Below are 288,358 nucleotides of genomic sequence, written 5' to 3' on the forward strand. Positions count from 1 at the left end.
TCCAAATGTGATTCAGAAGGAAGTTTCTTTTTCTGCAAAAACATATTCATATCACACATATAATTTGAAACGAAAAAATTGAGTTAACGTATTCATCGAGCAGAATACATATGAACAGGAATAAATAATCGGACAATCCCATTATTAATATTCCTATCAGCCGAGTAATCAAATCTAATACTACTCGCATGCGCGCTATCTCGAGAATCGAGCATGCATGTTGTGCTGTTGTAAAGATAAAAGTTATGATATTAGACTAGAAATTCATTACGTAAAATTTTTCAGGAAGAAATTTGCGCGTGAAATCACAGCGAGAGAGAGAGAGAGAGAGAGAGAGAGAGAGAGAGAGAGAGAGCCGAAGAAAGTTTTTAGCGGCGATGCCTTAATAACATATTCTTCGAGCGCATTATCGTTCGCGATCCGTGGCGCACGAATATAATATAATATACAAAATGAATTTGAGTGAAAAAAGATGTTATTAGGTACTTCGATATACAATGCAAATTGATGTAGTACTTCACGCTCTTTGAATAAGGCCCAGGGCTACTATGTAGCCGTACGGGGTATCGATGACTTCTATCATCGCGTTGCCCGGTCACGTAAAGAAATCCGCTATCGGCGGTGCTGTTACGCAAAGCCGATTTTCTGTACGAATTTCTAAGTGACTTTAGGAAGAATACGAAATCTCGTAATTTAGGTGTTGGTGGCGTACGCTCTCACTTGCGATTCGAACAATGTTCAGCGCGAGTGAATCATATTTGTTACGTGTGAAAGTGACATCAATAAAAAAGTTTGGAAAATGATTTTAGATTGAAAAGAAGTCTTACGTCTAAGCACTACATTAGTTGCTTTGTGGTATGCATTTTTAAAATACTTTGGTAAGCACAACAAAAAGTTTTCCATATCTGTAATGCATCACACAGTATTTTCTCATACCCTATGTAAATTTTTCAAATTGCTCAGGGCAACAGCACAAAACGGAAAGTCCTGTGTATCGCATTAGATTGGTATACGCTGAGCAAATCCGTGGAAATTTCGCTCGGCATGACTCTGCACATATTGTTATCAAAATAATAGCTCTCACGCCAAGGATCTTTAATAAACGCAGACTTTGCTTCTGACTCGCTGTCTCTAAAAAGCTATAATTACAAATTAACCCTTATCCAAACGAACGATCTGCTCGCGCAATTCTCGCTCGCGAATTTCAATCTGACAAAATACGTGCAGCGTTCTGCAGACAAGGATCCGACCTTCGAAGGTCTTGCCCTCACACATGAAACTCGATAATTGCCTCGATTATCCGGCCACTTAAGTTTATTAAAATCCCGTGTAAAAAAACGTCCGACAAAAAACAAATAAAACCCAAATAGACGACAATATCTGCTCTCTCCATCAGTGTGTGGCGCAAAAAAAAGAAGGCGTAATCAATTACGCCCAGCTCTCGTCGTACGTAGATGTATACCCTTCAAAAAGAGCTGGCCGCCTTTATAAGCTTACATTATGGTCTCGCGGGCAAGCCGAAAACATTCCAAAACACAAAAGGCCTCCGGCCCCGGCAACAATGGGCGCCGCCGGAGTTCCGTTTACTTAATCCTAATTTTCGGCTCACGAGTCGCTGTTGTAACCGCGTCTCTCGTGACGTCAGGCACGCGCGGAAACGAAAAGCCCGCTGCAGGGTCGCCCCATAAGATACGGAGACACATACACACACACACACCGGTTACACTACACACCATCGGAGCAATAGAATATGTCCGGCATTATGCACCGCCGCATAGCGGCGATATAATTCTAATCCGTGACGACGCCGGTCGAGACCCCTCGAGCGACGCGGAAGTGAAGGTGAACGATTTTTTTCCGTGGACGCGAGATGAAAAGCGCGAGTGTACGCGTTTATGTATGGATGAATCACGCGTGTTTTTGCAGAACATGGCTAAAAGTCCGAAAGCCGGGGCGTATTGTGAAGGCGAGCGCTTTTGTGTGTTATATGCGGACAGAGGAGAGCGTCGATCTTATGGTGCGAGACGCAGTGGCATACAGGCCTCGGGAAGAACAAGAACGCGAAATGTTGTATTCGAAATGAGAAAGGTGTTCATTTCTTAATATGTATTTCGCCTCTTTTTGTTTTGGAATCGCTCGCGCGCTTACTCTTACTCTCTGTTGTGTTTATATTATAATGGAGACAATATAAAGCGCTTGTTTAACTGCACGAGATTTTTTCCGGTTGTTTCATTAAGATTGCACTCCGGGCAAAGAGACCGTTGCGTCAAGCTTTTTATTCTCACTCGTAAATTGAATTAAATTTATAGCAAGGCCTCTGCAGCTTTTTATCTCGAATGGCTAATTTATTTTGAGTTTTAGAAAGGCAAATATGCACAATGCCGTTTTGCTACCTTTTTCTGGATTGAAATATAGGATTACTCTTTCTTGGGTGAAGTCTTTCTTATTTTGTCGAGTTTGAACTTCGCAATACCATAACACGAAATGGTGAAATAAAAAATCTCCTAATAAGAAAGCGCGTATCGTCGAGTAAAAATACGATATATCCAAAAACTCTACCGGACCAGCCAGTAAATCCACCCACACTGTCGGTACATTTTGGTCCAGCCCACAGGAAATACGGTAACCGGAGTAATGGCCTTCGCGGAAGGCATTGAATTGCACTTGTGTACAAGCACACCTACACGTCAAGCAGCCGCGGCAGCTGCACTCGCGCGCCACCGCTGCTGCACTTTCTTCACCTTCACGGCAGTTAAATCATCGTATAACTGAATCATCGTTATCGGCCGAGTATAGCGAACGAAACCGAGAGCACGCTCTCGGGTTCTCCATCTTTATACACTGCACCGGGGTATATAGGAACTTTCGCCGCTCTCAAACTCGATCCGTTTACGGACGCGGAGCTGACTGCATGCAGCCGCCGCCAAGAGCGACGTGAAGCCGATTTTCTAACCGTTATTATATGTAGGTACGAGCGAGAGCAGCAGTCGGGATATTATGAATTATAAAACACTTTATCTGCGGCTTTTTGACACCTCTTTCACGCTGGATGGGGATAAAATGTAAATTTGCGCGCTTCTATTGGGTGCATCGAACTCGTAACTGCGTCGTATACTCATGCTTGCGCTTCGCAGAGGAGAGTCTGCGAGACTGATTTATCTTCGCGTGGCTGTGGTGTAAACGTTGGGTTTGTTATTTACAAGGGTTAAACTTGGCGCTGCGGTGTTTTGGAACAGAGGATTTTAGAGGGATCGATTTGGTATACTAAGAACGGACTTTTTTAGAGAACTAAATTTTTTCAAGTGTACTTGTGTATTAGGTAGAGACTTAATGATAATCCATTCCGCAATGAATAAAGAAAATCGAGTTAGAAATCGAGTAGCTATATGCTTATATTTATAGCCAACACTAAAGTTTTTGAACATTTATCATTGCATGTTTTTAGCATTTCTTCAGTGTTGCGAAAATATACTGTTTAGTCTACGGTAAATACATAACCATTTAACAACCGCAAAATAAGTAAAGCATTATATGCACATCGTTTATTTTGAATTATTTACTCTGAATTATTTACTCTAGTCGTTATTTTCAATCGACTCATTCTGCATTCGGCTATGATCGCAAGGGAATCTGCTTTTACATAAAATTACTACATTACTTCAAGTATCATATGATGTTATGGGCTAATAATATCTTCCATTTAGGTTTTATAAATGATAAATTATGTATATTTATCGAACCTGATACGTCGGTCTGGACATAACCCGCATACTACATTAGATCGCATTAACTAAACAAGGTCGTAAGAATAAACTTTCGTTGCATAAGCTAACAATAACAGTATCTGCTTTATGAAACAGCTAGTCCACCGGTCGATACAAGCAATAAGTAGATTTTAGTTGTTCATTAATAATGCAATTCTTAAAAATGTTGTTGCCCCAACTATCAATCGACATGTTATTCGAAGTGATTTAAAATCCTAGTAAAAAGAGGTACAATAAGCATATGCTATATTTTACTCATGAATACCACCTGTATCAAGTAAACAAACCCGCATCTATCACAGCTAATGCATATTCAAAAGCGACTTTCCTCACAAGCGAAGAAACAACCATCGCTCGCGACTCTTCTCGAGGAAACAGACGCGAGACAGCGCACGCGACTCGTCTTTTTTTCCTAATAGCTTAATTACGCCGGCGCTCGTTTGTCTTTCTCGTGTCCGACCAAACCTGTCCCGTTACTAAACGCACCGCAGCATCATCACGTGGTGCCTATACGTATACACACATCCATTCATCCTCTGCGTGTATAATACTTGCGGTTCTCCATTGATGACTGCGACGTTTAGACGAGAGGAGTGTGTGAGAGAGAGAGAGAGAGAGAGAGAGAGGGAGAGAGAGAGAGAGAGAGAGAGAGAGAGAGAGAGAGGACGACTCACGGGGCACATCCAACAGCTGACGACTGGAATCGTAATTATCGTTATTATTATCGGATCGCTCGCGTCGCTGGATGATACGTGATTTTCGATTTTCCACGCTATGCACGGCGATGACGTTCGGAGTTTAGAGACGCGAGATCGATTTCACGCGCGACATTCAATTTGTAAGTTTTTCAATGAAGGCGAAAGTCCTGCACGGTGTATAGGCCGCGCGTTGCTGATGGAATGTTTGTAATATGTGAGCCGCTTGGAAGCTTTTTGTGCGGATGGAAAAGTCTGATTATTTCTTGACAGGAGGTTTTATCGCGAGGTTATTAATGATTCGTGGTGATTTTTTTTTCTTCTGGAGTATTTAGGTTTTCACTAAATTAAATCGTATAGGTGATGAATTTTAGGTTCGAGAACGAAAGGTACGAGAATTATTGATGATTTAATTTGATAATATTGATTAGCATTGATTATTAGTGAAATTATCAAAGCGCTGGAACTTAATACGGCTCTCTAGTCTGTAGCTTGCGAAGATAGGTGGCGCATAGGCACTTTCTACTTTCCTCATCGCTATTGGCAACACCAGCGCATATATAGCGGTATGTTATCTATGCCAAAACTGTCTTTTGTACACTGAAAAAATGACCCTCTTACAACAAAAGGAATCCTTTTGTCTCAAGAGTAATTTCATCTCAATTTTGATACCTAGAGGATGTCTTTTAGCGACGAAAGGATTATACTTTGCGTACAAATATTAATTGCGACAAGAGGAAATAATTTTGTCGTAATGAGGTTTTACATTTTGCCTTGAGAGAAAATCATTTTCAATCAAGACATTTAGTAAAAGGATTTATGAAATAACAGTACGAGAATATTGTTGAAATGAATCAGCGTTATTGTTCTCTAATAAAAAATAATATTACATTTGTAAAGTTTTAGGAACAGAAAATAAGAAACTGCTTAGGTGTAGCACATATGTATGATTGGCCATCTTTGGAAGGCACAAGTTTATGCATTGGTTTATGGGGAAATCTACAGAAAATATGCAGTTAGAGTGCTCGAAAATCCGAAAAAAAAAATTCGATGCTACATCGCCGCTACCACACTATTCTTATCCTTTGAGGTCTATAGAACACTGAAAAGACGATGATCCTGCGATATCGACCTCAGCACAATGATTTCTGGGCGATTTAAATTTTTTTTCGTGAAATTTTCGTCGTAAAAATTCATGAAAAGTAGCCATTGTTCAACGGCATGTACTCAAGCTCTGGGGGTGCAAACAGTAAATGCGTATTTATAGGATCAAAGTATGAGATAAAATCTTCAATTTTAGCCCTGGTGAGTTAAAAATCAACAAATAAAATGTTAATCTAATTTGGTAAAATCAAAGTACAAGAAAGGAGCTTCAATTTAAGCCCCGGATGGGTGACGACAACCGCCCGAGTAAAAAGTTATTAGGATTTTAAAATAAAAAAATTACCTTGTGTTTTTTATGAAAAATTTCGATTTTTCGCTATTTTCAGACCAAGACAACTTTGAATGTAAGCAACTATTTTTAACTCACCAGGGCTAAAATTGAAGATTTTATCTCATACTTTGATCCTATAAATACGCATTTACTGTTTGCACCCCCAGAGCTTGAGTACATGCCGTTGAACAATGGCTACTTTTCATGAATTTTTACGACGAAAATTTCACGAAAAAAAATGTAAATCGCCCAGAAATCATTGTGCCGAGGTCGATATCGCAGGATCATCGCCTTTTCAGTGTTCTATAGACCTCAAAGGATAAGAAAAGTGTGGTAGCGGCGATGTAGCATCGAATTTTTTTTTTTCGGATTTTCGAGCACTCTAACTGCATATTTTCTGTAGATTTCCCCTTATATCTAAGCAGCTCAGTGCTCTTTTTTAGTGACCAACAGTTTAACTGATCTATACTGTAGCTGTGCAAATGAGCGTTAAAGCCTAAGCAAGTCCACAGTTTACGAATTACATAAGTTGTGCTTGTATTCGTTAGTAAAATGTGGAAAATTTGCATAACTATAGATAAATCTTCCATAAATTTACCATTTTGCTACTTACAACGATAAGCCAATGAAAATAAAAGCCAACGTTAAATTTACACAGTCGGAGCACACAAGACGTCTGAGGTCCGAAACTTCTACCGACGAGCCGATTCCATCAGCGGCTCCGAGCGGTTCGTTCGTCCAAACAGTGGTGCTCGCGCTGCTCTAGAAAACCCGCAAGAGTAGAAGGTTAGAAACACCGCGTTAGAAACACTCCGCGCGATATATCGGGAGTCACTCGACGCTGTCTGGTGCTTTTTCATTGTGCCGGGCACGACGTACCTTTTCCGCGGAGTTGTATATGCACGTATATAGTATATACGTGCTTTCTCGCTCGAAACTCCTGCCGACGAACCGATTCTACCAGCGGCTCCGAGCGGTTCATTCTGCGAAAAATTATTTTTTTTGGATGCAAAATGAAAGTCATTTTGCTACCAAATTTTATTACTTACAGGATTATCCTTATGTCTCCAGAAGGTTCATTTTCTCAGTGTAGAGGCTCCACACTTGGTCTAAGTGTTACACCCTTAATACACAATATACTTTTATGTTCTGCTATAATATAATCATACAATCATTCATTTTCGCTTTATGATTCACATTGAATCAAAAACAGCATACATCGAGAGTGATTGACTACCAATGAAAGTTTCAATTCTACGACTCACTGCATCCAGCAACAAAAAAAAAAAAAGAGTGGCCTCCACGCTCCGATATCCCGAACTCTGCTCTTTCACACGAAGCATTTAATCTAATAACTTTTCCCATCTACCTGACTAATTCAAGACATACCGAATCAATTATCGAATCGTAAAGCGCGCCTTTTTTAAATCGTCATCCGATCGCTCTTTTATTGCGTCATAACACATGCTACTGAAGCGTTATAGCTTCTAGTAGCGCACGCACGCAATAGCACAGGTAAATCGCTAATTAGCATCGTAGTCCGATCATTCCAATATCGAAAATACGGATCATCGGTCAATCCTCATTATACATATATACTATAGATCGCATACGGATCGGGAATGTACATATGCGTGTACGCAAGTACGCCTGCGATTCTTCTCACGGCCTCCTGCGTAGTTCACGTTGGCCAATTGCGCATCCGCCTGTGCTTCGCCTATCACTCGTTTCGTCTACATGCAGCTTCTGTGTATGCGTAACTATTAGAAATTTCGGCGGCTGAAATATTATGTATTAGCGAGAGCTTTGATTTGCAAATGCGCTCGCGATTTGTCTCCGATGCGTGTGTGAAACGTTTTCCATATGTAACGCGTGTGAGCTGTGGGAATTCGCATTTAAAGGGGTCTTGGTTAATTACTTAAATGAGAAAGTTGAAAAATGCCGTTTTGGCTCACGAATTCACACGGTAAATATTCTTGTTTACTATTGTGTCTGACCAGTTTCGGTCATTTTTTCTACTTTAATTCGCGCGAAGTGAACTCGCTTTCTTATACACGAATTGAATAATTAGCCAATTTGTTGCTTGTAGAAGCCGACCGATTTTTTGCTCAATTGAATCCGTGAACTTAATAATATGAGAACCAGTTTCAGTGGTTACGCGAGCTGACATAAATAATCAATGAAAACAATCTTCGGATCGTGACAATAATTATTATTTTACATAATTACGATTTCTCTGCAATCATTTCACAATCTCATTCGTTCATCTTAAAAAAGCATTTCGTGAGATTAAAAAGAAAAATAACAACTCCATCGTTTTTTTAAATATCTCCAACGCTGCAACCGATATAAATCATCGATCGCGCGCGCATTCAATTTGAAGGATTCCTGTACACTCATTGTTATTCCAGGGGGCTATTTCTTCAAAATAAAAATCATTCGTCATACTCGTTAATTCTGCACGTCTCACCGTCCATTTAGAAAGCCCGAGCCAATATAAAGGCAATCGCCAAAAATTTCACAAAATCCCATTTTCAACGACGTAAAAAACGTGCTCTATAATCAAGCCTCTCTCGGTGCATCCGCATTGACCAACCATCAAAACTATAACCCGTTACAGTCGTCGTGTGCCCACGTCAAAAAGCCACTCCATTGCCCAACGCGGACAATTCCATGCGTCGTCCTAGAATATCCTTTCCTTCGCGTACACGACAACAACGACGACGCACAGGGAGACAGTCGCTCAGCCTTTTCGCGCTCGTTTGGCAATGCCAGCGTCGATGGGATTTGGCAATGGCCGTGCTAATATCGAGAGCGCTCGCGCGGCGAACGTGGTGTACGCCTCCGTCCTTTTTCCTGTGGCGCGCCGCGCTCTCTTTTACTTTTACTCGGGGGGAAATCGACGGTGGCAGTGGTGGTTCTCCGATGCGAGTATGAAGTGGAAAGAGATAGAGGGGGGGATAGAGACCGGGAAACCCGAAATTACCGGCAGGGATCGTTGAACGTGAAATTAGAGGCTCGAACGTGTGTTGATTACGTCTCTGCTGTGTGCGGAGGCTTTACGCGATCCAGGATGCCCTGATGGCGAGTTTCGAATCGTTGGAATTCGGTTGGGTTGTGGAGATAGCATCTGAGGGCGATACGATTTCCTCTATTGATCTGACCTCACCTCATAGGTTTCGGAAGAATAAATTCTGCTCGAACATTATATCGAAGGATCTCGATCGTACGCGATTAGGAGCCCGCGTATAATTTTATTATGCGATGGACTGCTTTTACTTTCCGCAAGAGGGAATTGTTAGAATTGGCGAATTTTTTCCAAATTACACAAACTTCACAATGATAAAGTAACTGTTATCTTCGATAATTCGTCTGGCGTGTATAGAAAGTTTCGTACCTGCAAAGATACACACACACGTGTTAAACATAGCCGAGCAAACGTATACGCGTATTAACGTCTGACGTCTGAAAAAAGTACGTTTCCTGGTACTTTCCGCTCTTGCGCACATTTATTCCATTATGCGCAAACGACGCGTTATTATTTCTTTGCGCATTGTAAATTTTCACCAAAGCCTATACCAACCGGAAGATTTATCGACGTTCATTGACGTTCCCTTGCATCTCACGTGAGTTTCGCTTTAAATCTTCCTTCGATAATTGTTTGGAAGAGTCGCAATATTGTCGCGCGTTTATGGCCGGAAGTTTGTGAATTAGTGGCCTCGAAACCGGCGCATTGCCTTGAGAATGGCGAATGATGTCATACGTGCATATTAAATTAAATGTGCCCACAAGAGAAAACTAGAAATATTGTTTCACTTTCACTTGTGTGCCTTTTCAAAATGTATGCGTATTGAAACTGCTCGCATTCGAGACTCTTATATCCTCTTTTTTTATAATTATTCTGTTTTTATAGTCCGTTATAGGTACTATGAAATACCAAACAAAGTTTGCATCGATAGTATACGAGACCCATACCGATGCAATAATACAACTTTGACAGAACGCCGACGTGCATTAGTCTCTAAGAACCGGTTGAGTAAAAAAAAAGATCGTTACACAATCGGCCATCATATTACACATCACAACAATGACATTAGAAATCACCCCGACAATGCTTCACGACAAGCTCTGGTCCCCTCAGCCTCCGTCGGCTGCATAAAAATTCCATATAAAATATCGTCCGCGCGCATAAGCCCGCGCTGACAAGATAATTCAATACCGCGCAAGCCTCCTCTAGCCTCTACGACCTACGCTACGGTTACAAACGACCTTGGACAAAAGTCCCTACTCATGTGTTACCACTTCTCGCTCGACAATACACGTATACAACACAGCGAGGAGTTGGCTCCGAAAGCCGACAAAGAAAGCAAAGAAAAGCCCCCAGCGCGCAGGAATGTGGAACACTCTCGATCGTCGTCCGAGTAAAAGTGTCAAGTTCTCCGCACTACCAACCTACGCCCGGTTCGAAGCAAGAAAATTCGGCGCAGCCCGTAACAGCCGCCGCCAGGTATATGGGTATACATACTGCCTACCGGAGCGCGCAATGCCAGAGAGAGAAAGACGTGTATAATATACAGAGTGAGCAGAGAGCGAGCGGAGAGCGCGCGCGAGAAGGAAAAGAAAGCCCCCACTATTGGCAAAAGCGTGTCGTATAGGTTATAAAGGACCGTGGCGGCTTCTATCCGGCTGCACTCGCTCGGTGAAACTCACGGAGGATCGTTCCTCAACGTCACTTGCACTACACACACACGTATACATTTCGTACGTTGTACGACCAAGTCTGTCTCTGCCCCACCGCTGTGTGTTTCGCGTTTCGTCGAGCAGAGATCGGTGCAACAAGAAAGTTCTTCGAGATTCACAGAGAGCTGAGAAGACCTTTTGTTTTATTTCGCCGGTTGTTCGAAGAGAGACGGAGAGAAGAGCCAGTGCGCCGTTGCCGCTGACACACACTCACCACCGCCATGAGGATTATTCTGCTGGTACGTGCTTTTAAACTTCTCACGATTTGTATGCCCTGTATGTATGGTATTACGTAGGGAGAGAGAGAGAGAGAGAGATTCACGAAGCATCGACGGGCACGGAGAGGATCGCTTTTCGAGGATTATTATCATTATATTATGTACTCGCTGCAGCTCTGATGTGTATCGAGAGAGGATCGATTATCATCGTTTGAATTTTCGAATGTACGGTGTGCGTTATTTTAAAAAAGAAAAATTGCAGCAAATTAGCACATCCACTACCATTTGTCAGACTCAGCGCATAACTCAGCTGGATCTTGGTGTTCGCGAATTTTAATTGGCTTCCGAGTTTCTCGGATGATCATCCTTCGACATAGAAGAGCCATTAGTCTGCCGGCGCATGCACGCATAGCAGCGCATATAATCCAACTCGGGACAAAAAGCCCGATTATGTGTATAAACGTGCGCGCGAGCGCGCTCATCTTACTCGATCTCCTACTTTCACGCGAATTCTTAAGTCTTTTTATAATCGAGAGTTCGCTTCGCGTTTCGTGTGTGTGTGTGTTCTCGTCCTTTTTTCTCTCCCTTATATACACCGTCTATCTCGTCCTTTTTTTCGATATGCACGCTTTGCGTCGTCGTACGTTTACGTGCGCTTCTTACGCAAACTATGGCTTTTGCGAAATTTTGTAAGGGGAGGGAGAGAGAAGCGATTTTTTTGCACTGCTCCTTCATAATTGCCGCGCTTTTAAGTGTTTAAACGAGCTCGCGCTCTCTCGCGTGACTCTTCGGTTTTCCTTGACGACGGACGGCTGCATCGCGATCTTTCTCGATTGTGTGCGTATACTTTATAATATTGCGATTAATTCCGCAATACGAAAGTAGTACATTTTTCCGTTTTTGAAGAAATGAAAAATGTGTCCTGCATACTCGAATTGCTTTCCTCAAACGCCAGACAGCGCGCTTTCGTTTATAATTGCTTTTTTATTTAAAATCTACATTAGCGTGTGTGTATAATGCAACTCAAAACCACCGAGCGCACTTACACTCATAGACATCCAAGTAAATGATACGCTTAGATCTTTCAAAAACAACGAAAGTCTATTAACGATCTTCGCTCACCTTCTCCGCGAAGCGCCTCATTCTCTCTCTCCTAATGGGTGAACGTGTATGTGTTGCTCTATACGTGCGCCGAGAAATTAGCATGAGAGAGAGGATGAGCCTGGCAATGATCCATTAAGCCGCTCGTCATTCGTGAAAAGCGAGGCCGCATAGAAATTCATCCTAATAGAGAAGACCGCATTTTCTCGAAAAGTGGACGCGGACCGCTTGCACACGAGCTTCTCGAGTGTGTGTTATATGACGGATCGCAGGAAAAATCAGCGAGTGTTTTCACGTACGCGTATACATTGCACCGAGTATAGTGGCGATTCGTGTCAAACCAGAACGTGCGACATCCGGACGGGTATTTTCGATTCCGCGCGCATCCGATTTGTCAACGTCCACTTTCATTGATCGGCGTTTGTAAGCGTCGCGCCGTGTGTTTTCTGCGACTTTGACATCGTTCTCGAATAAGCGATGCGACTAATGTGGGAAGATTAATCGAATGATCGAGGATTCAGTACGCGAATACATCTACTCTTACTTTCACGCAAAGGAAATTCAATATATTGAACAATGGTAATCCGCTCGGACACTATTATCATCATGCTATACGACTCCGAGTCTTAATCTACTTGCAAATGACACAGAGTAAACGTCGCATTGTGCACTGCTGCTAATCAAAAACTCGATCGTTGTCAATACCATAAATCCCGAGGAATTTGAATGCCTCGTCGTCCGAATACTCACGGCTGTTACTACTGACACTGCACATGTGATAACTTGCTCAACCGCTGCACGGCAATGATTTACTATCCGAAAACCAGTTTTCTTTTTATCCTCGCAAACTCCACCTCGCAGCCCCTGCAATAACCTCGTAATTAAACTCGCATTCATTGAATACCTCCCCGGTGTAATAACTCTGATAACAAAAGCTCGAAAATCAAAAATCTCGCTTCGCACGCGCGTTCACAAACGAAAATTAAGCCTAATAATAGCAGCGCCGGCGAAGCGACACTTTCTCAGGGATTGACGCTCTCGGCACGTCGGCGTACATCCTAATTACCCATTCTTCGCATGATTATCGCGAGCTTATATAATCGATCGAGCGCAAAGGGGGCGAGATGATTGCTCACTCGATTCATTCTTCTCCTTGCGGCGCGTCGTTGCACTCGGTGTGCAGTGGAGAAAAAATTTCACGTCTATCTCTCTGTTTCTCCCTGGGTTTCGCGTAATTTTCTCATATAGCCTTTCGCGCTCCGGATGTCTTGCAGCGCGTGTACCCACACGCGGGGCCGCCCGTCGCCGTGTACACACGGCTTTCGTAAGAAACTAGTCTTCTTCTTGGCTTCCCTTCCGAAACGCATGTTTCGTCACGAGAGAGAGAGAGAGAGAGAGAGAGAGAGAGAGAGAGAGAGAGAGAGAGAGAGAGAGAGAGAGAGAGAGAGAGAGAGAGAGCTACTCGCGATGTTATTATTCTGTGCTGCGCGTGTTATAAGATGACAGAACTGGGCCCGGAGAGTACGGCCCGTTGTATATAAAAGGCAGGATCGACGACGCGGCTTTTATCTATGGTCTATTGTTGACTTCCTGATCAATGACTTCGTTGTTTCAGCTGTATTTAAGATTTTCCGTTTTTTTGCTCTGGCTTGACGGCTATGCCCGTTCTTGCGTGTGACTGAAATTTATGATAAATTCATCCCGTTGAATAATTCAGGATGATCCGATATCATATACCTGCGCTGAGAAAAGGGCGTGTATTCAGGCTTTGATTTAGCATATTAGAATCGTTAGCTGTGGCAGCTACCTGTGTTAGTCAGGATAGCACTTAACTAATTAGTGTGTGCTTTTACTCAATTAAGCTGTATCTCTTCCTCTTTAGGCAGATAGATTCTACTTCGAGATGACAAATGTTACACTCTTTACATAATATACGACGATTCGAACGTTCATTTTTGAATATTTTTTGAGTATTTCACAACAATTATGTGCGGAGCATAAACTTGAAAATACCGACCCACCTCTTTCACACGGAAGCAGAAGCTTTTACGTTCAGTTGCCGAAGATCAATTATCCGGAAAGATATATGTTTGTCAATATTAAAACTGGTTTCCACGGCCGATACCGCTCTCTACAGTCAAAACAGATCCCTGTGTACTTTATCCCGAATGTAAAAAAATCCATAACAGTAAATTTCACAACTGGCCCGTGTAATAAAGAACTTGAACCCGCGCGCCCATAAACGGATTGCACCTGCCTTACGAAAAAAAGAGGTATTCAAAAATGAAAGCATGAGATAACAACTCCGTAAACACAATAATACACTTTCATTCTTCATCGTCATAGCAGCAAAGCCGACACGTTAGTATAATAAACCAGATCATTCACAACCGCCAAAAGCGGCTATCCCATTGTCGTCGTATCGCATCGCTCACAAAAAACCGAGAATAATAAAGACGAATTTCTTCGCCTCGCGTGAAAAGTCGCCACAACCAAAAGTGCTGCTCACATTTCTCCTCTTCGCACGAGCGAACGACATAAGCAAGTACGCGACCGGTTGAGAATCGTTGCGTAATCCGCGTCGTTCCTGTCCCACTTTTTAATCCAGAATTTTCTCTCTCTCCGCCGTCTTACTCTTTCGGGTTCACGTTCGCGTCGATGATGATGAAAACCGAACCGAAGTGTATTATTGAAAAGCTCGCGCCTATACAGCAATGATTCATTAATTATTTATTCGGCGTGCGCGTAGAAAGCGCCGCGGAGTTATGACGATGGGCGAGTATTTGTATGTAGGGAGAGAAATTAATTCGCGGAGTTAATTGCAAAACGTATAATGTACTCGCGTATATGGACGCGGGAGGAATTTTTCGCTCGAGAGGAAGTGCACGCGCCGCAAGCGCGGCTTCCCTATTAAGTGGAAGATTTGCGCTTCCGATTAGCGCCGAGGAAGTTGCCGCGCGTTTACTCGGAGTGTACACACACACACGCGGTGTATTTCAATTTTATAACGGATCGAGTCGTGGATCGATTTTTTTCCGGCTTCTCTTGAGAGAGCGAAGTACTTACGCGGAGCGGAAAGGAAAAACTTTTAACGGCGATGTGTGAAAGGCGCAGTTGCGGAAATGGTGGTTGAAAAATTCAAATTTCTGGTGCAAAATATACAGTCGTCGCTATAGTGCGCTTCGATTGACATTGAAAAGGGAAAGTGCGAAACTAGAAAATAAAACTGGTGCACGTGAATGCGATGCCTGCCGCGTTGAATAACCGATATAATTAGTTGAAACGTGCGATCGTTCGTAAAAATAAATTCAAATTACGAGTGTCAGAAGTATAAACGAATCTGCAATTCAAGTTAAACCGTCGGAAATTACACCAAAACGCAAATTGCCGGCTTCCTATTCTATTAAACGTACGAGCGTCTCTCGATCCCGCACGAAATTAAGAGTCAAAAAAGTTCTAAACGCAGTTCGGCAAATTATGATCGGTCGTGTCATTTGCCGTGTTGCGTAACCTAATCACATGGAACTCGCATCAGCTCTCCTTCTGTATCTCTCGGCGATTATTCAAATAAATCGAGAAGAAAAAAAATTGTATGCGAAAACAAGACTGTAATAAGTATTCAGACCATAGAGCGCAGCGTGTGAACAGCCGCTCTCAGCTCCGAGAGCAATGCGCTGTACATACTTTCAATGTTCGTCATTGAAGTGCAAACGTCTATTGCATTACGCGCTCACCGAGCGCGGTACCGCTTTATATAATTGACATCCACAATAGATGTTGCCCGCATCGTTCGGTTGATCTGTATTATTATACGCGCTCGATCTGTAATCAGCATTAGTTATGCCAGAATACACTTGCACGAGAGTGACACTCGAGCGTTTATACGAATGTTTCACGGAATTCCTCCGACAAAATCCTAGATACATCTGTCTAGCGGCTACTGCTCGATGTGCATGATCGCATAACCGGCGCGTATTAAAATCCATGTAAAGTTATCTAATTTTAGAAAGTCGCTAATCGCGACACTTCATCTGATATTCGACGGGATCCTCGAGTTATGGGTGCGTATATCGAGCGGCTTCCACCGAATCAAAAATATCTCGAGCATCGACTCTACATAGCATAACTCTCGCTTTCTATCTTTATATATATTTATACACAGCGACGAGAAAAGTCCAGTCCGGAATCCCAGGAATCCCGCGCGCAATCTCCGGCAGATCGATATGGATCTAAATTAGGCCCATATTTTCATTCTCGAAAGACTGAACAGCGCAGCTTTACGGTTTCACCGGGATCCGCATTATATATATACCCTTTTAATCGATCGATCGGCGAGCGATGTTAAACGGGAGCTCGGTGACGGCCGCCACGCCGTACCTCGTTGCGTTCACTGTCGCTTTCTTTCGCCACGGCTGCCTATTCAGGAAAGCGTCACGATGATTAATGCGATTCAATGCGCCGTAGCCGACACGAAAAAGTCGATCTTTGTATCGCCGATCTCGGTGATCGACCAATTTTAGCGATTTTTTCGCTGCTATATGGGTGAACGTCGCTTTATTTATGGACGTTTAAAAGTATAGTAAGTCAACGTACTATGAGAAATTTGATGTGCGTGAAGCGTTGCACTGTGGAAAAAATCTACTCATGGGATATAATTGTCGTTAACGGCATTAGCCAGTGATTATTAAGCGGTAAGAACATTTTTCACGTCGGCTGCTTCGTATGATCGTTTCACTTTTTAATTAATTAAACCGAGTCTGTGAATCAAAGATCGTCAGCCGTGCGTTCTTAATTAAGCAATGAAAGTTAATTGAATCATGCCCACGTGGGTTGAGATTTCCCGCCTATCCGATACGATTCAAGCATAACAACAGTAGAATAGGTTGCAGTTGTAGTATATGAGCAGTCCGTCTGTATTTCCACCGACTTCACGCTCCGAAGCTCTCCGCAGCTGATTTCACCTCTTCCGACTAATCAAAACAATCTCTCCTTAAAATACCTCGAATCACTACATCCCAAACACGAGCCTATGAAAACCGAAAAGCCCATCATCATCATCGTGTATACCCGGTAACTCCGAAAACACAACTTCATCCCGTTCGCAAACTCGACTCGAGGCGTCCGAAGTATACACAGCGCAGCGATGGAAAGCAAGTCGTTTCTCTCTGCCTCATCCGCGAATTGCGAAAGCGAGGCTAATACACATAATAGAGGTGAGAGACCGTGTTCACAGTGGCTTACAACTGCAGAAGCACTTTCTTTCCACTTCACGGAGAGCGAACCTAGCGTTGTCGCGCCGAATGTCACGACCGATGCTCATCCTCCTCTCGTAAAGACACTGCACTGCGCGGCGGGCTTAATCGACGTGGAAAATTGATGCGCGAGTGAGTGTATACGTTATATATATATATATATATATATATATATATATAGAGAGAGAGAGAAGCTGCAGAGCGAATATAACGTCGGTACGATGTTATACACGTTTTAATTGGTCATATAGGATGGGACTGCTGTGTTATGGGTTCAGCTCGGGCTCTCGTTAATGAGATGTTGCCGGGGCTTTTTTAGCTACGGGGAATCTCTGTACTATATTAGACGTTCTGCACGGGTTATACCGCTGATGATTTTGTTCCTTCTGCAGCAGCAGTCGACGATGGCTTGCTCTCGTCGCTGCTGTACAATGAATTGTAATTATTGGTTCGGGAGGTATATCGTTTATCTTATTTCATAATATAAACATTGCGCAACGGTACGAGCGAGAAAACGCGCAGAGGATGAGTTGATTTGCTCTCCATGTGTTGTGTACCGGTGGGCAAAACGATCGTTTTGTTGCTGCGGTTTTGCGTGTAGCTCGGTTTTCGCGTTGCGTAAGACAAAACTACGTTATAGTCTGTAATGCGGCCGTAATATGGAGCTAATTAATTGAACGCGGGAAGTCGTTAAATTAGAATACAAAAGAGCTGACTTTTACGAATTTCGACAGTACCAAGTCTCTCTCGAAAATTTCAATTAACTCTTGTGCAAGTTTTTTTAATTGAGGAAGTGCAGGAAGCTAAATTGGCTTTATTTGTGATCTCAGAAAAATTAAAAGCAAAACCTGTGAATAATTCCAATCCCAGCCTGCCCACATCGTCATATACAATGACACCGGCGGATAAATTTATTGCAAACCGATAGCTCTCGCGCGCGGTGTTTACTTTTAATTCTATTCAATTCACAATAGAATTAAATTCGCGGGAATGTATCAGTTCCCACTCCGCAATCGTCATATCGATCCCAGCACTTCATCACCCGGATGAGAGGAGAAAAAATATCGGTTAAAAGCTATACGGTCTAAATTATAAAATCCACCTCCGCGTTTTCGTAACAGACACGCCGTCAGGAGTACCCGCGAAATGGCTTAATATTGACACATTTCATAAGACCGATCTCCAACGCGAGTGAAATTCCGAGTCGATGATTCATGGACGAATCAACGGCCTCTGGATGCTTAATAAGCTATACTCCGCACGGCGGCATATCTAATCGACTATTAAAATGACTTTTTTGTCGGCAAACTCGACAGACCATTGTGTCCAGGTTTCGGGTTTAATTGGTTCTAATCTGAACGATGTGATCAGGAGTATAGGCAACGTGTACGCACGCGACTGTATACAAAATGTATTATCTTTTTAAAAAGAGCGAATACCCGCGCGGTGTCGCAAGTCACGAAATAGGTACACATGTGAATAGAAGTACGGCCGCGCGTACACGTAGAATTTCATGGTGAGTTACAGGAATTACACGCTAAATCGAGCGCGTAAAAATAGCCGCTTTCTCAGACGACTTTTATATGCTCCGTCGAAGCAACGTTTTTAAGTATACACTGCGCGCTTTGTTGAATTAAAAATCGAGCGCGCGTAGAAAACTGTATTATACAAAAGTAGAGCGTCGTTGGGGTATTCGCAGAGTTATACAACCAATCCGGATCGATATACACAAACATATGAGCGCATAGCACTCGCGGCAGTCCCGATCCATTTAGAAGCGAAATCGAGATACAAACAAATCTCATGATACCTGTCAAAGCCGCATAATAATTTCGAAACGGAATTACACACATTTCAACGGGAGATCCAATCGACCTCACTCTCTCGCGTAATCTTGTCGAATCATCGGTGTCTCCGCATGTAGGTGATGTCATAGCTATTTCACTTGCGTGTACGTACACAATTAAAAGCTAAATCAGGGCCCGTCGTGTCTTAGCATCGGTCTCGTCGATGTCCAATCCCCGATAAAACGAGATGACCAGGGCGACTGAGGAGGAGGAAAACGGGGCGCGAGCTATTGCGTTCAAGGACGCGGAACACAATGCCGTAATATCGCGTCCGGCAAAAAGGCCCAGGGGCTAGTTCGCGCGCGCAAGCGCAAGAGAGAGAGAGAGTAATACGCCCGGAGAGCGCGGGCGTGGAGCTGTGTACGGCGAGGCGGCCGTTCACCGAGCCTGAGATTGGTTCGCCTAGATGGCTGCTTAGAGAGTTAATGGGCCGTGGAGTTGGTTGCCACCGCCGCGAGAATGTGAATTCGCTTTGAGGGGGTGTGGAGGACTTTGATTTTTTCGCTTCGGCCGTGTGGTTTCGTTGTGTCATATAGTGTAGGACGTGTGTGTGCGGTTGCGTGTGTATTATGATCGAGAAGTATAGCTACGAATTTCTTTGAGTTGAAACAAATAACATTTTTGCGATGATGCACGCAGTTCACTGTCGCCGTGTCGTTCGCGTTACGATGAGTCTCCGAAAGAAATGGGTTCGGCATCTCGGCTTTTACGACTCCTCGAGCATCGAGCGTATATACTTATACTTTCTTCCAGTGAAACTGGGCTAGTCTAGTCCCGAACGCGGAAATGGCTGGGGGAATTGTGTTATGAATCGTTATGGGCGTTCTCTCTTTGTGGTTTTGCTTTTCGCCGGCTCTATGAGATAATTTTAACGAGCAATAATTGAGTACCCCCCCCCCCTAAAGAATTCGTCATACTTACTTCGAGTTTTACCGATGGCTTTGGAGAGGGAGAGGGAAAAAATTATTTCTCCGTTCGAACATTCGTTTAATGTCGTAATACCGGTGTTTAGTGGGAAAACACATTTCGCTGTATCGGCTTTGGAATTCCATAATTCAGCTGGCCGTTCTATTTATGAGCGTAATGAAGTGTCTGGTAGATTTGGAATTTTTGGAACTGTTGGATTTTTCTTGCGATGCTGTAATCCACACCCGCGATATAACAATGGCATATTTTCCAACTATTGCGAGTCAAATGAACGATCTGCGTTGTTATACCGAACGTAATCGAATCGTATACTCTCGATACATTCGAGCGTAATAATTATCGATCCTAACGGCAAAAATGTCAACGATGATCACAATCGCAATCAACGTAGTCCAATAGAATCCGAAGCATATTATAATACAACGTAATAATAACCCAATTACGATTTTTCACTAGACTAGATCGTACAATATCATATACCCATGGAATAAAAGCCTCTTACATTCAAATACATACACACATCTCCGCGCAATAGATTTCTCCGTAGAATATACGGCGATCATGCGCAGGCATTACAAAATATTCGTCATTAAATCGCGGCATGTCCCGCTTGCGCTACACTTTCGTCCCGCGAAAAAATCATCTATCAGTGTACCTCATACACACATCTACGTTGGTCTTTCTCTCACGCTTTATATACACACACAAGTACCGCAATCGAATTAATATTTATCGGCTCGATCGCATTCCACTCCACCCGCAGATATCTCTTACATAAACGCGCTGTATAGCATACACAACGGACTGTTCTCTCAAAAAATCACTCCTCAACCCCTTTTCATCCTCCATAGACTCGCGTATAATGTCTCTCCCGTATACAATATCCACAAATGCCGCCCCTATTTAACGCCCAGATTACATTACGCTCTAGGAAATCGGCGCGCTCGTCATACACACGCACACAGCGACTCTCGCTTTTATTGCACTAATATACGGCGTCGCTTGCTCGCGTGCATTTTTCCCAGTCTCCGTTCTACGCATTGAGAATGAACGCATGCATTGCACGTGTGTCTGTGCGCGAGTGTTTATATGGCTAATACACTGTAGTCCTCGCGTGCGCGAGTGAGCGCGGAGCGGTGAGTTGCCTCGTGGGTGTTTATAGTGTCGTGTGCCGTGGGAACCGGCGAACTATCTCATTGAACGCCGAACCTTCCTATGTACCTATATACAGCTAGATATATAGACTATATAAAGCCAAGCGCGCGCGGTGTGTCTGCGTGCGTCTGTTGGGTATACAAAGGCAGCCAAAAGTTTTGCATAACCAACTGCGGGAGGAGGTATGCCGTGCGGAGAGGAAATAATTTGCTGTTTTATATATGGGATACCGATCGGGTGATAATATTCAAAAGCGTTGCGGGGAACGTTCGTAATGCTGTCTTCTTTTTTTTTATACGATGATGGAATGCAGCTTTTTCGTTTCGCTCTCGGGGTTGTTGCAATTATACGGGTGAATACGTAGGGGAGATAAAAATCCTTTCATTGTTCGCACGAATAGCATCGCATCAAATTTAATAAAACCACTTCGAAGCTAACTTTTGTTCACATCTGTATAAGCGCACACATTCCTCGAAGCACATTGATCAAGCCCGCGCTCTCGTATACACTTAAGCCAACGTGTAAATGCGCATTGCGCTCGCCTCTCCCTATGCACACACACAAGTTACAACATTTGCTCCGCCGCTGGCATACGTGTACATACAACGTGTGTCGCTCGTCCTTTGGAAGGAAGAGGTGTGTCGTTTATCCACGCGTGTACAGCTCCTCTCGATAACGACGCAGAGACAATGATATTCTCCGAAGCGCGTAACACTATTCCGGGTAATTGCAACCGTGTCGATGCGAGATCTCCTCGCTAATTGAACGACCTGCTGCGATGTGCACTCCGTGGGTTTCCTTTTCTAGCCTTTCCCATATCACCTTCGGCTTCGTCAGTCGAGCGATTTTTTTCGCCAATTTTTCTTTCTCAGGTTGTTAAACTTTACGAGCGTCGTCCTGCGGAGGCAATAAATTTTCGAGTGTGATGTATGTATGTGTGTTTAATTGAATTTTCACTTGATTGCCTGGATGCGGCGATTTTTCCGCGCTAATTCAATTAGCGCTCACCGATTCGTTGTTTGTCGAGAGGATTCGTGTAATTGTTTGGATTTACGAGGTTTGTAATTTTATACTTTCTGTCGACGTATAATATCGATTTATAAAAACGACAGCCGTCTGACCCAGTCCAACTTTTGTCTACTCTATAGGTTCGTACGACCCAACCGAAACCCAGCCCACTCTCGCCGTAAAAGTTAATACTCTCCTCGGTTCCGCGACAAAAAACGCCCAAATGCACAGACACAAAGCAATAAGAATTAAAATTCTCCGAGTTAGCCGCGACCGCCTAAATCCACGATTTCCAAACTCCAGTGCGCCCACCCTCGGCGTCGCGCGGTGTTCGTAGAAATAATGCATCCATTATTTGCGAAACTGCATATTTCACCGAGCTCTCTCGCGCGCGCGCAATTATCCAAGATCGTTCTTCAAAAAAGAGCTGCATTCCCTTCTGGTGCAAATTGGCTGCGCGCGCTGTATGCAGCCGCTATAAGCATTGCTTTTTAATTGTCCGACACATCGATTGCGCCATCAGCGCACGCTCGCGCATTGCTCCCAAAAAAGGTGCAAAAATTAAGCCGCTCTGCACATAACGAGCTTTCCAGGAAACCGACCCGTTTAAACCGTCGAATGTTCCCTCGCGCGCGCTCACGCGAAGGCAATATAATCGAAATACCTGCCGTCTGCTGTACTTGGCGTTCGTCTAAACTATTCTCTCTTTGGATATATATGTACGTCGAGGAACAATGGGCGCATACACGAGAAAATTGCCATTCGGCGCAAGGGCAGGTGTCCCGCCGAACTGTGCAGCCGCATACCGCTCGGTTTCTTGAACTCCTAACGCGCCTGCGATGTCGACGTACGTCTTTGACTCACTCACTCTCTATCGAGCTCTCTCGTTATACACTTATTCGCGTATGCTTATGTACACGCGAGCTCGTCTTATTCGGGCCTAATTAGGCGCCGCGTTAGAATTCCTCGCGGCTCGTGTGTAGGTACACCTTTCGCGTCGCGCAGCTTTTCGTAATTCGCGCGCCAAGTGTGTGCGTGTGTCTATTTTTCCTGTTTGTATGTAGAAGGTGCAGAGCGTGAAATTTCCGCGCAATGAGATACGGAGGTGTCTTTTTTTCTTCCGCGTTCTCGCTGACTTTTTCTGGTGCTAATATACGCGTATGTTTGAATTCGATGCTAATGCGGGAGTTTAAGTGGTCTTTTATTGGTGTAAACAATTTTATGGAATCTCGAGGGGTATACATGTGTGTGGCGGTTGTGTGCAGATTTTTTCTGTCGAGTATCAAAATTGCACAAGCTCGTGAGTCACGCCTATTATTTCTCATATAAGATGCAAAATAATGTTTATCATTCTATACGCAACATCCGGCGGTACTGTAGATAGCTGACGTCGTATGCATTGTGTGCTCATTTTTTGACCACCTGAATAAGTCGATAACTGTAGATTACACGCTCTTTTATCTTACCTATTTTTAACGCGACGATCCGATGCATACCCCGCGCTTTTCCCATTCGCGAATCAAGTCAACGACATGCCAAGAGGTTGCCGTCTCAGTAAGTAATCGTCCTGGGAAATCGTATTATGAGCGCGTCGAAAGATCGACGACTTTCTCGCTTCGCACGTATGGGCGTGCAACCTCACGAAATTTCTCACTCCTGCTGAGGTTTCTTCTTCTCCTACTCCTCTGCTTCTGGAGCACATAGCGTTGAAAGCGAGATCGCGCGCACAATGAGTGAAATGGCCTTATATTCTGTGCGCCGATGCGTCTCTCACGTTCTTTGTTATGTTGTTCAGGAAGAAGATCACTGTTCCTTTGTCCGCTGTCGCGCGGGAGATGCAAGCTTTTTACTCTTTTTTTGTCGTTTACGACACGGACGACGAGTTCTTTTCGCGAGGATTTATGGATGCTGTTTACGAGCGTCATCCGTTTGTTGGTTTATTCGGGATGAATCACTCGTATACGGTTGCATACACGTGTGGCTTCATGATGGGAACGAGTGTGTTGGGAACGTCGAGAAAAAAGTAAAAGTACGCACGGTAACGTTATTAAATTGAATTTCCGGCTTGGCAAAAAACAAGGACATTTAACTCTTTAAATTATACGCATGTATTCGCTCGTTTAGCTATATACGGTGGGCTCGTGCGTAGGAGAGAGATAGTGAACTTGGTTACACCACTTTACATATAAAACATTTACGGTCCGGCTATATAATCGCAATCCCGATAAAAACAACAGTTTTCCACGCTGAAGAAATGTATGTTTAATGGAAAGTAGATGTTGTATGACTAAAGCGATTGTCTGTATATACACTGTGCTGCAGCTGCGTTGAACTGCGGAAAAAGCCACTTATGTCCCATATTTGCTTCCGTTCTCTCTCCCTATGCGCAATCTTATCCGAACGCGCGTTCTTCTCTCTCTTCCCCTTTTTTTACCGATCGTAGGCGCAATTATACACGCGCTCGACAATGCGTCGCCGCGACGTTTTTGCTCATGAATACATAGCGTCGAACTTTCGTCACCATATACCCGTCGAAAGGGGAAAAGAAAAGCGAGAGACACAGGAGCTTTTGTGCGACGCATACGCTTGTGTTCTCCGGTAGTCACCTTTCAACGCGCCTGAGTTTTCAATTTGCAATGTAAAAACGCTATTCTCTCGTTGCGCTTCATCTCTTTCTCCTTTTCTCTTCTCTCTCACTCTATAGAGGGAGTTACTTCATTCTTCGTCGCGTGGTGTCTTTGTGTACTGAATTTTCAGCTGATTATGTGCTTAGACAACGAGTTTAAACGCGCTTGTTATACAGCAGAGTCTCGTTGTCAAAGCGAGGCGTGAAGGAACATTTTTTAAAAGCACACCTCGATAATGATATACTACCCGGCGAGTAACTAGCTTCGCGAGCTTTACAAATTGCGCGGAAAATTAAATGGATTTTAACGCGTGTGTATACATATAGAAATTGCTTAAAATATATTATCCTGAAAACGGTGCGTTTGTTGGAAATTATTATCACTCTCTCGTATGTTCCCAAGTATAAAAGCAGACATAACGACTCTTGCCGATTTCTCAGAAGTTTCTAGCACATAACATTCAAATGAGTGGATATTTATAAACTAATGCCTGTATCAGATCTCACGTGCTAATACATATAAATGCATCCCAACACACTTCGCTTCGCAATTAACGATCGGCGCGAGCTGCAACCTTGCCATCATTTATACACGCATCTGTAAACATTTCCCCGCGAGTTTTCCCACGATTAATTATACAAACTCGCCTCCTATCTTCAGAAGCAAGCCCGCGAATATAGACCACTATTGCAAAAAAATCTATACATATAACGCCAACCGTTCGCATAAATCCAGCTTAAAGAAAATATCTCTATTCGCAATTTCACCTCTCGAGCGCTGGTTAAAATTAAAGCCGCTTCCAATATCCCCGCAGCGTTTCTTCCGCTCAATCATCCCGTGCACAACAGTCCCCTCGACCATCTCGAAGCGGAAAAATCTTTCTCGGACAACGACTTCGCTCACATCGCTGCAGTTACTTTCATTACTCAATCTCATTACCGATCGGGCGCGTCGTCATCGTCGCATACTCGCTTGAGCCGCGTATAAATAAAGTCATCGAAGAAATCGAAAGGCGCGCGCTTTCCCTCGTCGATATCCACGTCGGAGCCACGTGCGCAGCTGCCAGAAGGAGAGCAGAGAGTGTATGGTATGGAAGAAAAAATAGCTCGCAATTTCCATTCGCGCGCGCGCGCAACTACTTCCGCGCGCGCGGCGTAATTTAAACTCTCCGTGGCGGCGGCGCTTGCGCGGCTTATAATCCTTGATTTCACGAAGGTCATTACTCTCCGTCGGCAAGGTTGCGCGCATAAGAAGAAAACGGGCGCGCCGCCAACGGAATCACGCGCTCTTCGTGGTAATGGCAGCGCGCGCGCGAATATTAAATCGTCCGTACGTGTGTACGCGCGTTTCTCCTCTGATGCAGTAGTAGTGTGTGTGAGAGAATTAGTGCCAATTGACCGCGAAAAACGAAGGAGGTTGATTTTTTGTTTTTGGTGCGAATGTTGCCGAGAGGGAGAGTGTGTGGGTGGGTGGTGTAGGTTGTTGGTTTGGTGTCGAATGGTTTCACTTTCGATTTCTTGATGCGCTTTATTTGTAGTATAGCACGGAAGAGGAATAAATTTGAATCGTTGAGTAAGGTGACAGTAGGTGTAACGGTTTATACTTGGATTAGAAATAAGTTGAATAAACTTAGCGGTTCTTCGGAATGATTTCCTCGATGAAAGTGCGAATTTTTGAACCATCAGTTTCTCCAAGTGTATAGTCTGACTTGGCCCGACCGTTATCTACTAAATAACAGTAATTATCCTTATTTTCATCCACAGCAAAAATTGCACTGAATGTGAAGGGCGGCTTTGTTACATAAAATCCATATTCAAACTTTTTCTCCAATCTAAATTGAAATATTGCTGGCCACCAGACCACATACCCATAAGTGAAGGGCAGTGCAACCGGTAACTTTATTTACTAAATAAAGTCGGCAGACTTTTAAATTCCGTTAATCGCGTTCGAACGTTGCGCACTCGAAACTGACCCACATGCGCTGAACTGCACCAAGTTCGATGCACTCCGTTTGGTGTGGTCCAATCAAGTTCTTGGTTTGTTTTTCCGCTCGCGAGATCGAAGAGAGTTAAAACGAGTCAGTGGCTGGAATAATTTTCGAAGGGATAATGGTGCGACGTAGAATCACGAGAACGGAAGGAATAACCGCTGCAAACGAGATCGTTTCTTTCTCATTTTAGGAAGACCTTTACGTAAGACGAATTTCGAAAAAAAAAATGACAGGGAGTTTTTCGAATGACAGATGATAAGGAGGCTTTCACCCGTTGTTTTATTTTTTCTTCTGGCGTTTGAAATCGCTAAATCATTGTATAAGAGCAAGGTTTACATCAATTTATATATTTCCATATAGAAATCACTTATAATATATCTCCAGATACGAGTCGGTAGCCATATAGAAAACGAACGCGAGATAAAAATGATTTGCCTATAATCAAGCGTGTATTAAAGCAGTCGGCGAAGCGTCATTTTTATATCTAAAATAGCGGTATAAAATAAACGATACAACAACGCACACACGTGAGCCGAATAAATTGTAATCCGTTAATCAACGCGGCACAAAAAGCCATTCCCCTAAAATTCTCAGAGCATATAATGGCCTGCGCTAGCACGCGGGCATAATCTAGCATCGGATTTCTATTTAATCAAACAAAAGAAATCATAAGCAAAAATCTCCCCGTTCATTACGGTCCCGATCAAAGCCGCCGGACGAAAGTCCTGGAAAAGCCGCGGCATATAAGAGCTATACCAATTAATTCGCTGCTCTCTCATAATATACAACAAAGTCTCTATACTTTTCACGGCGACTGTGTATGCACACAGTGTTTGGTCGGTAGCTCCTTAAACTCGCTCTGCAGCGGCTGCAGAGACTCTGTCGTTCTCTTTCACTGGCGCTCGCTCTCGAATTTCACATGTGCACTCGTTATGTGTGTACAGTTCTCGGCACAAGGCAACGGCCGTTATATAGAAGTCGACGAGGCGTGGTGTGTATTATACAGTCGTATGTGCCATAGATCCCTTGCGGCTCGCGCCTCTCACTGCAGCAGCAGCAGGCTGCATGTTATACTACCGATCAAAAGTATTTTGGAATCGATGGATTTCAAATCGGATCGGCCTTCTCCCATAACTTAAACTTTACGGCTTTAAATAATAAAATTTATAACGCGTAACCAGAACATGCAATACAGATCATCGTAGATCCTCCAAAGAGGCGCAAAACGTCCAATCCATCGAAACACATTTACCGATTATCGCACAACTGGGCCAGCGCTCCTTCGAGCCTTCGTTGCACACAAACCCACATATAGCGCGCGCGACTGCCTTGAGCGTCACGATTTTCCGAGCCGTAAAGTTATTAGCCCGTGTGTGTGTATAAGCGCAGCCGCGAGAACTGACGGAGAATGAAAAATCGGTTGGGTTTCCGCGAGCGCGGGCGCGGGAGTATATATATATATAGTATATGGTAGCGCGCAATCGCGCGAAAATCTCGCGGCGATATTTCGCATCGATACGGCAAAAGGCGACGCCGACCCTGGCCACCTTATTCCGAGGGCGATATATTTCATTTCTTTTGTACTTATACTGCAGGCACGATTGCGTCGCAGACTATGTCAATGCGAGATAGAGATTTACTTTTTTTGCTTAGGCCTGTGATGAATGCGCTGCTGGTTTCTCACAGACACTTTGATGAGTTATTCGGAGTGTTACGATACACGTGTCATAAAGGTAAATTCAACGCGTGATCGACATCAAGATAATATTCGGAAAATCTGCTGGAGGAATGCCATAAACGCATGGAAATCATAATTCCGCGGATGCCGACGTTCAAATGGAAATTCGCGGATACTGTCGAAATTGAAATTTGAAATGCTCCTGCGCACTCGCATGATTATAGCTTCAAAGCTGCGCGCGCGGGATAAACCGATTTCATCAAAGAACTTTCACGAAATACAAAACATATAAAGGCCTTTCGACGCTCGTAACGCACAAACAAACGAGTTGTGAGATTCGTTTTACTTCGATTATCGCGCGTAGTTTTAGAGAAAATTATACGATTTAGCGAGCATTATTTGAAAGCACCTCGAATATGGGCATATAACTCGGTAGTTACATTTCCATTGACCGTATACATGTATGCATATTATATGCTCTTGCGAAATAACGCTAGAACGCGATGCGAATTATCGCTATATCTTACGACTAATATACACGAGGTGAGAAAAATTGCGAGAAAATTACGGCGATGAAAAAAAAAATCAAGTCCATTATTATCGAAAGTTGCGTTCTTGTATCGGGGTAAACGAATCGAAAGCAATATTTTCCGCTAATTGATATCCATTCATAGCGTTATAATAGAATAAAAATCGTAATTCTAACGAGCCGCCTGCTGCAGCGCGTTCAGCTCGTAGACACGTGTGTATAGCGACAAAGGAAAACGGCTACATGGTGTATAGAGTTTCCGAGCTCTTGAACAAATCCGCGCGTGTAAGCTACACCGACGGTAATAAGAAGTGACAAGATTTAGTAAGCCGAATTTCATTTTCTCACAGGTCTTGTGTTTGATACTAGCGTAAATTCGTTCGCGGATTATTATAACCGCGATGTTTACACTCGCCGCGAAACGATTCCTCCGTTAATTTATATATCGAGAGCATAAAGCGGGCATTAAACAAAACGCCCGCGAAATTGGCAACGTTAATTAAAAATAACGAGCCGTATAACATCGGGCTAAACGCCGGGTGAAATAACGGGGTAATTGGCCTAATTAAATTAACGAGCCAAGAATACCAAAGAGAATTACGCAGGGAGATCGGTATAACACCGATGCTCCCCTCGCGCGGCAGCATCTTCCGTCCCGATACCCATCGTCGATCCTTCTACTCGGCTTTTCTTCGCAGGCCTCAAAACCGCATCGTGGTATCATCCTCACCGCAAGAAAGTAAAAGTCCTGTGAAAAGTGACAGTGGACTGCGCTCATATAACGGTACGATTTCCAGCGCTCGACGCTACACTGACCGACAGCGCGTTCGCTGCAAAGTGTATATCTATATACACACCACGTCGAGAGAGTCGCTTTTATATATCTATATACACGTATATAATCCACGCCGAGAGCGAGAGAGCCGGCGGCGGCACGGAGCTGCAGATTTTTCAAGCGCGACGGTTCAAGGAGACCGAGGCGAACGCGGGCCCGAGTTACGACGCTCTGAATCTAAATCTCACGGTAGGCCGACTCGCTCGACTACGTACTGTATATACACATACACGTGCACACACAAGAGTCTGCAGGATTCGGGTCAGCGGTTGCGCAAGTATCGCAGCCTCCCTGATCGCGCGCAGGGCGTTCCCACCGTCCATTTTACCGGAAGTCCTGATCGATGCAGGAGACGCACTGGTCGTCTTTGCGAAATTCTGAGAGAGTGTGCGACCGAAAAAATCGGTTGTGTGATCGTGATTGACGCCGATAATTGGCTGTGTGTACGGGCACAGTGAGAGAGCTGCCGATACTCTCATCTCTCGTGGGAGCAGCCGATTTTTCGATCGGTTCGCCTTTGTGACGCGAGAGTGCAGAGCGCGTGTGCGTCTTTGCCGCGCACGGCTTTCTGATAGTCATGGTTTTGTTAGCTCGAAGTATGTGATATTCGCTTGTTCGTTCCTTGGCTTTATCTCTCGTTCTTTCTCTCTCGGGAGGCCTCTGATTAATGTGATTTATATTGAGAATTGGGATAGGTGCGCGCGTGTGTCTCGCGGTTGCAAAATTCGCTGCGCGCGAAATCGTTCTCACATTGATAGCGGCATTGTTGAGGGTGTAGTATTTTTCTGTGATAAATTGATCCCCAGGGAGAAGGAGAGAGAGAGAGAGAGAGAGAGAGAGAGAGAGAGAGAGAGAGAGAGAGAGAGAGAGAAAGGTTGTACTCCAGAAAATGCAATTATCAGCACTGCTTTCTCCGAGCTCATTAATTATAATGCGCAGCCTTGAAGAATCTTTTTTCGGCGGAGAGTCATTACTGCTCGGTGTGCAGCGGCGGTCTGGCACACGTAATCCGCATACACACTTGGCTTTCGCATCAATCTCATTATTGCACCACGCTGCATCTTAATAATCCCGAGTGTTTTACAGGTGCATGTCTCTGTAACATTCCGCTGCATATCATTATATACACAGGGAGAAAAGAATAACTATGTGATATGGACTGATTATTCCTCCTGTAAACAAAAATAAAATCCGCATGCTCATCTAGAGTTATTAGCAACGGAAATTTCAAGATCGCCCATTAGATAGAAAGCTATCATTTCCTCAACTCACCTACTGTACATTTCGGTTCAACCGAAAATCGCTCGCTCTCCTTGTAACGCCACGCAACTCTCACATCTCGCGCGCACACACACAGTCTCGTGCACTTCAATTATACAAAATCGTTCCCAATTTCCAAAAAACTTTCGAAACTCGATTATACCAAGCCCGTGCTTCGCGCACCACCCATCATTACAATCCCCGACAGCAGCGCAAGAAACTAATCGATCTCCCCGTACGAAACAACAGTCACGGTACATTTACAGCCGACCTTCCTATTTCCTGAAATACGAAACCCAATCGCGAATGTCACGAGTCCAAGCATTACATCAGCCATCGATAGGATCGTTCGCGAATTCGATTCGATTAGCCAAGGTTGCAGCTGCAGCAGCAGCCGGAGCTTCCGATTTACGTGGGTGCGGTCGCAGACGAGAAATGAAACGTGAGAGCGCGAGCGCATTATGCAGCTAGCCGCGGGTTCAGCGATCCGAGAAACCTACTCTCACTCTCTCGCGAGCGTGAAAAGTCGAGCGACTTAGGACTGGAATGAGAGCTGCGAGGATTTGCTGCAGGGGCGTTATCGATGGGCTTCGAAGCGGAAATTTCTGTCGAGTGACTGCTTTGTTTCGTGTCAAGTTCGATTGATTTCGCACTCACTGGCCGCGCATTTGGTTAATATGGACGCGAAGTTTCAATGGTTTATTGTTCACGGGGTTGGATATTTCTGAGACAGTCGTTGGGGAGATAATGGCTGGACACTCGATGTGGTTGCAGAGGATAAAAAGAGGCTGGCTGCGAAGGTTGCTTGCTTTATTAACTGTAGATGTTATTTTTTGCGCTTGTCGGACGAATCCGTGTATAAATCACTGGTTTGACGATTTAATTGGTTTATCCGACGATCACTTTATCAGCCGAGAAAAGTGGTTTCCACGTCGAGAGAGTCGCAGGCGTAGTAATATCCAATAAGGAGATGATGAACGATCTACAAATATGAACATAGTCGATTTCTCTAAGTTTCTGCTCAAACAGAAAGCGAAATTGCCCGAAGAAAGTTTTCAATTAATGACGCGATACGCAGGCAGAAGTATCCCTGCGCCAACATTATACCCCTGGCGATTTCGCTTATCAAGCGACTAATAATTCTATTCTTGTTTTCATCATATAAAACACTCATTATCCTCAAAACTATCGAAATTACTTTCCGGTAAAAAAAAGCGAACGACAGCTCGGGTGATGGACAGCCTTACACTTCAAAGCGGCGTAATTTTTACCCGATCGCACACGAGTCGCGGCGTTTCTAGCATCTCGTATTACCCGCTCGACAGCCGGCTCGTTTGTCCCGACAACGTGCTCCCAGAGCAGAGACGTGTCGCGAGTGCGTAATGCTCCCGCCCTTTTCATCGGATCGCGACTGAGGTGACTGCGAAAGCGGCGGCGGTTCGCTCAAGAGTTTGTCGCGATGACGAGGGATGAATAGAGAGCCGGACTTTTATGGCCGTTGGGCAACGCACGCCGTTGACTACCGCGATTTTAGCCGTTAATTACGCGCCACCATTAATCTCTTGCAAAAATTAACGTCGAGAGAGAACGCTTTTCTGATCGCCGCTAACCGTATTTCGTGTATGTGTGCATGGTAATGATGCATTGTTGCAGTGGGCCTAATTGTGCCAGAGCCGCGCGCGGAAAGTCCGCCGGCCAACAATGAAATTTTCGCTCTAACAAGGCACTGGACACACTCGCGAGTTGTTTACTGCCCGCGCGGGCTCGAGGGTGATTACCGTTAGCTTTTTTTTGTGTAAATCGAGCGTCGTTAACTCGCGGTAATGATTATAATCATCGCTTAAGTACACGAGTAATGATCATTGCCGAATGCCGGGAGGTGTGTTGTGTTACCTTGCCTCGAACTTATCATAATCAATAGGGCAGAATACTGATGAACCTTTCGTTTTCCAGCTGGTCCCAGCATGTCTGCTGGTCCTCGCGCAGGCGAGACGAGTCCAGCTGCGGGCCCGACCTCAGGAGCCCCAGATCTACTACGAGGAGGATGAGGAGGCCCAACCAGCCGAGGTCGACGACTATGCATCGCAGATAGCCTACCAGCCGCGCACGAGGGCGCTCCCGTCGCCCCGCTCTAAGGACAACCTCTCCGGGTCTAAGGTACCTCCGGTCCAGACGATCCGAAACTACAACAAGGTCAACGACGACGGCTCCTTCACCTTTGGATACGAGGCCGCCGATGGCTCGTTCAAGGAAGAGACCCGTGGTACCGACTGCGTCGTCCGTGGCAAGTACGGCTACGTCGACCCCGACGGTAACAAGCGTGAGTTCACCTACGTCTCAGGCAACCCCTGCGACCCGAACGCACCCAAGGACGACGATGACGACGACCTCGCGAAGAGCAAGCAGGAGCCCGACGATGTGAGCGGTCCAGCCAACTACCCGTCCGTGAAGCCCGTACCCAGACCTGTGAGACCGAACTACCCCACGACGACTCCCAGGGCGCCAACCACCATCTTCCAGACCGAGTACCAGCTCGACGACGACGCCAGCCAGGAGCTCGAAGAGGAGGCCAAACCCCAGCAGCTACGGCCCAGCGCCTTCCGTAGACCCCAGTACGTCCAGGTCGCGGCCGAACCCTCGTCCCCTCTGTACCAACCCGCACCCACAACCAGCCCCAGCCAGTACCGCCTAGCCTCTACCGCGTCTGCACCTCGCTACCACTCGGCAACGACTCCCGCGCCTGTGCGACAGTCCAGCTTCTACTACCAGCCCGTGGAGAGCAGCACCCGCGCCGCGGTGACCGCCGCCCGAGCGAGACCCCAGTCCGTGGCCATCACCCCCCGACCCCACGTGGCCCAGGTGGCCGCGCAGTACGTATCACCCAGCAGCACCGAGAGGCCCGGAGTCGTGTTCGCGCCCCGCACCATCACCCCTGTTCACTCCAGCACCACGGCCACACCGCCCAGCCAGCACCTTGACTTCGCCGCGGAGCTCGAGCGCTACGTCAACTCGGTTGGCAGCTCGACGCCCCGACCCCAGGTAGTTCAGTCGCCCAAGTACGTGAAGGCCGCGGCCTCCCCGGCCCCAGCCCAAGCCCGCCCCGATCCCATCTACCAGTCCGAGCTGGTTTACGATCCCGCGACCGGTCAGTACAACACTCAGCTCTATCAGACTCTGCCGCAAACGCTCGGCGATTTCAGCCTCAGTCACAAGCTCCAACCGTTCATAGCCTCGCAGCAGCAGCAGCTGGTGGGCCTGCAGCAGAGCCCGATCTACCGGCAGGCGGCCTCGGTGCCCCAGCCGGCCCAGCAGCCCTCCCGCCAGCAGCTCCCACAGGCCCAGGAAGCCATCTACAGGAAGCAGCAGCAGCAGCTGCTCCAGCAGTCGCAGCAGCTCTACGCGCAGCAGCAGCGCAGGCAGCAACAGCCTTCCGGAGGCCACCCCCAGCAGCAGCAACAGCAGCAACAGCAGCCACCCCAGAGGCTCCATCTGCTGCAGGACCCCCACCACCGGGAGGGCCAGAACTTCTACTACATCTCGTCGGCTCGGGAGCCCCAGCAGGCTGGACCCATCTCCCTTGGACAGATCGACCAGTTCCTGCGCGGTGGCCACAACAACTTCTGAGGATAAGCTGATGAGCTAGCAACTGCTTCTCTCGCTACTGCGTTTGAGGTGTTATATCGAGTCACTCCATCCGAAGCCAATTCAAACCCCGTCCTTCCCCCCACGCTATTATTTTGCAACCGCTCGCTCGCCCCTTACTCATCCCCGTGTGACCAACTAGAATCCTCTGACCCACGCAAGCGTGTCTCTGTTCTCTCTCCTGCCCTCTGCTGGGCTACTTTCGCATTTCTTCCCCCGCTGCTGCTGCCGCTGCTTTGCTAAGCTACTGCTGCTGCTGTAGAAGAGATAAATGGACGGCGATGTATTTATAGGCCTATTACTGCATAGAGGCTGATAGATGAATGGTTAATCGATGACTGCGCGAGCTTTCATAACGAAGATAATGATATCACATTGTTGATGGCAGAATCGAGGTTGAAACGAAAAACTACGTTGACGATTCGTTGACCCACATGATTTATTGCGAACCTTCGCTCTCGCATTCATCCGTCAGCATTGTGTACTATTCATTTTATCTAAGATTGGAAAATCCCGTCCGTGATAGAAAATACCGTAGAGCCCTTTGCGAGACCGGCAGCGTCTGCGGCTTTGCTCTACACGCGTCGACCGTCAGCCTTGGCTCGTAGTCATCTAGAGTGAAAAGCAAAACAAACGCTGGGAAAGGAAAAGTGCACGCTCGCGAGTTGAATTCTAATGCGCGCGCAATGAAAATTCTCGATCACAGATCGGACTTTCGATCGCGATTGTGTGTCCGGCGCGAAAAGTGAAATCGTCGCGAGAAGAGAAACGCACGTGGGAGGGCCGAGATACGTCAAAATTGAGACTAGCTGTACAAGTAGTGCTTGCTTTGCTTATACGCTTGTTCTTTTTTTTGTTGCATTTAAGTTAACGACGCTAAAATATTTAGAGCGATCGCGGTTTTATACTGTTGCCACATCAAAAAATTGCTGAAAATTGCAGGTGCCTCGGGAATTTTTGTTAAATTTTCGGTAAATAAAGACAAGTACACACAGCCGACGCGATAATAATAGCCGGCACTTTGCAGATTTCACAGAGCTCGACTCGCTTAGAAAAAAAACTCAACACCGAGCTAAAAATTCCTCTCTCGGAATTCGAACGCTTTCATAAAACACCCGAGTTAAAAGCATCGCGAAACATCAAACGGACATTGCCGATCGATCGATCGATCGATCTTTCGCCCTTTCTCTCATAGTCGATCGCTCGCTCGGTATACATATCTTTTCTTCCTCGAAAGCCAGGTTTGGTCGTGCGCGAGTGCGCGGGTGAAAGCCCCCCTCTGACGCAATGCTCTCGCACTGCACGCATGTACGGGAGCACACGCGAGAGATCAATTACCATGACGATATTCCCGCCGATCGAGTTCGATCTCCGCGGGACCGTTACTTCATCATATAAGACCGTTTTTGTCCGCGTCCACGGCTAATTCGCGGAATTTTCGCGGTGTTGCGCAAATCCCTAGCGATTTTCGATCGAACAACGGAACCGCGTGACCGCGGGGAAAGCTGCTGGTTATTGTAATTCTAATGGAGATCGTTAGGTGAGGGGAATTCGTTTGATCGAAGTAAACATTGACGTTGATCGCGAGCAAAAAGGAAATTCTACCGAGCGACTTTTCAAAACCGAGACCAAAAGGACAGGACTATAGGAGAAAAAAAAATCATCGTCCGCGCGCGCTACTTTAGAAAGTCCGCGTTCGAGTTACCGGAAAACTATGCGCGAGTGAAATCTCACGTTGGCTCTTGTTTCACCGAAAAAAGAGGAAACCGAGTGCAGAGGAACCGAAGAAATCAGGCCTCTACTTACACGCATCTCTCCGCCGAGATAACCATCGATTTCGCGTATCTGTGCAAAGGTCAGTCGTGCTCCAGAAAAGTTGAGGGAATCCCTCCGCTTCACTCTTCTCTCTCTCTCTCTCTCTCTCTCTCTCTCTCTCTCTCTCTCACTCTTACTCTCGCGCATATCCACTGTGCGGGAATCGACCATAGCAGAGAGATCCGATCGCGGCGCTCTTACACGTCTATACAGTTACGCAAGCGGTCGCTCGAGCGCGCACTCATGCAGGCCAAAATGATTTTACACGGAGCTCACGTGTGTATGTGCGTGTGTGTGTACCTCTGGGCTGTGCTCGAGAGCGAGTCTGCGCCGTCGGTTTATCTGTATCTACGTTATACGCTCGCGAGGGAGAGAGATTTAATACTTTTGCAGCGGTCGATATAATTTTATTCGCGGTTATATAAACAAACGTGTATACGGTGGGGAAGAATTATTTGTACTGTTAGCCGCGCGGTTAAAAGAGAACAATTGCCCGGCTTGCGTATGGAAAAAGAGGAGAAATGCGGAGGAACTTTCGTTTTTGATCGGACGCAAAAATCTTCATGTATTTGGGTACGTACGTGTTCGTGGCGAAATTTACGAGTAGCGACTGATGGAAAAATTAGAATGTATAGCTATATACACAAACCGGTTGCAGAATATACATTGGATTCTTTATTTCTTCATTTTCCGATATCGTTCAGAGATCGAGCGCGCTCGAAAATTTCGTCACCCGCACTATGCAGTCGTATGTGTATCGATCTCAAAAATCGAAAAGTACCTCTTGCTCCATCCAAAACGACACGTCCCATTCTTCCCTCGGAAAAATCACACGATCAACGTGTCAAAAGTCAGAGCAGCGCGGCTATTTCGCAAACGGGAACATTTGCATGGGACTTTCAAAATTATCATACACTTCTCCGCGCTTCCGATCGTCCTACAACAGCGGCAGCACAATACGCGCCGTTCACCGTGTAACGCGTCCTGTTCGAGCGAGAGTTTTGCGGTCGCGCGCGTGCACTTTACTTTCATTGGCGCGTATATTATGCCGAGCGAAACGCTGTACGTATGGCATTCTACTTGTGCGTTCGCGTGAGCGAAGCGAGTTTCGCTTTCCGCGTGTGCGAGGCGCAAAGCCGCAGAGCCCCGGGATTTTCTTTCCAGAAGGAGGAAGAGAAAAAATTGATAGAGTGGAGATTATTCGGAGGAAATCGCGGTGACGATGGATCAGCCGTTGATTGACTGCTGGATTTTGTATGTGCTTTCTTTAAATTGTTCGAGAAATATTCGAATTTATAAATAGCGAAGCGTAAAGTTGAAGAATCCTCGTCAGCGCGAATTTCGACGATTTTTGGTGAGAAATGTACTTTTTCCCCCAAGACGAATGTATAAGCGCGACGTTGCCACAAGGCGCGTCGACGTGATTCCCTCTTTATCATAATTGTATACTTTATTTATACACGCGTACATTACTTTTATGTAAATCGTACTGGCGATTTCATCCGAGATCGGACTTGCTTCATGGCTGTATATTCGTTTCTATTTTAATACCAATTTTTATGGTCTGACGAAATTATATCAAAATTACGAGTTTTAATGTTTTATATAGTACGTAGTTGGTGTGAGATTTCATCGGGAATCGCCGGTACGCATAAGTCAATGCCTTGTATTGCGACACTGATGGATCAAATATGATGATGATTTTTTTTTTGTAAGAGCGTACATACAGAGGATGGAATAATTAAGTTTTATTTTTATATTATATTTTTTGCCCGTCAAGTGCTCGACATCCATCGAACGCCACGTCGTATGCACCGCATACGGCTGTAATCGACTTTGGGCGGTCCATTCTGTACATACAAATATATCTTATTATTATTATTATTACTATACGAAATATGGCCTAAGTTTAAAATTGTACTTTTAACTAGCGAGAAAGAGAGATAATTTTTTGAAATTATATCGAGATTACCAACCATCACTCTTCATCACACACACACACACACTCAATTATAACTATGATTAATTATTATTATGGATAATCGAGATTACTTCGTTATAGTTATTATTTTTATACTGTTTGGAAGTTTACGATCGTGAAATAAAAAAAAATGAGAAATAATGAAACACGTTACGACGAGAGAGTCATGATCGATGCCTTTATTACACCTCTCATCCATCCGAAATATACTTTGGGATCCACACTGTGTAGTATGCGCGACAACTTTACGACTTCGACTCTCGCGGGTAATTTCTCAACAGACGGCGCGCTCGTAAAATCGCGACGAGCCGCCTCGGGTCCCCATCAGTGGCCGGAATGCAAAGTAAGTATACATGGATTGGCCTATACTGCGATGTCAGCCAAGCTTGTTCCGCGGACGCGATTGACGAAATATTCCGTTATGACGCTGGAGAAGCCATTGTTTTTTCGAGAGCCTGTGGGACTGCGGGGCTTTCTTTATTACTTCAATTATTGTTGCGGCCGAGGATTTCCAACTCGGTTGACGGCGAAAAGTTACGTGCGCAGACGATAGGCTTGGGAATCGTCCGATGATGTATTCTAAACACGATGCACGCATCCGATCTCTGAAATAAGATTTAGGTGGATCGTTTCAAAATTATTAGCATGACGCTCGTTGTGCTCGACGTTTCTCAATGTTTACGAAAAGCTTTGAACGGAGAGTATATACGTAAATTATACAGAAAATGTGCTATGGATAAGAATATTTCAAATGGACTGTTACGAGGTGTATTGGATATTTTCGCAATGCGGTTGACTTATTTTCATCCTTATGGAATAACGACCGCTAAGGTCGTCTCAGATGTAGACATGCGCGAATTTCGTACACCCTGAACGATCGTAAATAATACCGCACTGAAAAGCAACCGCGAAAATTAAATCCGAACGTTCCAAAACAATTTCGTAATCCAGCCTCAAAACTCGCCCGCGAACGTATCAGCGCGCTAAACCTTAATTAATTATTAAAAAAAAAGACTGATGCTCGTAAAGTGTTTGCTTCCAATAAAAGCTACACCCGTAACGAAAGGCTCCGCACGCCGATTTACGTCTAGTTCATCTCTCGGCCGTAATCGTCACGCTGGAAATCAACGATACCGAGAACACTTCGGGGTAATTTCTTATTAAGTAATTAACGAGTGGCATTTCGTAATCCCGGTATACATACACATACACACACTGCCATTAGCGCGTCAGTCCTAGGAAACAATGAATTCCGCCCGGCTCTGCTTTAATGTATAACATTAAAACGTATATATCTCTCAGCTCCGCCTTTGGAAACTTCTGGTCTTTCTCCACTTGACTCTCGCTCTCTTTTTGCGTGCACGCACGTTCGCGATAAATAAAAGCTCGTTTGCCGATGTATATACCCACTGAGCTACTGCTCGGGCGACCTGACGATGCATGCACTTATACGGAAGTAACTTCCTCGCAAGGAATATTCAACGGTATTATATAGGTAGAGAGAAGAACACACATAGGATTACAGGGGAGTAATGAGCGGGTTTGTTACGCGGGTTGTTGTGTGTGCCGTTCTTACGTGAAAAATTACCCGCGGGAGCCGCGCACGCGAGTGTAGAGCGCAGGCACTAATTCTATTAAGGAAAACTAGTTTTTAAATATTCCGTGTGCGGTGTTCTATAGGCGGCAGTGCTCGACGATTTTCTAAACCTGTATAGGCGTTTCGATCTCGCCGGCATAATACGTGACATAAGGATTTTGCAATGTTGTGTGTAGCTTTTCGAGGTGGAACTGGGTGTTTATAAGGAGAGAGCGTGTGTTTTAGCTGTGACGAAATTTAATGATAAGGAGCGACGGGAGTAATGCTCTGATTCGCTTGTGTCACGTGTCATTTAGTCGAATGATTATTAGCCCGGTTAAACATGTACTCGAAGAAAAGATTTTCGAATCAGAATTTTAATCGAATCGGAAAACTAAATTTCGTTTCGATTTTTGTGCACGTGTAGATCGCGACATATCAAAACAATGCAGTTTTTGATTGGCCTCGCCGCTTAAAACCTTCCAAGTCTCTGGCGAGCAAAATAGGTGGCGCACACGCATTATTCTATTTCCCTCAACACTGTCTACAAGCCCAGTGATATATACAGCGGACTGTCACCTATGCCAAAACTGCTCTTCGTTGAGTCTGCTTAGAACGATTTTGCTGTAACTGCCTGTACTTCCCAGCGAATTTTTGTTTACAGTTAACAAGAACGTTGCAAACTAATTATAATCATGAATTGCAAATCTCAGAGCTCACGCGCAAAAGAACAAGCTCTCATTAAAAACTTTGGATAAATCTACATAAGTTCAGGCGCTTGTGCTCGCGCCGCGAACAAAGGTATAAGTGCGAAAACTCATTCTTTTTCGCGCGCGATTAATTTATGTTGCAGTTAAGATCAACGCAAACAAAAGCTAACAAAGAGCATACACACACATACATCAGTGGCACACACGATTCATTGTAATAATTTTTCCATGTCAAAGAATCGATTAAGATTTTTCGAATCTCCCGCTCGACCATACGGCTTCATCCCGCAGTTAGCGAAACCCTTTCTTTTTCCAATTACGGGCAACACGCGCTGTGCGAAGAATAAAAGTGAAAAGAAATAAAAGCGCAGGTCAAGCATACTTAATTTTTTCTCCCGATCCTGCGGTTATTCGATGTTAATGACATTTGACTTAGCCTTATTCTCATATGTACAGCTGTGTACAATGTACATGCAGAGCAATTCACGCTGCATCGATACTATTATACATAGGTGGCTTGTTTTTGATAGAGACAGGGTTTATTGTTCGCCGCTCGATAAAGACAACAAAGAATTTCGCGAAACCGTTGACGCGCGAAGTGTACGCATTGTTATCGCGCGTCACATCGATTTTCGAAGCGTGATAATTTCCATCAAGCGGCCGTTATGTGCCGGAAGTTTGTGATAACGTGGGAGTACCAAAGATCATCGAATCAATGATAGTAAATGAAAGCGAAAAAATGCAAAGAGCGCGTGTAGCTCTATATAAATATATCTCGCTCTCCATTGTGATTTCTTTTCTTCGCCACGTGTAATTACGGGCTAATTTAACATACGCGATTTTTTCCGGCTTGTTTACGAAACTACTTTAAACGGTTTAATTTATCCGGAGTGATTATTACATTATATGAAGTTAATTTATCAAATAATTATATCGAGTGCATTAAAAACTGTATAAAAGTACAAAAATCTTTGAAGAAACGTTAAATTGAAATCTACGCTGTTAACGTGATATTTCAGAAAGAGTTTTACTCGCTGAATATTAGCTCATATTTATGTCTGCGATGATAAATAAATTTCAATTTTTGAAAATTATCCAGTATTTGCACAAAGTAAATGCATTATGCGTTCTAACGCATAACATAACGACGCTTACGAAATAAGCGGGACATTTTAGAATCACGATCACATCATTATTTAATTTTATTATAACAATCGCATCCTCTAGTGCATTTTATAATGATCGTCTTTCAACAGAGCCTGAAAACGCAGTGTTGGTGTCGTGCAAAAATGTGGACCAATTTCGTTACGAGAGAGAAAACGCATAACACGTCAAACGTGACACGTTCCCGACGTTTTCAACCATGTGAGACGCACAATGTAATCGTACACCTCGGCAAAACAAGTGAGAAAGTCTTAATTAACGGGATTCAAACCGTCGCTTCATTGACTTCTGGCAGAATTCTTGCATTAATTTGCGATGATCAACGCGTCCTGCCATTCAATTTTAAAAGAATTTCACTTGACAGTTGTGAATCAGTTTAATTATGGATTGAAGAAACCCCACATTTTCAGCTAATTAAATTATAGCGATTCTATCTTCAGTTCAAACACAAATCCCCTCGTCAATTCGTCGCCGCGCTATTATGCGCTCGATGCGCACCGCTGATTTATAAAGTCAATATTGGCTGGTGAAGGTGTCGCTTAACCTTGACCCGCGCGCTCGCCGTTAGATAAAGGTCATTATGTACCGTATAGTCAGCAGTTTTGCGGTCGTTGTCTCGTCGCCGCTGCTGCTGCTGTATGTCGCGCGTCATCTCTCCTTAAGAGTCTATAAACTGCGTGTGCCCTGCTGAGAGATCATCGCCTCGCCGCGCGGCGAAAGCCGCTTACTTTCTCGGCTGTGTTTTTTCCACTCCTTTCCTTTTACCTGCAGCTCGGCCAGGTAGTCACTTTGTAAAACGATCGTAATTTATGCCCGTAATCCCGCATTCATTATCCAACGCGCTCACATGTGCTCCGGCTATGCGCATTGAAGCTCACTGCCGCTGGAATAAATAATATGATATGTACTTATGCTTTTGCGCGTGCAACAAAGCGCGATTCGTGATATATCGGTCGAGCGAGCGAGTTTCGCCGAATCTGTCATTCTGGTTTTTCTTCTTTCTTCTTTCGCGTCGGTGGGACTTCGTGTACGCATACGTACGAAAACTCGTTTCGATACAAATTACTCAATGTTTTGCAAGAGTTTGCATCGCAGGCTTTTTTTACTTCGCCGGGCAGTAAAATGTTGGTTCGCGCGAAATCGACTGGCAAATATGTTTTCGCGAATTAATAGCTCGTATTTAGCTTTGCTTGTGCGCTCACCGCGCCGGCTTGCGGACTTAAGTTATTTGAAATATTCAATGAATGTGCACTCGTTCTACTCAAAATTTATGCACCTGGCGAAATAGCTGCTTTCGTTTGGATTTTTTTACTTTCCTTTTGATATAACTCACCAATATTGATCTGTTGTTTACTCTATTAGAAAAATAAACTGAGCATACCGGTTCATTTGGAATTATGTGAAAAGGATTTAATGAACGTTTATGTTTTGAAACTGCGAATTTTTAGAACAAAGCATACATTTTTATTGTTTAGTTTTAACGTTAGTTTAATTATTACCGCACTTGCAATGTCTCGTAAGTGTCTGAGTTATGCTACAAAAAAGTGTCCCATTAACCATTGTAATAGTGCGTTGAGAAACGATGACAATGACATTCTTATAAAAGCAATTAGCATATTTATTGAATTATTAACTTTATGGATTTGCGATAATGGTGATGTTAAATGAAACAATTATCTTATAATATAAACACATATAACATACTTCATTAATGGATTAATGAGTAATATTAAGCAGAGTTAATGATTTTTTGAATTTGGATTTTATGGATTTTATTTTACTTCCACCCGCGAGTTCGATGTGTCATTAAATCATTAACTTTTCAATCATGCGCCATTAAAAATTGCTCGTATACTTTCACATTTTTCTCATTTTAAAGTAGAATCGCTTCCTGTTAAATATAACAGTTATTAATATTGGATAATTTTTCAGCATTATAATAAATGTATTTATCTTTTTTGTGAATTGATGTGTAAAAAGTCTATAGTTATGTACAATACCTGATATGGTATGTCACGGACAAGATAATCATAGGTTGGTTGTGTAATAAATAATTTTAAACTTCTTCCTTGTATCGAGTATACAGTAGAATTTGCCCGAAGTTATGGTTTTAATACTTTTTGATAAATTTTTAAAGTATATATTTGAAAAAATTTTAAATATTAATTATGATACGAATTTAAAAAAACATAACAATCGTAGAAACAAAAGATGATGAATCTTATCAAGACATTGACGATGGTAAAGTATTATAAGATTTATGATACAGAGAATCGTCAACGAATTAACGTATCGTAAAACATTTATAGGTGAAAGGCGCGGTCATTACTAAATGGTGTCGTATAGGTGTGCAAGATTTCTCACTTATAGAATGCTACTTAACGCAGGAAAAGTCGATTTTACAGCTGCTCATCAAGTTGCTTGTGACAAAATAACATCGCTTATAGTGACACACATATAATTAAAATTGTCATGTTCTAAAAATAGTACAAAGCTTCCATACTTTCATACGGTATTTTATATCATACTTTATGGAAAAAAAATATGTTAGTGTATTTAAACATTGCTAATATTGTTATAACGACATTTACATGCAGCATAATAATTTTTGGTTTTTCTGCAGATATGAAAAAAACGAGGTGTTTGCAACCAACGCCTGTCAGGCACAACCCACCATACACTTCCGTACATGTGGTTGCATCGAATGCAGGGGAACTCTTGATTCACAGTTTCACTTACGTTTGTACATTCACATTATCAATTGTTGCGAAGGATCTGGTGCTTTATCGTCGAGAGGGGTAGAAGATTAAGAGTCTGATTGAGATAAAAGTGTACAGATTATTATGAAAATTGTAGTATTCTTGATACAGTTTATATTTATTTAATTGTTATTAATTGCTAATTTAAGATTAATAAAAAATATTTTTATACATTAGGAAAATTACAATAGGATCAGAATTCATTTGTGCTGGTACTAAGCAGTTGCAACATGAGTGGTCCAAGAAGTAGGCCCAACAAGGCAATTTGCAATCGAAGACAAAAGAAACAAAGATTCGTCGACTTTTCTAATCGTGTCTACAAAATTAATATTAACGTCAACCTGTAATACTACTTGCCATTTAATGTGATTATTGGAAAAGTACGGTGCAACTAAATCAAAATACATCTCAAATTAATATACATCACTTGGTTTTTAGTTTATTTTTCATGTCATACGTTTAATGCACGTCATTGAAATATAATGACAAATAAACTGTAATTTTAAAGCCTAGTATAAATCGTACATTTTGATTAAAAAATAATTCAACAAAATTGTAATTCTTACACTAGAAGATATGTAAAGTCGCATACATACCTTAGCTTGTATAATTAAACACACGACTGAGAAAGTAGTAAACGACGTCATTGTCACATAACCATGATTCGATGAAAAAAAGTGAAACGAAAGTGTTTATAAAGCATTTAAATTTCTTCAGCAACAATACAAACTTAATTGTAGCGCTAATGAAAAAAGTGTCTCATGGCTGGTCATAAATCAGAAGTGCCTCGTGCTACTGCTGTTGCTCTACATTATTCTCGTGAGAGTTGACATAACAACGACCAAATCATCGCATTCGTCGACGTTGTCAAAAGCCAGTGTATAACGTCGTGCTGTATTGTCATAGCCAGTCGCTGCTGTGGAAGCAGCGTACGAGCTTTTGTAAGAAAACGGCGGCGCGTGTGGTAGAGATTTCATGCGATCGTAAACGTCAGCGCCAGGGGAAGTTGGCAAGAATGATGGCTTTTGCATTTTCTTTTGAATATTGCGACTACTTTAAAATTGTGATTGTTTGCGAGACGAAACGACGTTCCAACGAGGGACGCTCTTAAATCTTCTACGCGCTATATACGAGCGCAAATTTATTTGCAATTTCATGAGATTCTTGGCGGTTGAAAACTGAGATGTTAACTTTTCACTGGAACGTCAAATGGGGTAATGTGGACTAAATCCTTCTGGTTTGGATGGTCCAATGTTCAGTTTGTATTTATAGGTATGGATACACTTTCGAAATTTTAAGAACAATATTATTTTGATTTCATAGTTTTACGTTTATCATTTATTACTCTTCGTAATAAAAATATATTGAAATACATTTATAATTAAACCATTTGAATTGAACCTAGATTGATAATTTTTAAACAATTTCTTTTTTTGCGTAACCTGTATACGTTAATAAAATCTAGTTTCTCAAAATAAAATTTTATGTAGTGACAGCACTGCGCAGTTTTTGTTTAATTCGGCGATGTCGCAAGACTTGCAGGTATGAATATGTACCCTTCTTTCGTCGGATGCAACGCTTTTTGTAAGCCTCGAGTGCCGAAAGAGGAAGACAATCGGTTAGTTCCCATGCGAAGAATGTTGGTCATTTCGTGGGTAATGAAGGAGGCGTGCCAGTAGCGCATATCTCCGAATGTTCGCGCAGAAATGCGTGCTTCGCGCCCCAATTTACAGCTCCGCGTTATATTATACATTTAATTCGAGTTAATGAGCGAAGCAGCGTTTGTGTGAATTGGGTAATGAAGCAATCAATTTCTGGAACAATCATTTCCATCGAATATCGCTACACCTACTACGACGAGTATGTCCTCATTTTTGCGCGTTACTTTAGGTCTAAAAGAAAATTCACTAAATATTCATACATAATCAACAACAGCACAGTGAAATGACTTTCTATGCCATAGCCAAAAAGGTTTCGTAAAAAAAGTATGAGTCGATCATATTTGGTTAAATAGTGCATAAACCATTCGATCTTACCAACGTCCAGAACAACCCTTACCGAACCCTACACTTTAACGCTTCACACTTCTGCAGATCCGAGTTCGACTCATCCAATTCACATTGTCTTCTCGGAACACTTGTTGCTCTTCGAAGCCCTAATTACACGCCCGCAATAGCGATCGGTCGCCCAGAACGAAAGAAAAAGCGAGACACAGAAGAAACAGAGTCTAAAATCGTAGCTTTCATCTTCAATGGCGGAGCGCTTGGTATTTCACAACTGCCACTTCTTCCTCATACGCGAGCCCGCATGCTATCCATATAGTATAAGCCCACGTCTAGGAAGTTCCAATCTAGTACGGTACACAATATTCCCGAAGTGTGTGAAACCGTTAAGCGTTCGCGATAAGCCATCTTAATCGTTCGATGCATATTAATAGGGAGTAGCGCGCGAACGAGCTCGCTGGGTGGGGTGTGCATTCACGTCAGACAGCTATCCGAGCGGAATCAAAGCCGCTGCGGCGCGCGCGTATAGCTCGCCGACGAGAGATGCGAAATATCCCCGTAGGAAATTGCGTGATGTAATAATTGTCCTGTGGGAGTGACTCTCGAGATTCGATGTGCGCGCGAGCGAGCGGCCCCACAATGGCCCGGCTGTTGCCGCCACAGTATGGGAAAGAGCTGACTATTGTTACACATTTTACAGTCTACTACTACTGTTCTTAAAGAGACCCCGTCAACTCCCACGTGGCTTTCACTTGTCCCCGCGAATCTCCGCGACGCGTCTCTACAGCGGCACCTTTCCGCGCCTCCTCTTTCTGTGCGTCTGTGTCTGTCCACTTATTTTAGTGAATTTTGCGCTCGTCTCTCTCCTCCTTCTCCCTTGTCGTAGAGCCTCTTACTTCCTCTCAGTGTATGCATAGCTCTCCCTGTGCGTGTGGACTACCCGTTTGGATGAGACACGCTTCTCTTATCTTTTCTTTGCGAGCAGAAAAAGAAACGCATTGCTAAATGTATTTTTTCTGCGGCTATGAGACTCACAGCGCGCGCGCAAGTTGGGTATCATCGCGGGTCGAGCACACGCGCGTCGCTACTTTACTCTTTCAAACTCGCTTTCGGTTGCATTTGAAAAGGTTTTGATTCCCAGTCCCGCCGAGACGTGGAACGAAAAAATGGATTGTTTGCTAATCGCGTTTGTTTGTTTGTTTAGAGGAGAGAATGAAGAGAAATTGGGTTTGCGAAATATTTTATCTTCCTATATTTGAATTTCGCGTATAATCAAGCTTTGAGTTATGCAAACGGATTGCCGCGATGACTCGATGATTTAATTTTACAATTGAAATTCGATGATGATACGTTTTACTTGGATTAACGGGTCCTTATTAGAAAAGGAGATGTCTATATGACCATTCCGTAATATAACATTAATACATTTTTAAATTAATTAAAAGATGATTATAAACAATTACTATAATGTTCTAATAGCAAGCAATAAATAGACGTATCGATGTAATCCAAATAAAAATGTCTTAAAACATCTCCCTATCATCAAAGCTGTGAGAAGGACTAATATGAATTTCAGCTGGATCATCATGATTCTACTTTTTATATAGCATTCCTTTACATATTCTAAGGAGTTTACTTATTACGTCAAATCAATAGCCATACATTTTTATGAAACGATAAATTGTTTTTTCAATGATCGATTCCCCATTAAAATAAAACGTATCGTTCAAATAATATATTTCCGATAAAATCAATACGCATTACTTTTATTTTTTTTTTAAATATGATTAGTTTTAAAGTCGCTAACATCTCTAAAAGTACCGTTTCTTCAAAATATTTGTTAATAAAATATCACCGAAATCTAACGCATCATGCATGACCCAGATGTTAAATCCTAACGGTGTCAGTGAAACGGAAATGATATTTCCGAAAATTTAAAACCTATTAGTTACATAAGTCTTTCGTCAAATCCAAAATCCCCGGTACGACTTTCCCATAGAGTCGTGCGCCAGAGATTCTCACGTCGCACGGTGGGGCGGGATGTTTTCGGGGGTCGTCAAGGTTGAACGCATCGAGAAGGAACGAGTGGCACAGTCGCGAGAACAGGCTCGCGAAGTAGGAGGCGTGGAAGGGTGGTGGCGGCGGCGACTAAGTATTGTGTCACTCTATATATAACGCCGCGCAGTACCCCGCTCACATCATTGTCAACATTCACCGCATCCGCGGTACCATGGTTTCCAGTCCCAAGGTACAACTATACTTCTACCGCCTCGCTCACTTGCCAGTGGCCGCCTTACTTTTCTTCTCTCAGTGATTCAGTGTTGTTCCTTGCGTCGCTCGTGCCTGTGCAGGCGTGTTACGGCTTTACGAGCGAATGAGTAGTTTGTTCGCGATATAGTTGAACAGTGATTTTGAATTATATTACGGTCGATCGTTCGTATTTCTTTTATTTTAAACTTTGATTTAGAAGCAACAGTGTTGCAGTTGAAAATTTTACTAGAGATCCGTTCAGTGAATTGTACTTATATACATGTGACATGTTGAAAATGAATAAGGTTTTATTTAATAATTTTGCATGTTTACTAGTATTACACGCTTTTCGAAAAGCATTTTCAACCATTCCTTTTATTTTATTTTCAAATTAAATCACTTTTTCTGATAATCCGTATGATCCATTGAGTTTTTAATCAATGATAATTTTTGAGTAGCTATTTCTTATTCTATATTGTTATTTACCGAACGTGTGTAAAAGTTGAATAATTTTTAAGATGACGCCATGGCTGATGGCATTTTTTTGCCTGGCAACGGCCGGGTGTTCAAACGTGACCGATCAGCAAACTTCCGAGACTCAACATGATCATCAGGTTGCTATCCTGAAACAAATTCGCAAGGTTAATGATGACGGTTCTTATACCTACGGGTACGAAGCCGGAGATGGATCCTTTAAAGTAAGTTTAAGTATTTTTAGAAGAATGCATGCCCACATCAAACAATAGTTTCGACAGAAAAATAGAGTCACTTCGAATCGCATTGTACAACCACTTAAAACGATTATTTTTTCTATTTTGAAGTTGACTGTTTTTTAATATCAATTAATTAATTTTTTTAAAGCTAGTATCAGTAAATTTGTATTGAATGCAAATTAGTTCTAAACTATAAGCACCAAATTATTAGACGTACTTGCACTGAATGTCTAGTAGCTTTTTTAACTATGATAAACACATGCCAAAATCGAAAAAACGTTTGCTAGGTCGAAAGCCGCGATGTATTAGGCAACATCAAGGGTACATTCGGTTTCGTCGACGCGAATGGCGAAATAAAGAGGGTCTCCTATTCCTCCTCCAATGGAACGGGCTTTAAATCAACCACCGTCTCGCCATTGCAGGAACAGATATCAGTAGTCCAGAGCATTCCTCGCAACAATCGCACTATAACCACCACCAAGAAATCGCCGAGCATCGTCTACTCCACCTCAACGGAATTGGCTACGAAGTCTTCTGTAGTCCAATCGATTCCAAGAACACGCAAAACCACAACCGCCCCAACAACATCGACCACGACTGCGACATCTACAGAGGGACCCACAAGATCTAGTTTTGTCCGGCCCAAGGGAAGACATCGCTTCGTTATAAACGGTCAGCAACGTCCGATTGTACTCGAGGAAGAAGAAATCGTAGATGAAGATTCTCAAATCACTAGACCTAGTTCCAGTGATAAATCCTCGTCACTTAGAAGAGTAATTTTCACGAAGCGACCTGTCGATCACAATTTGCGACCAATTACTGAAGAATTTGAAGACAAGGAGGAAGAAGTGAAGATCACTACTGGTAACGCTCTGAGGCGGCAGCTGCAGGAGGAGACAACCAAAGCATCGACACCAGTTGTTGAACATGAAGACGATCACGCTGACGTTTATGGAGGCGCTTTATCCACATCACGTCCATTATTCACTACTAGTAGTCCAACGAGATCAGCTCAAAGGGCAGCTAGCCTTAGACACGAACGACAAAAACATATTTACGTAAATCAGGATAACGGACCAGCTAAATTCGAGCAGACACCTCGAACATACGAACAACATGAAACGAAGAATCATGTTCAAGAAGATCGTAACACAGCCCAGCAGGTTTTCATTCGCACCACCACACGAGCCCCAGGAGATCCTCGGGAATACGTTCGTCAAAATGGGGAGCCCGTCTACGTTCGCCAGCAACCTGACGCCTATCTGAGGGATCTTCCACCTGGTGGTATCCTTGTTCCAGCCGGTGAAAATACTTTGGAAGCAGATCAACGCTATCGCCAAATTCCTCTTAATAGGCTGCTACTGTCTAGACCGGAATTCAGTAGATTGCTTCAAACTCCTCAACAACCGTTGTATACAGGTACAGGTACAACTGATGCTAATATTCACTATCTAACAGATTCACCACCAGCGGCCCAAGATCAAGAAGAGGCAGCACCTCGAGTACCAGTAAATCCAGCCTATTTGGCTCGTCAAAGAGCTGCCTATCAGCGTCAGTTGGCTTATTCAGAAGGATTATCAGATCCCCGAAGACTACTTCTGCGACCTGCACCTGTACCCCAACCATTACCACAAGATGAGCGAGAATACCAGAACATAGCTCCAGAATATCCTTACAGAATGGGTCAATATGCCCTGCCACCGGAGCCTCCAAATCCTATTGCACCACCTCTCAGTCGTCGTGATTTTCAATTACTGTTGAGACGTCTTCTTGTCAGTCAATATGGAGCTCAGGCCCTCAGCTACCCAAAGACTTACCTCGAGGATGCTCTATATGATCAGCAGCCTTATCCATCCTACCAGCCAGCTTACCAAGCTGCACCCATCCCAAGGGGTGAGGTTCCTTACGCTCCTGAACCTGTCGCCCCAGTACCACCACCACCACCGTCACCTCAAGCAACATACCCAGAAAGGGTACCTCTAAGAAGAGCACCGATGTACACGCGAGCCATAAACCCTCTGTACCAGCAAAATCAGTACGAGGAATATCCAGAGTCACCTAGATACCCGAAACGTGTCTACAGGCAAAAGTTCTACACTCAAGAGGCACCCGATGAAGGCGAAGAGATCCTACCACCTCAGATCCGAGAAGCTCTTTTACTGAGGATGTTACAGTTGGCTATCAATGCCGAAAGGCCGGTGGCGATGCCAAACACGCTGATAATGACAACTACAGCACCACCGGTCAACAGATATCGAAAGTCTGGACCTGTAAGAAGCGTACAGATCCTCGGGGAGGACGTCGAGGACGAGAAGGAGATAAGAAAAAAGATGTAGGTCACCTAATCGCGGATGAAGATTTTGTGGTAACATCAAGTGCTCGAGAATATGATTGAATACTTATTTTATTATTATTTATTATTAAGTTTTGTCAAAGTATTATTTTTGTAAATCAAATTTTATTTCTTCAGCAGAGGATCGTCGTGCTTTTTAAGAGTTTGCGTTTTACAAGACTTTAATTTTTAATTAGTACCTATATTCAAATTTGTTTTGATACTTTTCAAAAAGCCGATGATCAATTATTACTATTATTATCATCATATTTTTATACTGTACGTACGAAGTTTATAACATTGCATTACTTGTTTTCACGTCTCATGTACTACACCGTATAATTAAAAAATCAAGCATACGCATGTCCCTAGTAATGTAATGAAATCAAAGGATACGTTCTTTTATAAGCTTATATCTTAAGATCGGAAAACATCGTTGTAAATACGAGAGAATTATGTAAACTACAGTGTAATATAGATTTATACGGACGTGCGAGTTTTGCACCCCCCTTCCATCTTTATACCCGACATCGACAAAATAAAGAGCGAGATAAATGGATAAGACACAGTGTGAGAATTCATTTCGTAAGCCTGAAAAAGCCGACATACAGGGGAAACATAATAACGTGCTGCCGCCGACGCTGCTCTCTCGCTCTGTCTATGTGTTGGTAATAATTAGCATCGCCGCGAGTTGCAACACATAGGCTCGAGCCCCTGCTGCTATACTCCAGGGCGGAGCTCCATGGGATTTTACACGCGCAGTTTTCCACGCATTGAAATCTCTTTCTGCGGGTATGCGCGTTTTTTTCGCGAGGCAACTTGGCGAAGCCTCGCGCGCGGGATGGCTCATTTTGCGAAAGTACTGTACTTATACTTATGCACCGCGGAACGAGCACCTCTCGCGGGATAAGGAGGCGTCTGTGTCTGCGGGCCGCGTGTCACTACTGGGAGAGTCGAACAAAGAAAAGTGGAAGTATACGAGGGCTTCTCGTTTCGCGAACGTTTTTTGTCGAGAGCGCATCGGCGAGATTTCTGAACGTCGATTACGCTTACCGAGAAGAGCGATTGGGCTCGTTTGCTTATACGGAATTGGCGGAGTTTTTCCTCTTTACTTTTCTTGTGTACTAGAGAAGTTCCATGAAATTTAATATTTTTAGTTTCATTTTTCAATCATTATGCGACAAAAGAAAGATAAAAAAATACTTAAAAATACAGGAAACAGAGTACACATTTGGACGTAACATTCATTCGTGAGCGAAAATAATTTGCATTTCGCTCAAACTATGGACTAACGTTATACGTTATCATTATCTTAGCTGGAGACAGTGATCTACTTGACGTTCGCTTTTACTCGAGGACAAGACAGTATTTTTGCTTGTTTGAAATTTAGTATAAGGGAATTTGTATAGAATGGGATAGATTTTTTTCTTTCGGTGTACCTCTAATTGGGTAAATGATGTGCACTTTTGCATAGCTGAAAAGGCCTCTCTTTGTTCCGAAGACAAAAGCTTGTCATTCACAGTCGCACAATAAATTTGCAAATGCAAGGCAAAATGAGAACCTTCTAAATAAGATAGATGCGTTTGAAAAATAACTTTCAAAAACTGCCTTTTTCTATAGTCGTGAACAGAGGATTTCACTAAGATTGTCTTTATGATACAAAATTGGAATGTTTTTAATTAATGCTTCCTTTACGTTTCCAGTTACGTTATTATAAATTTAAATTGTATAATTCATTTAATCAGATGTTCTTACGTCTTTAATTGTATATAATATCCCAACTACTGAGAATTTCTGCATTACGCGCTTAAGCTTCTCGCGAGATGTAAAAACAATAAATCTTGTGCATAGTGATGTGTCAAACGAATTTGCATTTTCTCACATAATAATAAAACTATACTTTACGTCTGAAGGGTTATTTATAACTTTTGCTGATTTATCACTCAACAAACAATAAACTTCTACCGTGTGGAAAAGTGTATTCAATGAAAGGAGGAAATAACATAATAATTCGTAACAAGTTAGACGCGAACGTAAGCAACAATTCAAAATATATTTTCAATATTGGCAAATTAAGATCTACAAGTAATATTAATAATGATTATTATGATAATACTAGAGTATCATAACGTTCATACATTATGATATTTGATAATTATTATAGAAATTTCAAGTATTCGAAGTATTTACATATTCCGATATTATAATATCGGATCTATCATCCTATAATTATTAATGTATAAATAGTTTTTACAAATTCGTTTACATAACTAATTCTCGGCTTTTGTTTCTAAATATTATCAATACTCAAATGATAGAGCTGTTCTTTCGCTATAAGCTATTCAATTATACTAAAAAATTTCACCATCGAGACTTACTATAAAAAATATATGAATGTGAATAACCAATGTCAATATATGGATTTAAAAAATCTCTAAGTTACATAATAGAAACAGATCAGATTCTCGAAAACAACTTAATTACAAAAGTTAAATCACATCATTACTCGTTGATGACCGAGATCGTCGAGTGTACCGATGTCGCCTCTTTCTGCTCCTCCTTCGTGTTCTTCTCCTCTTCTTCCTCAGCATCGTAGGGGTTGTAGGGCTCGGTTTGTACGCCGACGTCTTCGTAATCCAGCTCGAGCACGTCGTGCTCGTAAATGACGTCATGGCTACGAGGTCGTGCTACGGAGGGTATCCAGGGTTGGGGTACACCCTTGCCAAGGGCCAGAAAGACTGCAGCGGTTAAAAGCAAGACTATCGAGGCCACACCGAATACCAGGCGCCAAGATCCTGCGATCTGTTAATGTAAGAATAATGGATAAATTCATTTTCATGCATTGTTGTTAGGCACTTTCTGATTTTTTTTACGTAAGATTAGGCAACTTTACAGCGAATAATTTCTCTGTGCACGACTGGAGTAATGAAGAAATTCTAAGAAAAATGAAAGTGATAAACACAAGCTGTATTGAAATATATATCTGTAAAGAAATTGCAACGTCTCTCATAAAATATAGAAACTATCAGACCTCATTGCGGTAGCGCCGTAAAACGGCCAATCTTTCCTTACATACAGGTAATCTAATAGTGACATAACAATGCGACTGCAATCGAACCCGAAAAGAAGCAACAATTCTATTGATTGCCGTATACGGAATCAATAAGATGTAAACGCTACCATCAGTTCAATTACTCTCCGTTGAATGTACCCACAACACCACATCATCAATCTCACACGAATGCCCAAACTCTACCTTCCCCCAATTACCCGCAGTTGAATAACACCATCGGGCAGGTATACACAGCATTTAAAGAGCGATTACCTCCCCTTCTTACACCAGAACCGAGTCTCGCTCTCGATTCGCGCGTTTTCCGCAAAACCGCAGTCCGAATAATTTTAGCGCAAGCACATAATACTCACGGATCCGTGGAGCGCTTGAGTGACGAAGTAATTGGCGGCGAGGAGGCCGGCTGCCCCGAGGGTCGAGCAGAGTGCGCAGGCTGCAGCTGCACAGGCTGGAGATTCGGCGGGCGCCAGGTCGGCGATAGCCGCGAGGGCTCCGGCTGGAGCTGTGCCGCTCACCAGCAGGGCTGCGATACCCAACCAGGCGGCGCCCAGCGCCTGGCAGCCCGCGTAACCCGCGACGAACAGCAGCGCAGCGGGAATGAAGTGTGCTGTAATGAGTTTCAACTTTTAACTTTTGCTTTGATTTTGAATATTTTAATCTATTACGAAAATTATTTTCGAATAAACTAATAATCACGAAAATTTTGAAACTTTCATTGTGCTCCTGGCGACAAAGTCTCTAATCATTTACAGTTTCCTGCAAATCTTGCAGACACACTTACACGCAGGGGGAATAAAATAAAATATACTGAGGTTAAAATAAAAGTGTCGTAATTCACGCACCTGTGTATACAACGAGTTTTCTCGCCGTGGTAGTAGAGACAATTTTAGATTCTCTCACGTGATCAACGAGCAAACCACAAGTGAGTGCCGCCATAAAGTGCCCGATGTGCGGCAGCGTCGTCAACACGGAATCCTGTGTTGAGGAAATTGCAAAATTTTTATATTTCACAAATATTAAATGGTCGATCCGAAGCGTATGTAGAATGCTTAGCAAGGTCAGTCTTTTCATTACGCATACGAATTCATGGGGGTTGAAAAAAAAAAAATAATAATATAAAAGTTATAATTACGTTAGCGGTTGAGAATCCATAAATGAGCTTGAGATACTTCGTCATTCCGAGAGCGAGAGTGGCGTCTCCCCATTGGTTACCCATTGTCGCGACAGCGGACGCCCAGACCGGAACGGATCTCAGTAACTTTCCCCATGGTATTACTGCCGCCTGTTGTTATCAGTGCAATTATGCATTAGTAACGATAACCGAGATAGCACGTGATCGTTCACATGTTCGTTGACTTTACGATACTTTCACACTCGCGCGCGTATACGAGTGTTACATTCATTATCGTTATAGCCGCTCTCCGCGCTATTGGAGTTGAATGATTAGATTAACATTCTGATCATTTCAGAATATTTTCGAATGAATCGCACGCGTGCTTTGAATTCTTTAGCACTCATTTGACTTTATAGTTATTTATGAATGTTTTACAAAATAAAAATTGTAATTGCATGTAATTAACAAACAACAATAGCTGATACGAATAACTTTGAAATACTCATACAATTAAGAGAATAATTAATAAACTGACGACATGCCTTACATTAGTATCGTGTTGATAAGATTTAGGACTGTCTTTGACGAAACGACCAAACGCGAAGTACCAACACAATGCGAGTATCGTGAGACCGTAGCACAATGAGTCTCTACCGAAAGCTCGCACTACCGCCGTCCCGATCCATCCCATCAAACAATAACCTACACTTACAGCTGGAAAGAAATGTTTTTCATATTATCATGTAATTAAAATATTCAATTACTTCATGCACTGATGTAAAATTTTTTTACCTGCATAGCAACTAAAATACCAACTCCTATGTGTACTTTTGAACCACGTCATGGCGAGCATGTGAGCAGCGGGCATTGTTGCTCCCTAAAATTAAATTAATTAATTAACATTTATTAATTATGTTAAAGGTTTCAAAGGAAGACTGGACTTGCTTTTCCATAAGTTCATACACTTATTCACATGATTTGAATATTTTAAACAGAAAATCCAAATGATGGCTTCATAGAAGCGTTATTTTTTTCAAACACTGCAAAGAATATCTCAATCAGAAAATGACAACTTCTCGCGAGATATTCATCAATTTACTCAGCAGCTGAGTAAACACAATGTGTGTATTTAGCTTGAGTTTATCACGATGTGCATATTGCGATAATTGATAACTGTAATAAAGTATTCGGGAAATTAGAAAAATTTAAAATCTTACCGTACAAAGACCCTGAAACAGCCTGAGCGCAACATGCGACGGTCCTCTCCACGCAGCCGGTACCAGCAGAGAAGCCAGACAGGCACTCAGTACCGCCCTGGAAAACACCATCGACGGCCCGGATCGGCCCCAGACAAGACAACCACCTAATATTGGTCCAGCCACTTGTCCCCAGAGGAAGGCTTCGCGCATTATCGACTCGGCGCGCTCCTCCTGCGGCAACTCCATAAGGATAACCTCGGCGTCCTCGGTGCGGTTGCGGCTAGAGATGTTGACAAGCATGTCGCAGTGCCATGACGTATCTATGATCGCGTGGTTGTCCTCCTGGTTTGCAAGCAAAGCCACTGACGAGCTCGTTTCCACGGCACCGGACAGCGCAAAGCCAGCCGCTACCAGAGCCGCTACTATGTGCCGAGCTCGTACCGCAGCTGAAAAAGAATAAAAGTGTATTTTTAATTTTTTTTTATGTGTAGTAGAAAAATATCAAAGAATATTAAAATTAATATTAAAAGCTGATCATGTGTTTAGCATATTCATCAGCTGTATTTTTGGTTATTTTTAGTATTTTGCCAAGCGGTTGGAAGAAGTCAACTTCTCTGACAATACTGTCTGTACGTCAAGCTAGCTTAATGATAACATATATTTGGATATAGCTTTGTACAGAGCGATTGCACACATTTAATGGCGCCAAACTTGATCAAGGCTGTAAAAACTGTTAAACTCATTGTGTGCAATAAGATGAGAAATTTTTAAAATAAGTTTCATTGCTATAAACTATGTTGTGATTCACTTATTTTTCATTGCAAATCTTAATACGTTATAAAGTGTATATAGAAAATCAAGAGGAAAAACAGGTGTGAGTATTCTATTTATATCTGAGCGTTGCCTTGTTGACTTTGATTCCTGATAGAAACGTCAAAAAAACTACAACTCTCGGAATTGAAACTGAGATGAATCTAGTATTACAATATTTATAACATTTTCAAATACCAACACTAATAACATAATTCAAATTTAGCCAATCAACTTCCGAACTCGAATGAACCTCACACGTCACACTTGGTCAACATGACGTAAACCGTCACGATCACTCAAAATAATAAAGATACACAGCTAATCTACTGCATTATAGATTTCCATCTGCTAACAATCAAACTACGTCAAACGATACATCAGAACCGATAAAATACATCCAGATACAATCGGGATAGAACTTGCGAAACCGCATCGTACTGAGAAAATAACTTATAACAAACACCACCGATCCGGTTTTACCCGCACTCGCGACTTTGACACTTGTGCCACAGCCACACACTATTTTCCCACCAGCGAAAAAACCGCGAGACTAACCTCGCACCTCCTTCGCGGCCTGCTTTATCTGAACACTGCTACGCTTGACCATCAGCTGTACGCTGCCTCTCTTGACGAACTCGGCCATACTCTCGAGCGCTTCTACGGAATATCCATTTCCTCGCGACTTCTGTCTCTGGCTCAGAGTCTTATCTGACGCGACTCGACTTTCTGTCTCTATTTGATCATCGGCTCGCTGCTATCGTTTTCCTCTGCTCGGTTCTTTTTTTTGCGCGCGAGTTTCGCTCGATGAATTGTAAATTACAAGCGGAAAAATGGTATACACGTCGCGTGGCCTCGACTTTGCTACAGGTGATGAAGAGCAAATATGAAGTGCATGTGTATCGGTCTATATTCTTGCTGTATCAACCGGAATCGCGCAAATGCGGAATCTCGAATATTTGTACGTGTCTGTAATCGAAGTAGCTTGGAAGATCGACTAATTGATCGCGCGGTTTTTGATTCGACTTTGTTTACATTTAGAATTTTAGTGTAAGTTATACTTAATTAGTAGATACATTTTTACTGAATGGTGGATGGTGACGACTTTGATAGATAAAATCATAGATGTTGGTTATTTTTCGCTCACCCAGACCATACATGTTTATTTTTTTCATTTGTTTGTATTATAAATGATGTTTGAAAAATGAATAAATTATTGATATCGATAAGTTTCATGATCTGAATAACTCTACACTCCACAGTTCCGTCAATGTCAAACCATCTATTTATATTACTAGGAATGAAGGCGCGCTTCGCGTGCTCTTAATCCTATCTCTGTCTAATAACACTGGTAGAAAATCTATTATAAGTGTTGGGCGGCATACTAACGTCTGCTAATATTTTATAAGCATGTAACATGTTACTAAATCCCTCAAAACTATTTTTTAATAAATATATTAATAATGCTCAATGTCGTCATCATTAGTTTGAATAGTGGATTTGAAGAAAAGTTCAGTATAAGAGTCAGTGGGTTTGTTTATCATTACAATGCCATTTATTTGCATTATAAAAAAGTTATACAACTGAAATTTTACACAGATACTTACTATGCTACCTAGAAAACATGTAACCTACATGATTATGATTTAACTGTTTTCATTCATATTTTCACATCGAGGCCCATATGAATTTTTTAATTTAGCGTATCAAATTTTGCTTGTAGACAGTTACACAGAAACTACCATCTCTAGCACATTGTATTTCTGGTTTCCAGTGTATTTTTAGATAAAGAAAGTGATAAGTATTTTAGCTTTTTTGTCAAGGCATTAATTAGAATTCCGACTTTTAACAGTTGTGAGAGATTTTGAGACCGATACCTGTTTCTCCATTTTTGCATTTTTTCTCATTCCAAAACTAACAGGTCTAGAGAGCTCATATTTTGCATATAGATTTCTTTTGTGATTGTGAAAAGATATTTAAAGTTGAATCGACCTTAACTGAAAAACTTCTGATTTCGACTCCGACACTGATGTGAATGCAAACTCATGCTATACGACTAAATAATTATCATGGGTGTTGTCGAACACAATGGTAATGATTAATTTTTACTAAAATTTCTTGCTATTTTATCTGTTATCAAGGTTTCCACATTTCATTTTAAACACCTTAAACATTTCTACCAGGATTATGAGTTATGACTGTTTTGAGGGTTATGAATTTAAAGCGCGGTTCTGATCTCGTTGCCTAGGCAACCAACTAGCAACCAATCAGAATCACGTATTAAATGCTTCATAACAAAGGCCATCATTTTTTTAAGAGAGGAGGATGAATAAAAATTTATTATTCATAGTATTTATCAACATACCTCAAAAAATAACTTAAAATAAACACACGTGAACACAAATCAATCATTCACAGTATAACAACAAGAATATGTGGATATATTCATGTCGAAAGAATCACCATTTTTCGTATAAAATTTTAATATCCGTGTCAGTCAGATAAGATATAAGCCGCGGTATTGTTCCACCTCCCGTGTACACACGTATAAGCGATTAGCACGAAATTCTCTTACCCCATCTCTCCGGCACGAAATTCTTTTTTTCTCTTCACACACGAAATTAGTCGAATAATGAAAGAAAAACTTTCCAATTAGAAAGAACCCCCGCTTTAAAAGCTGTCGCGCAGCGCGAGTCAGCAGGTGTTAAAACAATAAGCACTCGTTTCCTGCTGGCACTTCATTAAAATTTACCTGCATGCTCTTTAGATGCTTCTCTGAGCTTGCGCATCTCTTGATCTTTCCCCATTTTCCCATATGAATAAGAGAAATGAAAAATCCCACGAGCACAGGAGCGGTACAAAGCAATCACAAACCGAACTTTCGCGTGACAGACTCGGGCGAGAGAGAAGAAGAGAAACTTTAGCGGATATCGCTTGATCGTCTAGCCGTCTGTGTATACTGTGTGCCCATCAGCAATAGCGCCTCGGCTTTGGGCTACGTATTTACTGTACGTAAGCGTGTACTGCATCTTATCGTTGACGCATGGATTTTATTATCTCAGGTACCAATGTCGTTGTCTCGCTCGTTTTTCCTCTTTTTTTTTAATTCTCTTTTAACTGGCTAATATGTAGGTGGCGCGGCAATTACAAACAACGTGTATAGTTGTAGTCTTATCTGTACGGCGAAATGTATTTTCACAGATTCTGGGTTATTTTGAATCGATTCGCATGCGTGTTTTCACGATGTTATGATCCGTGCAGGTGGTACTGAGTTACTTTCAGTTGAGCATTTGATTGTTGAAATCGTTATGACTGTGAGTGATTTAGGTACGTGTAGTGTCGTTGATTGAGACGCTCTGAATGAGAGAAATGATGAGCTGATTCGAGTGTTATCGCGATGCAACTCGTAATATTTTTAGACCAAATTTTTTAAATGTTTGTGTTGATATTTAATAGACAATAGACTTAATTTACTTTATGCAACATTTTATGAAAATAATTTTTGTCGCGTTTAATACGTTCGTAAATGCTTTTGCCAATTCCTCGCTTTATGTATAAACATATTCTTACGCCTACTTTTACTTGAGAATCTCACGGCTTCAAACGCATGTGACTCCATTTGAAATTTATCGTTTTATCTTGGAAAAAGGATATTTGGTAAAAAATGTACCTATTATTCAAATTATGAAACCGGTGGTAATTTTGAACGATGTTTCCTCTTCGTCACAGTATTCAAAGTAGGGCGTGAGTACTAAAGGAAGCATAAAACTTCATTTTAGATTTTGGTCTACTAACCAAAGGACTTTTGTATCGGACTTATTTTCTCATAAAACTTAATGTTCGATGTAGCAGATAACTTCTTTTGGAACGAAATACACCTGTATAGTCGAGAATGCCGAGATAGATTCTTTCACTTTACACAATAGTAGAACTAATACGAAATGTCAACAACGAAAACAATGTAAAAATAATTCAATTAGAAGAGAAAAATTTTCAATTGGGATAGTAAATATAGAACTGAACCATAACACAAACTAGTTTTCACTTGCTACCGTGAAACATTCATTCATTCGTGTGTGGAGTAACTGAATAATGAAACTCAATTACGGGACGTATCTTAAAAATAGGCGTCAGTTTAATAGCCATATACGTCGGTGAACGTGCATATTTTCTAAATCCATTGTAAGCACACCAAACGATACCTAACGAAGAAACAACATCTGTTTTCGAGCTGAAGCTTATACAACCAACTCCAACTACCTAGGAAAAATCAAACTTGATCCCCGCATTTTTCCCCTAAATAATTCGAAACTTCAGGCAATGTAGGTACCTCTAACTTCACGCGCAGCATGCCTCAGCTGTACGCTTCCCCGTTTGAGGCGCACGAGAGCTGCCATTGTCGTGAGATTGACGGTTGCACCGATCGGGCTCTCGCTGGCAGACGGAGGCATAGCCATGGATACAGGCAGTGCGGCATCGCCGCCACCTGACCGTCAGTACAAAACACGCTATACCTCGACGATCGCACGCTGACACCGACCGATACCACTAACCGATCCCCTGCAATGTATGTGTATACGTAATATCGATGCACAAGCAGCGAGTGCGCAACTCGATCGCGTGTAGGCGCGTCCGAGGGACGTAGCGAGAATCGCGGGTGTACCGGAGGCGAACTAGATCAATCTGTCGAGTGCGGGTCACCCGAGCTTGTGATGTGTACTGCGGTGTATAGCACTGCTCGCGTCCCTCTCTCACTCTTTTCAACGCTATGTGCGGTGGCATCATCATCATTATCCTGATCGAGTGTGTGCGCGAGCAAGCTAGCGAGTGAATGAACGTCTCCGTTAACGAGACTTGATACAATAAGTACCTATGGCTCTCTCGCGGGCAGCCTTGAAACGCCGAGCGACAGCGGTTCTGTGTGTATTGTAGCTGATGGTGCTTGACGCCTACCTTGCCCTGAGATATGGGTACACTTTTCTACTGCCGAGGCTGCACGGTGTTTAGGATTGTGAGAGACTATAGGACTGGATCGCACTGATAATGATGCTGCTGAGAAAGAGGGAGAAGTTTGTATGCATGATAAGGAGATATAGGTGTGCATCGCTGCAGCAAGGTTCTTATGTAGTTATGTACGGCTCGGTAGTTCGGCTGTACTATGAGTCAGATATGCTATATAGCTGGCTGAACATTAAACATAGAAATTATGTAAATCACTTGGTTTTATAATAGATGACCTAGTAATGTATATTTTTTTATCGAGTGACATACACTTTGCATATTGGAATACGGATTCTTTCACTGATGTGTATCACGATACATAATTACAAATGACGAGATCTCTGTAATGAAAAACTACTATTATTTATCGTTCTAGTATGATATATTTTGAAATGATAATGCGCACGAAAATATGGAGCAATAAGATTTACTATGCTGTATTCATAATTGCTAAAAAGAATTACAGAGTTAATTTTAGAATAATTTTTAACAACACGAAGTTACAAGCAAACAAAGATTCTGATACTAACATAATAATATCCAGCAAGTGCTATTAACTATCATTAGAGATGAATACAGAAAACAGAGAGTTTTTTTACCATTAGTCGATAAATAATTTTTTTAAACGTAGCGTTATTAAAAACTCAAGGTTTGATCTATATAAATAACAATTGTTGCGCAGGCTTTCATTTACTTTTCTTACATAATATCCCACTTTTTTGTTGATAAATATAGTTCTTACTGCAATATGTAATGTTTCAATAATTAGGATGATTTTAATATTAGTTAATGCTCAAAATAACAATTTTCAAAGACATCGTAAGAAATTTACGAGTTTGATTTACAGACACCTTTATACAGTGCTTACCACTTGAATTCGAATAGCGTTCATCTCTGATCACTATCGTTCTCATATACAAACGTCGTCGGAGTAGTCGTTCTCTTCCTTCGTTGCTTGGAAGCCAGCAGAATCACAGTCACGTACGCATCGAAAAAATCAAGACTGAAGCAGTTTCCTGCTATACTGAAGACATCAGTGCGCATAGTAGGAAGCTGCCTTATCAGTAGAGTCGGTACTTCATGAATGAATTTTAAAGCGGTTTTGAATCTCTCCACTAGATGGCTAGTGCACATGCGTTTTGTCGTAATTCATTATTTCGAGGTGCATCTACAAATCAAAATTTGAATTTTTAATTAACCTATGAATTTATTCATACGGCTATTCATGCTTATTTTATATTACGAGTAAAATTTATTATCTACTATAGCGCATGAGTATGAGAAAATGAAAAAATTTGAAACGATGTACATATACGACTTGTAATTATTTCACTAGCTGTATAATTAATAATTTATATTTTTTCCAAGGGATGTGCATACTACAATGATAGTTTTCCACGTAATTTTTTTTATTCAACTATTTAATTATAATTCATAAAATTGTAATATAGTAATTTGAAAACTTGAGTTAATGTGCGTATTCAGAACTTTTTTATCAAAAAATATTAATCAATTTATTTATTTATTTATTATTAATTTAACACGCATCAATAAGACAACGAATAAAATTTACCTTCAAACTCAAAAAATTACACCAACGATCAAACTCACAGCCCAACCCTCCGCACCGTAAAAAGCATTAAAACCTGTTTTATTGACCGTGCACTCCGCGAGTCCCGTCGCGCAGCTGCTCTCCTCCCGCCGGTCGGTACACCTTCGCCCTACACCCACGATCGAGTGATCGGACCCCAAGTGAACTTTTGCCGAGCTCGTCAGCAGGTCGCGCGGCAGGTGGTCGAAAACCGCGCGCCGTGGGCCTCGCGCTGCTGTTCTCTCTGCCCCACCTAGTCTCCCCTGGCCCCGTGCTGCCATTGGTCGCCGCCGGCAGGCAGGTCAAAGCAACGCACAGCCGTAAGATCGGTTGGCGTTCGCTGGGCAACGGAACACTACTCCACGCGCTCGCTCTCCGTAGTAAACGAGCGCGAGACCGAGACAGAGAGAGAAAGAGAGAGGCAGCATTACACTCGAGACGCGCTATTCAAAGCTGCCGTCCGTGTTCCAGTAGCGACGCGCCTGCACGCGCTAACTCACGCTTTTCCACCGGCTTTTCACGCTCCTCCGGTGCATCAAGCTGATCGGCTATCTTTCGCGGGCCCTTTCGATCCTCCTAGTGTCTCATCAGTCGGGGCTTGTGTTCGTCGATTGAAAAAAGTGCGCGTGTCGAATTCGTGGGTGCGCCGCAGCGGATCGAGCAACACACACACGCCGGAGCAGGAGAAGAAGGAGAAGGAGGGAGAAAGAGAGAAAGAAGGATACAGCGCGGCGAGACGCGCGTGAGATGCTGCGCGTTGTTTTAGTTTCCAGTGGATGTGTGTTGAAATAATTGTGCGGTGGTGTTGATGATGGTGCAGTGCTGGGGATCGTCGAGTGTCGAGTAAGGTGCCGGGGAACTGGACGTAATGTGGCAGACCCAGTGCTAGCGGGAGCGAAGAGTCGAAATCTAGCGCTGGCGCGACGATCTGTCCATTGGCAGTTGCTGCTGCCCGCCGAAGGTGAGTCAGAAAACCCCGATGCGGTAGCTGTATACCCGGGCTTTATTGCCGCGGCCGTTTTAAATTTCGAGGCGTCTCTCTCTCTCTCTCTCTCTCTCTCTCTCTCTTTCTCTCTCCCTCTCTCTCTCTCTCTCTCTCTCTCTCTCTCTCTCTCTCTCTCTCTTTCTCTCTCCCCCTCTCTCTCTCTCCCTCTCTCTCTCTCCCCCCCTCTCTCTCTCTCTCTCTCTCTCTCTCTCTCTCTCTCTCTCTCTCTCTCTCTCTCTCTCTCTCTCTCTCCCTCTCTCTCTATGAGTGTATAAGGTCCTCCGCGATAAGCGATACCTGCGCCCTGTGTGTACACACGCAGTATGTATATATCTATCTCAGTGTATACTTTCTCCCCCTCGCGCGAGCGCGCGTATATAAGCCTTGGTCCCTTTTCCCTCTCCCTCTACACACCGACTCCGCTCTATCTCTCTTCATCTCTCTTTCTTTTACTCTCTGTTTATCTTCCTCGCTGCTCCGGCTGCGCTTCGTTTCGTACGAATAAAACGAATCTCTCCCTTTTTTTTCGCACACACACACACACTCTCGCTCCTTCCTACTCTGCATCTTTCTCCGGCGTTCTTTTTTTCGCTTTTTGTTATCTCTTTATCTTGCGCATTTCTTGCTCCTCCCCCCCCTCCTCCTCTCGCTCCTCACAGCATCTACCTTCCCTCTCGGTTTTATCTCTTCCTCTCGAGGCGGCGGCGGCGGCTGCGACGCCGAGGATTATATATCCGTCTCCCTCGCACTCACCTACACAAGTACGCGCAGGTACACTGCGCGTGAATTGATCCACGGTATTATTACTGTTGCCACGACTTTCGCTATGACAGCTACATGAAAATTCCTCCTTTGTTGACTATGGCCATGTGGTTTTTTTGTGACGGTCAGATTTGGTAGCAATACCGTGGATCAATTCACGCGCAGTGTACACATACACACAGTCGAGAGGCAGCAGCCGAGAGACGCGAGGTATAGGAGCGACTCTGAGGGCCCCGAACAATACTGTCCTCTCGGACGAGGCCAGGGACCCCAGTGAGCCTCTCTCGATCGTCCTTTCGTGGTGTATACGCGAGAGGTATACCTGTATATAGGCTGCGTGGAGCTCCGGGAATTTTTCGTCCGTTGGAATATTTTTCAACTCTCTCGCGCGCCCGCGCGGACCTGTGAATAATGGGCCTGACGCTTGCAATATTTTTAGTTTCTGTCCCTCCGGAATTTTTCTCTCGACTCTCTCTCTCTCTCTCTCTCTCGCTCTCTCTCTCTCTCTCTCTCTCTCTCTCTCTCTCTCTCTCTCTGGCGAGGAGTTGCGAATTAATATTTTACAATCTTTGCGCTCTTATTTTACGTCTTTACGCAATGAGAAAAGGTTATCAAACCAAAATATTCGTAACCTAAATTCGTGTTACGCTCTCGTGGTTGACTCATCAATATTTATGAACAAAAAAGGCCGTATCGAAAATCAATATCGAAAATACTTGTAAGCCTGATGTCGGATACTCTGTTTGCATGAATTTTTTATGACGCTTCGTTACTCTCTCGTTGCTCCTCGTTTTTGTTTATCCTCGAACCGGTTCTTGCCCGTTATATTTTCAAAACATATTTTCATCCCGTAAAATCGCGCTTTTTCGGGAACGCTTCATTAAAAACTTGCGCGTGATTATTCATTCATCCATTCGTATGTATAAAAAGCGCGGACATTAACGAATGCGATATTTCATTTCAACATGAATATGGAAACACTTGCACCCCATCTCGTATTATAATGTACGCATGAGTTCATTCCTGCGCGAGCGCCAGTAAGTCGACGATGTTATTAATTTTCCAAGGAGTGTGGGAAGGAATTCCAAAACTTCTGTTTTTATTATTTTAATTCAACCAGCTGCAACGTCGACGACGGGCATTATTCATCCACGCGAAACGGCTTTTTCAGCAGAAAAACGACTTTATTTCCATCGCACGCACGTACAGAGTATATCAGCCCAAAGAACACGTTTCTCGTAATAAACCAAAGGCGCGGAGCAGAAGAAGAAGTAGAAGACAAAAAAAAAGGACCCTCGACCTCGAAGAGGCCAAAAATAAGCCCTTTATCCCGAGCAGCAGGCTGCACGTGCAGCGCACGCGCGCAGGTATCGTGTGTACGCGATGAAAGAAACCACCCTGGCCCACACTGTATAGACAACGGCATCAGCATTCTTGTCCCTCGCGCGCGTAGTTATGCATTCCATGTGGACCCAGTAAAAGAGAAGGGGACCCACGCGGAGTCTCTCTCCCGCCGAGTCTGCGCTTCCTGCCCCAAGCGCCCGCAACGTTGCGACGACAGGTCCTACAGAGTACACGAGAGAGAAAGAGAAAGAGAGAGAGAGAGAGAGAGAGAGAGAGAGAGAGAGAGAGAGAGACTACTAGACCGCCCCTGCGGCGAGAAAGTCTCCTATAATACTCGTACTTTTACGAGGCCGATGTGCCCCGCCGCACGTGTAAAAACGAGCCTCGGCTGTATTGCTGTATACATCATGCCGCGCACGTTTCTCTTGGCTTTTATTGCCCCCCGTCTTTCTCTCTCTTTCCCGGAGCACTTGTTGAAGGAGGGAACGACGTGAGAAAAAAGTGAACCTATACCCGCGGAATTGGGTTATATATATACTGTCGTATACCAGGGCGCACCAAGTGCAGCGATGCTCCTCTCGACGCGCGATTTACATTTTAAATTGAATATAAGCTTCTCCCCGCTGTTGTTTCCCCCGATGCTTTTTTTGGTTCGCTGCACGAATTATAAGGCGCTGAGCGCTAGGTAATCGCGCATAATGCCCCGTATAATTAAGCAGTTAGAATCTGTGCGCGAATGCGCGTATAGTACTAACTCTTACACTTGTTCGCGGACGTTATGATGTGTAACTTAAATACTTTACGAGCGTTTTTGTTTTTCGAACGTAAAACGAGACACTACAGGCATTGCGCGTACATAACGCGTTTGTTCGCAGCCCTCTCGATTGAGATGATTCGATGATACGGATGGTTTATTGGAATTTTGATGGATTCGTAATTGCAGCTTTGATTTACATATAGAGGTGTATAACGCGCGCGCGCTCGCGGTAGCTATTCGGCGCGCACGGCTTAATTATTGGTTGTAAAATCTCGGGGCCTTTGCAATTAAGCATTTCTCCCTCGTTTCATGACTGTAATTAAACGCGTGCAACTGTATCATTACTCCCGGGAGCGGTGTCATCCTCGCAATCGCTCGACACATAGCGTTGAAGATGGTAATGCCTATGTTTCCGAGCGTTAAATCACGATAGCGTCATGACTTTGTGCAATGATAGATGCAGATTGTGTATCGATGTAAATCAAAGAGAGAAAAGCGCGACCGTATCGTTCTGCGATTTGCCATTTCTTCCTTACGGTTTATTCGCTGCAATCGTCATCGGGACACTCTTTCGAGATGCGCGACGTGAGATTTATTCGCGAATCAATCAAAGACCGTTTATTTGTACTGCGCTTGATTGGTAGGGAGTTTCTTTTTGGAAAGCTGATTCCTCGAAATTTGAATAAAACGCGGTTTCTCTATCTGAGATTTATTGCGATGCAGCTGATCGTTCGGTAAATATTATTTTACAGTTCTGTAAAGTCGATTGAAAATGATTCGCAAGAATCAGCGACGGAACAACGTTTTACAAATTAGGCTTCATGCATTTCGTTTGACACGGACATAATTCAAGAGCAAGCGGGCCGCTGACTCACGATGTGCACTGGAATGCTCTAATAAAACGGTAAACGCTTCGGGAAACAGAACCACATCTCGCTTATAAGAAACTATGGAAACCTGCTGCACTCTTGTAACTTCTGCAGAATCAATCAAAGTCCACGACTGAAAAAGCCCTACACAAGCTCTCGAGCGCAACTTATTGGGTTTCTTGCGGTTTTCTCGCTGCTTTAAAAGCTCTTGCTTTTTCGGGACACCTGAATAATATATCATCGAAAGTTCGATTAGAAAAGTGTTTTAAACTGCAAGTGCTTGAGAAAAACTTTAATTTTGTTATAGCAGTCCTTATAACATTATATATATTTTAAGTAAAAGATATAGGCGTATAATTCAAAACACGAAAAGCGAATCACCCGATGAAATCATCACGGCACAATACATCTGCGATGAATAGGCCCCTTTATAACTCACGCGCTGTGGCGGGTAATCACGGGCGTTAGAGAAACGAATAAATTTGCATGCGTAATCCGAAAGTGTACGGAATCCCAGAATAGCCCCCTGGACCTTGACTAAACACACACGCCTGCCAAGATTCCGTACGGGCGGGTGGCTCCGTGCACGAAAGCTACACGTACACACAGACATCATCCCGAGACATTCCGCGGATGCCGTCTCGCACTGTTATGAGCTACGCAGGAGAACAGTGTAACGCGCGCCTCGCATGCTTAATCGGACGAACCTGATCTGCGCTATTCAGAGAGCGTATATTACGAGGTTCGCATGACGAGCAACGCGGCTCTCTGCAGCGAGGAGGAGATATTCGTTACAGAATGGACACACAATAGGAATCAAAGGGACGCGCTGTGCCGAGACTTGGGAAGCGTTTGTCTTCTAATTTACCGGAGACGCTTGGGTTTCATTAGGTGAATTTTAATTAAATGCGAGGTGTCATTCTCCCGCAATTGTCGTTTGTGATTATCGCTGATTTCGCCATCTAATGCCTTTCATATTCTTCGTAGGAGATGAGTTAACGAACTGCGCTCGAGAATACCGAGAAGAAACGTGAAACTAAATTTTACACGGGTTGGCATAGATGTATAATATGCGCTGCAGAAGAGTCTGCTCGAAAGAATAACGTGATTGCGACAGCAGCTCGTCGCCGTAACTTTATATAGCTCTGTCTCGAGAAAGATAAGGACTCTTGCTTGTAACTGAAAAAAACGAGAGGGAAACAGAAACTCATCAAGTGCCTTGCATGACAAGTGTACGAGTGGTTTTTTCTCGGAAGAAAGAGCTAATGCGATTACTTGAATCTTATGAACTTTCGTTTAGAAAATCGTATGCTTATTGTGTGGAAAGTTGGTGGATCATCTGACTTTCTAAGGATCTTATCAGACGTGGATTTGTCAGAACAATATACAAAAGTATAGTTCAATTTCAGTTAAATTGCGCGTCCACGTGCAATTGCGACTTTCTGATTCTCTTGCGTTCGAGTATAAGGCCAGAAATGGATCCAATCTTGAAAGGAAATGCAGCAAACATAAACGCAATATTATTTTCTAATGAAGTTTCTCTTTTGTTGTACGATTGGAACTCCAAGAGAATAGTAGTCTAAACTTTTGTCTTTTTTGCATACCGATAGAAGTTAACAATAGTTTTTAACAATAGAATTAACAATTCAGAATAACATCAATTTAATGCGCGTAAAAGCTATGCGAAATGAATTAGCATCGATCTTGCTGCATTTTTCGAATAGCAATGCGTTAATTTTGCAGCTTTCCAGAGTACGATATTGGAAAAAGCGAATAGACAAAGGAAAGCAATAGCTGCCGTTCCTACACGAGAGCCGTTTCAATCGCGCGCAAGCAAGCAAGCGAGCTGGCAACACTGACCCAGAATGCGAAAGCGCAAAGACAATGGGAGTATTATGGTGCTGCTCTCGTGTGTCCCACATAATGCGACTGAAATTACCAAAGCGACTCGAGACTGCAGTCTTTTAGGCTTGGATTACACTGACGGTTTAATGCACCTGCACTCTTGGAAATTCATTAGCATTACGAGAAAATTATTCCCTTTAGGATGAGAATTACAATAATGATAGCTGCTGGGGAAGTCTTCCGTGCGCCGTCGAAATATGTTCTCTCTCTCTCTCTCTCTTTCTCTCTCTCTCTCTCTATCTCTCTCTCTCTCTCTTTCTCTCTCTCTCTCTCTCTCTCTCTCTCTCTCTCTCTATAACGTAGGCTTTTGCTCGTCGGAATATCATCTCTGCTGCATATGTGCGAATATCCGTTAAAATCGAGAATTATAACAAAACAAAGATGTTCAAGGAGTGGTTAACTTTTACTACAGAGTCGATACTAGTATTCTTGACGTCATTTCACTTGGCATACATTTATATTCGTTTCCTGTCGCATAAGGTGCGAGAGAGAGAATGTATATGCGGTAAGCCGCGCAACGTAACGCATGTGGAACAGATGCGCTAGTGAAGTGTTCACAGTTATAGAAAATAAGAATGTACGAAAGATCACCAGTTATATGATGCACCAAGACAAACAAAGAATCGTTTAAAGATCGAAAATTCAAAAGAAATACTTATCGCTCCAAATGAGCGCAAAAACCGGCTGGAACAATAAAAGCGCGTTTATTCGCGGTTTCTCGGTACACTAAAAGCCAACCTCCGTAAAATTAAACGGGAACGAAAAAAAGGAGGCAGACGTCCATACAGCAGAAATCACAAGTCTTCTCCTACCGCACTAAAAAGCTAGCAGTAGTAGTATACCGCTACACACAATTGCTATCTTCTCAGCGGCACTATCGTCTCGACCGACTAAGTAACCGCGCGAGCTCGACGAAAGCTCACGACTCCCGCGCTTGGAAATCGGAAAGTCGTCACGGTCAGTCCGCTCGCGTAATCGGGCCACTGCAGCACAGTCCGCGCGCCCATCTGCTGCACGCACATCAGCGAGCAGAGCGTCGCAGCCGGTATAGCATCTCGGCTTTTACGAGCCAGTGAACAGTCCGAGTCAGGAAAATACATAAATCGCCCGCGCGCGAGCTGACTGTGTATCATTCGACTTCTGTGCGCGAGAGCGTTTTTTATCTTCTCTAGCGCGTGAGGGCAATCCCTCGTCTGTGCTGTGTGTAAGATGTTGCGCACGCGAGCCGTGGTTTTTCGTGCTCGATTTTCCCGGGATCGTGAGCTCGTTGATTCGCCGTGCGAGAGGCGAGGAATGCACGGCTTTTAATTTATCCGAATTCCGTATGGGGATATTATATGTCTCTTATGGGCAAGAACGTGGGAGATTTTTTCCCCGGTGATTGTGGGTGGCATATTTTTTGTGTCTTGTTGCACTTTTGAGTGCTTTTTAATTTTGTAAAATCAGGTAAACGCTGCTGCTGTTTTGTTGGTTTGATTGCCAGCGGCGATCTTATCTCTCGCGAGGCGATCCTTCATTACTAGATAATATATTCATTACACACAAGCTCATACCGGAGTGATCAATCTTCGATAATCTCCTGTTGATGAAGATATCCGCCGTACTTTTTTCTCTTTTAAGTCGCGGATGATTATAAATGAGCTTTTTATAAAATCGTTATGTCTTTGCCAAATTACGTTATAAGTGCATAAATAAATCGTTTTTAGCAATTTTATTCGCTATGTTCTTTCGCGCAAATTCGAACGAAAAAACCAACCGTCAAAGTTTGTGCCTGGGATGGTGCTTGTCATATCTCGAGCATCATCAACAACAACAACAACAGTAATCAAAAAATCAAACACGCCTGAATCGCCTTTCGTATTCAAAACTTTTCGCGTAACTGTGCATCCACGCGATGATGGTATTAAACGAACTTTCCGAATGGATACTCCTCGGGCACGCGGCGGCTCTTCTGTTCCATTTTAACGAGCGCCTTGAATTCGTAATCCTACACTTCGTGCGCAACCGTGAAACACGCCGTTCGCGGTTTCGGGCTAGCGACTTTTACGGGCGAAAATTTTTTTTATAATAGACACCCGTTGGAAAGCGCCGAGTCGCGAACGAACTGTAGCAGTCGGGACTTCCTGCTTTTGAGTGATGAAAGCTTGACGCGATCGCGTTTTCCTTTTCGAACGCAGAGCATTTTCCGTTCGCGTTTTAAGTATTATATATACGTAAGTTGTGTATAGTGCGTAGGAAAGATCGTTGCACTTGGTCTACAAAAAGAGAGCGGTTTTAGCGTTGTTTTCTTCGTTTTGACGTTTGCGTGAGCGTTGCGAGATCTCATCGCTTACGGAGTGTTTTATGATGCAATTATCACCGTGAGTTATTTATACATATAGATCTGCTCAAGTGCAAGGTTTAGAATGCAAACAAAACGAAGTGTATCTATTACTGATCTGGTTTGGTGTTATTTCTATTAAAATATGCAGTTCATTGATCGCTGCGCTTGTAACGTAAATTACAAATAATTTCAAATTCAATTTGCTTGTGCACTGCGTGTTACATATTTTTGTTATCATAGATACAATCCTGATTATTAACCGTAAAGTAGAACGGTTGATAAGCATTAAAATTTCTTAACTTTACATTTTATCCGTGTTTTCGAGTATCATTTTACCACGTCATCCTACTTTTTATAATATTCATAACGGGTTTCTTTGGCCGTATAACTTCGATATGAATGATTAGAATTATTACGGTTGAATCTCATCCACATTGCTATTAAAATACGGTATCTAAACGGTTCTACTCTGCCAGCAGCGCATATTAATGCACTTTGATAGATGATATAACGTTACTTTACTAAACGCGTAATTTCAGCTGTCTTACATTTGAAACGCAGTCCCATTGTTTAAATGAACTCAAATGCGTATACACAATGCACGCTCACGACCGAACCTATAAATATTCATTTCACGTCTAAATTTAACACTACGCACGGCGTCCATGTATTGATAATTGTACTGCAACGCGCATTCATTTGTTTCCGCAGCGTGTCGTACAGTGAATTGTATAATATGTTTTAGAATGTATTACAGTATGGATTTCTCTATTTTGATGGCGGCCAGGGTAGAGATTATTTACGTGTAATGATCTGTCCTACGTGAATAAAGTAGGTAAAATATTTGTTTGTTTCATTTTACAAGAGTGAAAAGAAAATATCAAATATAGAGTCCATCATATTTGGAATTGTAAATAAATATGCTCGGCTGAAGTAACGCATGTAAATGTATACGCGTTTCATTTATTGATAAAATTGGTTCCATCAAGCTCTCGGAGTCAAAAAGCCATTAAAATAATATTCAAGTGATCATTTGACGTAAATTAATGTTCCCTGCTTCTACAATAATGTAGCAAACAAACGAATAACCATCCATCTCAGTCATACATCGGCAAACCGGTGCAAAGCTTCGACGAGAGTCTACGGCCAGGGCCGCGTCTCTTCGCAGGTAGGATCGTCATCTAGCGTGAGAGGGCAGAATTCCTCCTCCGAAAGTCTGTCGAGGTCGTAAACATCGACCGCCGGCTTGTACGGCAAATCCGCCAGTGGAATCCTCTTACGCTTGTCCTCCTCGTCTTCGTCGTCGAAGCCGTCGGACGTCCAGCTATTCTCGTCGTCGAACTCGGAGAAGTCCCGATCGACTATGTTGCCCTCCTCGTCCGTGTATCTGTACTTTTTTCTGCTTACACGTTCGAAGTCTTCGTCTGTTAAAGTTAGAGGTCCGTGACGGTTTTTTTTACTCGTTGCTTTCTCGGACTTTGCGCCTATCTGCGGCCGACCGCTAAATTTTCGTTTCTTCCCGGGCTTCGGACACTGTTGTTCTTTTTTCTGTCGCTGACTGCGTCGTTGAGATTGATGTTGTTTGCGATGCTGTTGTTGCTGCTGCTGTTGGTATTCTTGTTCGTTTCGATCTTCTCGTAGGCCTGGTTGCCGTGCTTCTATCTCCTCTATGTAGACCATTAAGTTGTCAACAGATTCGTTTCTAAAACAAATTTATAATAATAACATTTTTAATACAGCTACCTTATTAGTATAATTAAAACTAACATTGTATAATTTACGCCGGTAAATATAATTTAAATTTAAAAATGTTGAAAATATCGAATATTTAATATGCTTTAAATTACAAGTTAAAAATATTTCATACAATTAATAATCCGTTTATAACAGCTGCATCATCATTCCGACTGTTTATACTGCGCTTTCTCTACACAAAGACTGTAGAAGCACGTAAACTCATTAAGCTATGCAACAGGTTACTTTTAATTTCAATGAATGAATTGGCAGGTTTCATTAAATCGCAATGGCTTCAATTGCGATACTTAACCATGTTTTCTGCGCAACCAATTTTATCCGATTGTGGCAGGCTGAATTGAACTGGTGCATATTTTCGCGTGCTCGAAAATATTGTTCCTTTATACAAAAGTTTTGAAAACGTTGTTTTATACTGTGCGCGATCGATTTGAATCGTTACCTTGTGTAAAACAATTATTTACAAGAATGAAAAACTCGAGAAAAAAGTCGAACAACTCGTCGGAATTTAATTCGACAAATTTACGCGTATCAAACGTACTTTTTTCATCGATAAAGAAAATCCGCAGAAGGTTATCATAAATTGCGAAGAATTTTATTTTCGATCATCCACAGCGAAGCTTATACCGTGCGTTTAACCCAGTAACGCGGAATTCGCGAAAAGCAGAAAAATAATATCTCTTAATTACTCAATAGTAGCCTGCAGTATAACGGCCTCTTCGTCCGGAGGCTCGGCATCGCGTTCCCGCGCGGGCTTCTCGCGGAATGCCAGCTCCTCTAACCCATCGACCTCTTTTTCGGCTTCAGGCACAATCATCTCCACCTCGTCCCTCTCCTCCTCTTCAATCTCAGCAGCTGCACCTGCTGCAAAGGCATCCGCTGCCGGCGTCGTTCCACTTTCTTCACTCCTCTTCGCGAGCTCTGCCTCACCGACTGTACAGCCGACCTCCTCGGCTGCTAGTTCAGTGCTACAAGAGCGAAGAACTTGCTGCAGCTCCTCGGTAACCGGACTCGCCGACTTATCGGCCGCGTCGTTGAAGCCCGTGCGCACGTCCTGGCGCATCTTCGGGTTCCTCTGGTACTCTTCCTCGAGATAGCGCTGGAACTGGCCCTTGAAGTAGCCGTCGATCATCTTCCAGAGACTCGTGCTGTACCAGCCCACCACCGTCAGCAGGAAGAATCCCCGTAGCAGCAGCGCGAGCATGACTGTCGCGTCTACCTGCGTGTGTGTGTGTGTGTGGGTCTCGAGCTGACTCGCGGATTAGAGAGACGTCGGACACACGGGGAATGATGTGTGCGCGTCCGTACGAGGGTGCGAGCTGAAGGCGTTATATTATGGAAGATAGAGTTTGCCAGGAGTTAGTTGGCTGACGTCGCGCGCGAAGGGTTTCTGTTTGGCTGCGCTTGACGATTTTGCGATTGGGATTAGCCGGAAAGTTTGGCAAGGTGACGGAGCTTTGTTTGCGTTTGCTGTTTGTCGATGTGACTTAATTAATAAGCCCCGCGCGCGCAAGCGCAAGCTACTTTGGCTATCGAGATTTGAGAAAGGCTCTGCTCTGTCTCAATGCGAATTATCGCGATTACAGCGCGAAACTTCTACTAGAAATCAAAATAGTGGGCTCTAGAGCAGAGGATGCGTGTAAAGAATTCACAGAGCAGAAAAGCACATACTGAAAAGCAAAAACATCAAAGTCACATTGTTGTGAAAATCCTCTTCATATCACTGCGTAGCGCGTGTACGTCACCAGATAGAAAAACTCGCGCTTCATCTAATAGTCGTCAGAACGTCGTTCACAAAAAAAAACAAACAGTGACAGCCCGTGCAATATGTCGCTGCGCGAAAAAAAAGTAGTCGAATCTAATCGAGTGTCGCGATCACATACTCTACGTTCCGAGAATCACAGACCGCAAAAAAGCTCTCTCTTTCTCTGGAAGCTCCGACGAAACAGTCTTTCATGCATAAAGCAGCCGAGATATGCAATTTCATAAGGAAGCCAATATCGCTAGTATTCTTCCTCGCCGAAGATAAGCTCGCGTATTATGCCGAAGGTCAGCTGTATGTGTGGCCAGGCCATTGTAAGCAGGACGACAAGAGAGTTGGCGATGACGAAGAGCCGCATCATGTCGACCCCGTCGCCGGAGCGCAGCCACTCGGCGAAGCCTTGGTTATCCGCATTGTCGTCAAATGGGTCTAACGATGGCTGGGCTGACGCTTTGGATTGGCTCTTTTTGTCCTCCTTCGGCTCTGATTTTGAATTGACCTTCTGCTGGGATTGAGAGACGTTCGAGTCTTTTGTATCGAACGTTATGCGCTTTTTTGAGATGGGTCGAACTTTCCTCCTGTCGAAAGAGAAAGATTTTATAGCTGCAATTAAATTGTGTATTTTTCACATTTGAATAACTAACATTGATTTGCTATGTCATGATATACTTCAGCCGCTGGTGTAACTAAAACTATTGCATAGATAATTTTCAATTTACTTTTTTCATCTGTTCATGTCCTTAACATTGTTGTTTACATATGTATATACATATATAATTCATCCATATGGATCCGCAAATAGAAATACATAAATCATATCAATCCTACTGTCGATAATATGACTGATTTGCATCTTTCTCGAGTAAGACATTGTAAATTCACCTCATCGAATGCAGTATGCATAGAGACTTCCCTTACGAAAGCGTCGAAAGACAATTCTAATAAATGTATTACATAATGGTAATGCTGATGTCGGCATGGACTAAAATTTATAGATAACTAGCTACTCTTTTTCCTTCCTACTCTTAGTGGCTTTCTTTTACTATCCTCGTTCTTTTTATAAAAGAAACGGAGGGAGGACTCTGATCGATCCTCGTAAATCCTGTGACTCGACGTCAGACGAGCCGTAAAATAAAAAAAGGCAGAAAAAATACTTCAGTATCGAGAAGCGAGGAATCTCGCAGTAAAATAAACGCTTATGCCGTCGAGGCTTTTAGATGGGAACTTGCAAATATAGGGAGAAAAGTGCTTCTTGACACGTTTTTAATCGAACGCTGTACTTATTCATCTTTTATATTTATATAATAATATAAAGATTTGGTGTGATCTTACACTTCAATAATTTAAGAAATTATCAAATATTTTTTCGTCGTTTCGTTTGCTTCATTTTTTTTCTTAAAAATATGTTTTCGAATATTTTCACAAATAAATTCAAGCCATACATTATGTCTATAATTCAAGACCACAGAATGCAATTCATAAACAACAAAAGGGAGAAATTCAGCCTTTTCCAGAGGCAAATGCCTGGAAATTGGCGATCTGTACTGGGTTCCATTCATCTCGCACAAAGCTCTCGGTCGCGCTCTTAAAGAAAGCTCCCAGGCCGGCTGTTTATAACTTCCGTCCATGCACACAGCGACTAGCCAGGGGATTCAATAGACACGGGTCCGTTGCCTTCATCATATATTAAAGCATTCATTTTTCACAAATAATAGCTGCATGATTTTTCTTCGAATTTAATTTTTTTGAAAATGCAAATTCACTTCTGTAAGCATCAAATCGAGTAGTTGTTACTGAAAAATACCTACAACTCGTTAATCCATTACCAATTTTAATTCTCGCAATAAAATAATAATATACTAACTGCGGATGTTTTTAGAATTGCTCTTTCGCATACGAGCGAGTCTCGATCGAATACAGCGGAGAATAGGCTGCGGGGAGCGCTCATACGCCGCGCGACGAGCGGCCAAATTGAAATTTTCGTCGGTCAGAATCCGATAAACGGAGACCGCTATCTTCGCGCGCGAGACTTCCTGCAGTTTAACGATGTCAAACGTGACTGTGCCAGATTCGCGGCTGCCCGCGCGATATCCGTGGTCAGCTGCACTATATATATATACTGCCGTACAGAGCAAGAAATAGCCGCCAGAGTGGTAGGGGCGGTATAGGGGTGTGAGAGATCGAGAGAGTAAGAGAAAAGCTAATGTTATCAGCGCGAGGCAGACTCGTGCATATTGCATTCAGCGAAATTTCAATTCGCTTTGTCCTTATTTCGACACTGGCCAGCAGTACTGGATTGGAGTATCGTTTTGGCCGAGAGGTTTCTACGTTTTTGGAAGAGCGCTAATTCCCTTTTTTATTTCGACGTTTCGGCTCTATACGAATAGAATATTGGGGATCAATGAGTGCACGACAGTAGATTTTTTTTATGAAATATATAATCTCTTTTGAGCAATGAAAGATACCTTTGTACCTTTGAAGACACCTTTGAAAAATTAATTTTTTCACATGCGTTAAAATATTAGAAAAATTTCGAATTTTCATTTCCTTCTTCTTTAAATATTAATTAACAGTGTATATACAGCTCAGAATATTTCGTGCAATTTTCGCATTTCCAAATCGATCCACACCGATAATTCTAGTTTATACCTTTCCGATGTACACAGATATCTATATCCCGCGAGGTCTATTCCGCATCCATTTCTATATATTCGTGCAGAGGCATGCAAAAGCGCGAGTAGCAACCCCGAACACGTCTGCGAAGTCGTCGTTGTATTATTCGCGTTTGATCGGAGGTACATGAAACTTGCTCGAGCGATAAAAACGATCCACCGCCGCCAATATTCGGAAGTTGTCTGCTTTGCGGATTAGGATATCCGGACGAACATCAACAGACTATATAACGCAGCGGAAACTTTCATATCGCTGTTTGATTCTCAGTCCCGCGAACTTTGAAACGTCGCTTAAAACATCGATGCCCGAGTTTATATGTCTTTGCTGAGTCGTTTCGATTGCTAGACAGAAGCGTTGTCGATCGGGCACTTAATTGAACGTGATTGGCATGAGTTTTAAGTGTAAAAAAGTGTACGATAATTAAATCAGGATGGATAATTGTAATGCAATATATTAAAATACGCGAATTACGAATTGAGGTTTGTTCTTTTGCTAGTTTAAAAAATTAAATTAGTGTAGAAGCACAACGGGAATTGGATTTTTATCTGTTCTCGTACTCGATTTCGTAACTTTTTTTTCTGTAACGAAGTAAATTTATTCACCAGAAAAACAAATTGAATTTAAAAACTTTCTTTGCCTCGAAACATTTGTATTTAACCTATGATCCTTGCTCTTTCGCTTCATCGAATCGTTCAAGATTGAATAAACAAACCCATTATTTTTCAAAGCGCTATTATTTCACCAACAAAAAAAACTCATAACGAAACTATTTTAGTTCACTGTTTCGGTATTCACCATAAAATTTATTTGTTTTTGTTGCAGGTGAGTTACAGAATCAATCACACACAGTCAATTTTTCCACGCACTGAGCCAACAACCAGGTAAAAAAGCTGCATCAAGCCAACCAAACTATAACAATTTCTCTCTCTCTCTCTCTCTCTCTCTCTCTCTCTCTCTCTCTCACACACACACACACAAACACACACACACACACACACAACTGATGATGAAACGTGAATATTAGTCACTGATTTTTACCCTTACTTCGGACGACTGGTGTCAAACATAACGGTATGATCGAGTCCTGCCATCATGTTCTCTCGGTTAGTGCGCAGCAGCAGAAGCACGCATAACGCGCTCGCTGATCGAATCTACAGTGTCTTCGCTAGCTCGTCGCGGCTGCAGGAAATTGGATTGTGCCAAATATGAGGCGACACACATAGGCCGAGCGCTCGCCTAAGAGGATAACATCCGTTATGCAATGCACTTGATCCGCGCATTCGGTGCTGCGCTCACGATCCAACGACCCACGCAGTTAATGTCCGACGCTTGGTTCGCCAACACCACGCCCATGATTAGGATCTGTGCCGGGCAGTGCCATGGCACCCGGCTTTTCCCGGCCCCGAACTCCTCGATGATGATCGACGTCCAAATAATATACAACGCACTGGATTCTTCCCGTCCGCGCTCGGCCGCAAGATAATATACGGGGTCGCGAAGTATTATTGTGATGAATAGTGCGCTGAAATTTCCGTCCTTCCGGCGTGATTTACGCTCTCCGAGCGCGCGCTGACTGAAGGGGCTGCTTTGACACTCACTCGCACTGCACGCTAAAGGCCGGTAAGGTTTCTTTTTCTTTCCGTCTCGCTCTCGCTCGCGCTTTTTCTATACCCCTCGTGCCACCCCCTCTCACGGCCCGTAATCTCATTATAAGGATGTCCTACGGCTGCAGAAGGTTCTCATTTATGCGCTGTTTCTTCGGCTGCGAGAAGGTATAAATATAATTTTTGTCAGGACAATGCTCTGTTTGTCCGGCGAGAGAGGCTTTAATTATGACTCGAGGCGATATGGAGTTAATTGGTCCTGGCTCAGTGAATCGATTGTCTCGCGCTACTTTTGACTGCTTTTGTCGAGGCGAAACAAAACAAAAAAATGAACTCATTGCGCGCCGGGATGAAAAGTTTTCCGCCCTTGCGGATTAGTGTAGCACGAGCAGTGCCGAGAATCCGTAAAAGTAAAAAATCCCCGCTTCATATCGAGCAGCGAAATTCATCTCCTCGGCGTCTTAGCTGCGCAATCAAACAAATTTCCCGCCGGCAGACCAGCCAGGAATTCGCTCTCGATCTCCTGCATGCTACAGAAGAAAGAGAGAGAGCCCCGCGGAAAGTGCGGAGAAGCTGAGCAAGCAAGATTGAGAAATTTACGCGGCGTCGTTCCTTCAACTCCTACGACTATAGCCGACCGCTTCCGGGGATAATAGATCGACGCGCTTCTCTTCTCTCTCGACTCGACTCGATCAACGTCTCCGTTCCTTCGCTCTCTTGCCAGTCACTCGCGCTCTCCTCTCGCCGTGTCCTAGAGGTATATATAGCTATCGTAAAAGTGTCGATCTCGGACCGTACCGCGCGCAGAGCTCACCCCCTTGGTATATAGCTCCTGTCGAATTAATCGCTAATCACTTCCGCAATTAGCGTCTCCTCAAAAAGCTGGCCTATAAAAACGTCGAGCTTTCGCAGCAGCAGCGGTGGCGCGTCAGGAATCTCCAGTCGTCGTGTTGCGCGACATCCCCGTGAGAGCTGAGGAAAAAAGGAGAGAAGAGGCAGATGGAGAGAGAAAAGGAGTTTTGGGTTTACGAGGGGCTCTGAGAATTTTCAACTTTGTATGAATTGCGCGGGATGTTGTAAAATCGGGTTATAAATGTTAGGGGTGGTTGTAAAATACGCGCCGTAGGCTCTGATGAAATCATTTTGCCAGGGGGTTGAAGAGATGCTCGACAGCCACTATTCTTTTCTTTTTTCATCGTCGCTTACCTTTATGCGCGTGGGATTAAGATGCAAATCGACAGTTTCGCGAGCGATCGGAGTTAATCTTTACGCCTTTATTATAGACGCTCGCACTTTCTATTTCTTATCGCTTCAAACGGGCAACCCGCTCTCAGCTGTAGGAGAATCATAACGGCGTAAGTTCTTTTTATGGCAACACTTTCGCAGTAAAACTTTTTTACACTCGAAATTTCACCGGCCCAAAGCCCGACTTTACAAGCAATCCCGCAAGCCGAACAATGAAGCAATTACAAACAATTCTCAAGTCACTCTCTTCGGCTTTGTGTGTACACACACTTACATGTACACACACACTCAGTTAGAGCGCAGGCAAAACAATGCAAAATCCCAACAATAACTCAGGGAACTATCTCTTGACGCAGTAGAAAATGGGCGCCAGACCGGAAGCCGTAATCTAGAGCCCGCCGTTGCTATGCTAAACGCGCGCGCGATATAGACAGCTTTAAGGAGCTCGAACAAGCGCACGCGACTCTCGTTCGCGGAATATTAATTCGGGAGCATGGGCCGCGCGCAAAAGCAAAGTTAACTCCGGAAAAGATGAGTCGCCTCCCTGTTCTGCGGGGAACTTTCATCGGAGTCTATTTGTATTTAGCTCTCTCTCTCTCTCTCTCTCTCTCTCTCTCTCTCTCTCTCTCTCTCTCTCTCTCTCTCTCTCTCTCTCTAATACTGGAGGATATAAAAGTTTGCAGGGCGGGCTATTTGAGCGGATGGCAAGATATTTAGTTCGGAGTTTCCGCTGAAACATTATCAATTGAACCATTTGCTTGTGGATCTAGCGAACTTCTGTGCCGAACAGAAACTTCAGTACACTTGACTAACGGAAATGATGCATATTCCGATGGAGTTCACTGAACCCGGAGAGAGTTCGGCGATAGTTCGCTAGAATAGCTATTTATATTCTTAAACTATAAGTTTCCTCCAAAAATATACCCAATCCTCGTGCGACGTGAATCCTAAGATATCTGCTGTTCTTCTCCGCAGTTATAGCACGAGCGGCCCAAGCAAGCCTAACAAAAGGCCGTGTTGGCATAGGTGGCACACTCCTATATCTATATAGACTTGGCAGGCAGAAAACGACGAGGGAAATAGAAAAGCGCCTATGCGCCACCTATATTCGCCGACCAGAGACTCACAGTGTCAGTGACTTCAAATGATATTTGAAAGTTTAGATACCAAATTGCTTTGATTTTATATAATATCATGGTCAACACGTGTGCTTAAATAATAATAAAAGTAGGCTTGCAAAAGTTTTCAGTAAAAGTTTTACGCGGAAATTACCAGCCAATCAGAGAACAAATAAAATGATTAAAATCTTTTTGTATAAAGTAGCACATGGGACATCCCGAATTTCCGAAACCCTTTACTCCAATGACAATCCCGCAAGCTCAACAGTGATTAACGAACCATCAATATTCAGAACTTTGCGCGCGCTTGAATTTCGATGACGCTATGGAGCAGTATCTTGCTGGCGCATAGTCGATCGATTACATATCAGAGATCAAGCGACATGGCCGTATTGCGCTCCAAAGCGTATTACCCTCTCACCCTATATTATATTCACGTATGTATATACATACATATACGAAATCTATCGACCGGATTGCGCGAGCTCTGGTCCGCCGAGGCCGCAAGCGCGGCCACTTGATAGCCGGATGATTTGCGATTTCCCGGCCTAATTAGTCGTGCACCAGCTCTTCTTGCAACGCGACTCACGCACGTCAGAAAGATCGCGCCTACGTGACTGAACTGAGCAGCTTCTTATCGGCCGTAATGAGTTGATCGTCGGTGGAATCTATCGGAAAATTAACATAGGCGTTGGATTCTTTACTGCGCTTCATTAATATCGGTTCAACTTACGCGGTTTCTCGGATGTGTCAGTCAGTCAGACGTCGAAACGCATGAGTGCTTGCCGATGTATTAAAGATTGATCAGTCGAGGAATATATAATTATTAGTTAATCAAAACGTTGTAAGTTTGAAACTTCAAAATTTCTTGAAAATTCGAGCTTTTAAATTTACGATGATGTTACGAAGAATAAGTTTCACAGTACATGCCTTCATTTCAGTCTTTCTGGTTTTACAAAAAAAAAAAAAAAAAAAAAAAATTAACGTTGCAACCAAACACTTGCGCTTTGCATCAAAGGTTATACACTATACATATTGTAAAAGCGATACAGTTCAGTCGGATTTCAATATAAAGCACACAATATACACGTTTCGTTGACGTCGTGCAAGCAAACTTCATTCAGAGCTTAACCCCAACAAAGAGCGTTTATTTCCAGCTGGGAACAGTTTCCTTATACCAGACGCGTTACAAATAATTTTTCCAGATCCCAGTGCAGCGCGGCAAAATACAATCTCACAACGTAAACGCCTGCTTTAAACGACCAACTGTACGTCGAGGGCACGAAATTATATAGGAATATAAGTCTGAGGCAATTCACAGCAAACAATCTTGGGAGGGCATTGTGGATATTATTCCGCGTACCCTGTAATTCGAAATAAACCGTCAATTCAGTTCTACCAGTTTCGCGCGGATATTCTATACAATTCGCGGATACAACAGAGCTTGGGATTTTGCTGCGCGAGTGCGCGAGGGACGTTGGGTCCCACATTATTCAGAACAAGTTACGCCGTGAGCTATAAAATAGCGATGTGCATGCGTATGTCTGCAATCGAGGGAGGGAGGTTACGTGTACGTATGCCTCAGACAACTTGCCCGTTAATATGGTTTCCAGGGTCAATGTATATCCGGTTTCGCATAGCCAGACAATACATATAGATTCAATATGTAGAACTGTATTTGGCGCAGCCGAAGATATTCACTGTAATTTAGGTGCATAGAAAGCTCAGTACCGCAGCTGGCGAGTGTGCAGTGCAGTTGATCGTTTATGTATAGGACTTAATCCAAATCCAATGAGTAACTTCGATTATAGCAACGTCTATTTCAAAGTCTTTAATTTAACGATAGCCATTACGACAGCTGTAAGTATTAATTTAATATTGATATGCGAGGCGTTTATATTTCTCTGAAACTTTAATTTTCACTTCTGCGGATATCGGAAAAAGATTTTCTCCGACAATGCCATATATTATTACACACCGAAAGCTTTTTCGACGCGTATCTGGCTGATGGCGATAAATAAATCATGACAGATAATCTATGTGTGCATACGTATCTATCATCATTTGATGTTTATTCATCATGCAAGCGATAGAGCGTAACCACATGCAGCCCGTGTAATTATGCCGTACGTTTGCCAAATCAAATATAGCCTCAATTGATGTATCAACAAAAGCGTTTATAGCACAAAGTGTATAAGGGATATCCAGGCATAAGGGTTCGCATGTATTTCAATCTTCAAATCCCTAATGCACCTTATACTACCATCATAGTAAGCCGCGAATCTCAAGATTGTTCGCTTTAAACACATGAGCTCTTATCTCGATACGCTTCAGAAGCACACGCTCAGGAGCTTTCTCCCTCGGAAGACGAGAATAAAACGAAAAGCATTATACATTGTTTACCTGGCTTCCGAAATCGAGCGGATAATCCTGGTAATGAGCGCTAAACCTTAGACACTGGCCCAGCGCAGTCACGCACAAATCTCTGTATATCCCTCTGCTACTCTCTCTCTCTCTCTCTCTCTCTCTCTCTCTCTCTCTCTCTCTCTCTTTCTCTCTCTCTCTCTCTCTCTCTCTCTCGCTCTCTTTCTCTCTCTCTCTCTCTCCATTATCCGTGTTCGGCGCTGCTCCGCGGAGGATAGACGTCTCAGAGTGAACGAGAGCTTTACTTCTTATGTCAGTAGTACACAGGTGTATCTCTATACGTAGGTGCTTATACACGCGCGTCTGTGGTACGTGTATATGCACAAGGTGACTATAGATGTGTATACAAGAGCAGTGTCAGGAGTGATTGACGCCTAGGGCCACTTGGGTGTCGGCGTCGTTCTCGGGGTTCTTCGCTTAAGGAGTGTAGATTGATTCGTAATGGAATTACCGAGGCTGTCTTCGTCGTCGTCGTCGTCGTCGTCGTTATCATCGTTCTTCTCTACTACGCTGACTACGGCTCCTGCTGGTAATTCCATTCGCATTGTAATGCTATTTGCATCGACGTTTCGTTTTGTTTTGGACGAGCGCGCGGGCGACGTGTTTTTCAACGCGGACGCGGAAGTAGCCGTAAACATCATTATGAGAGACGAGCTTCGATTACTTCGCCGGGGGAAATTGTCGATTATCTCGCGTTAATGGATTTTACTCGTATCTAATGGTGATACTGTTAGGGTCGTTTTTTTAGGGATTCAGGATTTGTTCGAACTTGCGAGTCTTTGCGATTTTAAGATAAAGCAATTAGCGTTGATTGAAAACTGTGTATTGCCTATTTTTTAAGGCTTTACCTTTACATTGACTATTCTAATTACTCTGATGCAAATTTTAGTTTCTTGATTCCTTTTCTCGCATTCTCACTTATTTTATCGTTTATCTTATTATTGAGTTATCGTTTAAAGAAAATGGCAACTAAACTATATAATGTGTGACCACGCCACTAATCAACATAAGTCAGAAATAGATAAGACGGCCCAACTGTCGAGATTTTATAGCAACCGAGAGGGTAGAGATCTGCCCCTGTATTAGCTACCGCTATCGCCGATTTTCCAGAGTAAGAAAGAGAAAAAAACTGCTCGCGAAAAGTGTAACGGCGCAGAAGAAAAAAGAGCAAGAGGCGGAGAGGTCGGAAAGTATCGGCAGGAAGCGCTATAATTGGAATACGCAGGATATCGATAAGACTTTCCAGGTCACCTAGACGCCATATACCGAGCCAGTGTGTACGTGTGTGCATAGGCGTATACCCAGCCCTGGTTGCACGCTCGACGAAAACGACTTCTTAATAAGATCCGATGGAAAGTCGCTCTCGCTCCCACGTTCCCGCGCACCGCGAAGTCTGTACACCCTTTACCATCTCTCCTTTCTCTGACTCCTCCACTTGATCTTTTATTGCACCATCTTTCCCTGAGGATCTATTGTTAAGAACGTTCGAAGCGAACGTGTCCTATACTTAGAGCAGAGGTAGGCTCATTATCCTAATCAGTTTCGTTTGATTTGATTACGAATGATTATATTGTATAGTTCGTGTAAGTTAAATATCTGTATATATTTTTTCAGTCAAAACGTTGTATGAATAAATACATTTTTTAACGTTAGCAGAGTTGGCAGAGTTTGGAACACAATCAAGTGTAATTATTAGTTGGCTAAAGTTGCTCTATAGTAATCTAGTTAGTCTCTTGAGAGATGTTCACATTTCGAAGTATAATTCCCGTCGCGTAAATTATGATACACTCAAATAAGAAACAAAATATCAGTATAACTATCTTATTAAAATCTACATATTCCGTTCTTTTCCAAGGCGAATATTGTTTGTCTGTTAATTTACTATTGTTGTGATTACACTTAATTGAAGATGTTTATTGTGTGAACCGTCCACACCTCGTTAATTATAGTTTATAGTTTTGGGTGCAATTAGGAAGGAGTTAGCTAACAATGGACCCAAAATTCAGGTTCGTAATTATAACATGAATCATTAGAGAAATCAAATCTGATACGAAGTATTTATTCATTTTTTTTTTTTTTGTATAAGATTAATTCTAGCGAAAAATAGCGTTCTATGTCTGGCTGAATGCAAAATCAGACGCTCCCCAGGATCGAAAATTACCGTTCATTCAAGATACCATCCGCACCAATCATATGCACCAACAGACTTTTCAATTCAATGCTGTGTCCATTTCCAAGTCGAGCGTCTACGTTATTCCACATTTCACCCTCTAATACACAAACTGGGCTTTCTATCTCTCTTCCGTGGTTATATTTGTACACAGCGTGTTTCATTCAGAAATGGACAGCAGCAGCAGTAGCACAACAAGTCTCATGCACCAATAAATCAATTTTTAATTTCTTCTTTTTCCCTTCCGCCCTCTCCTGCGACTTTCGTATTCTCGTAGCTCGCGGCACAGCACCTCATCCCCTGCACTCGACTTTTGTCGATACGGCCGAGAGATTGAGAATAGAATCCGTGTATCCTCAGGAGAAGGAGGCGAGGATTGCACACTGGATGGGTCAACTTCGGGCGGTGAAACTCGGCCGTCTCTGCTATCATTTCGACTCCACGACTTCTCCGCTGCAGCCGGACACGATTAAGTCCGGTCAAGAGACGTTTCTTCCGAGTTGTTGCACTGCGAGTTGCTGCAGTAGTGTAGCCCTCGGGAGTCGGACAGAGTGATGAAACCGGAAAAGACCGTCGGGCGTTTAAACGAGGAACGCGCAAGAGGAAAGGGAGGTGAGGATGAAGAAGGAGCTAACGGGTGCGAGGTCAAGGTGTGCTTATTCACGGAGCGTGACGTTTTTAGCTGAACTGCTTGATGGGCCGGGAGGAGGTTTATAAAAATCCTGCACCGAGGAAAATTCGACTTTCCAACGGTTCTTATAGTTTTAGATTTCAAATTAAACTTTTCCGCTATGTCTGAGCTCATGAATAATAAAATTGGATATTTGAGATGCAGCGCGATGTAATTGCAAATCCGTGAATTCGTAAAGAGCCAGATTGTAAAATGAAAATCCATTGTATTCCACAACGGCATGTCGTACAATTTCCAGGAAAAAAGGCGCGAGCGAGGATGTAGCGTTCAACTCGAAACTTAAATTCAACCCGAATTAAAGCGGAAAAATGTTTTTCCCAATTAGCTCACGACTAACTCACAATTTCCCTAGCTTTATCTCGAGAAAACATGCGAAAGCCAGAGCGAGCGTCGTAGCTTCTTCATAGCTTTATATAAAACCCCGCTATGCCGCATGTCCCTTGCTCGTATAATTCATAATTTCGACTGCCTCGGCAAGCTCGCGCGCGGCGGCCGGCATCCGTCACGCAAGAATAGAGCCTCGGGGGTGCAGTCAGTCGCTGAAAAAAACTTGGCCTCACTCTCCTTCCGCCATATTTCTCTAACTTCTTTCTATACGTCGTCCTGAGGCTCGGACGTTATACCACCGCATGTGTGCGGGGGATGAAAAAGCTGCGGGCAAAGTTTTCAAGCACACTTTGCGTCGCTGCTGCTCGTCCATTTTTTTTCGCGCGAGCACGCCAGATAAAAACTCTTCGTGTGCAGGAGGTGTGTCGCGAACGCCTGGAGAAATCGTCTTCTCTTGCTCGCTTTTGAGCGAGCGTGCGGCTAAACTTCGATGAGCTTGATACCGGAGAAGTTGGTGGAGGACGTATAGGTGAGAGGTGACTGCTTCGGGGGTGTTGGAATGAGCGCTCGAACGCCGAGAAGATCGCTTACCTCTGAAATGCGCGCGATGGGTGAGCTCTGTGCGAAGCGTATCGATTTTGGTTTTGGAGAGAGGAGTTGGAGAACAATGGAAACTTTGATTTGTTCTTGATTAAGATAATGAATGTCATTGTTTGAAATTGTGTTGCTTCGCTGCTATGCACTGCCTGTGAAAATTATTATTTTCATATATTGTCTTAAAATTACGGAGCATTTGTAACTTTATTGCCCACTGCATCATAATGTGACAATTTATATGGATACAGTTATATAGTTTCGTTAAGCAGTTACTATGCAGAAAGTAAAACACATTCTCAAAGAAAGAGTGTAAACGTTTTCAACTATAAGCATGCCATGCTCCATTCGTCTCGTCGAAACTTTAATATTTAAAATTATACTCTGAGAAGCTGGATCATATCTTCTTGCAAAATATAACAATTCACGGATTCATATTATTGCCCGAAACGAAATAATTCGACCGAAACTATAAGTTCCATGAGTACACGTATAAAAACTTTTTCCACATAGGCGCATTCGTTCAAATTAATGGCGTTTTGAAAAGTAACGACAGCAATAGAAGCAACATTTGGCACACGCTCACATCCTTGAAATTTCGAAAGCCTTTGGGGGGATTTCTGAATGACGAGGAACCAGATTAAAGAGAAAGCAACGGTGTGTATACTGCACAGCCAGTGCTGCGCGTGTAAGTTACCGAGGGGTGTTTATTTCCGTAATAACTGGCCCAGTCGTAATTGCATCAACCTCCTGACTCTCCTTCTCTTACTCTCTAAACGTCATATCACGTCGGATCTTTGCTTCGGCTATATAGAGCACCAGTTACCACCCCCGCCTTCTTCTCTACTCCCTCTCTCCCTCTCGTTTACCGACGCTGAAGGAGCAGCAGTCGGCGTCTAACTTCGTCAATCCCTCTGAATTGCCTTTGATATAAATGCCCTTGTGACGATGAAATGACGCTAAAGACCTTATATACGAGGTATTAAACGCCTTTGGTCCTCTAAGTGAGTAGGCGTACTAACGCTCTAGTCTTTACTCTATTTTAAGGAAGCTTTTCCACATATCTCTCCTCTTCATCTCTCTGTTATTCAGATAAGAACAACTCGAAATGTATTTTAAATTTTTTATATTTCAAATTAATAAATGATCAGAAGTGCACAAACATTTGATTTTATATTTTGAGAATTTATTAGTACAAATTCTGTTACACGTAACTATTGTGAATTACCCCACTAAAGTGAAAAGTTGGATGTGTACAACCAAGTGATGAATAAAACATTTAATTTTGACGTATTAAGTTTCAATGATGCATTTCCAAATACTTGAAAGTTAATGTGCGGCAACGAGAAGCCAGAGTTGTGACTTTGTGTTGGGAGGAACTCGTACATTGAAACTGGTCCTTGAAGTTCCCAGGCTATATGGTTCGTCGCATGCTACAGCGTAGCTATTCTTTTCATTATTTACGCTGACGTAATGGATCGTCCCTGTATGGATGAAATCGAAATATGAGTACTTTCAACTATGATTCATTAAATCCATGCATCAATTATAAATATTCCAAGTTATTTCATCAATATTGAACTATTCCATAACAATCCGATATTTTTCAACACAGACACTTTGCGGGTAGAGGGCTGCTCTGCAGGTGCATTTGTAAAACAAAGCGCAAAGGTGCCATAATATATACGAAAATCTGAAATCCAGACGCCAACACTCAAAACTGTAATTGCGACTACTGCGCTATTCAAAGGGCTAATTACGAAACGCGTATAATAATGAGCGCGCACACATCTGTTGGCTTGTGTAGACATTACATTCGAGTGTCGAGTTGCACTGACTTCCCGTACTGCCTATACACCCGAGTGCTCTCTCGTGACATGCTCTACCCGTTTTGCAAAAGTTCATAACTACAAAGCAGAACTTACCTCTTTCGACGCTGAGCATAATAGCCGAGTTGTAGACCTGATCGGTAGGATTCGATATTTCCACTGAGCGACGGAAAATCGTTTCGTCCGCAAGACGCTCCCCAATTACCAGGTCGCCGATGAATCTGGACTCTCGTTTGTTGTCTCTTAGTTTAAAATCCTTGAAGAATTTTTTTTTATAATTAACAACTAACGTTAGAGTTATTTATAAGCTAATCGGTTATTGACACCTGTGAAGCTTTATCTCCGCGCTAACCGTGCTTGGCTCGTATTACTAACGATATGCTAATAATACTACCCGCATTTTTTAAATCTAATTTGTTGTACAGTTTTGTCTACTCGTATTTTTAAAATAAATATGTAAACTTTAATGTAAAACAAAATATGAAATAAAAATTTAACCACGTCGTATTTTCTCACCGAAAATAATCATCTCGTTACTTCGACATAAATAGATTAAGCCCATCAATCCTAATTTATTTTCAACTTATAACGTTGCACAAACAATATAAAGACATTTTTTTTCTTATTTAAGAACGTTGACGTTAAAAGTTCGTTTCGAAGTTCAGATGCAATACTTGCAAGTTCATAAAACTTTTACAATGTTCTCCTATATATCATACATGATTAGAAGTTTTGCGGTGAACCATCGCATTTTTTTATTTTTAACCAAAGCACTTTATCCCACTTTTACTTGTAAAACGCTAACGCGTGTTTGTTAACAAAAATTATTTTAGCGAAAATATATAAAACAATAACCAACAAAAAGTATTCAAACGCAATAGATTAAATTATTCACCATCTCGTCCTTTTTGACAATGTCCTTCTCCGTGAGATCGATGTGTTCCACCCTCTTCTCGGTAACGTCAAACGCTTGAGCGTTCAGCACTGCAGCCAGGTAGATCAGAGCCGGCAGAATCTTCACCACGTAGCTTGCCATTTTTCGAACGTTTGCTCGAGTCAATTCAGCGCGAAGAAAGCAGCGATCCACAATAGCACATCGAGTCTCGGCAACGGGCGACTTTATAGGCCGACGTATCTGCGCTCGCGCCCCTATCGTACATACGCCACGGTGGCACGCGCACAGAATACACTATTGACAGGATTGAGACAAGCGGGCGGCTATCGCATACGGAAACGCGACAGAGAGCGATGTAGTGCTTGTTGGAGGGGTATATCTTGAAGCTGAGCAACAACCTCAAATTCTAATCGTTGAGTCTAGTTTGATTATTAGACGCTTAGTTGAAAGCATGGAAAACTTTGAGGTGGACTTGTAAACGTTGAAAAAAAAGTACTAACTCGCTAGCCGTATGCGAGCATGTGGAATTCGATATTTCGGAGCCTCGTTTTTCTGTTGATATAACATGCGTATATATTTGTTTAAAAAAGAAGGCTTTTGAAAAAACTTTTTGAAAAAAGCTTTTGCAGAAGACTCGAAACCGGCAATTTAGTTTCGCCTTAAATGTATTCTAGTAGCTACAGAGGTATCTATTTGTACACACAAATACGAGCTTTTCGCACTGCAGACTGCAATACAATGCAGTGTAAAGGGAACCTAATTTATAAATAAACCCAGTCGAATGTTAGGGCAGTTTATCGACGATAACAAATTGTAGTTTTGTGAAAAATATTTTCTCTAGTCGATACTACTGTGCCTTTATATACTATGTGCTCCAAGTCCGCGAATCCACAAGGGACTTTGCCAAGATACTTTGACACACATATCTTTGCGGATTTAGCGGGATTACAGAGCAGCGATCTGTTTTATATTTTCGGCCCAGAAAGGATGTGACTTTTATATTTTTACCCAGTGAAGAACATATCGATTTCAAATAATAATATACTTTTACTCTCTATTTCAGGTACGTAACCGATGAATGAATTTCTACGCAAATGACAGTGAGTAAAAAACCAGTCTAAAGTCGGTTTTAAAAGTATAAACAATAAAACCAGAGCTCTTAACTGCGCCTGAATAAAATTATCACGCTGCAGTGTCTGGCAGCGACGGGATTCCCAACAATAGGTGTACAATTCATTCTTGTGACACGCACCCCTTCACTCCCTCAAACCGAATCGAATTATATTTTCTTTGGCGAAAAAAGCTCCGCAGCAGCGACCCTCTCCCATCGAAACTTGTTCGGCGCAGCGTCAAAGCGAGCTCGGCACTCGCGTTGCTACTCTTCGCGAATACTTTCTATGTTATGTTATGTTCGTAACGACGAGCGACACGGTGACCGACAAAGAAAAAGACACGTGAAGTGTGCAGAAGAGAGAAAGAGGTCCCCCCTAAGCTACTCTGTCTTTTTTGCAGCTCTCGGTTTCCCCTCTTGAGGCTTCACCCGCGGCCAACTGTGCGCCAACTTGACTCGTCCGCGGGTGTATTTGGGGATGTACTCGAGAGACACGCGCGCGAAGAGTGCAGGGTGATGAAAATGGGCGATGGCGAAAAAGCAGCGTTGCGCACTTTAGCCTTTGTCTTTCTTTTCTGCCGTCGCGTCTTTTTTGCTGCGTTCTCCTCTCTTCATCGTGTACTGCGCGCCTCGCAAGAAGTTTGCCGGCTTAGGGTTGACCTCCTTTTTGGCTTGTAGCTCTCTCTGCCTCTCTGTCTCTCTCGCGCCGTGTATGAGAGAGGAGATACACACAATGCGACGTGCGAACTGCGAAGTTCATCGAGATCAATTCGATCGTGAATTTGTTGCACAACGGTGAGATAGAAATTTAATACAAGTTGCTTGTATTTCAAGTCTGCGCTCTTTGTAGTTGGCGCGTGAAAGTATGTCTGGTAGAAATTCTGAAGGGATTTCGAGGAGATCGTTTTGCTAAAATTTGTAGAAGCATCAAATTAATATAGAGTTGGTGTGACGAAACGGTGTGTACATTGTGAAATAATTAGGATGAACTGGGATACAATTTGCCGGCCTCATTAGAGAGCGCTATTCGAGACATGTACGATTTAATCGCTGTTGTAATTCAATTGCATCACCCGTGTTTCAGCAGCAGATAAAGCTGAAACGTGTCCACCCGTTAGTGGGATTAAGAGAGATTTATAATATGGGTACTAAATGTATATATGGGTAGACTGGAAAAGAAATGATAACAAGCGGTGTGTGATTTCACGAAACAGAGTTAAAAATAAAAGCGCCTGCTTTTTTATCATAATTTAACTCGGTAAAATGTCGTGGTGGCCGTAAAACGTATATTCTCTGTCGTTATTTATTAAGAGGCTTATTTGTATAGCAATTCAAAAAAGACGTGAAATGCCTAAAATCTGTTATAAGGCTCTTTGTCATCAGCCTCTTAACGAATCAAACGCAGATACCCATACAGAGAGAACTACCACACTGCGTCAAGACGAACGAGGATCAGAGAGAGCTCGGTCTAGTCATTCCGACTCATTGCCATTACTGCGCTGCTGTATCCACTCTGCGCACGCATACACACGTCATCTACTTTTTGAGTTTGAGTGCACGCGCCGGGAATTACTTACGAATATCCGCTTTCACTCCCGGGATTGCGGAATTTCGAGCACCATATAGGAAATCCCATAGCTCCATATACAGCAAAGCCTATTCGCTTTCAAGACAGACGTGGGTATACGATTTAACAGAAGAGCAAGGTTCAAGTCGGCGGCGATAAGAGCAGTGGAAAAACATGCTATTTGTTTGGTGAATTTGGTCCCTCTCGTGTGCATGATTTCGCCACGTTTTTCGTGAAAATTAAACATCCTGTGAAAAGCCGCAATTCGTCAAAGCAAATGCGCGAGAGGCGTGTATTTAAAAATTCAGAGCAAATTTTGCGTCTTGCTGAATGACCCGCGCTCTCTACTCCGTTAGTACAGAAATGTAAATAGACGCGTACGCAATTCCAGAAAAATCACGCGGGTACTCGCTGCCGAACGCAACGCGCAAGTTTCATCAACGAAATCAAGTACAAGCCTTTTGAATAATCCATCCCAGCCGTCATTTTGGCTCAGCCCATACAGAGACAGCTGAAAAGCGGCCATTCTCACTTAAGCCGCGAGAGTGACTGGCGCAATCTCCGGATCTCCTAAAAACTCGTCGCATCCCAAAGTCAATCAACCTGAAATTTCGAGCGACGTAGCTGCGGCTGCAACAAAAAGCAGAGGCGGCGCAGCGCTTCCACCCACGCATCGGGGAGGGTGGCTGTGCGAACGCAACAGTTGCGTGGGTGCTCGCCGGAGATATACCTCACGCGCGCGCGCGCAAACCCTCTCTTCGGAGAGGGAGAAAACGGTGCCTACCCTCGGCTCGACGACGCGGCGCGCCAGTACCATGTCCGCCGTGCTGCAGCAGCTACGGGCCGGCGAGCGCCGCGCGTGTCTCTTGAAAATGCCTGCGTGAATCGCCGTGTGATATACTGTGATCGAATTTTTCGCCGGAAATTGTGCACACACGCTATTACCATAATATCGTACGCACGTCGTCGCTATGAAGCTGAGGAGGAAGGTATAATAGTGGGTAATTTCGGGGCTGAATAATAATCGCTGACGCGGTGCTTTTTAAGTTTTCAAGCGCGAAATTGGCCGCACGTCGTTTTTTAACGAGCACAGTAGCTGCGTAGGCCGTGATTAATTGAGGAGAGTGAAATCATTAGTGGACTTGTGGTCGTTGTTTTTTCGAGAAGCGCCGCGCGGCATGATGGCTTTTCTAGCGGCGAATCTTTGTTTTGATGCTCGCGTAATTAATTACTCGTGATGACGACATTTTTATTAGCCGAATTTTAATGCAGGGAATTAATATCACCGCGCTGCAGTCGCGAGTCTTTTATCCGCAAGCTTCGATAGTAATCGTGTGTAATTTGGCCCGTTATCGAGACTGTATTCATTGCATGGTGGGACGAAAATTCACCTGCAACGTAATTAGAATCGGTAATGACTCATTGTTTTTAAAATTTTGTTTCCTACCGCTGTGCCGTTATAATTTGACCGTAATATTAAGCAGCTTTCCATCGTGTTTTTAAATCATTTTTAACGAGATACTTGACGTGCTCGAATATTATTCATACGACGCAGCAATGGTTCGCGGAATTTCGGGTAAAATTAAATATTTACCCCAACAGAACAAAATCGAAGCGTACTTCCAGCGCCACGTCGATATTAATATACAAAAGCAAACAAGTTTTAAATTATGCCTCTTGTCGCGTTACACAAGTGCAAGTTCTCACCAAGCCTGATGAACTTCTATAAGCCCGCCAGAGTGCCTTAATACGCTATAGAGCGCGGCAGCGCGGGGAAAGCAATATCGGTAAAACTTACGTAATGAGTTTCATTTTATTCGCAACAAAGGAGAAGTATTAATGTCTTCTCCCCGTCGAAATCCAGCTTTTATCCCCGCGCCGGCGCTTATCTCGAGTTACCATCAATCCGCGTCTGGTACGAGCAGAGAGAGTTCATCGACGCGCCATACGGCGCGTGATTTTTGCATGTAATTATGCGTCCCCTTGGCGTGGAATTGTTTTGCTCGCCGATAGGAAGTCGGATCGAAACAGAAGGAAGAGCTTTCGCGCCTATGTACACCCTCGCGAGTATTTTCTGCGGGGGGAAAATCCATTAGCAAGATTTATAGCGACAGTATATAAATTTACCTGGTGCCACGCGCGCGCCTTGCGGCGGCTTATAGATCCGGATGCGACGTGCGCGGTCTGTCGAGAACGTCTTGTAATCGGAAGCGAACGATATTTCATATGGGCGAGTGTGGGGGAGGGAAAAAACACATTGCTCTCGATACACGCGGGGAGCTGATACATCCCCGCAGCGGGTGTATCGGTATGTATGGGCGAGAACGAAGTGGTCTTAACTCTTGTATCGCGGAGAAGGGTGGGTTATAGATTCTCGGAGATTTGTTTAGTTCATCGCCGAGATTGTTATTGGTACGGGATTATCGAATTATTAAAACAGAGGGAATTATATATCTTGGGGCTTTTATTAGTATCTGCTCCAAAAAGAATTAGGCATCGGTAGCATACCGCTATATGTATACATTTTATGCGCAAATTATAACGAGAGAAATGGTAAAATGCCTATGGGCCACCTACCGCCGCTAGCCATAAACTGGGTGGAGGCCATCAGTTTAAAATTGTTCTGCTGCCACTTCGTCTATATTGGTAATCGAATCTTCAATTTTAAAAATTGTCACACGTATCTGCTTGTATTTCATATCCACGTTGTCAGAAAACAGATCGATACTTTAATTTTGAACGTTTCCAATATTAGTGTATGGGATGAAAATTAATTATCAACGTAATTTTTCGGAGAGCCAATTTTAATTGAAATATAAATTTGCCAGAAATTCTTCATCGGTTAACAAAAATGCCAATTCACAATATAATAATGTTATTAAATTACTCGATAGTTAAAATCCTCTATCATGAATGTAATTCGCAGCAGGCCAACTATCATAGACACGCATCCCCTTCGTCACTGAAAGTCTTTCAAGCTTAACTAAATCAACCATCAGCAAAAAATGGGTAAAACAGCTGCTAAAATTATACATAAACCTACCACTTCCCCCCGAGCGATCGCGCACATCGCGCATAACCCAAGCTTTTTTGCTCTCTTTCTCTGGCTTCGGCTCGGCGCGTCAAGTATCCATCGATAACATCGACAAAAGCCGGGCAATTTTTCATCTTGCCGCTCGCTCACCTCACCTTTATTGAAAATGTTTGATAACTCGACGTACACGCGAGCAAGCGGGTTTTCAATTAGAGCCGCCAGCTCGCGACTATCGCCAATGTATATCTATATACATCTACGCGTTGGCACAAGGCACCGCTAAAGAACCATCCTCGAGCGAGTAACTTGTTGCCTATATAGCTCGCGTCGACGCTACTTGCGCCTATTACTTCGCCGGAATGCGGACCGACGGCCGAGTAATTCATTTAAAGAATTCATTAGAGGGCGGTCGGCCGTGCCTGGAATATATCTTCTTCCTCGTGCTGGACGAGAGAGGGGCATCGGTGAAAAAAAAACCTCGGGCGGATCCTCGCTATTTTTTCTTTTTTTTTGACCGTGCTTTTTGCGAGCTTGCTAAGCAAATGCACGCCTCGCCGGGACTCCCTGAATACAAATTACCTTGTTGCACCTGTGCTTTGTGACCATTCAATTTGGACGAATCATAAATTTCTGGTCGCTGTAGCGCACGGCGCTATTTTTTTTATGTTTCCGGGCCGATGCTATCTTTTAATAATTAGAAGGGTTGATTTATAATATAGGAGGTCTTTGAACCGCGTTAATTAAAAAATTTCAGGTTCTTAATTTGCTTTGCTCGTCGTTTTTCATATTATTTATGCGTTATAGCTTGGAAATATAAATTTCAATCGATTGTGTATACGGCTTCAGATATTTCGACGCGTCCGGTATATATTTTAGTAAATTAACATCCTGGCATCACTGTTATTTTTCAATAAGTATTAATTCCAAAATATTTCCGTTCCAAACGATTGAAATGCGCCCATTCCTATTTCACTTTCAAAGCAATTACATACCAGATTGGAAAACGGTATTGAATTATTGAATAATAAACTAAAAATATTTCAATCCGTATCAATAAATCACTTATTTTTAATATTAATCTGTTCCTAGATAAATAGAATCCGATCAATACCAATAAAATACTCAAACACATTGCCAAAAGTTTTCATAACATGGTCCTGGATTTCCCTAAGGAGATCGAGTATAGTGAAACTATATAACCATCGATGCACTTATTAATATCCCAAAGTGCACCAATATCAAAAAACTTTAAAATCGACGGGAATGAAATATCCACCGACTTCAAACACCGCTCAACTCTAAGCATACAGTTTCACTCCATTCGACTAAGAAAAACACAAGTTCACCTCAACGAAATATTCTCTGAAACTTACTTTTCTGTCAAGTGCTTCAACTTCTCTCCTGATAGCAATCGATTTAAAAATTTAAACAGCCGAGCATACCCTGCCGTTTCTCCTTCACCAGCGAGGTGTGGGTGACGTTCTTATATACTTCGATAGAATTCCTAAAGGTTAAGTCGGACATGCAGGTCGGAAGCCGAGCGAGAGAAAGAACAACACGCGTCGGCGTTCATTCGGTAAAGTGCTCATTTATACGGTAGCGCTCTCCCTTCGTCTTCTCTTTGTCTTCCGTCGTGTATCTACCGTTGCGTATTATCTTTAACGCGCGTTTTAATGGGCCGTTCACACTTTTGCTGTATTTATTGCCAGCGTTTCACTGAGTACATGTTTATGCAGATACGGCTTATTTACTGCCCTTTATACTCGTCCCGGCGTAAGCTAGATTGTATTCGATTAGTTTTACTCTCTGCTTTCGATTACTTTGTCAGGGTAAGGAAATGGTTAACTGTCACGGTTTATTTGGATGTAAATTTTGGTATCGATGCTCTTGACTCGAGGTGTGGAAAGTAGGTACGGGTATTTTTTGAGTTACACAAAAATGCACTTCCGCATTCACCGTCAAAGCCATGACAAAGCCAAATTTTCTACCGTATGAATATTTAATGTATAGGTATTGAATTATTTACGAATTTAATGGAAGCTGCAGTACGATTTTTAAAATTATTATAATACATACGAATACGTCAATAATAATAAACCCTGCAATATTATGATAACAAATTCAATGAAACGCATCATTAGATACGGTTATGTAACGTTCGCGTACCGTTAAAATAATTCATATCAATATGTAATTCATCAAATAAATGAACGAAAGCATGACAGGCTCGCGTTCTAGAGATAACACATCATCGATACAGCACGCGCCGACAATAAACTAAACAATAATTACAAACTCAGTGCAAATAAAAGCAGCTGCTTACAAATCTGCTTCTCGAGCGATATTCCCGCAGCCACGCGATATCTGAGAAGCGTAATTACGAGACCAAATATTCCGGGCGCGTCGAGCAAGCGCTCGCAAGTTTGCGCCAAAGATCCAGATTAATTGTTTCGCCTACCGAAATAATCCAGCGCTTATCTTCTTTCGTGCATATACATCTCCTCTTCCTCGTTCCCGGCTGTCACAACGTCTTGTGTGTATACATCGACTCACAGCAGCGCAAGTCTGCAGCTCAAGCCTGCATTAGATGTGTACAGAGTTTCTAGTTTCGCCAATTTCGCTTCTGCTCGACAAACGCCCTGCAAATTAATCCATTCGCCGGTGCGCGCGCCCGCTCATATCGCATCGAGTCATGAACTGTCGCGCGCGATTGGAATATTCAGCGATCCCTCCCTGGTTTCCGAAGACTAATGGGAACAGTATTCCTTTCGCTTTTGATGAATAACTATTTTAATAGCTGATGTTATGCGTTGCGAATGAAATACGTTTTGGGTATTAAGAAGCTTTCGTATACATCAGTTGTTCAGAGCTGCAATTATTATTGTGATATTCTGATTACTTTAAAATCTTCCGAATTAAACGAAACGATTTAACAAAGTTGACGATACAACAGCGAATTAATTACCCCCAGCAGAGTGCATTTTAAATCTGGATATAATTTATGAGCGTAACGGGCCATTAACTGAATAATCCAGAAGTCTGGGCGAAGCCGCGATTCATAAATCGAGTTAATGTACAGTTTCACGGAAGGAGTATAGACGAAAGGCTCTCTCGAGCTGCTACATATAACTCCTTCAATCTTTTACGCTCCGGATATCGGGGCTTCGAAACGTGAACGCGCGCGTCGCCTTAACCCTTTCCGCTCTACCAATTCCACTAATTACGCACAGTGCGAAACCACAACAACGCGTGGCTGAGCAAGCTCTCCTCCTCTTCTCGACTAATGAAATCATGCGTAACGGCTTGAAAAACGAATTAACAACAACGTGACGAAAAAAACGTAAAAAGTTAATGACCGCTCGACAACCATGTAGCGTATAATTATAGTTAGCGGCAGCGCAACAGCCAAAAAAAAGAATAAATAAAACGATTCTTCCACGCCGGCGAGCATTTTCGCACCACTACCGCGCCAGCGGAGAGCTTTTTTCGCGCGCAAGTTTACGCGCGTAATTGAGCTCGAACGTGCAGCCCCGTCGTCTCCATTTATCGCGGTTTCGCGTTTATTATTTCCACCCCCCCCCCCCCCTGTACCTTGCTCCAAAAACCGGCGCACGTTTGTTAGCAGCTTTTCTGCCTCTCTCTCTCTCTCTCTCTCTCTCTCTCTCTCTCTTTCTCTCGAGCGCCGTTAATTCAGCGCGGCTACGCTAAGGATTTAGAGCTTTTCGCCTGTACGCGTATATATGAACTCTCTCGCGCGGCTTCTGTTCCAACTAACGAGTGCAAGAAAGAGAGGAGACACAGAGGCTTGAAAAGCTTCAAAGTGGACACTGCGGAAGACGCGCGGAGGCAAAAAAGCGAAACCCGAGAGAGCTGGGCACTGTCTGCTAGCTGCTGCGGGTTAAGCGCCGTGACAGGATGCTTTATTTGCCCGAGGAAAGCTGCAGCAGTCGCGAATTTTTCTCTTCGGGATGAGATTCGCCTGCGGTTTTTTCGGGGATGGCTTTCGCTCGCGAACGCTGAAAACGTATACGTGACGGGATGAATATTTATGATGTAAGGGGCTGTATTACCGAGGATGTTGCGATGGAAGCGTATTATAGTTTTTCTAGCTTCGCTGTTTTATTCAATGCATTAAAAGCCCGATAAAATTTGTATTTTATAACGCACGTCAAAAATGTTTAAAAATTCTTACATTACGTCATGCGAGACTATAGATTTCTATTCTACACGCATTTACTACGTCATGGTGGAAAAAAGCATAGAGCGCGTTCTCGATTTATATTAAGAGACTCTTTGTTTTCGGCTGCAGCCACATAAATTGCACGACCTCAGAGCCGCGAATTTTTACACTTTTGACAAAGGAGCCGTACTGGAGCGTGAGTGGGCGTTTTATCTAGAGTCTAAAAGCCTGCGCGAAATTTAATTTCGAATTAAAACTTTTTTCCGCTAGAGAAGCGCCACAAAGCCAAACGAATGCAACATTCCGTGCGGGAAGCAATTTGTAATAAACGAATGCGGGAGAGATACGAGTGAGAAACTCAACTGTCTCCCATTAATAGGAGAGCAAAAAAATGAAAGAATTTGCAGCGAGTTTGGAACCTACCTCCGCGTCGATCGTTCTTTGCAAAATATTCCAATATATTTACGCGTGACAAACGACGTCAAGAGAAAAAAATTAAAAAAAAAATGTTTTTCTCGCACTCCTCACGACGATTTCCTGTAAACCTGTCCGAGCAGGCCTGTAACTGCGCAAAATCTCGTAATAAACTACACCCTCTGCACGTGTCTTCTCCTATAAATATATCGCGGCGATTTTTCATATTCAAGGCCAATGAGAGTCCAACATAGAAGCAGGCTAGAGAGAGAGAGAGAGAGAGAGAGAGAGAGAGAGAGAGAGAGAGAGCCAGACGTCAGCCTGGCCGCCTTAAAGATGACAAAAAATGAGAAGTCCTCTCTCCCCCGCGGCCCTTCCGACCGCACACTACACGAAACCTCCATTATAAAAGGTTTTCCGAAACGTCCGTCCGCGATAAGCGACAGCAGCAGTAGCGGCACCAGCCGGAGAAATAGAAGCCCGTGCGTCGCACGCGCAAACAAAGCGCATTAATCATATTTCTATCTCGCGCTGCTTTCCGAGTGCTACCTCTATACGCCAGTACGTGAGCGATGTTCTAAGAGGGAAGCAGAAAAGGAGGAGTAATGTCGCGCGTCGTGTATTATATATATGCTATATGACTATAAGGAGATACTGCACTGGAACTCGTCGGTGGTTTTGCTCGGCTCGCGTGAGATGTATCGTTTATCTTTGCCGAGTTTTCCCGCCGGACTGTCGTCGGCAACTGCGCGCATATGCATACATTACGTCGGAGCGCGGGTAATAGTCCCTCGCGAGCCGCTCTCTGCATGCGCTTTTTTTTCTCCACCGCGTTCCCTGCTCCTCTCGTTTTGATCTGCCCTCGGGTTTATCCGTATGTGTATGTGAGCAGCTCTTACAAGGGCAATCCGTGCTTTTATGTGACGGGCTTGGGTTTTTAAGACTCATTCCGGTGCATTTGGCATGTTTGACGTGTATAATCGATGTAGCGACGAAAATATTGTACCTCGCGATGATTAGGAAAATATTTTTAAAAGTCTATATTAAAGCCGCGAGTATAAAGTATATAGCGGCTGAGAATAAAAAAGTAATTTGAAATAAATCTTCTTAGCAAGAGCTTTGAAAGTTTATTCTGAAACGATAAGCTATTATGCCCGGATTAAAATATATAGAGGCGTTCGTCGAAAAGCAGCTCTATTCCATCACCGATCAATAGCCTACTTTAAATTATCCCTTATCTATAAATATACTTTATAGAAAAAAACTCGAAGAATCGCATAGCAGTCGCAAATTTCCCTCATACCTCCGCAGTAAAACCACGTCGATCGTCTTCGCTTGTAACAATAAAAAAGGGCAATCGAGTATGGGTGCACCGACAAACTACGCGCGTACCATCCGTATGTAGGTGTGAACGCAGCAGCGTCAAAGTTCTCGCTGAAAGTTTAATCGGAATTGCCTTCGATAGAGAGAGAGTCTACGTTCTGCAGCGTCTCGATATCCGACTGCTCCTTTTTCTCCCTCTCCTTTTTTCCTCTATATTTGAAATCGGGAAATTCAGCGAGTAACCCGAGGGGGAGAGGTATGACGTTCTCGTGACGCGCCGATTAGACTAGGCGAATTATATAACTATATACGTACACATACGTAGAGCGAGAGAGAGAGAGAGAGAAACGCTCGTGCTTTTCCTTCGTTGGAATGCAAATTGCTATTTGTTCGCGTAATGAAAGAGAAGCTCGGCTCCGCGCGCGGTCCCTATATTCATATATGTATATATAGTCGTTCACTTTTTTGCAGCTGCAGCAGCGCTCGGAATACACTTACAGGATTAAGACACGCGAAGCTCGCGTTTCCTCGTTATATACGTGTCGTCGGATCGATTTATTGTAAATTATGCTTCTGCCCGGACCGCGGCCATTGTCTTCCCTAATAGACAACGTCGTTTTAAAAAATTTTCAATTATATCCTCTCGCTCGCGCGTCGAGAGAAGTGAATTATTAGATACGGGGCGATCGATTATAATATAGCGGTGATTCAACGAATTTGCATTTTTAAATCATCCACGACGAGAGCGGAGCGTCTTCGAATTTACATAAAACTCGTTCTCGATTTAGGTATGGCACTAAATTATCTTTTCCAAGAGTATATCGTCGCGGTGCACTGTGTACGTTGTGCAATCATATGCAATCGCTGCAGCAAATCAATCGCGATCCGTTTCCAAGTGCCAATCTCTCCAATTAATAACCCTTGACCTCATTCCACATCACAAAGCGGAGTAACGGGATTAAATCGCGCGGCGGCGGCGGCCTGCGCCAACCAAAGCCGAAAGTTCCGGCGGAAACAACTTTATCCCCCGCGCTAACTCGGCTCTATTTCAGCCGCCTCTGGTGTATCTATCCATATATAGCTAATACGTTAAACAAAGCTCGATAATACATATACGCGGGTGGCCGCCAGGCTATATTTTTCCCCGCGTGACACTACGGTCGCGCGCGGATCAGTAGAGTAGAGGAAAGAAATAGTGGAGCGAAAAAAAAACAGAGACAGGAAAGACTATCCGGCAAAAAGAGCAGCGAACGAGAACAGCGGCTCCAACCTTGGAATCCAATCTCTTACCAATCAGGAAGCTAGAGACAGGATCTCCCTGTCAGAGGCTATTACCGGACGGGCTGCGCAAATGTGATGAAATGCGAATTCGCCGGGCGGAGCGGGGAAACACCGGAGCGCCCCGGCGATTTATGGCCCGGCGTGCAGTGACTGGACGAAAAGTTTCTTGCGAATCAGTGGAAGTATCGACAAAGGGATCGAGCCTTGCGCTGGAATTCAATGCGCGCCTCATTTTGTTGATCTTCAGAAATGAGCGAGGAAGAGGGAGAGAAAGGTGGAGAGGAATCGTTGAATGGAATAATATAAGTGAATGAGGTAGTTTTTCCGCGTAATGCGATTGAGCGCGCGATGGGAGATTATTAGATGGACCTTTGATTGTAATGGGAACTTCGAGTTCTTTGAGTTTTGCTCTGCTGCTGGGTGAAATAATTTGCATCGAGAATTGAGAGATGTAAAAGCGCGTATTTGTATACGCTGAATTAGTATCTCTGCTTTTTCGGTCGCTTTTCGAAACTCGCTGAATCGGCAAATAGAGAATTCGTATAATTAGCTCAAATACGCGGGAACACGGGGAAGCGCTGTTAAACTTGTATATGGAATAATTTTATAATGACGATAGTCGAGCTTATTAACTGCAGATGCTAATAGTCATCGTTCGTTCGGTACGAATAAATAATCGCGTAATCCCCGACCTGACAAAAGCGCGAGATCCAATTAATCGTATTACCTTCAATTACGTCAAGCGGGTTCTCCCTCGGCAAAGGTATAAAAAATCTCGCGCGCGGCCTGGTGGCTAATGGATTCAGAAGAGCGACAATGCAAAGCACTTTCAGCTGATGCAAAATCCTGCGAAGCCTCGACCGCCGCAAGGAAAACAAACGAGAGCTTCCTGATTGACATGACCCCGGCGTATACTTAACCCTCCCGCCTTTTATGCGCGGAGCCGACGTATAGTTGACTGTGTCTCTCCGAAGCCATCGATCTAGAGTTCGTCTTTTCAACATCCGCACGTCAATTTATCCTGACGCGGGGCTGTCTATAAGGAAAATATGGGCATGTAGATGTCAGGGTGCAGTAGTCTAAACTTTGACTTGTAAGAGCCGCGCGCACGGAAAGTTGCGTTAATGTTAAGTGCAGGCTTTGCTGCTCATACGTCAGTGCGTTTAAGGGGTAATGAACTTTTCTCCGATGTAACGACTTTGTTCGGAAGTTAGAGAAGTTGCTTCAGATTGCTTTCTTCTCGTTATGCCGTCGCGTCGCGTTAGCGAGGGAATAAATCAATTAGCGCTAATTTTCAGAGGGTACAGAGCATCGCGAGTCGGTGATGGGTAGATAATACATGAAAGAGAAGGGTGAAAAGATGTTCGAAAAGAAATTTTCAACACACTATTCATCGAGCGATCATTCGCACTTCACTATAGCTGTGCGAATCCTGTACACCACTCAGCGTCGATTACGTTAGTCTGAACTCGCGCGTGTCCGAGTCGATGCATCTCGACATCGGCAGATACTCGATTCCTCTCTTCCAAGCTTGCAGGAAATTTACGGGCGTGACGTAATTTCCGCTACAGGGAGACGGCTTTTACGAATCTCTGCGTCCGAGCATACCGAGAACTAAGTTTCGGCCGTTCGTCACGCTCGCCAGCCTATACCTGGCTCTTCGTGAATTTATGAACTGTCGAGCGTTCGATTCTTCTCGCTTCGAACGTTTTCATTTCGCGATCGGAAGAGAACGAGACTTACTTCCGTTGAAATTTTTCTACTCGTGAGCTTCTGTGGAGACGAGTCGTTGGGAGAGAAAAATTGCGGGCAAAGTGGCTGTTGAAGGCCGATGAATGTCAAGGGGGATGGACGAATGTTGTTAGAGTTTGTTTGCGGTTTTAAGATTGAAGAGTGTAAACTCGAGAAGGGTGGACTCGTTTTTTATTCGGTACAGCAGTTCGTTGAACCGACATTTATTGAGTTACGTCGCGTTCGTCATATAATTTTGTTTTTATGCGTTACAAATTCGACAAAGTATTCGGTATTTATCATGTAATATTCATCTTGTTATTCATAATACATGCAGCATTATTTACAATGAGACAAAACGAACGAAAAAGGACTAAAATACGATACCTAAAATATGAGAATTTGCATGGTCGTAAGGCGATGAGGAGAGGAAGTAATTAAAATTCTCGTTAAAAATTGGGAGAGAACATCAAACGCGATACCTTTCAAGGCTTGCGGAGGAAGTCAAAAGAAACCGCGCCTCGATCGCTCTCGGGAATTTCGAGCCCTTTGAAGGCTAACCACGATCTAGATTGCTTCTAATCACCGTCCAAAGTAACGTGAGGTCATCGGCAATCTTCGTCCATTAAATACTAATTTTATAAGCGAGGCGATTACCACGAGAGGCTGTATTTGAAACGCTTGCGCGTTAAATTGATTTTTCGCGGATGCTAATTTGATAACCGCAAACGTGTTCCATGATGAGAATATTTTATAGTATAATTCATTATTATCATAATTCTGACTGCATGCGTATACTACGTATTAAATTTAGACGTGATAATCTAATTCGAAGCAAATAATACACCGAATTCATCCACGTATTCCGTTATCCGATCGTTTATTATAAAACGCGCTGTATTATTCCTTGATTCTTCATCCATCAATATCCTATAATAATCGAATCTCGCCTCAAAATTATAAGCAGGAAAAATTATCGAGCCGATCGTTTTCCCAACAGATGAGCCAAAGTGCACCGCATCACCAGATCGCGCGAGGCATCCGAAACTAAAGCCAGCGCACATTGACATCAGTATATAGCGTGTGTAAAAGCTTATGAAAGAATCAGCGACAGGCCGTTAAGGCTCGCGAGTGCGCGCTCGCGCACATTTGCAGCGTGGATCCATAGGTACCTATATAATCGATACATCCCTAGCTAAATGTATTATTCAGTGACTTGAAATGAAGAAAAAGTGCAGAGTGTGCCAGCAGGAGCAGCAACTGGCAATGTTGGCCCGAAGACTCGACGCCGGCGATCGATTGACAATGGCCTAGCAGAGAACGATCGCTCGGCGCAGTACCTGTGCATCATCAACGTTATTTATACGCACACACGCACACACACACACACACATAAAAGTAAAGAAGAGAGAGTAGAGGTAACCGAGTCAAAGTGTGAAATGCTGAAGGAGGCTGCAGCACGATGCAGTTATTGACCTTGAACTCGCTCCTGATGTTCGACCTGGTCTTCGCGTTCTTCCTCTTTCTCATTGGCGTCTCCTGTCTGGCCTACTATCTACCCGGATCGCGGCTCCACGCGATCGCCCCCCACGAGGTCATCAAGGCGAGAGCGCCGCCGCGCGCCAATGCGCCCATCGATGATGTTTAAGGTGGGTCGCGTGCTACATGTATGGACTATACATATTATGTGCGCTCGATTGAATTCCACTCTCCTGCAGCGCTGGAATGCGGCTGCCGTCTGGAATCGAATGCTCACTTATTATTATTTTTTCTGCATGTCTGTAACTCGTTAACCGCCTACCCATTTTACGACGTCGATGCGTGAAAGCATCGAGCACATTTTTATTTTCTCGTGTATGGAGTAAACAAATCCGCTCGTAAAAAAATGCAAACTCCTTCGAAAATCAGGTTTGTCTCCTGGGTAGTAAATCAAAACTCTACCCAAGGCGAGAAAATGGAAAAAAGCTGTCTCATATCCCATCGTGGTGTATACACCGCTGCCTCCGCGCATAAGCATTTCAAAACAAGCGACAGCGTAGAGAGTGTACATACACACACATACACACAGCGATTCGCGAAGATTTCAATTTTTCGAGAGAGGCATTCTCTTTCTCGCGCGCGAGAGAGAAGACGCACATCCCACGGACACATTATGAACGTACAGTTCGCGCGAGAAATTTCGCAGTCGTCAGATCGAGACTTATATCTCTCTGTGTGCCCGAGAGCACGCAGAGGCATGCGACCGGCGGCGCGGCGTGGAATACTTTCTAAAATGAAAATCCGGCGAAGAGGTCGCGCGCGCCCGCTATTCTCTCGCTGTGCCTCGCTCTCGCTCTAGCAGTTTAAGCTTTGCTCGTAATGCAAGTTCGATAGGTGTGTGTGTATGTGTGTGCGGATCTTATAAAGCTCTCTCGCTAACGGTAGCCTTTTTTCCCGCTCGTGACGAGAATTCGCGCGGATCTCAGCTGGAGCGCGCGCGGCGTTATGTGCTTGCTTTTGTTATTGATATTGGTATTTATATTTTGGATGCTGAAATTTTTATTTTCATTTCGCGAGTGCTCGCATGCGAAATTCGATGTAGAGTATCAAAAATGCATTGAATTTATAATGAAGCTCTTGCATGGTAGGTATATAGTACGCTGTGAAAACCTGAAACGAATGGGCTGTTTAAGAATCGTTGTTATCGAATCTCTATATAACCAAGTGATTATAAAATTCGATCGAAGCTCGGAGGCGAAGCTGGAAGGATAAAAATGTTATTCGTAGAGTATAAAGAGATCCGTAGAAGTAGAAGATTCTTACGGCTTCGACGCGTTAAAATTTTTCAACCCTCCGTTCGTAACATTATAATACACTTCTTCACTATCTTTTTAACTCAAATGTACATTCCACTTTATCTTTTTGGAGTACTTACTTACATTCTTCGTTAATACCCAGCTAAGGAAAGTTGGCTCATAAACTTCAACTTCACGTTTCAGCTTCGCTGCGTTGCTAATAACTGTATATCTCTGTTACTTCGAGTTGGCCGTTTGCGTTACTCTAGCGCGCGTGTCTCTATATGTACGGGTATCATATTCAATGGAAACAAAATATACCAACGAGCTAAAAAAACATTCCCAATGGATGAAGCCCCCCCCCCCCCCTTCCAAGCGTACGTACGGCTTAATTTTGAAAATATTAAATTCGGCGCGCATAGTCCGTAACTAGAAATAATGATTTCTCCTCATTACCAAGAGATAACCAGCGAATAACGGCGTCCAGCCAGTAGTGTTTCGCGAATTCGAGCAGGCATTTACTTGTCGAAATCCCCCTCGATTTTCATCGAATTTCACTGCGATTGCTCTCAGCGCCCGCGTACATACAGTCGTCCTCTCTTTCGCACCGGCGAACGTTGCACCGTCAGGCGCTCGGCCGATGCGGCTGCCGCGCGCGCAAATGAATTTTCGCCGCTAGAACTGCGCGCGCTCCACTTTTGTATTATTGAATACACGGGGCATGCGCTTGCGTCTGCTAGTGTTATATGCACGCAAGAACACAGCAGCGCAAGTTTAAACTTCTGAATGCACTTCATTGTTTTCGTCTGATCAGCGCCGACAGACCTGTTTGAGCGAAAGCGGGATTTTACTACAAGAGTATAACAGCCGTGCTCGATGTATCGATTGCTTCAGCTCCGAGAGCTGTCGCGCAACGCGGCTGCCTGTGCTTATTTCAGATTCACAGTGTGCGTACATATGCCAGTGAAACAAAAATAATAAAAATAAAATTCGTCCGCCGGTGGGATGAAAAAAACTGACCGGCAGTCGACGTATCGATGCGCTTGCCAGTGCTTAATTGTTGTAAGATTATAAAATACTCAGTACGAATGTACAAAAGCGCCGACGCGTGGCGAATAGAGTTTTTTTGCGAGCTAGCTATATACGCGGCTTTGATTGGAAAATGGTAATCAAGAGCTTTATATTGGTGGGACGATTAAACGGTTTTTTATGATACGTGTGTGCATGCGTGAAAGGCTTTACTGTTAGTGAAAAAGCCACTGCGCAGGAAATGCTTTTAACATTGAATTCGGAAAAATTCAACGAAATTGGCAAAGGAATTGAAATAATCAGACGGCAGTTTTGAAAACCGTCAGGTAAAGAGCTTGCAGGCGAGCCAAAAGAAGTACAAGTCAAAACAGCAGCGTTTCTCGCGGCGAATAGAGGGGATCCTCCACGAGAGACAGCTCAAAACCCGCCGCGTCCATAAGCTGGCAGTCCATAATAGAGGCCATTAACGAAATCTCAGATAATAATTCTCGCGTAGTTCGGCTGCCTAATACAAAGTTTCTCTTCAGCGTTGCCGCCGTCGCCGTATTGATAGCAGTCGAGCCGTGAAAAGAGCCGAGCTTGGCCTCGATCTATCTCGCAGAAGTTGCAGCGTTCACCGGACGAAACTTGGCGTGCGCGCGGTGCTTCCTCTCGACTGGAAGAAATCAGTCCGGAAGGGTCGCAAGCTGCTTTCTTCATCTACTTCTTCTTCTTCTTCTTAGTCGCCTTTGGCGGCTGAAAATGCGCCTCGCGGTAGTCAGGAGTACCTAATACAACCTTCTTGGCGAAGTTTGTCCGCCGGTGATGCAGCTGAGGAAGAGGCAACGAAGTTCGGCTTATATCGCGAGAGATTTTGAGTGCATTTTGCGCGAACGTTTCGTCGGGATGATTGCGAGCTAAGTTTGATGTTGTATATGTGTCTGGTTTTTATTCCAATATTTAATACATTAACAATGATTTTTATATGTTTTTCAAATCTATATTCAAGATAATACTAAGCGAATTTCAATATACTCACGCACATAAATACTAAAACCGAAAAATACCGTATGAATTTTTCGCGTAATACGGGTAAAATGTTTTCAATAGAGATGATAAATACGCCTCTCGTGAATATATATACCTATGTATATTCATATAAAGCTCGATGTGGAAAAAAGAAGTGTATATAAAAGCCATCCATGAATAAAATTTGAACAGTCGAATGCTCCCGAGACGAACGTTGGCGACGAAAGCCCCCACTCGCGGCACTCTCGCCGAATGGAAATTTCTCAGCCCCCCAGTGGATTTTCACGAGAGACGCCAGAATTTCATGGACTAGCGCGGGAAATGGCATATGTATCTCTCTCGTCTCCTGACTATATATTGCCGTCAAATTGACCGCGCAATAACTCTATTAGAGCTGTCACCCGTGCGAATCTAGTCAAACGTTAATGGATCGTTGTCAACCCTCAGGTGAGTCGACTAATGTGTCATGCAGCAGATCTATTCGATTATAGTAGAATAGTACGACAGCTAGGACCCGATGTACAGTTATACTACGCGCTCACAACATATGAAGATAAAAAATCCTCAATGGCATTGTCGCACACTCGTTCTTGTCAATTATGTTTGTGTAGTGGGCAATAGGTAGCATTCGTTCATTACCGGATTATGATCGATTGCCTCGTTCATCCCGATACTCGCAATTTGAGAATTTGGAATGCAAAGTGCTATTTGATGTTGCCTTGATTCACGAGCGAGTATTTCAGACTGACAAAAAGTCTACCGGTTTACCCATACGATAATTAACCATATAAGCAATCGATTGTCTAACGGTGATGTGATTACTCATCGATAACATTCTATCATCAAATTAGTAAATTAACGCATATTACGAAACTAATTATCGCTGATAAATCATTCCCTTTTCACAATGCACACACAATACTACAGGATCAGAACGAACATACTGCAGTGAAACGGGAGCAACGCACCTTTTGGAAATGACAAAAAATGTCTAGCTATATACTGTGGAGTGCAACGACACGCTGCTTCTGCTGCTATCGCGCTAAAAGAATCACGAGGCATGCACACTCGTCTCTGCGGCAAAGGGGCTCACATGCAGAAACTGCAAGGGAGAGATAGCTATAGGTCTGCAATAATTACTCAGACAGCTCCTGCTTCTCGTCGTACAAACACGACACGCGATGCGCGCAAACGAAAAACACCGCGCGACAAGATCAAAGCTGAAAAATCCGACGCAACGCAAACAATTCGACATGCTGGAAATCGAAATGTATATACTTGCGTAGTCGTTTTTGTTACTCAATCCGATAATAGTGTTTTGAAATTTATGCGATTGATGAAAACGTATGTATTAGTTTCATAACAATTATACTATGATTAAATTTCAATATATTTTTGCTGAATCGAAATGTGTATTTTGTTAGCAGCATAGCTATATTACATCCGGGTTTGAATAAATATTGAAGTAACATGTCAAATAAATCAATTAATTTACACGAGGCTGAGAAAAGTAGGAAGTTGAAGGTAAATTCAATCCGCATGTGTAGTCGGAAACGGCAGAAAGTATATACGTTACACGAGTGCCGTATACACCAACGTACACGCAAGCAGCAGCCCGAACAGACGTTTTGTTTCGACGCGTGGCACGGACAGACGACGTCGGGATGTACGTCGCGCGGACCTGACAGCTATTGTGACGCTCCTCGGCTGAAGGCATGTGTATTGTCTGACGATTGTTCCACGTCGAGCCGATGCTTCCTGTTTCGCGTGCGTTGCAAAAGACGACAACAGAGTCTGCCACGAGCCGCAAGAACATCATTTTTTGCGCGCCCCTCACATATACCTGTAATTAGAATTGTCTGCCGTTCATGAATAACTCCATCTTATTTGAGTTTCGAATGGTCATCAAAGGAACTGAATTCACATGAGCATAAAACATACGGTATTACAGTGCTAGTATTGATAATATTATATGATTTTGCAATCCACTTAAAACTTTGTAAACTGATGTAATCGATTAGTTTTAGTGTCTTGTATATTTGCATGAAATCTGGATGATTTATTGTTATACAACGTTAGTTTTTACTTTGATGAATGCTAACTGTATTTTACGATTTTCTTAAATAATGTTACATAATCGTGATCGAAGTATATTGATATTATAAAATGAAAATCTAAAAGGGAACTTCGCTGATGATCATATTTTGTTCAGAATGCCAATGAAGACCGTTGGCGGCGCCGGTCTAGGGGTCGTTGCTGGAGACGTCCTTGCGTTAAGAGGAACAGGATTGGCAGCAGCAGAAACTTGGGCTCTTTTATGCCAGGCTGCCCAGGCCCTCCAGGACCTTTTTTTATCAAGTAAGTTTCGGACTAATACATTATTTATTCTTGACACCGCGATGCTTGCTTCGCTTAACACAAGACATCCTCCATAACAGCTCAATGTATAAAATATGAAATGAAATACTCTTCATTCATTTTTTTTTTCATTCTTTAATACACAGTTTATATCTTTGTTTTTTGAAGTTTTGATAATTCTTTCAAATTAATCCTCTCTTTAAAAAATGATGGCCTTTGTTGTGAAGCATTTAATACGTGATTCTGATTGGTTGCTGGTTGGTTACCTAGGCAACGAGATCAGAACCGCGCTTTAAATTCATAACCCTCAAAACAGTCATAACTCATAAACCCTGGTAGAAATGTTTGAGGTGTTTAAAATGAAATGTGGAAACCTTGATAACAGATAAAATATATGTAATATAACTAGCAAGAAATTTTAGTAAAAATTAATCATTACCAAGAGTGTGTAGTATTACAACATGTGTATTGAAAAGTGGCACCCTAACCCTATTTGAAGTAGTAATAAAGTGTATGAATATTATTTAGTTTTTTTTTAATGTCAGTGAGAAGTTCAAGTAAAAGAAAAAAGAGTTTGAAGATATACTGTGTCTCTGTGCCCAAAGTCGCCCTCGGTGTGGTTTGGGGGGTGAATTTAAAGAAAAGTTCAGTATCCGAGTCAGTAAGTTTAAGTCTACCATTATACAATGCTTTTTGAATTGTAAAAAGGCTACTAGACATGTTACCTAGAAATATGTAACCTAAATGATTCTGATTTAACTGTTTTCGTTCATATTTTCACATCCAGACTCATGCGAATTTTTTAATTGTGCAGGTCAAATTTTTCTTATAGCCAGTTACGCAGAAACTACTATCTCTAGCACATTATATTTCTGGTTTCTAGCATAGTTTTACATGGAGATTTACATGGAGAAAGTGATAAATGTTTTGGCTTTTTTGTCAAGGTATTAGGTAATTAGAATTTTGACTTTTAATAGTTGTGAGAGACCGATACCTGTTTTTCCATTTTTGCATTTATTCTCATTCAAAAACTAACAGGTCTAGAGAGCTCGTGTTTTGCATATAGATTTCTTTTGTGATTATGAAAAGATATTTAAAGTTGAATCGACCTTAACTGAAAAACTTCTGATTTCGACTCCGACACTGTGAATGCAAACTCATGCTATACGACTAAATAATTATGATGGATGTTGTAGTCGAACACAAAAGTATTTCAGTTAACGTTGATTCAACTTTAAATATCTTTCCACAATCACAAAAGAAACTGTTAGTTTTCGAATAGAAAAAATGCAAAAATGGAGAAACAGGTATCGGTCTCAAAATCTCTCACAACTGTTAAAAGTCAAAATTCTAATTAAAGTCTTGACAAAAAAGCTAAAATACTTATCACTTTCTTCATGTAAAAATACACTGGAAACCAGAAATACAATGTGCTAGAGATGGTAGTTTCTGTGTAACTGTCTACAAGCAAAATTTGATACGCTAAGTTAAAAAATTCATATGGACCTCGATGTGAAAATATGAATGATAACAGTTAAATCATAATCATGTAGGTTACATGTTTTCTAGGTAGCATAGTAAGTATCTGTGTAAAATTTCAGTTGTATAGCTTTTTTGTAATGCAAATAAAAGGCATTGTAATGATAGACAAACCCACTGACTTTTATACTGAACTTTTCTTCAAATTCACTATTCAAACCAATGATGACGACATTGAGCATTATTAATATATTTATGAAAAAATAGTTTGGAGGGATTTAGTAACATGTTACATGCTTATAAAATATTAGCAGACGTTAGTGTGCCGCCCAACACTTATGGTAGATTTAGAGAGAGATAGAATCAAGAGCGCTTGAAGCGCGCCTTCATTCCTAGTAAAAGTAAAAACTCGGTAAAAGTTAAATGGAAAAGAATTGAGAAAAGTGCGCAGTTAAAGTTCTTTAGTTAATGGCGGCATTAAATCTATCTACAGCACATTTTAGACTTAACATATTTAAAACTTGGTTGAAAGTTAACTTAAAAACATTACTGATAATTATATAAGGTGATACATTAAACAAACTAAAACATCGAGTCAAACAAAAATCTTACGCGCGTTAGATCGAGAGCAGCTAACTAAAGAGTAGCATAGTGAAACTAAAGCAAGTTTTAACAGGTCATTACTTTCAAACTCAAGTATAAGTCGAAGAGTAAGGCTATATAACTGGCATATGTCACCGTGCTTTGCTCCCACCCACGTGAACTACCGTCACTACCACCACCTATTCAATATAGTTCAACATAGAGTTAGAGACAGGTCGCCCAATCGATTAATATACAAATGGAGAGGAATACGAAACCCGTCAAATAGACGTCCTGCGCCAGTAGCGCAATTGCATTATTATTCCATATAACATTCATAGTACACAATACGCATGCGGAAGCGATATTCGCACCGTCCGTTTCCTTTTCACGGAGCAGCTTGGGTAATTTCGTAACCGTTTTAACTGATAAAACGAGTTCTCTTAAATTAGATGTGCGCGCATTCTGTGTAAAAAGTCAGTTCGTCGATCTCGCACGGCCGATGCTCTACAGTCGCGGTTAACGAGATAATTGATTTCGCGTGCATGCGTGTAGATATAGGCTGCCGTAGCGTGCACGGCTGCTATAGATAGAAAGCACATGGTATTGATATATGAACCTTTCACGCATACGTGGGTATACGGAGATGTAGCAATGCGTGATTTTCCAACTCCAAGTTACGTGGTAACAGTAGCAAACTGTTATATTGGATACACCGAATACGGGGCATTGAAATTAGTATAAAACTAATGATATGGATGTATGCATAAGAGTTGAATTGGAAATGAACAAATAGTGTGTATTTATGATTAATAAGAAACCAAGCGAGATAATCATTGGAAGTGCTTTTGAAGATCATGTAAAATATTCATTAAATTTATAACCTATATAATAATCTGCTTATTATTGCATAATTTTTTGAATATCAAATCGGAATGAATCTAAAAAGTATAATCGTACTCTAACGAATATAAGGCTACTCGTTAAGTACTTTATCCAATAAACTTCACATGCCTGGCCAAGGCCTGCACAAGCCCTTGTGTAATGTATAAAAAGCAGTATGATTTTTTAAAAGAGAATATGTGCATGGATGCCAAAAAATTCCGGTACCGGGAATCGAACCCGAGCCTTCTGGGTGAAAGCCAGATATCCTTTTTTTTTTATGAATGAAATCTTTATTTGCCTTTAAGTAATAATTACATGGAAAAGAATCGTATAAAAACCATTTTTTTATAATATGTGTTGAACAGAATGCTCCCAGTGGGATACTCGCTGTGCTTAAGTCTTATAATTAAACGTTTGTTTAAGTCTTGTGCTGGTAAGTTTCTTGAAAGAGACTATCGGTTTTTGTTGCGCTTGCGCTAGAAAAGTGTATACAAAAAACTAGCCTAATTATAATCTTATTTTTAAGAAAGAGTTTTCATTAACGAGTTAAACTATAAAGATTCAACGGGTTTATTTACATATGTACAGGTGCCTACCTTATGTATTATCTTTTTTGCTACGTGCAAAATAGTCAAAATTTTGCAATACTTTCTTATCTATTTCTGTTATATCATAGTTATATACAAGATGCACTTTGAATATCCTTTCTGGATTATACTTTATCGCTTTAGAATAAATGTGTCTTGGTACGTGGTAAATAATTGGTATCGAGTCTTTGTTGATTATGAAGCCTTTTTCATCCAGGAACTTGAACGCTTCTGGAGGGATATGTCCCGATGCTAAGCATCTATCGTAAAATGCTGGTCTGTGCATAAAAGGCGCTGATATCAGATTATTGGCTTTGTTGTGGATTGCACTTCGGATGTGGATACGAATTAGTTTGATTATGAAACAGTCAATCCTTGTGATGTCTGCTTTTTTATACAAGTTATAATTGTTTACGCGTTTCCTATAATTACAGTAGTCGTATCTATACCATCGTAGACATGCTCTTAAACATTTCCGCTCAAATAGTCTTAATTTTTCCATATAGCTAGCGCTTACATTGAACCATATGTTACATCCATAGGTCAAGATTGGTCGGATTAAGGTAAGATATGCTATTACTTTGTTTTTTTTTTACAAAGATACGGAGAGTAAAAAAGCTTATGAAGCTTTTTAAAGGCATTCGAAGCTTTTTCAAGCTGAGCATTTATGTGGACATTAAAGCGAAGCCTTTCATCTAAAATGACACCTAGATAGCGTACATGACTTTTATGAGGTATTGGAGTTACTATGTCATTTTCTACATCATTTAGCTGAAATTGTTTCCAAATCTTTTGGTTTTTTCTTGTATAGTTACTAAGGGTATTTCTGAATAAGATGGTTCCACATTTACTTGCATTTATCTTTAGGCCCCAATTAGTATAAAAAGTTTTGCTTTTATTGTATAAATTTTGTAACTTTTCTTCTATAGTTTTAATATTTTTATCAGTTACGTAAATTACTAGGTCGTACGCAAAGGCAATACCGTATGTTTTTGGTTCGTCATTGATGCCAAAGAGCTCTAACAATTTTGCTGTAATTATGTTGAATAGAACTGGGGAGTTCACTGTCCCTTGTTGTAACCCTTTTGTGATGGTAAATGTATGATCTGAAGTGTGTTCTCCTATTGCTACTCGGAATTTGCGACCTTTTATAGTGCTATTGATTAATTTTACTAGATGAAAGTTCGCTTCTTGCTTTAATAGCTTATATACCAGTCCGTTTAACCAAGCAGAGTCGAATGCCTTTCTTAGATCTATAAGCATTGCTCCCACCAATTCATTATTCAGTAAGTTCCAGTTAATGTCCGAGACTATTTTATTTATTGCATGTAATGTACAGTGGTTGTTTTTGAAGCCAAATTGGTGATCTGGGATTATTTGTTTTCTAAGGCAGAATTTGTTTATGGAGATTTTAAGAATTCTTTCGAAAATTTTGCTTATTGGTGGGAGGAGGCTGATAGGTCTAAGATTATCCAGTATGTTCGTTTTATCTTTTTTTTTCTTTAACGCTATGACTTTCACAACTTTTCAAGCGTTGGGATAATAACCAAGATTGATTCAATTATTGAATAAAATTGTATAATGTTTTATACATTTAAAATTTAAATGTTTAATTATTATGTTAGGTATATTATCCCATCCTGTGGATGTTTTGTTGCTCATATGTTTGATAAGCGATCTTACTTCTATAACATTTGTGAAGTGAACATCTTCCAGTTCAGCTATCATGGGTTTTAACGCAGTGTTATTATTATCAAATGTAGTGAGCGGTGAATTGCTGTGCAATGCATCCCATTTTTCGCTTATTAGATTTTCAACTAGGTTTCTGAGAGCAGGTACATTTTCATTGTTTTCGTTATTCTCGGTATTAATTATCTCTAAGTGCTTACCCACTATGTTCGGGATGATTTTCTCATCATGGATTACATATGTATTCGGGTTGTTACTATCGATGTGTTCGCTAGCCTCAATGTTTAGAGAGTCAAGTATATTTTTTTCGTTACTATTGACAATTATGTGGTCAATTTCAAAGTTATTTTTGTTTCTGAATAATCTGTTTAGTCGCGGGTGGAATGATGCCGATTCTTTATAATTTACTTTTTTTATTTCATTTGTCCAGGAATCTCTCGTGCTTTTAGTAAATTCAGCTTTTATAGCTTTTTTAGTAGATTTTAATTGAGCTTGCACTCTTGCTACTATGCTTTGGGAATTTGGGTCATGTCTGGTTGACTATTTTATCTAATCTATTACAAACTTTCAGTTTTGGTGTTGTCTCAACTATGCTGTTTGAAATAGCCTCTTGCAGTTTCTGAATGTGTGAGTCTATTTCCTCAACGCTTAAATTTTCATTGTCTGCAATCACATTATTATAATTTTTATCTAAAGCTTCCTCAAATTTACTCCAGTTCGTTTTTTTGTATAAGTATATAGTTCTTTGTTTTAATATTGAAGGATTAATGACATTAGATAGCAAGAGTGTATTTTCCATAGCGTTATGGTCACTATCATAGTGTAGAGTTGAGAATTCGGTTTTTGAAAAGTTAAGTCTTATATCTGCGATTGCGAAATCAATAAAAGAATTTGCCTGAGGAAAAGTAGGCTCATTAGTTCTTATTATATTGCATTTGAATTTCGTACCCTGATTCAATAGCCAGTTATGAAGTTGTGTACCTCTAATATTAGGGTTATTGTCCTTCCAGGTTGTATGCTTCGCATTAAAGTCGCCTATTATTATAAAATAATTGTTTTTTCCATATAATTTTAGTTTTTCTCCAATAAGATTAAGATCGTCAGAGATGTTGTTTTTGTTAGAACTAGATGCATATATGCCTATGATAAAAAGATTTTCAATGTTGTTTAATGCTATTTTTATGATACAAGACTCTAGGAGTTTTAAATTATTAATTTTCCATTTTTCAAATGGAATGTTATTTTTTACTATGAGAGCTACTCCTCCCCCTTTATCGCTCGTTCTGTCGTTTCTTATCATTGTATAATTTTCAAAATTAACTTTGTGTCTTTGGTTTATTTTGGTTTCGTTCAGACCTAAAATATCTGGCTGATGTTCGTGGATAAATTGTTGAAGGTTGTACCTTCTATAGTTAGCTAAAATAGAGTTTACATTTACAGATATTATTTTCAACTTGTCAATTTGCTTATCCATCATCGCTATTATTCCAAGATATATTGAAGTGCTTAGCTATTGCATCAATTTTCAGAGTATTATTGCTTATTATTTTTACTAACGCTTCATTTTGATTTACTACGAACTCTAAAACATCAGTTTTCATTTTGTTCATTAATCTGTCTAGGGTTTGTTTCTGATTTTCTAATAATCAGTCTTAATTTTTGTAATTATCAGTTCAGTGTTAATATTATTATTGTTTTGTGCTTCATTAGCAGCTCTCAAGACACCTGCATAGGATGTGTTCTTATCATTTGATTTAATAATATTTGCTTTTTTATTCTTAATAGTGTTTCTTTTTTCTAAGTATTCTTTTATAGCAGGACAACCCAGGAACGACGCTGGGTGACCTTTCAATCCGCAATTTATACATTGTATATCTTTTTTCTCAACATTGATCGCTTTGCATTGACCGGGATCATGCTTTTCAATACATTTGACACACCTGTATTCCATATGACAATTCGAGGCTACGTGGCCAATACGCTGGCATTTTTTGCATTGGGTTATTTTATTCCTCCTGAGCGGTTCCCAGGTTACAATTTGTCTCAACAAGTGGTCTACTTTGGTTAAATTTTTTATTATACTGTCAGGTGCTAACTGTATTAGGAAGAATTTTCTTAAATTACTTTTTGTTTTCAAAACTGATACTTTTTGTATTTCAATATCCTCGATATTTAGGGATTTAATTTCCTCTTCAATAATTTCAGGCGATGTGTCATTGCACAAGCCTTTTAGCACTATAGTCGTTACTTTAATACTTTTTGGCGTAAATGAGTAAAATGGTACATTAGCATCTGACAGTATTTGTTTTGTTCTGTTATAGTCTTCTAAGGACTTAGTAAATACATTACATTTTTTCTCTCCGATATTTTTAACCGCATAGATAATATTTTTATCGATCGTGTTTATCTTATTAATTAGATCGTAAATACTAAACCCTTCTGTCGTTATTGGTGGTAGTTTCGGCCGTTTACCTTCTTGAGAGGTGGATGAGTCTCCTGATGTTACGCTTATCTTGTCGTCCTCGTCGATATGGTATTTGGTGCTCTGCTCGGTGTTCTCTGTTGTGGCGGTGTTGCCATCTGGCGGTGACTTGGGGTGTATTGTTAGGTGTTGGTGGCTCCCTTTCGTTGAGCTGGCTCTGTCCTTTAAGATTGGTTTAATACCTTTCATCGCACTTTTTTTGTCTGAATCCAACTTGATTTTGTTCAGGATGCTCGTTTCTTTGTTACTGAATTTTGAGCTTTCGTTACGAGTAAACTTTGACATGTTTCCCGTGTTATTTGTAGGCGAGTCTCTTTTCCTTTTTTTATCGATTTGGTTTGGCTTTATTGGGATCATCGTTGTATGGCACCGGCCTCGGCTAGCCTTTTGTTCTTGACGTAACCCGATATTACAATATGGCCGCCGGCATTCTTCATGGCCAGCGTCGGCCTCACTTCTTCTGAAGGCACTTAGTGATGTTAATCTTGATAGCTTATAGGAAATTTTGATACCCTTATATTGCTGAACACTAGTATTAGTTGGTTGATAGTTTAGATATCCATTTATAGTTGATAAACACTTAATTTGTTAAACTTTATACGGAGCTCGACTCGCATGCGTGTACTCGCGATGGCTGCTTTGCGCCCTCTGAAAGCCAGATATCCTAGCCACTAGACCATACCGGATTCTTGAAATGGTAAGCTGAAAATCCAGCTTTAAAGCAAGCATTCTTTTTAGAATTATATTTTTAGAATAATCTATATTTATGCTGAATATTTGTAAGATTCTATCAGTGAATCGTTTCTGTAGCATATTTAGATTTGATTAGTTCAAAATGAAATTTTCAGTTTTGGGCGCCATACTAAATGTTTTCAAAATTTCTATTTTGGGCGCCATTTTAAATACTATTATGTAACAAAATTTGAATGTGTTAATTCAATACAGTCTTTCTTATCTTTATTCGCATATAACATAACTTAACGCACACAACATAACTTACCAAGTCTTCTCACTTTCGCTTGGAAGCTATAAAATACTCAGAGAATAATCTCATTTTTTTTCTTTTAAAACAGTTTAAAAAACTTTAATCAATGCTATAGATTTTATAGCAATGCGTGACCTAAGTCCGCGTTTATGTCATGCCTATCCGTGACCTAAGTATTCCTTTATTACACCATGCTTTATCGACGCTAACCTCACGGTGCAGTGGAGGACTGCTTATGTCACGGATCGTTGTGGCATAGCGGACTTAGGGCAGGCAGATGCTATAAAATAGTATACGATACTTATAACCTAATTTGGCATTTTATTACACGGCGCTGCGGTATCGTCCTCGCTACGCTCGGGTGCTAACTACGCGCCGTGTAATAAAGTGCCACTTTGGTCACATGTATCGTAATGTACTATAAAAATAAAAGGAATTTTTATAGTTTTAAATTAAAATTGTTATTGTTATAATTTAAAAAATTACTATTTTCCTTAAAACAATAAAAAATATCCGGTACCGGGAATCGAACCTTTTTTTTTTTTAATGTTGTTTATTTGCAAAGTTTCATACATATTAAGAGTTAGAGGCGCAAAAAACAAAACCGAAGAAAAGCCTTACAATAGGTATAATAAATAGAATAAATATATACATGGCGCTGGCGCTCGCGTACATAAGCTGATAACGAAGATAAGTGGTAATGGGGAACAGCGGTTGGAGACAATGACTAATTTGTCGTAAGAGGTCTGAAAGTTATAAAATTAAGTTTAAGATGCGGGAAAAAATGTACATATGGTGAAGAAAAAATCCGACATGTCTTTAGCGTTTAAGAGGGAAGTGAGACACAATGAATAGCAGGGGTTAGCAATGGAGCAAAAATGTATCATGTGTTGCGAGTCGTATCGGTGTGATTACAGAGTAATGAATTTTTTGGGTCGGTAGAGATGACAATATTTACATTATTATTTACAATGTTTTCCTTCTACAACGTTTACGCATTTCGTCTTTGATTTTCGCGTCGGTTGCGATCCACCAATACTTATTACTATGTTTATAGGTATCGCAGTAATCCCTGTGAGGGATCGCTGTAGAGTATTTGATTATTAGGCAAATCAAAGTTGATTCTTTTGTTGGATTGGTGTCTGGGGGCATGATATAATATAGGAAGATTATTATTGTCTTGGATTAAGCCGTTTGCATCGAAAAATGTGAATAAATGAGGAGGGATATATTCGGAGTTTCTATGGCGGATTTAGGAGTGTTCAGGTGTGTTTGAGTATGATTGTAGGTAATGGTTATTGACCTTTTTTAGATTTGCATAATAATCACGCGTTAATTTGACAATAAAGTTGTCGATGCGAGGGACGTTAGCCACGTCGTATATGTGTTTGTTACTTATGAAATGTTTATTTTCGCTTTCTCTGTATATGTGAAGCGAAGCTCTGAGGCAGTAGCGCTCAAATTTGCGGATTTTTTCCATTAAGGAAGCACTTACGTTCCACCAGATCGGGGCGGCATAGGTTATGATAGGGCGTATCAGGAGGAGGTAACAGATTACCTTGAAGAGCTAGAGATCTGCAGAAAAATAGACGCGCTTATTTTTTGAAGGCATTACGGGCTTTTTCAAGTTGTGTACGGATATGAGTATTTAATCGGAGTAGATCATCAAGTATCACTCCTAGGTAGCGGACTGTTCGTTTATGGTCAACTTGGATTTGTTTATTGTCTATGGAGATGTTGATATGGAAATTTTTGATATTGGTTCGTTAATTGTTGCCTATTGTATTAAGTGGTTTACGAAATAAGATTGTTTCACATTTACTCGGGTTTATTTTAAGATTCTACTCAAGATAATAAGAGCAGGTGTCATTAACGAGTTTTTCAAGTTTGTCTTGGGCTATTGACTGTTGTTTGTCCGCTACCAGGATGATTAGATCGTCTGCGAAAGCCGTAGCATAGGAGTTGCCTGTACGATTTGCGTTAAAGAGTGTGGGGGCTTTGTAGGTATATATATTAAAAAAAAGTGGAGAGTTAACGGTGCCTTGCATGAGACCTTCTATTATGTTAAATGCGTGGTTAGAGATGTGTTCGCCGTCCCAAGTGACAAAGGAACGACCGAAGGTCATTTGCCATACTATTTCGATTAGGTCTATTGGGAACTTAAGACTGTATAGAATGTAGATAAGACCATTTATCCAGACAGAATCATACGCTCGTTGCAAATCTACGAGACAGGCGCCGACAACTTCTCCTTTATTTAAATGCTCGTAGATTTCGTCCAGGAATGGCATGGGTAGTGGAGTGTTGGTGTTTAAAGCCAAATTGGCAGTCAGGGATGATTTGGTTGTCATTACAGTGTACCAATAATGAATGATTTAAAATCATTTCGTAAACCTTACTTATTGCTGGTGTGAGGCTGATTGGGCGATAACTCGTGGGGTTGTCGGGTGGCTTGCCTTTTTTGAGTGTCGGGAGAATTTTGGCTTTTTTCCAACGGTCAGGGTAGTATTTAAGATTGATGCAATTATTAAAGAGAATGGTGTAATGACTGACGAAAGCTAAGGGTAAATGTTTAAGCACAATCGGAGGTATATTATCTAAGCCGGAAGATGATTTATTGGGAAGTTTAGAAAATAGGTGGTTAGTTTCGAGAATGTCATAAAATTTAACGGTGTTTGGGATGAATTCCGGTTTTCTTGCGGAGTTATCGTCGGAAAATGTGGTTATTGGGCTGGAATTATTAGAAAATGCATTTATTAGTTCGTTGACTTTGTTATCTACTGTCTTTTTAGTGAGAGAGTGTTCGTTATAGTATGTGGGGGAATTTATTTTTTCGTAGAATGCACCGATTATACTTAGGATGTCATCTGGCTTTTCAATGATATATTTGTTTTCGGAGATACATAGGTCGGGTGTGTTTATTTGACTTGATGCAATTAGGTCGTCGTTTACATCGACTGAGAGAGTGTCGATTTTAATTTTGTCTTTCGGGCGAAAGAATCTATTTACTTTCGGGAAGAACATGTCGGAATTTCTGTGGTCTATCTGTTTAAATTGAGAGTTCCAATAGCTTGTATAAGAAACTTTGTATTCATTCTTGATAGATATATTGATTTTATTTTTAAGATGTTTGAGAAAAACTATATCGTATTGAGGGGGAGCGCGATCTTGACGGTAGCAGTTATTGGTAGCTGTGATTAGAAACGATTTAAATTTATGGAGTTTTTTAATTTTTTGGTCGATGTAGTTAAGCACGTTATCTGTGGGTTTATATTTAGGGATTGTTTGCTGAATTTCGTTTATAATGCTTTCTTCTAATTGGTCTAGATATTGGTTTATTTCATTAATTGATAAGTTTCTGTTTTGGGGGATTTGAAGGGTATTATTTTTTGAAAGATTATTTGAGAATTTACGCCATTTTGTTTTTTTGAACATGAATCTGTATGTTGTTACCGGATCAATTATTTGAAGGCTTGTAAAGTTAGATATGTCGATGGTAAATAGGAGTGCTCGGTGGTCGCTGTTATAGTCTAAGGTGCGGATTTTATTGGAGGAAAGATCGGTGATATTGAGTCTACTATCAAGGATGCATAGGTCGAGGTACGAGTTATGGCTAGGGAATGTGGATAGATCAGGGGCTAATATTAAAGCACGGTACATGATACTTTGGTTGTCGTACCAATTTTTCAGAAGTATGCCTTTGGAGTTATTATTAGAGTCGCCCCAGGGAGAGTGACGAGCATTTAAATCGCCGGTCATGATGTAGTAATTGTTAGGGGAGGATAAGTCTACTTTATTATATAGGTGGTCTAGTTCGTGTATGAATTTTTTTTTACTTTGATTGTTTGCATATGCAGCGATAATGAATAGAGTGTTGGACGAAATTTTTATCGATCTGATTGTGTACTCTAAAATCGAGTTAGATTTGGACGATGGGGTGTAGATAATGTCATGCGGTATTGTGTTTCTAATAAGAAGGGCAGTGCCGCCACCTTTTGACTTAGCCGATCTGTCCGTGCGAATAAAGTTGTAGTCCGCAAATTGCACTCTGTGCCTATTATTGAGCTTCGTTTCACATATCATGATAATATCGAGGTCGTTTGAAGGGGCAGCCTCTGTAGGAGGCAGGATGCCCGTACGACTCACAATTGACGCAATAGAGAGACTTTTTCTCAGTGGTATTTTTAGCTACTTTGCATTCACCCGGATTGTGATTAGCGTTGCATTTTACGCATCTATACCCAAGTTCACAGTTTGAGCTAGTGTGTCCCAGTCTCTGACATTTTTTGCATTGAAATATCTCTCTTTTTTCAGAGGTTCCCATTTTATCTTTTGGAACGCGATACTTTTGATTTTCGTGAGTTCATTTGTATCGCTATCGCTGCTCAACTGGACAAGGAAGTGATTGATTTTAGGTTCAGTCTTGCTGAATGAGATTTTACTTATTTTAACAATATTAACATTATTTAGATTTCAGCTTTTGAGTTCTTCTGAGATTTCATCGGGAGAGAAATCTTGGACGCCTTTTAAAATTAGATTTTTTGGCTTGAGAGCTTTTGGTGTGTATGTGTAGAACTTAATTTTTTTTTTCGACTAGTATTGCTTTTATTGTTGTGAAAGACTCTAAGCTGTTCGAGTATATCGAGTGATTGAGGGTCTGTTTCCTTGATAGAAAATTCTGAGCTAGTGACGGTAGGTTTTAATATTGCGATTAAATTTTTTAGAGAGGAACCAGATGTGTGAATCGGCGGCGACTTACGAGCGCCACGAGTGTTTACTGCTGTCGTTTGCGCAGTGTTGTTGTGCTGAGCGGCGCTGTTGAAGAGCAGCGAGTCGTTTGATGACGGCGGCGGCGGCTGCTGTGGCGGTGGCGGTCTGGCGGCGGCGGTTGACTGTCTTGATATGGGCGTTGCGAAGGGGCGATCGCCTGCTTGACTCTTGTCGGTATGTGTTGGTTCCAGGAAATTGTATCTCGACTGGGGTGCGTAAGCATGTGATCGGCGGCCATATTCGGTTGCCATTGTGCGAATGGTTGAGGATATCCACTGTCACCATGTTGCGAAGCAGCAAGAGGCTCAAAGCGGTTGGCGATTTGCGGCGGGACATGGGTGTCCAGTTTCTTCAGATTCTTGGCAGTGCGCTTTGGTTCAGTCCAGGATTCTGTCGGGGCCGTTTCACTATGCACGTTTACGATGGTATTTCCAGTACTGGTTCGCGACTGCGAATGCGGGCGCTTCAGGTTAAGATTGGGGGCGATCGGCGATTTCAGTTTCCTCATTTCTTTGAGCGCCGATTTGTATATCTCCTCCAGCGACGTAGAGTTAGGGAAAGATTTCGTATTTCTCGGGAGATGCGGCCATTGCATGGTGGAAGTTCTGTCTGAGTTTTGGCTTGACGTAGTTAACAGATTATGGTGCGGTGGGAGCTGGGAATCCTCCAGAAGTAGAGAATTTTGAGATATGCTCGATGAGGCGATCTTGAACGAACCTGACCCAGTGTCAGACTCGTTTCCCTCTTCCATGTTATCCGCCATGTTGGTCGTGCTGTGACAGACAAACGACAGGCGCGAGCCTGTAGCCGCTGTTGCGAGGCTGGAACGCCAGCGCTGATCAGCGTTTAGCCGTAGAGTATGCGGGTGGTTTTATGCAAAAAAATGGTAAACTTAAGCACACATTAGTGATGAGAGGCCGATAAACGAGCACTTTGACTATTCACTAAGCCCCAGGGGCTGTGTTGAGTGGTGATACGTCGACTGTAATGCGCTCGGCTATGACTCACCGGGAATCGAACACGAGCCTCCTGGGTGAGAGCCAGGTATCCTAGTAGCTAGGCCATACTGGATGTTGTTTTGAAGATTTCCATTTTTTAATCATTAGATATTTAACTCACTAGGTGCATATATGCAATAAAATATGAATTTTTTATTGTTGTAAAGCTTCTTGAGAAAAGAGTGGTTATATAAATTAATATTATGTGTGCTCTTACAAAACCACACAAAGTATAAGTCACTTAAGACTGAATGCAGTAGATTTTAGACAGCGTATATTTTATCCCTTTTAACTTGTAAGTTAGTGTAAATTCACATAGGCTTGCCCACAATGTCTGCAATTCGATCTGTGTGATCTTAGATTGGGAATGCCTATAGATATAAGGTTTCATCGACTCCGCCTTGATCGCGCCGCCGATGCTTCGCATACTCTAAGTTCCGATTGACAGACAAGTATGTCCTATACAGCAGAGGAGTTGATGATGGCATTCTTTCATCTACGTATGCATTTTATTGTCATTATGATTATCAAAATGATTACATTTATCATCAAACTGTTAAACAATATTAATTTATGTTCTAATCAATGATAATCATTCTCGCTTTGTATTAATCTTTTGGTATTTCTTGTATGTTTGCATGTTCTAATTTTATTCAGTATTCATGTTCTTTAACATAAAATAATATTTTACTAATACATCCCACATAATAATATTTATATCTTTTACGATTTCTGTTTCTAATACTAAAAATATAAGGAATATTTTCATCTCAACATTATTCTATAGGCAAAAAAGGGTACGTTTAAGAGGAAAAGCATTCCCGAGAGCATGAAAAGCAAGCAGGGCAAAAAGTACAACGTGGTAATCCCAACTTATGAGGTTGACTTAAAGTCTGACAACATAGTCTACAATTCTGTGTGTCGAGTTTCTTTCTTTAATTTTCAGTATTCGACCTTTTTTAATCTTCTGTGTTTTTTTTTTGTTTCAAGTGCAGTTTATAATATTAGTTACATCAAAATTAGTATAATAAATAATAATTCAGCGAAGTAGCTAGTAGGATTTAATATGTTTTTTCTCCAAATATTTATACTGTTCAAGGGCTTCATTCATATATTTAAATTACAATCATCCTATTTTGTAATTCTAAAATAAGAAACCAATGCTTATCTAGATAATACAATTATTCAGCAAAATATGCTTTTCATAATGGCAGCGTATAAGTCTGTTAACCACCTTCATATGGTTTAGCCATTAATTACAGAGTAGATGTGTTCAAACCCTCCTTCAGTGCTATCTTGGAACTCTCACAAGCAACCGTCTGTAACTGTAGACCAAACACACGTTGCAATTCAACAGAGCGCAAGATCTCCTACCCTCGTCTTCATCAAAATTCACTTTTGCATCACCAACTCTCGGTTTATTTTTCACTTTAGCTTTTATAAGTTCATAACAAAAAAAAAGCAGCTTTTTGATTTTAAATTTTCCAACATTTTTTAAATTATATGAGTAAAACCTACATTCGAAATTAATAATTGGTTAATTTGCTTAGCTGGTTTAACCGTATTTGTATGTATATTTTTTTACGTGGGGTACGTTGTACATTTCTCTCTTAGCAACTGAAATAAACTCCTAATATAAATATAGAAGCGTAGGTAGTGCTTTAGCGGCTCGAACGCGGTGCATAAAATTTACTTTTTCAATGATCTCTATCCTTTTTCTATTTATCTTCATCGTTAAAAAAGACAGAGATTTCCGAGTTCCACGTTGATGTGACGCTAAAAAAATCGAGGTCACGCGCGTTTTGAAATGCGCTTTTGCACCGCAGCAAAGGAGCGAGAGCGTCTTTTTTGCTGTTTTCACGTACAAACGCGACAATCATTTAGCAAGCAACACTCGCTCTTCTGTAAGCAAAGAAACGCGAATAAAGGATAGCCAAGTTAGTATTAAATATTAGGCTTTTTAACGATTGTTGTTATCATGTTATAAAAATAATTTTGTTTTGTGACATGCATATTAAAAAAGATTCTAGGGGCGTTGATTAAAACGTATGATGCTCCAGCGTTTTTAAAACGTTTTCCAGATACAGTGATGTACATACTAAAACGCATTGATTCTTCTCGTTGAATGTATACATGTCAAGAAGTATGCCGCCATGGAATGCTCATTTTTTATTAAACGTGACTTACTGAATTTAACTCTACGTAGTTCAACTAAAAAATTTCCTTTGGGAAATTTCTGGAAAAGGAGTAAAACATTCGGACCTATTTCTGAGCGCATATACCGAAGTACACCTGAAACAACCTCTTCAAGTTGTTAAATTTATTATTCCAGCAACGTGCATTTCTCGATTTTGCAAAACGTAAATGCATGTTAACCTGAAAAAATAATACTGCATTATTAGAAGATTATGGCAACCATGACAGTTTATAGCAGCATATGCGATCATATCATAAAGCCTTTTTTTAAAATATTTTATGTAATTTTCGTTTTAACAACCTTTCGAGTATGATCTTCTTTCAAAGAATTCGCCATGAATTCTCCCGTAAAAGGAATTTGAAAAATGTCAAAATCAAGTTCGCTTTTCCGGATAAAACACTACAGCCCGATGAAATAATAATAATGGAACGCTCTTTCCTTTCTGCATCGTGCATCAAATTCCGTCGAAAGTCGAGCGTTGACCACCCTACCGCCAACCCTCCTCGCCTTGTTCGTCGAGTAGCAGCTGAGCGGCCGCTATAGCGCCATCATCAAAGGCATACGAGCTATCCCACTTTAAGAGTGAACGGCCCCTGCTTGCAGAGCAACGGCGCAATCCTCCTCCTCCTCCCCCTCCTGTATAATACTCGACCGCCATATATACATTCGCTCTCGTGTGTTGCTCTCGGCCACACAAAAGAGCGTGGCGTCAGCTCTACTGGCGCGCGCCACTCTAATACTCGCATCATGCGTGCAGGCTTTTTAGCTGCGGGCTAGTCGCAGCCTTTGTGAGGGCAAATTACACGATAAATGTAAGAAATATAGAAGGATGCGCGATGAGAAGCACTCGCTGGGACAGAGTAGCAACTGCAGCTTTGAAATTATTAAGCTTTAAAATACAATAATGCTTTAAAGCGTATGATGGTAATTAACAGCTCTAACATATCGTAAAATATATGAAAATGATAGAAACTTTGTCATTTATGTGGAACGTTGCGTTGTATTGATTGTATAAATATTTCAGCGATGGAATTCGCAGCTTGATCGATGTCCTCTGTTGTGATATTTTCCTTGTATCTGCATTAGAATAAGATATAAAACAATATCATGTTCTGTATTTTTCATTAACAAGAACGTAAAAAATCAATTTCATTAAAAGAACCGAGACAGTAAAAAGATTTATACCAAATACGTGATGAATCATCATTAGTAACGTCCATCTGCTCGCAATGGTACATAGGAGGAGTAGCCAAGAGACAAATGGATGAAAGTTTGTTTCACGAAGCGCACGTTGTGCCGATGCTACAATGCATAGCCATTATTTTTCTTCTATTTTTTTCCAACTTTTTACGAACGTAGCCTATTTTATCAGCGACACAAGCGAAAAATCTGCGCTTTAATTCGAAAGGAAACCGGCACAGGAGCTGACACTTTAATGCGAAACTATTTAAGGTTCCCGCTTTCACGGTGATCCCGGGGATTTCCTCGATTAAGGTAGCCAAGAAAAGGATGTCGCATTTGAACAAAGTAGACAATGGTATATATTGTACTTTGAATACCTTTACGTGGATAGGATCATACTAAATGCAAATTTTCTCTTTATGTATATTCCTCCATTCAGACAAAATTATCGGCATATTTTTTACAAACATTCGGTTTTTGACTTTTTATAGAACAGAATGACAGTCGATCTGAATTTGGATGTAAATGAACGCATACATTTCATATCCCAACGCTCTGTTAAACTCATAAATGACATTTAAAAAAGGGTCATGATTTTAAAATAATAATTCTGGAAAATTGAGGTCGATCGTGTTTCCACAGCTGGCGTAACATCCCACGGATACATGATGATTTTTCTTTTTCTCGCAATGTGGATTATACGAGTCACGCGGACGAGGGATCATCGTCAAATTGATTTTTTAGTAGTGCACTCGAGCGCGAATGTGTTTGTTGAGGTGTTAAAATGTTTACAAAATCTCCCAGAGAATACAACCCGACATCTGCTACATGCTCGTACACCAGACACCCGCTCGTACGACTAATATAAAAGCATCGATTTTTTCGCGCACACGTCGAGTCACTGAACTTTAATTCGAGCGTCCAATTCTTGCATGTTTTACGATTTTGTACCGCATGTGCCGTAAAAACAGTGAATCGTGTGGAGCTGCAATTTTTAACGCCCCGTAAAACATTTAAATGTGCGAATCGCACGGTCAGCAAGTCCATTAACATATATCCATTTTTTAACGAACACTTGTGATTCTAACGTAAAGTACGCGTTGAATGGAAGAAATTTTGACCCGCATTTAATTACTGGAAAAAATACTTGATTTAAACGGCGTCCGATTTCTGCTGCTGAACAAATAAAATCTAAAACTTTTAATTAAAAAGCGTATTCTCCCAGTGCCGAAAGAGAAAATCTTTCATCGCAAAATATACAATGCGGGGCTTTATTTTTATCACTATACTCTACTATTTTTCTTTCTTTTTTAACAAAAAATACACACAGAGGCATTTTTTACGCACATGCAGAACCGATGGCAAAAAACTATAGAATTTCCGAACTGATACCGTTTTCCCTCTCTCTCTCTCTCTCTCTCTCTCTCTCTCTCTCTCTCTCTCTCTCTCTCTCTCTCTTTCTCTCTGGGTGCCAATAAAAGTGCCGGTAGTACGATGCCTCGACTCTCGGCTGAGCTGTACATCCCGATTGTCTTTCGGACTCTCTTTCTGTCTGTCTGTCTGTCTGTCTGTCTCTCTCTCTCTCTCAACTCGAGCCTGAAAAGCGCAAAAAGTTAGAGCAAAAAAATCTGCTACACTGCACTGAGAGCAAGAGCTCGGGATATCTCTTGTGCAAATTCCGATTGAGAAAGGGAGAGAGAGAGAGAGAGAGAGAGAGAGAGAGAGAGGGTGAGTGAGAGAGGGGGGAGGAGGAGGAAGGTGGGCGACGAGAGAAAGAAACAGGCAGGGTATGCAGAGGATCTGAACAAGTTCTCTCTCGGCCTGTCGATCCCATTATTTCGGGATTATCGCCGAGCCGCACAATGAAACGTTTCCTCGCACAGCCGTCCAGCTGGAAAGTTATGCAAATTGAAGCCACTCACGGAATTTACGTCATTTTGCACATTCCATAGAGGCGGGCGGCGGCAGTGGAGGCGACGGCTGCTGCTGCCCCTTATAACAAAATGAAATTCCAGCAGGAAGTGGCACAGGGATTTTCCGGCCGGCTACCCTCGCGCTTATACGACTGCGAAATCTGCTTGGATTGTTTAATACATGAGTACGGAGATTCTTTTCTTGCCGTTTCACGCAGTGATTGCACGAAAGCTTGGGCTCGTGAATTGCTTAGCGATGATTATCGAATTCAGCTCTCCTTTTGTGATGCTTCTGTAACAATGCGTGTGATGTATGTAAATCAAACTTAATGATGAAGATTTTTGTCTGCAAACCGCGTCTCAACTTGTTGAAATAAAATATTTTCAGCTCTATGAAACTAAAATTTTTCGTCGCGTATATGTGCTCTTACGCCTCAATTTAAGAATTTTTTTGCTCGTGCATTCAAAGACCGGCATTACTGTGCAGCGCGCGACTCCACGCGTATACAGCCTCGGGCTTTCGACACTAATGGAAAAGTGAGATTCCGCCTCGGTTAATGAGGTTTAATTCACACTCGGGCCGATAAGCAACGCCACCCCAATGCCGCCCTACGTGTACGCATTAATAAGTTCGCTGGAGATGTGAACGTTCGAGACACCAGCTATATGCTGTATAGCTTGAGTTCTTGAAGTCGCGCGTACGCACTGCTCTAATTTTGTCGTATATGCGCTCGTGCAGCTTAAATAAAAGAATCTGGAATTCTAAAAAGACATCACGCGATTCATGGTTTTCAAGACGAAGAGAATTCTCGCTCCACTTTAAGAACTGTTGATTTATTTACTTACAAAAATTCTACACGGTGAAAGTGATTTTTATAAAAATTAAGATTTTTAAAGTTAAAATACAAAAGGTCACCAGATATGGTTCTACGTTGAACTTAATTTGTTTCCTGTTTGCTCGGTTTACTGCTATAGGTCAATTTGATTTATAGAATCCGATTTTCCTCCCAACTGCCAGTAACGTTTTCAATTGGATCAAGAAATTTTATTGACAATTTTCAAACATTGATACAACTAGTTACCAATAGTGGCTGTATAAAAAATACGTTCGCAGAGTATTATTAAAGTTGATATTGTTCAATTAGCATCAGAACTAAAAATATATTTCTAATGGAGCAATGCAACAGTGGTAAACTATTATTCCTGCAAAATTTCACAAATATTCGTGTTGAAAAATTTTGAAGTATATAGAAAAATAAAGACTTGCTTATGCGCGTTAGCCCATTTAGGCACATACTTATTGTCGACAAAAGCTTTTTGAGAAGATCTCTTGGCTGGATTACGGAGAAATGTAAGCGAGAAAAAGAAACGGGATACAGACACGCCGAATCGTTTGTCATTGTCGCCAACCTAAGCTGCCAGTAACTTCAGCCCAATAGACATCAATCGTTTTTTGTTGGAGTGCTAGCTCTGTAGCTTTCGTACTATTATACTCGTTTTCATGATTTGCGAAAAAATAAAATAAAATAAATACTATTGCACTTTAAAGTTGATTATACCTACACCTAGTTTTTTATAGTTAGAAAAAGCAACGTATTATAATTATATTTTGCAAGGATTTAGTGTAGAACATTTTTCACTATTTAATTCACAAAAGTCGTATCTTCGTATAAATATATATATATATATATATATATATATATATATATATATATATATATATATATATATTTCATTTTGAAAATCAAGAATCAGCTTTCAAAAGTTAAGGCGCATTTCTCCTATTAAAAAGACACGAATGAGCTTCAAAAAACATGTATGAAATTTAGGCGCGTTACTATGCGAGGAGACTGCAGGAAGTCGTTTGTTTTCGCAGTAGACCGAGCATTATGTTGTAATTACTTCCAACGGTTCTCATATCAGTGCCTTGTGTCGTGTTCTGCTTTTGTGTGCGTTGAATTAGCGTTGTGTTTCTTGTTGGCCTTATCTGAGAAATTAAAATTGGGAAAATCAAATAATTAACACAGATTTTCTAAACTTTAACGTACAATTTGCCAATCATTAATTATTAAGGTCATGTGCAAAAGTGTTGCTTCCTCTAGGCATACGCATACACTTTAATTAAAAGCATCAAATATTGACGCGTGGAGCGACAACTGTTACTTGTTAAATTGGATTGAAGTTTTTAATTAAATTCAGAAATAGCCGTTTTACTTTGTTTGAAGCTAGACAGTATCGGGTCTTCGCTTGATATTAATTATGACTTTTCAGGATGTCAAAAAGTAGGCTAATATAATGAAGAGAAAAATCAGAGGGTTGCAGAATGATGTGTGGACAATTTTTATTTAACGTGATCCTACCGGTATTGAAGTTAAAATGAAACAAAAGTCGCCCAAACTTGCTCATCACAACACCCAATTTCTTCTTGAAAATAACAATCAAGCATTTGTAGAAGCCTTCTAGAAAGTTTCATAAGCAGACAATTTTTCAAATTCTTAGAGAATCCCTCTATGCGAAAAAGCGGATTACAACTATGTGGACGTACACTTTCATGAAATACTCGAGATGCTTACGGACCGGCGTTTACTGTACAACTCCTTTTATTTATTATCCTTTTTCTATTTTTCTGGCATAAACGTCACCGACGCGCATGTGACTGCTAGAAATTCACGGAGTATAATAAAAATAAAAGAGAATATTCTTTGCACTTCTAAGTCTCGCAGAAACGAGCCCTCAATGTACTATAGTTACATGGCACATAGTGGCAAACGTGATTCTTGAAGGAAATTATTTTAATCTACAATAACTTTTATAGACAAATATATAAAAAAAGAGTAAAGCCCGAATATTTGGCGCAAAGACAAAGCAAATAACGCAACGAGAATCTGTTTCCAAGCTAGCGCGCGAGGATTTTCTAATTAAAAAGCATTCGTACAGTCCGAAGCAGCAATTAATCTCTGACGAAGACTCGATGCGGGCAATACGCGCTTGAAGCTTCGAGTGTTATTGAATTCTATCGTTTAATCTGTTGCAGATGGAGGCGTCGTGGGCGGCTCGAGAGCGGGACCCGTGGTCACGCCGCACACCCTTGAGCTGACGGCGCGCGGCCGGGTGACGCTGCTCCTGGCGCCGCCGGACACCGCTAGGGCCTATCTGCCACCGGAGTACCGGCCCGGTCGCGTCTACTCCGACACCGACTCGGAAAAGGTCAGTATCTCTGCTGTTTACCACTGTTTTGTCCAACCGCGCTAGGTATCTTTATGATTGCAATGGTCTTCTCTTGTTGCTCTATGCGGAAGGCTTTGTATCGCGTTAATTCGGAAAAATCCTGCGGGTCTTGAATATCTCAAAAAAGTTGTTTCCTGTTTCTAACGAGAGCACTTTAGAAATGAGAGCAGCTATTATAAAAAGTGGAAAGCCCTGCGATTGCTCCGTGAATAAAATAGCGCGCTTGCAAAAAATGTCACTCTCGAATATAAGAGTGGAAATTGGCAGTTTCTCGAGCTTGCCACGGAGAATCACAAAGTTTTTAATTAATTAGAAAACGGTCGCTTTCACTTTAACAGATGAAGTTTACAGACTACGAGCAAACCGAAGCTAGCAAAAGGCATCGGCACATCCAAAAGCAACAAGAAAAATCGAGTAACCCATTATTTCCCTAAAACTTCGTCAGCAAGCACAGAGGAAGTCCGATAAAAAAAGCTTTCACGTTCAGCGAGAGCAAAATGTTTCGCCAGGAGGCCACACATTAATGCAATATTCACACCTAATATCGGAATCGCTGAAACCGGAGTATCGATTAGCCGCGAAAGAGCGAAAGCCGCGCGCGCACGCGAATTGAAAAATGCAATGTAAGCGGTCCATATTCTCGAATCGTAATGAGGTTATTTTCTGCGCTGCCGCGGTCTCTCCTATAAATAACTATCGAAAATCGATGAGAATCGATTGCCACTGCCAGCAGCAGCGAACGAACGAAATATACATACAGATATATGTCGCGCGAACAACACTAAGTCGAAATAACTCGACCGACTCGGAAAACAAACGACATAAGCTGTCTGCAATACCTCTTCTGGTAGTATATAGCGGAATGGATCTCACTGCCAGAACGATCGTATATTCGCAGGATCAGAGAGGAAGAGAGAGAGAGAGACTGGCTACCGCAGACTGCTAATCAATTTTCGGCCGAGCGCTACATCTGTGCCGGCTAGCTTTGTGTTTTAATCGCGTACTTTAGCTTCGGGGCCAAAATGCCGACTGGCCTCTCGCGCGTCTGCAGCATCAGCGCTGGCAAAGTGAATTTAAATAGCCGCAATTAACGCACGCGCCCGCCAAAAAGAGAGAGAGAGAGAGAGAGAGAGAGAGAGAGAGAGAGAGAGAGAGAGAGAGAGAGATGCTTGTCTGTGCTCGGTTATACAGTCTATATTATTCGTGCTGGCTGTGTATCGAATTATGAACGCACTGGATGGATGGATGAGGAGACAATATGCGCGAGCCAATAGTTAATTCAAGTTATATATGCACGATTGATGTAATTATCGAGTTTGCGTTACGTGTATCGCAATGACGTTTTGTAATTAACCGAAGTATCATTGCCCTCGACAGGCACGAGTACGGGTGCAACGAAGAAATTGATATTATTTTAATAAATTTCAATTTCAAACGTCATTCTATACGCCCATATAAACGAAATTGCTTCTTTGTGAATTATACTCGAAATTACGAAAACCAAAAGCCGGTCAGCCGACCCTTTGAAATCATTAAGTACCCGTCACGATCCCACGGATACGAATTAGAAGGCAAATTCGATCGATTCACCGAAACAAAAATTAATACGGCATTATTCCGTCAGCTGGAATTCGATAGCTCGCAATTTCGAGAATTAAGTCGATGCGACGCGTTCCATGACTGCACTCGATGCTGCAGCAGCCGCTCGCTCTCATCCCGTGCCGATAGTGAAAATCCGTCCTTTGTCAGTCAGCGAGCACACAACAACTGGGTCGATATCTCTGTGCGGGCACAATGAAGTCCCAAATCGCCGCGTGTATACACACACATATACACTGCTCTATACTCCCTCGGTGGCACTGGTTGAGCGCAAATGTTTTCCATAAACGCGAGCTTCGAAGACACGAAGAAAACAGCCGCGATAGCGGGAAACGAGGAAGAAAAGCAACGGACAATGCAGCAACGCGTGTGGATATGCATACGCGCGTGTAACATGTCGCGCTCGAAAGGAAATGTCTGTACAGTGTGGAGTCCGTTGTTATCCCGACTCTCTCTCTTCCTCTTTTTTTTCAAGTCTCTTTTATTTTTTGCCTCAGCAATCGCAGGTGTCGTAATCAAGCTGTAGAAGTTTTTTCATCGAGTACTTTCTTTCGCCGACGAGAGAGTTTTCCTCGCGGCGTTGCGCTGCAGAAATGGCCGCTGCGGAAAATGCCTTTTGTCAAAAAGTTCAATGAATCGTCCTGTGAGCTGATTCCGTGATCGAAGCGCGCTTTATTGCCAATTATTTGTAAGATTCGGTTTCGCACTGGAGGATCAGTCTCTGGAACTAATTTAACTAGAGGGATTGTCTGGATGGAGTTTAATGCATTGATCGAATTTGGCAGAAACGCGCAGTTGAGCTGTTTGGCTAAGTTGTTATATAGGCTCGGTACAGGCTATTATCATAGCTCCGCTATGGTTTATTTCGCGCCTCCGGAGCGTTACATTTTCTAGAATGATGTAGTTAATAGCTTTTTAGTTGTTTACGCGATTCATCAGACTTTGTAGACTATCCGATTATTTAATCATCAAAGAAGGAATTATTCCGTAGTAGAAGCAAGCAATCATGTGACTAAAAGTATCTATACATTTTTTAACGGATTGAACTGATAAATTGTATTATAGATCAAGTCCAAATTATATTCGTTACGAGAACCGACAACCAATTAAAGCTCGCTTTTCAAGGCGCAGTTAAAAGAAATCAAACCACCTCGTACTGGATACAGCTCGTGCTCTAATTGGGTCAGCTGTCCATTCTCTCTCTCTCTCTCTCTCTCTCTCTCTCTCTCTCTCTCTCTCTCTCTCTCTCTCTCTCTCTCTGTCTGTCTTGAAAAAAGACGCGCGAGCAAAAAGACGAACAATTCCACACTCGAAGCATCCAGCTTGCGAGCAAATATGACCGTAAACGCGTACGATGAGTGGTCCTTGCCCGACGCGACGGCCGTTATAGGTATACATACCGCTCTGTCCTATCCTCCGCTCGTCATAGCTGCTAGCGTGACTTCACCTTGTTAGGCGAGAAAGACGTTGGAATCCTTTGTGATGACCTGCTGCACAACTGTATTTTTCGCCTCTGAGTTTTCCGTCTTTCGTTCTCTTCGTCCCTTCGTCGTCTATACGTATGTGTTTATAGCCGACGCTGCCTGTGTGTTTTATTGCCGGGGGTCTATGATCTTTGTCCGAGTTGCTATAATAAATTTAGTGTTTTCTCTGACGACTGGACTTCGCTTGCCTGCTATATTCACACATATATACACACACGCGTTGTCTTTGAGTTTGCTCCCTCGCGCTACTGTCAATAATTCTGATCCTTTGTCTTTGGATTCTTGTGTATTTCCAAAAATATAGGGCTATCTTGTTTTCTGCGGTACAACAAAGGATAAATTGGATGGATGATAGATGGGGGGAAATACACCCTCGAAGAATTGTATAACAAATAGAAGTTTATCAATACCTTCCACATGTAAATGGATACCAAGAAACTTGTTCGTTATAAATAAAAATTTCAAGCAATTTTCTAACGCAAAAACTATTTAATACGCTTTACTATTGGAATTCTCACGATCGATGATAAAAAAGAATAGATGTCAGAAGAATCACGATTTGTTTCATTATTCTCGGAATGTACATATCAATAACTCGGCACGTTCGCGGAAAGTATTTTCGGTACAAAACCCGCGTTGACACACATAAACTCTCGCGCGTACGTGGCATTAAAAATGGGAAACAGGGTCACGAGCATCTCCGTAGCTTCGGCTCTGGTTTTCCAAAATGAAAAAACGAAAAGAGCTGCAAGCGAAAGATCCATCCATTCGTCTCGAGTTTCGACGTGCCCGTTCGAGCGGTTGATTCACGAGAGAAAAGCCAAATCACTGGAGCATCACTTCTTAAACTCGAACGAATCGAGGCTCCGCGCGGCTGTACGTTTCGTGTGTTACTTTTCGGATAAATCTTAACGTGCTCTTGCGATCCTCTCGGGAAATTCTCGCAACGTTACAACAATGGAACTGGACTGCTATACTGCAGCCGCAGCGCGTTGCATCGGCTAAAACTAGAGAGAGAGGCATGATGAGCAATGCTCTTTAATCGATTTTCGGAGAATTCAGTGCGCGATGATGGGGTGTTATAGTCGGTGTTGATTAGCGTCGATTATTCTTGGAACGCTGCAGCGATCTGTGGAACGTATTTGCGTAACAAATGGGATCATTTCTCTCTGATATTTCTCGCTGTAAGTTTGCTCGAAATTGAAAATTTACTTTCAAAATCCTTTAATCTCGTGAAAGTGTTTTCACGTTGAAGAATCTTTAATCAATGTATTATGCTGTAACATGTTAATCATATTCAATGATAAGAATTCTACGGAGAAGTATTGATAACTGTTACGACCTAGTGATATACTCGCAATCGCAATGTTAGTGAAATATGCTTATCAGTCGATAAGGTCTCAACTGGATTAGACACTCTGCCAAATCCGTAAATTGTCATCATTGCGTCATTCTCTAGCCTAGTAATAAACATCGCACAGCGCTATGACACCTCGCAACAGAGCCGAAAGAAGGGCAGGAAGCAAATCAGAACACTATTTCCGAAAACGCTAAAGAATTAAGTGAAAACGGTAGCGTTAGTTCGTCTCCCTCTCATTTCGCCAATGTCAATTGGCGCTGAGAGTTTCTCTCTCTCTCTCCCCGGGATCCCCGTGGCTGTTTCCCTGCCGCTGCTGTCCATTTCCGCCGGGACTCAATCATCGACCAATCAGCGGGAGAATACTTCTCTCGTGCGCGCGCGCGCGCTCGCTTCGTCCCCTGGTCGGAGCCAGTTCAGGGGAACTTTGTCGACGGAGATCCAGGTGGCATAATAAAATGGAACTCCCACTTTGGGAGAACACGTCTCGCTCGCGCAAGTTTCCACTTCGCTGCAACACCAACGCTCTCTCTCTCTCTCTCTCTCTCTCGCTCTCTCTCTCTCTCTCTCTCTCTCTATCTCTCTCTTCCTTGAATTCTCGGTCACGCGTGACTTATCCCATTATCGATTATTGACTGCCGTTTCTCAAACTTCCAGCCGCCTCCTCATTGAAGAGTGCTCAGTCGATCGCTGTCAATGAAACTTACTCTGGCGTGTTTCAAAATACATAAAAATTTCTTTATTTTTACATTTTCATTTATATTACAATTTTAATAATGTTAAAAATGATTTTTTTTTCGAAACCTTTTGTAATTTTCTGAATACATCTGGTTATTAATTTCAACGTCTATGAGAACAACGAACTCGTGTACTGAAAATTGGATTGCGCGTTATAGCGGCAGAGCAGGATTATGCTGTATAATTACTATTAACATAATTAGTTGAAAAGCCATGTACCAAAGTTGATCCCCACATACGCGGAAGTTAATGGAGTAGTTAATCTCTTCATATCTTCATTAATTAAACCGTATCTTCAATTAAACTCTTGTGTGCTCATTTTCCGCCGACACGGACAATTTTAAATGAAGCGAAAAATTTTTCTAAAAATAGCTGTTCTTTCCTCGATCTCAGTTTAATTAGCAACGCCGAGAATGCAGCACTACTGCACAATCGTGCCAAACCGGCCTGACTTAGACCCATTAAATGTTGAGAGCGCCTTTGACATATCGATTAGCGACCGACTGAAGGAGAACTGGCTTTCTCTCTCTCGCGCGCGAACTCGATCTATCGCGATGACACCGGAGGCTGATATGCTGTAAAACGAGGTGACTTCACACTCTCAGCCCGTTTCGTACTCGCGCCTTCTTTAAAGTTCATTTCTAATTAGCGGTGCGTTAATTCATCCTCATTGCCCAGAGTCTCGCTTGCGCTGCAGCGCGAGCTTCTTCGCTACTCGCTCCCCACCGTCTTCTTCCGTTCGTTTCTCAGGCAGCCGGTTGCTCTCTACAGAGTCGATGCGATAATTAATGTCACCAAGCCTACGGCGAGGAAGCATCAATTTTCGAGGTAACGTTGCTGATGGGTGTGTGCTTTCGGAATATGAATACTCTTGTAATTAGAAAGCGAGTGCTGGTTTTTGAAGAATGTTTGCTTTTTTATTAGAATTACTTAGCTGGAAAAAGGAATTCGAAAAGAGAAAATTTACTTCAGAAAGCGACAGAGTTAATAGGACTGAAAATTAAAAAATCTCCGGAAATACTCTTGACGTTTTTACTTCATTTGACTTATCAGTAAAATTAGATTTTTCTCTTTGAATTTTAATTCAACGCAATTTTCTAAGAATCACTAATGACTAACGTTGTTCGCTAATGAACAGGATTATTACGGGGACCTAACCACCTTAAACCACTTTTTTGAAAACATATGAATGGGCCGTAAAATGTATGTAATATAAGGTTTTCGAGTGCGCTGATTACGAATCTGTCATCAGATTTGCAAAAAAAATTTGCAAAACAACCTATATAAATAATGTATAGCAAAATTAATAATTTTTCAAGTCAAATACTTTTTGCACGCTAACGCACACATACATACATATATCTACTATATTTATTATTTGTAGCTTCTTTTATGTGCGCACGCGCACGTGTGTGTGTGTAATATAAAAGTAAAATAAATCAACCTATATCCACAACAGGGAACAGATACAGATACAGGAACATATAAAAGAAGATAACATTGGTTCGTATATCTATATAAGTGAGGAACAGCGAGCTGTTATCTAAGCTGTATATCTGTTCCCCTGTTCCTTTTCGACTGTGACCGGTAACGGCCTTATCCCGAATTCAAGCTTACGAGCTAACTTTAGAGCGTTAGGTCAAAAAAAAATGCGCTACTGTTCATGAAGACTAGAGACCATCATGAGCAGCAGGGGGCGCTCTCAGCCACAGTAACTTTTATACATATATCGATATCTATATGTACAATTTTCATAAGGCCAACAAGGATAACATAACCTCTAATGTCAATGTTTACATGTCATTTATTTGATCTGATAAAATCTAATATCTAAAAGATATAGTGAAATTTATACTATAAAAATACTATAAATATATACTATAAAGTTATAGTATAAAATTATAGTATAAAAATATATTTTTCGATTCTTTGGTCGAATAACACCAGAATCCCACCTTAAGAGAATATATCTATTGAGACATATATACAAAATTATTTCTACAGTTTTTTACATTATAATATGAAATTAAATAATTACTTTACAATTTGGCATACAAAATTATTCAGTTTTACAAAAATCAAGACATTATTGTAATAATTATTTTAAGGTGGTTAGGTCCCCTTAAGCGTAAATGCACGAATTAGTGACTAAACATTTGCAACTGCGCGCCGGAAACTCGGTCACTTTATCAAATTGGCGTTCGCTAATAAAGCAGTTCGATGGGCATCGCGGTACGTTATTTGGTTGAATAATTCATCAAAATCTGGTACTTAAACTGATTAGAACGTCGATTACAAATTGCTTTTATTTATCAACCGCTATAATACCTCCATAGTATTGTGAAGTAGTAACATCGCGTACATGGTCAGACACCGGTTTAGGGTACGGGACTATAATTTTAAAAACGAATTGAAACTTCACAGGTTAAATCTGCTGAATCGTAATTTAATAACACTAATCTCAGCACTCCATGACAATGCCACAAACAATTCTCTTCGCTCTTCCACATCAAGCCGAAAACAACATGAGTCCATTGCAATCTCCAGCCGTCCACTTTCGTCTCCCGCACGTCAGCCCGCTCCACACTCATCCCGAGCAGTATTAATCGTCGAAATTTTGTTTGTCAAGTCCGTCTAATTGAGAGGACCCGCAAACAGCAACAAACGCCAAGCTCTCCCCTTATCTTAATACCTTTCGTCGGAGCCCCACAAATGAGCTCGGCAGCCGGGTGCACAAACGTTATTAAAACGAGGCGCGCATTGCATACGTATGTAAAGCAAGAGCAATATATAAAGCTGTCATTTAACTGTGTTGCAGATGTGGATGTACTCGCTGGGACGAGCACTGCTGGACACGACGCCACGGGTGACGGCGCTGACGGGTACGGTCTCGGTGTCGCCCTCATCTGCTCTGCAGTCGGTGCTCGCCGCTATGACCGAGCCCGATCCACGCCGGCGAGCATCCCTCATGAACCTCCTAGACGTAAGTATAAGATAACGGCTCGACATCATTCTCCATATAGCGATGTGTACGCCTTGTTTGTTTACGACGGAGCGACCGGCAGCTACGCACGCATAGTTTAAGCTTTGATCGTTAAGCCTTGATGAGGCTGCGTATAGCGGCAGCGTCGAAAGAAAGGTGCCGAGCAGGTAATTTCGCGCTGGCACGTAGCTAGAGCGGAAATTGCGAAACGAGCGACGAAACGTGTCCTTTGGCGCGTGGGTAGGTACGTAGCTGCAACGCAAGGGCTTTTAGATCGACAAGGGCTGCTGTTGCGTGTTACGACGGCAGCGTCCGTTTTATGGGGTATTAATTTGTGGAAGAAAAATTATGAGGAGTAATTTTTAAGATTTAGGCTTTTTATTGGATAAGCGTGTATTTTTAATGATAATTAAGACGGAGAATTATTTTTTATCGGATTAAAGTATTTACGCGACAGTATATTATCGAAGGTATCGTTGGAAAACTGCGTTAAGCATGCTTACCTATATCTATGTCAATTGTAGGAAAACATTCGTTGAACTAGACATTTCATTCGGTAGGTATCAAGAGTTTTCTTTATTAATGCAGCTTTTAATTGCCAATTTGTTTTCTAACTATTTCTTGCGTGAAAAGTTTTTTGCTCGCTTTTTTCATTGAATAAATTCTGTCGAAAGTAAACAACGAAACGTTTCTATTGAAAATAATTGAATTAATAAAAGTCAAATGAAACTTTATCAGTTCCGCCATTCAATCAATTTAACGCACAGTTAAAACATTCTTTGCATTCTTTTGAAATTTTCACATTTAAATTTCACGTTGAGATTCATAAGAGGATAATTCCGAGAGAAAAGATAACAATGTTAAACCCCGGCTGGTGTACACACGCCCAAACACGAAATGTAACGTCCGCCGAGAGAAAAAAACTTCGGATTCGTTTTATAGCAAGCACGGATAAAGATCAGGTGAGAGTCACGCTGTAGATGTGTACCCAGCAGAGAAAGATTGCTCGCTACGGCCCCGCTAAGTACTCGAACGGGACGGCTGGCGTATGAGGGCTTCTGGGGAGCTTTGAGAGAGAGGAAGAGAGAGAGAGCAGGCATTCCCCCTTCCTCCCTTTTTTTGCTTTCACCTTCTCTCTTTTTCCCTACCCTAGCGAGCATTTTCTCTCTCGTTCTCTTGCGGGGAAAGTCGTTATGCTTCTTGCAACGGCCAACTCCTGAATTTGCGCGTGTGAGAGAAAGAGAGAACTCTTTAATCCGCGCCTCGAGAGATTGTAGGGCTAGTAAAAATGAAACTGTCAATTTGGAAGCTAGCCGAGAGCGTTGTGTTGAGCAAAGTTTAGTATAAGATGGAAGGAGTAGGAGAGAGGCTGAGTGCAACGCCGGGAAACAGTTTAGCAACTTTTTCCGTAAACACTTTTATTCGGTTTCTTTTACGAGTTGGCTTTAATTTGACTTATCTTTTCTTACCGGCACTTACATTGGAAAGTTCCATTGATTCGAGACTGAATACTATGAATCCCGCAGTGGGAGCACGGAAAAGTTGGGAAAACTTGTTTGCAAAAAGTGGGCGGGTATACTATAGATGGGTACGTTATGCAACTTGGCTTGTGTACGAGATAACTTTTTAATTAATCTTAACATTGGTAATGATGTAACGCGCAAGAACGGTTGCGTTATTTTAATTATTTTCGTTCCGTACATACGATTATGTGCACACACACGTGAGCTTTTCTAAGTATAACTTTTAATGAACATTTTAATGTTTTGCTTGCTTTTGATCTGTACACGAGTCTGCGTTGATGCATCGAATTTTATTCAGTTGTTTTATAAAAGCTTCAAACAATCGCTTGCGTTGTAATTTTTAATACGAAGCGGTTTTTTATTGTTTTATAATTCATGCTGCGAAAATTACGAGCTCTTTTATTTTTCTAATTACTGACCTGAAAAACCTCAATGAAGTTGCATTTTTATTCTTCCAGTGAGAACTTTTTTGAAGCATCAAAGCGCTTTTCTACGGTTTATTACAGAAGAGGGTATATTTTTAAATGGGTTTTAAATTAATTGCAATTGTTATTATATTGAATATCTGTATAAACGGTCACATAGTAAAATCAATGGGATATCAGAAAATTCCTCGCAATCGACATAACATGACAAGTGATCAGCAATAAAGTACTTGACATTGGATGAAGGCTTTGTCAACTATTCACGTTATCGGAAAACTCTCAGAACGCAGTTGCACGCGTGTCACATGCGGACTTTTTATTAATATTTTCCATGTTTCTCGCTATAACAATAGCTTTCTAGAACTATATGCACATGTTTACTAGAAAACGCAAAAAAAATCTCCACTCGTCCGACATAAAATTGCAAACTCAGCCTTCGCTCCACCTCGAAATTCATTGAAACTAACTCCAAATCCCTTTTCATCTCTGGGATCCTCGCGCGCGATTCAACTAGCTCTATTTGCATGTACGACACTATCCGTGCAGCCAGGCTACAGCTGTCAAATCAAGATCTCGGGCTCGAAGCGCTAGAGTCTAAGCCGGGGCGCGCGACTCAATTCTCGCCGGTGCTATCAATCTGACCCGAGGCGGCGCAGTGAACCCAGGGAGTCTGCAACGCGAGAAGCCATTGGTTCTATGCATATACATATGCATCCCCCCGTAGCTCTCTCTCTCTCCCTCTCTCTCTCTCTTTCTCTCACTCACTGGCACCTATCCACGTATAGGTGCCAGTCCCCTCCTGGCACGACGGAATTAATTAGCGTTATTGCTGGAGCGTACGGTGGCAATTTAGCATCGCTCGCGAGTCGCGCGCAACGGCAAGTGCACAGCTGCGTCTGAATGCCACTATGGCCTTTCGCTCGTTGGCTCGGAACTCGTTCAATGGCAATCGGTCGCTAGCCGGCTTGGCTGTGCTGCGAATAATAAAGCGATTTCCGTCTCGGGAGATCGTGTAGAGCAGCTGCTCGCGAGTTTTGCCCGCGCACGTCGCCAATTTATGTGCGGCGAAGGAGTCTACACGCGCGCGTCTTGAGTATGAATGGGAGACATGCCCTCTCTCTCTCTCTCTCTCTCTCTTTCTCTCTCTTTCTCTCTCTCTCTCTCTCTTTCTCTCTCTCTCTCTCTCTCTCTCTATCTCTCTCTCTGGAGGGCTTGCCTCGAATGGTCGTCGATTTGTTGGGATTCATCCGAATGAACGGAGATGGATCTTCGAGGAACTGGGAGAGCTTTCGATGCTCTTGGAAAAGAGACGGAGTTTTCCTTTAAATTAAATCCTGTAATTCGAACACCACGAATAAACAAAGTTGAATTAAATATTTGCCATATCGATGCGGTAATTAATAGCACGGTTAACTCGATACATTGGTGTAAACTTCGAATGCCACGGTTTGAGTTACCTACCGGAGGTAGATTGCCTTTGTGTCTACGGCAAGGGAATCAAGACAAGTTTGTTTTGTGGTTAGTTTTCTGCTCGCACAGCAAAGATAGAAGCTGCTGCGAATGTAATTGAACATTGTTCCAGAACAATGGGGATGAATGAGGCATTTTGTGCTGTGAGAGAAAGAGAGACCATGTACCTCGAGCATGAGAAATCAGCTTACAAGTGGCCAGTAGTGCGATATTTTCTTTTGTAGGCGCACGAAAAATTCTCGACACGGAGTAGACTCGTTGCATTGTCATGAATAACGCTGGCTGTGCGGAAACCTTTTCCACCGCTAATTGTTCCATTTCGAACAAAACTACTCTTGAAAAATTTTTCACTGCTCCTTCAGACAAGCGCGTTTCCATGTAGAAGACGTTGATCTCGCTGTTTTTTTTTTGTTTTTCTTCTGTTCCAGGGAAACTTTAATAAATCAAAACTTTAGCCCGAAATAAACTTTCGGAATTTCAGTAGTGACTTTAATATTAAAGATGATATAACGGATGAAACTGCCGTGACGTCATTGCGTTGCAGTGGTATATCTTTGAAAAAGCGACGAACGAACGAAGTGTGCTAAGAGCAAAATTTATCGAGTTATAAATCCGATATATTGATCTGGATTCCGCTTGAAAAAAGGTTGAATTTCCGAAAAAAAACTCGCTGCAACAATTAATGTAAATCAAATCTTCTTAAAATTGATCGAAAGCTATACATAGTCAAAGTCAGCTTCAAACTCGCAGTGGTCTACGTCACACGCGCATGTCTTCACAGGTGCTCAACTGGTACACGCGCGCTTCGTATATAAGCGGGAGCCGCAAGATTAAAGACGCTCGTGTCGAGCAAATTGTACTCGTATGAAGCGTAGGAGTTAAATCAAGTATAGTAGTAGTAAGCCGGACGTACAAAACGAGGAATGCCGCGAAACTACGCATGCAGTCAGTCGAACATCACTGAGAGAAAGAGGCTATAGAGACGAGATGTACGAAGATGAACTTTGCCGCAACCGCAGCAAAGTTAGAGCCGGCGTGCGCTCTTTGAAAGCATTCTCTCTCATACGTATCAGCTGGATCTGTATCTATGCACCGCGTGTGTGTCAGACGCTCTCCGCGCGGTGAATAATACACTAATTAGCCGGAAAGAGCTTTATCAATGCGCGCGCGCGACGTCGAGGGCGTCGTTTTTAGCGGATTATCAACGGCGCGTGCTGCCGCTGCGGAATTTTCCTTTATTTTTCGAGGAGAGAGCGCGTAGGTCGATATGCCCGCAAGCTCACGGACGCATTGTTGTATGTGCACATGGACGCCCACGCGCGCGCGAGAGAGGAGAGAGAGAGAGAGAGAAAATACGAAACGAGCGCACGGAGGCATGTGTCCCGAAATTTCGATAGAGAAATAGCTGCTCTGTTGGCGCGTGCGATCTGAACGGAGGATTATAATGAGAATCGTATTATGTGAAAAAGCTGGCCTGGCTGTTTTTATTTGCAATTGGTTTCATTGAATTTGTCATTGCGTATAGGCGCTTATAATGGGGTTTTGTTTTCTGCAGGTAACAACTTTGTCGAGAAGGGGCAGTTCGAAGGACGCTTTTAGCCCGCTCGACACGTGTGCAGCGCCGATTATCGTTTTCATTAGTGACAACATTTTGAACACAAGCCGAATAATGAATTGGCGAGGTTTTGTTCGATTTAATTTAATGAAGCTAATTACAGTGACCCATATCGAATGGATTCGGCGTTAACGCGTTTTTATATTCAGAGGGAACAGGTTAAATGTTTATGGGCGATTTAATATTTTCGAATCACATAAATCATTTCCTTCGATTTATATCGCTTCCGAACCATTATCATCTCGATTTTCATTATAATTTTCTCAGTAAAATCATTATATTCCCAACCTACAACGTGTCGATTTTCTCAGGCAGTTACAGCACGAGAAGCCTTAGCATGCCCAATGAAAGACATTTTCCGCTGGGCAACGAACTGCTGGATATATGCATTTGAGTCGCAGTTAACGATAAAGGAAAAAAGAAGAGCGCCACCTCTTTTCGCTGCGGCCAGAGACTTGGAAGGTTAAGGCAGTAGGGACAATCCAAATAAGCTAGAAATTTTTATTTGAAACTATATAACTCCATTTCATTCGTTCATCGTAAAGCTATGTATTTCGCTGTTGATCGCGATATTCCAAATGCAAAGGTCACTGATTCTAGCTAGCATGCCAATCAAAATCAACTATGTATGTCATAACCCCGATTACTTTAGCGTTGGACGAATCATAGGTAAATCCTCCAGCTAGAATCAATACGCTATGAAATTTCGTTTCAAATCATTAAATTTGAATTATTTCAGGCTATTCCATATGGAAATCAACCGTTACAACGTGATACCGTTAAAAAATTGATTTTGTTCAAAGCCATCGAGGATGGCTGTTGTTGTCAAAATCTATAAAACTGTCGATTATTTCGTCCCGGCTAAATTAGCCCTCGTGCATCGTATAGGAAAACTATACGCAAAACGACGAAACTCTCTCCTAACTTCTCAAAGCCGTCCCAATTACGCTGAAAACGATAAGCCGTTTGACGTGCACCCCGGCGGCGCTCCTAGCTCTCATATATAAATTACACGCCGGTCCAAAACCGCACTACGCGCGTGCGAGCGTCATGCGTAAGCTGTTTACCCGTGACTTGCACCGGAGGGAAGGGGTCGAGATGGGCATTATACCAAGGATGTTCCACATATACGTATAAGCTCTTCACTTCCCCCAACACATATATTCCTCTTACACACTTTCCGTCCCCTCTACGCAGTAAACTACACAGTGGACCAAATATTAGCATGCGCGCACTGGCGCTGATGAGAGATATCCCTCTCGGAATATTCGCCGGTGTGGTCCAGTTCGTGCATACGCATATTGTATACAGTTTCCGCCTGCGATCCACTATACTTTTATCATATATTCTCTCGTCGCAAAGCTTGCAGTACTACCTCTGATCCCTTTTATTTTTGACGTTGGAGAGGCGTCGCTTGCGCCGAAATCCCGAAACTGCACACCGAGTCGCACAGAGAGGGAGAAAGCCTGATAACGTCGCGGCGAAGGTGTATATGCCCTGCGTACGTATGTATGCTTATACGAGTAGAGAGACGCGGGTTTGTAGACACGCGCCTATGTATATTTATGAACTCAAGCGTGCCAGCACGTAAGTATAGCGCGCGCTCGACTGTTTGCTTTTGGCTAGAATGGATTCCCTCTCGTGGTTTTCCTTCGTTTCGAGATATTCGACGTTTGGCGCTTTTACAGAGCGATAGCGTCTGCATACCAGACGACGCTTTCTGGTGTCGATGGAAAATAGTTTGCGTATTATGTAAGCTCTCGATCTGTCGCTAGGGTTGTGATAAAATGAATCCAGATGCAAGCAAGAGCTGGCTTTTCACTAAAAAGCGCTTGATCTTTTCAGGAAATTTTTCATGACACGTTAAAAGCTGCGGTTTAGCGTGTGAATTTTATGTGGTCAGGTCTGAATTTTCGTAGGAGTAGAGATTGCTGTATCAGGTGACGAATTTAATGGAGTAATCTCGTTCAAATAGGTATTGTGAGATTGATCTATCGAAAATTATCAAAAATACACTTGCTTAATTATAAGGTATTCTTGCAATGAAGATAATGTTAACGTGGAGATTCGCTTTGATGATTGTCAATTATATTATCAATGGGGCGATAATTAAGGTAAACGTTGATGCTCAATGATTAGTTCGACTACTCAACTTCTTTTCCAGCTGCACGTCACGTCCGATCATATATGTTCCTCATTATTGGCAACCTGTGGGCGCCGTGTATAGACTGAGCATTCCGATACCTCGGCGGTAGCGACTGCTGTACAAGCCTGTACACCCCCTTGCAGCTACTACATTAGTCACGCAGATAGGGATGAATGCTTGATGTCTCGTTTAAGATGGAAACCGTACCGTGGCTTTGATGTGCGTGATGGAAAAAAATTGTATGTGCTATGTAGTCGGATAAGGCTGATTGAATTTTCAATGGCTATACAGCACGCAGGTGGTTCAATGTGCCCGATATTGAGCCAAAATAGAGAAGATATAAAACAGACAATTATTAGGCAGCAAAAGCTCATATGAACAAAATTTTCATGTTTCTGTATTTATAAGACAATTGATCATTTTGAAAATATGGATTAAAAAAAAATATTATCATAGCTAACCTACACACTTTCTATTTAATTGGCTAAATAATCAAACAAAATTATATAGTTTTTTAATGCAATCTTACAGTGTCAGAAGTAACATTATCTTTCATAGCATTTTTTATGAATTCAATAAATGATGAAACTCTGATATAATCACCTTCAATTCCATGAAAATTAGGATTATTACTTTGAGAGGAATTATAGGAGAAACGGACATCAGCCGCATCGAAAACGACCTAAAAGAGTTATTCGGTTCATTGGCTCCTGACGGCCGTTAGTACCCATGTGTTGGTTCGTGAACCATCATAAATTATAAGCATGCACAAGGATCCGCCCCCGCACCTTGGCAGAGTACGAATTATAAATCGCTTAGCGCGATGGCGCCCAACGATGTACGAGACCGGGTAACCGCTGCCGTTTTGCCCCTTTTTAGCCACTGGACCCTTTTGCCGAATCGAGCGTTCTGTATGCCAAATTGTGCGCTCGGAAATTACAAAGCACCGGAGTGCGAAAATCCCCGGCACCTTACTATATATTTCACGGTAGTATTATTTTATAATGGACATTAAGCTAGATCCCAGAAAAATTCAGTTATTTAAAGTACTTAATTGAAATCCACTTTACTCACACCGTCAAAAGTTTCCGATTTTATGCCATACACTACATGAATTTAGATAAAAATTACAGTCACAATAACGATGCAAGACTATAGAAATTAATGAAACTTTTTCATTAAACTTCTTTTGTGACGGCTTGTTAGGCTCTTTAAAATATGTACATAGGATTTTTCTCTAATTTGGGCAAAGTAAGTAACGCTTCCAAGTGTGGCAGAAGCCGCAATTAAAAATAATTGAAAGATATAAAAAGAAACGTCACTCTAAACTTTCTTAGAGCCGACACTTTATACTCTTAGGTATTAGAGGAGAGCTGAGTATCATCTCATAAAAAGTGACATTCTAGTCTTATTAAATGCCCGGTTTAAACTTTTACCATATGCTTAACTAAGTCTCCTTATTGAAAATTGGCTGGCTAATTTTTTTTTTCTACTGTGCGCAAAAGAACGCAATAGTAGTGTTTTTATTCCGTGCAATATTTGGAGCGTGGTCGTCGATGACGCACTGTAAACGTAGAAATATCTTGAAATATCGTCATGCAGATGGAATTTCACTGAAGAAAGAGAGTCCCAAACAAAGTTGCATGCATCTTACAGTTAAAAAGAAACAATAGGGCATTGAATTTCAGCGCCGATGCTCGCTATCCCTGTCTTTCTCGCGTATTGTCATTTTATCTTTTTCTTAAATCTCGAATATTCTTCTATTCATCCCCGCATTTAACCTTTTCCATTGACTTTCTAGCTCTTTTGTCCGTCATTTCGTTGTCTTCTTGCCTACCGCGCACAAGTCCTCATTATTCCGTCTGAGTCTTTTCTCCCTGATTTTTTAATACAGCTCTAACGACTGCTCTCTCACGCGCGCTTTATTTCGAGCTCGAAAAAAAACACCCCGATAATTACATTTATAGTCCTTTTAGGTCCAACGCATATCGCAGCCGTCGAAGTAACGAATGCAAATGACTTTTCCCGGCTTTTTTCAAAACCGTTTTAGTAACGACGAGTTAATAAAAAATTGCACAGCGTTCAAAACAAAAGCGCGGCTGTCACAGCTTTGTTCAACATTCCACTCACAACAAGAGCTTCCGTACTCTCTCCTATCCTGCACTTTTATCCCATCAGCGTCTCTTTTTCGCCTCTTCAAAACTGCACGCATCTGCACCTCCCCGTTACAACTATAGCAGCGACCGCTCGAACATAGCGGTGGTGGTGGCGAAGGGAGGGTAGGGGGTGGTTTACGCGCAGCGACGTCGCGCGCTTATATAGTCGGACGAGCGAGTGGTTAGCCCGTCCGCGAGCTAGCAGCTATTATCGTCACATCGTAGAGCCAGCCTAACAATGATAAATGCCAGAAACTCGCAGGCGCAATTAAACTGTCCGCGCGCGTTAGCTTAGCGACCGCTGCTTCCCTCATTCTCTCTCTCTCTCTCTCTCTCTCTCTCTCTCTCTCTCTCTCTCTCTCTCTCTCTTTCTATCTATCTCCCTTTCTCTCAGTCTCTCCTGGAACTTACGAGAGCCATTTTTGTGGCGTCTTGACTGCCCGAGCTTTCTCTCCTTGGCATTTATTCTCGGCCGGCCCGGCTTGTTCTTTTTCGCGAGTCTTTCTCTGTTCCTTTGCGAGTAGCACCCTCGGCGCGGCGTTTGTGATGGGCGAGTACCACTGCCGCCTCTTATGAGGGATGCGCTGCGTGTAATTTCCCAGCCGCTATGCGAACGAAACGCCGACGCGAACGGTCTGTTGTTTCTTTCTTTTTTTTGGTGCCGCGGTTTCCCCATCTCTCTTCCTCCCTCCTCCCAGCTGCAATCTCTCGCAATTACACCGTGGATGAATATTTAAGAAAACGAGCAAACGTTTATGCGCCGCGCGCGACGGGGGTGCGGCTTTGAATGTGGCTTTATGCGCAATTAAGGTTATGCAGCTGCGCTTGTTTGTGCGCGCGCGCGTTTTTATGCGCGAGCTTTCTTTATATGAATGCAAAATTCGAGGCACTTATTATACGTTGTCGTCGCCGTACGAATGTGTGTGCGTGTGCCTTCTAAGTGGGTCGAGAGTGTCGTCGTTCAGTGCCCTTGGCTGATACGCGCGCGAATCGTAGATGGAAAAAGAGACAAAAGGAAGTATTCTATTTCTCTCTCTCTCCCTCTCACTCGCTATGTCTGGCTGAAGTTGCGCATTCAATTTCGCACAGAAGTCCCCAGGGTGGCTTCTATTCGAGTGGAAAAAGTTCGTATCTTCACCTATACTTTCGAAAACTTTATTTGCGCGAATACGACTAGACATTTTTCTCTGCCATTAAAATTAATAAGGAGATATAATATTTCCAGCTCATTGAACTGTAAATATTTTATAATCGCAGAGATACATCAACTGCGATCCGTGTAATAATCAGACCCATTATACGCGTAACAATTAATAAATCAAGCTATCTCAATAGAAGCTCCGCACATAAACGCGTTCGCAGAGATCGCGGCCAAAAAGGTCGAAAAATCACAGATGGCGAAATAATGCAATTCCAGCAGTCATCATTGTGGGGTGCAAAGTGTTTTACGAGCCTCGTGTATAGCTATGCTCACATACGCGTGGGTCGCATACGGGGCTATATCTGGCCGTGAAAAGAATTCAGCGTCGCGATGCAATTTTGGCAACATTTGTCGGCTGGCCCTGAATGCTCGCGTAATGAGAGCCATTTGCCTATAACGCTTGGCGGGTCGCCGCCACGACGTGAGCCGGATACAAACGAGGCGCGATTTGTCATTTCGGACGTACAAGGGACTAGAGGAGGCAGCTAGCCGGTCGCGTAACGAAGGTCGATATTGATTGCATGGCCCGCGGCGGGTATACGCCGCCCCCTTCTTTGCAGCTGCATCGCTGATGTTCCTTGACCAATCATCGCATCACGCCGAACTGCGCGTGAGCCCGCTTCCGGCTGCCTCTCTCTCTCTCTCTCTCTCTCTCTCTCTCTCTCTCTCTCTCTCTCTCTCTCTCTCCCTCTCTCTCACTCTTCATTCGGTAATGAGCTAATTTTCGAGGTATTGATTTTACGGAGTAAAGTGACATATATTCGATGAAACGATGACTTAGTTTGTTCTAGATCAATGTGTCTGATATGCAGGATGGATTGAAAAACATGCGCATGGTAATCGTTGATATACCGGTGGAGGTATTAATTGATTCAGGTGTGAATAATCTGGTATTGGACACGCGTACGTATGGACACAGCTGTATGCGATAGGAAGAATTGCGAGAAAAACATCAAAAGCTAATCATAACTGAATTGAATTTTGATGCGAACGGCTTTGTACAGATAATCTTCCGTTCAAACACCATAATTGGAATCACACACACACTCACCAAAGCTATAGAAATCACCCGTCAAACATTATCTTTGTGATGCCATTGAGCAGGAAAAAATGTGGTTTTACCTTATTTTCATATGCAATAAATATTGCTATCATACGACAAATATTTTTGAAAATGAATCTATGCGCATGTATACTCGAGTGAACAGGGCGATAAAACATGTGCAAAAAATTTATCGATTTTACAGCAAACCCCATTTTATGCTACATATTTTATGATATATTATTCTTTGAATATCATAGTAGCTTTCACTTTAATAGTAGCAATATAATAAATAACGTTAAAGGAGGATTAAAATGATAAACAGTACACTCAGTTGCCAAAACTGTTTTGTTTCGTGGCTATCTCGTGATCGACGCTACTAAGATGAATGGACGCGGCTGACGCGGTAGATCCTTTTTCTTCAATTGTCGTCCTTCACTTCAACGGCTCGTCGTCGGATCTCAAGAGTCTCATCCTTCAAACTACTTAACAGCCACTGCCTCTGATAATTTCAATTTATTAGAAATCCGCTAATCAGCGTCGCGTGAGCGCCAACTTGACACAGTTTAATTGAAATCGCTGAATCGAATGAAAGGCACCGGTCGAAGCTCTCTCCCTCTTCACTTATCCTGTTCCTGACAATTTAATTAAAAATCAACTTCTTTGCTTCGCAGGTGATATCCGAGTACTGCAGGACTAGGCTGCAGTCACGGCCCTTTACTCACATCGTAATGGATATGTATCGCGAGGTGGTAAGATCGGCCCAATACGCGGCGCGCAAACGAGCCCTGCAGCACTTGATGAGGAGTCTCCCAAGCATACCACCCCCACCACAGCAGCAGCAGCATCATCATCCCCTGGGGCCAAACGCAGTACCGATGCGCCAGAATCCACCACCACAGCAGCAGCCGAGGCACAGAGTAAAAGGGATACTCTTTAAGGCGCAGTCGAGGAATTCGAGGTCTCAGCCAAATCTGCTGAGTATGTCGGGTCAGGAGGAGAGATACTGCGGGGGTAGGACTAACGCCGACGGCGGTAGCTACGGCTATGTGCTCGATGCGAGAAATCTTCATCAGCGCACCAATTCCCAGCCCGACTGCTGCATGGAACGAGCAGGTATGCCGTCACTGGAATTTTGGCATATTTTTACTTCGAGTTTTTAGAGCGTAGGAGCCGAGGGGATAAAGGATGGTTTAAATACCAGAGGAGATGTATAACAGCATGGCAGCACTCAAGGCTACTCGTCGCGCTCATGCATTTTCGCGTTTTGATAAGCATCGTACTTTGGTGTAATATTAATAATCCGAAGAACGATGCTTTAATCCAAATCAAGTATTCATATACCTACTACTAAGTACACATCAATGATGCATAATGAGTAATAACAAATCCCTACTATTTATAGGGTTGATCTGATGATTGGAATATCAATCAACGCCGATACAGCTTATATCGCCGTGTAGTAATTTCATCGATAACTGAATAAATCCATCAAATGATACTTCGCTTCAATTATATATCCTTTGATACGCGGTGCATAAAGTACGTTCGATCCCAGCATAAAGAATAAATTAAAATTAACGTAATGCACGTGAGAGTATCTCTCGTATAAATTATCATGAAAGTTATCATGGAATATTGATCGCTGAATGAACTAATGATGCGAGCTCGAACAGAAACATACAGCGCGTGAATTCCCGATAAATTTGCCAAAGTAAGCTAAAATGTTCCTCCAAACTACTAGTTTCAAACTATATATACACGTATAGTCTGGCGAAAACTTCGGATATCACATCGATATTTCACAAGCTTGCAGTATCATCCACTACACCCCTTTGCTCTTCCGCCCGTAATGCATCGACCTCATTAGACCGTCGACCACATTGAAAAATCTCATGCACGCAGGTGGAGGTACGACGATACCGCAGGTGAGGAGCAGTGGAAACCTGGCAGCTCTGGCAGCGGTAGCGTCCGCGAGCGACGCTCGGAATGCCAATAACCCGTACTACGGAGACCCGATCTACGCGATGCCGGTGAAGCCGTTCCTCAGCACGCAAGATGTGCGCAACGCCAATGCAGCCGCGAGACAATTTCAGCAAAAGCAGCAGCAGCAGCCGGAAGTTTGCTTGGCGGCGATCGGACGGAACTATTGCGGCAACCCGGGCCCGGGCATCAACGGCGCGCTCGTCTCTTGCCTCGACAATGCCGGAGGCCTCTGCGGACCGACGCGCGCCCCTGTCAAGGTAAACTTTTTGGGGAATATTGTGCGCGTGTACATGAGGATATTGTGCGAGAACGAGAATTTGATGCGGAAGCGGGTGTGATATGAGGCCTGGAAGAGAGAAAATATTGGTACTCATTAAAAGACCTGATAATGGATTAAATTTTTGACGAACGAAACAGATTCTTGTTTTTTGCATTATTTATCTTATTATTTGATCGTTATAGGTTAATGTGAAAATGCTTTTATTGCATAAATTACCCGTCTCCGCGAGCTGTGCGATCATAACAAGATTGTTACAATCTTCTTGGAAAAGCTCTTACCGTTAAATCCAACAACAGCGAACAACATAGTTTATCGCGCTCAGCCACCGTGTTCCGCGTAAATGCGTTTAACGATCCTTAAGAAACACGTTAAATAACCCGTTCCGTGTCTGTTTCCCTCTCCCTCCCTCGAATTAGGAGGATCTTTACGCAACATCGACGAAGAACGGCGCTGGGAGACCTATTATCTTGCAGCGCCAGCATTCCAGTCCGCAGTTTCCGACGACGCGTTGCAGCGGCACTCAGGAGCAAAAACTTTGGGAATTCGCGAATCTTCTTCCGGAGTCCCGTAACGGCAACATGCCGCGCGCCGGAAACTCTGAGGTGCGACACCAGCAACAGCAGCAGCAACAACAACCGCAGCAGACGCAGCAACAGCAGCAGAAAAAACTGAATCCCGAGGAAAGGATTCCCTACGTCCCAAGGGGACCGCCGCCGCCGAAACCGCCCCGGATAATCACAAGCCTAAAGAAAGCCGCCGCGGCACAGGCAGCCTTAGATGCTCAGCTTAGAACGGTGAACGTCAAGCCACAGTGGTAAGATGCATGGATTCGAGAAATGTTCATTAAGGCGCGTGCATGCTCAAGCGAAAACGGGATTGCCCTATAGGCAGTCAATTCTGGGTTGGGAGTGGTGTAGATCAAAGAGAATTAACTATGGTAATGATTGGAGCATGATAGTACATGAATAGCTTTAAAAATGAAAGATAACAGTAACCATGTAATTTTAGTCTTCTCGTAAATTTTCGTTGCGCGTAACTGGCAAGCAGCTTCGTTATTATTGGATAGACATCATTCACAAAAGACTTTAACGAAGGAATGCAATTTCACAAGTATTTGTGAAATTGTTCGTTATCAAAGTTGAAACGCGAGGTGGTTCATCCAATCATTATTTCATTGCAAAGTACCGAACAGATAAATCTTTATGGATTTGAATTACGAATTCTGTTTGTGATGGAACTGATGTACGGATTTAAGGGAAATCCATTTTCTTTCTTGATGATGGTAATATTTGCATGAGCTCGTATTTCCCTGCTTTTGGCAGGCCTTAAAAAAAAAGGAATAAGCGGTGCTAGGAAAAGAATGAATGAAGCTCGGCGTTCTCGGCTCTCGCGTGAAAAAAAAGATGAGGAGAAAAAGACTTTAAAAAGACAAGCTCTCGCGCCGCTGCTACCGTTAGAAGGAGGAGGAGAAGGCAGGAGCTTTAATTAAACTCTGCGCGGCAGTTCTTTAACGCCACGGTATAATATTCAGTCGACGGTGCCGTTGGCATTTGCGGTATTTTACTAGCTTTCAGATTAGCCTATGTACAGAAATATCGGGGAACACGCATTTTATAGACGTCAGCTCACATAGCAAAGAAAAAAAGTGGGCCTAAGAAATAAAATTTGTATTTTTATAGATTGATTTTTTCTAAAATTCTAAATTACGGTTGAAAATAATACTTTCGAATTATAATCAGTTGAACAATTTAGTTTAATTAATTTCAGTTGTCTTATAATGCATCGTGCTCCTGAGCTTTTTAAAATTCATTATAAAATAATATATAGAAAGGAAAATGGAAAGGATGCGTAACTCACATTTAATGGAAAAACTTTAGCGATCGAGTGGATATCGTTCCTTTAAAAAATAAACCACTTTTTCCCCCGTAACAGCGACTTGAAAAATGGACCTAGAGCACGGAGAGGTCGAGCAGTTCAGAGAGCCCCGTCACGTCTCTACAGAGCTGTAAATGGCCCAGCCCGATCTTTTAATAAAACACAATGTGTGGGTCCCGAATTCGTCGTGCGCGCCAACCAGCCTGCAAAATTATTGACTGTCGGCGACTTTAAGGCAAGTAACTCTCAACTCATACTTTATATTCAATTATTATTCACATAAATTTATTCATAAAAAACGCTGTGACATATTTTAATCTGAAAATAGCAGATGAAATCCTAATATAGTTTGTTTAAAATGGCTTATTTATTGATTCACGTCAGGCGAAGGAAAAAGGGATGCGATTTATTTTCAATATTTTTTCTATACACATAGTGTACAAATTCTGCATTTTAATGACATTATCTGACTCCGAAAATTTGTGTTTGAACTAAATTGGGTAATGTAAATCCTAAAGTCATTTCTCTATTTTACTATCTGCTCAAAAATGTTTTTTATACTTACATCTGTATATTTTTGGGTGGTGTTCTTTCAATTAAAATTTGAAAATAAGATCCGGTATGGTCTAGTGGCTAGGATACCTGGCTCTCACCCAGGAGGCTCGGGTTCGATTCCCGGTACCGGAATTTTTTGTTTTTAGAGTAATTCAAATTAAATTCCAGTATCAAAGTAAATTTATCGAATTATGATCACAATGCGATCGGAAAACCGAACAGCAAAAGATAATCCAATAGGTGAACCCAGGCGGAAGTGGGAGAATAACGTAATACAGGACCGAGCTAAAATCGGGAAAAGCGGCAATATGGGTAGAATTAGCTCAGGATAAAAGAAATCGAAAACTTGCGGAACATGTAATATTTCTGAACTACATAATACTGCTCGAACATCCCGCAAGGATAACAGTCAGAAGGGGCAGTCGTAGGAGTGATGACTCTATACTACTATGAGTCATTAACCGCACACAGCTAAAACAACTATCAAAAAACAGTAATACAATGTAGTACAGAATATAAATACGATAAAGCCTAAGAAAAATGAATAAGCTTGTTGAAAAAATGTTGCCTTAAATTTTTTCAAATTTTGCAAAAAAATTTCCGGTACCGGGAATCGAACCCGAGCCTCCTGGGTGAAAGCCAGGTATCCTAGCCACTAGACCATACCGGATCTTGTTAGAAAATTTTAATTAAAGGAAGACCATCGATAATATTAGGGTTGTCTCATGAAAATTATTTTTAAGAAATAATAAATAATCTCTAATAAAAGCAATTACAAAAGTAAAATAAAAAGAACAAATTGGCGCCCAAATTTTTTGAAATGACTAATTTTTGTCTCTTTATTAAATGTTTTAATCAAAACTAACTAAGTATCAATTACAATACTTCTATATACATTAGACTAAATTACTTTGATATGCATGACAAAAATTGATCATTACACATTTTTTACAGATGAACAATATTGGGAGATTAACAGTGATTCTCCTGACAGGACAGCGACTCGAAGTCACCTGCGACCCACAGAAAGTCACCGCCGGTGAACTCTTCCAAGTAAGTTTGCGACATTTGCGTTTCTTGCTACTGTAATTTAATTTGAGTAAGAACTCTGCGCTACCAAAGAGATATTGCGCTAGTGACGCTGAATAGTGCAAGAGATGAAAAAAACTTTATTTAATAAGTCAAAACTTTTTTTTCTCTGATGTGTATGCGAAATCTGGTGCAATTTTTTCTATGTAGATAAATGCAAGTTTTTAAGGTAATGAACATTAACCAGTTAGTTACTATTTGATACTCTTGTCAATAAATGAGACTTTATGCCGCGCCGTCGAGGTTGCAGTTGTACGTTTGAACTTGGTATGACGTTCGCATTCGTGACGTTCAACTGCGTCGAGGAATCAATGACGTAAATGCATCAGCTATTGATTGAAGACGATCGAATACACGCTGTTAGCTCGACAAAAAGTTTTACTCGACAGTCATATGTATAGTATATCGACTGTCACTAACCAGCAGTTGATAAAGAGCAATCAGACCTTCAATATCTGAACTTCTCCGATAGATGATTCATTTCGCGAACTATCTTTAAGTCGACTAAGATATAGGTCAGAGTGGGCCAAAGCTTGATAAGCCAGTCGTTTGATCGGATGGATTTTTTTCTAAGAAAACTTGCAAATTAAAACTTTTTTGATGGATTCTTTTTATACTCTTTTAAATCAAATACTATTCCATGTTTGTCACCACGATTTTATTGCGCCTACAATATTTCTGAACAAAGTAAATATGAAAGTAGAAGTAAAATAATAAATAGGTATATAAATTTAAAAGTTTGAATTTTAAAATATCCCTTATGTTACGCATAATTATACGTATGTTGATTTAATGAAAAGGTTTTTAATATGTGATATATATGAAGATAGAACAAACAAATTGTAAAATTAAATTTACAGGCAATTGTACAAACGGAAGGCCTGGAAGAGAACTTTACTCTGGGATTAGCAGCTCTATTGGCTGGAGACTTTGCAATGTTACCACCAGATACGAAATTGAATAAAGTCGCACCCCCTGGCTGGTTAAACAGTGGGAAGAGCAAAGGTCTATTGGGACTTCCGACGAGTTTTATGCTTTACTTGAGGCTTCGCTTTTTTTTACCATCGCTCCGAGGAATAAGGTACTAAATTAACATTTTATCTCTATTCTTTATTTAAAAATCTTCAAATTGCTTCGTTGGTAAATATTTAATAAATATTGATCAATGATTTCATATTATATTACAAAATAAATACTTGATGAAGAATTTAGTAAAATTTTAAATACAAAACTTAAAAAATTCTAAGTGAAAAAAGTACAGAAATTTTAAATTTTATGAGCAGTTATTCCGAAACTAAAATTTAATTTATTTGCCTCAGATACTGGATCTCAAAACACTTGCTGTATCTGCAAATCCGTCGCTGCATATTAGAACAGCAGTTGGTCTGTCCTCTGACACAATTGATCAATTTGACCGGACTTGCACTCCAGGCTGAGTTTGGCAACTACAGTGCAAACGTGAGTAAATGTTTCTGCCAAGTTGAATAAGTACCTTCGTTGTGAGATTAGTTATACAGCTCTGTATAATCAAACCTTCGGTTTTTATATTACCTGATCTGATTTACGTTATCAATTTCAGGACATTTGAAGATATTAAAATAATTAACGTACTTTATTTAGTTACATTGGAGAAGAAAATATTCAATTTTGATTGTATAACATTGTTAAACATTTTTTATATGATAAATACGACTTTTTGTATGTAACTAAAACATTTTTATAATGATTAATATGAATTTAAAAATGATGATTTAGGAACTAATATTGAAGTATTGTAAAGTCTCAGATTTGTTATACAAAAAGAGCGCAATTAGTTAGAAAGTGCGTCATAATTAATTGTCTAATGTGATTTTTTATTAAAAAATGGCAAAAAATTCCGATACCGGGAATCGAACCCGAGCCTCCTGGGTGAGAGCCAGGTATCCTAGCCACTAGACCATATCGGATAATATTTGAGTAATTTTTATTTACAATCACAAAAAATATCAATATAAAATATGCATCATACATACCATCAATATTTGCGTACTATATATATATATATATATATATATATATATACATAACAGCGTGCCTATGCGAAAATCGCCTTGTTGAATCTATACTGGCGCCGCTCACGCTATAATTGCCTAAGTCTTGTATTTTAACTGCATCTTTTATTATTTGGATGAGGATCTTCTATACTTCTTCAAATCTATTTCCTACTTTTCTATTAGAGCACGTTCGCTCATCCGCAAGGTTTCGTAAGTATATTTGCTGAACGGGCCTTCCAATTTTAGGAACACGGCTGCGGCGATTACTTCCTCTTGGAGCACTACGTACCGGAGTCCCTAATCTTGAATTCCGAGGAGCAACAGTATCGTCATCCCCAGCTGCCGGACAGCGGTGAGGCTTTGCGCAAACGGCTTCAGCAGGCGCACCGAGAGCGTCGCGGCCTCGAGGGCAGCAAAGCTGAGGAGATGTTCATTACGCACGCACAGTCCTTGCCAGATTACGGTGCTCATTACTACGTGGCCACCGTCGACGCCAAGGAGTTGGGCAAGATCGTTGCCAGGCAAAAAAAATACGCCGATCAGAATCACCTTCAGGTAAAGTGTTAATCTTTACAATCAAAGATTTCGTATTTTGTGCTTGAATGTAGTTGCGAGCGTTATTTTAACTGATTCATAAGAACGCTAGATTTGTGTTTTATATAATATTCAAATTGCAGAATGACGAACGGCAACATCAAGCGCTTTATATCAACTCGGAAAACATCTATGACATCGACAAGTGCTCGGACTATCCGATTTACGGTAAGATAGACTTCAACGGATCGGAGACACGCGAGGAGAATCTGCAAAAAAGTCCTTACACCGACGAGCAAAAGATCATGCTATCAAAAAGTCCGTCAAGCACGACGATGAACGAGATCTACTCATCACCGCAGTGTAAGGCATCCATCCCCGAGTCTTCTAACAACAACAATAACGCAGGCGGCAATAACAATAAAAGCAAGACGAGCAAGTTCAAGAAGAGCGATAGCGACGTATGGCTCGCCATTCACTCGCAAGGCCTCAAGGTTTTCGAGCGAGGCGGCAGATTGCGCGAGAGACTCGAGCTTGCAAAATTCCAGTGGAAGGATATTCAAACTCTGAGTTACGGCAAGAACTGCCTCGTCGTTTATACAAGGATAAACGGCAAGCGCTGCAAGTTCAAACTGAAGATGGATCATCGGAAGTACGTATAGCTCGGCACATTTATTGAATACTTGAAGTTTGAAGGGGGATATAATTCTTGGTTTGATAGCATACTTAATGATATATCGAATAACGTACGTTTAACTATTTCAGGAGCTATTACGCCTTCAAACTAACATCTCTGCACCATCAGTTTTTCTTGAAACTTCGAACCGAGCTCACTTCTTTGCAGGGTTTGTCGAAAGGTAGGACTCTTTCTGCATTTACAAGAATGTCTCAATAGAAAAACTTTACTCGTCTCGTAGAACGATAGGATTAACAAAGGCAATGTTTATTTGTTTGCAGACTTTGGTGTTCCTCTGGCTATTGAACCAAACTCACCCCAATCGAAAATGAAGCCCGAGAGTGCCAAGACGAAAATCTCGATAGCAGATTCCGTAAAGAAACAGCCGCAGCAGCAACAACAGCAGCAGTCTTCCAAATACCCGACCCGCATCGAAGAACAGCAAAACAAAGAGAACGAGAATCCATTAAAGGATCCAGAGGATCAGAAGCCGACGAACAGCAAGGACGATCTTTCGCCTGACACTCCAGAGGGAAACGGTAACAACGCGCTCTACGCTCAAGTCAATGGTCGTCTTGAACCTGAGGGTGAGTCTCGCGATACCGAAGAAGACGAAGCCGATCGGGCTTTGATTGTCAACAGGAAGATTCTCGCGTCGCCGAACAGTAACAGCTTGCAAGTGCTCGAGCAAAGTGAGAGCGACAGGCTGTACAATTACGCGAACATCGGCATTCCGCACAGCAACGAACGGGAGGAATACGTTTACACGATTCCAAAGTCAACGTTTTCCACCAACGACATCGACAGGCTAAACGAGAAGATTGAAAATCCTGAAGATCTGTATGCAGCGATCAATAAGTCCGGCCTACCTAAGAAAAACGAATTTACTGTGTCCGACGGCGAGCAGTGGAAGGAAATTGAGGTAAGAAAATATATAAGAGAGCAAGCTACTGACTAAAAATATAGCAATCTCTCTCGGAATATTCTTGGGAAATTATTGTTTGTACTAAATGAGGAATATTATATGTAGCAATTTTTTTCTTTTATCACCGTTCTTCGAAGAAACATATTCTATCAGTTTACCATTAATATTCATGTTTGTATTTATTTTAGGTAAAGACGTCGAGTTTACCGAATTACGGTTCGAATCGACAAAACGGAAACGTCAATTCCCCAGTCAAGCCGCGTCGCCTAGATGTGAAAACGGGAAATAGGGCGATTTACAGCAGCGTAGGACAGCGCAATCCCAGCCTTACCGACGACCTGGAGCTTCTGTCTCTGAAGTCGGACACAGCGTCGATACGCTCGACGTCGGCAAAATCAAATCCATCCCCAACGCCCGAAGCTTACGTGCTTAGTAAGTGTTTGTAAACATGCCTGTTACCCTAAATTGTAAAATTTCTAATAATACATACATTTTTATAAATAAAACAAAATTATTCAATTAGATGCTGATATACGAACATCGGAAGAGACGTTTAGGATACCAGACGAAACGATGTCCAATTCACTGATGGCAAGGTTGGATGAGCTTTCGTTTGACGAAGAACGGATGCTGCGCACGATAAAGTTGGAACGTGGCCACGGTGGTAGCATAGGGCTGCAAGTGACGGAGGGTAACGACGGGGGCGTTTACGTTCAGGCAGTTTCCGTCGGAGGTTCTGCCGATATGGCTGGAAACGTTAATAAGGGTTAGTAGGGTGCTGTCGGTAAGCTTTTAAAGCGCCAAATTTTGTAAAGCATATCATTCATTATGAAGAAAATCGTGTTAAAAACATAACTGAAGCTACTATCTTATTACTAAAATTTTACATAGTTATTTTGAAATGTATGTTGGATTCGCTATTGATAATTATAAGAATTTTGCTATACATCCTAACTTGCTGATCCTCCAATCGATTTATATTAATAATTAATTTCATTTATAGGAGATCGGATTGTTGCTATAAATGGACAAAGTCTACTAAATCTCCGGTATGAAGATGCTCTAAAGATGTTACAGAGTTCGTCAGAAACAGTTGAATTAGTTCTATCGCAAATAGATCCACTGCATGATGATGAAGACCATATTCAAGAACCTATCGAAAATAACTATCTACAGTGAGTATTGCATTTAAATTTTATTCTTTGCAGTAACTATATGAATTGGAATACTGAGTTTTAAAGGAATTGACTGTAAATTACATTTCCAGCCTCCGCGCATAAACTAGTGTAATCTAGTTTAATCATCTCGAACTAATTGTGAGCAATTTAATTTAAATACCAATTATTCTTGATTACAGGAACATAAGATTTAATGTCTCTTCAGAAGCAGAAACTTCTGCAGTAATGTCCTCGAAGTGGCTTCAAAAAACTATAGATGTTGCTTCTGTGCAAAACACATCCAGTGCTTATAGTAGTGCAGCGTCTAGTGCAATGGGAAATCACAATGTTAATAGTCTTTATGTACCCGATATTGACGAAACTAATGCAATAAACTCAGCGAGTATGCTGTTGACCCTAGAAGACTTTGATGTTAGTCGATCAAGTACTCAGCAAGTCTTTATTTAATAAGAAATGTGAGTCAAAATTTGTTAGTACCCTAATAATTTAGCTATGATGCAATCGTTCATACAAAAATATTCTATAATCTAAGAAGATGATAAAATGTAACTTCTACTAGTAGTTTCAATCCCTAATCGAATTGCTTTTATCCGTTTAAAGAAGCCTTTGTTCTATCGTAGCAAAACGTCTGGTACCATTTGATTTGAAGTAGCTTATTCTTCTCTTTCAATACGATAAAATTTAGTCTTGTGCTTTGCTGCTGCATACAAAATATCTCTGTCGATGATACATCATCTGACCTCAAAAACTGAATATTACGTAAGGAAATACGCGTTAGTTCATTTAATAACACACTAAAGGGTGATGCAGAACACCCCCCGTCTTTGTTATTGACGTTTGAAACGGGGAGGGATAAGAGGTCGAATGTCACTTGTATGGAATCACTTGCAGTGCCTCACAGCCAGTTCACCGTCGAACGAGTCTCGCGTGTCTGTGTGCTTCCCTTCGCTTGCTGTGCGGCGCAACGTATAGCATCGTTTGTTTTTAAAATTTTTGCATTTCTCTGTCAAAATTACAAATTTCAAGGGCGGCCTGTTTGCGACCTATTATGCCAGAAAGTTAGAATCATTTTATACACAAATTTAATCAATACATATTTTGATATGATTTTATTTATATAAGCAATGGTTTGAAAAATGCTAATCCAAACCGTTACATTTTGTGATACAGATGAGTCTTCATTGCCGCCACCAGTACCGCCACGTCGCAAGAGATTCAAAGCCCCACCGAGGCGACCTAACACCACGTACCCGCACTCGGATCAAAGGCCCGAACGCAAATCTAGACAAGCTCCTCCGCTTCCTCCGCCAGCCGCGCCTCTGCGATCCAGAACTGGCCGTAAGACGCCCTCACCATTTCCCAGTGAAAAATCATCACCTGTGATCATCAAGTATAGTAGCCTCGAGTATGGCCCCGAGACGGTGAGCCATGATGAATCGACAAAGAGTAGCATCATCGTCGATCAGCCGAAGACTACACATGTGCCACCGAGAAAAGCACGATTGGATCTACTGACAGCGGAAGAGCCAGTGCGCAGCCGATCTACTTCGCCGTTTACCAAGTCTCCAGAGCCAAACAAATATCCACCTCTGTATTTCACCTACCAGGATTACCAGACAGTCATGGAGGACTCGCTGAATCCGAAAGATGATACCATAGACGACGAAGAAATTGAAAACAAGATCGAAACGAAGGTTGAACAAAGTACAGAGCCGGAATTGCCTCCGTTTTTTGAAAATGTCTCGTTCGAGAACGAGAGAGAGGAGATTTATTTTCGCGTTACAACCACGGATCGACCTTTTGAAAAATGCCTGGGCGATTGGAAAAAACCGTACGAGGCCGACGTCGAAGAATTCAAGGAGGAACAACGTCCCGATCTCTACATATTTGAAGATTACATGGACAGAAGCAAGAGAATCAACGCAAGGCCACATTTGATGTTCAGTGAAAATTTCTTTGCTGTGTCGCAGGAAGAGATAAGTGTCTCGACCACGAGAGTAAGATTCGTTATTGAGTCACCCAGCACGTCAACGCCGGACATAGATCTTAACGATGACGGCACGAGTTACGGAGACTTTGTTGAAAAGCAGTTCGAAACTCGCGGGAAATCCTCTGTGCAGTTGGTGGAAGTGACTGATGAAGAAATAAAGAAGATGGATGAGAACATTAGTATCAGCAACGAAGTCGAAAGTGAACTGGATACCACGAATAAATTGGAATCTATGACCGTGGAAGATGAAAACATATCTGAAAGTTTGTGCGTTGTGACGACAAATCAACTTAATGATACGTACTCGGATCTAGAAGAGGATGTAGAAGAATTTGCTGTTGCTATCTGTATCAACAATGAACCAACAATTAACATAGCATCTGAAGAAAATATTGAGATTTCAGAATCGCAAAAAACTGTAAATGAAAATGCTACACTAAACGACGAGAATATTGAGTTAAAACAAGTTCTAGAGCAAATGGATAAGGCTCTCGAATACGAAGAAATATGTAAAAAGAGAAAGATCTTCATCGATTCGTTAAAATATAATTTATCTACTGACGACAGTAGTGACTCTCAAAATAAATTAGAAGAAACTGTAGACAATGTTGAACAATTTGAAGATCCTTCTCCATATATTCCTCAAATCGTCGAAATAACAGAATCTTGTGATGAAGTTACCGAAAATGCAGAAGCACCAACGCAAATTTTAACTAAAAATTTATTAGAAAACAAAGCAGAATTAATCGTTGGTGCAACTCTCGAAGAAGTACCAGTAATGGACACATCAGTCGAGCAAAAATCAGTGCCTGTAAGCGCTCGTCGGAATTGCTTTTTAGAAACTATGCTAACAGATGACAATTTGTCTCAGAATGCATGGGCCTCGACGAGCATAAATTGTGAGGTGATAGCTGCGCACCCAAAGCAAGATTCGAGTGCTCCACCAAAGCAGGAGCAGCAGCAACAAAGCTCGAAGAAGCCCGACATCGTTGCAGTCGTCGCGGCAGCAGCCGAAGTAGCGAAGGATACAGCGGCGCCAAGGAACGATTACGAGATTAAATTAACGGAGTCTGGCTCACGACCAAAAGCTCGGTACAAGATCAATGCGACTTCGAGCAATAATAAAAGTGCCGGCGAAATCAAAGGCGACGTGTTGAATGAACTCTTGACCAACTTTGGTGCAATCAAATTGAGGCCGATAAACACCAATACTTCCGAGACACCCATACTTGCAGATAATACCGGCGAACGAGGGCAGAGTTACATTGCGCCGACTGTCGAGCAAGCAAATACTGATGAAAGTTCTGGAATCGGGCTGGTACAGGAAAACGTGACGGAAAGCGTGAGCAAGGTCGCAACGCCAAAGATGGATCTGAGTACAAAATCACTGACAACCGAGACGAAGTGCAGTAACGAGAAGAGCGAAGACGCTGCAGCTTCCAACAGCGAAGATACGTGTGCCATAGTTAAAGAAACTCCGCGAGCCCAGCGTAATGATAACGACAATAAGGCCATGACACCCGTAGTTGTAAGCAAGGACCAATTTCGCGAGGCTGTATCGATAACCCCCGGTAGTGTTAGGAGCTTTGTTAAATACTACGAGATTCACAGCGAGATCAGTAGTATATCTAAACTTAAGGATAATGCTTTTAAACGACAAAAACACGAGCTTGCGCGTGAAAACGATAAGGCTAAACATGTGGATAAATCAACAAAGACTGGCGAGAAGAGTAAAAAAACATCAAAAAATAGTACAACGCCGAAGACTGGAATAACGTCGAAGAAGATGCAAGGGAAAGTCGTTGACAAATCGATCAGTAGCGACAGCATGTCGGTATGTCGAAATGTCGAAACATCCTCTAGTAGTCCCAAGCAATTACTGCAAAAACAATCCTGCATGAAGAGCACGATTCCGAGTCCAAGATCCGAGAGGAGAAAAAGTGTGCAATTCGATAGTGAATGTACGGTTATAAATCCTGCTAAAAAGGAAGAGAAGAAGGAGAAGGGCGAGGAAGAAGGAACATTTTCATCATTTATAGGTGGGATTAAGACGAAGCTGAAGAGGAAGGCTCCCGTAAAACCTGACGTTAAAAAATCCGAGCTGCAGCAGAAGGGATTAAAGCTAGATCAACGGCGTACCGAGAGTGCTGCTATAATTTGCATCCAGGTTGGTTTTATTTGAGAATGTTTTTAATCGCGTTTAAATCTTTGCAATGCAGTAGTACCAAATTTAAATTTGTTATTATAATGAACAAGCTTTATTAAAAGATGAATATTTTTCATTGTTGCAGAAGTCTCCAGAAGCAAAGGCAATGACTTGTACATCAAAACCAGGTAATATAGGTTTTCTCCCAAAAACCGAAACCCTGCAAAACAACCAAACTATTGTTTTTTACTGCACCGTATAAACAGTAGTTGTTGTCGAAACTCTTCTAGTGACACCCAGTGATACTCAAATTTGAAGCAACTAGTTTCTCTTATTCACAAGCAAAGAAAATGATATAGATCATGACCATATGATTATCGGCAATATTATGTAGAGCAAAACCTTTATGTTGAAAATTGATTGTTATCGGTTACAAGAGTATTTATTACATACACGAGAAAATATCATTGGCTCTCTATGGACGTATCGAGACATTATTATGTTGATTTTGTTATAAAGATAGTTCACGCGATGCCATTGGCGGCACCCTTTCGATAGACGAATGGACAAATTTTACCTTCGGTGATATATATATATATATATATATATATATATATATATATATATATATATATATATATATATATATATATACACACACACATACTATATAGACCATCATTGTACAAAGTATTCGTCTGCGATTAATTGTAAGTGTATATTATAATTAAGAAGAATAGCTGCTGGCAGATAGATTAGATATTATATACATGTGTAACGATGAGTAATAATAGTCCTTATTACGCACTGTTAAGTTCCGAATTGCAATGCGCTTATTATTATATATGAATCGCAAAATAAGTGACAAACATCTTCCTTTACACGTGCAATTCCGAAGTATATTACACGCATATATATGTATGATGTATATTGAATATGAGACTATATTACGACATTTATTATTATTATTATTTGTATTATCACTTTTATTTTCATTTGTTATTTATCTTGACGAGTATTGTATATTATTGTTTATGATGTAGTAGTGTGAAAATCGAAGTACTTGCTCAATTATGTCACTGGTGAGGAATTCCGAATAGGACACCAGCACTTGTTCGCAAGTTCCTAATAAGTACTTATGATGAAAATATTGTAGAGACAAAAGTAATTGAAAAGAACTCGACGTAAGTTATCTGAAAACTCCTCAACGCACACGTACTTCGGTCGATACATTGATTTACGATTTAAAAAAAGACGTTTCTTGCTCTTTATTCTGTAGGACAATGATGCATTAAATTGGAATAAATACATACATACAAATATATAAACGCTACTTGTTTTAGCGACGATTTTATAAAGTTGTTTTTAGATAGGTGGATCTATTGAGAATTCAGTTTTATCGATAATAAGTATTATATATAGATATATATTATAAAAGCAGAAGGAAGAAAGTGCGTATGTGTAGATAGACGATATTATTACAATAGACGAGCCTGTTATAATCGCGATTAAAATGATATATAATGAGAATATTAAATCAGCGAGAGTGGACTTAACCCGATCCACGTTTGTTTTCTATGCGCGGATACGATGCGGAGTCAAGCGAATTAGAGATCAATTTACAAGTGCGGACGACCACGGGTTCTCACAATACGATACGATCTTTTTATTATCCTAGATAGTTGCAAAGTAAAAAAAAGAAAATGATGATTCGTTGCCGGTTTTTCGACAAGTTTTTTCTTTCGTAAGACATAAGCGACGTTTATAGCGAGGATACAAGCTCGTAATACTTGAGGTCTAAACAATATTGTTAACGCAGTTTTATAAAAAGAGAAGATGCAAATAAAATACGTAGAAATGCTAAAAAGTTATGTAACGCCTTTGTGGAATTCACGAAAATTGCATATGCGACTGCAGTGAAAGCGGATCGATGACTATATAAATATTCGATTGCACGTATATGATTTGACCATGTTCGATCACGTCAACGCGCGAGACTGTTTACTCTCATTTAAATTGTTACGGCTGTTTTTCTTGCAGTCCGCTGTACGTTTATAATTTCCGCCGACTGCTGAATAAATTATTATTTTTTATGCTGTACCTCTGACGTTGATTTTATTTTTCGTACCACGTCATGATCATTGCGAACTAATCATGCAAGTGTGAATGTAACTTGTAGCCCATATACAAATAGAAGTTTGCACAATAAAAATTTCAACCTTGTAATAGTGATCTATTTCAAACTATTACCATAATGATGACAAAAACACTTATACATACAGCATAAATGCAATTTTAATAAATAAAATGCCAGATACGCTTATATTGTTATTTTATTCATTTACAAATCTCAATTTAAGTTCAAAAAATATAGTAGCCTATTACAACGGAGTAGTTTTAGACTGTTCTCTCTCTTCCTCTCTCATCGCTTGAACTGTTAAACTCTCTATTAGTTTCTGGCTAGCAAAATTTTCCTTATCAAAATCTGCGTGCATAATTATCTAAATAGTGATGTACAACTGTTATCAATATAGGTCATATATTAACGGTGAAGGTGGATACGGAATTCATAGATCATTCTCGCATATTTCATGAAATAATTTCCAAACAATCAAATGACACTACAAATCCAAATCTTCAATCCCAGGCTGCATACGCAGCATTATATACTTCATTCTTGCAATTGCAACGACCTTATTCAAAGCCAGTAGCGTATCTGAGTGTAAGTCCGAAAGTGTTATGTAGAACGACTAAATAGCGCACATCTCCTCTCTCTCTAGGGACAGTGCGAGAGTCGGTATATCAGTATATAGCAGCAGTGCTTGAGATGAACTCATCGCGGCAAGCCGATACTCTATTTCTCGGTCGGTTCGCCGGCGCATGCTAGCTAATAATATAATGCGCGCTCGTGAGCTTTTTCTCAGTATAGCGAAGAGCAGCGCGACCGAAATAAAAGCCGTCGACCGAGAGGAGCGCTGCAAGCTCTCATCGTACGCTGCGGCGCGCGGACACAGTCGCGAATGCAGGCCAGCTGGAGCGATATGCTGGCCAAGGTTACACCGACTGCCTGCTCGCGATTTCTAGTTTAACTCAAAACGAGGTTTCGGTATTTAGGAGAGGCTGAAGCTCCGTGGCCGAGCTTTCAATTTAGATATTGTGTTTAAAGCTGCGTATACGACTGTTACCGCGATGGTTTATCGATCGTACAGTTTTATGCGTTGGTATCGATCGTTCGCATCATCGTTAGCATTAGGATTGATTGATTTGGTATTCGGTTCAGTCACGTGCGAGTCGAATCGAAGTTTTCAATAAAATCATAAATCAACGGATTCATTCTGGTACAACTGGGAGATCTGTATGTGTAGCTTGTCTCGTTTTTTAATTGACGTGCAATTGCGATGATACGTGACGCCGTGAGTGTGGATGTAATTAGCCTTTTTTCAATCAAAGATATATTTTCACGTGAAAAAAAAATACTTCTTCAACACATTATTGGTTGCGACAGTTATTATGATTATGTAATTCTAACGAAAAGAAATTAGCTTCGTCCTTCCAATACGTAACATTATCTGAAAATCTTATACAAGATTTTTAGTACCGCATCTTTGTAGTTTTTTCAGGCATATTTTAATTAAAAACTGACAGCATTAGGAGATTCACATTATAAACCAACGTGCGTAAAGGTTGAAAGCTTGCTTTTACATAGCAAACACTTTGAGCCAATCGATCTCTGTTTTTCTCGTTAAAATGCTGCGTGCCCGTATGAAAAGGATGTTAGCCGGGATATTTACTCAACTCTGAAAAATCAATGTTTGAAATTCCTGCTATTTTTAAATTTTACTTTTTGCAATCCGTACTTTAAAGCAAACTTCAAATTTTATAGCACTATCTTCTTTGAAATCATTTTTTTTTTTTCAAAAATTACGTAACTGAAATATACAACTTATTGATATTTCATAAACCAGATTAATCTTTTTTGAAACACACGTTGAGTTAATTAAAAAATAATTTTCGCCGATTCCCTCGAATAGGCGGCATCTCGAGGAATTCGGAAAATTGTAATAAAACCTCCCGGACTCCGCGAATTCCTGCGGGAAGCAGAAGAGAGCCGTTTCTAATAACTCCAACTTTTTCATTATTGCCGAAATGAATCAAATGGAAAAGCGAGAGGAAGAGATAAAGATAGGGATAGGGATGAAGGAATCCACGAATAAAGACGTGACCTGCAGTTCTGAATTCAACTCGCGGATAAGGGAACGCGAACATTCGAATAGCGATGTGCAATTTATAGGAGAAAGACCTGGACTCGTCTTTTGCTCGGCGACGAAGTCTTCGAGGCTCTCTGGACCGAAAGATTACAGAAGTGTCCTCGTGCTTTTTCCTTTGATAAAACACCATTTTGTGCATTCAACGGAAAGTAAGTCTGTAAGTCAAACTTCGTTATTCGGCGGTGTTTGTTTACGGCACCAATTGATTTTCTCTTTCTCGAAAACAGACATGGCAATTATCGTTGATTCGTTCTCTTTATTCGTGACCATTAATGCTAATTATTGTACTATATAATAACCTAGCGTCTTAAGTCACTAAGTGACATTAAATTCAATAATTTCCCGAAAATATTGAGACTTTTTATACGAGGAGGATCAAATATACTCTCATTCTGCTCAAAACAAAGTTCGAAAATAAAAGCTCTTTCTCAAAAAATAGATTACAAGGGCCAAGAAAAAAATAACAATGTCTGAGAACTTTCAAGTTCGTTTAAAATTAATTCCAATCGCAAGAATGGTCGCTACATTGATTGATTATTATACGACCTCTGCGCTGATAACAAATAGGATGAGCTGAAAAAAAGCAAACAAAATAGTACATGACTACACATGTGACTTAAATGGTTCGTTTTTACACGGCGCAGTTAGTACCCGAGCGTAGCGAGGGCGCTAAGCGCCTTGTAAAACTGAATCGTTTCAGTCAAGAGTATAAAATTTTATAGCACAGACTGCTAAAGTCCGCAAGTCTCGCCCATTCGTGACTAAAGTAGTCCTTATTTGCACCGTGAGGTTAGCGCACGAGTGTGATAAACACGGTGCAAAAAAGGACTACTTTAGTCACAGATAGGCGTGACTTAACAGCGGATTTTAGCCACACTGTGCTATAAACAATAATGTTAACGCTACAATATTTATTCACGAGAAATCTCACAAAAAAGCATATCTGGCAACTTTCAAGTTGTTTGATTTCAGATCAAAAGAAAATATACTTTTGACGCTAGCCAAGACAGAAATATTGTTTCAGCCAGTTTACTCACACTGCATAAACACACGCAGCGGCTAATTACTACTTCGAACGAACTAAGAAATCTGTCATTATTCAACGCATCAAGATCTTAATTTCGACAACGACTGGAACAAAAATCGTCTCGAGAGTAAAACCGTAAACAATCGAACGTCTCGCAACCTAATCGATCATAAAAATATCTATCAACTCTGTAACTCTGAAACCTTCGACAAGAACCTAAGCTCGACCCTCTCTCGAAAGCACAAAAAGTCCGCGACACGTGCTTACATCCTCGACGCGCTTCTGCGTCTACACATCTCAGCTCTAAAGTGTGTGACTGTGTATGCGTGTGCAGAGCTTGCGCTCGTGTCGAAATTCCTCGGTCCATCTCACGAATCCCTCGGGGGATTTATTTTGAGCGAAGCGCGCGCGCGCACGTTACGTCATAAGCTAACTTACTGTCGCTGCCACACATCGTTACAGCAGAAAGAGAGAGAGAGAGAGAGAGAGAGAGAGAGAGAGAGAGAGAGAGAGAGAGAGAGAGAGAGAGAGTAGTGTATAGCCGCGCAGGTTTTGCTAAATCTCGGATTCCCTCTCTCTTCTCTCATAGAGCCTCAGTCGCACGTCGAGTGCAGTCGCGATCAATCGACCGTGTGAGGATCGACCGTGTGAGCATCGACCGCGCGATCGTGTGTAGCCTCTTTCGGCCGGTTGATAAGGAGACGGTGAAGTGCGCGCACTTGCGTTTGCTACATAGTGTGCGGTTTGGAAAGCTCCCGTATAGCGAGCTTGACGTTTTTCGTCGTTATTCAACTAGAGGAGATATACAGTGCGGCTCGTTTGGAGAAGTTCGGCGGAGGTGAAACTGTGTGCTACTGCAGCGAGTTCTCAACTCGGCATAATCGGATACGATGCTGATTAGGTCTGGCGGGCTTTTAAAATCTTAAAGACCGGGCACGATTTTTCAGTGCGCCGCGCAGTGTACCCGGTGAAAGTCACGGCGGTATTAATAATTCGCCCGCGCGCGACGTTTAAAAATAAAGCTCTTGCCCGAACGGGAGAGAGAGAGAGAGAGAGAGAGAGAGAGAGAGAGAGAGAGAGAGAGAGAGAGAGAGAGTAAGAGAAAAAGTCGAATCGAAGTCCGGGTAAACATTGCCGAAATGTTCGGCGTCGAAGTAGATGCTGCTGGGTGTTGTTGACCGACTGCCAGAATTCGGACTTCGCAATGCCGAATTTACGCAAGCTGCGTAATAATTCTCATCCACTCGAGTTGAATTTTGCGAAATCGTCCAAGCCGATAAATGAATACGAGCCGAGCGACGGTCGGGAGAACCGATGCTCCTACTGCGACCAATGATCAACAGACCGAATGCTCGCGAGAGCGCCCGTTTCATGGAACCAGCAGTTTTCTCTGACGTTGAGAAAAAAAGCTGCGAAGCGAAACACGGTAAATTTAGCCGTTTGATCGCAGCGCCTGCAATCAGCGCTGTTAGGTGGAGCAAATGTTGTAATTGCACCCTCGCTGGTGAATCCTTGCTGGTTTGAAGATTAAAGGCCCTGACGAGTCGTCATGAAAATCACGCAGCATCACCCTTTGATCTCGGCAACGGCTCGACGTGTCGAGGATGCCGAAGACGGCGCCGACACTGCAGCCGAGCCGGTGATTCGTTTAAAGCTGGACAAACCGGCGCACTGGGACTGGCAATTGACCACGACTGCGGACGCGTTGCCGGTGATCCAACTGCTCGACAAGGATGGCAAGCTGCTTGTGGAAACGAGCGGTCGAGTGGCACAGCGAGCGCGCGGCTCATTCCGCGACGGTCTCAAGTCCCACGAATCCTTCCCTCAACCCGTGAAGGAGGAGGAGGAGGTCGCGGAGCCGGCAGAGACCAAGCCGATAATCGGCAATCGCAATTACGAGGGCTTCAGCAGCAAGTTTGGCTCCGCCTCGTGCGGCTTTCAGCCGAGAAAGTCGCGCAGCGAGACGACAGTCGCCTCCTCCTCCCAGGGCCGCGGAGCGCGCAAAGTGCGTAAGCGACACTCGTCCATCGCCTCGGAGCTGCAGCCGCAGACGAAAAAGGACGGACCCAAGAGGTACTCAGCCGGCGATTACTTGCGCCAGCAGATACTCGAGGACCTGTCTAAGCGATGCGACGTCGTCGGCGAGGAGGAGCCGAGCCAAATAGCAAGGAACAGGTACAAGAGGATGAAAGCCCACTTGCGCAGCCAGAGCGACGTCGTACAACGGAGCAATGATGCGTCTGAGGAGAAGCCGGAGCATCTCAAAGAACTGACAAACGAGGAGACGACTCTCGCGGGCAAGCGGCTGAACAAGGAAGACCTAGACAAGATCAGAAGCTTTCTGCAGCAGAAGATTCAGGCGAAGATGCAGGAGGAGATGCTGCTCTCCTCTCCACGAGCAGATGCGCCCAGGGAGAACAGCGTGCTGAGGCGGGCGATGGACGTGAGGAAGAGGCTGTCAGACTGCGCGAGGGACAAGGAGAGGCCGGGAGCCCTGAAAAACTACCGGACGAGGAAGATTCGAAGCGATGCGAACATAAGATTCGAACCCGACGTCCTCGAGGCCTCCAAGAACAAGCAGAAAGTCTCGAAGAAGAACTCCTCGGGCTCGGACAAGCGGAAGGTGTACCGGAAGACGAAGAGCGACGTTCTCCTGAGCCACCACTTGGCTGGTAGCACTTTAGACTCGGAAAAGGATCAGCCGCTGACGGCGCAGAGCAATTACCCGACCAGACGTATTAAGAGCCAGGACAACTTCGAGCGCTCCTGGCGCGAGTACAAGGAGCGCAAGAAGCAGGAACGGCTGCACAAAGACTCAGACCATCACAATCTCGTCGAGGAGGACTTCATGAAGAAGCCCAGGTGGAAAGACCTGCAGAAGGCCTCCTTCTGCCTCGTGAAAAACTGCAAGGTCTGCGAGAACTCGAGGAGCTACGTCGATCCGATGAAAAACCCATCCGCCGAGGAACCGCTGACCGAGACAGGCGAGAGGCCGAGCATGAGTCTCCAAGAGAACTACTTGAGGATCGATCCCTCGACGAACGAGCCGCAGCCCTGCAAAGACGAGCAGCGCCGCGAACGATCTCCTGACTTTGGCTACAACTCCATATCCAAGCGCAACGGCCTCACCAAAGGCGGCTCGTGCGCTAACTCGAACGTCAAGAAGAGCGACACCTTTCGCGTCGTCGACGGCAGGGACGACGAGCAGGAGGCGGAGGAGGGAAACGCGGTGTGCTATGATTACACAAATAAAACGAATGAAGATATCGCGCGAGACTACTTCAGACGGGTTTACGAACTGTTGCGCAGGAGACAGGAGGAGGCCAAAAAGCTGGCCGAGAGCGGGCGCATCGACGCGAGGTGCGAAGACACGTCTTCCTCGAACTACTTGCAGGATGAGGAGGAGGTCGCCCAGTGCAAAAGACGCAGACGCCGGAGAAAAATGGAGAAGCCGCCGGCTGAAGGTAATTAACGAGAAGATTTTACGCGAATGCTGATGCGCGCGCGAGCGATTAATTATGCCGGGCAGGAGCTAACGCCTCTGACGTTTTGGTGTTTTGTAATCGAGTCGTCGCTAGAGCTATATTAATTATTCCGCAGCTTCGTCTCCGTTTTTCATTTATTCCTTCGATACATGCACAAGCTTCTTTGAATCATACTCAGCGAGTAAAATACTCCACTAAAATTCCTAGCTTTTAAATAGCCATTACCTCTCTTAAATCCGCGCTCCCGTTTACATCGCTAAACGCCGTTCGAAATAGCTGCTCCTCTTCCGAAGTCGTTTCGCATCTCAATCGCGAGCGAGTCGTACAATGCCAGGGGGGGGGGGTCAGGAGAGCCAAGCTTAAGTGCTAGGACAACGACGAACACTCTTGCTAATGCGAAAAGTTCACGGAAACTTCGTTCGGCCGCTCATATTTATGCGTCTCCCGCGCCGCCGACGACGCTTCGAAATATTAAACGTCGAGGAGCGCGAACTTCTTTCGTATTACGTAAATGGACCGTGATACTGCTATCACACTAAAGTGCCCTTGCGTGGGGAGTATAGTGGGTGTGAGAGAAGTTTCATCAAGTTTTTTTTCGAATTAAAATCGATGAGGCGTTCATTAACGCGATTACTGTTGGCGAGGCAGTTGCGGAGTAATTGATTTTAGAGCTAATTGCTGTAACGTGAAACAGTTATTGTTATAGTTGCGTGTAAGGTTCAGTTTACAGTTTCCGATCTTTATGTCATAGTCGTTTGGTCGAATAGCTCGACTTTTGCAAACGATTCTGTCGATTTGATCTGAGCTAGATTCAGACCGCGAATGTTCATCGAAAAGGGGTTCGCGAAAATTGAAATATAACAGCACACGGTGATGAATAATCATACTTCCGATAATCCCGACGATTCCAGCGGAGATTTCAAGCTCGATGTGGTAATGCCGGCGGTTAGCGCATGGCAGACTGCCACTGCGATGCATTAAACGCGCGCAAAAACGCCATTACCGACGGGCTTCTTGGCAGTCGGCCGCATTTGTCATTTCCATTTCCTGATTCTCCCTCCGATCGGCTGGAGTGAGCCACGCGAGCGGCACTCAGTGTGTGAAATATAGCACGACTGCTCTCGGTGAGCAAGTCGAAAAATTAATTTGCGGCGGAGTACTCGGCGAAAGAACGCTCGAGTGGTGCACTTATAGCGCCGAGTGCGAATAATAATCTTGGTTTCAAATTACATGGAATAAATTATGCGTTGGAGAATTGTAGTGACAGTGAGGAATGGAGAGTAAAGTCTGAATACCGATACATCGATCTTTATTTCCCTTTTGCGGGAGATCGGCAGAAAGAAAAGAAGTATACATGAATCGAGTTATCGCAGTTTGTAACGCGTCGCTCTCGTATACCCTCCTATGATTCGAGTCTATCGACTGCACGTCGACGTTAATCAAATATGCGAGCTTCCGAGCCAGCTAGAGGCGGATTTAGCAATCTCAAGCTCGCAAATCTTGCGAGAGTCGCGAGTCGAAAGGTGAGAAAAGAATGGGAAAGCGTCGACAGCATCGAGAAATATTTCAATCGATCAAAGGATTTGCGGAACGCATCGCAAATTTTTCAATTTCGCTGATAATACGTCTGGCGATATATGCGAACTCGATTCGTATTATAACGCGAATTAAGATGATATAGAGTAGGCTAGTAAAAATAAAACAAGAAGCTCGTTCCCACGGCTAAGCAAACTTTCAAAATCCAAGCTCCAACCTACCCAATCGCACAAAAGCAAAATGATAACGCAATCTCCGGTATAAAGAAGTAACATCGGGGTATTATGGCTCTAGGTTGGGCGCAGTCACGTGAGCTTGCACGGGCGAGTGTGTGTACACATAAATCTGTGCAGTGGCAGCGACAGCGAGCCCGCGAGGGCCAGAGTGCTCGAACTTTTACTCTTAACGCAGGCCGCGGGCTCGCGGCCAAAGAGATTAGTGTCAGGCTGTCAGGTCCGCCGGTGCTTTCTCCTCTTTCTCCCCTGAAAACTGTTCCGTCGCGCAAACTGCTGCTGAGGACTGCTGCCAGCAGATATACAGAGACGGAATGCCATATCCGCTTTATTTTTGCACAACAAGAATGCACAGCGTACGCGAGGAATTCTGTAAAAATTGTGGGGGTAGAGCATCGATGCTTGAAAACCATAATTTAAAGCTCACCTGATAGGGGTCGGTTGTTCGGTGGTTGAGTTTTGTTATTTATAATGATGATTTAGTAAAGATTTCGGTAAATTTTATAGCTTAATGTTTATTCGTACAACTTCTCGTGTAGGCCAAAATGAAAAAACGAGTCGAACGGCTTAAGCAGACCAAAGGGGATTGGAGCTTTGCTCTTGAAATCATTTTAGCGAACGACAAAATAAGCTACCGGCGGGTACATTCTGCCCAACTTATGGCTTTAATCTTGGATGATGCTGGTTATGCATGCTGTATTATTAGTGGAAATGCAACACGGTTATAACGTGGATTGCCGTATTAAATAAGAAAATAATAATGTGAATAACATGGATTCTTTATGTAGTCGAAGTAGTATGATTGTTTTTGGTTTCAAACGATGATAATTTTGAGAATGACAGGTAAAAATTATATACAAGTAGATTATATTGAAATTATTAAAAGCTGAATATTGCTTTCCATGAAGCTTACTCATCATGAATTAACGTATTCGGCAGGCTTTTAATTTATTCCCGGAATTTCCAAATAATTTGGACATGTAATTAATAAACGCGATAATTACTTTTTAAACTGCATGATTTTGCAGATAACGGTTCGCTTGTACGAACAAAGCTTCTTTTCTGGCAGCTGTTCAAATTTTGACGCTGCAAAATCGAGAAATTCCGTAAAATTTAGTGTGTTACATGCCAATTTGTTGTTAGCAATTTTGAGATAATTTTATGTTCGGGAAATTGATTATTCAACGTCACAAACTTGTCTTGTGTCGCATTATAGTTTATAAATTATACTTAATGACTGTACCATCGCATTTTTATACCGCATAGCTAATTAGAATAATAAACATTAGGTTATCGAAATAATTAATTTGTTCTAAACAATGAAAACATTTTGGGTGTATTGATCATTGTCGATTATCCATGTAGTAATGACGCAGTGAACAAGATTGGAGTAGAGCAAATATACGAAGTTATAAATACATCGAAGCATATGGAAGGACATACAATATTCAGTATATTATCCTATAATTTGTAATGGATATGCTAATGTAATGACGGATATTGCCATGTATGCAATGCTTTGATCACCTAATAACTAATATGCTAATAAGAGTAGTTGACAACCTTTGGGTCATGGGTTCATTTGAAACCATAAAAAAGAATATCAAATCGAAAAGAATCTTAATCATTACTTGGGATTTTATTTATCCTAATGGTATAATGTCTGATAAAATGCGTAATAAAAACTAAAAACTACAAATATCCGCTCTTCAAAACGTACGATTTTCTCGCAGACAAATTCCGATCTCTAAATTTAGATCCTACTTCAGTACTCAAAAATGTCATTGTCAACACCCCCTCTCCCTCTAAAATTCGGGAGCAAAATAAGCGATGCAAAATTAAAAGTAGCTCACCCAACTCCGCAAAGCCCCAGAATTCGCAAAAATAAAACACTCGAATTAACGAATAAGAGAACAAAGGATTGGAGCAAACTATCACCGGCTCGATGACGTCTCTGTGTCTCTGCATTCGAACGGCGTTCGTAGATTATATGTGAATCACTTTATACATTGTTTCGAGCGACTGCCTTTGAAACTGCTTGGCATAAGGCCAGAAAGCGAACGAGCAAGAGAGAGACGCGGAGAGAACGACAGAGACTCTGTTCTCGTCGTTACTTCCTCAACCGGCAATACATTTCGGCTCCGTGTCGGCTGGCGCGCGCAGCGAAGAAAAACAAAAGCGGAAAATTCGTCGTTACGTAATGCTCGGTAAATCTCGATTTCGCAACCTCTACCCCAGAAAAATTCGAACTTATCTTACGCGACTGTACGTGTATTGGTAACTGCGTGCATGTGCGGGTGAGCTTTTCGTTTTCCGCATCAAATGCAAGCTTCGAGTAGAGATTTATTTTGCATGGACGATAATGTTGCCCTGTATTATTGGAATGGAAGGGATGAAATCTTTTAAGCTTTAGTCATGCACTGTTTCACGAATATCTGGGTCAGAAATTTGTGCATCTTTGAATAAATTCATTTTCGATGTTTTTCATTATACATTTTAAAACATAATAGGTTATACGAACAAGAAGATATTTTTACGAACACCTGTAAGAGAAAAGCCGAAGCAAAACCGTCTAAAAGCAAATCAGCTCTTTCCCAAGGCACGCTCGCATACATATCTGAAATTATCTATACAACTCGTGACACTATCATTATTTTCAGCGGTGCTAAAACTTTGTGATTAAAGTTTGGCCTATATAACGCAACGCAAGCTCGAGCTAGCGCGTAACTTTCTTTCGAGCCGTTATTTCAAACTGCTCGGAAAGTCCATTGCGAGTATTAAACAATCGCGCCCGGCCCAAAAACTCAATATCACCGGATGAAGCGACCTAATTCACGAAACAGCAGATACGCGTAGCTCGAGCTTCGGAAAAACCAAGAGTCAAGCTTTCCGCTATTAAACGCGAACAGTTTCATTCAATTTAAATTTTAACTGCCATTCTCTAAACACCAGGGATGAGCGAGCTTTGCACAAAAAAAACGGCCATTAAATTTCATACATCGCATCTTGAAACTGCGAAAAAACTACTAATTTTGTTGTCTCCCACCCTCCCCCGAAACCAGCTTCGCTCTGGTTATACATTCAGAGAGAGATAGCTATATACACGCGGTCGGCGGCAGTCGCAGCGGCGAAATGAAAATATGGATGCAGAAATTGCGGCTGGCGTAAATACGCTATACGTCCCGGCACAATTAATACGAACGATCGTTTGTATTTCCGCGCTTTCTGGTCGACCGCATTTCGCCATTAGTCGGTTCTCCGCGAGAAGGTGAGATAGACGTGCAACACAGCGGCTGCATAGCTGCACAGGACTGAAAATTCCGAAACCGTGCGCGCGCGCGGTGGTGGCCGCCAGCGGTTAAATCTGTGGGCTTCGCGCTTCGGCTAAAAGGCCGCACGCTATATGTCCCAGACGCTCTTACCGCGCGGCTATATGAATTATGATCGGCTTGCGCTTATTAATTAGGAAATTATAGCGTGAGCGAGTTTACGTTATACGTGTCTAGTGGGATACATCTGATGCCGTGGCGCTTGTTTATGAAACTAACAAGTTGAATAAGGCTGGAAGCTGTTTGGAGGATTGTAATTATTTATCTACCGGATACTTTAATGGTTATTTAAAAACAGCAACCTAGAATTTGGTAGGGAAGTTACTCATGTAGTCCCAAAAAGGTGGTTTTGACATAGTGGTATACCGCTATATCTAGACTCGGTGAGTAGATTGAGATGAGGGAAGCAAGAAAGTGTCCATGCGCCACCTGTCTTCACCGAGGAGATCAGCTAGAGAACTAATGGATGGTTTAATAGGTTTATAAGCAGTGTTGCATCGAATCTTTTACTTCCAATCATCGGCATAAATGCTTTCGAATCACTTTGCCTGCATATCCTTCACCAAACCTCTTTCTCACACACTATCACTCTCCGTAATATAATATCAAACCGGCGTTGCGTCTCGTGCTATACATACACATCGCGCTATACGTGATACGCTTTTGTTGAATTTTTCATTTCTATCATGCTCAGGCGCACACGCGAATTCATTCGGTTTTCTATAATAAATAGCGCCCCACCCGTTTTTCACACGCTGCAGTAGCAGCGAGCCGCGGCCGCGCGTCAACGCGAGAAAAACGCCTGCATACGTGCCACCGCTTTGGCCGTAGTGCACATCGTGTCTAGCGCAGCTGCGCTCGCTCCGGAGCGATTGTCTTTTGGTCTTGATCAAAAGCACTACTGCTCGCGCACGCGTCCCCGTTTTGTGCGCTCGATAATTGACATATTCAATAGGGTGGGTCTTTGACGATGCTCTCAGGCAACAAATTAAATAAACAAGCAAAATATGCGAGTCTATCGTTTGTGTATACCTTTTTGCAGCTTCGGTGTTGTCTAACCAGTTCTTTTTCAATTCGGAAAGAGAAGCTGCTCATCGATACTCGCCGAGCTTTTTAGCAATTTTATTTTGCGATGCGGGTGAATAAACCGCATTTGTGTATTTTTAAATAAAACGTTTCGTGATGTAAACATTCGATTATAAATATGGAGATAAACGTGCGAAACGCGAACGAGTGCGAGAATCGAAAATTATTTATTATACAGTTAATATAACGCGCGAAGAAAGAAGGCAAACTTTGTTTTCCGTTGAAAATAAACATAAGTTTGACGCGAGGGCTCTCGAAGTTATATGCATATTCATCGCGTAAATCTGAAAGTGTACGAAACGGCGTATCAACTGCGCTTCAGCGGGAGCTGAACAGAGCTCGAAACTTCTTGCCAGCGGCCCAGGTGTCTCATTAAATTGAATTACTGGGCCATGCGCTGTGAATTCGTCTGTAAGAATTATACGCAAAATTTTTAATTTATCAGTAAGAACGTATGCCAGCCTCTTACGTGACATTACATCTTCCATGAAACATTTTGCACAACAGCAAAACATAGCTCCGCGCATCTCAAAATTCACACCGCGCAAATGAACCCGTTTCCAAACGAAAGCGCATAAAATCAAGTCTCACATTCTAACGCGTCAGTAGACGCGCGCGCGACACACATATAAACGCGAAAACGCAGAAAGAACTCTGATGAAGAGGAAGACTCGGTATTCGACGCGGCAATATATCTGCAAGGAAACACAGCGAGACGTGAGGAGAGCCACTAAATCGCCATAACAGATTCTCTCTTGGGGTATATGCGCGCGCGCGAAGCTCTCCATAAGCCGCGACGGGCCGTTCTCTCGGAGGATATGCCCGCGGCGTGAAGTATGATGAGCTGGCCGCGCGCTGTAATGAATCATGCAGGGACCGGCGCTGCACTTTGCGGAACGTAAAACTACTTTGAAGAAGAAATATTGTGTACGCGACACTGACGGCCTGCGGCTTTCATTGGTCGTTGTGATCGCCTCGTATATTACAAGCGCCGCTGTTTGATAGAAAGCGCAAGTTGCATGCGTGACGCGAGAGAAAGAGCCTAACATTTTTTCAAAAGCTCGATGCGGGTCTCTTATCGGTTGTTTTTCGCTGTATATACGATCGAGCGCTTGGGCGACATTTTCCAGAAAGTAAACGCGTTTAATCGCTTTAGCGCGTTTTTTATCGTCGCTGAAGCGACCACGCGGAGAATTCGCATTTTTGCATGCGTATACACGGCTGGGTATTTATCTCCGTGCGGGCTTTATGAGTAAAAAAAAAGACGTCGTTAAAGACAAAAGCCGCCTCGGGACTCTAAGGAGATATCGCTCGTTAGCCGTCATTTCCCTTGTCCTATATCGGATAGATTATAACCGTTACGTAAATCAAAGGTTTTATGGAGGCACCGTGAAAGCTTGCTGCTGGTTCCGAATACCCGAAAGTTCAGCTGTATATATAGCTCCCAGAGGGAGCGAAGGATACGTGCTCTGGGAAAGCAATAATCTCATCATCAATGTCATGCATTTAAAAAATTAGCTAAATTGCATTTTCGTTTAAATTTACAGCGATATCAAAAGCCCGTTTTACGAGCTTTTTTCCTTTGCAAACCTGACGCGCTTGTAAATTAAGCGAGCCTCGTGTTATTCTAAGCGAAGTTTCGATTTGTAAATAAATACGAAACGCTGAAATATTGAAGAATTTCTTTAGAAGCTTCGGAGGGTCAGGGATTTACTGAAGTTTTCTATGGCTTAAGCCACTCGCGTTAATTAAGGTCTTCGGCGCTGTGTCAAGAAGCTTATTTACACAGTCGGGAGCATTACTACCGACATGTTTGTCTTTCTGTCTTATTTAAATAATCGGATGGTGTTTGCTGTCATCCGCAATCAGGAAATGCAATTTGATCGCAAATGTGCATCGATGCATTGATTAAAATAAAATTGTATTCTAACATACACTCCTCGACTTTCTCGTTATTAAAAACGAACTCTGCTGCGGCTACACATCTTCTTCCCAACAATGTCAACAATGCAGCCCTCTAAGATGCGAATCTCATCAGTCTCGCAGTGCGTGATGATGTGCTATGTCAAAGCTGCAGGAATCCGCATTTCCAAAAGGGAGCATCTAGTGTCGCAGCAGCGAAGAAAGAGCGGCGCGAAGAAAGCTCACAAGAAAGAGCCCGCGACGCGCTCAATTTGCACTGCAAAAGCGCTTTTTCACTCTATCCCTCCCTTTGTAGCTCGCTTCGCGAGACGCCGCCGTGGATTGGGCTCTCTCTCCCTCTACACGACAGCGCGCAATAGGAATTGGTGCATACAAAGCAAATGAAAGTCGTTAAGAGCTCGAGTAGGCGCCGTCATCACCGCTACCGCGCGTACGCGCGAGTGCAGCGTGTAGTAGCCTTGGCTCAAAGCTGCTTTGCCCAGGTGTATGTGCTCGGGTATGTAAGCTCGTGTGTAAGGGTGGTTGAGAACAAGAGACTAGGGATAAAAGGTTTAGAGCTGGAGAAAGAAAGAGAAAGAGAGCTTGGTTGAGTCGTGAGAAGATGGAATGTCCGTTTGGCATGATGTTTTATTAAAAGTTAAGAAAGCGTCGTAACACCTGTGCATATTGTTTATTAAAACCAGCTTCTTTCTCAGTCCAGTTGCAAACTATGCGAAGCGCAAACATTTGTCAAAGCTCGATTCTAATATCGGACAAAAGTTCCTCTCTAACGAAGGCAAAAGAGAAAGCCTTTTGACGAAGTCCCGCAGCGGTCTTTTGCCGTCGTTATCGGCCTCGTCATCACGAATTCGCAATAGTCCGGATTATAACTTGCAGAGCACGTTGCGCGTGTCGTGCCGGCGTTAAGGGAGAAAGCTGGCTCAGAGACGCGGTCCTTGGCCTAGGAATCGCCTCGTTTCATTAAATTATTTCTTATGCGGGCTTTGCAGTGTCATTAAAATTTTCCCATTACCGCGAAAAAGATAATCAGCGCCAAGTGATTACGCTTGGATTGCCCGGATGGTTTAGTTCTGTTATGTTGCAGACTCCGTGTGCGGCTTGGGGTTAAATGAAAGTGCTTCAGAATGGCAATAAACGCGTTTAGAATAATGATTACGGTGCAGGTGCTTGAATTGCGAGAGAATTTTTTCTTGTGAACTGGAAAATGCGGAATTGTTTGCTGTATTTATTTAATGCACGTGCGACACACACCTTTTCACCCCAATTTGTGAGAAACCCTAATTTTCCATTCTTCAAGGAACTCCCGAGAAAAAAAATATTTTCACATCGCCCAAAGCGCATTTGAAAAATCGTACTCTAATTCCACATGGCTGTTCGACCTCCGCTGAAGATCTGTCCTAAACGACTATCTTCCGAGCTCTTAGAAAAATTTCTCACGGCATCTCGGTGGCATAATGCATTAGAATTTTATGGGCGTACCGTGACCTCCTCCGCACAACAAGAATGGCGGATCGACCTTTATGCCGCGCGCCGAGTCCCTCGAAGCGACAGGTATAAGGCAAAGCCAAGAAAGGATGGACGGCGGTCGATGACGCCAAACAGAAGAAATCATCAATTTTATCGAGGAAAACTTCCGTGCCCAACGCGACCGGAGGAAAAAAAGTGGATGTGTATATAGGTATAGAAAGAGGAGCCTGAGCCTACCCGGAGGCCCATCGGCACGTTTCTGTGCGACCGTAAAGCTTTCACCGATATATTCGGAATCCATATATTTCGAAAGAATTAGTAATGATGTGGTCGTTCGGAAGGGGAAAGTCGCCGGAGATTTTCCCTTTTTCTTTCATAACGCACTTGTAAATTTAGAGAAGCGACTTGGGACAAACACATTTTAACCGATACCAGAATTCCTGGCGGTCCATTTCCGGAAGAAGCTACGGTTTATTTTGGTTTAATTTTTTACTTTGTCTTATTTATTTATCACTATTTTATGCATACGACATTTTAACTCTGAAATAACTAATAAAAAATTAAACGATTTGATAAAATCCCATTGTTGATAATTTATTGAGTAATCCTGCTCTTACAAACGTTATATAATTTTGATCAGGATCACTGAAATATTGCACAGCAATAGAAACACAATTTGAAATTAATTTGCTACCACAATATATATATATATATATATATATATATATATATATATATATATATATTCCTTAATACCTTCTTCAAAATCGCGTCCAAGACTGTCAGTTCTAGGCGATCTCGTAAATCGTTAATTAAAAGTCCGAATCAATTCGACTTCAAGGGGATACCGTCGCAGCAAATTTCTGAAATACAGACGGCCAAAGAAGAGAAACTCAAAGAATTCCTCGACTCGAATGCCATCGCTCTTCTCCCGTGAAGCTGAAAACTTCATTAAGGAGATTGTATAAGTAAGGCAGTTTTCGAAAAAGGAAAAAAATGAAATAAGAGACAGAGTGATAGCAAGTGAGAGAGAGAGAGAGAGAGAGAGAGAGAGACAGAGACCTCCTCGCCATTAAGTCCAACGGGCGAGAACGAACGAGAGCGAGAGCAGGTAGTAAACCCCCGGGGGTTAACGTTCATTCGAAGCAATTTGGTGGGCCGCTGCGCGCCTCCGCACAGCTATAACGAGGACGACGTGTATATACGGGTGAATCTGAGAGAGAGAGAGAGAGAGAGAGAGAGAGAGAGAGAGAGAGAGAGAGAGAGAGAGAGAGAGAGAGAGAGAGAGAGAGAACGAAGGTTATAATAGACCAGTGCAACCCGCTGCAGCGCAGGCATAAGGGAAATGCAGCCTGAAATGGAACCTGTTTTGAACAGGTGATCAGGGCCGACGGCCGTTCGCGCGCATGTGTGCGGCGCTATGGACGAGCTGTAAGCAGGTAGTGAAAAATTGTGTCATTTTCTGGAGCGACGACGAAACTGCGAGCTGTATGGAGAGAAATGCGCGGAAACTATATCGATGCAGAGATATTGCCGGTGTGTACGGAATTTAATTGTGAATTATCGCCTCAGCTAGCGTCCTCGTAAGTCTTAATAATTACTTGTTATCGGTGCCTCTTTAACGCGAGCGCAATGCACCCCAAAAATGCTACTGTGAATTCTGAATCCAAAGAAAACACGAAACATCGTATACTACACTACACCCCCTACTCAAACAACCATGCAGAGCGAAAAAAAGAGGTCACCACTCGAAAAGCGTAAAACAAGCGCATAGAAGCTGCACTGCAGAGCGAAACATTAGCCGCGAAAAAATATAGGAAAAGCATCGGCCGAAGGAAATCGAGGGAAAGAAGAACAGAAGAAGTCAGAGGGATTGAATGACTATTGTGCGCGCGCCAGACGTCGAAGGATCTCCTTCTCTCGCGCGCACATATAAAACGCCGCATAGCAGCAGTCCCAAGATGGAAGGGTGGAAAAGAGGCGCTCACCCACACACACACAGCTACATACATAGTCAGAGCTCGAGAAAGAGGGGGTTGAGAGAGGATATAGACGTATAGCGTATACCTACGCACGCACGCACACACATGTATAAGTATATAGAAGCGAGTATAGCGTCTGCGCGTCGCGCCGTTGAAGCACGCGGCGCAGCCGTCGAGCCGCAGCGCCGCGCGACTCGACTCAGTTGTCCGCGAGCCGCGCAACGTGATGCGCGCCGCCGAGCTTCGCCCCTCCGTTCGGTGTTTTTCTCAATGTGTACACGCTCGGCTCTGACTCTCGCTTTCGAAAACGCACCTGTCGTCCTGAATACGCCGGCGGTTACTTACTCTCAGTGTCGCGTTGGACTGGCTCACACTAATGCACATCGTGGCATTGAAATTATGACACTCGAGTGCTCGACGATAACCGGCATCGCACTACGTCTCTCTGGAATTCCGGAGGAAAGTTGGTGCGCGACTACGCGTGTTTACAGTTCGCCGCGTTATACGTTAACGTCGTGGGGAATCGAGTTGTTGGCTCGGTGTTGTGATTATTATGCCGGCGGAGACGGGCGCTTTGCTCTTCGAGGTGTTATGCGAGTGATGAAATATTCATGAGCCGCCAGTGAATGAATTTCCCCCTACTTTTTGCGCTCTGTAATCGCACGTGCCGATTGTATAATTGTGGACAGATTGTCGCCAGTGCAGCTGTTTTTTAAGTGATTTCGACGTGACTTCGCGCGCGAGGCTTAAGTGTGCAGTGTATGTACACGACCGTCCGGAAAAAAGTAAGGTTATATAGAGCGAAAGAATGCCGCAGTGTATTCGAAAACTGTCGGACTAGAGCCGTCGATTCTAAGCGCCACAGCAGCCGGTGAATTTAGTGCTCTCTGTGTTGTGTACACGTATACCTATACCTTCATTCACAGACGTACAGCGCGCGGCAGATGTAATTGGCCGTAAAGCTAGAGATAACGTCGATCGTCATCGTCGTCGCCGTCGTCTGCGCGTCGCACGAAAGAAAGTATACTTACAGTGTCGATCAAACTAGGCGATTCCAAGGCCGTTTTTCTTCCGCGGAGTCTTCGCTCTCCTGCTAAGTCACTGGGTCAACTCCGACTCTCGATATAACCTGTGAGTATTGTATATTCGTGTGTCTATACTCTATGTGTACATACCTATATACGCGAGGCCCAGGGACACTTGACACGAGTGTTACGTTCGGCTCTCTTTCTTTTATTATGTCGAAGAGGGCAGCAGTGCGGTTGCAACGTCAGCCGTTATATCGTTACGACTGCGCTACTTTATTTTTATTTCTGCGAGGAGCTATGTATAGCGTTCGGACTTCATTCACGCATTCTTCATTCGATTCTGTGTTGTAGCCAGGAACTGTTGAATAGTTTGATTCATAATTTTTTATTCGATTCATTGAATTTGGTAAGACGAATTGATTTTGAAAAATACAAAATCACTTTAAGTTAATCGCGAACGAGATATCAGATCGCGAGGAAGTTCGAGAGCTGAAATTTAAAATTCGCGATATAAATAGATGGGATGATTGATCGCAATCTCGTATCCATGTCACGCGAATGAATAAAAAACGATACATTGAAATACTTGTCCGAAATCGATAAAAACGCGTTGAAATAAACACACGTCAATGTCAATAGTCGCTTAATTGAAAATCCACTCAAATAAGCTAAACGGATTACGAACAAACTAATGGCTTAATAACGCTGACAGATCTGGGGCAATTATAATTATGGTCGTGATTATTTTATGTTAATATACCATTACTCTGGTATCAATCATACTCTCCAAATTTCTAAACGACGATAGTTGAAGCAAAATTCAACGATGATGTATATTAACATAATGCCAATACTACACGGAAAAAATGGTTAGTAACAGTAACAGACCTATTGGCAAAATACGCACCAACTATTTTTTTGGTTAACCTTACCAAGTACTTGGTAAGTATAATAAAATAATTGGCAAGTTACCTGCTTTTTTTGGTAACATTTATCAAGTTATTGGTTAGGTCAACCAAAAAAATAGTTGGTGCATATTTGGACAAGCGGTTTGTTACCGTTACCAACCATTTTTTCTGTGTAGTAACGATATTGGCATCTCATCAACTTTTCGCTTTTTCACTCACGCACAAGCGGGTTACGTAACGATCGAAGTAACAATAAATCGCATAATATTGCCAGGTATTCATCGTATTATATACCTAATAACAATTAACTATCCACGCATACCGTGAATCCCTTTTCACTCGACTCCAGCTATATTTTGACGAATCCAATGTGCCAATGTGCAGGTATACAGCGAGAGACGAGAGACGAAACAAATTCAATTATCGCCAGAGCGTCGCGAATGAAATTGCACGTGTTTATGAAGTTCGCCGAGTTAATTAATGTAAAAATGCTCTCGCTATAATATATTCCGAATCCGTTAGCTGCTTCTGCTATATTGTACATAACACTACTCCTCCCACCCCCACTCGACGATACGGAACGAATCTTTATGTCGGAAGCGTGCGAAATGCTTCGACTCGCGAGAACGCGCGCAAATTCATAAACACTGGGCCTTTATGTGTATATGTATTGCATAATATCCCTATATAAAAAAGTCATGACCGGATGAAGTGAAGCCAAGAATGCGTCAATATGATTGGCTCATGTAGTGCGCTAGCGTCAAAAGTATCGTTAGAATTTTTTGATTTGTTTTTGATTTCTAAAATTGATTCTAATATTAAAAATGTAATATAATACTATAATACATATCAAATTATAATGTGTATTTATAATATTCTAGAGACATTCTATTCTCGAGACATAACCTTACAATTTTAAAAGGAAGTTGGCGACGAAACCGTGGCAATTTTGAAATTTATATGAGCGCGAAATGAATCATATATTGTAAAGTTTGATATATTTCCGTGATAGAAAACAAATATTAAATATATCAATCAAGTATTTATATTCCATTTAATAAGTTAATGAAATTATAGTCTACTACAGTGCGCGCAGCGCACTGCGCCAAGTCTAGTAGCTATATAAAGCGCTGCGAGGAAAGAAGAAAAACGCAAGTAATTCGCAACGCTTGTTATTTTTGCGCTCGCGGAAATTGTATTCGTCCAGCGTTATTATACCGCTCTCTCGCACGAGCCCTTCGCAATTCGAATTTACGATGAGTTTCAGATATTATTCGTTCCTCTCGTCTTCGCTTCCGTATTATATACGGAGGATGGGGAGACTACTGCGATGACGTAATGTTCGGCGTTAATTGAGCGAAGGCGTGACGAATGTGTGCACAGGTATAGGTATAGAAGTGAGCGAGGGGATAGAGGGAGGAAAACGATTTGCGAAGTTCCGGGGTATGGGATGGGAAACGGTCGACAATGAGCCCGCGGCGCCTGTCATTAAAAAGAATTCCGTCATTGAAAGTGCGCGAATGCTTGGAGTGGTAAATAAACAAGCTTCTCGATGTCGCTCGCGTACGAGATATTCGAGAGTACGACTGGCGAAGTCGATACTGCGGCATCGGATTAAATTTTATTCTCGACTCGCTTGTACGTCGAACTCTGCGTGACATAATGCGTTGATCATTACCGAGAATATCGCGGGATTATGGAAAACATTGTGTATAGTTTGAATGCAATATCTTGTTTATTTTTTTTTTTTCAACTGAATCGATCATGAAAAATAGAGTAATATCGGGTTTTTATTACCTCGAACACTGCAATGAAAATCAATTTGGTTGACTAGCTGAATTTCATTCAAACAAGGAAGGAATCTCCGCACTTTTGTCAAAGTTTCCTCGCGAATTTCCACGAGTCTTCTAAAAACACTGGACGAGTTGACGCGACATTTCTACGAAATTCCAGAAGAATTCTCGGAATCGCAAGATTTCACCTCTCTCCCCCTTTCTTCCGTCGTCGTTGTCTCCACTCTTCGTCCATACAGTAGTGGCGCAGCAGTGCACAGAAGTTATACGCTTGCGCTTGCGCGCGAATCAGCGGATTCCTTGGAGGCACTAAAATCGTTTTAATTTAGGCAACTGCTTGACCGCAAAGACATTCGTGCATGTCAGCTCGAGCTTGCAAAGTCAAGAAAGTGCATTTTCTTTCACGCAGAGAGTAATTGAAGGTTGTATGTGCTACAGTATCAGCTCGTTTACTACTTTTCCAGCTTCTCTTTTTCAATTACAAATTTCATTTGCTTCTTGTCCCTCTCGGCTGATGCCGCTGCCGAAGCGTAATTGGAGAATTAATCAGCTGGAGAGAAATTCAATTATTTCGTTTCGTTGCCCACTGTTTTCAGTTGATCGAGTGAAGCTCTGCTCATTGCTCTTATTATATTAGCTTCGCTATTTTATCGGAAGCAGTGAAGAAAATCCAAGTTAATGAACTTTCCGTCGGATCGCGTGCCCTTAACAATTAATCTAAAATTGATTGTTTCTCGAACGTGTTCCTGTGTATATTCGCAACGTTACACCGCCGCGCATGAAAAATTCAATCGTGTCGAGCTTCGAACGTCCGATTGTAAATAAAGGAGACAAAAAATCAACGCTTCGATTCTGCGAACGTCAAAAGTTGAAACCTCCAGCGCCCGAGACGTGCAGATTCCTCCCTGCAGCGTTTCGCAATAAAAAACATTCGAAAAAGCAAACGGCTCGCGCGCGCGAGCGTTCGCAATAAAAAAGACTGTGCGGAGTCCTTCGCAGCAGTAGCTTTACTACCCGCGCTCTCACTTCGCGTCCAGTGCGATCGAGCGTGTTTTATCAGGGCGGATCGAATCTCTCTCTCCAACTTAATTTGAAATTTCGGAATCTGGGCGCTTTGTATTTTTATTTTCTCTTTCTCCGAATAAAGCACTGCTACGGGAGCGAAGGCGACGACGACGTGAAGGAGGCCCCCTGAGGTCTCTGAATTTTTCAAAGTCTAGCAGGTACTTCGCGAGCCCTGCGCGAAATTCGATTCATCCGATGCTCGGAGAGAGAGAGAGAGAGAGAGAGAGAGAGAGAGAGAGAGAGAGAGACCCTTTCCCCAACGTCGTCGCGTTTCCACGCGCGGAAAACGCGTCGTCGTTTCTTAAGCTCTCTCCACTCTCGATTTTCCCGTTTCGTTGGTATTCTTTCTTCTTCTTCTTCTTCGTCTTCTCTTCGCCTCTAGGTATACGTGTATATACATTGTTCGACGACGCAGCTCGGGCTGAATCATTGAATTAGAAAAGCTCCAGAGGAAAAGGGACGCTCGAGGCAGAGCTCCGCTTGCGTTGTTTGTTTTTATGACGCGAGCGCGGATTTATCTACGGCCTTTCGAGGGAGATTGATCGCTTTCTCGTTCGCTGTCGTTTGCATGCTGAACGAGAGTGCATGGTACACTGAAAGACACGGGGATGGGGAGGGGAAGAATAACGCTGTTTGGGCCCATCGGGCGCGAGTTTTATATTCGTTGCGTATCGCGCTGCGGGACAATTATGCAAGTACGTTCGTTCATTATATTTTAGGACACCCGCGAGGATAGCGTCGGAGCACCTGTGATGGATCGTTTTCTTTATCGCGCACAATGAGCGGGTGTGGACAGATGTAGCGAAAAAATCTGTTATTGCCGCGTGCTCGCTGTGTTAATCGCTTTTGCGCGAATCGAATGAGTTCGCTTTTAAAAATTGGGTTTTTGTGCTCCAATCTGGGACGTTGATTCATACGATTTTTCAATTGGATTCGTATTGTTCTGTTTCGTGTATCATGAAACGGAATTGGGACTGGAACGATTTTCATTTAAGGCGATTTAATTACAATTAACTGAAATACGTATCATTGCATGTATTTCGAATAAGCTTTGATTTTTAATTAGTAATAAGTTAAAACTGTGTATACGGTAATGGATTGAAGCTATATAGTAAATAGCTTATTAAATATTTATCTCTAACTTCAAACACGCACTTAACGGTAATGAAAAGCTAAAAGATAACCCAATTCAATTTACATTAATTTCATTTAGATTTCGATCTGCATTACTATATCTAGTATACAATTTCTATGACCCTATAATTATTACTGATAACGGATTTGCATATTATTCGATCGTAATTGCATATTACTCGATCTACTATATATAAGTTTATAATATGCAAGTCAAATTGTAAGAAAATTCATTTCAACGTACACGTACAGAACCGAAACTCTGAAAATCACTACTCCAAAAACGTTTTTTTCAAGACAAACTTCAAACAACATCGAGCACGTACGACTTCGACGACAGAATCCACGCACATAGGCCTAGGCGACAAAGCTCTCGTCCGAGTACAAGTCATCACCGAAAAAAACTCTCTGTCGACAATCTCATATTATAATCCAGCGCGCGCGCACATCTCATCCTCGGGCAAAGGTGCTCCACTTATCCGTCCCATATTAAGCCCTGCGGCCGTTCGCTCGTGCTATATAGCACGAAAAACACAAAAGCAATTTCCATCGACGCTCGCCGCCATATCATTACCACGAGCCGCGTATTTGCCCGCTTATCGCACCGCGGCCCATCGATAAGCCCTGACCCAGAGAGGGAGCGAGAGAGTATAGAGGGATGGACGTTCGGCGAAAACAACAAGGTGTACTCACTCTCTCCCTCTCTCTCCTGCTTTAAAAGCTCGTTAAACAATGTAGAGCCCTATATACAGGGTGTATACGCACGCGGTAGCGGCATAGTTGCTGGGCATGTATGCGTATAGAGAGCTATATGTATATATACGCGTTCTCGCGCCAAATGCAGGTCAGAGAGCGAAGCTACGCGCTTGGGCCGATTGTTCGGCGCGAGGGCGCCGAAATTTACGATCTACGTTCTTTCAACGCTTCGCCGCCGCGCGATATTCGCGCACATGCCTATGTGTGTGCGACTGAATATGTATACGTGAGAGCGAGCGTGGGCGAGATTCGTATAGGCGAGTGACGGAATGATATAAACGACGGGACTGTACTGGCCGGTGCGGGAATTTTCAGACCAGCGACAGAAAAGTTTGGCGTTGGGAGACATACAGAGAGGTTTTGTTTTAAGCTATAGAAATTTTATTCGTATAAATAGTTTTTAGTTTTATTTTTGTACATCGTTTAGCCATGTTGGCATACTTATTGCGAATGCTAACTAAAAAACAGTTTTAGACTAGCCTTTCCCCCGCTATTTGTACGTTTGATGTAGTCTCTGGATAGAAACGATAGGTGGCACACTCGGACTTACGATTTGAGCCGCTTATGCTATAACTGGCTACTGAGACGCAGTCTATACTGTCCATTAAAAAGTTAAGCAATCATCTATATTTCAATCAATCTATTGTTTCTCTGGACAATGAGAAATCATACTACATTTGGCTGGTTCATCCGGATTTATTAGAAATACCTGCGCCCGCAGCTTCTTTCGTACGCCGTGCGACTATTAACGTAACAGTCTATCCGCGGATGAAAATGTCCCTCGCTTATATACATGACGAAGGTTGAGGGCACTCGCGGATGGTCGTACACTCACGCGTTATCGGATTTCAGCGGCCGTGCTTTTGTTCGATTCATCTTTGATCTATAGTATCAAAGGGAACTATAGACAGTGTTTCTACGGTTCGAGCTCATGTGGAATAGTATCGTTACAGTAGTACAAGATTACAATCACTATTGGTATAGTCTAATCACATCTTCAATTAAAGGTTTCAACACCGCATTATCAAAAACGTTCATCGAGCACTCCATAATATACAAACTTGAAAGCCCTTGTCGCGCTAAAAAGGTGCTCGACTTCTTTGGCTCCCAAAAAATTAATCGAAAAACTTCATCCTGTAGCATACAACATTCTCGCGCAACTTCCAGCATCGCGTGCCGCAGCACATACGCTATGTTTTCATCGATCTCCGCATTACGCCGTTTTTTTTTGCGGCCGCAACTCGGCAAAACCGCGTGACGTCTGTGCTCGCGTCGGCGTTTTACCTTGACATCGAGGGCATGACGCCGTCGCAAAGATGAGCAGTTTTTGCAGGTGCCACGTGTTGTTGAGCCAAGGGGGAGATCCTTGGCTCTGGAGACGTATAGTCACGTTGTTGCCGCGGGGGGATAATTGCGTCTTTTGTCGCGCGAGAATGATTGTTGTTGGGAAATCGATTGTGGCGCTTGAGAGCACGAGGATAGTGGGTAATTATGACTGTAATAAGCGCTATATTGTGTAAACTTACTGGTGTATGAGTTTCGTAGGATTTTTAATTTCTGACAATTTCGAGCGAGACCTGCAATTACGGTTGTGAGATTATGGAAAGTGTACAAATGCGGTTTCTAGTTTGGAGGTATGAACTTTTTGTAAACGAAAAGTTTTAACGTAGAGAAAACATCAATTTTAATGAAAAAATAAATTCTTTATATAGATTGAAAAAGTTGCAGAACTTTTCGAATGATGATCGATTGCCTTTCTATATCTACATTCCCTGGTAGAAATCTTGACTGGTTGTTGCCCAGTTTATCTCGAATTTAGAAAATTACGCCAATTTATGCTCGCCATTATCTCCAGAAACCTCGTCACCTGACGACGTTAACTACTCAAAAACTCGAGAAAAACCCGTCTAGCGAATGAAATTTGAATTTGTAGGTTATGTTAAAATAATAAATATGTTTAAAAAAAAAACAATAAAAAAGATTTGTTTTATTATAAATAATTAATTAACTGAATCACTGTCAAATTCACTTTCACTAGAACTGTTGCTGTGGACTGAATAATAAATATGATATGAAGCAATGTTTTCAATTGGAGAATCTTCTTCCATATATAAGTTTTTCTCTTGATCTTCCGAAAATTGATTATAACTTTCTAGCTTCACTAAATGCAAAAAGGAACAATACGGTTATGTTCACAACAGACGCTGCACACACTTGACTACACCATGCGCTATACACATAGGCAGAAGCGGGCGAGCGGCTGCTACACGCGCGCATGCGCGTATACGGATTTCGCGTTCACGAGTTACTGCCGAGTTTTATTCGAATTTGCGGCGAACAATTCGTTTTCGTAACTGGCGATCTCTTAATTGACTGAGTAGTTCAACTAGTCAATTTTCTACCAGGGTTTTTTACCCCATTAAACGCGATGATGGATCGGGCTTTCTACGAAATCCCATTTATTAATGAGGAACAAAAACATACACGTACATAAAAACGTTAAAATCTTCAAGCATATTCCAAATTCGACCAAATTCCGCGATAAAGATCACCCAGAGAGCAAGTGTGTCACCTTACGACACACGCGTAACAATAAAGAAAGAGACGCTTTTATCTCGCTCTCGCTTTCCTCCAACGCACTTTTTCAATCGCTCACGCGAGAATCCCCTCGTAATCCTCCAAACACTCTAAAAGCACTAAGTCGCAATAGTTATAACACTCGATGAACCAGATCCAGAGAGGCACTCGGGCCCCACCGGTGAGTATTAGTTACATACCTGCACGAGAGCGTCGTACTCTAATGAATCATCGTCGGCGACTCCACGCGCGCACCATACGCAATGCTCTCGTAAAACGTCTTATCTGGAAGTTCAAATATGAGCGTCCACCTGACCGCATCAGCAGTGGAGCGCGTTATCTGGTTCCGTCATCGCGGATTCAGCGCGCGTTGAATTCGTAAAGCGCAGAGCCGGCAGCGATCGTAGCGCCTATAGTCGCCTTAGGCCGAAGCGCTCGGCTTATGAACGCACGCGGAATGCATAGGGTGTATGTATATGTACATAGCTGGGTATAGTCCTGCGGCGGCTGTGGGGAGAGAGCCAACGGACGTATATAGCTATAGGCCGATGCCTGAGTCAGTCGGTCGTTCGCTGAAATATTGGGAGGTTTTCGGCGCGGCGATGAATTTTTTGTATAGTCCGATGCGCTTCCGGTCGGCTGGTGTGTATTTTGGCCTAGTCCGGCTAGTATATGCTTGGCAGGAATTTATTTCTTTTTTAGGGTGAAATTCTTTGAAGATGACTTTAGTTTGTATTATAATAATCCGTTACATAAATGTAATATTGTTGTTACGTCGTCTTTAATCTAGATTAGCCCGGATAAAGCGCAAACGCATATTGGTTTACTAGGTCAGTCCTGTATACACGTGCAAATTCCAGCATTCCGAAATAAATGTTCTCGCGAGAAAGAGAGGACGAAAATTTTCCGTAAATTATTATCAGTGTGAGTTGTGCAGGGAAAATAAATTTATACGCCTTTCCCGGACACACGAACGCAAGAACATCATCTTTCATTTTCATCCTTTGGAATTACCTGAGCCCTCTTCGCCATTAACGTACCGCATATAACGAAACATCTTGTACAATATGGTTCTCTCGTTATATATACGTGTGTTTTTATATTCTTTATACTTTTTGATTCTCTCGAAATGTCTCCGCCGCTGTTATTTACTACTGTGTGTACATGCTCGTTATGAAATACTTCATTTTATTTGGATTCCGCGGCCATATCTCTCATGCAAATTGAAACATCGCGTGTATCGCATTAAAAAGTAAAAGCACCTATATACACACAAACGCCATCTCCGCGTCGTCGTGCACCGAGAGAAAGAGAGAGAGAGAGAGAGAGAGAGAGAGAGAGAGAGAGAGAGAGAGAGAGAGAGAAAAGCAGCGAACAAACGCTCGCCATAAAGTGGCAGTATATGCAGTACGACGGAAGAAAAAGCGCTTTTAAACACTCTCCGTGGAAAAAGCTCGACGCGCAGCTCATATATAATTCTGCGCTTATTCATAGATTTTCAATTTAACGACTGCGGTGTGTCTTGCGCCCCTTTAAGCTCCTCGCCCCCGCGCTCTTGATCCTTCTTTTTCTCCGCAAGCGGCGGAGTCGTTGCCGCGAGTGTCCCACTTTTCTTTTTATTTCCTCCACTTTGAAACAAAAGATGGCTTGCCTCGAAAACGAGGCTCGACCTTCAATCGCTAACGACTCTTCCTTCACTCTCTCCCACTGGGACACACGGGGAAAGAGCCAAAAGGAACGAGATAAGGGCGGAGAAGAGAGCGAGTATGTGTGTGGGCACGAGATGTGTATACGAGATTCGGTAAGAGAGAGTGTTGATAATAAGTGTCGCTTATACAGTATATGTGTGTATGTATGGGCCGTGTCGAGCATAACAATAACGGAATACCGGAAGCTCGCCTGCACAATGGGCGAAAAGGTTCTGCTTGGTTATGGTGTATATTATATATACTATAGAGGGGAACACGCTCAGGAGATGCGCGACAAGCTGGCTCTTTCAAAGGTGGGCTCTGTGTTGTTTTTTTCTCTCTCCTTCCTCGAGTGATAGTCGCACGTGTGCACGTGCACCGGTATTATTTTCTCAATTGAAAGTATCACAATTACACGCTTTACCGAGTAAATAAAATGTCGCCGACCCTTCTTGCATAAATGGAGGTTATTCAGCCCTGCTTTTTTTCTTCTTCGACTGCGAGTCTTTGATTGCGTTAGAGTGTATAAAGGTTCCTTTCGAGTCGTCTTCTCCCATATAATCGAACAAAAGCTCTTGCTTCAAAGCGCATCAGAAAGTAATTTCACACACAAGCGACGAAACTCTCTCTGTAGAGCTTGCGCTAGAATCCTGAATTTTTCACAAGCCCGCGCAATCCAGCGCTGCGCAACTGCTCCAATTTCCATCCCGTGAATCCGCTCGCGATTGAAAGTTAATCCTCGCAAGACTCGGATCATCCCACCGTGGTGTAAATGAGTCTCGCGCCCGTTTCTATCTTTTCGCCGCGCTGTTATACTTGCCCGCGTACACGAGAGCGCTCGCGAAATGACTGGGATTTAGCTCCGCTTGCGCATATACAGCCTGAGCGCGCGAGCGCGACAAACATTATGTTTACTTCCTCCTGCGGACGTAGGACTGATTTACGGAGGCAGTTCTACGCGCGCGAAGATGTCTCTAAATCCGTATTAAGCTCTGAACCGCGGAAAGCGGAGGCTATACGTTTTCAAGGGGGTTATACTCGGCGAATTTATGGTCCCGAGACGTTTTATTAAAAGCAACGCACGCGCGCGGGAGAGAGGCATCCTACAAATGAAATTGAGGAGAGAAGAGGGGGGAGAGCTGGTACATAACAGAGGCGCGACCAGCTCTCGCTTTGGTCTTAAGCTGCGCTAAGATTGTTGGAATTTTAAAAGCGACATCAGCAGAGGAAGAGAATAAAAGGTGCGAGCGAGCAACTGCGTTTACGGCTGCAGTGTTATACTCGCTCGATTTGCGCAAGCATACGCACCGCGCGGCAGCGCAGAGAATGAGATAGCGCAGACTGTTTTAGGGTTGGTTCAAGCTTCTCTCTCTCTCTCTCTCTCTCTCTCTCTCTCTCTCTCTCTCTCTGAAGCTTCTGTTTACTAAATAGAGTTGGAAAATTCAGTGCGTCTTTAATGTTGTATTCGCGGAGCTTGCAGCTGGAAACGCTTGAATTTTTAAATCTGCCGCTTCGTTCAAGATTCATAAACAGCTTTTATAGTAACTTTTTTTATCAAAGAGAAAAGCAATCATTCAATAACACGCGCCATCAATTCACGCTGTGTTTGCGGAATCAGAACAAAGCAAATCACTTAAATCCATTCTCGCGAATACATCAAAACAGCACGCGGGCATCGCGGCAACGCTTCTCATTGTGAAAACTAATATGACTTACGATTCGCTCGTTCTCTCTCTCTCTCTCTCTCTCTCTCTCTCTCTCTCTCTCTCTCTCTCTCTCTAGGGCTGTCAGCCGCTGCAAACGTTCACCGGCATAAAATACGATCCGACGAGTTGAGACGTACACCGCACACACACATACACACCCATTTCGGAATATTCTTCGTTCCACACCAGCGAGCTCTCGTGGTGTCGGCTCGGGGATTTCAGCTATACGGCGAAGACTCGAAGAATTCGGAATTACTAATTCGTGTATATCCTGAGAGCTTTGTTTGTTCCCTTGTGAGACGCCCGGTCCCCATCACGCCGAAAGTATCCTCCGTATATGAGAATGGAATATGTTATAAGCCAGCAACGCGGAGGAAGCCGAGTCCCCTGTCTATGCACTATAAAATAAGTACCAGGCAGCGTGTATTAACGAGCTTCCCTTTCTCAAGGAATTCCGGAGAGCATTTTCACTCTCACTTTCTTCGTTTTGTTCTCTGTCTCTTGCATTTTTTTTTGTTTCTCGCTCCCGGCTTTATACTTGTTATAGCGACCCATTTAGCGGTTCCAAGGCAAATGAGCTTTTTCCCCCGCGTGCGCTCTGCATTTTTTCTGCTTAACGTTCGTGTATGGGTATACGCGCGAGTGTACAATGTGGGAGAGGGGTGAAATGCCCGGCTGAGAGTTCGAGGAGGCGTTTTGCGTACATCGCGAAGTTTTTTAAAGTTTATCTCCCCCGAGTCGTACATAGAGCGAGAAAGTTTTTTGAAATATCGCTTTTTTCAAGCTGCACGCAAAGCCTGAGAATTTATTTCGACAGCGTATATTGCGGAGGCGTGAAGTGGACCAATGATAGCGCCACGCGTGATTCTTCCGTTATTGATAGCTGCACTTGTCGAAACTAGATTTATCGCCGAAACGGCTGCAATAAACGTCGGGTCGAAATTTCACCTGAAATTTTGCTCTCGCGAACAGTTTCGTTTCTCACAGTCAAAAGATTGCAACGTTCGACCAAGCGTCCAATTATAGTAAAAAATTCGTCAAACGAAATCACTTACAAGACCCCGAGTGTATATACAAACGCAAGCCTGCGGTAATGAAATTTCAATTTTCTCTCTCTCTCTCTCTCTCTCTCTCGCATCACCTCGACGTTTTCGAAGCTCCCGTTACCACCGCGCGGCGCATACAACACAGAGTATAGAAGCCGCACACTTCGCAGCGCTAGCGCGCAATACGTGCGTGAATAATTCAATAACGGCGTAATTGTACTTTGTGATAGCGCGTGAGCGCGCACTTCGAGCCGCAACAGAGGAGGAAAGGAAGAGTCAAAGTGCAGCAGCGCCGGTAGTCTCTACCACTGGAGAGCGAATATTTTCCCTGGTCGACGTCTATATACCCGCACACGAGTTCCCGGCGCAGAAGATCGCCCGGAGAGCTCAATATGCATCGGAGGCGACATCGGCGTTTCTCTCTGTCTTTTTCTCTCGTGACTATAGTTCGCGCTCTCCCAAGGGCCGACATCTTTCTCGGGAATTTCCGCGGGTCTATACTTATTCAAACTGCGAGAGAGAGAAAGACACTGTCGGAGCGGAATTAAAAGGGAACTTAGAAGAGTGTTTTGAAAATTGGTCTGATCGATTAACAACTGCTGTTTATACTCTAGTATGTGCATATAACACGCTCGAAGATATGCGCAAACAAAGTTTTCCGGATAAACTTCCCAGTACTGTGTGTAGTGTATTCGCGAGCTTTCAGTTTGTCTTATGCGAATTCGATGTACTGCACCTCATTCGGAAAGTTTATATTCCCGAGCAACACGTTAAAGCGATGTGCAAACTGCGATACACTACTGCACATGAAAATCTTAGAGTTGAAAGTAATCTAAAAACTATTCGTGGTCCTCCGATTTTCTCATAGTTTGGCTTTGTATGCTTACTTCGCAAAAAGAAAAAGGTCGTCTTGAGTAGGCAAGCCGTTATATAATATGCACACAAAAACCTCGTCTCTCTTTTACCGCAAAGTTTCTGGGTTATATAAAAATCTATTGTACAGCATACGTTTATATAACATGGGTAAGAGTAATAACCAAATGCATCGAAGCTCCGCTAATCGACATTCATTCACATCGAAATCACGGGGTTGTATATCAGATAGCTGTAGCCCCCTTAATATAGAGAGATGTGAATTATGGATTGACCCGCAATAATTTACATGAAAATTGGCAGCTTTCCAGCATCGCGCGAAAAGCCAAAGCTAAAACTCGATCTGCAGCTGAGAAGCCGCGCAATCTCTACTTGGCATTGTTTTAATGAGTAATGCGAAACAATGAGACATTGCTATTTTTCTAGCTCGACTGGCTCGTATAAACGTGAATAAAAACAAATAACGCACACGAATCGATTTTTATTTATCCAGAACGCGATTGTCGAACAATGAATAAAAAGTGGGGCGTAGTTGTTTAATTGGAGCGGTGCGTATAAACTCGGTAAATCCCGAACTCTTTGTAGCTTTCACTGCATCATCGTTGATTTTATTGTTATACAGATATATATCGAAGAAAATTATCGAGAAAGAATTGATACCTTCGAACCCACGCGCATAAGTTATAATACCGAACGCGCGAGATAATTTTCGAGCCAACAGGTTTTCTCCTGCTCGCTTTCCTCGTTCCTCTAACTCAGGGTTCTCGTATAATGGAAAGACGCCTCCCCCCTCCCCAAACGTCCCTCGTATATAATAATTTTTCAAAGAACGAACGCGCGTAACTGCGCGGGCTGTGCGAGATAGAGAGAAAGGAGAGCGATTTTTCCATCCAGAAAATTTTATCCCAGCGAGAAAAATGCTCCGAATTTCCCTGCAGCGGCGCGTACAGGAGAGGTGGTGGGGGTATATCTTACATAAATTCATGAAACCGATAATGCTCGCCAGAGCGCACTCGGCGTATAAATCAGAAGCGCGGCTGCGTGTGTATATGCGCGCGGGAGTGGATTCGGCAGAGTGCCACTTTGAAAATTGCCGTGCGAACGGGGATTAACATCGCACCGCGCGGTGTACGTTATCTCGCAATCTTGTGTGTGTAGGTGTGTGCCTGATCTCGGCGAGGATTGAAGAGAGTTTTTCTTTTGAAAATTCTTCGAGGAAGTGCTCTACGGAAGGAGATTTTTAGCTCGAGGATGAAGCGGCAGAGGTTGCTCTGGTTCGTTTTATTTGCGGCGGCTCGCTCTCTGGCATTGGTTATGAATGGGGCTGGAAGACGGTGTTTTGAATTCCGAGGGAGTAGCACTGTGATATTTCCAATTCCGATGTACTGTGCGCGCTTCGGTTGTTTCTTTAACTCTGGCAAAGCTGGCGGTTTTATGGAAAATGAAAATGTTACCCTGAGAGGGCTCGTGTTTCGAGGCGGAATTCGATGCTTAAACGTGTACAGAGCTTTGATCCTTGATTGAATTACGGAGAGTTGTGCCGGAATTAATTAAGAAGAAATATAGTGTACGCAGGGCTTTCGGATGAACAAAGTTCGGAAGCATTTTATTCTAGGCTTTTGGAAGACACGGAGAAAAAGGGTACATGGTGGTACCGAGCCAAAAACAGCCGAGTGGTCGGATTTTAAAAGTTTGCCGGGGTAAAATAAGCCACCCCCCGTATGCCCCATCAAAGTTTTACGCGTGCATTAAATTTTCGGAAAGTTGAAATTGAAACTTGGAATGCTCGATCGCTAAATCCAAAATGCTAAAATTTCTCGCGAGAGATGAAAACGAAGTTACGCGAGCGCGGTAACTCCGTTATACGCTCTGCCTTTTAATGAATTGAATAAGTCATCAGACCGTGAAGTCTCCGCTGATATAATGGACTTAATAATGCAAATTACCGTTATTTTTAAACGCTTACTAAAGTCTCTCGGAATCTTGAAAATTGCAACGATTCCGCGATTGCTCTAGCAGCTCAAATTTGCAATTAACGTCCGCTAATTAAAATATTCCAGCGTGCTTCCATACACCGCAATTATCCATCACAGAACAATGCAAATGACTCCGTAGCGCGCGTGACCTTAAAATCCCAATCCTCTCGTCAAGATCCTTGAAATACCCGAGGCGGCTACAATCGCGAGCAACAAAACATCGTCTCACATATCGTCGACATCAGCTCATTGAAAGCAAAGAATCTGGACTGCGAAGATTATTAAGGCGAAACAATCGCATTTCGTGGCCGACAATGCTCGTGCGCGCACACAAGAGGCCTGTCAACGGTTACGCGCTCTCAGCTCTCAATCTCTCCGGGGGACGTCGTTGCGCGTCGCTGTCCCGGTTTCTCGGGCTCGTGAGGCGCGAGCGTTGTAAACCCGTAACTACGAGTGCATAATAGCATGAACGCCCCGCGGCCGCCGTCTCTCTCTCTCTCTCTCTCTCTCTCTCTCTCTCTCTCTCTCTCTCTCTCTCGCGCGCGTGTGCTATACATACAAATATAAGCTGCGACAACGTTGTGCGGGATACTCTCGCTCTCTGTACACCGTGTGCCTTGTATGTAATATTTACACGCTGAGCGTCTTATCTGGTTTCTCTGGTCAATAAAGTTTCCTAGGATGGTGGTGTTTGCTTTATTAAGGTGCGAATTTTCGATCCGACGATAAGATCTTACGCTATTTTTATTTTAGATAAGCTGCGACGCTGTGCCTCCCAACACAGGTGCGCAACACCTAGAGCCTCGCGTGCACTAGGATTTTTCTAAACGTAGGATTTGACCGCGATCATCACGTTTGGGAGAACGCTAGGGAGAGGGGAAAATGATCACACACAATGGTTAAGTTTTATTGCACATGTATTTCGCCCAGCCCTTCCCTACAATACGGTGGCTGTAGTGCCTCCCGCGCACAGTTTAGCCACGCAGGGCTTACACTGGGACGCTTAAACACGAGCCACGCTCGTGCAGCAGACGGCTGGCCACAGGCCCAGGTCCAGTCCGCTGACGGCTGACTCTCTCTCTCTCTCTCGCGCGGGCTATGCCTCCCGCTTGTGGCAAGCCCGACCTGCTGCAGCCGCGCAGCTATAGGGTTTTCTCTTGCGCTGTCTCTATCTCACGCACACGCGTTTCCTCGCACTGTTCTCTCTCTCTCTCTCTCTCTCTCTCTCTCTCTCTCTCTCTCTCTCTCTCTCTCTCTCTCTCTCTCGCGTGCGCTGGCCAGACGCCTCGCGCAGAAGACGTCTTGGTGTGCGCCCGCACTGTACACCAACACCCTGGTCTCTCGAGTTCTCTCTCTCTCTCTAGTGTGCCCGCACCACACTCGTCTCACTCTCGGATCTCTCTCTCTCTCTCTCTCTCTCTCTATCTCTTTCTCTCTCTCTCTCTCTCTATCTCTTTCTCTCTCTCTCTCTCTAATACTTTCTTACTCGCCCTCTCCCTGGTGGACGTCCGTCGGTGCTCCCGCCGGCGCCTCCCTGACTCTCGTGGACCTGGTGACGGCTAGCTTCCTCGGCTCTCCCACGCCAAGGCTGCTGGTTGCTCTGGTCCTTCGGACAATGATGGCGGACTGGCTAGCTTCCTTCCTCTCGTGCGGATGGTTGCTGGCTCGTCCGGGTGTCGGCACTTGCTCGTGCCAACGCGCTGCACCTATGACTCTCTCACACTCTCGCACACTCGCACAACCTCGGGAGACTCTCCCGATTCTCCTCGCAACAGAGGAGGCCACGTATCTCTCTCGCACGTCGACGTACTCCGTCGACAGTCGTGAGAGAACTCTCCGATTTCCCGCTCGTTTTCGCGCTCACTCTCCACTCGCGCTCGTCGGGCCCGCGCATCTTCCTCGCGCCTGATTGGCTGACAGTCCGCGCGGATAGCGAGTCGCACATCGGCGCCCACTGATTGGCTCGCGACATGCGGAGGACCAATCAGCGCGCGCGCCGTCGAGGCTCACTCTCGCGCCAACGATGCTCACTCTCGCGCTAACGTGGACGGTTAGCCGGCCCGTTCCTCGAACTCGAGGTCAGGCTGGCACTGACAACAACAATCCAACTCGCTTGTTTCTTCCGCGCACTCAGAGCTTGGCCGCATCGAACGAGATTCCTCGTATCGACGCGGCTGCGACGTTTGCAACGTCGCAAAGCCGAGCTCTTGTACATTGTGTGATTTTATCTTAGTTGTATACTCATATCTATTATTTGAAAATTGTTTTTAATCAACGTTTGTTTTTTCTGTTTCAGGTAAGTCTTAGTCATCACCTCCACCTTAACTAGATCTGACGTGTCACGTAAGTTAAGACAAATGATGAGTTAAGGCAAAATTAAAGTTTAAGCGTACACTTCAAAAATGTTCTCCTGCCCTACTTGTGTGCACAATATAACTTCCCTAAAGCACCGGTAGACGCAAACGCGAGAAAATAAAGTCTTTTTTCGTGTAAAAGCCAGCGAGACCAAGTTTCGCGCATAATAAACAGACGAAGTATTATGCACGCAAAAAACACACAGTCGTGCGCGCGATAAAAGCGCGAAAGAAAGTATAATGTACACTTTAACAATTAAAAAGGTATTCGGCGTACCCTACTCCGCCGCGCAGTCGAGTTGCTTTAACAGTCGAGTATAAAAGCGCATTACTTAACAAAAGCGCGCGATATTCAAACTGCAGGAATAAACTTCGCTGCGAAGAGAGTACATTTCTTATCTACACGTGTACGAACTGAGAGAGAAGGTAAAGCTCTCGCTGTATATTGTTACAAACGAAGAGGAGACAGAATCGAAAGCGAAAAAGTAGACGACGGGACTCGAACTCGCGGACCCGCGAGCCAGAGACCTGTGTTCTAACCACTGAGCAACGTCTACGATGCATTCGGACGCTATGCATCGTAGTACGGCTCGGCGGACTCTTATCGCTGACTTCGTCTTCGCTGCTCGCGTTGCAGACGTGTGCGTCTGTGACACCACCCCCCTTTGAGGCGAGCCGTCCTCGGCTCGCGCACTTCCTTACTGATAGGCAGTTCCTGCTTTCTTCGGCCTTGTGTCTCGGCCTTCGGCCATGTTCGGACACAAGACTACAGGCTGCATTACCACGCAGATTAGAGGCGTCCACGCATGATCTATTCAGACTCATGACTTACGGGGCTTGATCTGGGGCGTCTAATGGTGGAGTTCTGTCAAGGGTAAGGTAGGTGTAGTTAAGGTAGTTAATTTAGGTAAGGTAGGAATTGTCGTGGGTTCGAGAAGAGATCTATTTTTTTTTAGCCGGGTTCTAAACCGGTGATCTCCCCCGTAAGGGATGCCAGAATGTTACAAACGGAGAGGAGACAGAGTCGAAAGCGAAAAAGTAGACGACGGGACTCGAACTCGCGGACCCGAGAGCCAGAGGCCTGTGCTCTAACCACTGAGCTAACGTCTACGATGCATTCGGACGCTATGCATCGTTAGTACGGCTCGGCGGACTCTTATCGCTGACTCGTCTTCGCTGCTCGCGTTGCAGACGTGTGCGTCTGTGACAATATACAGTCATTCTCACCTGAAACAAGTCCTAAGAGTTACGTATACACATACACACGTCGAAGAAGAAGAAGAAGAAGCACATCACGCGCCAGCGGGTAAATATTGCAGTCGCGCGCGCTGGTTTATAATCTTCGAAATGAGGTTGTGCGCGTGCAGCGTAAATTTCTTTAAGCCATTTCCAAAGACGCCATGCTGCAACGGGGGCGAGTGAGTTAACCGAGACGCCACAGCTGGAGACGCTTTTTTTGCGGCGCGAGCTTGCATGAGCTTATATAGAACGCGACAAAACATCTCTCAGCGCTTGTGTATAAAAACGTCACAAGTGACGAAACGTCGCTGTCGTTGTAAAGTGCATTTCGAGGCGAATTTTACTTCATCGTCGTGGCGCGACAATTCGTTCTCGAGATGACGCGCATACGTCGCTTTCTTCGATCTACAACGCTGCAGAGGGAAAATAAATCGTTTGTATGTATTTTTCTTCTGAGAAAAAACGTAATTTCTCCAGAATAATTAATTAAGCTCTTTTCGCTGCTTTCATTTTCCAATAAATTCTCGAATGAAAAAGGTTGGTCTAAACTTGGCGCAAAAACGAAATGCTTTCGCTAAAGCTCTCGTACGGTCGCCGTTAAAAGGGACATAAGTCATTGGTCAATCGCCGAAAAGTGCTCCTCGTACGTTCACCCTCCTTAGCAATACGTGACAAAACACGCCGCTCGATGACATCCGAAAATATTAACACGAAGCGCGACAAAACCCTTAGTGGGCTGGCGGAAATAAATGTGCACAGTTTCACTCCCACTTCTACACGCACACACACACACACAAACGCGACACACAGCCAGCGCAGCTTTCACGAAAAATCGGGCCATTGTCTCCTTAAGGACGTTATGAATCACTCCTCTAGCGGTCGAATAAAAGTGGATTCTTTTTTTCGCCCCGGAAAACGAGCAACCGCGAGGGAATCGAAGCAGCACGGAAGCTGAGCGACAGAGAAGGAGGGGAAGAAAACGAGGCAAAAATAAAACGCCACCGCGTTTTATTTTTTTCTTTTTGAAGAATTTTACCATATATTTCAAATAGTTCGCATTTTTTATAGGGACGGTCATTTTCGACAATTGTTTTTTTAAATTTTTTAAGATCTCGGGCTATGCTGTTTAGTGATGCCGGAAAAAATAATGCTTGCTTGGCCAGGTAATAAATTACCCGGGGCGCAATAAAGGCCTTTTTGGTGACTATTTGGAATTGTGGCTTATTATATTTGTTATAATATCATTTAAATGTGTATCAGTGATATATGTTTATTATGTATACACGCGAATTAAAAGTCGGTCGCACATCCCAATCCTACGAACCATAAAAAAAAGCAAAAAAGCAAGGTTATGTTATGTAGCCGCAACTCTTGCAGACGACTAGCAGATCTGGCTAGAAATATTCCAGAATTCATGTCATTTTAGATGGGATTTCTACCGATATGCTGAGACTGGAATTTACCCAGTTCATACAAATCTTGGATACTTCTGGAAATATTATCGTCAGCATCTCTACCAGGGAAGCTATTACTGCTGTATCGAAATAAGAAGCATCGTCGTAATACTCGGAATAAAATCGTACTGTACCTCGGATACAGGATATTGTTTTGTAATTACTGTACGAAAATGAAAATTAGCGTTGATTCAACTTCCGAGAAAACCAGAATGTTGTAATAAATCGCAACTGTATATAATGTTTCATAGTATATAAGGTTGACTATTATAATGTAGTCCAGCAGTATCTCATCTTTCTAAACGTAAGCAACCACAGTCTTGTAGAGAACGTATAGCAGCACTATTGACTGTACACAGATACACATTTACCTTCCGGCAGTACATCAAAGCTTCAAAGGCTAGACGGCGGAAAAATCGAGTAATAGCGTGTCTCTCGATCCATCATATTTTTTGGTCAACGCTATGTGTACGTGAATCGATTGATAAAGATGTAAGTAATAATTTTATCTCGACGCTATTCCCAGTACGACTTATTAAAAGCATCAGGAAAGCAATTTTTCAAGATAGACGGAAGATAAGTCACTGTCGAAATTCCGTCCTAAACGCCACATCCTAATAACGACGAACACAATCATCTAGAAAGCATCAGGAGCTTGCGTTTGCCAAAGGCAAATATCGCATGCAAACTCACGTTGCAATTTGCCTTTCCATAAATTTGGAAATCCCGCTGACTTACGTGTCGGAGTCCGAAGGTAAAATCTTAGTCTGCAAACCCCACATGCGATATCAAAGCTCTCTCAGTCTCTCATCCTCTCTCGCATACATACACCCATCTTGCTCGCATACGAGCACTTTGAATAATTCAACGCGTATGGGTAGATTATTTACTACGTGTCTCATACCTATCTATCAATTACCTGAAAAAGTAGCAGACGACAAATAACAAGGATACACGCGAGAGGCACGCGCACGGAATTTTTAAGCAAGTCTCATTGTTGGAGGACATGTTTTAATGTCGTGCGAGTCGAGCTATCGGTGATTCACTTGACGGATATTAAAGGTCGCTTCTTTTAGAAGGTAGCAAAAACTTTGATGTATGTACACATACTGATATTTTATATAAAATGTACCTTTTATGACGATGTCGCATGACTTTCAGAAATTTCGTTACGGATAGAGTATCACATAAACCAATGATAAATGGCGCAGATATCAGCACACGATACAGCTGAAAAAAGTACCGCATATATTTTTCCACGGAATGGAGGAAATGAAGTGTACGTACGTAGGCATACATAATCAGAAGCGAATAGCAATTTTACTTTTTCATGTAGCTGCAGCTGTATTTTAATGAAATTTCTCAATCAATGCATCGCGCATCTGATTTTCATACGTGTACGTTTCTTTTCTCTACTGGAGATGAGATTAAAAAAAAAGTAATAACAAGACCAATTCATTCCACGCGTTCGAAAATTCCAACTTTTCGCTTATTTACCCGACGGCGAGAACGAGAAGCGAAGATTCAATCAAGCGCCGCATCAGAGTACATAGTGCAGAACAGTACGCATCTCACGCATCGGCGACACCCCCGCGGTAATCAAATGAAAGCTCCGGACAAAAAGACGAGAAAGCTGGCTGAGAGGAAATTGGCAATCATCGACTTTTCACACACAACATCGCGGCAGCGGAAACATCGACTGCTGCGCAACTCAGACGCCGTGCGTAATGTTTTTCCGGTCTCTGCTGTTTCTATCGACCTTCGGCTCTTCTCTCTTGCTCCCTTTCGAAAGGGGGAAGAGCGCAGCGAACTCGCGCGCGATTTGCACCAGCTATGTGGAAAATTGAAGTCACTCGTACGTGTAGCCGCACACGCGCCTGGCTTCGACGAGAGCAATTCGTGGACGCCGTCTGTGTGACTGCACATTTGGTGCTCCTGACGAACGTCGAGAGTCTGGGGAAAAAGTATATCTGTATTCGAAATTACTAGAATGCGCGAGGCCGATAAAGCCACCTCCGCGCGAGTGAGCTGTGTTTAGCCTGTGTCGGATTGAAAATACGTTTGGCTGATTTTTCGCTTGTGTTTTATTCACGTTTGAACTTGCGGAGGTTGAAAATACAGAGAAATCGAGCTGCCGTGATGTTGCGAATATTTTTTTGAAAAATCGTTAGAAGTGTATTAATAATTCTTTTTCAATTTATTCCGTGAACCGCAGTTTGTGTTTGCACTTTTAATAGTAGATAAATTCTGTTTTTAAGTAAAATGCCGGCTTGAAAGCCGGTTACTTCCGTAAACTGACGCTGTGCAGTAGCTGCATTCTAATCCTTTTGTAAATTTTTTAATTATGCACAGAGAAAGAAACGGGACGCTTTGGTAATCAAAGGAAAAGAGATCTCATAAGCAGGCTCGCTGTGTCGACATCGTGACACCGAGTAAGTTTCATCTTCAATTATGTCCTTCGTTAAGCTCAAGATGCACGTTGTACTTCAGAGTCGCTGCTTTCAACATTACTCAAGCATTTATAGCGTGTACCCCTGCGCCACGGCTGGCGTTACTATGCAGCAGCGCATAACTGAAACCGCATGGAGCAGAAAGTGTTCTGCGCGAGATAATATTATACGCTAATGTAAAGTCATTTGGGTTTAAGTAGCCCCGAACTCGATAAGTATTCACATACTACCTTATTTTAGAATATAGAACTTGTGTATCGATATCAGTCTTAAGAGTTTATTTGTAAAAATAATCTCTCTTCAGTCTTCTACAGTGAGGTATACATATCCGGTGTATTGCATCTTCATTAACCCTATACGTAGAGACCTCCTAATTGACAAATTGACCCATTAAAAGCCTCCAGTCTTCCTCAACTTTTTTCCAAAGCCCAAATAAGGTTCCTCGGTTGAGGATCACCTTACATAATAGTTTTGTCCAATTAAGAGATACCCTAGAACGCACGCGCCTCATTTTTTTACAATCCTTTGCTGGTCCTCTCCGCAATTAAAAGTGAATTTCCAATTATTTAATTACACCAGTCTGAGCCACTGTTTTCTGCGTCTTGGGCTCGCTGACAAAAAAAGTGAACGAGAAAAACTCAATCAACCGCATAATTACACGTCGCTGCTATCGCGGAAGCTCCAGCGCACGGCCGTAAATTAATAAAGGCGTAATTATTAAGCGACTCGATGGCGCTCCCGGTGTTTGTATATATATATATATATATATAGCTGCTGCGAAGCATCTCTGCAGCCCACATCAGCGAGGCGCTGGCCTTGTTTGTGATGTGTACTGCTCTCCGCAAAATTCCAAAAGAGCATCGCTGCAGCTGATGTTATGTTATTGCGTTATACGTTTATTGCCGCGCGCGGGTTTATTGAAGATAACCGCCTGATTGCTCGTTTACATGCGATATCGTAATTAAATTTTCTGTTGACTTTGATTTTTCGGTCTATTGTACACAGCGTGAATTTTTATTAAACTGCCAACGTTAAAAGCGATTTTTACCCGAGCTAGTGCGTGCTCTTAATAATCCTCGAATTTTTTTCCGAGCGGTAATAATTTGTTGATTATGTCCTATATAATGGTAAATTAATTGATGACAATAAGGTGTATTATCGATTGTCTTTGCCAATTTTTGAATGAAACAGTCGAATTGCAAATCAAACAGAACATGCAGGAACAACAACTCATAGCAATCATTCGCTTCATCAACTCGATTGCGAACGATAATTGAAATCATGCCTGTTATATACAAATATTTACTATCCAGCTCGTTTCAACAATAACAACATCAACAAGAACACCGGACAAAAGCACGTATAACAATAACACACAGTAGCAGGGACGTTTTGTCGCTAATTACGATAAAAGCGTGTGTAATGGCGGAGAGAGCAAACACTCGAAAATCATAATCCCGTCAATTCTGACCAGCGAGTGCGCGCAAGAATCTCTCTTTGCGCCGAGTAAATACACCCCAGCAGTAGCAGCAGCAGCTAGCAGGATGATCTCATTAACGAAGGCAGAGGTGAGCGCTGAGCTCGTAAAATGCGCAAATCTGTTCTCGCGCTGCGTTGCCGTTAGTCTTGCGCACGTTGCACTAAAAGACCCCGACGATTTAGACGTAATTAAGCCCGACATACAAGAAAATTTCACGAGACGACGCGTATCTTTCGAAAAAAAAGGTCGAGAGTATAGTGTGCGCCGGCGACAAAGTTTATTATACGCAAGCCACTACAGCTGCTTTATCTCGACGAAATAAGGAACACTACTGTCATTTGCTCTCGGGAAAGAGAGCCAGCTTTTACGGCAACGAGCAAAAGCGTTGTCGCGCGCGCAACTACTTAAAGTACACTGCTGCTGCTGAATGCGCTCGTTCACGCGGCCAATTACAAAAAAAGAGCGACGAGGGCCCGGAAGAAAGTATATATTAGGGAGGAGTGAAAAGAAATCCTTTCTTTTGGTGCACTGCGAACGGCTGAAAGAAGCTGATTGCTATTGTTTTATAAATGACGCTAACTAAAAGGCTACGTTCGGAGAGCGATCGACCTACATTTTTCATTTTTCTACGCCAGCGAAGACAGGATCGCTCTCCGTGCCGCAGACTCATGTGACAATCGAGATGAGGAATCTTACGGTTATAGACACGCCGCCGCGTCGCACTGCGCAGCGAGCGACCGAAAAGCTTTCCTCTTTCTCTCGTGGGTGCACGAGCGGAGATTCGCGAAAAAGGAAGGCTGCGACAGCAGAAAAAAAGAAACGAAAGCGGAATCCTTCAGGGACGTCGTCGTCAGCGGCGGCGTCGGCGACTTGTCCTCGATCGTGACGTTTCGCCTTTATTCATCAGGCGGCTCTTATATCTTTACATTGTTTACTGGCAGCGGCGAGAATTTCAATCGACGTTCGCGTGCGCGATGAGGTCGTCCTCATCTCACGCTTCGCTTGCAGCGGCCTGGCACATATGGTAATGCCGTCGTCGTCGACTCAAAAAAGAGAGAAGGAGGCCTCTTTGGCTCGGCGGCTCAGCCGAAAGTGGGAGCGCCGCCGTACTGTCGTAAACGTATAAGAGAGAGAAGGACGAAGCCGTAGCTGCTCTCTGCGGCTTTGAGAGATTATTGATTTCACTAATTTCGCGGGAGGAGCCGAGCACTTCGATTGAATTTCAGCTTGGCTAAGCTGTAAGTAATGCGAGCGAACTCGATATCGATGTCTCTCTTTTATTGAAGGGAGCGGACGCGATTCATTAAAAATTCAAGTGCGCCCGGATTTCGCTCGATCGCGCGCCGCCGTTTTATTACAGGCGGCTTTTTGCAGACGTTTTCTTCTCGCGTTAATCGGATGAATTAGCTTCTGTGTGTGCGTATAGTGTCGCTGCTTTACCAATAAGCTGTTTTGTTATTGATTACAGGTACAGTGAATAATTAATTTACCGATGATCCACTTAGTTTAATTTATTCCCTTTGATAAACGACGATAGAAAAAAGTAACGAATAATGGATTCTGAATTACGGGGAAAACCCAATACGCGCATCATATTTCAGGAGGTGTAAAAACCCTGCCTACTAAATTACCCTCGAGTCTCTGCGACCGTCGATGGCGCACGTGTATTCCCACGTCGTGTTTCTGCAAATTAGCTGGACTTTCTATAAGTTAGCCAAGAATTTTCCAAAATATGAGAGCCGCTGTGATGAACGAGCTCTATATGGTTTTCCGACTCGAGCTTGCAAGGGCTTTTCGCCTCAGCGTCCACACATACTTCGCGTACACGACGGAAAAGCTGTGCACCAGAGAGAGAGAGAGAGAGAGAGAGAGAGAGAGAGAGAGAGAGAGAGAGAGAGAGAGAGAGAGAGAGGGAGCTAACGTGTTTTCGCGTTAACAGCGTCAATAACAAAAATCTCACTCCTGGCCTCGAGCCATCGCCGCTATACACACCGGCATCTTCTTCTTCTTCTTCCGTATACGTTCGCGCATATACGAGGCAGTAGCGTAGCGCACCTATTTTCTGCAAAGTTGGCGTACCGAGAGATGGAGAAAGTCGCTGTGTGTGTGTGTGCGGAGAAGTGAGCGAGAGAAACTTTGCTTTGCACTTTATTTAGTTACTCGTGGGAGAAATTAATTACCGCAGGCCGGCGCGTGGATGAGAAAAGAGAGAGAAAGAGAGGGAGTTTTGTATGCGGAAGCGCAGTTTTGTTTCGACTATTTCTGAATAATTTTCGCCTCGCTTTTTGTTCATTTCCGTTTTTAATTTTCACCGGAGACTCGGTTCGGCGATGTATGCGAAGTGAATACCAGCATGAATCACGCATAGTCTGGCAATTCTGCGCTATTGGACTGAAACTTTTTTTCTGAATGGCATGAAAACTGAATTTTCCTCTGTGTGAATTTTTCATCCGTTACGTACAGTACGTCATCAATCACGCAAAATGTAAAACGATGACATATTTTTTTTATATAAAAGCTATATATGTCCAGCGTAATCAGTCTAATTACTCGCAGAAAAGGCTCCTGCGTCATCAAATAATAAGCTCGCCGTAGTGGTATGCGCTCACTCGCCATCTGTTTTCATATCATTTAGCCAAGGTTGACTTAGTCCAAACAAATATTTTCTTCTACCTCTATCCTCCGTCTCGGACGTTTTCATTAAGAATGCGCCGAGTGTTGCTCAAAGATTCCAAAGTCTCGCGTCCTCGTTCCACCTCCGCTTTGGAATCGTCATATCGCATTGATTCAGTAGAGAACAAAAAAATACAGCAGCAAAAATAAAACCCTCGCGGAGATCCACTCAAGAGCGTCACCGGGGGCGTCTATTGATCGTCGAACATCGCAGGGGCCAACTTCTTCTCATTAACGGGCCAACTTCTTCTCGTGAGAGCCTTCACGCAGCCGGGGAATCTCCCGATGCCGCGCGCTTGCGATAAAGCTGCCGCGGCGCGTACAAGTTCCGACAACTAATCAGGGATTTTCATTAAAGGCCGCTGCAGCAGGCGCGGCCAAGCCCGTGCGGCACTTGTAGAAACTTATACGCGGCAGCGGCGTCGGCCCGAAGATTACCGCGAAAATTTGCATGCCCGCGCGGCTGTATAGACATGGTGTCCGCAGCTCTTGCGGGCAAATTAACGTGTGTGTGGGTGTGAGCAGATTACATCGAACTTAAAAATTACAGCGACTTGGGAAAGTTGCGAGACTTTGTTTGGGAGTTTGTGGAGGGGGAGAGCGAGTACGCTGATCGAAATTATAGTGAAACGGTAAATCAGGCTTTATTAACCAGACTACGATCGGTATACGACTGAAACCGATCAAGCAAGAGACGCATCCGTCGTCGCAAGCTCCCTCGGGAGTCGAAAGGGAATTGAAAACAGTCCAATTAGCCGCGTACGCAAAGAGAGTGTCTTTGGATTACCTGGTCGTCGAACTCGCGTGCAGCAGCAACACTCGACGTCGCGCGAGTCTACGTTGCTATGTTACGAGTGGCTCACAACAAATGTTATTGATCTCAAGAGGCGGCAGCTCTCGTTCACCACGTGTATGTATATACCTATATATACATGTACACATATACGGCCGCGAGCACTGATGGTAACGGAGTGGATGACGTGCCGCTCGCCGTCGACGCCGTTTCCCCGACACATAATCATTGATCAAACACAGAAGCAGCGTGCCTCGCTCTCTGTGCGCGTATGTGTACGTATATATGCGTTAGATGTGAATATAAATATATCTATATCGAAAATGAGGGTGAGAGAAAGCGGCGCGTGTGCTACTGGCTTTATGTAACGCCGGAGCGCGTAAAATTCTCGACGCGCTGAAAGCTCTCGTGTGCTCTACACGCGCGCGCGCGGGATAAGTATCTCTCGGGCTTTTTTTCTAGAGCAGGCTCGCGTCTCTGGTTCAACGAATTGACGTACTTTTCCGTAGCTTTCTCGGAATATAAGCACGGGAGTAGAGAAGCTTGCGTCGATATCTCGTTTAAATTTATGCATGTTTTAAACTAATTATTTATTTTTTGTTGCAGGTAAGTCCTCAATCAATAAACTCAAGCATTAATCAATTACCGTTTCGATCCTAATCAAACCAGTCCAAACAGCGATTACTCTACGACTAATAGCGAGCGTGCGAACCTACTCCACCACAAATCAAAGGTAAAATACAACACTGAAAACCGAGTTTTAAATATCTCCACCAGTTCTCAATTCCACGACCAACCCCCAGAGCACGTATTTCCAATCTAAACACACCGACTGATAACAATCTTCCGAAACGACGCCTCAAAAAAAAACGTTCCCTCTATACATTCCTTGCTCCCGAGTAGTATAACACAGGTGTTCAATATGTATATCGGAATCCATCGATTTCCCACCCTGGGAACGCCAGCACGCCTTGCGCGCGCGAGAAAATAAAAAAACCTTGAACAAACACACAACACACAGTGCGAATACAAAGTGGTATTCGCGCGCCAGATAAGAACGGCGTATACATAGCTCCGCACGCGACAGTTCTCGAGAAGCCTGTGCGAGACACGCGTACGGACTTCTCGGTTAATACCCATTACTTATGTAACACCCCGGTACAGTATGTATAGTGCGCACCAGAGGCGTAGCATAAGATTAATAATGCACTAAGGTCGACAGATCTCGCGGAATTCACGTCGGGGGATTTAAAAACGCTCGCGCTCGCGATTGTTTCGCACGCAGTATAAGCGACCCAGAATCCCGATTCGCGTATATGTATGTACATATAGCTGCTGCGGTTGCGAGAGAGCCTATGTATATATAGGACACGCGAGCACTTTGCCCGAAGCGCTCGTTCTCTTCTCGGAGAAGCTCGTCCTGGGCTAACGCTGGCTTCCGCTGGCGGAACTTCGACAACAATACCCCCTACGCTTTCTCTCTCTCTCCCTCTCTCTCTCTCTCTTTCTCTCTCTCTCTCTCTCTCTCTCTCTCTCTCTCTCTCTCTATCTCAATCATTAAGCCAATTAAGACAAATCACTGACCATGCGAAAAGATAGCTATTCCTGTCCAAACTTGGAATTGTCAGACCGCGCACTAACACTTCCCTTAGTAATTTCAGAGCCGAAGAGTTAAACGAATTTTATGCGTCTGTTACCACATGTCACCCACCATGCTCGCTGGATGAGCTACAAAACATCTTGGCAATACCTCTGGTTGACTGCTTACCTATTTTTGAATTCGTACCCCTCGACTACTCTCTAGTACTTCAAACTGCTACTGAATATCTAGGAAAAGCTAAAGGGCGCAGCAGTGACGACTTAGCACTACACTACTTCAAAGATGTCCTTGGCTATGTCATGAAAACGATGACTGACATTTATAACGATTCTCTGCACTGGGGAATTTACCCTTCAGGCTGGAAAAAGTCACTCATTATCCCATTAAATAAAATTGCAAAGCCATTAACCTCCTCGGATACGCGGTCTATAGCTAATTTGCCGCATTTTGCCAAGATATTTGATAAACTTGTGACAATACAGTTAATGGACTTCCTCGAAACGAACAATATTCTCACTTGCTACCAATCTGGGTTCAGAAAATATTTTAACACGCAATCTGCATTAATAAAAATAGTCGAGGACATCAGAATCGGCATAGAGAAAGGCCTAGTCACCATCCTGATCTAATTCGATTTTCGGAAAGCTTTCAATTCTATCAGCCACACTTATTATGAAGGATGAGGGAGATGAACTTCTCCGAGAATGTCATCAGATGGTTCCACTCATATCTGTCTGACCGATCGCAATCAGTCTTGGACATAAATGGCTTGCCAACGGAATTCTTAAACCTATCATCTGGTATTCCCCAAGGCTCCAACCCGGGGCCCGTGGCGTTTCTCATCTTCGTCAATACCATAGTCCGCTCATTGTTCTATTGCAGAGAATCATGTATGCTCTTCGCAGACGATTTCCAAATCTACTTGCAATGCACATGTGACGATCTGCCAGAGTGCATTGCGCGCATCGCCCATGACGCAGATGGAGTGGCTAAATGGGCCAACGATAACGGTATACAGCTAAATGCTCAAAAAACCGTGGGAGTAGTCTTCGGCTCTGTACAAAATCTCATGCGAATCGATTTGAACTCCTTGTCTCAGATCGTCATTGATGGCACACCTATTCCATTCACCAAATCAGTGAAAGATTTAGGAGTTAAGATTACTGACGATCTATCTTGGAACAGTCACATCTCATCCATCTGCTCTCGGGTCCATGGAGTGCTGAATCGTCTACGATTTAGGACATACTACTTATCTAGTAGCCTAAAAAAGCAACTAGTTGCAGCATTAATCTTTCCGCATTTAGATTATGCGTGCAATGTGTTCTGTGATCTCTCAGGATACTTAGACCTCAAACTGATGCGTCTTTTTAATACATTAGTCCGATTTATATTTCGTTTACCACGCGACGCCAGGTTATCATCGTATATTGCTAAGCTGGGGTGGCTTCCGCCGGACAAGCATAGAAGGTATTTTTTGGCTGTAACAACTTACCAGATTTTAAAAACTTCAAAGCCTTCTTATCTTACTCCATTTCTACCGCCATTAAGCAGTGATATCCGAAGATCAGAGAGGAACCACTCCTCGGCATTCAATATACCTACCGCCACTACTACGACTTATTTTAGGGGGTTCAGTATTCAGGCGATGACTCCATGGGATTCCATCCCCTGCAACATTCGACTGAAACCATCTATTACCTTATTCAAAATTGCCCTATTCGACTACCTCTTAAATAATTCAATAGATCGAGCTTTAAACTGTTAACTAATGATTAGCACTCCGATAAACTGTGATCAATACCGCTTTAAGTAGCCCTAAGCACCTCGTTGTTAACTACGTTAGTATTTCAAACTTCTATCATAATTTGTTATATCTTGCGCAACATTGTTTTTCTATTGAAAGCATAGTATGTACATCTATATTTATATATTGGTCTCTACTTTCTACTTTCATGCGTAAATTGTTTATTATATTATAAAGTTTATTATTGTATCATTTATATGCACCCCGGTATACGGTTCTGATGGGCCTTGCCGGTAATAAATAAGTTTTCAATCTCTCTCTCTCTCTCTCTCTCTCTCTCTCTCTCTATATATATATATATATATATATATATATATATATATATATATAGTTTACCGTTACCTATATATATATATATATATATATATATATATATAGGTAACGGGTTGCGCGCTCGCGCGAATACAACTCGCGCGCGTAGTCCTGCATCGAGAGGGTTTATTAGTCCGGCGTTTACGAACGACCAGTAGGAGAAGCTGTCGTCGGAGCGAGCAAGCGAGTTGAGACGAAGAAATAGCTCCTTCGCGGGTAATTGACGGGACTGTATAGCGCGGATGGGAAATTTGCAGTGCGAGGAAGTTGCTTCTTCGTTGCGGGCAGGAGCGAGCGACGTAAATTGCTTCGTTTATGGGATTATCGAATGACGCGAGTGATCGAATGCGCTGCGGTTCGGGATGTATAGTCAATTTGCGTTTTAGTCGTGTACACTCGACGGCTGATTTGGGTTTAGAGAATATTTGTATGATGGTTGAATATGTATCATTCCGAGAGATGCGTCTGTGAATATATCAATATTCTAATTTCAAATTCGATCCAAAGCAATTCCGACCCGTAGATGCGTATGATCCTATTGCTTTTTATACGGATATAGATAAGAACATAGATTCTATTCGCTGTCTATTCAAATCTTCGTTCCTATGCATAGCAATTCCCACAATATTTTAATAACCAAAGAAATACCGATTGAAATTCGATAAAACGCATCCTCTCTCTTCAACAATGGCACGTGCGTCACTCGCGAGGAAAAACCCTCCCACCCAGCCCTGAAATTACGCATCCAAAGAAACGAATCATCGCTCCTATACTTATACTCGGCAACAGTCACATATATTCGAGAATTCAATATTCAATACAATGCAGCCACTTCAGTATAAGCCGAGTTACAATGGAACTCGCGTACTCGTCATTGTAAAGCGCGCATAGCTTTGCATCTGAATCGAAGCGTTGCTCGCGTGCGCGCCGTTTCATCATTTCAGCCGCAGCCTCGGAATACCTTTTTATTATCAAGTATTCATAACTCTCCCGCAATGCGCGCGCGCCCGCATCAGTCGATTTCGGAATTTTTCTATTTATCCCCAGGCGAAGGGCGATTTTCGCGCCAATGCGCCGACTGTGTGTGTCCCGTCTGGTTTGCTCGGAAAATACGGATCTCTCCGCGCGGCGCGTGGTGGGTGGTTTATGTATTCACGGATTCGAGAAATGTTTTCACCTGCCCGAGGCTTTTGCCGTAATATCCCTCGCTCCTCTGCGTTTTCGCACCTGCAATATAAATGAGGTATGGAGAGCGAGAAAGAGAAAGTTTGGAATAGGAGCTATAGCCCCGTGTATGGCGGGAAATTTTGAATGGAGCTTTATGGATATTCACCGGCTGGAAAGAATGGCTAATAACGCTGCGCGAAGGTTCCTGCGGTTGTTGGTCGAAAGCGTATTAATTCCGAGAACTACGTTGCTCGAATTTCATTATTTTATCACGAGATGCTGAAAATATCGAAGCCTGCCGCACGAGCTATAAAAAGCGTACGCTTATAAAAAAAAAGCTTTACAACACTGTTACCGTTTCAATTTAATAATTTGTAATCGCTCAAATGTTAATAATTCTTTTATTTATAAAATTGGAAATAAGAAACGAAACAAGTTTTCCGACGACCGGTGATAGTCGATACTGTGTCGTAGGCCGTGTGCACGGCGTTCGTAAAGGATCGTCCGGGGCAGCTTTCCTCCTTCGACGATTTTGACATGATATCATGCAAATAAGTAAATCGGTAAATGAAGGAGGGTACGGGGTGAAATGCGCAGAGGCTTTCACGGACGATTGGCCATAGGAAAACTTGTGCTTAAGAAAAACGTTCGAAAAGAAGTAGGTTGCCTAGCGATGAAACAACAATTATGTTTTTTGACAATTGAGCGAGCAGGCGATGGAAAATTGGGCAGATGATGGCGAGCGATCGAATAGTTCGGACGTTTGATTTGTCAATAAAGTTTGTCTTTTCTAATTCAGTGTCTCTGTGTCTTCTTTCTTCGTGCGCACAGCTGATAGTGATCAAGATCAGCTACAAACACCGTGAAAAATAATCCAACAACTAACTAGGCGGCATCACACGCTTTCAAATAAAACATTGAATTTCGGCGAAGCGCTTTGGTCGCATCGACGATCGGCAATAAACTGACAAACGCTCGTTACCATGCACCAAACGACTCTCCCCCTCTGTCTCTCTCTCTCTCTCTCTCTCTCTCTCTCTCTCTCTCTCTCTCTCTCTCTCTCTCTCTCTCTCTCTCTCTCTCTCTCTCTCTCTCTCTCGAGCTTCGATCTATAGTTACCACGGCTATACGGGAGGATTAAACTCATTCGTGTATAGGAATGCACACGCTGCGCACGTATGGTAAATTGATTTTACACACCCCTGACTGGCCATTAACATTCGTAAGTGTGCGACCTCCCTGTCACGCGATATCCCTATGGCTCTCCCAGGGATCGAGTGTATAGCTGTGTGTATGTAAAGAATTGTATTGTGCACCATGGGAGTGACTTACACAATTTACGCGACGCGCGCAGATGCACTATGTACGCGCGTGTCATTAGAGAGTGAGGGAGAGAGAGAGAGAGAGAGAGAGAGAGAGAGAGAGAGAGAGAGAGAACGTGCATGATGTTCCACAGCCGATTTTTAATTACACGGCAATTAGCCGCGAGTGCGATGCATCACCCCTCTCGTAGGCCTCATTGACCTTAGTTCTACTGCGCACAGCGCATTATACACATTCGGCGTGTATACATCAGTACAGCGGGGCGCAATTGCGCCATTCCCGTAGTCAACCGTCCGTGTATCCGTGTATTGTGTGCGACGCTGTTGCTGTAGTCATCGATGCCGATCGCGCTTGGCTGATGCTACTTCTCTAGCCGATCGTTTTCCCTCTGCGTGTAATCATCGCTGCGTTGCATCTACTCTCTTTGCGGGGATAATTGCTCTACTGGTATACAGCTTCGCTCGCGGGATAATCGAATAATCGGCGCAAAGGAATGGGAAATCGTGCGCGCGTATGCTTTAGTTTCGTTCTGTGATGTTCTGTAGCGGATGTCTTTTCTGCGACAAAATTACTATGATTCCGGGAAAATCGGAGGGAGGAGCACAATAGAGGCCGTTCGCTGTGATCGTTGTATTTGCAATGATGGTAGGACACTCTCGGCTGCGCCCCAACAATGATAACATTAATTTCGACGCGTGGGCGGCTGGATTCAGGCCTTGTATTTGCGTTTTCCCTGGTCGAACGCACCGTGTACTTAATTTTGCGACATTTTGATTGCGTACTGGCGCGCTCGAGTGAAATTACGAAAAGCTTCGACGGTGCATCTCCCATAGAAAAAGAGTCTTTTCAGATTTCGTCGAGGCTGAGTATTACTTACGTGAACCGAATACGTCGCTTCAGCCAGAGGCTACTCGTTTCTGATGTGTGTTTGTCCTTGGTTTCATAACTCTCGTCCGCGGGAAAGCTCAAGTCGAGGCGGGAAGAAAAAACGTCAACAAACTTTGAATCTCAACGTTTCCTACGTCGTAAATATCGCATAATTACACGTACGTTCGTTTGTTGAGTACACATTGCGTAACAAGCCGCTCACAGTGCGAGAAGTAATATCAGAGCCAAATTGAAGTCGCGAAACGCGGAATACATCATTCAAAGGCTAATGCATGCAAAGTAGCACACTAATTTCCGTATGTTTCTTTGAAAAATAGCCTCCGCTAACGAAACGCGCATAAATATTTAAAAATCTTCCAAAACGTCTCCCTCACGTCTACGTGCGAGTCATCGGAGCGCTAATTGATAGCGCATATCCGGCATCTACCTTGGAAAATTAAGGCTATTAATTACACGCTAATTAATTATCATAACGCGCACAGCCACATCCAGTTAGCCTATATAAATTAACATCAGCCAGTAGACTAGACTAACCCTCTCGCATAGACTTGTCGTGCAATGTTACACACAGTGCCAAATCGTTCTCCTATTATATTATCGATCGATCGGTCCCACACAGCATCGCGTCGCGCATCATCGTCGTTGAGAGTGAAGATGAAAAAAGACGGCAAGCAAAGCGAGACAAAAAGAAAAACCCGCCGAGCGGATCAGATAATACGCGCGGATATACGCGAGAGCTCGTGTCTCCGCGGCAACTCGAGCGTATCGCTGCAGCAGCAGCACACTCGTGACGAAGATGCATATCGCGCGAGCATTAGACGAGAGGAGGAGAAAAAAAAGGGGGAAGAAGTAAAAGTCAGCAACAGCAGTGACGAGAAAGCAACGCCAACGCCCCCGAAGGCTTAGCCGAAGTGTGTCGCAATCGCGATCGGTATCCCGTGCGCGACAGGCCTCAATTATCCCGGGCACTATGTACAGCTGATATGTTATACCTATATACACGAGGGGGAGGCTGTTGCTGCGCCAGCCTCTTTATCTATCTTAGCCGCGTCCTCTCTTTTTGACGTGCCCGCGAACGAATTTCTCGCGTCTTCATAAATAAGGGCGAGGTATAGTTACGTCTATATATAGGACGGCATCTCTTCTCTCTCGCGTGAGTGTGTTTACGTTCGGGGGATCCATGGTGCCACGGGTGTTCGCGAGACCGGGTGCCAAGTGCACGCGCGCATTAATTAGGCCGGAACAAAGTCTTAACTTGGATGTTATATGCAGTATGTGAGCGCAGCCCTCGTGCAATGAGAGAGTTGAGAAGAGCTGCGGGATATGCGTTGCCAGGAGTATAACACAGGAATTTCTGCTTTTGTTGACGAAGACGTGATTTCCCGTTTGATTCGCTAAATCTTCGCTCACACGTAGGTATAGAAGGAAATTACCGTGAAACAAATTTGCATTTTCAGGAGGACGTTAACTATCGTATGACAAACAGCCCGCGCGACTATACTTAAACAAACTTCGGTTAACTTTTCAAATATACGTATATAGTTTGGCCCGGCCAAAATACACTTAGCGCCAAGTGTGCTACTGCGACAACTCGCGCGCACTTGCTCTCGCAACTCGCATAAAACATTCATCAAACGCCGAAACTTCGCGCGCGCGCGGGACGTATACTAACTCGAAAAGAAAAAAGCCCCGAGAAAAGGAGGGGGGGGGGGGAGAATTTCGAGTGTCACTCGTAAAAAAAAAGATAGTAAAGTGAGTGCAGCGTTGCCTGCGTAAAAGAACGAATAAATTTCTATAATATCCATGCAGCGCAAGCTTATAACACATAGATACACCTACACTAGCGCATAGCTAAGTACATAACTTGATGCAGGGGAGACGCGGCTCATATCCAGCGGAGAGACTGATATATTAATCCGACACTGTAACCGAGTTCCTGCGGAGTAAATGAAGGCGCAGGGAATATCCGCGGGGACTGGAAACTTGAGTTTTACGAGGATGAATATGTATCGCGCTGCGAGAGAGAACTTTGCGCAAAGTGTAGGAAGGACGTCCCTTATTCTGCAAATTCGGCGCGGGAATATTCAGCTATGCGCTGCGCGATGTATTATAAAGTCCGCATAGGCATTTTTCGCTTAAATTGTGTCAGCGATCGACGTGATTTCAATAATGCAGTGATATCAAAAGTGAATCGAAATGACAGATCATCGCAGATAATGACCCGAGTGTACAATCCCGGCCATAATTACCACACGTACACACTGCATTAATCACAGTCGCGCGCATAGAGCCCCCGCTAACGAGCGAAGATCTTTAGTCGAACAAAACAGCACAAATCATTCCGCGCCAAAAACTGCGGTTTCGCACCTGTCATATTTCACTTGCATCCTCCTCCCTATACACATCCTACTGCTAAATAGCTTTATTGTTCTTCGTGCGAGCGATAACATACACACGGCAGAGCAGCGCCATTCGCGCCCGTTATCAGCGACAACATCGTGAGCACGCGAAACTTGCTTGTACGCGTAATTAACTTCTGGAAAATTGATCGCATCGAGTTCGAAACAAGCCTCGCACATCTCTCTTGTCCAGAACTTGAACGTCTCTCTCTCTCTCTCTCTCTCTCTCTCTCTCTCTCTCTCTCTCTCTCTCTCTCTCGGATTATAACGCGTGTATAGGGGTACAGGCGGCACGTGACGCAAGGATCTTCGGGATGAATGCAAATCTGTTTAAATAGCTGGGACAAAGTTGCCTCGCCCTCCCCGCACGTACGAGATTAGATTTACATTGTTGGAGCGCCCGAAACGAAAGTAGCTACTTTCGTTGTGCTCCTTTTCTTCCGTTTCTTCCGACAACGGAAGGAGCTTCAATGTGTGGGAGGGGGTAGTTGAGCTTGTTTATGAACTTCCAGATTTTCCAGCAGCAGATTCGCGAGCCGCTTTAATTAGAGCATTATTTGAATTGTAGTTAGACTTGTGTCATCCTAGTTGTTGTTCTAAGCGCCTATTCTTGTTTCGTCAAGAAAATTGCTCGAAGCTGACGCGACGATTGCGGCGCTGCTCGAATTTCGAGTTTGAAACAGCGAAATCACAGCGGAATTTTATTCGCAACGACGCTTCCTCTCGGCAGCGCGTGTGTGACTTTGCGTTATTGAAAAAGAATGCGCCGAGTATGTGCATTATACAGAGCGCTGGGAGAGGCGAAACCAGAGAGAGGAGCGTCGGAGGTATTTTCACGTGGTGAATCACCGAGCGCAGTATGGTCGGAATCGAAAGTTCAATTTTTGCGAACGAGCCAGACTAATAATCTTTTCGGGACAATCGAGAGCGGAAGCGAAAAATACAGTTATCACTAGATTCGAGGGGGGAAAAAGATAAGCCAATGTGAAAAGGACTAATTGCCGCAATTTGAAAATTCCTCGAGCCCCGGGCGCGTGCGTTCATTTCGATTCCAAACCATCCGCAATTACGGAAATCCAATTTTCGCGGGCGTAATGTTTCGGCCATAGCGTATAGCGCAGAGAGCGAGAGACTCGAGTCGGCCCGTTTTTTCCGGGGCGTTTAATTTGATTTCGCCGAGTCGCTCTTTCTCTCTCTCCCCCGACCGTCGCATCGGTGAGCGCATGCGGCTACGGAATAAAACGGCGGGTATTTTTGGAATTCCAATTTGCAAAAGCTCGCCACGGAAAGATAAAGAAAGTTTCGCGCATATTTGAATGGCGCGTTCGAAATATACCCCCGGATATATAGACCCTATAGATAATATGAGAGCGCTGAATTTCTTCCAGAACTTTTTTCGGCAAGTATAATCTAGTATAATTTTCGCTCACTTTGCGAGTACTTTGAGGACGAGAGTGTTATACATATAGCGACGACGTATAAATCCTGTAGTAGTAAAGGATCCAGGAAATTTCGAATTCGGAGGATATATAACAGCGCGCCGAATAAACATCGAGCAGTGGCGCGAGCCCTGAGAACCGATAAAATTCGCTATTACTCGTTATTTATCGACGGCATAATAAAGTAGATTTACCGCGAGTTATGCACACGTATATAGGTGCGTGGAGAGTAAGAGCTACGGAGTACAAGGTATACAGTCGGCGTCGAATCGCGAGTTATTTTAAGAGAAAACTGGTTTGGTATAGTCGAGCTATATTTACTTTTCTCAGGCGCGCCGACGGAATCATCGGAGGCAGCCGCGTAGTCCTCTCACTCTCTGTGTACACACGGCCAGGACTATACACAGTATACTCTCACAAACCTTCCACGTGCGTGTGGTGCTATCCTTTTGGTCGTATCCCGCGCAGTGCTCGCGGTGACTTTTCTCTCGCTTCTAGCGTTCTCATTTCGTACACCGAGCTTGCGTGCTATCGGAAATCAGCGAGGTGTGTTATACGCAGCAGCCCCATGCGATCGAGGATTCGGGTCAACGGCACCGAAAAACTCTACCCGATTACCGAATTTTCGATCGTCGATGCAGACGTCGTCCTCGAATGAATCACTTCCCATACTAGCGATGTGATCAACGTATAACGCAGGTATGCGCTTTTCGATTCAAGAGAGCCGAATCAACGTCAGCCCCGTGAAAAAATCGCGTAGTCTTATATCAAAGGCGCATCAAAGTATACACGCACCGTATCGATATAACGCAAAGCCTCTCGCGGCGGGGACTTAAAGCACATGATGCGAAAGCAGCTTGATAGCAGTAATGGAGTCCCAGGGAATAAAATCGTCGACGTACACGTGTACACCTATACACCTCTCTCTTGCGCATGTATATCGAATAAGCATGAAAGTGCATCGAAATCTCGTCAGAGGAGCGGGTCACGAGCGACTGAACTTTCACAGAAATCGAGCAAACTTCCTGCGGTTCACCTGAGCGCGCTACGAGGGGGGGGGGGGAGGCAGCGGCATCAGCGCGCGATATTCTCTTTCCGCATCCGGCGCACGCCACCGGCGGCTGGAGCCGCTGTATTTGTCCTACCTTCGTCATGTTGCTCTTCTCTCTTGTCTACCACTTCTTCCGCGAGAGCCGACCGTATATAGGTACGTGCACACGGGAACGAACGCATCTGTGGTTTACAGCGAAATTAGGTGTGTTCCATGTGCTCCACGACAGCCTGACGACTGTATGCTGATCCTAGTGAATATCAAGTGCCTATGCGAACTCGCGACGGTTAAATAGATAATAATAGAAACCAAAAGTAAAGCGAAAAATCAATACAAAAGAATATCGAAACCAGCCAACGAGCCACACTTTAAGGACCTCTTTGTTTTTCAGTCAAACCCTCGATACGGAGCCAATCGTGCGCGGGCGCACATGTACACATTCGCGGATATATTTTTGCAGCGCGCTTTTACGAGCGCCGCCAGCGAGAGAGACGACGGTTTAACGATTTAAAAGCTTCCTATACTATACATACCTATATAGACATATATGCGAGCAGGTCGAGCTCTTTGCAAACGCTATTTTTCGGTTTCTCCGCACGCGCGCACACGACTGATGCTGACGTTCGCCGCGCGCGGCGCGCTGTGCGGTCCTTTCATTGCGGAAGAGAATAAAAAGTGCCGAGTAAGGCCGTGAAATTTTCGCAGAGAAAAATAACAGTTTGGCTTTTTGCACTCACGACGTCGCGCCGTTTTAAGAGAGAAGCACGCGAGTGCTATTGAAAATGCGCGCGATGCAAAAGTAACGAATGCTTTTTTTTGGCCGAAATGTGCGGACGAAAATCTTTGCCGCAATGTACAATAAAAAGGATGTAAAAAGGGGGGTTCGTCCGTTTGTTATAGAAGAGTAAACGATGATTTTAAAATAAGCATTTTCTTTTAGATCGAAACACAATGAATTCCGTAGATATTCGAGCTAGAGACTAGTTAAAATCTTAACACGTACCCGTCAGAGCGTATACCTCGCATCCACATCCAGTTCCATTAACCCATCAAAATTCCTATCGGCGAATACGACACTTTTCATAATTCCTATATCGGAATCCCATTGTGAAGCGCGCGTGACATTCTAGACCCCGAAAGCTTCAAGCTGCCGCTGAGACGATGCCTCCGAGACGCAGGCGCGTAATGGAGGGTGGATTGACGCCGAGAGACCGCAGAACGCTGTACCGTTGATTCTCCAAGCAACGCGCGCGCTGCATTCCAAGTACATTCGGCTCTCGGTCCAGAAATGCTATACATTCATATTCCTATGCGTTGGCGTGCTTCCGCAACTCTACGAGATGCGCCAGCTTCTGCTGAAGCGGAGAAGCCTCTTGATTGACACCTGACTGCCTCCGAAAACCAAATGTCTCGAGTGAGGGGAACCTCCGACGCGCGTAAGCCGCTATAGCTCTCGCTTGACTTTCGTATTATGATAATCTCTTGCGTGGATTACGCGGGAATCAAAGTGCGCCTATCTTTTGTATCGGGAATTCGAGGAAAATTTTAATCTATGCGCTCGGATATTTTTAGTGAGAGGGGAGGAGAATCATTTTTCTGGAAATGTATATCAATGGGATAGCCTGAATATCCTTCAAAAAATAAAAATCCAATTTATTTTATCAAGAACAAAAGCTACCTTATGATTGCCCAACACTTGTTTACGCGTATACACGCTTGTTTTTCATCGCCTCTCCGTATAATTGCGTGTAGTTCTACGGGCTCATAACGTTTTTGTCGCAGTAGACGACGGCAAACTCGCAGAACGCAAACACATACACACCCCCTGACGAAATTAGACAGATCGTATCTATGTGCTGCGATTTCTTCCGCTGCTGTCAGGGTCGTCCGCTTAGGAGAAAAACCAGGAGCCCTCGCGAGCGCGTCTGTCTTGCAATTATCAGACCTCTGAATCCGAGAAAATTGCGGCTCCTAGCTATATAGCAGCTACCGACAGCCGGCATAAATCACACGGCGAACACGTAAACACCGGAGCCACTTTGCATCTCGTAACTCGAGAAGCAGCGTGGATGTATTATACGCGTGTCCTCGGAGCTCCTTGAAAGCTTCCCAAAAAATCCGCTCACGATAATGCACGCGAGGCGGAAGAGATGTTGTGTAAGACTTACGGTGCGCGAGCGTCGCTGAAATGGTTTATACCTATAGTTACGGTTTTCGATTTATTTAGTCTTAAAGTCGAAGAAATATATATTCACGTTTACTGCTTACTCCATAAGCGTTATTTTCTTCAAATGAGAAAGCCTGTGTTGATGTTTACGCAACACATCGTGCGAGTCCATATACCAATAACGATTATTTCATTCGTTTTCATACGCACCAATAAGTTTCTGTTTGCTTTTCCTTAAGCGACATAATGACACCCAGATTGGACGCTGACTCATCAATTTCGAAGCTCGCATTCAGCGCATAATGGGATTCTCTCTTTCGATCCAAAATCGTGCGCACATCAAGCAACGCAAGATCCCAAGTCCTTGATACACTGATTACAGCCTGACCTCACGCTCGTTTCGGAATCCGACAGCGCAAGATTAATCTGAAAACGAGCGACTCGTGTAATTATGCATGCGATGTAGCCATTCGTGCCAAACCCAGACGACACACAGCAACAATAACCCCATTACTCCATCCACGCGAGGCAGTAGACAAAAAAAAGACTCAGCCGCAGCCAAGTACACACACTCTTCCTCTCTCGCGTATACGCTATTATGGGCCGCTCTCTCGTTCACGGAGCATCACAACGGGGCGATCCGCGGAGATTTTAATCGACGCCATTACTCACTCGGCCGATTACGAAGCCTTCGCGTTTGCTCTCGTTCACGGCCCACTTAGTCTTTGCGAGCGACTTCTCTCCTACTACTCCGCTCCGCGCTAGAATCTTCCTCGATTCTCGCAGCTCCTACGACGACGACGCGCAAATTCTCCCGCGGTGACGTAATTACCGAATGATGCCGGTATATCAATTAAGCACTGGAGTGTATAGTCGAGGTGGCCTTTTAAAGTGCCGCCGAAACTTGTCGCGAGCTGCGCAGCGCTGGCGGCAAGGCCGAATTAAACTTTGTGCGGGAAATCATTTCGTCGCGCTGATAATCGCGAGTGGTGGTGACCGAGTTTAATGGAAGTCTTTTATTCTTTCCCTCGTTGGGATTTTATATTTTATCGCGCGATTGGCGAGGAAATCGAGCTGCTGGGTTATCTTTCGCTGTTGACGCAGTTCGATGTGCGATCGAACTTTGTGTAATGTTTTCGAAAGTTTTCAGAGGATTATGACGGATAGGAATCGCTTATTTCCTGATTCTTGGATATGCATAAGTTTCGGTGTTTTAAAAATGGGGACCTAATTGCAAGTTTAATTAAAAGTTTCTCGCGTATATGTCGCGAAAGTAAAGCATCGCGCCGCGATGAAAGAGAGGAAAAGAGAGAAAAAGTAGCCTTCTTATTTTCTTCTCAATGCATTAACCTCAGAGCGCAGGCTCCTCACGGTAAGTGAACCAATTATTTCCGCCAAAATCCAGGCAAGAGGGCATCGCTCGGCTAAGTCCTACATTCGCGTATAATAAATATAAAACATTCGTGCGCGAGCGTTCACAGACTTCTTAGACCGCGAAGTCAAACAATGAACAAAGGTTGCGAGCAAATTCTGCCACGGGAAAAATAGGACATTGCTCGCTTCAATGTAAACATTTTCGAATGAATTTCTGACCCGGTTTCGCTCATAATATAAAAGTGTTACGTTTGCTTTTCTTTTTTGTCTCGTAAAAGCGGAACGTGATAAAGTTATGATCGCGATTTGAAAAGTGCGAGCAGGACGACTTGTTTTCTGCGACACGGTTACATCAATAGAACGAATTGCGTAGAGACGAGCATTTTTTGCTGTGATGCAGACGGTTTCATATGAAATACAGTTCATTTTTTATTTGATTTTTTCGAAACCAATCGAAGAACGCGCTTGCGTTGACCTACATATTGTAGTAAAATGAAAACTTCAAGTATGAATTACCGTCGCTTTATTCGATCTGGAATTATAATAACGCTTGATTAAATATTGAACCAGCTCTCGTCGAAGATGTGCACGGACTTTTGCTGTAACCCCATAGTTATTCAAAACACAGCAGCAATTCCGAGGGAAACACGAAAATTCCTTCAAAATCAGTTCTTCTCCAGCAAACGGATCGTATCAGAATTCCAAGCAGTGCAACCAACGGTGAGAAAGTTATTCACCTCTGGCTCTCCTGCCGGCAACGACCTCAGACCGAAACCAGCTCATCAGAGCTCGAATCGCCAAATAGAGCACTTCCCACACACATGGAGATCCCCGCTCGCTCACGCGCGTGAACTCCGAGCAACGCCAACAAGAATGCGTTATAAAATCCATTAATTATTCGGACCGTGAAGGCGCGCTCTTACACACATTCTCTCTTTCTCCCTCAGCCGCGAGAAAGCATAAGCACTGCGGCATTAATATATACCTACACACGCACACAGCTCGCTGTTATGGTACACCTATCCTGCAGTGGTATACGGCCCCACGCGTTCACGTGAAAGAGGCCGGCAATGCGCTGGAGAACCAGACTCACCCACACAGACAGAGAGAGCAGAGAGGAGGCAGTCGCGGGTACACACAGCAGAGAAAGAGGTGCACATCGCTGCTGCTGCTGCAGAGAGGGGCATTCCTCGTGCGGCTGAAGAGAAGGGGGGCACCTTAAGGAACGACAGGCAGGCAGGCAGGCGAGCGCGCGCGAGAGCGGAAGAAGAAAGAGGTTCGTTGCTGTGTTCTCCAGCGGCGGCAACGGATCGAGGCCTCTCAGTCGTGTCAGAGAGGCTCCAGCAGGCCATTCAGTGCTGCTGCTGCTGCTGTGCGGAGAGTAGCGCCGTCTGAGCGCGTGCGAGAGTTATGTACACGTAGACGCGCGGAGCGAGCGCATTCCGCTGGCGCTCTGCAGCTGGCGAATATAACCCGGCCGCTTGCTCGCTCGCTCGCGAGAGTGTCCGAAATAGACGACCTAATCGAGTTCCGCTGTTGCTCCGGTTTATTCTCCACCGTTGCCAGCCAGACAGTGCGGGTTTTACTCTCGATCCGGAGACGTTCTCGTGTATCGGCGCGGTATATACCCTTTTCTTCTCTGTGCTCTCTCTATCTGTGATTGTGCTGCGATTGTGCCAGTGTCTGTGTGTGTACTCCGTTTTGCATGCTACTGGTCGGTCGCGATTGTGCTGCTGCTGCTGTTGCTCGGCATGACCGAATGAAATGCGCCACGGAATGCAGCCGGGCTGCTGCTGGGCTTCGCTCTTGGGAGGACGGCCTGTTGCTGCTTCTTCAAGGGAGGAATTCGAAAAATGATAAGACGCTTCGACGCGATGACCTGCTACGAGGAAAACCTGCAAGGTACGATGATGACGATCTGCATCTGTCTCCGAGGGTGTGCGTGTATGGAATGTCGCGTTGGCAGCGGCTTCTTCAATGCTGATGATGATGACGACGCGCGGGACGCGATTGTTTATTAATGATGCCGCGCGAAGTGAGTCGATGCATTCGCACAATTAATTTCTTGCATTGTCATATGTAGGCGCTTTGTTATTATTATACGAGGGACAATGAAGTTTAATTGCATCGCAATTTTTATCAAAACTGCGCACTTGCTGGAATTATAACTGCGCACGTGCGTGCTCTTCTCGAGCAGCCATATCGTTCCCACAGATTTAGTCACCCTATTGTGTTATTTTCGACGTTGTTTTTCATTATTCCCCGCTGTTTAGACAGCCGCTCATCATTAACGAGGGGATCCGCATCATTTTCATTAGCCTCGGCACAACGTTTACCGCGAGCGAACCGGTAAATAATACACCGAGAGAATCGTATCAACCCAGCTGTATTCCGCGAAGTAGCAGTGTAACTCACTCGAAACCGGAAAAGAGGTCACTATATATAGCGATGATTTTGAAATTTACTCGCAGCTTTCAAAGACGCACTGAAACATAAACCTCCCCGCAGGTACACACAACACACTGTACTCAAAAATAATCCGCCCACAAAGACGATCCGAGGAAGCTTCCAAGTGTCTCAAGAAAAGCCCGCGCTAGCGAAAATCCATGCATCAGCGATGAGAGAATATTTCTGGCTACCGCATAGCGGCCGCCGGCCATCGGAGTGTACAACTATTGGCGACTCGCTGGCGCGTGTGTATACACGTATACAGAGTCGTCGGTGCGCGCATGTATATTTTCGCGAGTAGCCGACGACGACGCCAGCTGCTGGTCGGCACTTTTTCGTCGGCTCTGCCGCAACGAGATAATGGCCAAGAGAGACGAAAGACGACGCCGCTGTTGCAGCAGAACGACTTGAGTGTCCAGGAATCGACGTCGCGGGGACAGAGATAAAAAAGGAGAAAGAAGGGAGAGAAAGGTGGATAAAATAAAGGAAACGACTCTCTCGAGTCGAATGGAATGGAGTCGCGCGCGAGCGCTGTGGCAGAGAGAGAGAGAGAGAGAGAGAGAGAGAGAGAGAGAGAGAGAGAATCGGGTTTCCATTTGAGTGTTGCCACAGAGCTCTGATGAACTGGTAATCTTACGCTGAGCTAAGCTCTAAGTGCGCTGTGGGACAGGTCGAAGTTATGCTTCAACTTCGCACGTGGATCTAGAGGATGATGATGGATATTTCCGGGAAAGAGTGTTGTATGATTTTCTGATATCTTTCTGACTTATATCAAGCTTTTATCATGCAATGCGCAACAAGTAAGATTGATTTCTTTCCGATGAATAATCGGCAACCTCAAACTCCAAAAATAGCCTCTAAAAAAACACGATCATTTAAAATCCACACTCCTCGACAGCCAATGCCATTCACCAACGCGAAGGCTAGCACACAGCACCGAGCATTACCACGTCGACGACTGCGACCTTGAACTTGGCGCGCGCGCGAGCTCGATCTCCCGATAGAAAGCAGACTTTCGTTACGCACGCGTCCTTCCTCCTACCACTCGGTATACATAGTAAGATCGCTCCGCGTGTATGCGTACACACACACACACACACACACACACACACACACACACACACACACACTCATGAGCCGGTACGTGGATCATGGAAAGGTTACGCTCGCGTGCTTTTTTAATGCTGCATCGTCAGGGAAGATAAGGGGCCCGACGTGATGTGAAAACTCGCAGGCTATTTAGTATGGCAGCGCAGCTCGCGATGCATTACGCGAGTTTCAGCCGCGCGCGAAGAGAAAAAACGCGCTCTAGCTCATCATATGTATGTGTGCTTTCTGCAGGAGAACACACTCGTGCGCGCGCGGGTGGATGGATGCGCCGGAGAAATTACGGAGTCGGGGCTGCCGTATGAAATTATTGAGAAGCGCACGCGCGCACGGGCGTAATTAATGGCTGGTTACGGAGGTTTAACGACTTTTTTATGGGCATCGTAATAACCAAATACGTGAGATGCTGCTGTACGATGCTGCAGGATGATATCGCTTCGCATTTGCGCCGTTGCGATCGCTGCTGATAAAGTCTGATGGTTTTAAAGGATGCGGTCAAAGGAGTGTATAAGTCTTTTCTTTTTGCGCTCGTGAAAATCGTACTTTAACCTGTTTGCCCTAATTTACATAAACGGATTAAAAATTTTCGGCATATCCGATTTCGCAAAACGCATTTCGAATCTCTCCGAAGAAGACGACGAGAGCGGAGAGCTTTCCACATTCAAGGCGCGATTTCCAGGAGCATGAACCGAAATTAGCAGAAGCTTCCGCCGAAGGAAATATAGAGGGTGTTTTCACTGAAACCTTTTCCAAGCCGTGTCTGCCCTCTCGGTATGCGTTATCCGAATAACCGCTCTTTTACTCTCTCTCTCTCTCTCTCTCTCTCTCTCTCTCTCTCTCTCTCTCTCTCTCTCTCTCTCTCTCTCTCTCTCTCTCTCTCTCTCTCTCTCTCTCTCTCTCTCTCTCTCTCTCTCTCTCTCTCTCTCTCCCACTCTTGCGCGTGCGCACGCATTCTGGAATATTTTACGCTCCGCACTGCAGCGAAAATACTTAGTTCGAATACGATTCAGAGAAAAGGGAAGAAGACTTTTGAGCCGTGAAACTCGCGAGCTAAAAGAAAGAAGGAGGCATTCCTTCGTCTCGCTTTGCGGTGCAGCTTCTCTATACGCGCAATGAAAAAGTTTAACGTATATTATAGAGAAAAATACGCTCAAAGAGCGTATAAAACGGCGAAAGACGGAAAAATGCGCGAGCAAGTTTTAACGGCCCACAAGCGAGTATCGAACTTCCTCTCTCTAACAATAGAGCGTGCGGGGGTGGAGGAGATGAAAAATTTAAGGCACAAGAGCAATGTTCGTGAGCGCGCGCACGTGAGATTTTTAAAGGATCGTTAAGTCAAGTTTCAAATGAGGCGCTCGAGCAAAAGTTCCGCAACAGGTTTGACGGTGCTGATTTGCTTTTGGAATTATATGTTTGTTTTTCCGCCGCTAGTTGGGGCTTTTTCTCTTCTAGTTTTCCGATGTCGGGGACTCGTAAATAGTACAGCTCATTAACCGGCAGAACTAGTTTATTTAGCGAAAGAGCACCTTGAAGTATTCGATAAAAGCTGGAATACTCGATTTCACGTAATGTGCAGCTCATCAGTGTGAGAGACTAATGATGATTCCGATATGTGTTGATGGTCTGTAATAAACTACCGCTTTCAGCATAGATACTTGGTATACACCAGCTTAGATCGAGCAATATCGATTCAAATCGATGCAAACGAGTTTAAACACTTTTCCGACTACTACGTTATACTCATTTTGAAAGGCTGATCGCCACTTAAGTACTTAACTTTCCAGGCAAGAAAAGTATCCGTCGATCAAGGAAATTTATCAATTCCTGCAGCTAAAAATTTTTCCACTTTACACTCCCACCATTAGTATATGTGGCAATTCGCCGCAAAATATTTTACTTCAAGAAACAGAAACGCGATCAGCACTCGGTAATCTCCACCATCCTCTACTTTTTTTTTCATTATAGCTTTATTGAAACCTTTTGGAAGGTTTATTTAGCATTACAATAAGTATAATTAATACAAGATATAAATTTACACTTTAACATATATCGAGATTGAATTACATTACAGTTGTATGTTACAGGACTTTAGAAATTTACATACTTGCTCACAAGCTTCGATGTCTGGAGCAGCGATAAGAGTATCGATGTGGAGGGGAAGTTGATGTTTTTGTTTCAATAGATTTCTTATTAATTTACATCTTTGTTCGTTGTAAAGTTGGCATTGCCAAACAACGTGATTTAGATCTTCAACTTCTTCTCCACATAGACATTTAGCATCGTTTACAATTTTAACGCGCGCAAGCGAGGCCGATAGGTTGTAGTGATCGGCTCGGCTTCTATTTATTGTGGTAATAACATTACGAGGCAGTGTTTTTTTTTGTAAAACCATGGTTTTTTCTTTGCGCTCATAAATATTTTACAGTGTTTTTTTCCTTTTATTTCTCCATCGTTTTTAATTTTTGCTATTGTTTGAGAGTTTAGGTCATTTTTAAATGACTCTTTTAAATCAGTGTAAGGAACTTGATTACGTTCGAGAAACTTTGTGCACGTAGCAATTTTTGCACGCTGATCTGCTTCCTCATTTCCTCGGATTCCTATATGCGACGGTATCCAAACTACTTTAACTTGTGGTTTATCCAAGGAGTTATTATTTATTATATTGTATTTATTTTTGATACTATAAATGTATGTATTTGTAGTGATTTTTTGATTTGTTGATTGTAATGATTGTAGAGCGCTTAGGGAATCCGAGAAAATCAGGAACTTTTTATCTCTGTTGCTGACAGCTATTTCGAATGCGTCGTCAAGAAATATTCGAATTGGGATCGAGGCAGTGTGAAACTCGCACGCGCGGATGTTCTATTTACAAACACGTCCGAACAGTACGGTGGTCGAAACAGGACTCTCTATCATCCTCTACTACTTAACGATTCTACAGACAACTTTTACAGTTGATCACTAATCTCAACACGTCGCTCAATTTGTCTACGACGCAAACGTGTTCTGAAAGAATATTCGACGCTTATTGCGCAATGCAAACTCCGACTCGACGAGAGCTGAAAGACGCATTTCTTTGCCGCGGCAAAAATATACGCTTCTCAGCTCTAATTAAAGCGATATCTAATTTACGGCGCACTCTCGAGACTCTTGCTCTCCATGAGCTGTCTTCTCTTCCCAGGAGCGATATCTCACGTCGTCGTGTAGTCGCATTTCCTGCGATACAGTCGCTCAGGAGATGCATCCCTCGCATAGACGTCGTCTTAAATTTCTCCGCGAAAGCATGTGGCACGCCGCGTGATCCGCGAGGGAAAAGTTTGCCTGTGCTGGTAAATCACTCACTATCGAATCGAGATTTTTCGGATCGATGTGTGTGGGTAGAGGTGAAGGTAGAGATTGTTCGTGAGACTTAGGCTAGTTGGAAGAGAAAGAAGGATTATTTAAGATAGATGGGAAAATTATTGTTTGTCGGGGTAGTGATTAAATTAATGATAATTAGTTTATAAACATACTGATATATCATGAATCCATCATCATATAAGGATACACCGTGCATCTGAAGAATAACTATCATAGTGATGTAGCATTATAGCTACAGAGTGCTGTCGTTGTCTTTTTCATCTATAACTTCACTTTCTCGGAGCTGAACGCTGACAAGCGCTCAAATAAGTTATGTCTCACTTTGCGTGCGTCATAAGTTAGAAAAAAGCAGTGAATAAAACATTCAACAAGTCTGTTCACTTATTTAGCATCGAAGAAATAAAAAGTTTTTAAAAATATCTACGACGTCCGCAAATAACTTCTTTACCCGCGAGCTTGATAAAAAAAGAACATCTTTCAATTTAACACTTGCAGTTTCTTATTACAAACAATAAAGCCTCAATTCGCAAATCTTAAATACATTTTACTCGATCCACAAACGTAACTACAGCTCCAATTGAAAGAGAAACTAATCCCATTAACCCGAAACAATCAACGGGAATACAAGCTCCGTCGCGTTGCGCAACAAACAGCTGCCATTTAGAATTTCTTTTTCGCACAACCTGTATAAAGCCGGCATCAATTCACTTTTCACGAGCCCCACTTTGCTCCCATGAAAAAGCACACACCCATATACAAACGAGAGCTCGGCGCTCGGTTCGCACGAGTTTGGCGCGGCTGCATGCAGTACAAACGCTGCGCGCGCGCGAGCTTTAAAAAGGACTAGGTCGCCGGCGTCGCAGGAACGAAAGAAGGAGGCCGCCGCCGTCGCACATTATGCGTATACGGCTCTTTCGCGGAGGAGGCTATAGCGTGCGGAGAGAAAAACCGTCTTACGAACCGCAGCTGCGCCTTGGTAAATACGTCTGCGCGTTAAATAAAGTAGAAAGAGAGAGAGAGAGAGAGAGAGAGAGAGAGAGAGAGAGAGAGAGAGAGAGAGAGAGAGAGAGAGAGAGGGAGAGGCAGAGACCTGCAACGCGCTCGGTCACGGAACTCTTGCCGCAATCGCGATTTTCGGCTCCTAATTTGGAGTATATAATATATACTCGCTGCGGGAAAAAGAGTCGGTAGGAAAACAAAATTTTTGCGGAGATTCACCGAGGTGAATACAGTTTTTGGCGGCCAAAGTTTTGCAAGCGGATTAAAAAAAATGCGAAGCTTTTTCCGCGCGACACATGTCGTATGCTAATTTGTTGGGGAACTAGGTCGCACGACTATATAGATACGAGAAATGTACGCGCAATACAATTTGAAATTCATCCCGTAAATTTAGAGCTCCCCGCGCTCTATATATACGCGAGCAGCGAGGGATTTTCATTCGGAACTGCAGAGCGCTTTTTCGGAATATAAAATAGTCGAGCTATAGCCGCAGTTTCGATTTTTCGAAACCCATCAAACTAAGCTTAACCCCTTTACGCTTAGTATATAGTACACTACTCGACTCGCGCGTACATAGTCTTATATATTCATAGACTCGCTTCTCTGATCGCGATTCCAGTCCGCGCGAGAGGATGTATAAACAGCTGTTGCAGACTTCGCCGCCCTCGCGCTAACCGACATCTATATTTATGAGAGAGCTGCATGATCGACCCTTATAGGACGCGCGAGGTCCTATAAGATGCACTTCTAAATTCCGGACGCTTTCATTTCGCCGGGGCTCTGCTCGATTAAAAAGGCATTAGCGACTCGCTGTTTCGCATTATCTGATACAGGAGAGCGGCGAAGCGCTCGCGCAGCTTACTTTGGAAAGTCGCTCGGTTGGCAGTTTTGCGAGGCTTTTTATCCGCGTGCGCGCGAGGAGTCTGTAAGGCAGCTGAGTGACACGCGCGAAAGATTAGGTTGCGCGAGTATAAGATATTAATTTCTGCGCAACGAGTGATTGATTTTCCGCGGGGTTTTATTGCTGACTTTGTATGGAACTTAGTGTAATCTATATGGATCGTGTTCGAGCGATGTGAGAGTGTGAAAAAGTATGGTTTCTTAGGAGATTAGTTTTTATTTATTACGCGCCCGATAGACCGCTGCAACCGAGGTATTTAGATAGCTGCGTTAATGTGACGTTTTTAAGATTATCGGTGTGTAATAAATAACCATTTCAATGTGCATGCGCTTTTCAGATATATCGCGGGTATGATGGAGGTTATGGCACTTATATGTAGAAGATTTACGCATGACCATTAATGATGGATAATTTTTTAATATATTGTTTAGATTGTATTGTATTATTCCCACCAATACTAACGAAGATAGCCATAATACCTCTCTAATAGTTTGATAAAAGCTGAACCAAAAGCTTGAAAGATGACTCGCCCCAAAATAATGAAGCCCCTGTAAACCCCGTGAAAAATCAATGAGCCCTAGATTTACCTTATTCAACGAAAGTTTTGAAAGGTCGAAAAGCGGAAGCGCTAGAAAATTGAATTCCAGCAGCAGTAGCAGCAGCACTCTGTAGACCAGTCCGCCGGGAACTTTAATTAAACAGTTGAGACAAATTTTTTTTATACGCAAAAGCCAATCCCCGATGCAGCGAGTTAATTAATAAGTCTGAAATGTCCAAACCTTGACGCGTGTAAAATGAAAGGAAGCTTTGGCTTGTGGTTTCACAGTTTCGTTGTATAAATAAACGTGTGTGCTCACGTGTATAACAGAAATGTTCTGTCTGTCATCTTTTGCATTTCTACTCTTTTGCGCGAGGATTCGCGTGTTCGAAAATTCAGTACAAAGGGCAGAATTTGCGCTCAAAAAAGGTCCCAATCCCCTTCAGAGTTCAACATGTTTAAGCGAGAGGAGGCTGATTGAACTGTTGCAAAAGCAGACTTGACAAAAAGTCCTCGTAAAACATAATGAGAGTTCGATTTTTTGCCTGGGCTGGCGCAGTTTAAACTTACAAAGTGATTCACGCGTGAATTACTGGCTCGGCGAGTTTGCTAATTGCGTTTTTTCCCTTTTTATTCCGACGGATTCGCAGAAACCGCGAGAAGAGCTTTGCATTATGCATGAGTCAGCTTCTTGCAGGGCATCTATAGAAAAGTCCTTTTTATTCTTCTCGCGGTCCATTCGACAATCGAATCGCATAATACTGACTTTTAGTTTTATATGACTCATGAAATTCGATTGTCTTTCCTGCTGCATAATACGCACACTTTATTTACGGCAATTTTTATTTTCCTGTATTCGAAATCATTGTTGAGTTAAAATCACATCGTCGTAATTAAAAAGTTCATTTGCAATAACATGAATTCCTTTACCTTTTGTTGTGCTGTTTGTATTAGTCTTCCGACTAAAAAGATACTTCCATCAGGTTAACGATTCAAAGTAAATGATCTTTAGAAATCGCACTATACGAGCGGCCCACACATCAAGCAAGTTGATTGGTATCGATGTCTGGAAAGTCCGAAAGGTATCGAATGACGCATGTGATGCGCGAGGGTATAACGTATATCTAGCGAGAAAAAGGAGAAATAGTGTGGGAAATATTGGGGCAATATCTGCTGGCCAAAGCAAAGGAGCCAATGAAAGATAATAAGCAATATATAGCTGATCGACCAACGCGAAAGACGATATGTGCGCGCGTGGTCCGAAATTTCATACCCCGCACTCGATAAAGCACATATACATATATAGATATGTTTGTGAATATAGATGCCGCGCAAGCGTAATACCGTTCTTCCTCGCTCTCTATGTCTGCTTTCTATTACTGCATCGGTTATGATCAACTTGTCGAGAGCGAGGCGGAACGCTTTAATATTGTTGTCGCTTTAACTTTTATTTCCAGCCGTTCTGATGCCGGCGGCGCGCAACGTGATTATATTGCGAATCTCGCGCTCGGGCAAGTCTTTCAGTACGGCGCGAACGCGCGTCACACTATTTGTGCCCGTTTCAAGGGGAAAAAGAATTAAAAATAACGCTATTATGTAGCGTCGCGGGCCGTGGATCCCTCGTTTTTAATATGCGTAATGAAGCTTTTCGCATTAACGCTCGCGCAAAAGCAAATATTCGTTTCATTATCATCAAGCCATCATTTACTGGATGATAATTAGACTCGTTCATCTCATTGCGGATTTAATAATCTTGCGCGTTTTATAACTGTGAATCGCTTTGACGTAAGATGTTAAATAATATACTTCCCGTTATATATTGGTGTGGTGTGATTTAAAAAAATGTTCATCATCTATTAACTTGGATCAGTCAAATTTATTTCTTGCACTAAATCTGATGCGTCTGATAATCGATCGCAGTCGGATGTTGTATTACAAGAGAGCTAAGCTATCGAAGATACTACAGCAATACTTAATGCGGCTAACATTGAACACTATATCCGAAGTAACGAGATAACAATTTCGCGCAATAATTAATTCTAACAAGGCATTATTATTTACCATCACTAACGAGCTGCACCGGTAATCAAACCTTCAATTTTAAAGGCTTTGATCCTTTCGCGCGTAATCGTATAATTTAGCCAGAGCTGATGTCTATATTTTTTCCGCTTTGGAGCCTTTTTGCGCGAATCTTTATTTGTTACTGCGCTGTACTGCTCTTTTCCGTGCACGCCTCATGCGTATTTTTAACGAGTATATAAATCAAAGCTGCGTGTATGTGCCTCAGAGAATTACAAGGCGTTATCGGATACCTGCATGTGCTGTTTATCTTCGGATTCACGCCGGAATGAGCTCCGATAATTTTCACAGTACTCAGGCTTCATCAGCGTTGTATCCGAATGTGATTATTATCGAGCAGAGCTCATAGTTTTTTTCTCTGTTATGTATTATCGTTAATCCAGAGATAAACTGCTTAATGAGATAATGTTGTTTGCAAAATTTAAGCGAACCATTTAATTTGAGTCATGTTGAATGAAATTTATCAATCAATTTTGAAGTTATTTGCAATTGGAATTAGGAGAGAAAGGGCTACTGTTGAAATACCGATTTTTCAATTCAATCTATGCAGCTTTATTTTATATTTTTTTTCCTCGAAAATTTGGGACTAAAAGTAACTCTATCCTCGAATCCATAAAAGTTACGCAAATATCAAATGTAAAAGTTCAAAAAATATATCAAATAAATAAAAATATTACTTTTTTTTAAATTAATTATTTCTTTTTCATAAAATGCTAGCTATATTTTGCTAAAAGCATGCAGAATAATTTTAAGCATTACGCTGTCAACAATTCCAATATTCATTAATTCCAATATACATTAATTATTACTATAATGCAAAAGTTGGTTGGTTGGTAACAGATGTACGCCACTAATACGATTTAAAATTCAAAGAGTTCGTTTTAATTAAATTTCCCCTTTACTATACCTCACGGATAAAAGTTCGACGTAAACAAACAGGGGAATTCTATTAATTAACAGGGTAACAGCATCAGCGACGACTCGTCCATCAAAGGCCGAAAGCTCGGCGCGTATTCGTATTTTTATTGCCCACGGGTTTTGAACAACTGTTCGGTTTAACAGTCGAGTTCGCATAACTTTGCCGTCGCAAGAGTATAACAGCGGCAACTGTATATTCACGTATAGGTATATGGCAGCGCCGGCAGCCCCGAGATAAAAGTCCCTTTCTCTCTGGGCTTTGTGTGTCGCGATTCTCTCTCGCTCGCAGTTCGCCTACTCCCGCGCTCGCGCGCGTACATACACACAGGCTAAACGGCAAACTTCTAAACTGCAAACTTTAAACGTCGTCAGCCCAAATCAGTCCGAGGAGTAAAACTAATGTCCCGCGCCGTGACTCTATATGTATATGCGAGCTCTCTTCGTATACCAGAGCCGGACGTATGCTCGGCTCTCTTGCCTCTGTGTGTCTGCGCATACGTATATGTGCTTCAGAGATCCCTTTCTTTGATACATCCGGCCGCGAAGACCGTTGCTCCCGTAAACGCTCGTATCGGAGAGTTTTTATGCGCTCTTGGCCGCTATGCTGGATAAACGTTATGACGACATTTCACCAGTGTTTTACGCTGTGCTTTTACACCGCGATTGTTGAAAGAAACAGTCGCGAACATTTCGAATAGTGTGCTTTGAGGAGGTGCGTGCGCGCGCAAGTACTCCGTAAAGCAAACGTTTTGAAATTCGAACTGGCAACCTCTGTACCGGTTCAACTCATAAATATAAACCTCGAGGAAATAATGCATATTTCATAAATTTGCTAAATCCGGAGAGATAACATCGACGGATCCCGGAAGCTAAAGCACTCGCGGTGAGCATTCATATGGCCGATGCGATTGCTGGAGAAACGGTTTGGTAAATATTTATCCATTTTATTTTTTTACAGTAAAAAATAAATATGCAAAGTGACATTTAAAAAAAATACTTAAGTTAATAAACCCAAGCATGACAGAAGAATCATGTCCAACGTTCACAAGTTAATTGCCCTTTGAAAGAGTATCACTAATTCTAGGAGCAGTAGGTGCACCTCGTAATTTCGAATGCTATTGTGCAAAACAAAAGGCACATAATAACTTTGCTTAGAATGGTGTAGCAGAGAAGAAAGACGCGTGTTCATTATGGGGATAGTTGTCGGTGGTATACAGTGCATAAGGGCCAGTTGCCTGGCAGCAGAAAATGTTATGATGAAACTTGCGACGACACGCGACGGGGTTGAAAGGTGGGAGACCAGGAGGTGGAGACTATTACAGGCAGGCGTAACGAAACAAAACTTTAATAAAACCTGTCACGTAAATAAGACTGGACTCGTGGCCAGGCTGTAAATTTAATTAAAACCATTTGTATGAGATGCCGCGGTATACGTGAAGATATGTGTGTATACGTACACAATGGATGAGGCATTGGAGCGTGAAACCTATACATACAGAAATTTGCATAGCACACAGAGACCGAGTATTATTATTTGAAGTCCGAATCCGAGAACTCGGTCCAACAATGCCAGATCGCAAATTGGGATGGGCGGAGAGTAACGATAACAATAATAATGCATTTTCATCGCATAGAACTTTCAATCAAACTATTTTTCAAATGAAATATCTCATCAAAGTTTCACCAAAGTCCTAACCAGCTGTCCATCTGCAATTGAGCTACCAGTGAATGACATCTATCACAGAGCAAACTCTAATTCCGTATAAAGTTCATCATGCATTGTTCGTGCAATAATTCAATACGATGTCGATTCGAGCAACCACGCACGAATGATCCGTCATTTACGAAGTTCAGTCGTCGACTAATCAGCTGTGCGCCTTCACCTCCCCTTAATCAGTGGCTCGTGACGCGCTGGGCATAATGAATTTCGCGATGGGCTACTGGTGCCGATCTCTCAGTACCAGTATGTGTATAAGCAGTAGTAGTATTATAGTCTCCGAAAACAGATTCGACGGAAGTGCGATTAGGCACGCGATAGCCGCTCCATTGATTCGATACTATATTGAGTTGTGCGTGATGCGACACACGCTCGTAAATTGCAGTTATGATGCTAATTAATTTTGCCATTCCTCCCATTGAACTTATGGTCATGGTACGCATTACACGTCTTTTATGGACTAGAGTAGAACATATACTCAGGGCTACGTACGTATACGCTTGAGCTTGATGATCCTATTTATGTTTAATTCTATAGAAGTACACAAGTCGAGCAGTAGACCTTCTTGTACATGGTATTGAAAATATACGTTCGGACTAACTATAGGTTTCTAAGGGCGATGATGCAATCAGCCAAAGATATCAAAATGTTGACACGCATCAACTTTATTAAAGTTGTACGATTTATTTTCAACTTTTAATTATTGCACATATTTGTGAAATCATAGCTAGATTGTTTGCTAAGTCATTAATTTTAACTACTGCGAAGTGAATAGCTGCGATCATCCCAGGATTATATGAGTGACTTTAAATGGTACTAAAATTCCGATACAGATATTATGGTGTTATTTACAGTCATTTTCCACAATCCACTCATAAGTTTAGTGTATATGCTTCGATATGATGCAATTTGAAGTATAGGTATACTTATAAACTAAACCAATATCCTGTGCAAATATTGATATGAAATCTGACTAAAACTGTAAATTCTTTGCAGTAAAATTTATATTAGTGAATTTGATGGCTGTATTTTATTTAAAGTGGATAAACTACGTTTGTAAATGTATTTAATAGGTGATTCGCGATCGTGAATATAGCTAGTTATTGATTCTACAAGCTTAGACAGTGTCAGAGAAGCATTAAGATATCGGATCGCACACAACAAATTCTTCCAATCGCTTAGAAGCCGATAGACTGCAGTTGCTTGACGTGATGCTACTATATACAACTAGCTCTCGACGGCAATGTTGTAGGTCATAAACTTTCTCGGAAATTCCGTTATTTATTGTAAAAAAACAATATTGAGTTTGATGGTCCTCCAACCTGTTGGAAAACATTAACATTTTACGAGAAGTGAATCAAAATGTTGTTAAAGCTATATTAAATTTATAAATTTAGTTTGCATTTTTTTTATATTAAGTAATATAAAGAATGAATATCCACAAAAAGCATTATGTATCTCTAGCCACAAATTTGTTTCCTCCTCAACATATTTAAAAATAACAAAGTATTAAAATATTACATACATTATAATCCCGTGCAGTCGTTTTATACTTCCTCAAAGCTGTCTGTTCGAGTTCTGTTCTCATCTGAAAAAGTTCCACACAAACAAAAATAAAAGTAATACGCGCGTATATGTTTTAATAATTCATACCTGCTGGAACAGACGTCAGATTTTGAAATGCAAGAACTTGCCAGCCTCGAGGTTCCAAAATGACGAAGCAGCCGACGACGAGTGGTCTCAAATAAAAAGGTACTCGCGCGAGCTCGTTCCTTCAGAAAAATAATATTTCTGAATTCATAATAAGTTTGCGCGCAGTATATAAAACATCCTCGTTGACGTATACACGCAAAGGATCTCGTCGAGAATAAAAAGTCCAAAATTTCGCAGAGTTCGCGTATTCAAGTTGTCTCAGAGCTTCTGCATATGCGGAGGTCGTCTCGAGGAAGAAACAAAAAATAAAAGGAATGCAGAATGTGTCTAAATATTCCGCGGAAAACGAGGTACCGCGCGCGCAACCCGAGCCACGTGGCAGGCAACGGCAGACTCTGATCACCTGCTGCTCGAGTACACTCGAAACTTTCTGCGTTGAAATATAACGTGACGGCTAAAATAAAACAAGGATTCGCGTTTTTTAACGAAATTAAACTAACAAGAGAAAACACTGACTTTAAGTGGGAGCTTAAAATATTCTCTTTCTCTTGCTCGTACAGCTGTTAGGATATAGTGAAACTAACAGTTTTAACAGTTTTATAGAACAAGATGATTACGAAATTCCGCGTAAAATTCGCCAACTCCAAAGTTTACTGGTTAAATCTAACTGTGAGCAAAGATACAAAGTTTGAAGAGAGAGAGAGAGAGAGAGAGAGAGAGAGAGAGAGAGAGAGAGAGAGAGAGAGAGAGAGTATATACATCGCAATGAAGTTTCCGAGTAGGCGGCATAGCTATCCGCGTCGCTTACAGCTGTCACGCGATGTTTCTCGAAATCTCAGACATCCTATATAGCTGCGTATAATCACCGTGAAGCTCACGAAGATACGTTTCTATATATTTGCAAGCGGCGTTTCTTTTGCTCTATCTAGCTGAAGAAGGACGAGCACACTACTTTAACGCAATAATTCTTTCGGCCAACTCGAGCTCATTATCTCCTGCTAGCACGCAAAATGAAATGCAGGAGGTCGTGCATTATCGTTTAGATGTAAGTCATGCGAAAAATTTATTGCCGCTCGCGCAGCGTTCGCAGAGAGTTTCAAGAGTATGGCGCGCGCGCAAAAAAACGCGAGCGAAATCCTTGCTCGTCGTCGCGCTGCTGCAGCTGCAGCCGACTTTTTGCGCCCAAACACGTTAATAAATTCCGTCGAGCTTTGGAGATCCCCGGGATTTTTCCTAATTAAATTAAGCGTCGAATGATTTGTTGCCGTATTATTGCTCGAGCCTTGTTATTGATAATTTATTCGTCGAGTAAACACACGGCACATTTTTGTATACGTGTAGTAAAACAGCTCCTGTTTTACTAATTGAAACAGTGAAGAAGCATGACACGCAATTAGGAAATGAGTATCCTTTTCTTGAAATGCTTCTCGGAACCAGGACACACACAGAATGCAGCGAAATCTCAGTACTACACGTATACCCATTGATCGCGCGGAAGAGAAAATCCTTTTAATACCGACTCCCATCTCGAGCCGTAGCGTCTCATGCGATATCTCTCACGTATACCTATATACATATATAGCGACGCTGAAAAAGAAAGAAAGCTCGACTCTCGAAATAAAAGAAATCCCTTTAATGAAAAACCATCTCCATTCATAAAATCGAAGAGTACGCGTAATCCAATTCCTTCTCCTCTATGTATATAGTATATATAAGCTTCGAGAGAGAAGCAGTGCGAGGGTATACTCAAAGCAGCCGATCCGTCGAAACGACCAATATTAGCGCTGCAGCGCAGCAGTAAAATACTGCGCACACAGAACGACGGCAACGCGAGAGCTCCGCGTGCGCACGTACGAAATCCTTTTATGCGTTGCCCACGCGATCTCGAATTACTTCCTCTCCACCTCCACCTCATCGTGGCGGAAGACGCAACAAGCGGCGGCGTAATACGATCGTCTATGGGGCTGTGTGTGTGTGTGTGTGTGTGTGTGTGTGTGTATATATATATATATATATATATATATATATATATATATATATATATATATATATATATATATATATATATATATATTTGCTGCGTATAGGCTCGTTGCGCGGGTGTGCGCGTTCGATACATTCAGGTGAGCCAGTGGCGCATCGTCGTCGTACACGCAGAGCCGCTATACTGAATATCGCACGTGTTCGAGCCTAAAGCGCATATCGCGGTTCGAGCTAATTTACAGCGGGCCGTGCTACAATCTGTACATTGCCGCCGCAGAGGCTTTGCGTATATATGCGTGCGCTGTGCTATGCGTGAGTTGATCCTATGCGTCCTCTGGCCTATTGCTGCTGTTGCTACGCGTGTTCCTATATATGGAGTGGCGAATGGCACGGCCTTGTTTCGTCTCATTAAGTGGCTTTTTTGAATGACTTCTGTGCGGCGATGATGTGTTGTAAAAGTGAGAGCGCGGTCGGTGGGAGATTTTATGTTCGCTTTTTATGGGTATTCTGGTTGTAAAGGACCGTGATTTCGAATTTTATAAATTGGACCGAGTTTTTCGACGATGACGTACGATGGTAATAAATATTTTGTCTGCGATCGTGAATTAAATATTACGGTGGTGAATGATTTAATTCAAAGCAACGATCCATAATTATCTGTATCATTAGGCATACACACGTCAGTCGAAGAGAGTAATAAAACTCGACAAAACAATAGCTTACGTACATCGCTGGAGTTACGCTCACTCGATATTAAGTAGTTTAGCTTTAACTTTCCTCCATTGTGTTCTCCCATTGTATTCAGCTTTCCCCTATTAACATGCTACTCGAACCAAAAACTCACCAGCCGCAATCGCACGTATATAACTATTTCACCGATTTTCCACGCGCATAAAAAAAATTTCAACGATCTGTGCTGAGGAAAACTATAAGGCGACGAATAAAAGCTCGAAAGTAGGTTAATAATCGCGAACGCCCGATCGCCATTAATTGCTAATGATTTTTCGCTTATGCCCGCAGTTGGTATGCCGGAAAGTTGGAGCAACTCCAATGCGGGGGTCGCGTGTGCGCATCCGCGAGAATTAAGGGCAGCCGGAAATTCACGCCTGATCGCCCAGCAAATCCGAATCGCGGGTGTGATAACGTCCGACCGGAAATCGACCTAGTTTTAAGCTACTGCTTTAATTGCTTCAAAAAATTACGGCTATTCTAATTGCTCGCTCGCCACGTGCGCTCGCGCGCGCGAATTTTTCAAACGGCAGAAACGAGCGCTCTCGTTTGTCACTAACAATCTGCCCACCTGTCCCGTGAGCTGCGTTGAAAACCGAGATCGCGAATGATGTTATTACACTCAAATTATGACGCGTTAAACTGATTTAACGCCTGCCGCGCCATACATTATAACTGGCTTTTCGAAATTTATCACTTTTAATGAAAACGTATGCGCGGATATAAGAGTTCATTTATTTTAATTGGATCGACCTGCTCGCCATACAATACTCGACCATTACTACTTGAATCATATCCTATACAGCATACCATAATTATTCGTAAAACAAATAGTAACCTTCGGTTTCTTTCAATTCCAGGCGAGGACGTGCTACTAGTCTCACCAGGAGCAGCGGCTGGCCGTCGCGAAGCCTGGCGTTCCATAAACGGCTCGGCAGTCAACTGTCGAGGTCAGCAGCAGGAGCAGCAGCGACAGGAAGGCTCATCTCTCGCCAAACGGCCTCGGCACCCGGCACCTCCGCCACCGCCTATCCGCCACTCGTCCTCGTCGTCGGCGGCGAACAAGGAAAACAACAGGCCAGCGGAACAAGAGAGGCGCGATGAGGCTGCGGTAGAGAAGAGCGAGCAGGAGATGGGCTCGAACCTCAGTAGACACAACGGCAAGGGCCTCAACGGCAGGAGAGCCCAGTCGTCCGGGAATCTCTGCGATTCCAAGGGCATCAGTGTCGGGAAGATACTCGTGCCTTGTTCCAGATCTTCGAGAGAGAGGTTGGTGTTCGAATATAATATAAGATCGGTATATGAGTTTTATAATATTCACGGAATTGGGTGAACGATTGGATTATTTCAAATAAAAAACTGACAAATTGATAACTCAATAGCGGATTAAAGAATTCAGGGTGAACGCGAGATGAGCTGAATAATTGAGATAACAATGTAATATTTCGCTGGAAAAAGATTCGCTCTGGTTGGCAAATTGAAAACGAAATCGTGTCCCGGATTATTTCAGCTGTAGCCTAAAATCAGCTGTAGAGTCTTCTCGATGATTCTGGGTCAAGATCGAGACTGCAAGGTTATTGTTGCGTCAGCCCGTGGTGCGTTATCTCTCCCACGCACTGCGTAATTTCTCATAGTTCCCCTTCAGCTGCAACTTCCACATCGTTCCACATCTCTTGCGACGCGCTGCTTATATACTCCGGGTTTTTCGTCATCTCTCCCGACGAAAATAAATTGTCAGGATACTCGAGGGTATGTGTTCCCCGGATCTTGAACAACACTCGACTGTGCACAACTAAGGGACCCTGAGATTGTTGGCGAAGTAGGCTACGCGTCTGTACTTGTTGAGGAGAAGCTGGTTTCCTCCGTAGCTATGATATTCCACTTTCGTCTAGTTTTGAGGTAAAGATATTAAAGTCGCGTAGACGAGGCACTTTTGATATTGTTCCGAAGTACCGGGATGCTTGTATCGAAGGTTCAGAAGTTTGCCGCGACAAGAAGGTCGCAAGGAAAGAAAATATCTTGTCGAGAGAAGAATACTGTTTTAATTTGTTATAATTCAGCAACAAACTTAAATTCTTCAAGTAAGTTTTTTCAGTACTTTCTCTCTTCGAATTTTATCACATTTATTTTGAAATAGATATAATAATTTATCAATACACTTATTGATTCGTTGATTGATAATTTATTCAAAATTATTGTTTGTATTTCATTTTGAAATCCAAAGGCTTGTAAATAAGTACAGTTGGCTAACTATGTATATATAAATTACTGTTTAATATATATGAATTTCGTTGTTTGAAATGCACAAACAATTATATCCTTATTTCACAAAATGTGTCATTATCATTTACTACAACGTACTTAATAAAAGAAAAATAAGACCATCGCATCACATAGTCATTAATCCAGCAGCAACAACCAAATATACACTAATCCAATTTCCAGTCGCACTCATTCTAGTTTCGCTCGTCGAAATTTCGCTCTCTAACGCACCTTCCAGTATCACACACACATACACACATATACACACATCTCCAAAGGGAATTAGGTGACCTCACGTACATTTTTTTATTAACTAATTAACAGCAATCAAACGGATTCCAATTCGACGCTGCTCGGCGACCAAAATGAGAGACCTATCCCCAAATTGCCAGAAGCGTTAGCCGCGGGCGCTTGGAATTCAATAATCATTCCAGCGTATGTGCGCCGTATTCGATTATCCATTAATCGCATGCCAGCGAGAATTTTCCGCAGGCTTGACATATAGCTCGCAACCACACATGTTGCGTCGACGGGAGCCGACTAAGCGAGCTTATCGCGCCGGCATACAAACCGGGAACCGGGACCGGGAAAGCTCCCTAAAACGGAAGTACTCGGTAATTAAAAGCGTGTGGATGGCCGGCGCTACACACTGGCCGCTGCTGCTTCTTCCGCGGGGAGAGCTTCCTGCAACGACAGCAGACGACCGCACGGGTGCTTCCTTATATACCCTTTGCCCTTGGAGCTTCTGTTCTTGCGATGCGCCTCATTGCATCGGAGTTGAGCCGAGCTTTTAGCCCATTAATCCCCCGTTAAGGTTTTGGGACTTGTATTAGCTGGCTGTGGAATCGTTGCGATTTCGGAGTTGCTTCACGGTTTTCACGGAAATTTTTTGTAAGTTTTAGCCGGGAATTGATTAATTAATGGCATAGCTGGAGTTCAGTTTCATTGTTTAAAAGGATTTTTCACGAGATATTTTATCAATTTTAAAACTTTAAATGAGTTTACCATTAATATTTGAAGAATATTTCATGCGTTTGAAAATGTTAAACTTCATCGAAACGTTCTAAAGTACCCTTTGCAATTGGTACAACAGAGAGGCTGTAAATATTTTACTAATCCATCGCTTAACGACGTAGATACGTTACAGGTTTCAAGCATTTATTGACGTTATAACAAGGCGATTCGGGGCAAAGTCGTTGAAAGTTTACACAGCTAATGCAAACCAGGCCCTTAGCCTTTGTTACACGAACCAGCACTATCCCTTCAATACACGTTCTGTATATACATGTATACGATCGACACACACCACTTTAACTTTCACCAAAGTAAACAATACCCACTGAATTAATGTTTGACTTTATAATGTCATATGTGACATCTTTTAGTGTACTTATATAAGTAATTCAATATGTTATGCAAATTTAACTTACACGAGCATTCGAAAATAACCTGTTCAATAATATACCAAGTAAGTGTATGAGATTCTGTCATGCAATTAACGCACTAATATATCAGTAAAACTAATTACTCCAAAGCTTGCCAAGCTTTTCGCTCTGCCCAATCATCAAAGCTGCAGGCTAAACCAATTGAGCGCGTACATAGTCTGCATGTATTTGCTCGTTACTTGGAAACTATATAGTATTTCCACAACTATATCTTCGCTAAATAGTCATATATCCATGACTAAAATTCATCTGGGTCACTCGGTGTGTATGACCCCTTATTGCCAATAAATGCATACCCGATCGTTTCGGTCTATACGAGCAGGCATCCGATATGTACATCCATAACGGAGGGTAGTCCGACCACGCAAAATCGAACGTATATAGACACGGATACATCCGAATTTCGAAGGCTTTTCTATCTATCTCTCTCCCTACATCTTCTGCAGCATCTCCGTCGGTACGAGGGCTTATACACATCACGCGCGTGGAGAGAGAAAGTTCGCCTGGCGTTGGCCCACGGCGCTTAACGACGCTAAATTGATCGCTAAGGCCGGAAGTCGTTAGGCCGAGGATATTAAACGGAGCCGTTAATCGATGCTCGGCTGTAATTATGCAGGAGGCCGCCGTGTGGCGGCAGCGCTCTCGCTTATTTTACCGAGAGAGGCCTCAAGGGAGATTGAATTATTATTGCTGAAATCTTATTAACGATGACTTTGATAGCTCTACTTTTTCATGCCGCCCGTGTCGCTTGTACATATACCGCGTGCGGCTTTGTTATAACAGAGGTGTGCGCGCGGCAAACGCCCTGAATTATGCGCGAGCGCTTTTACAGTCTTTTGATGGGACTAAGCGAAGCTGTGACGCTTAACGATGCTGTACGCGTTTTAGAGCTGGTTGAAGCTCATTGTTGGACCTTGCGGGCTTGAGCTTCTTTGGTCGACGGGATGATTTAGATTGTGATATTGTTATGATGAGGGTATTATCATGAGCGAATAATTAGCAGGATTGGGCGATTATACGTTCGTTTTGCATTTTGCAGCCATTGCTTTTATCTTATACTGTGATTTTATACTATGGTTTCTCAATCATTCGCTAATCTGATGTCAAAAACGTTTACGAATTCAAGCTCACGAGTAGATGCAGTATCAATAGTATTTTCATTTCGTGTATTATGCAAGTTTGCCTACTTGACAAGTAGTAAAGCGATTGTGAATCCGAGGATTTTCCCTTGACAAGCTCTTTCGTTTCTTTGACAGACGACTTCGATCGTAAAGGCTTTCGCCATCGGCGGTAAAAGTCAGGAAAGGCATTCCGAGATTGTAATAGAATTGACTTAGCATATGCATCTTGCTTGTGTCTGACAGGCTCTTTTAAATTCCGGAATAACAAAACGTGATTGAATATGAGAGATAAATATTTTTCTGAAATTTGATTTACTTTTGTTCATCTTGACTTTTTCAGTAGATACAAATTTTGCGGTTCACTGCCGAATCACCTCGACGGGAAGGATTCACTGGACGATGACCCGAGCGAAAACAATAACGTCATTACTGACACTATCAGCGGTAATCTCGGTGGCACTTTGCCATACAAGAAGAAGCACGCTGGTGCTCACTACGTGGACGAGTCGACGAATACCTTGGACCTCGTAAAACATCGATCGGACGAGTCTCTCGACGGCGATCCTTGGAAGTAAGCTTTATAATGTTGTGACAATTTAACGGCCTCTTTTAATGAGAAAAGTTGTTTTAATTTTTTTTTCTTGTTCACAAAAGGACTTTCACCGCTCTCGTAATAAGCTTCATGAGAAAAGTTTCAAACTCGCATTAAAGTTTTAATTTTTCAAAGACCGACCGTGTTTGCATGTCCACCGATGGAAAATAATGACGGGAATAAAAAGAATGATGGCATTAAAACGATAACAGTATCATACTGTAGTTCGCCACGAGATACAAGAATTTAACTCGCGATGAACCCTTACAAACTTCGCAATTATGATTCGATAAAACTGCCGTTATCCGAAACTTTCCATCTAGTAATTTCGAACGCGATTAACTCTCGACTTTTTATCATCCGCAATTTACCACTCTGACCGTCGAAACCTTTGTTGCTACTATTTTAGATACCGACAGGAGGGCGTGGATCTGGTGAAATGTCGACACATCGAGTCGCTTCGCAGAAGCCGCGGCTCGGACGCCGGTAGCACCGGCAGCGGCTGCCACCATCATCATCACCATCACGAGTGGCGTCGAAATTCGAGCACATTGTCGCGAGGTCGAGCTCATCGGAGCGCCGAACTCGATGTCGTCGGGACACTGCCAAAACGAAGACAGGACTCGACGAAACGCAGCGCACCGTCGTTAGGGGAACTCGGCGACGGACCCACGCGAGCCAGTCGGATTTCCATCGATAAAATCGACGACGAACTTCTGTTGAAAATGGTGCACAAGCCCGATTGCGAACTGGTGAAACATCGACAGCAGCATCATCATCAGCATCATCAGCCCCAGCAGTCCAAACAGAAAGATTCCCACGCGGTTAGTTGTTTTTTATTATATTGAAAAATATCGTCGTTTTATAAACATTATCATTTGTGCCCTCGTCTTTGTTTCGAAACAGCAACATCATTCGCATCAGCAGGGCAAGTGTGTAGATCTAAAGCTGCATAAGCTTACGACGGGTGGGGAACCGCAGGATCAAGGATATGCGTCAGAGAGATCGCCAGAGGATGAACATCCGCCGTCGTTGCCGGGGCAACCTTTTCCTAGTGTTACGCCAGGTTAGTGTCATTTGTTTTCGGTTGCCTGCTTTGAACGATGTATGGTCCACGATAGATGTACCGCGCAAAGGGGGGCAATGTGTGTAGCGCGCCGTAGTTTGTACTGTATAATTGGAATTCCAAATGATCATTTGCATTTTAATCAGCGAGCGGTGTACTTTCTGTAATTTATATTACACTGCCAAGAATTACGCGAATATTCGGAAGAAAAGCAGCAGTTGGTCAAACGTTTAAATTTTGCGTTCCAAAAGCGAAGGTTTTTCCGTAAAGCTCAAAAACTTTTCATTATCCCGGCACCACTGGATAAATACTCATTTCCGCGTATTCAGGCGAGCTTTTCACTTGCATTTTCAAGGGAGGGCTTGTATCAACGGAACAGTGAATTACGTTCCGTTGAAAAAAGCAAAAAAGCGCTGCGCAAAGCTTTTCCGAGGCACGTTTCGACTGGTAACCGAACGGGTGAGGGAATAAACCATGAGAGAGAGAGAGAGAGAGAGAGAGAGAGAGAGAGAGAGAGAGAGAGAGAGAGATAGAGAGAGAGAGAGAGAGAACGTAGTAGTGTCTTTTATTACGCCAGAGCTACGTGCGGACTGCCACTGGATCCGGGTAGAAGTCGGTTAGCGTAACCATGCTCAAAAGTATATATACATGCCCAGGTATACGTTAATTACGTGCCCTTTCGACTCGCTTCGCCTCCAGCGAATATATGGTTTTCGTTTCAATCACTATAAATCTCAGCGAGCTATAGAATACTATTTTACTATTACATTGGCACGTATTTTTGATCTAACGTGAAACTTGAACGGATTTAGAAAGAAGATTCGCGGGGACCTTAAATCGGCTTTAATATACATCAACGTGTTTGAATAAACATTTGAATTTACGCTACGCATTTTCAATTTCGTCAGGCGGAAACCCCAAGTGTACCAAGGAAAAAAGTGTTGCTATAAAAATATTTTATCTTAAAGTTAAGATTTATTACCGTCGCGTTCAAAATATAAAATTTCAATTTTCAATATCCCTAAGGGTTTTTTCCATACCGTCTTGAAAGCCTGCGCTATATACCGTATGCAATTTTTCACTTTTATACATACACAGTGTGTGCCATTTCATGACTGACAACCGTACACGAATAAAAATTGCATTTAACGATCGAAAATATTAGAGTATCCACATAAAAATGTTATTAAAAAAAATTTGAGTATCATATGATGACACAAAAACTCTCAATAAAGAAATATCTTTCAGTCGTTTTGTCTACATCGATAAAACAATTACGCCTTCTTTATACAGCACCCACAGCTGGAGCATGCAAGCCATCCAAGCGCCTACTAAATGTTTGATCGAGTTAGCCAGATAAACGATAAAATAAGAGAACGTAACAATTTAGCAACGTACAACAATCAATTATCGTGTCAATCCAGCAGGGAGGGGAGGGTCCGATTAACCGAGAGAGATTCGTAGCTACAGTATTGAAGAGTCAATTTCCCTAGGATCCAAATGGAAAATTTTCTCTCTATTCCCTCGACTCCTTCATCCACGTCCAATAGATATATCAAGGGGCGCGACAGCACCGCGCTGGCAAGAAAAAGTACGAAGTACGATTTGTCGACGGTGCAACCCTATATACTTTGAAATTGGGTTTTCTTAACCTTAAAAAAATCTCGAGAACATTTAAATCATTACTATTGCACGTATGCGCAATCTGTTGGTATCTACTTGAATATATTAACCTAATCTTTCATGATTAAAAAGATTCATCCAAAAATATTAAGTTATTGACTTAATATTGCAAGTTGAAAATTTGCTCGGTATAATTCTTTTCGTTCAGAGTTTCCATCCTCTCCCGATTTTTTTCGTCTCCTCCGGTCACGTGACTTCCGGTGAGTATTATATTAGGTATTATACACCAGTGGTTAAAGTGGTTCATCTACTTGACCGACATTCGCCTGCTACTCGGCGACACACGCGATTATATGCATATAATAATGCTATACGATTATATGCGCGATGCGATCAATGTCTAAAGCAATAGTAGCTTATTGTCTATCGAATAGATCAAGATTTCATTAAGTGCAATAGCAAGGATGCTTTGTAAAAGATGTGGAATCTCCCAAAAAAACTTTTTTCAAAAGTGAAAACCTTGGCAAGAAAAAGACTAATAAACGTAGTGAAATCTCTAAATACTAAAATGTCAAGTAAATGTTTTTTGCCAAGGTTTTCACTTTTGAAAAAAGTTTTTTTGTAGTTATACATACATCGAAAGCTCGCGTCTCTCGCGTATATAGCTCGAGCAAGATCAGTAGCAGTCCTCTTTCTCGCGATGTCTCGAGGGGTCTGTCGCTCTTCCTGGTTGACTTCGACGAGCTGAAAGCTCTCTATAGCATTCGTTGGCGCACACTGCCTCTGCCGCTGAGCCGGCTCAATAAAGTGCGGGCAATAAAACGCGCTCGTTCGATTAAGATCTCGGATAATAACTAAGAAGAACTTCATACAGCGTATACATACACGCATATACATTTCTCGAGCGCACATATACATATACCTGTAGGCGAAGAGCAAGTCGAGTGCACAGCGCGCGCAGGCATTCGAATCGCGTGAGCTTTATAGGTCGTTAACCCGGCGACGACGACTACGTCGGCGCGGCGGCTTTTTCTTTCTTCTCTTGTTCGCCCCGAGAATCTTTTCAGATGCTGCCGCCAGTGCAGCCGGTTTTTCTCCCCTTTTTTTCGCTTCTCTTCTCTTCGCTTCTTCTCTTTTCCTGCTGCAGCGCGTGAGCTTAGCACGAGCTTGAATGAGACAAACAACGAAGGCGCGAACAGTGGCAGCCAGCAGAGAGGTGTGAATGAGTCGGGCGAGTGCTGCTTGTCGAGTCGTTAGCGCTGTTATTGAAATTCTCGCGCTGATAACCGCCGGCTAAGAGAGTTACTCACGCTGTTTTGCGTCGCTGCGCGCGCCGAGCTTTTGATACCTCGGGGATACAATGTAGTGTTTTTTTTAGAAGATTGACAAATAGTATGGGACGGTATGGAATATATCAAGCATTCGAAATTGAAATATTTGCAATGGATAAGAATATGTATAAGAAGCAGTAACTTAGAGATCGGTTTTAGGAGTGGAGCGATGATCGTCAGCGTTATTCGATATGTTGACGCAAACATAGCTGTAGTTCAGTTTGTCAAAATATTAACGCGCACTTTAACCTCATCAAATGGTGAGCGTGCTGACCTATTTTGAAACGCATCAAACAATTTTCCCTATACACAAGCCTTGCCCGCAGGCACTTTACCTTCTAAATTCAACGCCGAGAGCTTTTCCAAACGCTAAATAATTAAAGCCCAGAGATTGCGCCTCTGCGCGAGAATCTATTTAATCCAGATTACACACACACAGTAGTCATACCGCTCGCAGTACATTCGTAAATTCCAAATACATATTACTGAAGTTCGCTCCATGACAGCCTCATCACAGCTGCAGCAGTCAACGATCTGCGAACATTCATAAAGCCCTCGACATCAAAGAGGCCGAAGCTGTGCGTGAAATTAACGTGGAGGGACTGTCGTCAAATAGAAAACATTCGCGAGAGTACACAGCTACGCGACAAAGCCCGAAAGTTTCAGCCTAGTGTGGAGCGCGCTCGGCGCGTGATGCAGGTGCGCGGAAGCAATTTCAAGCGTTCCCGCGGCCAAAGTACAAGGCAGCGCGCCGCGTTGGTGTGTGATGAGCTCGAAAAGCCATGGACGGAATCGATGCTGCGGTCCGCAAGCGCCTGTGGTGCCGATATGAGAATGCGTCCACGTCGGGTGTTTGAGAAGTAGACTATCTACTTCGTAAACAAGTTCGTAAAGAGTTTTCGATGGGACGACTGCAAAATTGTTTGAATTTAGAGGAAACTGAGTATCGAGGCATAATATTATAACATATAACCGAAATGCTATTTCCGGATTTTATGAATGATAAACGCGTAATTCACGTTATTCAAAGTGTTTATTCGTGTATTTAATATTCGATGAAATTCGCTCATGGCCCACATATATACATAGAGTGGCCGCGTGTTTAGCCGGCGCTTGACCACGCCGAGTTCCGCGCTAGCACGGACATGATTTGCATAATAATACAAGCGAGCCTGCTGTGGAACATTTAATTGGTCGCTTTATATTATATTATGCACAAACACGCGGATAGCGTGCCTAATCCAAATGCGATGCTACTAAAGAGGTCCATGATTGGCTTAGACTATAAGCCTGATGGGATTTCGATCGCGAATATCAAACATTTAGAATAAATTACTGAGATCTGTACTTTTTTCTTTTTAAACGATGCTGGCGAAGTTATATAGTAACAAAGTATATCAGAGGATCATGGTACACCCATCCAAATGAGCCTTTCAGTCGACCCTTAATCACAGCGTGAAACAGCCATCGCATCAAATTCACTCCGGCTCGTAAAATTCAAATCCCGCGGAGCGATTTCAAAAAAGGAGATTCATCCGCAGAGCCTGCGACTGCGAGCCGAACATCAGTTCTCGTGTTTCTGGCGCGTATATGATCCCAGCTTGGTGCTCTTTTGCCAAGCTACCCGCTGTATATACGCTCGATCGATATATCGGCTGCTGCTGCTGCTCTGCAGCAGACTCCAAGCCAAATCGGCTTGCCCTAATTGATATAATGTCGGCTGATTATTTTCAACTAACTCGTTTGGACTGATTATACTTTAGGGGATTATAGCGCGAGCGGCGCGTCATAAAGGTCTATATACTGTGGAGCAGATCACCGGTACGACGCTCATCCGCTTGTAGCGCGAGGCAAGAGCCGAAGGCGAGGATGGTATTTATATCGACTGGTAAATGCTTTTTAATTACAAGAGAGGCGCGTTGTTGGCCGCGGTAATGGAAAATCGCGTGGAATATTGTCGTGCGGCGAGAAGAGAATTCGCTGCTACGAGGCAATAATTGAGTTTTATCGGAAGAGGCTTTTAGTGTGTAGTAATGCACTTGTGTATAATGTTAATGAACATGCGCGCATAGTACGCGGGCGAATGAAAAAAATTTATTTACTCGCCCTCGGTGCTTGTGGTCGAGCTAACATATAGATTTAGACGAACTCGTTACCGCATGTACCACCGAAGCCTTTTTTTTCTTCACAACAGATTCACTTTTATAACTACAGATTTTTTACACTTTGCAAAACGAGGTTAATACGATATTGCGCTTTCGGAGTGAGTTTATAAAACACGACGCGCGCACAGGACTCGCCAAAATCTCGGCGCTAAATTTAATACCAAACTTCGCAGTATATACTTCGTGCTACAATAATGCCACGCACAGAAAAGCTATAGCCATAGTCGTTATCATAAATAAAGCGTACATATCCGAGCAAGTGCTTCCGATGTACTCAATCACGCATGGGCCATTAAACACAGGTCTCCCGCCGCCGCGAGAGGAAATGAGAATAAATTCAGCTAATAGCGCGCTTTTTCTTGCCGCATTCATAATTAATGCGAAAGAAATCGTTACCGTCGTAGCGCCGCGTCACGATGTAAGGGGTTAGTATGTGTGTGCGCCTTCGCCATATAATAGTTTATCGCTCGCGCTTCCCATCAACGTCGCTGTAACCGCTAGTTTCCTCTCTCCCGAAGCTTCTATCCTCGACGCGCGGTAATAAGTCATGACGAATGGCTTACTGCAGCGAGATTATACAGGCGGCATAATAATCCACGAAGACCGAGAAAATTCTCGCTAAGAGCCGGTAATGCAAGCCATAGGTGCGATGCGGGGATCGATGGACATGTATATGGAGGATTCCTGTTTCGAGTAGTTTTGATGTTACATTACACACATTTATTTTCCTAACAATATCGTTTTCATCTAAAAAATTTGCTTAAAAGTACAGATATATCTGAACCTAATTAAAAGAAAAACTCTTATGCATAACACGAAGCCAGCGCTAATAATTTCCCAGTTTTCATCACTTCTAATACTATACACCCAATTCCAAGCGATAATAGACTTTTCCCCGCACACAACGTAACATTCAACGCTGAAAAGCTCCATACACGCGAGATTGCGTATGAAGATTGACCATTTATACCGGTAAATCTCTATCATCCTTCGGCCCTCTCTCTCTCTCTCTCTCTCTCTCTCTCTCTCTCTCTCGCAATTGCGTGCCACGCTGATCAAACTCTATCGTTTAAAACACCCGCGCGCGCGCAAGCGAGAAACGCTGCCGCCTTTTTTCTCTCGCTTTTTTCCTCTCCAGAATAGCCTACGGTGCACGAGCGCATTTCCTCGAGTTTCCATTAAAGGCCGGTATAAAGCGCGGCCGATTATTTGCCGATAATTAAGACGCATAGCGAGAGTGCGCGCATGTGTTTCACCCCGACGATGGGTTCCGCTTAACGCGGACAATCGAGAGCGTGCGTGCGAGCTATGGCTTGAATTGCCGTACGGTGATTCGAAAGCTGTACGTTGCAGAGTCGACGCGTTTTTTCTATCACGCTGTTGTTTGCGCGAGTTTTCACTGTGTTTTTCTGCGGATTTTTAGCACGATGGTGCTTGCGACGCGTTGTTATTACATACGAGGGTGTATTGAAATTAAGGAGCTTTGTTTGAAAACTCGTCGATTGTATATTTATGGAGCTTTGATATGCACGCGTGTAAACTTTTTTGATGGGTTTTAAGAAGTATAGAAAGTAAACACGATTCGCGTACATCAAATTAGAAACATCGTTATTTTATGTAAAGCAATTTTATAGCTTGCTTGGTCTGAAAGCGGACATTCTGAAATATGCTTTAATTATACGGACAAGCGTAGAATTTGATTTGTCAGAGTTTTTTATTACGTGAATAAATCAAACGCCCTCGCATTCATAATGCACGTGTATCCTGGTGCTATTTCACATTCATTTCAATAATTCCAACTTACAAAGATTTACGCTCGAGCTAAATAATTCACTTCGATACAAAAGACATAAAACGCTGTTTCAAATACGCCATTATGATTATTGCAATATAATTATATTAATCAATCACGCAACGCTGCTGCGAAGCACAATTCAACATCCCTCTACACTTCGCACAAATCCCATAGAAAAATGCTAAACTGACTATAGCAGCGCCCCAGTAAACAACCCACTAACTCCCTCTACAGCTCACTTTTCACTTGAAAAGCCCGTTAAGGCGTAATCCGGACACACGGTACCCGTTCTCTCGCCATCTTCGCTTCTATACCCAACTTTTTAAGAACTATACATCGTGATTCCGATGTTCCTGATCCCGCTCACACTCGTACACGCGTGGACTAAGACGTCGACGGATCAGCTGGTTCCTGAACAAGCTTTACATCGGCTTTCGTCCCGGAACTTACCACACCACCTGTCGAAAGTTCCTCGCGACGAGATAGCTTCACGAACATATGTGCGACATGGCGGGACACGAACGTATGTGTGCGCACCGAACGCGAAAACAAAGTTTCGGAGCAGCGGAGAGGAAAAGAGCGGACGAGCGTTCCGAGATTTTCCGGATGATAGGAGAGAAGCGTGTGCGTAAGAGGCCGTATTTTCCGTGTGCGAAGTCTTGCAAGCTCAAAGCGGGACGACGAACTTTTATGCGTAGGGGACGTAAAAAATGTGAGTGATATACGGTCGCGCAGTTTGAAAAAGCAATATTCGAGTCATATTCGCTTTAATGGCGAAGTGTATTATTGCTCTGGATGTGCTATAATATTTCAGACACTTTAATGACGCGGACCCGAGAATGTATACCTTGGCTTCTATAAAAAAAATATGGGTACAGTGTATTTTGTTTTGTTTTAGTACTGCAGCGAGATGTGATATCGTATACGCAAGTATATGAAAACATCTGTTTATAGAGCTTTCGCGGGAAATCAGAGTAGGCATTTACACTGTGGTAAGCTCGCAATAACGAACGCGCTTGTTAGCCGCGTGTGTTCGGTATACGCGCATACACATCGCCGGACGCATATGCGCGAAGATAATAAAGTAGGCCGTGTAGTGCGCGTGCCCAGGACGAGTCACTTATTTACGCACGTGTGTTGATGAATGAGACAGTAACAAGCGCTAAATTACCGACGGCTGCACAGCCGGTCGACGTAAGTGCATGCTGAATATAGACGTCGTGATTCGGATTTTTAATAACGGTCTGCAGCGCGGGATGCTTTGATGATTCAGGCATCAGTAATTTAAAAAAAAAAGTATGAGAAGAAATAAATTAGGATATTTTAAATTTCCGAAATCACGATTTGTTAATCGAAAACTGCTAGTGTACCAGTTTCCTCATGCAAAGCGAAATGCGCGTATCAGTCGATAAAGTTCGTAAAAAGCTGGGGTCGCCGTCCATTTCACTTACTTCTAAAGTCAATAAATACATCGCCGGCTGACGGCGTGTACTGCACGGCGTCGTATAGCACACAGCCTGCCATGTCAGAATTCGAAATTCCCGAGATTTACGAGCTCGAAGCGTTTATTTCCTTGTTTATCCGAAAGCTTTCTTCGATTCGCGCGACGGCTCATCCCCACGGATCAGTCATAAAAAAATGACAAGGATCCCTCCCTCGCTTTTACTCATCCGAGCTCTTGACGTATCATATACACTCGCGCGCCTTTCTTCGAGCTTTTTCCGAGCTTGCGAGTGGTCCACTCCAAGGCGAAAACTTCCGACCGCGAAAATCGATGCGTATTTCTACTGTTCGTTTTTTCGGTGTTTTGTTTTGAAACTGATGCACGAGCTTTTTGCGAGTATCAAGAGCTTTTTATTCGGTGAACAGAGTGGCGTACAAACAACCCTCAAAAGGCGATTGCTCCGTTTCAACATCGAAAACTCAATGCTGCAGAGATTTCAGCGATATTTGTTATTTTCTAAAAGTATATACCTTACCTATACACCCCATAGAAGCAAACTTTTATCTTATTCTTCGCGAAATTCAATACTCTTTAAAAGTACACATCCTTGACAAAGTCCGGACGCTGCTTTGCACAAAGGAAATACTTTCTTACAAAGGTCCACTCTCACATATACGCGGGAGATTTCGTGGACTCGAGGTGGATTTCTTAGCAAGAGGCTACTTCTCAAGGCGTCCGTGCGCGAATATCGTCCCATTGTGAGGTACAAAGCCGGAGCGAGAATAAAATTGTAACATCAGATTCCCCATAGTTGCAACGGCCGCAGAAGTAGATCGAGCGGAAAATCTTGGCTCGTCTGTACGTCCGCCGTTCGGACGAAACTTTGCAGCCGAAGACGCCTCTCGTAAAAAGAGCTCTGCGACGACTCGTGCACTCGAAATATATATACACTTTTGGCTTGAACAGAGAAATTACTTGAATAAAGGATGAGCGCTGCTGAGCGGAGCTCGCTGTGCTCGAGAGTTTATGGGAGGATTGTTGAGATGTGTGCGTGTATAAGTTCGTTCAAACTTTGTCCTTAATTTTGTTAACGTACATGTAGTTTGCTTGGTAATGAATGCATCTATCGGGGATTCATCGATTTATTTTTTGTTATTACGATTGTCACTTCTCCTTACCATGTTTTTAATGTTTACACACATTTATCTTTTCAGGTGAGTTTACAAAGCGACTAATGCAACGGAACGTCTTCCTTACACGTAAGATTAAATTCTGACATTTCTTATAACTTGTACGCTCAGCGTTTAAATTCATCACAGACTGTAATATAAAATTTCCCGTCCACCAAAATCCGAATAAAGAAAAGTTATAGTCAAAGCTTCACATCACGACCAACAAGGATAGCCAAAGTCAGAGTCACCACTACACTCGAGCACCGAAACCATACTCATCACATGCAGTTAAATCCTCTTGCAAGGACTCTCTCTCTCTCTCTCTCTCTCTCTCTCTCTCTCTCTCTCTCTCTCTCTCTCTCTCTATCAAGCACATTGTCCCTCAGTCGCAGCTATGCATACATCGTGTGCTCCGGTGTCTCGGCTTTAACAACGCGCGCACGCATCAAAGTTCACATTCGCGCAACCGGTCGCTTTCTCTCCCTCTCGCAGAAGCCTCGCATAGTTATTACTCTCGCATCGTCTCTCTCAGAAAGCTCGAGGAGAGCACGAGGGAGGAGAAGTGTCCAGAGCGCTTTTGTGCAAGACTGCGGCAGCAGAAGCTGCATGTGCCCTTTGTGTTACGCTCGAGGGCCGCTCGTTATTTGGCCCGTGATTCGCCCAGCGCGCACGTATATATATATATATATATATATATATATATATATATATATATATATATATATATATATATAGCCGAGGGCTTAATCGCCTCTGCGTTATGTGTACGTATACGAGCTGCTAACTTTCGCCCCTTTCCCCTTTTGATCTATTGACCCTTTGAGTGGCGCTAAGGAGGCTGCGGCTGCGGCGCCGCTATGGAATTAAGGGACTTCAAGCGAGTTCTAGCTCCGTCTGAAATTTCATCCCGAGACGCGGAACTACTTAATGCGTATACTCGATACACACGATATATTCCTCGCACGCTACCGAAACTGTAAACCGCGCGCGTGATACAGTTCAAACTGTTTGCGACCCTTAACGCCTTGTGGGGGCGCGATGTAATGAGCGCGGATGTACAAAACTGTTACGCTCTGTTTCCTTGAAATATATGTGCGTTATAGCGTATTAGCATTATTTCGAGGGTTAATCAGGCTAATCGCGTAATTTCCCAAGCGAAATTCCCAAGTGGATCTCGCATGTATGGCATTGTAGGATATACTCCAGAGGCTCTAGTTCCTCCTTGCTCGAGTGCAACGCGCCGAGTATATGCATACATAGCCTTCCTTCGCGTCTGAAAGTTCTCGTCCAGTTTCCACTTGATTTGACCGACGGAAGTAGTAGCGGACGCGTAGGGAGATTGCTCGAGCACTTACGGACTGATTACTTTTAAGGCTTGTTCACAAGGGAGAGAGCTGCAAGTTTGTATACCAACTTGGAAGACTGGGGCTCTTTTGAACATTTTTTTCTTAAACATTTACATTTATCTCGTAGAGTATCGGAAGTCGAGATGTTTTTCGCGAGCTCGGGATCGATTTTTCGAACGACACGCGACAGATTTTGTATCGCCAGTTCGATTTGTCACCTAGCCTCCGGGGAAAACCACCACGACTATTTTGTTTTAAGGAAAACTTTTGCGAAACTTTTATATTCGGAAATCCGGGACCTCTGGGGGTTTATGTAGCCCGAGAAAAATCCTCTTACAAAGCGCCCGAAGCGAAAGCACACAAGGTTCAGCAAAGCTCTAAAAATGCAAAACTTTAATGTGCAATTAAAGAGAGGCAGAACACGTTCATAAATCGTGCGGGCGCTGCGTGTTCGCGCAATATTTACGCTGAATCTTTTCTCAAAGAAATTGCGAAGCACCTCTTTCTCATCATCGACTATAAGGAGTAGAGAGCTGTTGCCTCCTCTCTACGCGTGCGAGTCTTATACAATCTTCTGCGCGCGCGGGCTCATAAAAAAAGCTCATCCTCGAAGGGTTCTAAAAGGAGCTTGCAGCAAGCTCAAAGCTCGCCGTTGGAAACCGGCCGATAAAGATTAAAAAGCCTATTCAATCCTCTCTCTCTCTCTCTTTCTCTCTCTCTCTCTCTCATCCTCGCTCCACATAATTCTCCCGCATCGTAAAGGACTATACGTGCTCTCCCTGTCTCTCCCATATACGCGTGCACACACCTCACACATCCACGAAGTGCTTATCTCGAATCGTCGTCGTAATCGCGCTCGCGCATGAATTATTATACACACGGCCTCCCAGGTCGATGAACCGGACACTGCGGCCGCGAGAGAGAGAGAGAGAGAGAGAGAGAGAGAGAGCTTGCGTCAAGCTCGGTTTCAGAGGGGCGACGCAGCATTGCTGGCGCCATCCTACTTTGTGTGCTCTGGCGCGAGGGCATAAGCTCGCTGCTCCGAAGATGCACGAGCCGGAAAAGGGGAGAGAAGGGCCGGGTAAAGAACGCTAAAAAGCCCTTCTCTCGCTCTCTCTCCCAGTCGTGCATACACATACTCGCGCGAGCTGTGGGCTTTTAGGGAAACAATCCTCCCGCCGTTCCCCTCTTTGTTTCAATTGCCTGAGCTGGATGAAGGGGAAGGAGTGAGAGAGAGAGAGAGAGAGAGAGAGAGAGAGAGAGAGAGAGAGAGACAGAAAGAGGGAGGTAGGACGGAGGGACCGATGGAGCCCCATTAAGCGATGCTCTCTAATTTGCATGTGAGGGTGGTAGAGAGAGAGAGGCTTTGGACATTAGAGTGATGCGAAAGCGGGAGTCGAGCGGCTCGAGAGGGAAATGTAACGAGGCGCGACGCAAGATTTAATCGGGTCGCCCGTTGGATTATTAAGGTATAAATCTTCCCCGGGACTGACTTTTACCGGCAGATCTCTTGATATTTTAATCACGATTCCCGGAGAGAGAGAGAGAGAGAGAGAGAGAGAGAGAGAAAGAGAGGGAGAGAGAGCGAGAGAGAGTACAGGTGTCTTTGGAATTAGACGCGCTGTTTTGAAGCTCTGAAAAATCTTCCATTATTCGGAATCCCCGGCGCTGTATCTGCCCTCGCGCGTTTTACTTATCTCTTATATAGGTGCTAAATTCCAGAATAATAAAGAATTTAAAGCTTTCAGCTGACTTATCTCTCTCTCTCTCTCTCTCTCTCTCTCTCTCTCTCTCTCTCTCTCTCTCTCTCGCTATGCGCGAGCCGGCGGGAGAGAAAATATACGTAGCGGGTAATCTCGAACGAGCCCGAGCCGACTGTATTATTCATAAATAGTCCGCACAATCTACCTAGCGGAAGACGAGTGACGCCACTGCCGCCACCGACACCGAGAGAGAGAAAGAGGAAAATAACGCGAGATTTAAAGAGGCGCTGGTTATCGATTATGCATTAGCCCAAAAGTGAGGGAGAGAGAGTTAGATGAATGGGGAGACAAATGTCTTTTTCCGGGCCCTTTCTTTTCTACATAAGCTTTTTTCTCCGGCGCTCGAGGAAGAAGAGGAGCGCGCAGAGCGGGGGGTGAGTGACATATAAATCACGAAGCGAGTCCTATGTAGCATTTTGCTTTGAGAGCGGACACGATTTGCTCGTTCTTTTTTCTTCTCCGACGACGACGAGGAGCGGCATTACAAATTCCTGCGGTCGCGAGCACTGGCAAAAAATCGTCGTGTGTCAAGGGGTGATGTGGGCATTTTTTCCGTCGTTATCGTTGGAGGGTTTTTAGAGAAGGGTCGGCGGTCTGCTTTGCTACCGTAATGCAGTGGACTTTATGGAGTTCACTGAGTTTTGCACCCACCCTCGCGCTCGGCCTTATTGATGTCTCTGGAGGAGTATATGATGTACTACTCCGTCTGCTTCCAGCGAAGAGCAGTGGATATCGTTACGACACGGTATATACACTTTCAGCGGATTGAATCCGAGTAGAAAAATATAATACTACTCTAAAAAGGATCCGACGGTTATAATACGCTTTCTCGATCGCGTTCTCCGCTCGCAGGGAAACATTCCCCGGTAAAGAAAGTCATCTGCATACTATACGGAATATGTCTTCGAGAGCTCGTCGAGTCGCACGAGCAATAATCTCATTTCAGTTAAATCGAACTATCGAATTCGGATAGGAAAACTATTACGTTATCAGCGGTGCAGCGCTCTCGTTGATTCCTCTATCGCAAACAAAAAGCCTCGGGCTGTGTATGGAGAGCCTCGACTGCACAAAGAATTTCCTTGGAGAGGGAGCAAAGTTGCAAACTCCTTTCTCTTCTCCGCGAGCCAAGAGCCGCATGGCGGAGCCATTTATTAGTACAATTTCACGACACATTTGACCCCTGCTCTACGAGAGGTTATTTTCGTTACTCCTTTTCCGCGGAAAAGCAACGGAGAGAGAAGGGGTTCGACAATAAGATCGATGGCTGCGGCGTATACGTTTCGGGCCTCTCGGGACAGTACAGCGAATTTTCTCCTCAGTGAGAGCCTGGGGACTACTATACTCCCTGCGGGTGTGGAAGCGCAGCACAGCTCTTATCTCTGTTTCGGACAACGAGGTGTATGTATACGTTCCTTATCGCTGCGATCGAGTGCTGATGCTACCGCCTCCTTACACCAATTAACGTGCCGGATTGACCCGAATCACACTTTTCAAAAGTTGCCGTCGCTGCTGCTACTGCTGTTCCTCTGGGCACTAACCAAGTTAACCTGAAGAGGCTGCAGTAGCAGTAGCTTCGGTGCGGAGTTGGAAGGTCAATTAGTTAGTGTCTTCGAGAGGCTGCGCTCGCCGCTTGACGACAGTGATCGGCTTTGCTTTGTCGGCCTGTTATAATTTGAGACGGCGACGTTCGGTTATCGATTGTCTCTTGGCTGTATACTTTTTCGGATTATCTGGAACGAAAGTTTTAATGATCAATTTTAATTCTCGTACGACGAAGCTGCGCTCTGATAAATTGCCAAATGCTCTCGCAAGATAAGTTGAAACTATGCACACGTAACGTTACATCGTAAATAAGTTACGATAACAATTTATGCCGCAACGCAGCCCCGTTCCAGCGCGTGTAATCACATTACAACGTCGCAGCCCGAGCGTTAAAGCTCGCGAAACATAAAACGTTGAATGCGCGCCGTAAAATATCAAGCGAACGCCTTATCTTCCGAAGCACTATCCCAATCCTACCCCCCAATATTGTCCTGCTCGATCGCGAAATTTTTCACACCCAGAGCAAAGCTCACCGCGCTGCAGCAGCTCGAGATATCGCCGAGCCATTTCTCTCTTATCAACTCTCCGCTGGGAGGCTTGCGCTAGTACACCTACACGTGTGTTCCGTTAGGCCGATCCCGCGAGATTACGCATCCGCGAGTGGGAGAGGACGAGAGATTCGGAGGGGAGAGAGCGTTGACGCACAGTAGTTTCCCCCCAAGTCAAGAATGCGCTATCGATCGGCCGAAGGCGCTGAACTAGGCCACTTGCACTGTGTACGCGCCTTTCTCGGAGCTTCGTCCTCCCCCGACCTAGCTCTCTGACCTCTCTCTCTTTCTCGGTCACACGCACGAGCTTTGCGCTACTGCACACACGCTCGCGGAGCCATTCATTCTCTACCCCTAGTGCGCCGTGCTCCGTTTCGGGGCCGCGCGCGTCATCTCTTCCTCTCCTCCGACTGCTCTACCACCGGATCCTTTATAATTCTGTTTCTTCCTCTCGGTGTGTCGCCTGTGTGTGTGTGTATGTATGTATGTATGTATATATATATATATATATATATATATATATATATATATATATATATATATATATATATACACACATGTATACACAGTATGGGAGTCGGAGTGCAGTACTACGGAGGGACGTATATAGCTGTGTGTGTATGCAGGGAGTGGTAACTGCGTCAGCGGGGATTACGAGCGATGGATGGGGGATGTAGTCGGACAAATGTGTTGCGTAACCGGAATCTGCGCGCGAATGCCGCGCATTCGCATAAATTGCAATAGGAAGCCGGGCTGCTCTGCACAAATTCCGATGGGGTTGCAAGCTCTGACGTTAATGAGCCGGAGCTTTGATTAGTCAGGACGATGTTTTTCGATGGATTTAGTGTTTTCTTATTACCACGTACTTATACGAACTGTATATTCAAATTACAAATCAAAAGCGTACACATCGTGTGTGCGTTGCGATACGCCTGTGCATTCTGAGAACATCACAGCACGCACACGCTAACGCAGCCTCTCATCGTGCGAACGGCCAACAAACTCACGTGTAATTCTGCTCAAATATAGATGTGTAGCCACACATGCAGCGCGTAGGCTCGCGCAATCCTACACAAACCAACGGACGTGTCTATCAACACGCGCTAGTGCTTCATCCCCCCATTGTCTCCTCTCACGCGCGTTCTCGCGTTCTCGATTTTGAGCGCGTTTTTTTAATTATTACGCTCCTCTTTCTTTAATCCCTTTTGTTCGCGATCCGTTCTAGCTCCTCTGTGGCCTAAATAGCGTCGAGATTTCGCATATATCCGGGATTGTCCTAAGCCTCGCGAGCTTTTCAGCCACCGCCGCATCATCGCAAATCCTTGTGCCCTTTGAATATATATAGGTACAGCGTCACTTATATGAATTTCATTCCGCCGAATCGTGCCGCGAATATTCCAGCGCGCTTCGGATGAAAACATCTCGGATTTATTACCCGATTCGATTTAAGCGGGGGTATATTGAAAATTCCTCTATATCAGGGCGTAAGATCGAGAATACTTGAAAATTTTTCAACTCCTATTTCGTGTAGCATAGGATCGTTTGTCTCAAAGCAACGACGGTGTACTGCGGAATTTTCACTCTTGGCTAGATTTTTTTTTTTTTTTTACATGGCATTTGGAACTCGAAAGTTCATCGCCTCATCTACGCAAGCCTTCCACGCTGCCCTAACTTGTGTCAACCCCACCCAAGATGCTCCTCTCCGATCGACACCCACCCGTCCTATTTCTACTAGATCCGCTTTTACGTTGTCCTCCCATCTACGTCTAGGTCTACCTAGAGGTCGCGTTATCATCGGCCTGCCCTTCATGACACGCGCTGCCGTACGGTTGTCTCCCATTCTCGCTACGTGCCCTGCCCATCCCAATCTGCGCGATTTTATTATTCTGTTAATATTTGGTGACGCGTACAGATTGTGTAACTCATCATTGTGTAGTCTCCTCCATTCCCCGGTTTCCTCATCTTTCTTCGGCCCGTATATTTTTTGCAAGACTTTATTTTCAAATACCCTAAAACGGTTGTCCGCCTGCTTAGTGAGAGCCCACGTTTCGCACCCGTACAGAACCACCGGCAGTATTATTGTCCTGTATATTCTTATTTTAACGTTTTTAGACAACAGCCTCGACTTAAGTAAATTACTCACGGCGTAGAAGCAAGCATTACCCGAATGGAGTCTCTTATTTATTTCGACATTAATCTCGTTTCTATCATTTATGGTCGTACCCAGATACCTGAATTCGCTAACCTTTTCAAAAGTAAAATTCCTAACTCTGAGATCTTCCTCCCCTCTGCAGATGCCTAGCTTATCCACAATCATGTACTTTGTTTTTGATTCACTCACTTCTAACCCTGTATACTCCACCGCTTTTATGAGGATTTCCGCGTTTCTTGCTACCGTTTCCCTACAATCCCCCAGTATATCCAAATCATCTGCATAGCCTAGTATCTGCGTTGTTCCATTAAGCGTTGCGCCCATCTGGCTAACCTGCATTTTTCTAACGGCATACTCTAACGTTAAGTTGAACAGCACCGTAGAGAGTCCATCCCCTTGTTTTAAACCATCGCGTATCATGAAGGGTTCTGATAAATTACCGCCTACTCGGACCTTTCCCGTGCTTCCGTTCAGACATATTTGAATTAATCTCACGAGTTTTTTCGGTACACCGAGAAGTACTAGAATTTGATACATTTTGCTTCGCTTAATAGAGTCGTACGCTTTTTTAAAATCTATAAATAGTTGGTGTATGGTTTCGCAAAATTCCCACTTTTTCTCTAACAACTGTCTTATGGTAAACATTTGATCGCTCGTCGATCTGTTGCGCCGAAATCCGCACTGATAATCTCCTACTATATCTTCCGCGAATGGAGTGAGTCTAGCTTGTATTACGTTTGACAGAACTTTGTAGCACGTTGCTAAAAGTGAAATAGTTCCGACCCTTAAGTCCCTTTTGGTTCGGATTTGATTTTTTTTATGTTAAACCCGCGCGCTTCGGATCCTGTTCCGATCGCAGGTGAGTCCACCGTTCTAGAGGTGATAACCCCCATACCTCTCTAGAACTAAGTATGAGAGCTTTCCGACTTTGACGAGGACAGTGTCAATTCGTCGTCAGACACACTACGGTTTCATTCCCGCATCCTAACGCCCCCCTGCAAGGCAGCGCACCTTCGCTGGCATCATTACCGCGTAAGACCAGGTGACGAATCATTCTACACATCCCCTTTCGGGGCAGTTGTCATCGCTCCCGCATCCTCCTCGGCAGCAGGATTTTTGCCTATTTTTGTAATGTGTGATGAAAGAGATAGATTGAGAGATAAGAGATAATGTGAAGTGTTTTTGTTGTTGTGGTGCTTGCGTAGTGTTTCTAGATGAATGCGTTCGACAGTGTGGGCTCATCACACCCACGCCTGTTCCTATCGGCTGTCCGCGGCTGCTTATTCAATTTATTCGCAGCTAACCTCTTTCTCAGGGGCTGTTCCTCTATCCGCAACCTAAGGACGCGCTGTGTAGTGGTGATAGGCACCCACCCGTCCGATCTGGACGACAACGCCCAAGACCCGCTTAGGGTAGCGGCATTGTAACAGCACTCTTGGCTAGATAAACATTTTAATTGAAAATTTTGTAAAAGTTACGAGCAAATTTACATAAGGTTTTCTCTGCAGCGTGATGTTGAAAACAAAGTTCACTGAGGTGCGCTAATTTACATAGTGTAACGGAGTAAGCAAGTCCTGATGCAAAGCACACACAATGTTTTCATCAATATATATTCGAGAAGCAGCTTTGTTTTTGCAAAACATTTCCTATCAAAATATCGCTTGCGAATATAATCCACCAATTCATCAAACTCGTTATATCTCTGCATATACCGAATCTCATTTCACAATCGAACAACTCCAAACTAGCTCGCTCGTCTCGCTCCTCGAAAGAGAAGAGCAAAAAAATGCACCGAGAAGCAATTTTAAGAACTGTCTCTATTAGTACATAGAACTCATCCACAGCTCAATCAAATCAGCATGGCAACGAGCTAATTGTTTGAATTTAAATCTCAGCTCTCCCCGCTTGCGCAGATCCGTTCGTTATCCATTCATTTATGCGCGACTGCAGCCGCAGCCGGTTATACGCGCGCGGCGTGTGCTAGCAACACTTTTCGCACAATTTTCCCGATAGAGCTTCGCGTGGTCTTTCCCAGCGATTACCTCCAGACTAGCTCCCTTGTGTACGCACGGAGGACAGTAAGCCAAGCGAGCGATTCGCGCATTCTTTGATTCTCAAGCCGCGGCAGCAGCACGATGTGAAGCCGGACGGAAAATAGGCCAAAGGGCGCGAGCGCAAAAATTCTCTCCCACTGTGCCAGCAGACTTATCCGTGTTCTCGCGCGGCAGCGGCGAAAATGGCATCGCGGAGGTCATGCATGAATTCATGATGCGTTGCGCAGGCGCTTATGAACGCGCGGGCCCGTAAAATTTCGCTGAAAGTTAATTACTCGAGGATCTAAATATTTTAGAGTCCGGTAGTTTGGGTTTTGAGGAAGAAACGCCGTGAACTCGACGATGTTGAAGGTGATGAAAGTACTGGTTAATGCGGTGATTCTTATGCGCATCGGTGATGATTTATAGTGACGTAGGAATGCGTTGAGTAAATGGAATGGAATGATGAAACTGATGACTGGGGCTTATTACTGCTGCAGCTAGGAAGTATAAGAAGAGCGTCGGGTCGTTTCTGCGCTGTATCCTCCGAGATTGCTACAATTTTTCCGACGTTTGTCCGTTTTTACGATCTACACGAGATATACCATATATAACGAACGCGCGTAGTCGTGGTAGCTTGTTTTCTGTCTCCAATGCGTTTGTCTTCCTTTAATATCTACCGAGTAGAACTAGGTGATTTAGGACTGTGCTTCTGCTGGTCTAATTGTTTCGCGAAAGATATACTGCGCGATTGTGGCGGATGATATGATGAGAGAAAGGACGTTTTATATTAATAAAATCATTGCGGGAACGTTGTTAGGATAGTCTCAGAGAAAAAAACTTGACGTCCATTGAAAAACTTACTCAAACGATTCTCACCGATCGGACTTTAACTACAACGTTATACATAACTTTTAGATGATCCAGTTTCTCCAATACACGTGCAAACCCGTAATTTTTCTCCAACAAAGCGCGAAAACTCATTCTAATTACCTCTCAACTCTTAACGAAGTCGAAGTACGTGAGAGCTTTCTCTCCCTCTCAGCGCAGTTCGTTGAAAAGTCTTCGCGGAATTACGGAATTGAATCGAACGTCGGAGCGCGCGAAAGAAAAAAAATCCGTAATAAGAGAAATCCCTCGCGCTCGATAACTTCTGCATCGTCCCCCAACCAAGAAGTTCCGCGCGCGGGTATAAGAATGAGGGGCAGAGAAAGAGCCGCTGAATTCCCCGCGAATATACAGATACACGCTCGGAATAACCAACACAAGAGAGAGGGAGAGGAAAAGCAGTTCTCGAGAGAGTCTCTTTCGGCAGCAAAGCACACCAGCAGATATACTAATACCAGATCTATAATCATCTCTCTCTTTCTCCTGGCCGCTCGGCTGTAAATACGCGGAAGAAACAAAGGAGAGACGCCCCCGCAAAAAAGATCGAAGCGAGCTAAGAAGCAACGACCGTAGAAGCGGAATGCTAATGGGCCGGCCTGCGAAGATAAGCTCCAGCCGCGCGCGATAGGAGATAAGGCGGACGGGGTAATTGATCCCGGTCCTCTCGGCAATTGCGATCAAACTCTCCTCTCTTCCGCGCGCGCGCCGGGTACAAAAAGAGAAAGAGACTTATTCGGTAACTATAGCTATACAGACTTGCACAAAGAGAGAGAGAGAGAGAGAGAGAGAGAGAGAGAGAGAGAGAGGGAGAGAGAGAGAGAGAGAGAGGGAGAGAGAGAGAGAGAGAGAGAGAGAGAGAGAGCGAGAGCGAGTCTATAAATAATTTCCTTTCTGCAGATCGGCTTTTTCTCGATCGGCCGATCGAGCGATAAGCCGTGGCCTCCGTCTGTGTGTACAGAGCCCGTAGCTTCTTCCACTTTGTTCTAATCGATTCCACACCAGCCGCGAGAGTATATATATTACGGAGAGAGAGCCAGACACTCTATACAGAACACCGAGAGCAAGAGCGCGGTAGATGAATAGGAGCCGACGCCGCGGGCTGCCGACGTTGCTGTTTCGGCAGTGAAGAAGAATTTTACAACGAGGCGACAGACATCTCATAAAGTCGCGCAAATATTTATTCTGCTCGCCCAGCGGGCTGCTCGCGGTGTTTTTTTTCTTTTTCGTCGCTGCGGGTGAAAGAGCCTATATAGTACTGCGCGCCTTCCGGAAGCTAATGCTGAAAAGCGCGCTCTTTTTTCGCGTATTTTGGGGTAACGTGAAAACAAGCGCGAGCTTGTTGGATATTCGAGCACACGGTGGTGAAGCTGAGATTTAGATGCTGCGGGGTTTTATAATAGCTGAGTTTTGGTACGTCTCGTTGCATAATTTACGTTATGTTCTATCCAGTAATGCGATTTCGCAACTAAATGTATTTATAAAATGCGAATCACATTAATCAAAAGGCTATACGATACAATAAAACGCTAAATAAGCAGTATTAATCAGGCCTTAATTATCGATATACATGAAGCCTCCAAGCAAATACCCGTATATGTAAAACCCATTGCAAAATGAAATGCGGCAGCGGCTGCATCAGCAGTTTCAAAGCACTCCGCAGCGCACTTAACCCAACAATCGAATAAAATTAGTTGAGCATTGTTTGCCACTTCGCGCGCGGGCGCGATTCATTGAAATTCCGCATTGTCATTATCGATCATCCCCCAGATTCCGGCGCTAGACTACGCCCACCGCTACTCCAGCTGCCGCCGAAATTACGCGCAGCCAACTGCTAACTAGCCTACACGCAGCCTCTTTCTATATCTATATTGCCTCTGAGAGCTACAAATAGGCTGAATATGTGTATAGCTACAGCTGTGCTGCCGCAGCGAGTTATTTCGGGCTGAGCGTCGTTATCAGTGGCGGCCGAATGCCAATGGAGATATTGTAGAAAAGACCGGAAATCCGCGAGCGCGGCGGTAACCCGGTGCTGCTGGTGCTCAGGTGCCGGCGAACACGTGTAATTCATTGCCAATGAATCGCGCGCGGTCTCTATACTCCTCTTTCGCTCTTATCGCTTTCGGTGACGCTGTGAATTTAAACGGGAGAAAGTTCGTTAACCACTTGTTTATTTCGTTGTATGGGTATTCTTTCGTGCGAAGTGTACGTGACTCCGGTGACTATTTTTTGCGTGTGTATAGTTCGTTAGTCATATTCGGGACGCGAGAGAGGATGAGGCGGAGGAACGGCGCAGGGCTTTATTGAATTCGCCAAGTAAGCGATGTTCTAGTTTTTCTCCGAGATATATGGTATACGTATAGCGGGTGTATATCAAGACCATTGCGCCAGTTCGTGTGGATCGTAACGGTGTAAGATTGCCGGCAGCCGCGCAGGAGATAATGTGGCGTACGTGCTTAATCTTGCGAAATATGAAATTTCAAACCTTAAATGTACTGCATGTGTGGTACTTACACAAGAGATGGCAATCGGATTCTTTTTAGCTGGAAATTGTCAGGTGACACGACTGCGACAGAGAAAAATTAATGAAATTTCAAAACCTCGAGTTTTAATTGGAAAGAGATACCGTGAAGAAAGTAATTTTCCCTCAGCGACAGTTCTACATTCCAAGTATCTGCCAGCTTCATTATTGAGTCAATATATAATAGAGTTCGTTTTCCATGGTAAAAGTAAATACCGAACTTTGCAGAACTAGATTGACTAATTACCTCTCCGAAGACCAGTCCGCTTTATAGAGGGAGAAAACTTTTTAAATCAATGGAGCATAATCCTCAGCAGTCCAGCAACTTTGATCCTCCTCACAATAGCTTACAAAGCAAGCAGAAGGACGTAATGAACCGATTCAGCGGCTCTTCGTGAGCTCTCCACTTCATTTGCCTCTCCTTCAGTGAGACTCCGGTTGCCGTAAAATTTTGATAAGCACTTCGCCACCAGATTTGAAAAAAATATCTCCGCCGTTTTAATATATTACGTTAGCAAAAAATTATTCTTGCCGCAGCTCTTAAAGGTACGTAATGAGGGCTGGAATCCATGCACGTCTCGCTCGTCCGTTCGTCGATTACCGATGACGTGATCTCCGTTTCTCCTTTGACCGATCGACTAGATGGGACATCTCCGCTTGGGATTAAGACAAGCGTCGCCCCGGAAATTATCGGTGGGGCACGCAAATGGCTCGTCATTTGCATTTTTCGAGTTTTACATGGCTTTGTTCATTTAAAAAATCTTTTTTTCATTAATCATATATGTATAACTAATAAGTATAACGTTATTATTTCGCTGAAAAAATGTCAATGCCTTTTATGCGTATTTTTGTGTAAAGGAGGTTTGATGATTCATTAAAAAGTGGGTTAAGTAGCATCGCATACACTCCGGGAGATTAAAATAAAGCACGTAGAGAGAGAATGAGAGAGAGAGAGTCTGATTCACGCGCAGCGCGCTTTTCCGTTAACACGCCAACTTGGCAACTTTTAAAACAAAAACTAATTAAATGCAAACTTTTCACACAAAAACATTATTCATTTTGCACTCATGCACTTTTTACCACGTGTACACATACCAAGTTGTTTTAAAACACTCTAGTGGAAAATTTTTATAAAACCGATGTCAACCTCCTTTGTTTTCGCGCAAACTTTTCGCTCCAAATAAAATATCTTCGTTACTACCGACTAACCCGGCAAAGTATAGAGCTAAAACTTTCGATTCGAGCCGATGATACCGCCACTCAACGATCTCGCGAGTAGGGTCGCTGCGCGGAAGCTCTCCCCCGCATCACCGATAAATCGCGCGCTATCGCGATCAAAGACAATAGGTAGACATACACCGCTGCAGTAGCGTCGAGTCCCGCAGGCGTGCAACGAGGCTCCGCATCATATCAGTACAGCTCTGCCTTGTAAACGTCGATCGTAACAGTAAGCTCTCGTGTGTCCTGCGATACGCTATTCAACACGCTCGACAGCCGAAATCGACAATTAACCCCCTGACGCATTTGCACACGTCAAACACTCAAAGGGTGCGATTCGAAAGCGTTAATTCCCGCTGCTGCTGCTGCCCACCGATGGGAGGTGAGCCTGACTACACTACCAGTCTGGCAGCTGATCAGTTCCTGGACTATGTACACGTATACAGACACGGCTGCGCGACGCATCGGGGGACGTGTCGCCGGCTCGTCCGATGCCTGCTTCAATTAGACGCTGTGTATGCTACCCCTGCTGAAGCAGCAGCCAATGCATGTAGTGGATATGCCAAGGGAGCTGCGCGCCATTGATTTTTGAAAACGTAAACCTGCGGCATATAGGTCGTGGGAAACGGAATCGCGAAGTTTTGCGGATTCGAAAGTGGCCGGGAGCTTAATTGGAGTTGGAAAAGTCAGGGTAGAAAAATACCCTGGGCTATTCGTGGAAATTAGCCGTTAAAAATTTATTCTCGATTCTTCTGGACAGAGATGTATTGAAATCATTTAAAGTTGAGAAATGTACTTGAATAAGCTTGAGTATAGTTTATTATTAAAAAGTGCTTAAACATGCATTTTATTACCAAAAACATTTAAAAAGATAAACATCATAATTCATAAATATTTGTAAGCAATGCAAGAAGTTGTTGGAAACGAATGGTTCAGAATTTTCTCCGTGCAATAAAGGATTAAATAACGTTTCTGTATATAGACTGTGGAATTTTGTTGCAATTTTCAATGTGGGGGCGGATTGAATGGAATATTGATTGGGTTTCGTGTTTCCATACAAAAGCTTTGCTGAAGTAACAAAAATATAGCGCGTGTATGAAAACTTCAATAATTTTTTCAAAAAGGATCGCGTATGCAAGATGTATTTTTGAATCTCAATCAATTATTAGTTTTCAATATTTAAAACGCTAATCTATCTATTCAAGCGAAATGAGTCAGTACATTGTCGGACTTGCTTGGGATAATGAGCTTTCATGTTGCCTCTTTAAAATTGTTACAAGTTAATATTATAGAAATTCGTAGCTATATAAAATAATCTGAGCAGAGCTTTGAATTTACGTATTAGGCGCTTTTTAATTACTCTTCAAACCATAAAAGCTCTACATCAAATTTCCGTATAATATATTTTTATTGCATACGAAAGACCAATAAAGATTTATTAAAACAATCTTGGTAGCAAAGATGAGTATTTTATCAAAAAAAGAAAATTACCCTTCGCTTTGGATATTGCGCCTCGTTTCTGACAGAAGCTTCCCCTAAACATACCCACTCCACAACCCTCAAGGTGCGGACGATCTCAGAGGCAGGAGTCGTTTGATGCTATATCTCAAGGAGCCAGTCTCCGATTATTGGAACATCGTGTTTATGACGAGCCTATATGGCATCCTTGCGGTCCCTTTAATTAAGCCGCCTTTGAGACTTCCAAATTAACGTCCAGCGGTCTACTTACCCGTCGCGCAAACATTGCCTCGTGACTACGGTATTTGATAATCGAGACGTAGCCACGAACATATTATACGCGGACATTAGATGGCCTGTCAAGAGTATGCGCTGACAGTATACATAAGTTTCGAAGTTTATCGGATGGACTGCCAGAGCCGTTGTTGATGCTTTTGCTCGCTATCGTAATTCGAAATTTATTGATGCGATTCACTTAAAGTTCGGCTCCGAAAGCAGCAACGGTTCAAAGTTGCTCCGGCGGATAGTTCGCTGCAGGAGTTAAATAAGGATCATTATTCTCCTTGATTAAGGGCGAGGTCGACCAGTAGTGTCTCTTCTACATCGGCGAGGAAAGATTAATGTCTCATGCGAATTGAACGCGAGCGCACGGGACGATAATTATACGAGAACATTTTATTCGCCGGGCTTGACGGGAGATCATTTTGTTCGAGAGTCAAATGGAGCTTGGGCGTGAAATTCATATATTTACACTGGCGACTCTGCGACCTCGTTTCTCTCCGAGTCAAAAATGTAATTAACGTTTCAAGCTTCGCAGCTTGTTTTGAAATTAAAGCGTAATCTCGCACATCGAAGCTGCTGCGCACCTTCGCTGAAATATGTAAATTGAATTAAAAAATATATGTATTTTAGTGTCTCGTAACTCTTCCAACCCCTGTCTGTCATTATATCTGCAGCGTACCTGTCACATCTGTG

General features: G+C 43.0%; 7 protein-coding genes, 1 long non-coding RNA gene and 3 other non-coding genes across 23 annotated transcripts in view; 6 read left to right on the forward strand and 5 right to left on the reverse strand.

Annotated features, from left to right (window-relative positions):
• The first annotated feature begins 10,486 nt into the window (after positions 1 to 10,486).
• On the forward strand, positions 10,487 to 38,652 carry LOC100123239 (mucin-5AC). Of its 2 annotated transcripts, XM_031927380.2 has the most exons (3): positions 10,487 to 10,873; positions 33,015 to 34,206; positions 34,291 to 38,652. In XM_031927380.2, exons 1-3 carry the CDS (start codon positions 10,856 to 10,858, stop codon positions 34,683 to 34,685), a joined length of 1,605 nt encoding a protein of 534 aa, XP_031783240.1. In that variant the 5' UTR covers positions 10,487 to 10,855; the 3' UTR covers positions 34,686 to 38,652. The 2 variants fall into 2 exon arrangements, with proteins under 2 accessions (XP_031783240.1, XP_003424399.1); XM_003424351.5 differs by having other exon boundaries at positions 10,496 to 10,873; positions 33,015 to 38,652.
• Positions 38,653 to 40,631: 1,979 nt separating this feature from the next.
• LOC116416923 lies at positions 40,632 to 45,107 on the forward strand. Of its 2 annotated transcripts, XR_004227224.1 has the most exons (4): positions 40,632 to 44,190; positions 44,259 to 44,495; positions 44,573 to 44,801; positions 44,886 to 45,107. It is a non-coding gene; the product is annotated as an uncharacterized LOC116416923 (long non-coding RNA). The 2 variants fall into 2 exon arrangements; XR_004227223.1 differs by having other exon boundaries at positions 40,632 to 44,495.
• Positions 45,108 to 48,900: 3,793 nt separating this feature from the next.
• LOC100123222 (uncharacterized protein) lies at positions 48,901 to 52,565 on the forward strand. The gene is made up of 3 exons (NM_001142696.1): positions 48,901 to 48,959; positions 49,480 to 49,659; positions 50,097 to 52,565. Exons 1-3 carry the CDS (start codon positions 48,942 to 48,944, stop codon positions 52,008 to 52,010), a joined length of 2,112 nt encoding a protein of 703 aa, NP_001136168.1. The 5' UTR covers positions 48,901 to 48,941; the 3' UTR covers positions 52,011 to 52,565.
• Positions 52,566 to 54,036: 1,471 nt separating this feature from the next.
• LOC100123212 (sialin) lies at positions 54,037 to 62,929 on the reverse strand. 4 transcript variants are annotated; one of them, XM_003424348.5, is made up of 8 exons: positions 62,530 to 62,929; positions 57,408 to 57,835; positions 56,983 to 57,067; positions 56,738 to 56,904; positions 56,209 to 56,358; positions 55,919 to 56,051; positions 55,430 to 55,683; positions 54,037 to 54,808 (listed from the first exon to the last, which is right to left on the reverse strand). In XM_003424348.5, exons 1-8 carry the CDS (start codon positions 62,654 to 62,656, stop codon positions 54,509 to 54,511), a joined length of 1,644 nt encoding a protein of 547 aa, XP_003424396.1. In that variant the 5' UTR covers positions 62,657 to 62,929; the 3' UTR covers positions 54,037 to 54,508. The 4 variants fall into 4 exon arrangements, with proteins under 4 accessions (XP_003424396.1, XP_032453957.1, XP_001606824.2 ...); XM_032598066.1 differs by lacking the exon at positions 62,530 to 62,929 and adding an exon at positions 60,952 to 61,202; XM_001606774.6 differs by lacking the exon at positions 62,530 to 62,929 and adding an exon at positions 58,758 to 59,423.
• Positions 62,930 to 64,594: 1,665 nt separating this feature from the next.
• LOC100123144 lies at positions 64,595 to 170,135 on the forward strand. 6 transcript variants are annotated; one of them, XM_031927825.2, is made up of 22 exons: positions 96,308 to 96,487; positions 108,462 to 108,629; positions 108,695 to 109,110; positions 114,485 to 114,630; positions 137,414 to 137,586; positions 145,604 to 145,768; positions 158,021 to 158,462; positions 159,252 to 159,589; positions 160,029 to 160,426; positions 161,545 to 161,722; positions 162,997 to 163,095; positions 163,992 to 164,212; positions 164,451 to 164,589; positions 165,411 to 165,719; positions 165,842 to 166,350; positions 166,464 to 166,555; positions 166,656 to 167,296; positions 167,488 to 167,731; positions 167,823 to 168,065; positions 168,303 to 168,474; positions 168,657 to 168,932; positions 169,648 to 170,135. In XM_031927825.2, the coding sequence occupies exons 4-21, from the start codon at positions 114,486 to 114,488 to the stop codon at positions 168,922 to 168,924; spliced, it is 4,776 nt and encodes a 1,591-aa protein (XP_031783685.1). In that variant the 5' UTR covers positions 96,308 to 96,487; positions 108,462 to 108,629; positions 108,695 to 109,110; position 114,485; the 3' UTR covers positions 168,925 to 168,932; positions 169,648 to 170,135. The 6 variants fall into 6 exon arrangements, with proteins under 6 accessions (XP_031783687.1, XP_031783685.1, XP_031783686.1 ...); XM_031927826.2 differs by having other exon boundaries at positions 108,700 to 109,110; XM_031927824.2 differs by having other exon boundaries at positions 96,308 to 96,499; positions 108,462 to 109,110.
• Positions 71,798 to 81,559, reverse strand: LOC103317947 (probable serine/threonine-protein kinase kinX). Of its 2 annotated transcripts, none has more exons than XM_008218464.4 (3): positions 80,968 to 81,559; positions 76,178 to 77,828; positions 71,798 to 75,438 (listed from the first exon to the last, which is right to left on the reverse strand). In XM_008218464.4, the coding sequence occupies exons 2-3, from the start codon at positions 76,690 to 76,692 to the stop codon at positions 74,877 to 74,879; spliced, it is 1,077 nt and encodes a 358-aa protein (XP_008216686.1). In that variant the 5' UTR covers positions 76,693 to 77,828; positions 80,968 to 81,559; the 3' UTR covers positions 71,798 to 74,876. The 2 variants fall into 2 exon arrangements, with proteins under 2 accessions (XP_008216686.1, XP_032453958.1); XM_032598067.1 differs by having other exon boundaries at positions 80,962 to 81,508.
• Positions 91,251 to 94,381, reverse strand: LOC100123179. Its single transcript, XM_001607982.4, has 3 exons — positions 92,821 to 94,381; positions 92,022 to 92,181; positions 91,251 to 91,580 (listed from the first exon to the last, which is right to left on the reverse strand). The coding sequence occupies exons 1-3, from the start codon at positions 92,959 to 92,961 to the stop codon at positions 91,426 to 91,428; spliced, it is 456 nt and encodes a 151-aa protein (XP_001608032.1). The 5' UTR covers positions 92,962 to 94,381; the 3' UTR covers positions 91,251 to 91,425.
• Positions 162,103 to 162,174, forward strand: TRNAE-CUC. Its single transcript has one exon. It is a non-coding gene; the product is annotated as a tRNA-Glu (tRNA).
• TRNAE-UUC lies at positions 162,641 to 162,712 on the reverse strand. Its single transcript has one exon. It is a non-coding gene; the product is annotated as a tRNA-Glu (tRNA).
• Positions 165,006 to 165,077, reverse strand: TRNAE-CUC. Its single transcript has one exon. It is a non-coding gene; the product is annotated as a tRNA-Glu (tRNA).
• An 8,366-nt stretch (positions 170,136 to 178,501) lies between the features above and the next one.
• LOC100123134 overlaps positions 178,502 to 288,358 on the forward strand; it is a 123,048-nt gene continuing 13,191 nt past the window's right edge. Inside the window, exons 1-5 of one of the 2 annotated variants that reach the window (XM_001606695.6) lie at positions 178,502 to 181,372; positions 256,762 to 257,170; positions 261,070 to 261,300; positions 261,731 to 262,145; positions 262,228 to 262,387. In XM_001606695.6, coding sequence (XP_001606745.4) covers positions 179,458 to 181,372; positions 256,762 to 257,170; positions 261,070 to 261,300; positions 261,731 to 262,145; positions 262,228 to 262,387 — 3,130 coding nt within the window. In that variant the 5' untranslated portion in view covers positions 178,502 to 179,457. The remainder of the gene's footprint in view (positions 181,373 to 256,761; positions 257,171 to 261,069; positions 261,301 to 261,730; positions 262,146 to 262,227; positions 262,388 to 288,358) is intronic. The other variant, XM_016984405.2, reaches the window with a different exon arrangement.

Source organism: Nasonia vitripennis, chromosome 3, assembly GCF_009193385.2.
Source record: "Nasonia vitripennis strain AsymCx chromosome 3, Nvit_psr_1.1, whole genome shotgun sequence".
NCBI classification, from domain to species: Eukaryota; Metazoa; Arthropoda; class Insecta; order Hymenoptera; family Pteromalidae; genus Nasonia; species Nasonia vitripennis.

Coding starts and splice junctions, on each gene's coding strand:
- LOC100123222 (NM_001142696.1), top strand. Junction 49,660..50,096: donor CCGGAGATGGATCCTTTAAA/GTAAGTTTAAGT, acceptor TCGCCATTGCAG/GAACAGATATCAGTAGTCCA.
- LOC100123212 (XM_003424348.5), bottom strand. CDS start 62,656: ATGGCTATGCCTCCGTCTGCCAGCGAGAGCCCGATCGGTGCAACCGTC. Junction 57,836..62,529: donor TGCTGCGCGTGAAGTTAGAG/GTACCTACATTG, acceptor ATTCTTTTTCAG/CTGCGGTACGAGCTCGGCAC. Junction 54,809..55,429: donor CTCAAGCGCTCCACGGATCC/GTGAGTATTATG, acceptor TTACATTAACAG/ATCGCAGGATCTTGGCGCCT.
- LOC103317947 (XM_008218464.4), bottom strand. CDS start 76,692: ATGCTCGCGCTGCTGCTACGGGGATTCTTCCTGCTGACGGTGGTGGGC. Junction 75,439..76,177: donor ATACTGCAGGCTACTATTGA/GTAATTAAGAGA, acceptor AATTTGTTTTAG/AAACGAATCTGTTGACAACT.
- LOC100123179 (XM_001607982.4), bottom strand. CDS start 92,961: ATGGCAAGCTACGTGGTGAAGATTCTGCCGGCTCTGATCTACCTGGCT. Junction 92,182..92,820: donor TTGTCAAAAAGGACGAGATG/GTGAATAATTTA, acceptor AAATTCTTCAAG/GATTTTAAACTAAGAGACAA. Junction 91,581..92,021: donor TATGCTCAGCGTCGAAAGAG/GTAAGTTCTGCT, acceptor TCATCCATACAG/GGACGATCCATTACGTCAGC.
- LOC100123144 (XM_031927827.2), top strand. CDS start 114,486: ATGCCAATGAAGACCGTTGGCGGCGCCGGTCTAGGGGTCGTTGCTGGA. Junction 163,096..163,991: donor CCGCCGGTGAACTCTTCCAA/GTAAGTTTGCGA, acceptor TTAAATTTACAG/GCAATTGTACAAACGGAAGG. Junction 168,475..168,656: donor ATCGAAAATAACTATCTACA/GTGAGTATTGCA, acceptor TCTTGATTACAG/GAACATAAGATTTAATGTCT.